The 288358-nt window shown below is 41.7% G+C and overlaps 1 protein-coding gene across 1 annotated transcript; it reads left to right on the top strand.

The window, feature by feature from the left end:
• Positions 1-173167: 173167 nt before the first annotated feature.
• On the top strand, positions 173168-281335 carry LOC114658895 (regulator of G-protein signaling 5-like). The gene is made up of 5 exons (XM_028811004.2): positions 173168-173331; positions 228116-228229; positions 254639-254700; positions 272874-273040; positions 279397-281335. Exons 1-5 carry the CDS (start codon positions 173288-173290, stop codon positions 279556-279558), a joined length of 549 nt encoding a protein of 182 aa, XP_028666837.1. The 5' UTR covers positions 173168-173287; the 3' UTR covers positions 279559-281335.
• Positions 281336-288358: the final 7023 nt, after the last annotated feature.

Below are 288358 nucleotides of genomic sequence, written 5' to 3'. Positions count from 1 at the left end.
AAATTTCATCTGCCACAAATCTGCCCAAACCTGTATGCTATCCAAGTCCTTCTGTAATGATATAACAGATTCCAAATTATCTGCTAATTCACCTATCTTGGTATCATCTGCAGTCGTAACCAGCTTGTTACTTATATTGCTATCTAAGTCATTTATATATATTAATAATGGCAGTGGCCCTTTCACTGCCCCCTGCTGGACACCACACTTAACATTGGCCAGTTCTGATGAGGTTCCTCACACCATCACCTTCTGCTTCCTGTGTCTGAGGCAATTCTGCACCCATCTAAAAACATTACCTGAACTCCCACTTTTTAGTTTGATGCCAGCCCTCTCATGTGGCACCTTATTAAATGCTTTCTGAAAGTCAAGATAAATAATCTCATCTGCTCCACTTTGATCATATCCTTTTGTTGCCTCCTCATAGAATTCCAACACGTTAGTAAAACACAACCTCCCTCTTCTGACCACATGCTGACTGTTCCTAATAACTCCTGTTCTTGCCAGATGTTGCTCAATCTTATCCTTAATAATTCCTTTCATTAATTTTCCTGTGATGCATGTTAAGCTAACTGGCCTATGTTTCCTCTTCTTCCTGTTGTCAGGACTGTAACCTTTTAAATTGCCTTTCCTTTATGCATATAAGGGTGTTCTGCCATGGTTGCCCAGGACTGAGTTTATGTTTTGTGATCTTTGCTCTCTGACTAGCTCCTGGCTATCCATAAAAAGGGTTATTATTTAATTTCTTGTTTGTGGCTAGTTCATGTGGGACTCCATCAGGGCTGCCCCGTTCACCGACTCCGTTCCTAATATTTATGAACATTATTTCTTAACACAGCCAAGAGGTGGAGAGAGTCCAGTTCTGTGACTTCAGGATTGCATCTCTGCTTTTTGTACATGCTGTGGTGGTTTGTGGCTGAGTTGAAGCAGTTGGGTTGAAGACAAGAACCTCTAAGCCTGACGTCTCAACCACATTGAAAGGAGCCAGCTGAGGTGATTTGGACATCTGATTAGGATAGGAGGAAACCTCGAGGCAGACGTAGGACACTCTAGGGAGATTATATCTCCCAGCTGGCCTGGGAATGCCTTGGAATCCCCCTGGAGGAGTTGGAGGGAGTCACAGGAAAAAGGGACATGGAAATCTTTTATTAGACTTCTGCCACCATGACGTGGACTGGATAAGCGGTAGAACATGGATTGATGAGTGATTGAATGAATCTTGTGTGTTTCTTTTATAACATTGGAATAGTTGTGGCAGAACAGTCCATTAGGCCTGAATTCTCAAAATAACATCAAGTCAAAATTTGAAGGTCCTTACAGTCTTACTCTTTACCATACTGCTTGGTCATGTACTCCATGTGTCTATGGTTCATTGCATGAAGAAAAACTTTTCTAATATTTTTGTGAAATCTGCCCATGTCCCTGTGTTCCCATTTCCTATATTCCATCCATCCATCCATCCATCCATCCATCCATCCATCCATCCATCCATCCATCCATCCATTTACTTTCTAACCTGCCTGTTTCAATGTTGTGCCCATACTAGAAAGGTGCTACACACAAAATGAACTTTTTAACAGAGAGCAAAAACAGAACTGGCGATTTTCATCTGTCATTTGTCTACACCCCCATGCTGTGCTCACTTTTCACTTCAAAGACCATGAAAAACAAGAAATCACGACCCAGGCAGCCCATCGAAAGCGTGATATATTTATCACACTCTAGTGTTTGGACAAAGTTTGGATTTCTAAACACACAAAAGATAATAGCTGCTAAGCAAACACATTATGTTATTTTTATGCTGGGCCCACTGAGCCATGAAAGTGACACAACCCTATCAGCCGCCCATGCTTGGATGTGAGTTTAGCTTTCTTTTTTTCATGAAGAAAATTGCTTACTTGACTCCAAGTGATTTGTTTCCGTAGTTAAAGTCCATTTGGGTGCACATCAGTAATAGAAAAAGAAAAAGCATATTTTGATATGAAAAAAAAGACAAACTCCACTGGTATCTAAAACGATGCATGTCATTTTTCTAAATAGTGAAGTACACTGTAGCCCCTGGTCTGGAGAAGAAGTTCAAGATGGTACAGAATTAGTTAAGGATATGAAATGCCAACTGGCAAAAGTGAAATGTCTTGTCATATCTGTGGAACTGATATCAATAAGTCTTGAGACGTCCTGGAACGGTGACATCTAGGGACACTATGTTATGTCTTCAAGCAGACATTGCATACAAGTGAGCCAGGAGATTAGATAAAAACCAAAAAAAAGGCAACACTGGTAGATCAAAAAGTAAGAGCATCAAAGCCAAAACTTGTGGTCACAATAACAGAAGAGCAAGAAGTTGCTAAATAAAGTTGCGTTTAACCAAAAGAGTTTGAAAAGAGCCATTAGAAAAGGGTCTGCAAAGTGGATGAAGAATTCAAGGAAGCCCTTTTAACCCATGGCATCATGTCATGACATTGGAGGACATGACCCTAACAATGGGAGTTACAAAGCATACATCCATCCATCCATCCATTACCCAACCCGCTACATCCTAACTACAGGGTCACGGGGGTCTGCTGGAGCCAGTCCCATCCAACACAGGGCACAAGGCAGGAAACAAACCCCGGGCAGGGCACCAGCCCACCGCAGGGCGTGCACACACACACACCAAGCACACACTAGGGACAATTTAGAATCGCCAATGCACCTAACCTGCATGTCTTTGGACTGTGGGAGGAAACTGGAGCACCCGGAGAAAACCCACGCAGACACGGGGAGAACATGCAAACTCCACGCAGGGAGGACCCAGGAAGTGAACCCGGGTCTCCTAACAGCGAGGCGGCTGTGATAATATTTGGTATCACTTTAGATTAAGTGTCCCTAATTACACTGTACTTACCATGTAATTACTGATATAATTACAGAGTAACTAGGTGTTATTACCTTGTACTTACTGTGTAATATGATGTAATGCCATAATTAACTGTAATTGTTATTCCACAATTTTTAAAAGTACGTATGTACATTGTGGGGAACAGCCCAGACACAGACAGATGGACACCATAGGTGCAAAACCCAACACACGTTTTAAAGTATCTATCTATCTATCTATCTATCTATCTATCTATCTATCTATCTATCTATCTATCTATCTATCTATCTATCTATCTATCTATCTATCTATCTATCTATCTATCTATCTATCTATCTATCTATCTATCTATCTATCTATCTATCTATCTATCTATTATACATTTTTGCAGTGAAACACAGCACACAACCCACTTTCACCCCCAAAGTCCAGGCCTCTCACTATGCCTTTTTCTCTTCAGGTCCGCCTCCACTCCTCTCCTCCCTAACTCTTGCCTTCTACCTCCCGACTCCAGCCATCAAATGGAGGGAGGCAGCCCCTTTTATAATCACCCAGACATGCTCCAGGTGCCTCAGAAACACACCCAGCTGTGGCCTGTCTCTCACATGCTCATACACACAGGGGCATGGAAAAAATGGCTCAAAAAGAGTAAATAATAAAGACTATATTAAACAAATAAAGAAGGAAATAAAACGACTATTAAACAACTAACGCATATGCAATAATGGTAAGTCATGCCATGAATGAACATTTTTTTATGATTTTTTTGGTCTTTTATCTTATTTAATTATTGCTTTTTTTACTTCTTATATCATCTGTGTCTGCCTCCCTTATTGTCCCAATAACTCTCAATCCCGATACTTCCTGTACCCAAGTTTCTGCTAGAGCCTAAAGTAGGGACACCGGGGTATGACAGTGTAAAATTAATATACAGAAAATGTTACTGCAAAACTAAATCTTTTACTGATGGACCAATCATCACAAAAAAAACCCAAATTAAAGAGTTTGTACCTTCCAGCAGACACACAAATGTGACGACACAGTACCTATAGTGTATTTATTTTTTTACTATGGTAGCTATATTGGCACTGGGAAAATTCAGACAATGTTTTTCAAAACCCTGAAGAATAAATTGCTGAATTTCCTCTTGGTTGGTCAGTATTGCATTGAATGTCTCCATAATATCTCCTGGCTCTGAGGCTAAGGATCTCCGCTGGTATCTAGAAGGTTGCCAGTTCAAATCCTTACTGCCAGAAGGGATCCTACTCTGTTTGGCCCTTGAGCTAGGCACTTAACCTGAAAATTGCTCCAGGGATGCTATACAATGGATAACCCAGCACTCTGACTTCTAAAGGTCATGCGAAGAGACAATTTCCCCTTTGGAATTAATACAATTATCAAATACCAAAAAAAAAAAAGAAATTGACATTTGCTTTACCAAAGAGCATACAGTGTATTCACAGTGCATCACTTTTTCCACATTTTGTTATGTTACAGCCTTATTCCAAAATGGATTAAATTCATTTTTTTCCTCAGAATTCTACATACAACACCCCATAATGACATGAAAAAAGTTTACTTGAAATTTTTGCAAATTTATTAAAAATAAAAAAATTGAGAAAGCACATGTACATAAGTATTCACAGCCTTTGCCATGAAGCTCAAAATTGAGCTCAGGTGCATCCTGTTTCCCCTGATCATCCTTGAGATGTTTCTGCAGCTTCATTGGAGTCCACCTGTGGTAAATTCAGTTTATTGGACATGATTTGGAAAGGCACACACCTGTCTATATAAGGTCCCAAAGTTGACAGTTCATGTCAGAGCACAAACCAAGCATGAAGTCAAAGGAATTGTCTGTAGACCTCCGAGACAGGATTGCCTCGAGGCACAAATCTGGGGAAGGTTACAGAAAAATTTCTGCTGCTTTGAAGGTCCCAATGAACACAGTGGCCTCCATCATCCGTAAGTGGAAGAAGTTCGAAACCACCAGGACTCTTCCTAGAGCTGGCTGGCCATCTAAACCGAGCGATCGAGGGAAAAGGGCCTTAGTCAGGGAGGTGACCAAGAACCCGATGGTCACTTTGTCAGAGCTCCAGAGGTCCTCTGTGGAGAGAGGAGAACCTTCCAGAAGGACAACCATCTCTGCAGCAATCCACCAATCAGGCTTGTATAGTAGAGTGGCCAGACGGAAGCCACTCCTTAGTAAAAGGCACATGGCAGCCCACCTGGAGTTTGCCAAAAGGCACCTGAAGGACTCACAGACCATGAGAAAGAAAATTCTCTGGTCTGATGACACAAAGGTTGAACTCTTTGGTGTGAATGCCAGGCGTCACGTTTGGAGGAAACCAGGCACCACTCATCACCAGGCCAATACCATCCCTACAGTGAAGCATGGTGGAGGCAGCATCATGCTGTGGGGATGTTTTTCAGCGGCAGGGACTGGGAGACTAGTCAGGATAAAGGGAAAGATGACTGCAGCAACGTACAGAGACATCCTGGATGAAAACCTGCTCCAGAGCGCTTTTGACCTCAGACTGGGGCGACGGTTCATCTTTCAGCGGGACAACGACCCTAAGCACACAACCAAGATATCAAAGGAGTGGCTTCAGGACAACTCTGTGAATGTCCTTGAGTGGCCCAGCCAGAGCCCAGACTTGAATCCGATTGAACATCTCTGGAGAGATCTTAAAATGGCTGTGCACCGACGCTTCCCATCCAACCTGATGGAGCTCGAGAGGTGCTGCAAAGAGGAATGGGCAAAACTGGCCAAGGATAGGTGTGCCAAGCTTGTGGCATCATATTCAAAAAGACTTGAGGCTGTAATTGCTGCCAAAGGTGCATCGACAAAGTATTGAGCAAAGGCTGTGAATACTTATGTACATGGGATTTCTCAGTTTTTTTATTTTTAATAAATTTGCAAAAACCTCAAGTAAACTTTTTTCACGTTGTCATTATGGGGTGTTGTGTGTAGAATTCTGAGGAAAAAAGTTAATTTAATCCATTTTGGAATAAGGCTGTAACATAACTAAAGGTGGAAAAAGTGATGCGCTGTGAATACTTTCGGATGCACTGTACATGTCCAATCACAATCCAGGAAGTGGATGTAGAGGTGATGCACTACTTGTAGGAGGTCCACATCAATGACAGGTGGGACTGGTCTCAGAACACAGACAACTATATAAGAAAGGATAGAGTAAGCTCTTCTTCCTTAGGAGACTGTGCTTCTTTAATGTGGGAAGTGACATCGTTCACATCTTCTACAACTCTGTGATGGCCACTGAGATTTTCTACACTGAGTGTGCTGAGCTGGTAACATTTCTTTAAGAAAGGTTAAAAGGGCAAACTCAATTATGGGATGCACTCTGGACCCCCTGGTAGAGGTGGTGGAGAGAATAAAAAAATAACTGAGCGCCATTACAAACAAAGCTGCACATCCTCTCTCTGACAAACAAATACTGAAAGACTTTCAGCCAACGAATCATTCATTAGAAATGTGTCGAGAAACACTACTTTATACCAACAGCAATATGCCTGTATAGTGCATCACTGCCAAGTCAGAGGTTTTCTTTCCCTTTTAATTTTCTTTCTTTATAGTAATTCTGGTGTGTGTTCAGACCATAGTGTGTATATATATTTATTGTGGCATATGGCCGGGGCCCTTGAACGTTTGAGATGCCTCCATGCTCGAAGGAACAGGGGAGGGAGTTTATCCAGAGCAACACCTCCCCCGGAGTTCTAGGTGGCAGCCACCCTGGGTTGCAGCGTTGCCTCAGACTCCTTCAGGGTTCCATGGGAGCAGGAGTGCGGTGCAGCCCTGATGGGTTTCATGGGCAACACGAAGGGGTGCTGCAGCTGCTGCTGAGCCCGGGAGAGCAGGTCTCCTGTCACACTCGGAAATGCTGCTGCAAGTAGGTGAACAGCACCTGGAACACTTATAAAAGGAGCCAGCAGCCACTACTCAGGAAGCTAGAGTCGTGAGGTTTTAGTGGTGGACAATTAGAGAAGAGAAAGAAAGAAAGAAAGAAAGAAAGAAAGAAAGAAAGAAAGAAAGAAAGAAAGAAAGAAAGAAAGAAAGAAAGAAAGAAAGAAAGAAAGAAAGAAAGAAAGAAATGGACAGGTAAAGTTCTGTCTGTGTCTATTAGTGAGGAAACAGGATAAGCTGATCACATTTGCACATAACTGCACAATCAGCCAATTTCCCCATTAAACACTCCGGGACGCACAGCTTTCCTGTGGCACACATCCAAACCCACTGTTTTGTATTGGTAGAGTCATATGTATTCCTTTACTTTCCCCTATTGTATTATTAATAAGTAGCCGTTGTCAGAATGCCAAATCTCATAGACTTACCACTGTTTATAAGGTATTATAGTATATAACTTATCCCCACCTTCCCTTCTATATCTATAGGCAATTAGGTGTAGTAAAAAAACAAGCAGGAGTTACGTTACACATAAAATAATGTATTATTGATAATATTCATAAATAATAACAATACGCAAAATACATTTGAATATTGGCAACCATACTATCTAATTAAATGGTGATGTGTAGTTTCAGGCAGCACACAGACTTGTAGTTATTTAAAATGTCTCTAGTTAAGGCATCATCGTTGCTCAGCTTTCTTCAAAACAGGCCGCTTGCCTGTTCCAATATGGCTGCTGAGCTGTGGTCTCCATTGTGTTGTCCTTTCAGTTCATCAATTTGGTGTTCATCAGATGTTAGTAAGAGAGAGATAATGTGGTTGAGCAAGCAGATTTATAGATTCTCTGTCCAACCCTAGAGTCAATAGGACATCATGGTACTTAAAAGCTTCTGATCCAAGCCAATTCCAAACAGCCATACTTCAAACCAATGGGGGAATACAACATCTTAAAACCTCCCACCCCCAAGACCATATGTCTTTATGGCTTTCTTGCGGGGGTTGAAAGACTTTAGCAGAGAAACACTCGCCAAACTGGTTTAAGGCACAACCTCCCCCAACTCTGTCGTAAAATTCAAAAAGACCCATTCCTGGGTTAAACATGAATGTTTCTTACTAATGTAACATTGCTTTGCCTAAATTACAAATAAAGACATACAAAATATTTATCAACTTATATGCAAAATTTTACATCACAACACCCACCAAGCCTGAGCACACTGTTTTTATACTAAAATCCTACACTTCCATGGACCGCTGACTTGCTTCACCACAGCATTTGGAGTAAATCAGAATCTGTTTTATAACCTCAGTATTGTCTCAATGACCCACCAACTGGTGTCACACACATCGTGCGCATGGGAGGCAGACTAAAGGGCTCACAAGAGGCTAATTCCATGCTGGACCAGGGGGTGGCAGAGTGCACTAATCCCTTCTCTTTTTCCTCTGCAGACCAACCACGGGAAATCCCGTCTGGGCCTGATGATGTCACATCCGGTTCTGGGTCCGATGATGTCACTTCCGGTTCATGTCCAGATGACGTAATTTCCCCTGTCTGGCTTTAAAACCATCATGCTTTTTCTGTCAAGTCAGTTCTCTTTTGGACTAAATTCTGTAAAGACCTATTGCTCAAATCATTGCCTTTCTTACAGCCAATTCTCAAGTATATGGGGTGGCTGCCCCAAACCTTTTTGCAGTGTCGTTTGCATCATTTCACACTGGTTATTCGGTTACATCTCCAGCATGCCCACTGTATGAGTCTGTGCAAGGCTGCCAATAAACAGAGCATCAGAGAGGCGTGCAATCATTCATTCGTTCATTTACCACCACTCTTCTGAAGCCGGGTTGCGTGGGCAGCGGTGTTAACAGTGAGGCCCATACATCTCTTTCATCGGCCAAACTTGCCAACCCATACTGTGGGACAGAGGTGGGTAGTAACGAGTTACATTTACTCCATTACATTTACTTGAGTAACTTTTTTAAAAAATTGTACCTCTAAGAGTATTTTTACTGCACCATACTTTTCACTTTTACTTGAGTACATTTGTGAAGAAGAAACGCTACTCTTACTCTGCTACATTGGGCAACACTCAAATCATTATTTTTATTCCATTATATACGCTATAGGGCGGCACGGTGGCGCAGTGGGTAGCGCTGCTGCCTCGCAGTTTGGGAGACCTGGAGACCTGGGTTCGCTTCCCGGGTCCTCCCTGTTTGGAGTTTGCATGTTCTCCCCGTGTCTGCGTGGGTTTCCTCCCACAGTCCAAAGACATGCAGGTTAGGTGGATTGGCGATTCTAAATTGGCCCTAGTGCATGCTTGGTGTGTTTGTGTGTGTCCGGCGGTGGGTTGGCACCCTGCCAGGGATTGGTTCCTGCCTTGTGCCCAGTGTTGGCTGGGATTGGCTCCAGCAGACCCCTGTGTTCAGATTCAGCAGGTTGGAAAATGGAATGGATATATATGCTATATTTTTGCCAGAGAGAAGCCGCCAGTGGATCTACTGCATGACTGTTTCACCAATCAGACGTAGCAACAATAATCACATGGCTCCGTCTCACCAATCAGACGTAGCAACAATAATCACAAGACTCTGTTTCACCAATCAGACGTAGCCATGCAGTCACATGACCACACACAAACTGTAGCGCAGCACTCACAGACTCCTCACAGACAGAGGACAGGGAAAGAAAGAATACATGAAAAATGAGAGCCAACTCCTGCTGAAGTGTAACCATCACGTCACTGAGTGAAGAACAAGCAGGTTTTAACTAAACATGTACAGACACAGACAGTCAAGGTAAAGTGAGACTTGTTGTACGTGCACAAGCTGCGTTGTTCTAATGTTATTTTCTATCAGCTGTGCTATTTGGACGGCAAGTGAATATGCAGTATTATACGGTCAGCATACAGTATATCTTGTCACTGTAAGTAGTTTGCACTGTTCAAACATACATCTTACCTACTGTAGGTATCAGCTTCAAAAGCTTTGCTGTGAAAAACTGAGATTTGGAACTTTGTGTTATTTGTGCATCTTTATTTTGTAAAGATGTTACTTATTTTTACTCATTTTTAATTGTATTATTTGGAAAGAGCAGAATTTGCACATTATTTTATATTTTTGTCTGTCTTATTACAACATTTCTAAAAAATAAATACCCTAGGTTCTTGTCTATAAGCCGGACTCATGTATAAGCCGGAGACCAAAAATCATACGAATTTTTAAAATAAAATCGTATCATAGATAAGCCGGACTCATGGATAAGCCGAACGTACTATAACCTATAACTAATAGAAGGGAGGGAGGTCAGTGGTCTCACTCACACCCATTTAATTTCTTTAAGGGGGGAGAGAGTGTGAGATATTGGCGTCTCTCTCACTCCCCGCATGGCGCGGTTGGAGCGGCCGGAGCGCGTTCTTTCTGCTCTGGGTGTCGCCGAGTCAACACGCGCGGGTAGCGGTCATTTAAATTGTGATTTTATATGTAAGCATATTTAAATATATATCGCGGATTTTTTGCTGGTTCGCGGATTTCTGCGGACAATGGGTCTTTTAATTTCTGGTACATGCTTCCTCAGTTGGTTTGCCCAGTTGATTTCATACAAGGGACGATATTGGCAGATGGCTGAGAAGCTACCCAGCTTACTTTTCTCTCACTCTTGCGCTGACTATCTGTGATCCTGACGTATGGGGATTGAGCAGGGGGGCTGTTCGCGCACCTAGACGATACGGACGCTCGTCTAAAAATGCTGAAAGATTATCTTCACGTTGCTATCTTTTGTAAAGCTGATTCCTGAAAAGACATGCTGCACAGTGCTTCGCATACTTAAAAGCTCGAAGGGCACGTATTGATTTTTGACTGAAAAACAAACTCTGTCTCTCTCTCTCTCTTCCTGCTCCTGCTCCTGACGGAGGGCGTGTGAGCTGCCGCCTTCAACAGCTTTGTGCCGCGGTGCTTCGCATACTTAAGCCAAACAGCCCTATTGATTTGTTTGCTAGAGATTGTTTTCTCTATCTATGTGACACACACACCTTTGAAGAGGAAGATATGTTTGCACTCTTTTAATTGTGAGACAGAACTGTCATCTCTGTCTTGTCATGGAGCACAGTTTAAACTTTTGAAAAAGAGACAAATGTTTGTTTGCAGTGTTTGAATAACGTTCCTGTCTCTCTACAACCTCCTGTGTTTCTGCGCAAATCTGTGACCCAAGCATGACAATCTAAAAATAACCATATAAACATATGGTTTCTACTTCGCGGATTTTCTTATTTCGCGGGTGGCTCTGGAACGCAACCCCCGCGATGGAGGAGGGATTACTGTATAAACCGGATTTATGTATAAGCCGATATTCTATTTTTTCATTTTCACAACTTTTTTCCTTAGATAAGCCGCGGCTTATAGACAAGAACTTACGGTAATTTATTATGATCAATCAGTTACTCAGTACTTGAATAGTCTTTTCACCAAATACTTTTTTACTCTTACTTGAGTAGTTTTTTGGATGACTACTTTTTACCTCTACTTAAGTAATAATATTTTGAAGTAACGCTACTTTTACTTGAGTACAATTTTTGGCTACTCTACCCACCTCTGTTGTGGGATCCCAAGGTGCTTCCAGGCCACTTCGGAGATATAGAGGCAGCTGGCTATTTGTTTTTTAATTTTTTATTTTCACACCTTGCCACCTTCTTGCATTGTTTTTTCATTAATAAATCACCTACTCATTTAGTTTTGGCTTCACTGCCGTCATTTTGTGTTCAGTGGTTGTCTTCTGGTCACGGTACCTACTTAGCTCTGCTTGTATTCAGCACTGCTCATAAGGAAGTGATAGAGAGACAATCCACTTGTGTGTTCTACAAAGGCAGACAAAGGCTTGGGTTTACTGGAACTGATTTTCTTAGAAAACCAAAGTACACTGCAATTAGCATGAGGAGCGAAAAATCAGGAGAACAACAAGCGTAATTATATAAGGGGGTGGAATAGATTAACGGTATGGCCCTTAAGGAGCCGAATGGAGGCTTGTTGGGACTTCGGAGGAGCTGCATGTTAGATGTAAGTTCATATGCTGCCATTATGCCCTTGTCGACCCTCCACCCTCCAGGATTTTATAATTATACTGCAGAGCCACATAATGAGAAGTGTTTTTAACCTTGAAAAACATTCTGATTTGGGAAAAACGAGACTCTTCCTGGAAGGCACATTTAATTTTTCTCTCTTACACGCAGTAACCCAGAATAGAAGTAACTGAAACACTTTGGGAGCCTAGTGTCGTTAGGTCTTGAACAGGACTAGAAAGTCATTTAGCCTACCAGGGCTCTGGTATTAGAAATATGCAGATAAATACGCTATACCTGAAAAACTTTCTTTTTTAGTTTCTGTAAAATTTTAATTTCTCCTTGAGAACAAATAAAGTGTAATCTAATCTAATCTAATCTAATTTGAAAAGGCACTATATAGCGTGGGGCGGCACAGTGGCACAGTGTGTATCGCTGCTGCATCGCAGTTAGGAGACCCAGGTTCGCTTCCCAGGTCCTCCACTGCGTGGAGTTTGCATGTTCTCCCCGTGTCTGTGTGGGTTTCCTCTGACAGTCCAAAGACATGCAGGTTAGGTTCACTGGCGATTCTAAATTGTGCTTGGTGTGTGTGTGTGGCCTGCAGTGGGCTGGCGCCCTGCCCGAGGTTTGTTTCCTGCCTTGCGCCCTGTGTTGGCTGGGATTGGCTCCAGCAGACCCCCGTGACCCTGTAGTTGGGATATAGCAGGTTGGATAATGGATGGACTATATAGTGTGACCTGTAGCCCCAAACCCCAGACACAACAACAACAAGATTCATTTCTGTGGTACATTTTATGCAAAACTCAAAGTGCTTTACAGCATGTCAAAGAAATAGTTACAAACAACGAAAAACACATTAAATTAGATAATAATGAATAAGTAACTGTTACACATGTGTGCCAGAGGGTCATCTTCCAGGTTGGCTCGGTGATTTACTGAATTTCATCAATGGCGTCAGTTGCACCATATACATATTGTTGTAGTAGTTTTTAAATAGTTTTTACAGTTCATTGGCAGTGTGTAAAATGATCAGTGTTGCAGTAATTGTGATGCCCTTTCCATGAAAATTTCACTTTTCCGTTGTGAATTGTGACGTTTACTTAAAAAGTGCAGCAAAAATTTATTTGGCGTCCAGAGGTGCATTAACCTCCCAAGTGTGTGGCAGTTTAAGGGTTAAGAGAAGTAGCGTCCTTAAATAAATAAAAGTGTTTTTTTAAGTTTCAAAATGGGCGGCACAGTGGCGCAGTGGGTAGCGCTGCTGCCTCGCAGTAAGGAAACCCGGGTTCTCCCTGCATGGAGTTTGCATGTTCTCCCCGTGTGTGTGTGGGTTTCCTCCCACAGTCCAAAGATAATGCAGGTTAGGTGCATTAGCAATCCGAAATTGTCCCTAGTGTGTGCTTGGTGTGTGTGTGTGTGTGTCCTGCTGTGGGCTGGTGCCCTGCCCGGGGTTTGTTTTCCACCTTGCGCCCTGTGTTGGCTGGGGTTGGCTCCAGCAGACCCCCGTGACCCTGTAGTTAGGATATAGCAGGTTGGATGATGACTGACTGACTGAAGTTTCGAAATGGCAGTGCAATGATAATGTCAGATGGTCAGGGTGGACAGAAAAACATGTAAAAAAAATTGCAGTTAAGCTGGAGAATGAAACAAAATCTGATTTTAATATGGGGTGTGATCAAAAAATATGGTGAATGTTTAAATTAAAAAAAAAATAAATTACAGTAAATGATTCAGTGCCATTATTCCCCCTCAAAATACACCCCCTCGCTTCGAACACACTTATCCTGGAAGTCCTCTTTTGTGACAGTCTTTAGATGCACTGTCATGGCTGCCTCAATGTCTTTTGTGTCAACCAAGCTCCATCATCAAGATGATAATGATGATGATTGTGTTTTTTGACCTTGGTGGAATTGTGAGAGCTAAATTTGTACCCGGGAACACTACGGTGAACTCTGATTACAGGTGGTCCCCGAGTTATGGATATCCTAAATATGACTTACGAACGGGGCTGCAGCTGCTCCTTCATCTGTCTGGGGGACGTGACTCAGGATCCTCAGTAACTGCCGCTCCGTCATCTTCAGCCTGGGGATGCTGCAAGCGGTGGCTGGAGGGGGGCGGTTTCGCTGCTCGCGCAGTGTAGTGTCCCTTGGGCGCCTCCAGGTGACGAATGGGGCGATGGTAGCCGTGCCCCATTCATTCTCAGTGGGTGGCTGGCTGCGTGGCAAGCAGTGACCCAGGGTCCATAGTCACCAGGGCTACAGCTACCGCTTGCGTGTAGGACGGAGGCTTGATGCGGCAGAGGGGGGCGGTTCACTGCCTGCCCACCACAAAGCCTTGCAATGTCCCTCGAACGGCTGCCCTGTTCGTTCTCGGTGGGCGGCCAGTGATGCTGCAAGCGGTGACCCAATTGTGGCTGAACGGAGGCCATTGAGGGTGAATGGGTCGGCGGGGGGCAGCATTGTAGTGTGCCTCGGGTGGCTGCCTGTTGAATGGGGGCGGTGGTGGGCGATTCACTACACGCCTTTGGCCGCACCCTGTTCGTCCTTGGTGGGCGTACACTGCAGGCAGCATACTGTATGCAAGTGGAGGTGACTACGTGGTGGAAAGGTGGTGAACCGCCCCTTGCCGCCCCCATTCATTCTCAATAGCAAGCCTGCTTGTATATTTCCGTACATAGCAGAAAGTGGTGTCTCATCAGTACACCAGATGTGCTGTGATAGCCTGTACAGTGCTGTGCAGAAGAGCTCATCTTAACTTTTTGTCTTCAATCTTCAACAATGTCTCTAAAAACAAAAATGTGATGAAAGTGCTGGTGATGCAGTAAAGAAGAGAAAAACCATCACCATGGAAATCCATCCATTCCATCCATTGTCCACCGCTTATCCGAAGTTGGGTCGCGGGGGCAGTAGCCTAAGCAGGGAAGCCCAGACCTCCCTCTCCCCAGCCACCTCCTCCAGCTCCTGGGGGGACCCCAAGGCGTCCCCTGGCCAGCCAGGAGATATAATCCCTCCAGCATGTCCTGGGTCTGCCCTGTGGCCTTCTCCCAGTGGGACATGCCCGGAACACCCCCCTATGTAGGTGTCCAGAGGGCATCCTGACCAAATGCCTGAACCACCTCAACTGACTCCTCTCAATGCGGAGGAGCAGCGACTCTACTCTACGAGTCTCTTCTGGATAACTGAACTCCTCACCCTATCTCTAAGGGAAAGTCCAGCCACCCTGCGGAGAAAACTCATTTTCGGCAGCTTGTATCCAAGATCTTGCTCTTTTGGTCACTACCCAAAGCTCGTGGCCATAGGTAAGGGTAGGAACGTAGATCGACTGGTAAATCGACAGCCTCGCCTTTTGGCTCAGCTCTCTCTTCACCACGATAGACCGTTGCAGAGCCCACATTACTGCGGATGCCGCACCGATCCATCTGTCAACTTCCCGCTCCATTCTTCCCTCACTCGTGAACAAGACCCCAAGATACTTGAACTCCTCCACTTGAGGCAATAATGTGTTCCCAACCCGGAAAAAGCATTCCACCCTTTTCCGGCTGAGAACCATGGCCTCGATTTAGAGGTGCTGACTCTCATCCCCGCTGCTTCGCACTCAGCTGCGAACCACTCCAGTGAGAGATGGAGGTCACTGTCCAATGAAGCCAACAGAACCACGTTATCTACAAATAGCAGAGACGAGATTCTGAGGTCACTGAACAAGACCCTCTCCCCTCCTTGGCTGCGCCTAGAAATTCTGTCCATATAACTTATGAACAGAATCGGTGACAAAGGGCAGGCCTGGCGGAGTCCAACCTCAACAGGAAACGAGTCCGACTTATTACCGGCAATGCAGACGAAGCTCCTGCTCCTCCTGTACAGGGACTGAATGGCTCATAACAACGAGCCTTGTACCCCGTACTCTTGAAGCACACCCCACAGGATGCTTTGAGGGGCACGGTTGAATGCCTTCTCCAAATCCAGAAAGCACATATGGACTGGTTGGGCAAACTCCCATGCCCCCTCCAGGATCCTGGCTAGGGCGTAGAGCTGGTCCTGTGTTCTACGGCCGGGACGGAATCTGCATTGTTCCTCTTGAATCCAAGATTCGACTATCGACCAAACTCTCTTCTCCAGCACCCCTGCATAGCCCTTACCGGGGAGGCTGAGGAATGTGATCCCCCTATAGTTGGAGGACATCCTCCGGTCACCCTTCTTAAAAAGGGGGACCACCACCCCGGTTTGCCAATCTAGAGGCACTGCCCCCGATGTCCATGCGATGCTGCAGAGATGTGTCAACCAGGACAGCCCCACAACATCCAGAGCCTTGAGGAACCCAGGGTGAACCTCGCCCACCCCAGGGGCCCTGCCAACTCAGAGCTTTTTAACTACCTCAATGACCTCGGCCCCTGATATGGATGGGCCCCCCCAGAGTCGTCCAACTGTGCTTCCTCTAAGGAAGACATGCTGTTGGGATTGAGAAGATCCTCGAAATATTCCTTCCACCGGTCAATAACGTCTACAGTTGAAGTCAGCAGGGCTCCATCTCCACTGTACACAGTGTTGGTGGAGCACTGCTTTCCCCTCCTGAGGCGCTTGACGGTTTTCCAGAATCTTACTGGTGCCAACCGAAAGTAATTTTCCATGGCTTCCCCAAACTCCTCCCATGCCAGAGTTTTTGCCTCTGCAACAGCTGCTGCCACACGCTTGGCCCGCTGGTACCCCTCAGCTGCCTCTGGAGACCCACTGGTCAACCAGACCCGATAGGACTCTTTCTTCAACTTAACGGCCTCTTGAACCCTGGGTGTCTACCACTGGGTTCGTGGATTGCTGCCACAAGAGGCACCGACAACCTTGCAGCAACAGCTCCGCTCTGCTGCTTCAACAATGGAGGCTTGGAACATGGTCCATTCAGACTCAATGAGATTGAAGTTCTGCCGGAGGTAGCAGTTAAAGATCTTTCTGACCAGTTCCTCTGCCAGATGTTCCCAGCAGACCCTCACTATACGTTTGGGTCTGCCTGGTCTGTCCGGCAGCCTCTCCCGCCATCTGATCCAACTTACCACCAGGTGGTGATCAGTTGACAGCTCAGCCCCTCTCTTCACCCGAGTGTCCAAGACATAAGGTTGCAGATCCGATGACACAATTGCAAAGTCGATCATTGAACTGCGACCTCGGGCATCGTGGCGCCAAGTGCACTTATGGACACCCTTATGCTCGAACATTGTGTTCGTTATGGACAATCCATGACCAGCACAGAAGTCCAACAACTGAACACCACTCGAGTTTAGATCAGGGAGGCCGTTCCTCTCAATCACACCTCTCCAGGTTTCACTGTCATTGCTTCGCAGCGCTTCCTCCAGGGACTCCAAGAAGGCTGGGTACTCTGAACTGCCGTTCGGCGCATAAGCGCAAACAACAGTCAGAGTCCTTCCCCCAACTTGAAGGCGCAGGGAAGCAACCCTCTCATCCAACAGGGAGAACCCCAACATGCAGGCCTCGAGCCAGGGGGCCAGAAGCAAGCCCACTCCTGCCAAATGCCTTTCACCCACAGCAACTCCAGAGTGGAACAAAGTCCAGCCTCTCTCAAGAGGAATGATTCCAGAGCCCAGACTGGGTGTACAGGTGACCCCGACTATATTTAGCCGGTACCTCTCAACCTCTTGCACCCCGCCAGAGAGGTAACATTCCATGTCCCTAGAGCCAGTTTCGGTAACCGAGGGTCAGAACGGCATTCAGAAGGGCTCCCGCCTTCGGCCACCACCCACATTACATTGCACCCGACCCCTATGGCCTCTCCTGCAGGTGGTGGGCCCACAAGAGAGCGGAACCACATTGCTCATTTTGGCTGAGCCCAGCTGGGCCCCGTGGTCAAAGGTCCAGCCATCAGGCGCTCGCCAGCGAGCCCCTCCCATAGGCCTGGCTCCAGGGTGGGGCCCCAGGTACCCTTTCCCAGGCAAGGGAAACGCCAATCCTTGATTTTAATCCATTGGGGTCTCAGGATCGAGTTAGTCTGGATCTTCACCTCAGACCTGTTTGCCTTGGGAAGCCCTACCAGGTGCGTGTAGCTCCCGACAACACAGCTCCGAGGATCACTAGACTGCGTGAGCCCTTCTGCCCAAGAAGGGTACCATGGAAAATAAAGTAGAAATAATAAAAAGGTCAGAGAGAGGTGAAACTCCTTCATTCATTGGATAGATAGATAGATAGATAGATAGATAGATAGATAGATAGATAGATAGATAGATAGATAGATAGATAGATAGATAGATAGATAGACAGACAGACAGACAGACAGACAGATAGATAGATAGATAGATAGATAGATAGATAGATAGATAGATAGATAGATAGATAGATAGATAGATAGATAGATAGATAGATAGATAGATAGATAGATACTTTATTAATACAGCTCCAGGCTTGCCGCAATGCTGAGCTGGGCTAGTGGGACAAAAAATAAATGAGTGTGTGAAAAGATACAAAGTAAAATATGAATAAACATTAAACTGCTTTAGAGTATTTTTTGCATATTAAAAAGTTATGGATGAGTAAGTAAATATTTGATTGAGCTAAAATATTCAAGTTCCCCACACAGTTCTAAAGCATGATTTAAAAATCAGTGAGTTAGAATGCATAAGTGATAGTGCCATACAGTGGAGTGGCATCCCTGATGCCCACCTTGAAGCAGTTGCTTTTGACTTGAGTTCAAAGAAAAATAATAAACTAAACTAATGGTTTTACTAGTGGCTACCACTAGATGGCAGTGAAGGCAAAGAAATTATATTTACAGTCTGCATGAAATGTCTCAATTCTGCACTCTACGTGGGAGACACTGGACAAGCACTCTGCCAGAGAATGAATTTCCACAGGTACCACATCAAGCATGGCAACTGAGATGTTCCTGTAGCAGCTCACTTCAACAGCCATGGACACTGTGAGAGGGACTTTAAAATCACCGTGATTATGGGCAACTTCAGAGCACAGCAAGAGAGAAAAGAATGGGAAGTCAAACTCATGCTAAACTTGAACACATTACAACATGGTTTGAACAGAGACAAGAGCTTTATGGCCAGGTATGAGGATTGTTGGCATCTATTGGACTGACACAGACAACCTGACTACAGACCACCATTGTATGGAAAAACTCATCAGAAACTTCAAAAGACTTTGTTGGACAGTTATCTTATAAGAAGATCTTGACCATACATTGTTCTTCTCTCTTGTTAAATGATTCTTAGCCTGAAGAGGTCTATTAATTTTTTACATTTAAGATGTCTCACTTAAAGGTTTACCAATGTTGTTACTTGTCCTAGTGTGAATAAAAACACAGGGAACTCCAGTTTCTGTGTTACATCTTGCCTGAAGAATGGGCCTGAGTTGCTTCGAAAGCTTGCATATTGTAATCTTTTTAGTTAGCCAATAAAAGGTGTCATTTTTCTTAACGTCTCCTATGAAGAAAATCCGAGGCCTGAGCTTCATCAATAGTCTATTAAAAGAAAACAAGATGAGAAGACAGGAGAATAATGGAAAAAAAAAGGTTAAAGAAATAACGCTGCAGAGCTGAAGCCTTCCAAACGGGACTTAGCAGAAGAAACCCACTGCTTCTGCTTTTTAATTTTAATTTCTTTGATCAACTGTTGCACCACTAGCAGGGCATTGTGGAGCTCTGTTTCAAAAACTGGCTCCGGGAAGGGTAACCTAATGTTATTATTAGTGGCTACCACTAGATGGCTCTGCAGACAAAGAGCTGCCCATAAAAAGTGCCTCCCAAGAAGATTTCACTTCATTCGTTGTACAACATTGAATGACAGTGGATTGAATTTGAATTTTTTGACACTTAGGTTTAGATTCAGGGTGATGGAGCATGCACTGGTAAAGCACATTGCTGCACCCACCACATGATGAAACAGCTCGGGATCCTGGTTGGCAACCCCCCCCCCCCCCAAGGTAGACACGTGGTCCAGTCCCACCCACCGGAAATGACCAACTATCTGCCACAGCCAGGTGTGCCGTAACTGACGCTGCCTCACTATGTAGGTAATGTGCCTCATTCAGGACTCCATGAGCAACACAAAGTCAAACCAGTGGTACCCAAGTATTCTCTGAGAAGTCACAGTACCGAAGGTGTTTAGTCTTCATCTCAGGTTACTGGATAGCGTCCATGTCTTGCAACACAGGAAGCACCAGAACTCTAAAGACTTGGACCTTTGACCTTTTGCAAAGATATCGGGAGTGCCCCCTGTGCTCTCCCATCCCATCTTCTGACTTAATAGGAAGAGTCACAAAAGACATGAATGTCAAGGTCAGTAAACCGCTCGACAAGGTCGACACTCTCTCCGTAGACAGACACACTGCTGATGGATGGATTTTTTGACACTGACCAACAGAAGAAAAGTCTCTTTAAAGTCAAAGTGAAAACGAATGTCTGCAAAATGGTCTAAATTAATCATAAACGTGAAACCCTCTGGATTCAAGTTAAAAGTAGTGTTGGGATAATGGACAAGATCCCAGTTAGGGTAGATCTGCACAAGGGACCTCCTTGAAGTCCTCGCCTCTTTGATCCCGTTATGGATGTGCTGACCCATGAGATAGAAGACAAATCACCCTGGTGCAGGCTTTTTGCTGATGACATTGTGTTCTGTAACACCAAAAAAGTGTAGAAGAAGGCGAAAGAATTGAGAAGGGCTGGAGGATGAAAGATGGAGGATTGAAGATAAGATGGAGGATTGAAGATAAATCAGAAGAAGATAGCATATATGAGATGTAATGAGGATCAGGTTTCAGATAAAAGTGGAAAGTTTGAAATTTCTAGGATCAGTGGTGGCCAGAGAAAAAAAAAAAACTAGATGCAGAGATAACCCACAGAGGGCAGTGTGGATGGAACAATTGTAAGAAGGCATCAGGAGTATTGGGTGATCAAAGGTTAAAGGTCAGATTATTAAGAGAGTGGTAAGACCAGAGATGAAGTATGGAGCTGAGACATGGATAGTAAAGGGAGAAGGATATTAGATGATGGCAGAAATAAGAATGTTGTGGTGGACATGTGGAGTTACAAATAAGAACGTAATAAGAAATGAGACAATCAGAGGTACAACAAAACTGGGAAAGAAATCTAAGAATATACTGGAGAGTAGCTTGAAGTAGTATGGACATGTGACGAGGAGAGACAATGAATATGTGGGTATGGAAAAATAGGAGAAGAGAATGAGAGGGAGGCTAAAGTTTTCAGATATGTGTGCTATGGTAGCTCTTCTGTGAGATGAGAAAAGACAGGCTAGCCTTTGTTCTCCACCTGAATAATGAAACCTGGGCACACATGACCCTATCACCGGTTCACCAGTTGTCCTTCCTTGGACCACTTTCGGAAGGTACTAACCACTGAATATCAGGAACAGCCCACAAGTCCTGCTGTTTTGGAGGTGCTCTGACCTAGTCATTTAGCCATCACAACGTGGACCTTGTCAAAGTTACTCAGATCCCAGTGCTTACTCTTTTTTTTGCTTCCAGCACATCACCTTCAGGAACTGACTTGTTCACTTGTTGACTAATTACATCCCATACCTTAGCAGGTGCCATTGTAACAAGATAATCAATGTGATTCACTTCACCTGTCAGTGGTTTGAATTGTGTGGCTTGTGTAGATTGGTGTGTATATATACTGTATATTTAAATATATACTGTATATACTAACTACTTTGCCCCCTGCTTGCTTTGCTTGCTCATCCCCTTTCCCACCCTCCCCCAGGCTGCGCTACGAGCAAACCACTTCGTGTCTCTGCCTCTCGGGTTGTGGAGAGTGGGGCTGAACGCATGCTAAGGAGATGCAGTTGCTCCTCAGAAACCCCCTCTTAAACAGCGATACAATGGGAAACAAATGCATTTTTTTACGTCCTCTATGCTCGATCAGCTGGCTTGCTGCTGCTGCTTGTACCGTGCTGTGTGATCTGCATGTTGCACAGCGCTTCAAATTTTTAAATGCCTGTACAGCAGCTGTCCTTTTGTCTCACTGCCTTGTCTCGCGGGACATTAAAGTGTCTCCGAGAAAATCACGTCTCGACCCAAGATGTTTTTTTTTAAATAGAGAGCTATAGTGGTAAAAATAAGGCAGTAGACAAGAAAAAGGTTTGGGGATTGACCACCTCATATACTGAAAAATCAGCAAAATAAAAGATGCACGTCTTTACAGATTGGAGTTCACAACTGAACTAACAGGAAGAGTCTGTTCTATAAATAGGGTGGAAAGGAGGAAGAGGTGGAGTTAGGGTGAACTAACAGGAACTGGCATGACAGGAAGATGAATTCTGGGTATCGGAAGTGATATCATCAAGGTTGGCCAGAAATGATGTTAGTGGGTGGTTTGGTAGTGATGTCACTGAGAGGCAGGGCCATCATCTGAACTGCAGGGAAACAAGAGGAGAGAGGATCAGGTGAGAGCGCCAACCCATTATCTATCTGGCTGATAAATAAAACTGTTTAAGCCTGTAAACTGTCCCCCATGCACACGTGTGTGACAGTATATATATATATATTATATATATATATGTGTATATATATATATATATATATATGGAAGAGAAGGTCTGTGATACGGTTTGCATATTTGCAGCTGGAGATCCACAAAGGGAGAAAAAATGAATCAAGTATCATAAACTAGTTTTTATTCCTGAGCTTTCAACCCCTACCAGGGGTCTTCATCAGAGGATAATGCTTAGACTTACAAGAATCAAAGGCAATATATAGCAACACATTAAGGGGGGGGTAGGGTGGTGTGGGGGAGGTGACTAAGTCAGTATGATCAAGGGGGGGGGGGGGGGGGTTGTATAGTTTATTTATTATGTACATGTTCTTCTTAAGTTAGCATATGCTGGATTTATGTCCAAGTGTCTGTTGATGGCGTTTTCATTTGATAGCCAAGACTCGGCCAACTCTCTGGCACTTTTAGTACTGGCCTTAAATTTTACTTTAACATTGTCCCAGTTGAATGTGTGTCCTGTCGATTTACTGTTTAATAATTTATATTTATATGCAATGTGCTTCTTATATATTACTTCATATTCTCATATGATAATGTTAATAATGTTGTTTATATTGATTTCTATATTATTGTAAGTACTATTTATTTGTTGAAAATAAAATTGGCAATTAACAAACTTATGTTATAAAAACTACATTTTATTTTTTTCCCTTGCACTCAGTGAGCGAAGCCACTGGGTAATCAGCTAGTATATATATATAAGAATCTTTTGTTTAGATATATAAGAACCTTTTGTATAGATATATCCATATATACTGTCACACACGCGTGAATAGGATGAAGCTGAATGGACCATGTGAAGGTAATTCCACGCCAGGTCAGGGGGTAGCGGGGTGCACTTAAGCTACTTCTGATATCTCTGCAGACCAAACACGGGAAATCCTGCCTGATTTCATATTGACGACTCCATTCAATGCACATGAGTGCTATTTGAAAACTTATTTGCAGCCAGGGACTAAATGTGAGTGGCTGCCCCACACCTTTTCGTGTGTGTCCAGGCTGTTCAGTTCACAATACAAAATACTTGTAAACATGCGTGTGCAGTTTGCTCATTCTCCCTGTGTCATCTATGTCGGTTTTAATTTGGGGACTCTGCTTTTTCTACCCACTTATCAAAGATACATTGAGAATCCCAATATGTCCTCATGTAAGTGTGGGTTTTTGCAGGAGTGGGCCATGTAATGTCAAGGGGTCTGTGCCATCACCAAGACTACCAGGGTCGGCTCCTGTTTCCACTGATGAATGGTTTAAGTAGGTTTGAAAATGTTACATTTGACAAATTATAATTGTATATTTTGAGACAGTACTTGTAGGTGTATATTGCCAATTGTGGTATTGTGGGTTGTTTTAGCTAAGTAAAGAAATAGAAGATCTTACTTTGTTTTGACAGTACTAGAAATTTAGGTGTAATACTTACTGTTGCCATTAGGTGTCACCCCTTTCAAAAGAATGGATAAAAATCAAAGTCATCGTCTACAGCCGACATCCTCCTGCTGCATCTTCCAGAGGAATAATCTTTAATTAAGATATGATAATAATTAATTTTATTTATATGGCACCTTTTCTATACTCAAAATACTTCACAAATATTCAAACAGGTACTAAAAATAATAACAATAGAGAAAAAAAAAATCAAATTTAGAGACCCTGGATACAAACTGCTATCAAACATGTCATGTCATTTCTAATCCTGAGCAGTTTTGGGGGGCTGGAGCCTATCCAGGTTGGCACAGGACACAAAGGCAGAAACCACCCCCCTGGGCAGGGTGTCAGTCCATCACAGGGGAACACATTGACACACACACACTGGGGCCAACTTAATGTCGCCAGTCCACCTGAATGTCTTTGGAGCTTGAGAGAAAATACACACAGACATGGAGAGCACATGCAAACTTCAAGCAGGGAGCACTACCACTGCACCATTGTTTTGTGGTGTAAAAGTGTCCAGGAAAGGCACTTTTACCTCTGAGCATAAGTTAATAATACCGGAAATGCCGAAACTGTTAGCCTTGACTTGCACATACTGTACGTCCTGCAAAAATTACCAATTGAACGTTCACTCAGCACAGATAAGCTCAAAAACAAAACGAGAACATCTCAGCACCGGCCAAGGCTGGCTATCTCAACTTTGATACCTTACTAGAGGTTAGAAGCCTGCTGGGATTCACTTACTGTACATGTCAATCCGCCTTCAGATTGTTTCCCCTGAAAGGACTACTACACTTCAGAGCACCCAAGCATAAGACAGGGATGGCTTATCCTTTCCGGTTTTTGTATCCCGATGGCTACCTTTGAAAGGGCCACACAGTCTAACAGTATCCATGGGCTAATCGCTACCACTGACAGTACATAACCTAAGTGGACGCAGTTTGGTTTATTAGCAATAATTGGGCATTGCTACATATCAGCAGTGGCGGACCGTGCATTTCACACCTAGGCCTTCAGTAGTGCTCCGTCTGAATCAACCCGACCCTCAAAAACTAATTTATGGTTATAAAAACCATCTTAATATGCAGAAATACAGTATAAAGTGCTGTTGCATCGCAGGTAGATAACTCCTATAGCCACAATAAATGCCTTTATTGAATAGACAAACCAGAGGTGAACAAGTTCCTTTCTACTGCAGCTACAGCCCGCGACACACATAAAAAACATCAATAATAACTCATAAACTTGCAATATTATTTAGGAAAATCGCAACATTTTATTCACCAAAAATTCGGATTATTTGTAAACAAAATCCATCCTCCTCTCTTTCCTCATAAACAGTTCAATTACTCTGCCGTACAGATTATCTGTGTGCTTCAGTTCCATCATGAAGTCCCTTTCTATCGCCATTGAAGCTAATGCTGAAAGTCGAACCTGCCCTGTCGTATTTCTGGCATAAGTTTTAATTCACTTTAGGGCTGAAAATGTCCGCTCGACAGAAGCAGTGGACACGGGAATGGTCACCACCAAACATACCAATGTGTACAGCTGCCCCATGATGCTCTCATTCAGATTTTTATATTACGCCATCCTATCCAATCAACGGGTCTGAATACGGTGACGTTACCGTACGCCTGCTAGAGGGCCCTAGTGAAACCAACTCAAAATCTGATTGGTTGAAGCAACAGTTTAATCAACATTTATTTTGTGTTAGAGGGCCTGCAGAAAGGATTGTGAAGGCCTCCTGGCAGACTTCTTTGACTTTGACTCTGCCTGGCAACAAATGATGGCTGAAATGTGATTGGTTAAATGCTTTAATACGAAAATACATGTCTGGAAGCAGCACAGCCATCGGAAAAGCTATGATAGGAAGCGGACAGACTATTTGGAATTATTTAACAAGTATTCATGGACAAAATATAATTAACATCAGTTTGTGATTCAGATATTTTTTTAGGCCAGCAGAGAAGGCCTTGAAGGCCCTGACGGCCCGCCACAGCATATCAGTAAACAACAGGACCACTTCAGCAAAGCAATTCTCAAATCATGTTAATCGTTGTGTTTACTTGAAGGAGAATAAGGCATAAATGTTAGATATGAAAACATACAACCTGACCGATTCAAATCAGAGACCACAGCAGGCTTCATAACAGGTTGGCAGGAGTTAGCAGTCTGTTGTAGTCTTTGTTTTTTTAAGCCAGGTATGATTCTTTGTAGCAGAGGGGTGGTCTGTAGGTAGCAAAGTCTGATTGAGTGGTCTTTTCTTTGCCCGTTTTCTCTCTCTCTCTCTCTCTCTCTCTCTCTCTCGCTCTCTCTCTCTCTCTCTCTCTCTCTCTCTCTCTCTCTCTCTCTCTCTCTCTCCCTCCTCCTCCTCCTCCTCCTCAGTGCTTCTTTTAAAATTGTTTGAATTTATAGTGTCATGCTGACTGCCTCATGCAAGATATTGAATCAGTAAAATAAAAAAAAAACTGGGACAAATGTTATGTTCTCACGGTCTGGTTGATTGGTTGATTGTTAATTAAGTTTTTTTTTTTTTTAACATATTCATTTTAGAGTCTCAAAGCTCCATTTCACATATTCTTCCAAGCATATACACACTGGTCACTTTATCTAAGCTTAAACATACTGTACAGTGTACATTGCCACTCTTTTAACAGTGTTATACTTATTTTTCCCCGAATTCCTGTCTATGTCTATTTTGCATATGCCCCAAATCTCACACTCTTGGAAAACTCCCTCATGAATATTCGTGACCTACTAAGGTCATGTGTACCTGCATACTATTTCAGTTACAAAACATTTCCTAGATGAGTTCTTAGCCCAGAAGTTATAAGTTATCAACTAAATAATTCTAAAATAAAAATATCCTGAAATTAAACACATTAATTAAAATTACAAGTCGTATTGTGAATACTGTAAAGGTCACAATTTTCCAACTGCATATGGCCACCATGCCACCCAATATCAAACATTAAACAGAAAATTACAGATTAATACATGAAACATTATGTTCCAAATCTAAATAAGAAACAATAAGAAGAAATATAAAAAGTAAAAAAAAAACAAAAATGCAAATGCTAGAAGAGTGTTAAGGGATAAGCAATTAATATATGGTAGCTGGAGAAGCTACAAGGCATCTCGTGGACATCCTTTTGTTAAAATAAAATATTTTCGCTTATTTTTCTTCCACATTATTCAGTGAGGACTACATATGGTTTCTATATATAACCGTAAACATTTTTCTAAAGATCTGTATAATATAAGCCTATCAGCTGGAGACTTACTAGTTCAGTTTGGCATACCCTGACTAGAGCTGCTGATTAGCTGCTCATGCTGCTGTAATGAACTGGGTTTTATGTATGTTAAATAGTTTCATACTACTTTACTTGTCAGTTTTATCCAGTTTTTATACGTACTTATTAAGTATATCATATTCATAAAGTACTTCTATGTGTGGTTATTAGTGTTATATGAAGGTGATATGACTTACGTCTTGATTTTGTTGAAGGAGTATCTTGGAGTTTAGAGACAGGCAGTTACTGATATGATCATTCATGATCTCTGTCAGCAATAATTATATGTGTGCTAATTAAGGGTCACCAAAAAGTCACCAGACATGACCTAACTCTTGTTTGGTATAAACTAAGCAGTTTAGGATTGATCGATAACGTGGCTAAGAGTGTGTGTGTTTGGGGGAGGTGGGCATTTTTCAGGCTTTTTATGGTGCACACTGTGTTAACTGGGTATTTGGGACCTTAATGTTTAAGTCTTGTATCAGCATTAATGCTAATAAAGTCCTCCTTTTGTTAAAATAAAATATTGTGGCTTGATTTTCTTCCATATTACATTACAGTACACAGAGGACTGCATATGGTTTCGATATATATAACCTTTTACTAAAGCTCTCTATAATACAAGTCTATCAGCTGGAGACTAGCTACTTCAGGTTAGCATACCCTGACTAGAGCTGTTGATTAGCAGTGCATACTGCGTCTCTGTTAGTCATTAGTGCAAAAATATGAGTAATATTTATAAACTGTTACTAACCGAACTTTGTTCTGTTTTTCTTCTCAGTAGCTTTGGTAGCTTGGTTAACTTCAATCCAGATCTTCTTTGTGCAAGAACAAAGTAGTTTGTGCTATTGTATTGTATTTCTGAGGTGGCCATGATAGATTGGCCATCTAACTCTGTGAAGAGGACTACAGTACTTGTGTTCTGTTTTGTGTGTTGCTTTGTATTTACCACATTTACCTGGAAGAGGGGTCTCTCACTCTCTCTGAATTGTCTTTCCCAAGATTTCTTCCATTCTTTTTCCCTGCAAGATTTTTTTTTTAAGTTTTTTTTTCTTATCTTTCTAGAGAGTCAAGGCTGAGGGGCTGTCAAAAAAAAACGGGGTCTGTTAAAGCCTTTGAGGCATCCCTTGTGATTTTAGGCTGTACAAGAAATGAATTGTTGTTACTGTTGTTATGTATAAGCGGCTTTTCAAAATAAAGAATGACAGCTTGTGATAAGAGGTCCATGGTGCAGTGCAGGTTTTAAATAAATAATCAGGTCCCGAGAGTGTACAGGGCTTAGAAAGAGTACAGGTGGGCACATGATGGCGCTGCTCCGAGGTTGATTGCAGTGTTTGGCTCATCACATGTAAATGCGGGTGGATCAGTCAGGAGCCACATTCACACCTTGGGGTGGGCAGAGGGTCTCATCTGTATCTGATCAGGTTGTATAAAGATGCCTGCATGGCAGACAGAAGACAGGGCAGGAAAAATATGGAACAGAGAAACAGAAAAGAGAGATGGAGGTTAAAGCGAGAGACAAAAAAACAAAGAAAGAGGATTGGAGAAGCTCACGCTAAAGTGGAACAGAGGCAAGTGCTCAGGTGCAAGCCTCAGGGTGAGGAGCCTGGGACTAAAGAAGGGACATTCCTATTGAGCAATGCCAGGGAGTAGGAGCAGCCCGTTATGTAAAGTCTCCTGCAGATGCCAACCCAGGGATGCTGAGGGACGGGCAGTGGGAATCTGAGCCAAGTATTGAGGGTTGACTACACCTGTCTGAAGGATGTCTCCTCTGACTGTAGGATCCCGTGTGGTGTAAGCATAAAACATGTCCTGTTTTAAAGGAAGCACTGGGGCTCGTGAGTTTTTAAAGAACTGTCTCTGGATTTTAACCATAATTTTAATGGAATATTTATTGCATTGATTGTAACTTCTACGGTCCAGTGGGTTATTTATTGAAGATTTGAATCACTGTACTGTTTACACTGTATTCCCTTTGAGATTTTAATAAAAGCACTTGACACTTTTTGCACCAACCCCATGTTGGATGTGTGCGTCCTCATCTGCCTGGCTCATCTCGGTTCACGACTATCGATGGTTCGTGTTCAAGATTCTCCCGGATGCAACAGGCAGCATGGAGCCTACCACACCGCTCAGTGATACTACATAGAGAGCAGCTGTCTGAGCAACACGCCATATAAGATCGAGAGTGATTATTTAAAGTGCCTTCCAAAACATTCACCCTCTTGGGCGGAGTGGTGGCTCTGAGGCTAGGAATCTGCGCCAGCAGTCGGAGGGTTATTGGTTTGAATCCCGCAAACGTCAGAAGTGACTCTAACCTGTTGGGCCCTTGAGCAAGACCCTTAACCTGCAATTGCTTCATCCTGTGTAAGACGTTGTGATAAGAAGTCACAAAAACAACTATAAAGAGTTGGGGATTGGCCTCGTATAGTACTGTGGTCGCTAGAAGAATGGTCAAAATGTAGAAAAAATCAAACAGTTGACAAAATACAGAGGATTGAGGGTCTCTTTTATACAAAAGAAATGATCAAAATAGAAGTGACGTCATCAATGGAGGACCGGAAGTGGCCTCATCATCGGAAGCCGGAAGTGACGTCATCAGTGGAGGCCCGGAAGTGTCACCATCATCGGGAGCCGGAAGTGACATCATCAATGAGGAAACAGAAGTGATGTCATCGTTGAAAGCCGGAAGTGATGGGGGAGATGAAGAAGTGGATGGACAGCCATTTTCTGGAATGTGAACTGTTGTTGGTAAGTGATTATTTGTCTTCTCTGGTTCTGGAAATTTAGAGAGAGAGGCATCAATACCATCAAACAACCCTTCATCTGTTATAACCTCGCTCACCTCTGGGCTTGTTGACAGTCTCCTAAGCGCTCATGTGTGACAACGTTAATCTGCTTCTGCAAGCAGGTCCCCCAACTTACAGGGAAAACTTAGGGGTCGATGGCATGATTGGCACTCCAGCCACTATAAAAAACCTCATATAGTTCCAGTATGGGGCTGAGGTGTCACCCTCTGCACTCAGGTCGCAATCCGGGTGGTTTGTCGTGTGGTGGGTACAGCAATGTGGTATCAGCGCGCGCTACCTGCCTCCCCCTTGGATATTTTCATAATTGGTTGTTATACAGCTGTGAATTGCAATGGATTAAATCAAGTTTCTTTGACACCGATCAACAGAAAAAGACTCTTTTATGTCAAAGTGAGAACAGATCTCTGCATAGAGGTCGAAATTAATTACAACAATTATACAAAATTACTAAATAAAATAAAGAGCGAGTGCTGGGTATGAGGTAGGGCTGCCTGTGGAAGATGATGTATAAAGCAGCATTGCATGCTTGGGTTCTGTATCATTCAGTATAGTATAGTATCGTACAGTATAGTATAGTGTAACTTTTTTAACTTCCTCCTTTCTTCTTTCTGCGATAGACAGTAAAAGACCATACACCTGTTGCTTTTAAGAATCTCAACCACTTTCTTTACTCCAACAAGCCAAGTACACACTCTGAGAGAGCAAAGGGAAAAAAAAAGAAAGCAATCGTAACATAAAACGAGGTACTTGCACAACTTTCCGGGGTGCTTCTAATTCAACTTTTTTTTCTCTAGCAAGCCAAATTCACGCCTGCTGAAATAAGCTTAACACAAAATAAACTAGCTAATAGACATTAAAATTATTGAAGTACTACAAAATTATTAAAAGAAAAGTTACATTGTGTTTAACACAGAGAGCTAACTGCAACCAATATACACTATACTGTAAGTCTATATAAGCAAACTACAATACCTGAGAGCAAAGGGAAAAAAAGAAAGCAATCGTAACATAAAACGAGGCTATTGCTCAACTTTCTGGGGTGCTTCTATTCAATTTTTTTTTTCGCTAAAAGAGAGCGGAAAACAATACAAACACGCACCTGCTGAAATAAGGACATGAGTACCCATAAATGCACCCCAACCGACAGCCTGCCACACATGCTCTCCCAATGATTGGCTCCTACCTAACATTATGTAAAAGGTGGCACACGAAAAACCGAATCGTCTCCGAGCTATTATACAGGTGGGTGCCATCCCAATCGCTGAGCCTTGTTGTCGCTATGGGGTCAGCAGCCCCAACTGTGCATAAGTAAGGAAGCTGTGAGCCAGTGAGTACACCGTCTTTCAACAGGATGGAGTGCGACATGTCACACTTCTCGCGAGTCACTTTCTCGAATTCACAACGTCGTCACAGAGGAATGAACTGTCAGCAAAGGTTTGTGGCCACCAAGATCACCGGACCTATCCACTTGCAAGTTTTACCTGTAGGGCAATCTGAAGGGAAAAGTGTATGTCAATAACCCAAAGACATTAAAGAAACTGAAGGACAATATTCAGGGTGAAATTAGAAAAATTGAAGCAGCTGAGCTGCGTTGCATCTATGACAATATGGTGGGGTGTGCAAAAAAGTGTATTGACGCACGAGGAAATCATTTTCAGCACCTCATCTAACCAGTAAGTACAGATATTTGTATTGCATATCTTTTGTTTCGTGTAGGGCGATGTTGGAGTCAGAGATGATTCGGTTTTTCGTGCACCACCCTGTACATATTATATAAAAATAGTATAACAATTTTAGGGAAATACAAAAAAAAAACAACCCCCAAATTACCAATATAACATGGAAAACCAGATTAACCCAGTTACATCAGTATAATGACCTCCTGTTTTGTAATGATCTGTATCATTGTGATGGACGGCCGGCAGGTCAACCCGGCCGACACGCCCAAAGTTCGGAAGGATGGGGGAAGGCAGCTAATTTGGGATAATGTTTCCCTCAGGACGCTAGATGGCGGCTTCCCTGCAGCTTAGTGGTGCCCCGGATTCCAGCAGTGCACCATGGGATCTGGAGTTCAGTTTCACAGCCCTGCTGGGTACCGTGGATGCCATCAGGAGATGCTGCAGGGAACATTTTTACTTTCTCTTTAGCCCGGAAGTGTCACGGGGAAGGAAGCCCTGAAGTACTTCCGGGCTGAAGAAAACTGAAGCCCTCCATTTGAACTGGAAGTTCTGGCAAGTCACGGGAGTGGAAGAATGGAAGCACATCCGAGTCAAGGACTATATAAAGGACTGTTGGGAACCCAGCAAGTGAGCCGGTATTGTGAGGTAGTTGACCGAGCTTTCTGGGAGGTGTGGAGGAGAGATTGTGTATCATCATTATTATTATAGTTATTGTTATTTACCTGTGTATGGTGGTTGGGGTTCTTAAAGGCACTATTAATAGAAAAGAAAAGGAATTAAAATACCTTTTTATTGATTTTACCTGCTGTCCTGGACGTTTGTCTATCGGGTTTGAGGAGCGACAGCGCCCACTAGTGTCACACATTATATGCTATATTATTTCTTTGCTAAGCACTGTCTGACAGTTCAAGTTGCTCTATAAAAGAAAGGTCAATTACATTGCATAAGAACTGTGTAAATCCCACTGCCAAGAGAAATAAGTCACACGTGGCCTCTAATCCAATCTCTGTAGTAATCTCTGTAGGGACAATTTCTAATTTTCTGGGTGCTCAAATGTGAGGTTGTGCTTAGGGTTCTGCAAATATGCTGGTCATAACAAGAAGAAGTCAAAAACATTAAACAGCTTGAGAGTTGTTATGTTTTTGCTGTTAAGTCACGGTCCTCCTTCTGCTCATTAGTGTTACATCACGTCAGGTCGACCTCACCATCTCACGCTCACGCTCATCTTCTAATTTCATCTCCGGTGCTCTTTCAAAGGCAGAAGTGCCGTGTTGAGCTCAGGAAACAAGCAGGGAACGAGTCCACACGGTGAATCTAACATGTTACTTGCTGCAAGCTGAGCTGGTGCCAACGCCCCTGCTGCTATAGATAATCTTACACCTTCTTTACATTGTTATTGTAAATTATGACTACAAATGGCATAAATCATAAAAGAGATATGCAGGGGCTTATTTTAGCTGATTTCTATGCATTCACTTTTAGGTAAGCTAACAAACCAAGATAGGAGCAGGAACAGTTACTGAGCACAAGGCAGCACCACTGGCACTTACCTTATGCAGCTTTGTGGCTCAACACAGTAAACGGGTAACAATGGCTGGCAGTCCGTAACAGCCATGTGAGAGACTGGCATTCCTGCTCTTGATTATTTAGTTTCAGTCATGTTTTTTGCCTGGCTTATGTTTACTTTCATTTTAATTGCCATTCCTATGGTTTCAGGATTAGTTTAGTGACCTCAGGTGGCCGTGGATTGTCCAAGGCAGGAGAAACAGCCCCTGAGCAGTAGGAGAGAGGGGATTCAGATACAGCACTTCAGATTTTGCAGTTAAATTTGTCCGGGTCAGATCTGGATCTTGGGCTTGAGTTGGCCCACACAGAGCCAGGTTATTTCTGATCCCGGGTGAGTCTGGGAGTGGTGAGCTGGGTGGGCGTATATGAGAGCTGAGAAGGGGACAAAGCAGCAGGAAGCGGTGGATGAGAACTACTTGTCTTTAAACACAGAGACGTTAATTATTGGATTGAATAACACCGATCGCAACAATATTTTGTTTATCATTTACTGTAACTCAGTTGGAATCACCATTAATGTTACTGAATCAGCCCGCAATCCAGGAGTCATCTTTGGTAGATGTATCCTGCCCTCTTTTGCTTTTAGAGCTGTCTGTGGTAACATACAGTACCCTTCCTTCAGTCTAATATCCAAATTGTCATTATATAGAGTACATATTAGACAACAATGACATTACTGCAACCAAAAACAGTTAACAGATATTGTAATGTTTCTAAACTTGTTTAGGACTCCCCCCAATGGGACGACACACTGAACAATGCCCCGGCGCACGATCGCCGTGTCTGTGGAACACCTGAAGCAACAGATTCTCCTACATTCGGTTGTGAGTCCGGTGGCCCAGGGCCGCCAGTTTCGGCTGTGGCATATTGATCCAGATCGCCCTGTACGAGGACAGATCCAGGGCTTAGTGGACGTAATTCAAAGCTGGATCCGTGGAGACCCTTTCAAGCACATTGTGGAGAAACTCACTATTGATGCAGTCCTGGACCGTAATTACTCGACTATTGAAACGGAGTGCTTAGCAATTAAGTAGGCGGTGGAAGCCCTCTGTTACTATCTCTGGGGACGACGGTTTACCCTGGTGACTGACCACTCCCCGCTACAATGGCTGTACAAACAGAAGGATACGAACGCCCGGTTCACCCAGTGGTCTACCAGCTTGCAGACTTTTGCCTTTGATGTTCGCCACCGCCCCAGGGCTGCACACATGAAAGCTGACGTTCTCTCCCGCCTAGCTGAGCCTGTCTTGGATGGTTCGTTTTGCCCACACTGGTGTGGACAAAGCTGAGGAGGGAGATGTAAGGTTTTCTAAACTCGTTTGAGACTCCTTCCAATGGGACGACAAGCCAAAGAGCGTCCCGAAGCGCAATCACCACGTCTGTGGAAGACGGTTTATCAGTTGCCGGGGCAACCACAGGCTCCCAACACGGGAGGGGCTTGTAGCTAAAGCAGATCCGAGCTGATCGCGGTCGCGCTATAGGTGCCTGTCGTCGATGGGTGATGCAAGGAACATTACAAATGCAGGGAACAGGATTATTTGGTCACAACCCTTCCTGACTGCTGTGTCTGTGTATAAGAGAGTGGTAGATCCTGCTACAGTAAATAACTGTGCTGCTCCTGTTTCAAGCGGAATAAAGCTGGCATTGCTAAAGTACTGAGACTCAGCCTTGTGTTCTGGGGTGCAAGACAGAGACTCAAACGTACATTACATGTTTGTGTTTTTTAATTTTAGGCTTCCATTTCCACATCTACTCCAACATTTTTGCCACAGCTATTTGATGTGGTGATGTTTCTTTTGAGCCATCAAGTCCAGTGCTTACTGACATGTTTGTTAAGCCACCCACTCCTGTCTTTGCTGCTGCCATGTCAGTTTGCTGCCGTTTCTGCAGCTGTTGATCCCCTTCTCCAGTTTCCACTATAGTTTCCTTTGAGTCGCCCACTCTGAGACATGCTGCAGTGATCACCAGTTGCTGTGTGTGTTGCTGTTTCTTTTGAGCTGCTATCACCATTGCCCATTTTTGCCTGCCTAACTGGATTACACACTCCACTTTGTACTGCATTGAGCCACTCATTTCCACACCAGCTGTAGATTCTGTTAAATGTTTTCCACCATTTTTTCCTTGTTCTGTGTTAAATAATCCACCATTGTTTGTCTTTGACTTTGACTGCAGCCCCAGAGGGGGGTGCTTTTGTGATTTTCCCACCATTATACCCAGGTGTCCAGGAGAAAAGTAGCAATCTAAAACACTCACCTCTTAGCTTATCTGTTACAGTTCAAGTGTTGTTGCTGGGAGATATAAAAAAGGAAGAAATCCGAGCTTACGTAAGGAAGGCAGGGCTCAAGTTAAAAGCAGGTGCTGATTGGGATGAACACCTGCAGTTATGGTGGTCCACAGAACTTAACTGGTTGAAGTCCTTTCTTATTATTTAGTACACAAATGAGTGAATAGTGGATTCAGAAAGTATTGAGATCTCTTCACTTTATGCACACTTTATTGTGTTGTAGATTTAATTTTAAATGGATAAACTTGCCATTTTTACCCATCAATCTTCACTCAAAACCCCATAATGACTTTTGCAAATTTATTAAAAATCAAAAATTGAAATCTCTCATTCATAGAAGTATTCAGACCTTTTGCTGTGGCACACCAAACTGTGGTAAGGTGCCTCCTGTTTGCAATAGTTCTCCTTGAGGAGTGTCCAGAACTTGATTGGAGACCACCTGTGGCAGATTGAATTGTCTGAGCATTGCTTAAAAAGGCACACACCTACCTATATAAGGACTAAATTCACACTCCATGTTAGGAAGAAAACCAAGCCAGGATGTCCAAAGAGCTCTCTGTATACTGCCACAATTAAATTATGTTGAAGCACAGATCAGGGCAAAGAGATAAAACCATTTTTAAAGTGTTCCCAGGAGTGCAGTGGTCAAGAATTGTGAAATGGAAGACGTTTGGAACCACCAGGACTCTTCCTAGAGTTGGTCACTGGGCAAACTGATTAACAAGGAAGGCCTTGGTTAGAAGGTGACCAAGAACCCAATGATCAAGTCTTCTGCCGGGATGGGAGAACTTGTTATTGAAGGGTGATCATCTCAGCAGCACTCCATCAATCCAGTGTCTATGGTAGTGTGGTGAGACAAGAAGCCACTCTTGAATTAAAGGCATGTGACAGCCAGCTTGGAGTTTGCCAGACAGTATTCAAAGGACACCAAAAGGACTTCAAGATCTATGGCCAATGAAGACCAGATACTGCTCATCATCTGCTTAATACCACCCTACACTAGTGCTAGGTGATAGTGGCATCTTGCTATGGCAGTGCTTCTCAGCAGGGGGGATGGACAGCCCTGTCGGAGTACTTGGGTGCCACCAGAGTAAGTTGTGGTGGGAGATTCCCTGTTGCTTTAAAGACTAGTCAGAATTTAGGGAAGGATGAATGTAGTCAAATAGAGAGAGGTCCTTGAAGAGCAATCTACTCCATAGTGCATGCCGTTTCAGACTGGGGCAATGGTTCATCATTGATCACATCAATGATTCAAAGCATACAACAAAGACAATGCTGGAGTGACTTTTGGACATGACTGTCCTTGAGTGGCCCAGCCAAACCCAAACTTAAACTCCATAAACCATCTGTGGAGAGACCTGAAGATGGCATTTCACAGACACTTCCCATCCAATCTAAGGCAGCTTGTGAGGATTAGCCAGGAAGAATGTGATAAACTGCCAAATCTAGGTTGTGGAAATCTTATAGGGACTGACCCAAGAGAAAAGCTCCATATAAATGCCAAGAATGATTATTATAATTAATGGAAGAGACTGGAAGTCAGTTTACAGACTAATGGAGTTTCAGAGGAACTGCTAGGAAGAAAGGGATAAATTGTCCAAATCGAGTAGTACAACACTTGTAGAGACTTCACCAAGAATACTTGGAGCAGGAATTGCTGCCAAAGGATCTTCTACAAAGTACTGAATTAAGGGTCTGAACTCTTCTATAAAAACACATTTCAGTTTTTGATTTTTAATAAATTTGTGAACCTTTTTGGAAGTATGGTTTCTCTTTGTCATGATGGGTCATTGAATAGACTGATGGGCAAAAAACGGTACATTCATCCATTTAAAATTCAATCTGCAACACAATAAAGTGCGGATAAAATGAAGGAGTCTGAATATTCTCTGAATCCACTGCAGCACTGAAGTACCTGCTGACATTTAGCATTCAGTGTGTAGGTGCCAAGATGGATGGACTTAATAAGGAGGGAATGTGGTCCCTTACCTGGACGGATGGCCATAAGGGAAGGATCAGGATGGATAAGGCTGCGTTGGTTCTTGGCACCATTCCTGGTTGGGAGAGATAATGGATAGGCAGGGAAGGACTGTCTCTTGGTGCCATATAATTCTTCAGTATGCCAGGTGGCAGCATCCCCCTGGTAGAGCTACCATTTGCCACCAGAGGGAGCTGTGGGGAGAGATCTCCCATGCTTTAAAACAGGGGTCACCGACTCCCATCCTTGAGGGCCCCAGAGGCTGCAGGTTTTCATTCTGACTCTTTTCTTAATTAGTGACCTGTTTTTGCTGCTAATTAACTGCTTTTGAATTCATTTTAATGGACATGTTCTTTAAGATCTGTTCTCCTGAATTTCTTCATCGTTCCTCTATATTGTTTTATTTCTTTCCTTGAATGGCATACAAACAGAAATGAAACATGAAGTGAGTGAGCAAGCAGAAGACCAACTAAATCAGGGCCTCAAACTCCAGCCAATTTCACTCCAACCAGCTGCTTAATTAGGCTCTGATTCTTCTTGTTCATTAAACCCGTTCTTTAATCCCATGGGTTGTTGCTGCTCTTGTTGTTCAATAGCAGACATTTCTGAAATGATTCATTTGTTCTTTTCTAAGAGCACTGCTATAATGTTTTGTGGACCTGAGCAGACCATTATTCTTGAGAACTTCATCTTGCTTTATTTTCAGATATTGTATGATGATCACAGTTTGCTGGTCAAGTTTTGGCTCATTTTATATCTCATTATTGTTTGACTGTGTAAAAAAGGTGCTGTATTGCGCCCGACCCGACACAGACTGACACAGAGGCACGTATAAAGCAAATGTTTATTTTTCTTCACCTGTGGGGCACTTCTTCCCCGTGAACCCCACAGGCACAACACAGTCCCAAAATCACAACTCTCCAACACAAGACTCCCTTCTGGCACAAAACCACTCCTCCCATCAAGCTCCGTCATCCTCCTCCAGTTGCACTTCCGGGTGGAGCTGAAGACTCATCCAGCCAGGCTCAGGGACCCATGCAGTGGCCCCTGGTGGCCACCCCAGATCCCAACAGGGCTGTGGAGAACTCCATTTCCCATGGAGCCCTGCGGGAAACTGAAGCACCACCGACAGCCCAGGGAGGCTGCCACCAAGCATCCCGGGGGAGGTATTGAGCCCATGGTTGCTCCCCCGGAACATACATTAAAGGGGCGTCCTTGCTGGGCATGGGACCCGGCTGTCCGCCACAACTGCTAATTAAGGAAAAAGAAACAATTGGGAGATCTGAGTCTTGAAGAGCAAATCAATTAAAATGAATTCAAAAGAAGTTAATTAGCAGCAAAAACATGTCACTAAATAAGAAAAGGGTTTGAATGAAAACCTGCAGCCACTGCCACCCTCCAGGACCGGAGTTGGAGACCCCTGCTTTAAAGAAATTCCACCTGTCCCAGAAGTGCTTCCTGGGTGTTATCATGTGACACCAGAAGTATTTCTTATGTCTGGCCACTCAACCTCATCCGGGCGAATGAGGAGCAAGACAACACTTGCCAGGGAGAAGTAGAAGGAGCGTTAAGGATATTTTATTATTAAAAAGAAGAAGCATATAAAGGTACAGTCTGTGAATAAAAAACCATTGCACTTTGAACCTGTGACTGTGGTCTTGAAATTGTGTCAGGGATTTGAGGCTCAGTGGTGACCCCTGTTGGTCACAAGTGTCATTTGCCCCTGAGTCTACACTGGTGGTAACTAAAGGTCAGTATTTGGATATATTTAATGGAACAAAATCCACAGAAAAAAGGTGAATTAAAAAAAGGAAATGGCATAACATGCGCCCTGTGTTGGCTGGGATTGGCTCCAGCAGACCCCCGTGACCCTGTAGTTAGGATATAGCGGGTTGAATAATGGATGGATGGATGGATGGATGGAAATGGCATAACAAAAATAGACATTTTTGATTTTTTTCTATATTTAAATACTACAGTAGCACGCTCTCCTGAATGCAAAGTAACAGAAGAAAAAAGGCCAGAGGTTTAAACGCCTACACCCATTAGATATAAGTTGGATTTTGGGATTCATAAAATTGGTTGGAATTAAAAGCTGCAGTCACAGGGTTACCCCAAAACTGTTACTCTGGTACAAAAGCAGAAAGGGATAAGGGGGGCACCTGAGTCACAGCCCCACTTATTATGGAGTCATGTGGGTGAACTTCTCACAGGCATCCAGCCATGGGAAATTTTCTCTGTGCAGTCCTGGCTTTATTCATTTATTTTAATTCCAGGAGGAGATCAATGCTTTTGTTTGTTGACCTTCTATGAAATCTGAAGTTTTATTATCATGGCACGCTGTGTGGAAAAAATAATAATAATATAAATAAAATAATAGCAAAAGGAGGCAAATGGAAGAGGAGCTATCAAAAAGACAGATCCTGGACATAAAGTACTTGTGAAATGGCATAAGCTGGTCAGTGGTCTGGTTGAGAGCAGACATATTTTTAAACTTAAACTTAATTCCAGTTGAACAAAGTGCACACCCCATCACTACATGGGCGTGTAAAGACATAAAATGCCTGGACCTACAAATCCTGACACGTGTAAATTATAGGGGGCACTTTTCTAGCGTCTTTGGGTCCAGAAGGGTGCTATGAATTTCAATATGTGTTAAACCCACAAGGGAGGGATTTAGGCCCTGTCCACACGAGCGTTCAGATCTTGGTTAGAGTGACTAAGACGTTTAAGTCACGTTTTGTAGTGGTGCTTAACTGACTTCAATATGATGTTACAGCCCAGATGATAGTTTTGTGTGTTTACCTTTTGGCAGCAGTTACCAGACAATCCAGAGTGTTTTTAACCCGTTGAGTCGGAGGTTCATCCTTCATTGGTTTTGCGAAATATGGATTAGTTGGCTTTATTAGACATGAACAAAGACTTCCTTGTATTAAAAATTCTCCTGATACGGCGACATAGGCAGAGAAAACATCACCATTGCTACTGGGGTCACCGTCTAACATCACAGTGTGTGTAGAATCTGTGAAGAAATTGGACAATTTCGGCAAACGTTCTTCAAATACTGTCAGATGTCAGTTTCAAGTTTTGATTACCTGCTGCAGCCGGTATTAGCATAAACCTACAAACTCCTTCAGATTCTCCATTATCATTATTATTCTGTTGAGAAGGTGTGTATATCTGAGTATATACAGTATATTGTGACAAGAAGAGACATGAGATATGGTAAAGGTTTGGGGCAGCCACCCGTTTAATCTGAATCCTGGCTGCAAAAAGTAAAAGTTGAATGCGAGTCAAGTTTACAAGACAGAGTCCAAAACAGAACTGAATTCCAGAGGAAGGGAATGAGGCTTTATAGGAAGTCTGGGGGAAGTGATGTTGTCCTTGGGGCCAGAGCCGGCAGTGATGTTGTCCTCGGGGCCGGGGCCGGAAGTGACATGTCCCAAGTTGAAGCAGTGGCTCCTGGTGGGATTTCCCGGGAAAGGTCTACAGAGAACTTAGAAGAGCATTAGTACACCCCGTCACCTCCTGGGCAGATGTGTTACCATTATTCTCCAAGCCCTTCAGCTGCCTCCTATTCACACGTGTGTGATTTGTAGATCTTCAGCTGCATATATATATATATATATATATATATATATATATATATATATATATATATATATATATATATATATACACATATATATATATATATATATAGTGATGCGTGAGTCCCTGTCTTGCACCCCAAAACACGAGTCTCAGTACTTTAGCAAAACCAACTTTATTCCCCTTGAAAGAGGAACAGCACAGTTATTTATTGTAGCAGGAGCTACCACTCTCCTATACACAGACACAGCAAACGGGCATAGTCGGGGGCCAGGTCAGTGGTCAAGTTATACTATTCCTTGCATTTATAATTTACCTTGCATCACCCATTGGCGACAACTGCAAATAGCGTGATCTCGATCCAGCCACCGTAAAAACTTCACGCAGCTCTGAAACGGCAGACAGGACTCCTTTCTGCTCTCCTTGGGAGTAGCTCTGCTGCAGCCACCCATAGGAAGGCTAGTCACATTATGAAGGGAATGGGGGAAAACCTTCAGGAACCTCATCCACGGAAGAGTCAAAACCGCCAGACAGCCAATGCGGTCAGACATGTTGGGGATCGAACTGGTGTGGTGCTGAAGTGTCCCCTGCTTTTCAGCAGCACTTGGGTCCCAATTTGAGGCGGCCCATCCAGGTATGTGTGTGGAACGTCTTGTCTCTCCGGCATGATGATCATCTTCCTCTGCTGTCGGAACAGCTGCATAAACTCTGCATTTCAGTGGCGGCACTCTCTGAGGTACACAGATCGGGGACTAGCCCGATCTCTGTAGGTGGGTACACCTTTTATTGGTCTGGTCTCTCTCATGGCTGTCATACTCAGGGAGTAGCTGTTGCTGTGTCACTCCTTTCAATGAGCTTATTATGAGATTCTCTCTGGGTGCCTTATCTGTTGTCTCAGTGAGTGATGTCTTAGTGAGAGAGACATTTTATTTGCAATTTTGCTCGGTGGTTGATAGGTGCCCACGAGATTACACTCTGATCATGGGTGACTTCATTGCAACTACTGGCACTAACAGGGCTGGTTATGAGGATTGTGTCAGTCCCCATGGGTCTGACGACAGTGGTGAAAGTGGCTCCATGTTCCTTGAATTTGTTAAAAGGTCAAGGGCTGCGGCTCACTGGATACTGGATCCTGGTTCCTGCACCCTGAACCACATCGTTGGACTTGGTACTACAATACTGGTGGTGTTGTGAAGGAGATCAATCACATCTTCGTGGGTAGACGCTGGAGGCTCCTACAGGACTGCATAGTCTACAGAAGTGCCCACCTTTTGAATTCTGACCACAAACTGGTGATCTTTGCTTCTCTAAAGGTCCATCTAAGGTCCAGTAGGCAACCACCTACTAGGAGAATGAGGCTGGACCTGGCCAGACTCCAAGATCAGGCTGTTTCTAATGAGTTTGCATACAGTTTTTGTGAGGAACTTGCAGACTTGGGTATGACTGCCAGTCCTAATGTGATGTGGGAGAGCTTCTGTGACAAGACCCTGAAGATTGATGAGGACTGTGTTGGTGTTGCCAGTGTTCCCAGAAGGACGTGTTTCATCTCGAGGGCCATCCTGGATCTCATCGAGAGGAGTCACAGCACACGGTTTGATTGCAACTCCAGTGTGTAATGAGAACTGAGAAGGATGGCTGCAAGGACTCTGAGGACAGATAAGTAGGAGTTGTTTGAGGAATCTGTGAACAAGTGACACACCAACTATGGTCTAGTGATCCACGTACTGCTTACAGAGGAATCAGAGCATTACACACATCCAAATCTGTTCCTCGGAAAGTCACAGTCAGGGAGGCTGATGGAACGGTCCTTATGGATGACACTGCAGACCCGCTGGGCTGGCTATTTTGAGCAGCTGTTTAAAACTGATCTTCCAGTTAGGATGTTGGACATCTCTGGTTCCACAGTTCTTGAGGCTGATCCTACAATTAGCTGTAAACCCCCCAGTCTCACTGAGATTGCACAGGTGGTGAACCAGCTGAGGGAAGGGAAGGCTGCAGGGATCTGTGGTATCCGGGTGCTAAGGCTGTCCTCCTGGCATTGCAAGCAATCTTTGGCATCTTCCCAACTGACTGGAAAATGGGCCTTGAAAATGAAGGGTGATTGCCTGGATTGTGGGAACTACAGGAGGATAACGCTGCTCTCGGTGTCCTTGCTAGGGTCATCCTCAATAGGACCCGTGATCACTTGCTTACCTACAAATGACTGGGGCAGTATGGCTTTACATCTAAGAAGTCTACCATCGACTGCATCTTGGCACTGAGGGTTCTCATTGAGTGCAAACATGAATATCGGCAGAGTGTCTTTGCAGCAGTTGTTGATTTTTGTGGTGTTTAAATCAGTTGATTGATCTGCCCTGTTGGACATCCTGAGACTTCCGAAGTTGCTGGATATCCTGGATGACCAGTACACTGGTACTGTGAGTGCTGTGCAGAGTGGAGGCAGAATATCTGTGTTTTTCTTAGTTGATTCTTGGGTTCATCAGGGGTGTGTTCTTGCTCATACTCTGTTCAATGCTTGCATGGACTGGGTGTTGGGCAGGGTTGTGGGGTCCAGCGGTTGCGGGGCATCTGTTGGTTAAGAGAGATTCACTCACCTAGACTTTGCCGATGATGCTGTGATCTTTGCTGAGTTAAATGAGGGTCTCAAGAGACTGAGTGATGAGTCTGAGTGTCTGGGTTTGCGAGTGTCCTGGATAAAAACCAAGATCCAGGTCTTTAATGACTTCTTAGTCTCAGCCATCAGCAGTGTGTATGTCTGTCTGTCAAGAGGTTTAAAAAGTCAATAGCTGAGTCAATTGATGGATTGGGAGAGCATGGGGGGACATGAGGTCACTGGAAATGAGTGTGTGGTGCTCCTGATATCTATGCAAAAGGATGAAGGTCCAAGTCAAAGACATGGATGCTTTCCAGTGACCTGAGAAGACTGGACTTCTTCAATATGGTGTTTCTTCAAAGAATCTTTTGGTACCACTGGTTTGGTGTAGGAATAACACAACAAAAACCCTAAACCAGGGGTGGGCAATTATTTTTCCAAAGGGGCCACATGAGAAATTGGAATGGTTTTAGAGAGCCGGAATATATATAATATACCTAATATATACTTAATACCTTGTGGGATATCGCCGGGATGCAAGGCCGCCAGATGGAGCCCTCCCTGCAGCATTGAGGTGCCCTAAATGCCAGCAGGGAATTATGGACATTGGAGTTTTCATCCACAACCCTGCTGGATACCACAGGAGCCCCTAGAAGGTGCTACAGGGAGGAGCAGCGAGACTTTCGCATACAACCCAGAAGTGCGTCATAATCACATGAACAAAAAGACCGACTTACTTCCGGGATGAAAAGAAGACTTTTGGATCTGACCCGGAAGTGCTCAGAAATCACATGGATGGGGGTTCAGGAGCACTTCCGGGTCACGGACTATAAAAGGACTATGGGAAATCCCAGACATTTAGCTGAGCTGGGTGGAAGGGTGGCAACGTGTCTGGGAGAGTAGAGGATTATTTATTGTGTATTTGTTCATTGGAATAGTGGAGTGGAAGGTGCTTTGTGCACGTATTGATATTAATAAATCATATTGGACTTTTACCTCGTGTCTGACGTGGTGTCTGAGGGTTCAAGGGGAGCAACAACGCCCCCTATCTGTCACAACCTATAATATTCTTAATTAATTTACAATATATATGATATCCCAGTATAAGAAACAGTAAATGTAATATTACAATGAGAAAATGTAGAAGATATAAAATTCTATTTAATGAGCAATCACAAAAACAGTTTAGAAAATTTCAACTTTTGCAATGTTTAATAAAACTAGCATCATAACAACGTAAAATAGCAGCATCAACTTACAGTAAACCAAACATGTCAAGCAGTCAATCAAACAAGTGTGGAGCACAGAATTATTGTACTATTTAAGGAACATTTATAAAAACAATTTAGAAAATGTGCATTTTTTGCAGCATTTACAAAATACAGTGATCCCTCGCTATATCGCGCTTCGCCTTTCGCGGCTTCACTCCATCGCGGATTTTATATGTAAGCATATTTAAATATATATCGCGGATTTTTCGCTGCTTCGCGGGTTTCTGCGGACAATAGGTCTTTTAATTTCTGGTACATGCTTCCTCAGTTGGTTTGCCCAGTTGATTTCATACAAGGGACGCTATTGGCAGATGGCTGAGAAGCTATCCAGCTTACTTTCTCTCTCTCTCTCTCTCTTGCGCTGACGTAGGGGGGTGTGAGCAGGGGGGCTGTGTGCAGCTGCTTCCTGAAGGACATGCTGCACGGAGCTTCGCATACTTAAAAGCTCAAAGGGCACGTATTGATTTTTTTTATCTGTCTCTCTCTCTATCTCTCTCTATCTCTCTCTCTCTCTCTTCCTCTCTCTTCCTGCTCCTGACAGAGGGGGTGTGAGCTGCCGCCTTCAACAGCTTTGTACCGGCGGTGCTTCGCATACTTAAAAGCCACAAAGCCCTATTGATTTTTTTTTTGACTGCTTGCTTTGCACTCCTTTGAAAAGGAAGATATGTTTGCATTCTTTTAATTCTGAGACAGAACTGTCATCTCTGTCTTGTCATGGAGCACAGTTTAAACTTTTGAAAAAGAGACAAATGTTTGTTTGCAGTGTTTGAATAACGTTCCTGTCTCTCTACAACCTCCTGTGTTTCTGCGCAAATCTTTGACCCAAGCATGACATTCTAAAAATAACCATATAAACATATGGTTTCTACTTCGCGGATTTTCCTATTTCGCGGGTGGCTCTGGAACGCAACCCCCGCGATGGAGGAGGGATTACTGTACCATCATAACTTTATTAACTAGTTTTCAAAGACCAACATCACATTAATTTACCTCAGTTCTTTTGGTGTTCAGTGAGAGAAATCTAGCCTGTTTTGGGCTTGAACAAGTGCACTGAAGTCAGGTTGAATATCTGAGGTGGATATGCGAAGGACAGCACACCAGTGATCATCACTGAGAGAGGATCTATATCTGGATTTGTTAAACTGCATCACTGAGAATGTTTGTTCACAGATGTTGGTAGATCCAAAGAGAACCAACATCCTCTATGCATGCCTCCTCAAGTGTGGGAAGATTTCCTCTTTGAGAGAGGAATAAAGCTGTACCAGTGATACTGATTTAAAATGCTCGGCCAGTAGATTATCAGACTGCAGATCAATGAGTTCAAGCTGGACATCACTGGGGGCATTATCCACACTATAAGTAAAGGGAAAAGAAATCATGTGCATTTCACTCTCAACTGTTTTGAAGTCTTCAAATCTTCTTGAAACCTCACCATGCAGTGCCCCTAACATGGATGAATACTTATGGAGGTGATCAGCTGATAGTGTGACTTCTTTCAGTGTTGGCATGTGAGTGAGAATGTTACCCTCTAATTGACTTGAAAGAAACTTCAACTTTCTCATGAAAGCTGTCACCAAGCTGTACATTTCGTGTGCAAAGAGGCCCTTGCCTTGCAGCTTGGTGTTTAGTTCATTCATTAGTGCAGTCGGATCAACAGAAAAGGCCAGATCTGCAATCCAGCTGCTGGAGTATGTGAATTTCCCCCTGGGATTAATAAAGTATCTATCTATCTATCTATCTATCTATCTATCTATCTATCTATCTATCTATCTATCTATCTATCTATCTATCTATCTATCTATCTATCTATCTATCTATCTATCTATCTATCTATCTATCTATCTATCTATCTATCTATCTATCTATCTATCTATCAGTGTGTATCTGAGAGCTCTGGAATGTCCTTGTCTTTCTTTTCACAAAACTTCTGTGTCTCTGCTCTCAGATCCCATACTCTTTTAAGCACCTTGCCAAGGCTAAGCCATCTCACAGCTGTCTGGTAGCCTCTGTCACTATGTTCACTTTCATGCTCCTCTAACAGTGAAACAAACTGTCTGTGATTCAGTGCTCTTGCCCTGATGAAATTAACTATTTTAGTTACAACATCAACAACATGGCTAATTTTTAGCACTGGCTTGCACAACATCTCCTGATGAATGATACAATGCAAAAATATCAATTTCTGTTCTGGGTTAATTTCGGTCACTTTATCTTGCATCCGCCTCAAATGTCCAACATTTTTCCCCGTCAGATTTGGACAGCCATCGGTTGTAACACCTATCAGTTTGTCCCATTTTAGTCCCAGCGTGTCCATGGATGCATTTACCTCTGTGAACAAATCACTCCCTGTTGTAGTCCCTTTCATTGGCCGCATAGCTGCCAGCTCCTCCGTCATTTCAAAGTCTTTCGTTAATCCATGTACCAAGATAAGTAACTGGGCTGTATCACGGATGTCACAGCTCTCGTCCAGAGCCAAGGAAAACAAGACAAAATTGTCCGTTTTCTTTTGCAGTTGAAGCTCCAAATTCCTCCCAATGTTCTTGACCCACCTCGTTACGGTGCACCTCGACAGAGACACATTTGCAAATGCGACTGGCTTACTGTATCTTGCAATTTTGTGGGATATTACAAAGCTGGTCATGACTGCTGCATCCCTGGATGAGTGGAGCTTTGTAAAAAATCCTTGTTGCTTTTGCAGTTTAGCTAGCAAATCTTCCGATGCTCGTGCCTGCTCTGCATCACTGAAATTCTTGTATTTTTCTCTATATTTACTCTCATAATGGCGATTCAAATTGTATTCCTTAAACACCGCTACATGTTCTCCACACACTAAGCACACAGCTTTACCTTTGATTTCAGCAAATAAATATTTAAAAGTCCACGCCTTGTTAAAAACTCTACATTCTGTGTCAATTTTTCTTTTTTTAACGTTAGCTGACATATTTAAGGGCTAAGAGCTAATTTCTTGGAAGCTGTTCGACACATTCACTGACGTGCATAAGCACACTGATAATTAAGAAAAACAATAGTGGCCTTCAAAATAAAAGCCGTGTAATTGTATTTCATGCACCTATCACAAAGTAATAGATGTCGCTACACTTTTACTACGAACTCTCGTGGGCCGGTCAAAGGTAGTCAGCGGGCCGGATGTGGCCCACGGGCCGTAAAATGCCCAGGTCTGCCCTAAACCATGCCCAGACATCCCTCATTGTATGTCCATAATCGATACACACCTTTCACCGATTGACCCACCCACCACCAATAAGTAGCAACAATTACAGACACCCAAAACCCCACAAAAATTCTGCAAAAATAAATCATAAAGTGTCATAGACAAACTGCTGGCCATTAGAATCACAACATCGCCGTACCTGTGTTTATGATTCTTCCTGTATTTTTCTTTTCTTCTGCTTCCTTGTTATTGTTCTTTTGTTTTATGATTTGTAATTTCACCCTGGTCTCTTATTGTGAACTGTGTTTAGCGTCTGCAGGGGTAAGGCCTCATTTACATTTAGGACTCTCAGGTGCTGCAGTCATTAGACCTGATGTTACCTGAGAGGATCATGAATGACCCTCACTTGATTTCAGCACTCACTGTGGTGTTAGCTAGCTGTTTCTGTTGTGTTAATGCCCCAGCTTTATGCAGGCCCACCTTTCTTTTGTATTTAGAGATTCTTCCGGGTTTGTGTTTGGTCGTGTCTGTTTTTGCTTAAGGTTTTCTTCTTTATGAATTTCAAATTATGGGACTTTTAGGACTAGAATTGTGGCTTTGGTTGATAAACTCTTTTGTGGATGTTGCTGGTTTATTTTTATGGTTTGTTTTTCTTTCTCTGTTTTACTTGAATTGCTTTTTTTGAACATTTTACTTTTCTTATTAGCTTTTTTCTTCTTCATGTTTTCATTTTCGGGCGGCACGGTGGCGCAGTGGGTAGGGCTGCTGCCTCGCAGTTGGGAGACCTGGGGCCTTGGGTTCGCTTCCCGGGTCCTCCCTGAGTGGAGTTTGCATGTTCTCCTCATGTCTGCGTGGGTTTCCTCCAGGCACTCCGGTTTCCTCCCACAGTCCAAAGACATGCAGGTTAGGTGGATTGGCGATTCTAAATTGGCCCTAGTGTGTGCTTGCTGTGTGGGTGTGTTTGTGTGTGTCCTGCGGTGGGTTGGCACCCTGCCCAGGATTGGTTCCTGCCTTGTGTCCTGTGTTGGCTGGGATTGGCTCCAGCAGACCCCTGTGACCCTGTGTTCGGATTCAGCGGGTTGGAAAATGGATGGATGTTTTCATTTTCTTGTTTAGTTATTTGATGTATGAAGCTTCTTGATCTTTTTCATTCCTTTGTCTAGTTCTTCCTAATGTCTTAATTTATTTAATTCTTAATACTGTAACTTTTTTTTTCAGTTTAGGTGCTTTTTCTGAGTTCTTGTTAGAGTAAAAATTATAACAGCTGTGAACAAACAAGCAAACAGGCAGATGGAAATATAAATAAATTAAAAGTAATATAAAAAGAATATTGACCTGGCTCAGGGAAAAGACTGAGATTAAGAAGAGAGTTGTGTCTCTTATTACACTCTAATGACTCAGTAGTAGTAGTAGTAAGAGGGGGAGGAGGAGGAGGAAAATACCTGCTTAGGTGTAGTCGAGAGGCAGCAAGGCTAAGAAAGAGCCTGGTGTGGTGTGATTTGGGACCCTCACAGATGCAATAGCTCTCAGAAACCCACCATAGCTCAACTGGATAAGCTGTCTTTTACTGACATCCCAGGTTAGTAGCCATTCCATGTTAAGATGTGAAACAGTGAGATTCAGGGTTTGGAGAGATTTCTTTCTGGTGACATTTGGGCATTTGTTTGAGATCACTTTGGGGACTTTTGAGTGTAAAGAGGGGCAGGGAGGCTGAAAAGAAAGAGACTTAGAGACCCCCTACATAATAGGACATCTCAAAAGCCTTCATACTCACAATGAGCAGGAGAAGGTCTCTTTAGCTCAAATCATTACACCAGCTTCTTTATGTTAGGACACAAGATAGAGAGGGCCAGGCCCTGAAATGCCTCTTACCATGGACATTATTTCTTATTATACTAACTGGAAAAACTTATCTGATGATGTCTCTTCTTGCACCGTAAAAATTCAGAAGTTTTCTACTTCAGGTCTCTTATCACACTGTAATAACTCAATACGTACCTCCATGTCTCTTATTACACTGTAATAACTCAGTAGTTCCCTGCTTAGGCCTCTAATTATACTGCAATAACTTAATAGTTACATGCCTGAGTCTTTCATTGCAGTCGTTACCTGCTTATGTCTTTTATTACATTATAATAACTCAAAGGGCACCCTGCTAGTGTTTATTACTAAATTGTAATAACTCAGTAGTAACAAGCTTCTGTCTCCTATTACACTGACAAAACTCAGTAGTACCCTGTCCGTGTCTCTTAGTACACTGCAATAAGCTCATAGTTATCTGCTCATGTCCCTTCTTGCACCGTATTAAGTTGGCAGTAACCTGCTTGTGTCTCTTATCACACTGTAATAACTCAGTAGTTCCCTGTTTATTTCACTAAGCATACTGTAATAACTAAATAGTTACCTACCTGAGTTTCCGATTATACTGTAATGACACAGTAGGTACCTGCTTTTATTAGGCTGTAATAACTCAATATTTATCTGTTTGTATATTTTAGTACACTGGAAAAGCTTGGTAGTTTCCTGACAGTGTCCTTTATAGCATTCTGTTTAAGTCTCTTATTGCAGCATAATAACTCAGTAGTCACAATTCTAAGTCATATTACAATGTAATAATTAATAGGTACCTGTTTGTGCTTCTTATTAAATTGTAATAGTTTAATACTTACATGCTTATGTCTCTTATTAGACTGACAAAATTCAGTAATTTTCTGTGTCTCTTAGTACAGTAAAAGAAGTCCATAGGTATCTGCTCATGTCCCTTGTTGCACCATAATAATTCAGACGTTGCCTACCTAAATCTCTTATTACACTCTCTCAATTTAATATCTACCCGGTTTTGCCTCTTATTACACCGGAAAAATCTATCTATCTATCTATCTATCTATCTATCTATCTATCTATCTATCTATCTATCTATCTATCTATCTATCTATCTATCTATCTATCTATCTATCATGTATTATATAGTGCCTTTCATATCTATCTATCTATCTATCTATCTATCTATCTATCTATCTATCTATCTATCTATCTATCTATCTATCTATCTATCTATCTATCTATCTACTCCTTAAGTCTCCACTCTTAACCTTTTATATTTTCAAAATAAAAGTCCAGCCCTGACTCTGTGCATTGTGGGTGCTGCTTTATTTTAACATCTGCAATAAATGCGAGTAAGAAACGCTGATGTCACAGATGGTAAACAAACCAGGTTACCTACCATCTCTGTTGCATCCTTTTTTATTGTTTTCATGTGTAATAAATGGCAGCGGGCATCACCAAGTTGTAGAAGATGTGAAGGATGCCACCACCTGTAATAAGGGCATGCAGTTTCCTTAGAAAAAGGAGACCGTTCTGCCCTTCCCTCAGTGCTACTAGACAAGTCCAGCCTGACATGACAGCAGTCCTTTCTTTTGCAGAAAGCTGAGCAGAATCCTTTGTCTTAGAAGACTGTGCTCCTTTAAATCTGTGTAGTGAGATCCTTTACATGTTCTACAACTCTGTGATAGCCACTCTACTTTCTACACTCTGCTTATTTACTCCAACTTCCTCCAAATTCCTAAATTTATTGTTAACTCTGAGCTGACCTGGGACTGGTGTTTGTGTGGCCTGGGAAGGCCGGGCTCCTACCTAGACAGGCTCTGCCTCCCTCTGTCTCCCTGATGGAAAACTTGGCTTCTGAAATATGGATGGTTTTAATTCCTCCATTTTCATCACTTCATTAAGTCTCAATCCAGCTGCTGGCTACAATTCTAGATAAAAGAAAAAAAACGAGGCAACATCTGGATGCTTTCTTACTGCAAGCATCTGCAAATTACTTTCCACTTTCCAATCTTTTTTTCAAAACTACTGGAAAATAAGACTAAAGTTTGAAAAAGTACAGCTGCAATGTCACATCACCGTTCAGAGCTGCAGTTCTTCATACTATACTTGGATTTAAGTGACTATAAAAAGATGGGCTAGTAGGAGGTCTCCTCCAACTGAACAACTTCTGTGTGCCGATTATTACGGACATTATGCACTTATAAACAGCATGGCTGCAGGACAGTCATTCCCAACACTGCATGACCCTTAATTTACTAGCACTGAATTCTAGAAGCAGGTGAGGCTGCTCAAGTAAGTGCTGGACATGAAGTTCAATGAAAGCCGATATCTTCGGTGACCATTTAATGGGGTAACTCCCACCCCAGAATCAAGCAGATAAAGATAGATAGATAGATAGATAGATAGATAGATAGATAGATAGATAGATAGATAGATAGATAGATAGATAGATAGATAGATAGATAGATAGATAGATAGATAGATCCCCAGGGAGGAAATTTGGCTTTTTACAGAAGCTTTTTAAATAAATAAATACATAAATGACAGAAGGTAAAGATATATACATCACAGTATGGTCTGAATAAACACCAGAATAAACACCAGAATGACTAAACAGGAAGAATCATTTAAAAAGAAAGAAAATAAAACGTCTGACTTTGCAGTCGCAGTTACAGTGAGGCATTATACGGGTGTATTGCCTTTGGTATTATTCTTGATGTTTCTGTAAATTGACAACAATTACATGCAGCTAAGCACAATATAGGTTCTTCTTCTACTAATACTTTGAATATTATTATTATTATTATTTGGTCGCAAAGCCTTGGTATTAGTATCATAAAACTAGAAAATGAGTGCCATTTTGTGACTCGGGTTGCTGTACGATCACAATGTCATTTACTGTATTCTCATACGTGAGCTCCTGTACCTAGCTGGGAGTAAGTACAGGACACTTCATAAATACTTCGCATGCACTACTCTGGAGTAAGAACAATTCTTATTCTAGTCATATATTTAGTGATACTCCAAGGTCTAATTATGAGATATTGTATAAATATGAGCAGTGGACTCGGCCATTTCAGGTTGTTGAAATATGACTTTCAATTGAAATTTGAAACTTTGAAATTTGACTTTCATTTGAAGCCATTCTTGTGAATCTTATATTTTATGTTTGTGTTGTTGTCTTGCTAGACAATCAGTCAAAGGCCTTTTCCACTACAGGACACATCCTCTCGGTAGGCAGTTTAAATTCACTGATAGATTGGACAATGTAAAGTTCATGTTTGCTGTCATTTGTACATAATGAAAATTCTTACTGTTTGTCTTTGGCATGTGAGAGAAAACACAGAGTAAGTAGCAAGAGAGAAAAAAAATATATGGAAAAAGGAAGAACGTGCAAAATCCAAACAGAAAGTAGCAGGATTCCAGAAGGCAACATGGCAAACCACTGAGCTGCTCGGCAGTCTTAAAGCAAAGGTTATTTCGGCCTGAATGAATTGTGGCTTGTGCTGCTGGCTTATGCTCCCAGAATACAAGCCCTGGTCACCATCTTTATGAAACACACAAGTTTTACCTGTGTCTAGGTATTTTATTCTACAGGAAAATATATTTTCCAAATACATCTTAAATACGGTGTGAGCTGGCCGAGCACGGATCCAAACAGAACAGGAACAAACAAAAAATATTTTGGACAGCAGGCCGGTCATCCCATTTAATTCTCTGCTTTTATTCTATAAACTTAAACAAGTGCCTTCTGGCAAAAGCTAACATACAAAACAGAAAAGAAAATTGAGCTTTTAGCTTTAGCCGTTGCAACAAATAGAGGTCTCCCGTGGAGCTCTGACTCCTCAGGACCCGGTCTCAAAAGACAACTCAGTGGAGGCAGCCAGGCTTCTTATAACAGGAGGACCAGAAGAAGCGGAGCTAGTTTCCCTCATTGGGAGGATTCTGGGAGCTGCGTGGAGAAAAGGAGATAATATAGAGACAGCACCCCCTCTCGCCCCAGTGGGTTACCATATACCTCGAATGATTCAGCAAGGAGATCCTCAAACGTGCATGCGTGACAACGAGTAAATGACAATTCTAAACTGATTACTGACCCAATGTTAGGGGACTTGTGTCCAGTCCAGGGTGGTCTCCTGCATTGTGCCTGATGTTACTAGAAGAGTACATGACTAATTGTGTTTTCTTTTTCTTGCTTGTTTACATCCATACTAGATGTTGTAGTTGGGCTTTTATACCTGATCTCTTGCTTTTGGAAAATTGTTTTGTTTTGTGTCTCCTGCTAAGTGTCAAGTCTGTTATTTCTTTTTAAATCGACTCTCTACATTGCAGCTGACTGAATGTGTTGACTCCCCCTGGTGCAGGCTGTTTGTTGTAGAGTACCAGAAAGGAAGACGAGAAAAGGAAGTTCAAAAAAATGGGGAAAGGCTTTGGAAGATGATGGAATAAATGAGAAGATGGAATAAATGAGGTTTAATGATGATCAGGGTTCAGAAGTTACCTTGCTGGGAGAGCGATTGAAAAGAGTGGACAAGTTTAAATTTCTAGGATCAGTGGTAGACCAAGATGTGGAATTAGACCCACAGATTGCAGTAGTGTTAGATTGGCATTACAATTGTGACGTAGGTATTGATGATAGCTTTTGGACCTCAGTACCGGTACCATCTTACTCCAACTTCCTTGGGTACTCTAAACAAGTTTCCCCTCCCTTCTGCATTGCTCCATCACACCATATTAACAACTGCTTTCCTCTTGATAGCCATGAAGTCCCAATCGTGTTGAAGCAATATGGGATGTACCTCATGAATGTCTGAGCACATCACATCTTCCCTGTGAAGTTCTCATCATGTTTAAGGGTTTTGTTGCTTCACACGGAAATGTTTCTACAACTGAAATGGTAAGTGTCAAGGAAAGGAGAGGGTAGTAGACTGAGGGGATAGTTGACGTTTTACCGAAAAATCCCAAAATGCTATTGCCGTATAGAGCCAAGACATGGGCAGTACAGGGAGTGCAGGAGGAAAGGTTAGATGTTAGGCAGAAATGAGACTGTTGAGATGGATATGTGGAGTTAAAAAAAGGACAGAATAAGAAATGAGACAATTAGTGGTACAACAAAAGTGGGAGAGACATCTAGGAAAGGAGAGGAAAGTGGATTGAAGTGGTATGGCCGTGTGATGAGGAGAGACAATGAATATGTGGGCAAAAGAGTAATGGGAATGGAAAGGAAGAGAAAGCGAGGGAGACCAAAGTGGAGATGGACGGATAAAGTAAATGAAGATCTGAAGGAAAAGGGACTAACTGGGGAGAAGGTGCTGGACTGAGTTTTTTTGGAGAAGGTTGATTAAGCACCACATAGAAGTGTGAAAAAGATGGAGAGGAAGAATAAGACGACTGTAGTTGACTTCAGATATAATGCCACAGACCACTTGATCATAGTATAAAACAACATTCACAAAACCACTGATCCAGTTCAAAGCTGTGGGATCCCAAAGTCTATTCCAGCAACAAAACAGCAGTCAGCCTTTGACAGGGTTCCAGCCACCATAAACTGCATTGCTGTTCACAGCCACACTCACCGGGGCCAACATGCATGTAAAGTAAAATAACAATGACAAGTATGTCAGTACCTGCAGAAATATGGAAAGAGGGAGAAACAGGAGGCTCAATTAGGCGAGCAGTTCAATTCAAGGTGTGAAGAACTGGAATGAAATCTCACAGGCAGCACATCCTCTCAAGAGGCCAGCATGAAACCCACCTACTGTAATAAGAAATGAAGAAATAAGATTGGAATTAAGAAGGGGCGTCTGTTACAAGGAACAGTCTGCCTCTATTAAAAACTCAGCTGGAGGTTAACCAGGCAGACATCGCAGGCCATCCAGACAGCAGCAGATGAATTCAGCGGCACACTCCAGGAGAATGGAGAGAGAAGAGTGGTGGTGGTGGTGGTGGTGGTGGTGGTGGTGGGGGTGCGCTGATAGCACATTGCTGCGCCCACCACATGACGAACCACCAGGAGGAAGGAGACACAAGTAAGACACTAGAAATAAGACCATCCGCACAGTAAGGAGGAACTTCACAGCATCCTTAGGCTACGGAATGGGCTCCAGACAAAGGAAAATAAATTGATTAATTAATTCATTGATTGATTAACTGGTTGACTAACACATTTCTTGATTTGTCGCCTAACTCTCAGTATGACTGTCTGATTGCTGCATTAATTGACTAATTGGTTAACTGATTAATCGATTGATTGACTGGCTGACTTATTTACTTACTGATTGACTGATGGGTTGCTTGATTAATTAGCTGATTTGTTGATTAATTAATTGACTGATTGCCTAAATGATTGGCTGTTTTAATGACTACATGACTGAGTGATTTGACTGATTGATTGATGGATTGATTGAATGCCTACATGATTTATTGTTTTAATGACTGTCTGCCTGTTGAATAACATATTTCTTATATAACTGACTGACTGATTGGTTGATTAATTGATTGACTGACTCTCTGAATGGCTGGGGAGATTGCTTGATTGACTGATTGATTAGATGATTAATTGATTTATTAACTGACTGATTGCCTAAATGATTAACTTTAATCAATGCAAGACTGAGTGATTTTTAATTGATTGATTGATTGGCTTGTTGAATGATTTTCTTAGTGATTAATTGACTAATAGATTATTTCCATTATTGATTGTCTGACTGTGCACCTGACTTCTTATCACTTCTTATCAAACTTTTCCTTTGTCTTCCTTATTTTCAGGATGCCAAGCATCCTGGCACTCTATATAAAGTACTGTAGAAAAAAATTTAAAAAGTCCCTTTCTAATTATTCTCCATTATTGAATACTGTACTTTTATTCAGATCTTTCATTTGTAAGGAAACACACACACTGACTCCAGAGAGACGTTAACTAAGTGTGGTCTTAGAATACTGGACATTAGATCCACGAGACAGCAGAACTAAACCATTGCCCCCCCTCCATTTTGCTGATATATTTTAGTTTTTGTTAAATGGTTGTGGTCGAAGGAAGGCTTGGGGAAGTCCAAACGATGCTAGGGTGCCGGCCAGGTTGGTCCGTTTAATTCAATGCCATAAGCACAAAACTAACAAGAAAAAAAAAACCACAACAAACAAGTGCACAGTAGTGCAAAACAACTAAAACAATAGGCAATGGCTGCTCCAGAATAAGTAACACTGCTCAGTAGAGTGAGTCTGCTGTGGTGGAGCTCCATCCTGAGGTGTCCTCCGGTCCAATCAAAATTCCTCTTGCTGAGGAAGGTCAGTTTTTATAGGACTCTGATCAAAAGGGGAGGAGTCAGAGGCACTCATGGGACATCTTATCAGTGCTAAAAGACATACTGTTAGAAACAGCACCCCCTACTGTCATGGAGTAGAATTACATACAATACAATACACTACAATTTATTGTTTTTTTATCATTATTTTATTAAAATCAAATAACATTCCATACAAGCAAGTTTAACAAAACTAGGTTAGAAACAAATCACCCCCCTCCCCACCATGAGGAAGAGAGCAAGGCCAGCAGAGTAAAACTAGTAAACTAGTAAAAATAAGTAAATAGATAAATTAATAAATTAACATAAATAAATTGAATAAAAAAGAGAGAGGTGGGAGAATCCGCTCCCTCAATTTAAAAGCTTATTCTAAAATGTTATTGATTAGATCCTGCCAGGTTTTGAAAAAGTTTTGCACAGATCCTCTAAGTGAGAATTTGATTTTTTCCAATTTCAAAAAGTATATAACATCAGTTACCTACTGACTTAAAAGAAGTGGGTTAGGATTTTTCCAGTTGAGCAAGATAAGTCTACGTGCCAGTAGTGTAGTAAAGGCAACTACAGTTTATTTGTCCTTCTCCACTTTAAGATCTTCTGTGAGCCCACCAAACACAGCTGTTAGTGGATTAGGTGAGATTATGACGCCAAGGCTGTCTGAAAGGCATTTAAAGATTTTGGTCCTGAATGATGTTAATTTGGTGCAGGCGCAAAACATGTGACTCAGTGAGGCTGGAACTTGATTTCAGCGTTCGCAGGTTGGATCTTGCCCTGGAAACATTCTGGACAATTTTAAACGAGACAGATGTGCTCGATATTTAATTTTAAGTTGAATAATTGTATACTTTGCACATATGGAGCTTGAGGGAACTCTTTGCATTGCTACTTCCCACTCCTTTCTGAGATGTTGAGTGAGAGATCCTTTTTCCACTGTACTCTTGGATCTGTGAAAGGGAGGGACTGTAAAATGTTTTTATATAGTACAGAAATGCTGTTTGAGTCATCAAGACTGATCAATATTTTTTCCAGAATAGAGGTAGGTGGGAGGTGAGGAAAATTGGGCAGGTTCTGTTTAACAAAGTTTCTCATTTGAAGATAGAGAAAGAAATATGTTGCTGGAAAGTTAAATTTGGATTTTATTTCCTTGTAGGATGCAAAAACGTTGTCTCTGTACAGATCTCTAAGTGATTTAATCCCGAATGTTTTCCAGATGTTACGTTTGAGAGGGTGGAAAAAGGTGGTTCTCGTGCAGAGATGCCACAGATAAAAGATTCTTTATCTTAAAATACTTCCTATATTGGTTCCATATTCTGAGTGAGTGAAGCACAATTGGGTTGTTAGTATATGGCCATGACTTGTACTTATTGGGGTACAAAGCAAGGCATTTAAAGAAGTACTGCAGGATTTTATTTCTATTGCGGACCAAGCCTGTGTCTGTTCGTCTATTTCTGTCCATGTCCAGGTTTTTATAGTTTGTATGTCTGCTGCCCAGTAAAAAAATTGAAAGTTAGGTAGAGCAATGCCACCTTCTGCCTTAGGTCTTTGTAGGGTCGCCCTGTGGATACGCAGATATTTTGAATTCCAAATAAATGAGGTCATGGTTTATTTATTAAGAAAATATTTATTGTTGTAAATTGAAATGTTTTGAAATAGAAAGAGAAGCTTAGGAAGGATATTCATCTTTGCAAGTGTTGCTTAATTTTTTCCATGCAGACAGCAAAATTTTGTTGATAAAGAGATTTATGTTTACTTGTGATGTTTACCCCTAGATATTTAAACTGATCTGCAATGATAAAAGGGAAGGTGTCCAATCTAATATTGTGTGCTAGAGAGTTCACTGGAAAGAACATACTTTTATTCAAATTAATTCTGAGACCAGAAATCTTTTGAAATTCTGTTAGTGCTGTTAGGACTGCAGGCACAGTATTTTGTGGATTTGATATATACAGTACCATATCATCTGCATATAGAGAAATTTTCTGTTCAAGTCCTTTTCTGATAACTCCCTTTATCTCATAAGCATTTCTGCAGTGAATTAACAGTGGCTCAATGGCGATTGAAAAAAGCAGTGGTGACAAGGGGCATCCTCGTCTGGTACCACGTTCTAGTTTAAAGTAGTCTGAATTAATGTTGTTACTACAAACTGAAGCTTCTGGACTGGTATAGAGTAGTTTGATCCACGCACAAATGTTTGGGCCAAACCCAAATTTCTCCAATGTAGTGAAAACATAGTTGCATTCAATCATATCAAATGCTTTTTCTGCATCCAATGATAGTAATATCTCTGGGGTGTTAGACTTTGAGGGTGAATATATCACATTAAACAGGTGTTGAAGATTGGAAGCTAAGTGTTGGCCTTTAATAAATCCAGTTTGGTCTTGTGATATTACTGAAGAAAGCACTTTCTAAATCATTCTAGCTAGGACTTTGGAGAATATCTTAACATCATTATTCAGAAATGAGACTGGTCTGTATGATGCACATTGTAATAAGTCCTTATTTTGCTTAGGAAAGACAGAAAGTAATGTATTGTGAAAATTTGAGGTAGAATTTTATTGTCTCTAGCTACTGTAAATGTTGCTAATGAAAGGGAAGCTAGCTTAATTGATTTTTTTAAATAAAATTCAGCAGGGTAGCCATCTGGGCCTGCTGCTTTCCCACTCTGAAGTGAATTTATAGCATCTAGTAATTCTGATAGTGCCGGAGGTTTATCCAATTCCACTGCACTGAGGGTATCTATCTGTGGTATTTGTAATGCATACAGAAATGCATTAGATTGTGTCTTGTCTTCTTTAAAGTGAGTAGATTAGAAGGATTTATAGTAGTCTCTAAATGTGTGGATTACATTTTTATGGTCAATGTTTTTGTCTCTGTCTGTGTTGGTGATTGCTGGGATTGCATTGCAAACATCCTGCTTGTGGATTTGTTGAGCTAAGATCTTATTAGCTTTCTCTCTATATTTATAGTAATAGTAATGATGTCTTGATTTAAAAATGAGTTGTTCAGTTTCTTTAGTTGTTAAGAGGTTGAGTTCTGAATGCAGAGCCTGTCTTTTCCTATGAAGCGTCTCATTTGGACACCTGGCATGTTCTTGATCTATTCTGGTAATTTCACTGATTAGCTCTGATACCTTCTTGGTTTCCAATTTACTTCTGTAGGAATGATATGAGATAATCTGTCCTCTTAAGAAGGCCTTCAGTGTTTCCCAGAGGATTCCTGCAGAAACCTCTAAGGATGTATTTGTCTCTAAAAAAAATCAATTTGCTTGGATATAAATTCTGTACAGTTCTCGTCTGCTAATAAAAGTGGGTTAAGATGCCATCTGCAAGATGAATATGTGGGGCATAATGATTTTAACTCCATGATTAGAGGAGCGTGGTCAGAGATAACAATAGTGTCGTACTTACAAGATTTAATCGTAGGCAAGAAATTTATTGTTGCATTGCCCAAAATCAGACAAGGCCTGCTGCAATGGGCTTTAACAGGCCCAGCTTTGACACTCTAAGAAGACAAGGAAACCCCTCCCAAAAAAAAAAAAAATTATAGGGGAAAAAAAAGGAAGGAACCTTGGTAAAGGCAGTTCAGAGAGAGACCCCTTTCCAGGTAGAGTGCAGTGGATGTCATAAAAAAGGGGGTAAATACAATACAATATACTGATCAGAACACAAGTAATCCTCAATATAATATAATTGTATAACAGTAATATTACAAGTACAGAACAGAATGCAACATTTGATGATATCACATAATACGATTTGGATTTGTTCAGACCTTGACCATCAAGCTGCCTCCCCCTATTGGCCATTCCACAGCTGGGACAGCCCTTGGACAGCCAATCCAATGAAAGGACCCCTCTTCCTGATGATTCCTACAATCCTCCATCAGAGATGACTTTTCCTTAAGCAGGCAAAACAACTTTGCAGTAGGCCGGTGGCACCAAGTGTCATATTTAAGTGCCAAGAAGAGAAATAGAATTAGGTGAGGATTAGTAACAAATTATAACTACCATATTTCTTATGTTTTGGTGCTAATAACTAACAACAGAGATGCAGTATACACAATTAATCAGCAACTCTAGGCAGGGTATGCTAAACTGAAGTAGTGATTCTTCAGCTGGGATTTGAAAGCTGAGACTGAAGGGGCATCTCTTATAGTAGCAGACAGACCATTCCACAGTTTAGGGACCCTGTAACTAAAAGCTCGACCTCCCACTGTTATTTTTTTAATCCTTGGAATCATAAAGCAGACCGGCATCTTGAAATCTTAATGTACATTCTGGTTTGTAAGTCATGATAAGTTCAGACAAGTAAGCCGGACTTTGGCCATTTAAGGCTTTATATGTTTAAAGGAGGATTTTGAAATCTGCCCTAAACTTAACCGGGAGTCAGTGTAAGGATTTAAGAACTAGAGTTTTGTGTTCGTATTTTCTTGTTCTTGTAATAATTCTTGCAGCAGCATTTTGGATTAACTGGAAGCAGTATAAAGAATAGTTTGAACATCCAGTGAACACCGGATTGCAGTAGTCAATCCTACTAGAAATAAATGTGTGAATTAATTTCTCAGAACCTAAGATGAGCCTGGACAGTGATCCTCCGACATGCTTGCGTAACACTATATGTTCATTTCTTGAGACATTGTTAACTTTTAACATGTATTTTTTAATTATAGGAGTCTAAATCTTGTGATGGCTTCACCACTATGGACCAATCCACAAGGTGTGACTATTCTTTCATGATAAATCTCAAATTATTTTCTTACGATGCATTGCAAATTTTGAGGTAGCAATCTGAGTATAACAAGCAACAGGAGTCCCAGTCCTTGCCTTTTATAACCGGCAGACCACTTGTTCAGTTAGGGTCTGTATTTTGAAGAAGTTCGGCCCCAAGCCTCTCATGAGCTGATTGAGTTAGTTTCAGAGCTGATGTTCATGAACTCTGGTTATGTTTGTGGCGAGAAGATCTTATCTGATGAGTACATGAGATTAAACAGGCTGTCATTAACAAAAACCTTAACCTACCTGATGTACACCAGATAAGGGCACTTTGTTCTTTTGTCACAAATGGCAAACATGAGAGCCGCTTGTCTGCCGATTATGACAGCCACCTGCTTCACTCTCTTCTATTTATAACTCTCAACTTAGAAAAATTAATTCTACATGAATAGCCGGCAGGAGGCCCTTGATTGGTAAAGTGCTGCAAAGAGCACTGAGTGTTAACTCTCACCTGTCCATTCAGGATGTTTTACTAATATGCTAGAATTCTATAAGGAAGCAAAAAATGCATATGATAAGAAATGTGTATATGATTATTTATCTTGATTTTCAGAAAGCTTATCATATGGTCTCACATGAGAGGTTTGGCAACACACAAAAACAAGTGGGAGATCAGGGTGTAGTGTGTAGATGGGTGCAGAACTAGCCATAACAAAGCAAGCAGAGAATTATGATGTGAGAAAATGTATTGGGTGACATCGTTTTTAATATACATAAAGAATCTGCATAGAAATATAAACAGCATCTGGGTTGGATTGGCAGATAATCTAGAATCACTTGGATCATTACAGAAGGGCTTGGACAGCAGACAGGCTTGGGTAGATTTGTGGCAGATGAAATTTAGTGTAAATAAATTGTGTAGGAAGTGAAAATGTTAGATTTGAATACACAATGGGAGGTCTGAAGTAGTAGTAGTACTGACATCTCAACGTTGGAGACCATGGGGATGCATCCTAAGATCCACAAAGAAAAGGGAACCCAGGAAGGTTGATAATCTCAGGAATTGGCTCACTAATAGAAAATGTTTAAGGATGGGTGGAGAACATCCAGCTCCAAAACACCACTGATTTCTAGAAAAGAACTAGCTGTTCTAGGCTCTTTACCTGAGCAAACTCTACTGGCCACAATGGATGTTGAAACACTATATATAAAACATCCCCCAATCTGATGGCATATTGGAAGGTTAAATATACCTACAACAACATGATTCCGTCATCCCAATGATAAAATTCATCCTGATTTACTGTGTATTCTCATTTGCCCAGGATATTTATTTTGCAACAAATGGGCATTGCAATGGGTTGTCAGTTCATACCTCACTAAGTGAAACTATTCATGGCAAAATAGGATTATAATTTTTATACCAACATGCATCATAAAACTAAAGTATCTCCGTTGCATAGATATCATCATTATAATCTGGAATGCAAGTGAAAAGAACCACCACCATTTCCATAAGAAATACATTTCATTCCACCTCAAGATAAAGCTAAAATTAAATTACTCAAAAACAGAAATCATCTTCCTTGACACCACCATTCATCTTTGAGACAACACCCTTATGAGCTACATTTTTCACAAACCAATAGACAGACAGGACCTACCTGAGAAGTGAAAACTTCCACCCAAAACATATAAGGATCTCCATCATTATCAGCAAAGATAGATAGATAGATAGATAGATAGATAGATAGATAGATAGATAGATAGATAGATAGATAGATAGATAGATACTTTATCCATTCTGAAACACTGCACCAGCATTTTCAAAGGTATACCTCTATGGAGAGTGTTTTTAAAAGAATTAATAATACAGGATAATACAGGCTGTGGTGGGTTGGCACCCTGCCTGGGATTGGTTCCTGCCTTGTGCCCTGTGTTGGCTGGGATTGGCTCCAGCAGACCCCCGTGACCCTGTGTTCGGATTCAGCGGGTTGGAAAATGGATGGATGGATGGATAATACAGGTGTAGTCTTGACGAAAAGCATGAGACAAACGTCTGTGGTTTTAAATGAAAATGTAACATCATGGACGAGGCCTTAGACATTGTTCTGTATTTACATACATTTTCACTCAGTCAATGCTCAATGCAAAGTCCCGACCTGCTTCAAAGAATCCACAATCATCCCTGAGCCAAAGAAGCAAAATATTTCCTGCCTAAATGATTACAGGCCAGTGGCACTGACCTCCGGAATAATGAAGACATTTAAACGTCTGATTCTTCAGCATCTCAGATCTCTCACAGATTCTCTCCTTGTCTCACTTCAGTTTGCTTATCATGCCAGAAGGTCAGCTGAGGATGCAGTAAACATTGCACTCCACTACACCTTGGAGTATTTAAGAGTCTCAAGCTACTTATGCCAAGATCATATTTGTGGATTTCAGTTCTGCTTTTAACACAGTCATACCAGAACTTCTCCCTAGTAAAGTCTCAGTATGAATGTGAACTATGCCACACATCTCTGGATCTTTGACTTTCTAAGGAAAAGACATGAGACAGTGCAGATGGGTGGACATCAGTTAGGGCCCTTGACACTGAGAACAGGATTCTCTCATGCCTATGTCTCCTCTCCTCTCCTCTCTCTCTACATCAATGACTGCACCTCCATTGCTCCATCTGTTAAGCTGCTGAAGTCTGCTGACAGCTCCACCCTGATTAGCCTGATCATAGATGAGGACGAGGTGCCATATCAGAGGGAGGTGGATCGGATAGGCCAGTTGATTTTTGAAGACCTTCTACACCACTAGTTCTAAATGATGTTATTGTGAACAGGGTGGTAGAGTAGTAGCACTGCTGCCTTGAAGTAAATAGCCCAGGGTTGTGTGGGGTTTGCATGTTCTCCCCATGTCTGCATGGGTTTCCACTCACAGTTGTAGGGTGTGAGAAGAAATTTAAATTCGCTAATTATTTATCAAACTTACTGAGGCACCGCATCAGCATTTTCAAGTATACCCATCTGAAGAGCATTTTTAAAAAAGCTAATTTTTGTAGGTGGAAAATGGTAGGCTGAGTGGAGGCTGTAAGGTTAGGGATCTGTGCTGGCAATCAGAAGATTTCCGGTTCAAATCCCATAAACGCCAGAAGTGACTCTACTCTGTTGGGCCCCTGAGCAAGCCCTCTTAACCTGCAATTGCTCCGTCCTGTGTATGATGTTAATCTGCATTCAGCCCTGCAAGCAGGTCCTCCAACTTGCAGGGAAAACTCGGGACTTGATGGCAGTATTAGCACTCCAGCCACTGTAAAAAACTTCACACTGTTTAGTGTGGTGCTGAGGTGTCACCTGTTGCATGCCCGCACTCGGATCTCAATCCAGGTAGTTCGTCGTGTGGTGGGTGCAGGGCCATCTTAACAATATAATAGGCACCCGGGCAAAGCAGTGCACTGGGGCCCCTACCTACACAACCACTCAGCAAGTCACAACATACATAGATTAGCATGGGGCCCCTATGCCTGTAGGGCCTCCGGGCAACTGTCCAGCATGCCCATGGGTGGGTGCATGATCCCAACCTCTCTCTCTCTCTTGCTGAGGCCAGTAATTAATTAAATACTTCTGATGAAATATAACAATATAAGGGATTGAACCCCAACTGTAAATGATGCCAGCTCTGGCCTTGCAGACGTATGTTTTGGGACTGTCCAAAAGCTTTTCTGGAAACTGTTTGGTTTTTGTTATTTTTTTATCTCTCAGATAGTGTAGGATTTACAGTATGATCACTGCAAATCCTCTTACAGCACTCTTTGGAGTTCAGATGAGATTAGACTATCTGATGACACTCTCACCATTATGTCCTACACCACATTTGAAGAATATTCAGTAGAATTCCAGTCTTTAGGAACCTCCCCCGACATTTTCACAATGCACTCACTAACCTCTTTAAGGACTCTTTGATGGATGTTATCTTCTCCTGGCCGTTTGTTAAATTTCAGCCTATTTAATCTAAGCAGCTCTTCTCTCTCTACAATTTCCAAATCACTCAGTATGTCCTTGGTAGTTTTTATTACTGCTAGTGGGTTATTGACTTTTTCACCTGTATAAACTTCATGAAAATGCATGTTTATAGCATTTGCAATTTCACTGTTTGTATATTCTAACCCACCTTTAGTGTTCCTAATATTCTTCTCGTCTTCCTTTACTGTTCTTTTACTACTGAAATATTGAGTATTCTAAGCTTTTAAAGCAGTTTTGCGCTCTTAAAAGCCTGAACCCCATTTTAGGCATGTGCATGTCTTGAAGCCTGCCTTTGATTTTGGGGCCAGGCTGCCTTAGGTGAGGTCTTTTAATAAGCAGACCAGCGAAGTCTGAAGACCAGAACTCTGAACCATATTATGTGATATCATCTACTCTTGCATTTTGCTCTGTTCTTTTTTTAATTTTTTTTTTTTTTTATTAATTTTATTGTAATCATACGGTACATATAGATCAATTTTTACAAAAAATAGGATTGAAAACAAATCAAATCAAATTTTGCTCTGTTCTTGTAATATTACTATATTATATTGAGGATTACTGTGTTCTGTTCTGTGTGTTGTATTGTATTGACCCCCTTCTCTTTGACATCCACTGCACACCCAACCTACCTGGAAAGGGGTTAGAGGGTTCTTGCGTTCATAGAGAGTAAAGGCTGGAGGCCCATTAAAGCCCATTGCAGCACTCCTTGTGTGACTTTGGGCTATACAAAAATAAATTGTACTGTATTGTAAAGCATGCAGTGTTATCCTGTGAACTGCTTACACATTTCACCAGTTTCTGCACTGCAGATCACAACAATGACTTCAGCTTTATGTTTTGAGTGTGACGTCTTGATTCTTTTATCTCTCGGATTTTGACTGTAGGTCTGGTTTGTGTTTACAATTGCATCTTTCAGTCCTTTATAAAAATAACTTCTTCCTGCTCTATGTCAGGTATAACACTCTACGTTGAGTAAGCAAGTTCTCCTCGTGTCTGGGTGGGCTTTTCCCTGAGTATTCCCATTTTCTTCTCACATCCCAAAACATTTACAGATTAAGTTGAATGAAAACTGTAAAGTTGCTCAGGGGGAAAGACTGTGAATGTACAGCATGTGTCAGTTTGCTTTGTGGCTGAATGCGGTCCCTTCGAGTGGTGCTCCCACCTAAGACAGACTTCCCCACCATTTATAACAAGTACAGTAAAGGAGCACATGAACAGACATTCACAACATAGAAAGAAAATGAAGCCCTTCAGCACACAGAGCCACATGCGTACCTTTCACAGCATGAGGCATTCAAAACTATTAAGACCCTTGAAGTTAATTGTCCATCTGATAAAGTAAAATGATGTGGTTAACCATTTGGTTTGGGAAAATAGCCTGGAACGCTGACAATTCTCCTAATATGGAAATCACATGAACAATCAGATAAGGAAAGACGCATTTACTGTAGAAAAGAATTACTACAAATAACAAACAAATCAATCCCAAGTGACTGACACCATCCATACCTTAGATGGCCTCACTCGCCGTGCATTTCTTCTTCTCATTCTTCTTTTTGTTCTTAGCTTGTTTGTTGTCACCTGTGCCAGGAGCTGGAGGGAGGAGTTTTAAATCTGTTGCCTTTTGGTTATTTTTCATCTCCACAGCATGCTGACACCCCATCCAGGGTTTCTTCCTGCCATGTACCTGATGCTTCCAGAGTAGGCTTCTGTTGGTTTTTGTACACACTGAACACATTCTTAAAAAATGCTACACCAATACTTAGTAGGGACTACTTTGGATCTCAAAATGCCCTCAGATCTTCAAGGTGTTGGAAAAAGTCCTTTGATATTCTGGTCCACATTGACATGATTGCCTCTGTGATGGACGGCCGGCAGCTCAACCCGGCCAGGATACCCAAAGAATGGAAGGATGGTGGAAGGCAGCTACTTTGGGACACTGCTTCCCCCAGGATGCTAGATGGCAACTTCCCTGCAGCATAGTGATGCCCCGGGATTACTGCAGGGCACCATGGGATCTGGAGTTCGACTTCACAGCCCTGCTGGGTACTGTGGGTGCCACCAGGAAATGCTGCAGGGGGACCTGAGAGTTTTTTACTGTCTGCATAGCTTGGAAGTACTCCAAAGTCACGGGGATAGGAGCCCCGAAGTACTTCCAGGCTGAAGAAAATGCAAGTTCTCCATCTGACCCGGAAGTGCTGGCAAGTCACAGGGATGGAAGGACAGAAACATTTCCGGATCAAGGACTATATAAAGGACTGCTGTAAACCCAGCAAGCGAGCCGGTGTCGGGAGGTGGTGGACAATGCTTACTGGGAGGTATGGAGGAGATATAAAGTGAATCGTGTTCATTATTATTGGGCTTAGTGATTACTTGGCTGTTTATTGGTGGCTGTGATGCTTAGGGCATTATTAATAAGAAGAAAAAGATTAAAAATGTTTCTTATTGCTTTTACTTTGTGTCCTGAGCATCTGTCTGTTGGGGTTTAAAGGGTAACAACGACCCCTAGCGTCTTACACCTCACAGAATTTCTTCTGATTTGTCAACGAATCTCCCATTCTACCACATCCCTTGTTGTATTCAGATCTGGTGATAGGGAAGGCCACGGAAAAACATTGAACCCATTGTCATGTTCTTGAAACCAGTCTGAGATGACTTTTCCTTTGTGATGTGGAAATAAACATTTGAAGATGGATAAATTGTATCCATGAATTGATGCACAAGACCAGAAACAATGCTGTAATAGGCTGTGGCGTTCAAGAAATTATTGATTTCTTATTAAGTGGCCCAAAGTGTGCCAAGAAAACATTCCCCATACCATTGCACCACCACCACCAGCCTGGATTGTTAATATAAGGCAGGTTTTGGTGGTGGATTCATGTTCTTGGCACCAAATTCTGACCCAACCAGTTGTGCACTTCAGCGGACATCGAGATTCATCACACCAGGCTACATTCAGGTGTCTAGTTTTGGTGAGACTGTGCCCACCACAGCCTCAGTTTTCTGTTTCTGGATGAGCAGTGATTTTCTCAAACTAAATTAAAGAGAAATCAGAAATCTTAGTGATTGGCAAAAATGGATATAGTGAGGGTATTAGAAATAAACTTGATCCATTAGGTTTAAAAGTCAAGGCAGAGGCAAAGCAGAGGTAAAAAATTTAGGGGTAATTATTGACTCTGACCTGAATTTTAAATCACATATTATTCAAATTACCAGAACAGCATTTTTTCACTTAAGAAATATAGCAAAGGTTAGATCCCTTATAAGTGTGCAAGATGCTGAAAAATTACTTCACGCTTTTGTTTTTAGTCGGCTAGAATGCACTCCTCTCAGCACCACCCAAAAAAGACAATCGATTTGCAACGAGTGCAGAATGGAGCTGCTAGAATCTTAATTAGGAAAAGAAAATCCAAACACATCTCTCCAGTTTTAATGTCACTACATTGGTTACCCGTGTCATTTAGAATTGACTTTAAAATATGGCTGATGGTTTACAAAGTCTTAAATAATCTGCTCCATCCTATATTTCAGAATGTCTTACACCTTACAGTCCAAATCGTAACCTTAGATCTTCAAATGAGTGTCTGCTTAGAATTCCAAGAGCTAAACTTAAAAGGAGTGGTGAGGCGGGAGGCCTTCTGCTGTTATGCACCTAAAATCTGGTATAGCTGACTGATAGAAATTCACCAGGCTAATACGGTGGAGCACTTTAAAAAAACTGCTAAAAACTCATTACTTTAACATGGCTTTCTCATAGCTTCATTTTTGTGTAACCCTGATGCTCTGTATATGCATTTAATTATAATTATCATTCATGGTGGCTACGCAATCCATACTAATCCCTACTTTCTCTGCTGTTCTTTTTCTAGTTTTCTGCACCACCACCACCCGATCAAAGCACAGTGCAGTCAATACATTGATGGATTGAAGGCCAGAGGTCCACATGACCATCATCATCTAATTCTTCCATGTGAAGCCTGAATACCATGAGGACTGATCGAGATCATTGATGTTAGGTAGAATGCCTAGTGAGGGCTGGGTGGTCTCATGGCCTTGGGACCCCTGCAGATTTTGTTTTTTGTTTTTTTGTTTGTTTTGTTCTGTCCTCCATGGCCATCGGACCTTACTTTATTCTTTGTTAATTAGTATAGTCTAATTTAATTTTTATATTTTTTCTTTCTTCATCTTGTAAAGCACTTTGAGCTGCATCATTTGTATGAACACATGCTATACAGTAATCCCTCGCTATGTCGCGCTTCGATTTTTGCGGCTTCACTCTATCGCGGATTTAATATGTAAGCATATTTAAATATATATCGCGGATTTTTTGCTGGTTCGCGGGTTTCTGCGGACAATGGGTCTTTTAATTTCTGGTACATGCTTCCTCAGTTGGTTTGCCCAGTTGATTTCATACAGAGACGCTATTGGCAGATGGCTGAGAAGCTACCCAACCAAAGCACGTATTACGTATTAAATAAAACTCCTCAAATATATTGTGAGCACGGAGGCTATTCGCACCCCTAGAGGATACGGCCGCTCCTCAAAAAATGATGAAAGATTACCTTCACATTGCTGCCATCCTTCCTGGGCTTACATGTGGCTGCTTTGTCAAGCGATATGCTTCCTGCATGGTGCTTCGCATACTTAAAAGATCAAACAGCACGTATTGATTTTTGATTGTTTGCTTTTCTCTCTCTCTCTCTCTCTCTCTCTTGCTCTGACATTCTCTGCTCCTGACGGAGGGGGTGTGAGCAGGGGGGGCTGTTCGCACCCCTAGACGATACGGACGCTCGTCTAAAAATGCTGAAAGATTATCTTCACATTGCTCCCTTCCGGCTTTGTCAAGCGACATGCTTCCCGCACAGTGCTTCGCATACTTCAAAGCTTGAACGGCACGTATTGATTTTTGATTGTTTGTTTTTCTCTGTCTCTCTCACTCTCTCTGACATTCTCTGCTCCTGACAGAGGCGGTGTGAGCAGAGGGGCTATTCGCACACTGGCCTAAGGATACGGACACTCCTCTAAAAAATGGTGAAAGACTACCTTCACATAAATCTCTTTCTTGCAGCTGCGTTGTCCGGTGGTGCTTCGCATACTTAAAAGCCCAAACAGCCCTATTGATTTTTGTTTGCTTTTATCTCTTTCTCTGCCATTCTCTGCTCTTGACGCGCACTCCTTTGAAGAGGAAGATATGTTTGCATTCTTTTAATTGTGAGACGGAACTGTCATCTCTGTCTTGTCATGGAGCACAGTTTAAACTTTTGAAAAAGAGACAAATGTTTGTTTGCAGTGTTTGAATAACGTTCCTGTCTCTCTACAACCTCCTGTGTTTCTGTGCAAATCTGTGACCCAAGCATGACAATATAAAAATAACCATATAAACATATGGTTTCTACTTCGCGGATTTTCACCTTTTGCGGGGGGTTCTGGAACGCAACCCCCGCAATCGAGGAGGGATTACTGTAGAAATAAATGTTGTTGTTCTTGGCATGAGAGGAGTGGAGTCCAATGTGGTCTTCTGCTATTGTAGCCAATCTCCCTCAAGGTTCAATGTGTAGTGCATTCTCAGATGCTTTTCTGCTCACCACAGTTCTACAGAGTGGTTATCTGAGTTACCGTAGCCTTTCTGTCAGCTCGAGCCAATCCGACCATTCTCCTCTGACCTCTCTATTCAACAAGATGTTTCTATCCATAGGATTGCCATTCACTGGATGTTTCTTATTTTTTGCACCATTCCAAATAAGCTCTAGAGACTGTTGTGCTTGAAAATCCCAGGAGATCAGCAGTTACAGAAACACTCGTCCAACAGTCATGTGTAATAAAAACAATAACGAGTCACAAAAAGGTTTGGGGTTGGCCACCCCATATACTTGAAAAAAATAATCATGTCTTTACAGATAGGAGTCCTAAACCGACCCTACTAACAGGTTGAAAGCTGTTCTATAAATATGGCTGAATGGAGGAAGAGGTGGAGTCAGGAAGGCTGGAAAAGGAATTGACGTGGCAGGAAGATGGATTCTGGGTACCTAATATGGCGTCATCAGTGGGTGCCGGAAGTGACGTCAACAGGGGATGGTGGTGATGTCATTGTGAGGCAGGTTCTTCAATTGGTCTGCAGAAAGACAAAAGGAGAAATGATCAGGTGACAGTTCCAATCCCTGGTCTGACTGAGAAATAACACTATGGGTTATGTCTCCTGTGTGCACGTGTGTGACACATGCCATGGTCGAAATCACTAAGATCACATTTTTTGGTGTCTTTTGTGAACATTTACTGAAGCTCTTGATATATATCTGTATGATTTTATATCGTTGTGCTACGACATGATTGGCTAATTTGATAATTGCATGGATAAGCCAGTGTACAGGTGCTCCTAATAGTTTATTCAGTGAGTGCAGACTTTGCTGTACCCCCAACCCCACATGTCTCTATGTCTGCACTGATTTTTCTTGGACACTTAGGTTTTCATCCCACATTTCCATAGACATGTGTAGCAGGTTTGTTAGTGGACGACTGGTGTCCTATCCACCTATTGTACCGATTCAGTGTTGCTGGTACTAAGCGGCAGCAATCCTAAATTTGCTTAAGTACGATGAGATGGGACTTTCATTTAGCGTATGAAATACTGCATGGAAATACATTTATAATTCTTATTACCTAGAATATGGAAGATGTGCAAACTCTATAAAAATGACTACCCTGATAGGACTCAAGGTTAAGAGCTTAGAATTAAGCAATTAGAACATTTGAACAATCTAGATGAGAACAGGCCATTCAGCCCAAAAAGGCTTGTCAGTCCTGTCCACTTCATTCTTCAACTCATATTTTGAATGTCCCTAAAGGTCTACTGTCTACCACACTACCTGGTCACTTATTCTATGTGTCTATTGTTCTCCATGTAATGAAAAAAATCATACTATTTGAGCAAACAAGTTTCCAACTGTGTCCCTGTGTTCTTGATGAATTCATTTTAAAGTCGCAGAAGGGACTAATTCCCTTCATCCTTTTAAACACTTCACTCATGTTTCCTCTTAATTTTCTTTTGCTTAAACTTTAAAGGTTAAGCTCTTTTAAACTTTCCTAATAATTCATCCCCTATAACCTTGGAATCAGTCAAGTTGCTCTTCTGTGGATCTCTATTGCCCTGCTTTGTCCTTTCTGTAGCCTGGAGACCAAAACTGCACCCAGTACTCCAGATGAGGCCTCACCAGTGTGTTATAAAGCTTCAGTAGAACCTCCTTAGACTTGTACTCCACACATCAAGGCACTATACAGTATAACCTGACATTCCATCAGCCTACTTAATGGCTTCTGACCATTGTCTGGTAGTTGATAGTGTTAACCCCACTATGACTCCTAAATCATTCACATAATATGTACTTTTGATTTTCAGACCTCCCATTGTGTATTCAAACCTCACATTTTTACTTCCTACAGGTAATACTTTACATTTTTTGATATTGAATTTTATCTGCCATAAATCTGCCCAAACCTGTCTGCTGCCCAAGTCCCTCATTCAACTAATTCTAGACGATCTGCTAATCCACCAAGTTCGGTATCATCTGCAAACTTAACCAGCTTGTTATTTATTGAAACATTGGGCGATTCAGCCCAACAAAGCTTGCCAGTACTCATTTCTTCTAAAAGAAAACCTCCAAGTGTCTATGGTTTTCTGGGTTAAAAAAAAAAACTTCTTAATTATTTTGTGAAATTTACCCTTATCAAGTTTCCCCATGTGTCCCCATGTTCTTGATGAACTCATTTTGAAGTCATCGTCTTGATCCACTGGACTAATTCCCTTCATAATTTTAAACACTTCAGTCAGGTCTCCTCTTAACCTTCTTTTGCTTAAACTGTAAAGGATCAGCTCTTTTCTTCATAACTTATCTCCGTAGCCCTGGAATCAGCCCAGTCGCTCTTCTCTGGACCTTTTCTAGTGCTGTTATGTCCTTATTGTAGCCTGGAGACCAAAACTTCACCCAGTACTCCAGCTGAGGCCTCACCAGTGTGCTATAAAGCTTTGGCATAACCTCCTTGTGCTTGCACTCCACACATCAAGGCGCTATATAACTTGACATTCTGTTAGCCTTCTTAATAGCTTCTGAACACTGTCTGGCAGTAGATAACGTAGAGTCCAGTACAACTCTAAAATCCTTCTCATAAGGTGTACTCTCAATTTTCCAACTGCCCATTGTGTATTCATACCTCACATTTTTACTTCCTATGTGTGATACTTTACAATTACTGGCATTAAATTTCATTTGCCACAAATCTGCCCAAGACTGTATGCTGTCCAAGTCCTTCTGTGATGATTTAATGGATTCCAAGTTATCTGCTAATCCACCTGTCTTGTTATCATCTGCAAACTTAACCAGCTCGTTTCTTAAATTCCTATCTAAATCATTTATTGTTATTAAAAACAGCAGCGGCCCCAGCACTGACCCCTGCTGGTCACCACTCTTAACATCAGCCAGTTCTGATGAGGCTTCTCCCACCATCACTCGCTGCTTCCTGTGTCTGAGCTAATTCTGCCCCCATCTAAAAACATCACCTGAACTCCCACTTCTTTTAGTTTGATGCCCAACCTCTCATGTGGCACCTTGTCAAATGCGATCTGAAAGTCAAGATAAATAATATTTATGCTCCATTTTGATCGTATCCTTTTGTCGTTTCCTCATAGAATTCCAGCACCTTAGTAAAACACAACCTCCCTCTTCTGAAGCCATGCTGACTGTTCAGTAAAACTCTCGTTCTTGTCATGGGCTGCTCAGTCTTATACTTAATTCCTCCCATTCATTTACCTGTGATGTACATTAACTTACTGGCCTTTAGTTTCATAGATCTACCCACCATTAACCACTGGGCAACCATGTCATCTGATAAATAATGCTTTTTTCTTAAAGCTGGAGTTTCAAGAGAGTAGAATACAAGCAATGATTGCTTTTGAACTGAGGTGCTTCATGTTTCTGAGGCACCATGATCCGCTAAATGAGCACATCAGTCGTGTCAATCTCAGTTCATCATTGAGAAAAGACTGATCAGAGAAAGTTTGCAAAAGTCAAAAACATGGCAGCAATCACCAAAAAGGGGAACAGAATCCTTGGTACCTGCCAGAATGGGGAGACAGGACATGTTGGAGTCAGAATTTGACTAACAAAATATAGAGGTGCACATCAAGGGGCATTTTATAGAGACATTAAGGTCAGGTCAGGTCAGGTTGGGTCACGTTGCCACACCCACCACATAACAAAACAGCTCGGGATCCTGCTTGGCAACCCCCCAGGCAGAAGCATGGTCCAGATCCACCTCCAGAAATGACCACCTATCTGCTGCAGACAGTTGTTACATGGGTGTCCCCTTGGCCTATTCCAGCTACTCAGGTCCTCAACAATGCGAGCTGGATCACCCTCGGGAAGTCGTGCCACATGACCGTAGTGCCGTAAGTGGTACTCCCTCACAATTAAGGTCATGTTCCTCATTTTGGGACTCCATGAGCAACCACTCATTCGACACAAAGTCAAACCAACGGAACCCAAGGATTCCCCAACAGAGTACCAAAGGAGTCCAGTCTTCGTCTCAAGTCACTGGATAGCGTCCATGTCTCGCAACCATAGAGCAAAACAGGAAGCACCAGAACTCTAAAGACTTGGACCTTCATCCTTTTGCATAGATATCGAGAGCGCCACACACCTCTTTCCAGTGACCTCATGACCCCTGTAGCAGATATGGCTTTTGTCCACCTCTTGAACCCTCAGGTACCACTCCATACACCAGGTAATAGTACAACACTTCTTTATTTTACAACTATACTGTGCACAAACCACTCTACACTCCTCACTACACATATACTCAATTCTCCAAATACAATATGCTCTCCTCCTCGCCCAGACACTTCGCCTCCCTACCTCCCAGCTCAGCTCAATCTCTGGGCTTTCCCATAGTCCTTTTATACACCCTGACCCAGAGGTGTTCCTGCCCAACAGTCCACAGTTCTTTATTCCTTCCGGGTCAGGGTAAACAGTCCTTTTCTTCACCCCAGGAGCATGTCGTTTCTTCCTGTCATGAGACCATGACGTACTCCCGGGTTATAGGACACATAAGAGCACACAAGCCCCCCTATAGCGACTCCCGGTGGCCCCCAAGGTATCCAGCAGGGCTGTGTGTAGAAACTACAAAGTCCATGAGGCCCTGCTGGAACTCGGGGCACGTTTGTGCTGTCCGGAGAGCTCCTCCTGGTGGCCTGGGGGTGAGGGCCGGAATTAGAAGCCGGCAATCCACCACACCCCCAGTGCTCTTCCAATCCATCTACTGACTTCATAGGAAGAGTCACCACCAGAGACATGAATGTCACTGCCAAAGTAAGTAAACATCTCTACAAGGTCAACACTCTCTCCACAGACAGACACACTGCTGATGGCTGTGCCCAAGAGATCATTAAAGGCCTGGATGTTGGTTTTTATCAGGACACTCGCAAGCCCAGACACTCAGACTCCTCGCTCCGTCTCTCAAGAGCCCTGATCAGAGCCTCCATTGACTCTGCGACGCATCGTCAGCAAAGTCAAGATCAGTGAATCTCTCTTCACCAGCAGATGCCCCACAGGCACTGGACCCCACAACCCTGACCAACACCCATTAAGCACTGAATAGATTAGGAGCAAAAACACACATCTGACAAACCCCAGAATCAACTGGGAAAAACACAGAGGTCCTGCCGCCACTGTGCACAGCACTTACAGTACCAGTTGACAGGTCAGCAACTTTGATAACTTAACTGTTAAAAATACAAGAAAAAATACAATATGAATAGATAACTGAAATGTTGAATTTTGTACTATAACGTCCAAAACTGTATGTTTTATTAAGTAAAAAAGCTGGAGGTGGCAATGTAATGTGAGGTTACGCAACATGCCACAATGGTACTAAAAACAGACATCTGCAAGCAAACATAAACTGTAACTTGAACTGAACTCGTTTTCACTCTGAGAATCCTTTCTAAACGGGCTGACATTTTCAGAAATAAAGTATCAGATTATGGGAAAGTCTCCTCAATTTCCTTTTGGACTTACCCCTTTTGCCCTTCTCCTAATGAATACAATTATAGCTTCAAAATGGTCTTTGTGTAATGTTGGCAAGCTCTTCTTCAGGTCAGTGTGCATCGAGCATCAAGTGCAGTGTCTACCAAAAGTATTCATTATATTTGAAGTTTTCACATGGTGCTTTTGGACAGGCAGAGTGGTGTAGCGGTTAAGGAGTTGGACTTCAAACCCCTGAGCTTGTTGGTTCAAATCCTGCTGCGGACACTGTGAGACCCTGAGCAAGTCACTTCACCTGATCGGGCACCGGGGAGGACAGCAGAAGTGGGAGGGATGGGATGTTTGACACTGAGGCTTTGAAGCGTGTAATAATTTAATGAAGCAGTGTATAGAAGCTTTACAGCCACCTAACTGATGACGTCCAAAGCTTCAAATGTCACTGAAGCAGCAGCTCAATGACTGCTTTGAAGTGTTACAGTGTCCCACATGCTATATATGAAGGGGGATGTGAAACTACATCTTATACACAAAAGATATCACATTAAATTAGGAGTCCAGAAGTGTTGAATCTGTGATGCGACAATGAAGTAAATACCATGGTATGCTGTTCTTCTGTATTTGAACTTATAACATGTCATTAAAACTCTAGCCTACTGTAGACACAACCTCTAAACATTCTTAAGTGTGCCCAGTTCCACAACCACATTCCCCAAACCCTCTTATGATTCTTGTTGCCCTTTAGGGCAATTATTCTTCAAGTACTAATGTCAGCCAGTCATACCACGTCATCCACCTGAAGCTAAGCATGTTCAATCCCTGCTGGTACTTGGATGGGAAACCCACCAGGAAAAGCTTGGGTTGCTGCTGGAAGAAGTGTTGGTGAGGCCAGCAGGGGGCACTTACCCTGTGGTTTGTGTGTGCATGCCAATGTCCCAGTGCAGTGACGGGGACACTGTGCTGTAAAAATGGCACCATCCTTCGGATGAGATGTAAAACTGAGGTCCTGACTATCTGTAGGCATAAAAGATCCCTGGCATTCCTTCATGAAGAGTAGGGTGTAACCCAATGTCCTGGTGAAATTGACCTCCATGGCCTAGTCATTCTGGACCCTTAATCATCCCCTGTCTCTAACTCTTTCTCACCACTTCAACACCTAATAGCTCATGTGTGGTGAGCATACTGGGGCAATAATGGCTGCTGGTGCATCATCCAGGTGGATGCTACACATTTGTAGGCTATAAATGCAAAAGCCTGGATTGGAACCAAGTGCAAATGCACTATATAAATGCAAAAAATATATATTATTATTATTATCATTATTATTATTTTCTAACCCAGTTAGTCCTGAACAGGGTTGCTAGGGGTCTCAAATAGCATAAGGCGCAAGGCAAGAACAAACCTTGGACAGGGTACCAGTCCATCACAGTGCAAACACACACACACAACCCAACTACAAACTAGGGCCAATTTAGTATCGTCAGTCCACCTCACCTGCATGTCTTTGGACTGTAGGAGAAAACCAGAGCACCCGGAGAAAACGACAAAAGGATATGATCAAAGTGGAGCTTATGATATTATTTATCTGGACTTTCAGAAAACATTTGATAAGGTGCCATATGAGAGGGTGGGCATCAAATTAAAAGAAGTGGGAGTTCAGGTGATGTTTTTAGATGGGTGCAGAATTGGCTCAGACACAGAAAGCAGAGGGTGGTGGTGCGAGGAACCTCTTCAGAATTGGCCAAAGTTAACAGTGGTTACCAGCAGGGGGCAGTGCTGGGGCCGCTGCTATTTTTAATATGTATAAATGATTTAGATAGGAATATAAGTAACAAGCTGGTTACGACTGCAGATGATGCCAAGGTAGGTGGATTAGCAGGTAATTTGGAATCCGTCATATCATTACAGAAGGACTTGGATAGCATACAGGCTTGGGCAGATTTGTGGCAGATGAAATTTAATGTCAGTAAATGTAAAGAATTACACATAGGAAGTAGAAATGTTAGGTTTGAACACACAGAGGAGAAGGATTTAGGAGTCATAGTGGACTCTAAGCTATCATTTGCCAGACAGTGTTCAGAAGCCATTAAGAAGTCTAACAGAATGTTAGGTTATATAGCGCCTTGATGTGTGGAGTACAAGTCCAAGGAGGTTCTGCTGAAGCTTTATAACACACTGGTGAGGCCTCATCTGGAGTACTGGGTGCAGTTTTGGTCTCCAGGCTACAAAAAGGACATAGCATCACTAGAGAAGGTCCAGAGAAGAGCAACTAGGCTGATTCAGGGGCTACAGAGTGATGAGGAAAGATTAAAAGAGATGAGTCTTTACAGTTTAAGTATATGAAGATTAAGAGGTGACATGATTGAAGTGTTTAAAATTATGAAGGGAATTAGCCCAGTGGATCGAGACTGTTATTTTAAAATGAGCTCATGAAGAACACGGGACACAGATGGCAGCTTGTTAAGGGGGAATTTCACACTAAAAGGAAATTTTTCTTTACACACAGAACCATAGACACCAAATAGCATGGTAGACAGTAGGACTTTAGGGACTTTCCAAACTTGACTTGTTGTTTTTTTTAGAAGAATTAGGTGGACAGAACTGTCGAGCTTTGTTGGGCTGAATGGCCTGTTCTCATTTAGATTGTTCTAATTTTCTAATGTTCTAAAAGTACTAACAGAGAAACATTAATCTTTCACGTGACCTCACAACAAAAAACAAGAAACCCTGACTAGATACATTTGTCACATAATTATGATTTAGTGGTGGCTTTTAATGTATGGTAGTGTCCCGCTGGTGTTGAGCGCCGATGCAGCTTGTTGTTTTCATCGCTATGGTAACAGTGCTGACAAGCCACAGCAGCCTGGTTATGAGTCGCCAGCAGTATTAGTTGGCATTCCATCCCACAATCAAACAGTTTAATGTCAGCTGCAGGCGGGGGGGGGGGCTTTTGTTGGGGGGAAGGAGGCTATAAATGTGGCAAGCTTACCAACATCTCAAAATATTTCCAACTACTGGGGCAGCAGCAAGAGGAGAGTATTTCTAAGGATACTGGGCTACCTAAAAGAGCCACGTGAAGAAGGAGAAGCCATTAACACTGGGTGCAGGTGAGCATTGATATGGTGCTACAATTATGATAGTCATAATGGTAAAAAATTACATCTTTAAGACTAATGATAACACAACAATATTATTTAAAGATCAAAATGAAAACACACAGAGTGTTCTTGGGCTTTCAGTATTTTAGTGCAACTGTCCGATAAAAACAAGAGTGAGGAGTACTGGCACTGTGTCCTGATCAGGGCTGCTATGATTTCTGCCACCCACCAGATGTCACTGTTTTTGAAGCGTTGGTTGTTTTTCCCTCCACAATCAGGAAGAAGCTTCAAAAGCTTCATGGGGCTTCATCCTGCCCATCACTAGGAAAAGAAAGGAAGCCAATTGTTTCACAAATTGCCTTGAATAAAGGAATCAGCCACTCCCTGAAATGGGGGGAGTGTGTTATAAAAAGTTTTGTCATTTCCACATGCTGTGACTAAAATATAGGCAAACACCCTTAAATAGAAGTCTGCAATGGACACTTTATTCACATCTGAATTGTTTGATTTGTAATTTTAAACGGTGGAGGGTAAATCAACATTATGGACCTGCTTATTCCCATTTTCCTAGGAGCCAGTCCATTACAGAGTGCACTCGCTCTTAATGAGATAATTAAGCATTATGAGCCCACCTAGCAAGCTTGTCTTTAGAATTTGTGCAACCAAAGCAATTGAAGAACATCCACAGGAACACAGGCAGAACATGCAGACTCCACACAGACTGAAATATCAGCCACTGTACACACTCTGAAGGATTAAAAATACAACAAACATTAAAACCAGTATTCCTAATGAAGTTATTCTGTATGACATCTATGAAAGGTGGAGCAGGGCCGTTCTTAGGTTTTTGGGGGCCCTAAGCAAAGGTACCTTTTGGGGCCTTGCTGTTTCTATCCGTATGAATGTATGATAATTATTTTATCCATATGAATGCATAATAATTATTTTATCTGTATAAATGTGTAACAATTAGTGAGGTAAAACTTATCATTTTATGATTATACTGTATATTATATATACCAGATTTCAAAGGAACCTACTGACTAAAGCTAACGTAGCATGTAAATCAAACCTTTAATGGAAAAATACTGGTGCCACCAAGATTCACACCATCGAGAAGACGGTGATTTATATATTTTTACTAGCCAACCCGCGGCGTACCATACCATGATTTTTAAGCACAGGGAGAAAATTAACATTTGAAAAATTGGAAATGTAATAAATTACCAAGAAAAGTAACATTTCATGTGCCCACCCCCAACTCGTCACCTGAGTCGTTTTCCTCTTTGCACAGTCCATATGCACGTGTGAGTCACGTAGACTTTTCATTGTTGTTTGCGGTTTTAGCTGCTTTTCTATATATAATCCACCAAGTCATCCAACCATGGTAGTACCGAGGGGGGTGGGGGGGGGGTGGGGGTGGGAGTGTACAAAGGGCAGGGACGTAATCAGTGCGAGCGTATGACCTGCTAGCCATGTTTTTGAAAGTTTACGCCGCATAATCACGCCGCTTTTTTAATGTTTTTTAAGCAGAGGGAAAAAAATGAACATTTGCCAAATCTGTAACGCTGCTTTCAGTAAGTACAATGCACACATGTTTAATTTGTCAGCCACTTTTTGCCAGCTGTCTTTTCTGGTTTGGGCTGCTTTTACAGTGTTACCGGTTGTGCATATTAAATCTTGAAATCCTTCGAGTAACTACACACACACACACACAAACAGACAGACACACAGACATAATTCCAAAAATGTTTTTTTCGGACTCAGGTAGGTCTAAAACGTAGAGATTCATCAAAATCTCAAAATGGAATTTATGGACGATTACAATACTTTCCCTATACTTCGTATATGAGTAAGTCAGAGAGGTCTAAAACGCTGAGATTAATGAAAATCTCGACATCGAATTTATGGACGATTACAATACTTTCCCTATACTTCGTGTATGAGAAAGTAAAAAGTCACATATTTGAATTCTAATTCCTCAAGTATTCATTGGAAAACCATTACCTACTCGGCTGCGTTTTCACACAATTTTATTTGCATTTTACCCACCAGGCTTAGCCAGAACATTTTTAACATACCTAAAGTCAATATTCTCACTCCCCCATACTCTACGTCTGCCCATTACTGGGTTCACGCATGCTTACAGTGCCAGCTTAGAGTTGTCGGCTAATTTAAAATGGATGTCTTTGTAACGTGGAGTGAAAACTGAGATTCCTGTGTACACAGCCTATAAAAAGTAATCACCTCCTTGGAGGTTTTCAGATTTTTTTGTTATATGACATTGAATGACAGCAGATTTAATTTGGCTTTTTTGACACTGATCAACAGAAAAGGACTCTTTAATGCCAAAGAGCAAAGCAGATCTCTGCAAAGCGTTCTAAATTAGTGCCAAATATAAAACACAAAATAAGTGATTGTAAAACTATTTATGCCTGTCAAGTCAGTATTTAGTAGACAGCGGCATGGTGGTGCAGTGGTAGCGCTGCTTGCAGTAAGGAGACCAGGGTTTGCATGTTCTCCCATGTCTGCATGGGTTTCCTCCCACAGTTCAAAGACATGCAGGTTAGATGAATTGGGATACTAAATTGGCCCTAGTGTGTGTTCACCCTGTGATGGACTAGGACCCGGTCCAGGGTTTGTTCCTGTCTTGCTGCCTGTTCTTGCTGGAATTGGCTCCAGCAGACCCCCTTGACTCTGATCAGGACAATGCAGGTTAGAAAATGACTGACTGACTTATAGATAAGTAAAGATTGCAAATATTTGAAGAATATCACCATTCTATGCCCATATAGTCTGTTAGGAGTACAAAAAAATATAGCTACAAAAAAGCTAAATTAAATTAATGGGATTTTAGTAGTTTTTTTAAATGTTCCACAAGGTTAGCCTGGAGAACTTCTGATGGTGAAGAATTCCAGATTTTAGGTACAAAACAAGAAAAGGCAACCTCACCACTACTTTAAGCTTGGCTGTTAGCTCAGAATTATAAGCACACCACCATTAAAAGATCTACGTTTACGACTTGGAGAGTAGGGGGACATGCATTCCAAAATAAAGGAAGGTGCAGGCTTTATAAACCATTAGTGGTATTGTAAAGTCAATTCTAAATGACACAGGTAACTAATGTAACGATGCTAAAACTGGTGTGATGTACTTGGATTTTCTTTTTCTAGTTAAGATTCTGTCTGCTGCGTTCTGCACTAACTGTAACCGATTGATGTCTTTCTCAGGTTGTCCTGTTAGGCAAGGACTTACTTCTCAGTGTCTTGTAAAGTTATAAGAGGTCTAACTTTTGCTATATTCTCTAAGTGAAATTATGTAGTCCTAGTAATTTCATTAACGTGCAATTTAAAATTTAGGTCAAAGAAAGAGAGATAGAGATAGAGATAGATAGATACTTTATTAATCCCAATGGGAAATTCAGAGTCAACAATTACTCCTAAATTCTTTACCTCTGACTTGACTTTTAATCCTATGGGATCAAGTTTATTTCTAATAACCTCGCTACTTCTAAATTTCCCAATCACTAAGAATCCTGCTTTTTCCTTATTTAGTTTGAGAACGTTACTATTCATCCATTCGGAAATACTTTTAAGTTGAGTCAAAGATTTTAAATATTAAAACGTGTGCTTTAATTAAAATTTTTATTTAAATTTTGTTTTCTAAATGATCTCAATTTTAATTGAATTGTGTCATTTATTTCAATGTGATACACACACATAGAGGGCTAGATCTCTAGTAAAGGATAAGAAAAACATATTTGTAATCACTGCTCTTGAAATAGTCTAAAACGATAGCACACATGCTTATGTTTAGAAATTTGCCATTTTTAACATTCTGGGAATGGATCCTAGAGGGCTAAGGCTACCAAATATTAAAAAATATTGCCATATTTGTAACCAGAACCTTCAAAATATCATGAAACATCACGTGGCATGCATATATTATGTTGTTAGACTTAAGTGCAGCATTTGACATCATTGACCATTCTATTTTACTGCACAGGCTAGAAAATTACATTGGGTTTACAGGCATCATCCCCGCTTGGTTTAGTTCTTATTTATCAAATCGATTCTAATATGTACAGAAATATGCTGACAGTACTCCATCATTATCACACAGAAGTTAAATATGGTGTCCCGCAGGGCTCATTACTGGGACCTTTACTGTTTTCACTTTACATGCTTCCACTGGGATCTCTCATTAGGAAACATCATGTTAATTTTCACTCAGATGCAGATGACACCCAGTTATACCTTTCATTTAGATCAAATGAAGTTTCTCCAGTGTTGTCTTTAATTAGTCATGTTAGTGAATTAAAGGAGTGGATGGATGAGAACTACTTGTCTTTAAACACAGATAAAACAGAGATGTTAATTGTTGGAGAGAATGACACTGACCACAACAATATTTTGTTGTCATTTAACTCAGTTGGAGTCACCATTAATTTTACTGAATCAGCCCGCAATCTAGGAGTTATCTTTCACTCTAGCATGTCATTTAAAATACACATTAAAAAGTTGTCCAAATCATATTTCTTGCATCTTAAAAATGATGGGAAATTAAGGCGCTTTCTAAATAAACAGGATTCTGAGAAATTAATTCATGCATTTATCTTTAGTAGGATTGACTACTGCAATGCGGTGTTCACTGGATGTTCAAATTGTTCTCTATACAGCCTCCAGTTAATCCGAAATGTGGATGCAAGAATTTACAAGAACAAGAAAATACAAACACATAACTCCAGCTCTTAATTCCTTACACTGGCTCCCGGTTAAGTTTAGGGCAGATTTCAAAATTCTCCTTTTAATTTATAAAGCATTAAATGGCCGAGGTCCAGCTTACTTGTCTGAACTTATCATGACTTACAAACAATGAGCACACATTAAAATCTCAAGATGCCGGTCTGCTTATGATTCCAAGAATTAATAAAATAACAGTGGGAGGTCGAGCTTTTAGGGCCCCTAAACTGTGGAATGGTCTGCCTGCTACTATAAGAGATGCCCCTCCGGTCTCAGCTTTTAAATCCTGGCTGAAGACTCACTACTTCAGTTTAGCATACCCTGACTAGAGCTGCTGATTAACTGTACAGACTGCATCTCTGTTGTTAGTCATTAGCACTAAAACATAAGTAACATGATAGTTGTAGTTGGTTACTACTATTCTGTTTCTCTTCTCGGTACTCAAATGTGGCACTTGGTGCCATGGCCCACCTGCCAAGTTGTTTTGCCTGCCTAAGGTAAAGTCATTCCTGATGGAGGATCGCATGAATTGTCAGACAGAGGGGTCTTTTCATCGGATTGGCTGGCCCAGCACTATTTCACCTGTAGAATGGACAATTGGGGGAGGCAGCTTGATTGCTGAGGTCTCCAGGACTCTAAACAAATCCAAATCATATTATGTGATATAATCTACTGTTAAATTCTGCTTCATACTTGTAAAATTTTTATTTTTATACTGTATTGAGGATTTGTTCTGTTCTGTGTATTGTATTGACCCCCTTCTTTTTGTCACCCACTGCATGCCCAACCTACCTGGAAAGGGGTCTCTCTTTGAACTGCCTTTCCCGAGGTTTCTTCCATTTTTTCCCTACAAGGGTTTTTTTGAGAGTTTTTCCTTGGGGGGGGGGGGGGGGGGGCGTTGGACGGGGTAGAGGAGGCACTGTCAAAAGACAGGGCCTGTTAAAGCCCATTGCGGCACTTCTTGTGTGATTTTGGGCTATACAAAAATAAATTGTATTGTATTGTATTGTATATTAATAATTTTTAAGATGTGAGATGTTGTTATTAAGGCTTTGGAATTCAAACCCTGAAATTGCAGGTTAAAATCCCACTACTGACACCATGTGGCCATGAGCAAGTCACTTGATCTGCCTGTGTTCCAATTGGATAAAACAAAAAAGAAATGTAAGTAATTGTATCATAAATGTTGTAAGTCGTCTTGGATAAAGGTGTCAGCAAATTAATAATAGTCGGTTGATGTGGAGTACATAAGTTCTTCTGACCTTTTGTGCTGAAGACATCTATACTCTTTATCATAAGAGTGTAGTCTCTAGCACAAAATTCGGTCCACAAATATCCTAAAAATGTGGGCATTTTTGGGTCTAGAGAGCCACAGATGGGTGGGGGACACCAAAAAGCTTGACATTTTGCATAACTAGACATCAAGACATGTCAAACTTTATATCATATGAGGAAGAAGTTCTCATGTCGATGTGTCAGAAGTAATTTTTATGAACACAAGTCAGATCCTTATGTGTTTTTTTTTGTTTTGTTTTTTTGGCTTGTGTCTTTCTTTCTTTTCGCTTTGTCTTGGTGAAGGTTAAATCTTTCTTATATTTTTTCTCCTTTGCATTTTTTTTTGTTTTCTCAATATTGATTTTCAATAAATGGTTGAATCTGTTATGTTGTCGTAATTTGTTTGATTGAGTAGTATGCCAATGTAATGTTATGGGTTTTTTTCTCGATTAAGAAGGATTTTGAAATCAGCCCTAAGCTTAACTGAGAGCCAGAGCAATCAATAGGTCAGCACCTATATATATATATATATATATATATATATATATATATATATATATATATATATATATATATATATATATAGTGGAAGTTCAGCCCGAACACAGACAGGCAGACACCAATAAGTCCAACACACACTTTTATTTACAATAAATACAATATTATTTACAATATATACCATTTTCCAGTCCCGTACACAACCCACTTTCCCTTCACTACACAACCCCAAGTCTGGGCCTTCCACTGGTCCTTCCTTCACCGCCTCCACTCCTCTCCTCCGAGCTGCGTCCACTTCCACCCGACTCCGGCTGATGACTGGAGGTGCCTCCTGTTGAGCTTCCTGCGGCACTTCCTGGTGTGGCAGAAGTGCCGCATTTGCACCCGGAAGCACTCCGGGTGTTTCTTGTAATACTTCAGCAAGCACTTCCCGGTGTGACGGAAGTGCTGACATCCAGGGCTCCTCAGTCATCTGGGCACCCCCTGGCGGTGGCCATAGGCCCCTATAGAGTTGAGCTTCCATGCTCCATTCACATGGCCCCCATACCAACCAGGGAGGCTGCCCTCTCATGGTCTGGGGGAGGTGTAGTCCCTCTCCCGATCCTTCTAGGCGTCTCAACACTGGATCCGGGGGAGCAGCCATGGGATGCACTCTACGTTCCCCGGAACGCAAGGTAGCAGTCCTCCTGGGTTACATCGGGGCCACAGGTGTGGGACTTCAGGACTCAGACCTGTTGGGCTCCGTGGCCACCACCCGGATGAGCTGCATGGCTTAATAAGCCTCTGTGGGCTGGAATGCAACCACAACCGGAAGTGCAGCCTAATTAGGCCAATTACCACATGGAGCACTTCAACAAAAAAAAAGCAGGGCTACAAAAAGAGCCTGCTTTTGGGACTGTGTATTGCCTGTGGGGTTCATGGGGAAGACGTGCCCCACAGGTGAAGAAAATAAACAAATTGTGTTATTTTATACGTGCCTCCGAGTGTAATCTGTACTAGGTCGGGTGCTATATAGTGCCATTGTTACTATATGTATATATATATATATGGGTGGCACAGTGGCGCAGTGGTAGCACTGCTGCCTCGCAGTAAGGAGACCTGGGTTCGCTTTCCATGTCCTCCCTGCGTGGAGTTTGCATGTTCTCCCCGTGTCTGCGTGGGTTTCCTCCGAGTGCTCCAGTTTCCTCCCACAGTCTAAATACATGCAGGTTAGGTGCATTGGCGATCGTAAATTGGCCCTAGTGTGTGTGTGCCCTGTGGTGGGCTGGCACCCTGCCCGGAATTTGTTCCTGCCTTGCGCCCTGTGTCGGCTGAGATTGGCTCCAGCAGACCGCCCCGTGACACGGTGTTAGGATATAGCGGGTTGGACGACGATGATGATGATGATATACATATCGTGGATAAGTTCTTCCGTGGGTATAATTTCCGGTATTTTAAAATGTCAGTTGCATAAGTCGAATGTAGAAAACTAACGCTCAAGAGATTATGATATGCTAACGCCCATCTGAGAGAGTAACCACGGAGCACACAGCCTTTTTTTCTATGTATTGTGCCTACGTGACCACACGGTAATACCCGAACTATTACGAAGCGATGTTTGCACTGTTTCGTGTTTTTTGTATCTCACACCCTCATACACCTTTATCGTAAGAGCATCCCTTATCTATGATGGAGAGTTTCATTAGAAGAAAATATGAGGTTTTAAATTAAAAGTTGTTGACATGGTGAAAGAAATTGGTAACTGCACTGCTGCAACAAAATTCAATGTGTCTGAGAAACTGATGCAAGATTGGAGGAGGCAGAAGGCAAAAATTTCAATGTTGCATTTTTGAACGGGAGTATAAGTCAGGGTCTGATTTTATGATCGATTTTTAAGGTTCCGCAAGTAAATACAGTATATGGAAACACTTGTGAAGTCCCGTGCTCCTTCTCAGCCATACAGGTCTGCTGATGAATGGCATCTAGTGATGCCACCTGTGCGGGGTATCAAATGTCAGTCCAGACTTTTTTTCATCTATAACTCCTGGAACGAGCTGCCCACCTCCATCCGAACTGCTGTCTCCCTCAGTGTGTTTAAGAAGCGCTTCAAAGCTCTCTTGTTTGGTAAATTTAAGTCTAACTGATATTAGCTGTTAGGTTTTGTAACTTAGGAAGTGTAACTCACTTGTATTTTGTTCTGAGTTCTTCACTTGTGATGGTCAGTTTTGTACCCTTGTCCTGTAACACTTGTTCCCAGCATAGGTAGATTTTAGATGGAGAGGAGGGCAGGCAAGAGATGCATTACATTACTAAAATTAATCTCCAATAAAGGAAAACAAGGGTGGCACAGTGGCGCAGTGGGTAGCGCTGCTGCCTCGCAGTTAGGAGACCTGGGTTCGCTTCCCGGGTCCTCCCTGCATGGAGTTTGCATGTTCTCCCCGTGTCTGCGTGGGTTTCCTCCCACAGTCCAAAGACATGCAAGTTAGGTGGATTGGCGATTGTAAAATTGGCCCTAGTGTGTGCTTGGTGTGTGGGTGTGTTTGTGTGTGTCCTGTGGTGGGTTGGCACCCTGCCCAAGATTGGTTCCTGCCTTGTGCCCTGTGTTGGCTGGGATTGGCTCCAGCGGACCCCCGTGACCCTGTGTTCAGATTCAGCGGGTTGGAAAATGGATGGATGGATGGATGGATAAAGGAAAACAATATGAACCTGTTTCTGATAAAAGTGAAGCTTTGTTTTACACTTTAGTATTTAAGTTTTGTTGGACAACACCCCAGTTGTTTTTCTATTTACTAGATATTGTCGTAATGATAAGGTAGTGACCTCACCGTGTCAGGTTTGAAAATATGTGTTCTGATTTGTAAATAATGATAGGTAAGCAGGGCCTCTGCCATTTAAGGTTTTAAAAGTTAAAAGGAGGATTTTGAAATCAGCCCTAAGCTTAACTGAGAGCCAGAGCAGTCAATAGGTCAGCACCTATAGATAGATAGATAGATAGATAGATAGATAGATACTTTATTAATCCCAGGGGGAAATTAACATATTCCAGCAGCAAAAATATTAAAGAGTAATAAAAAAAAAAAAAAAAAAAAAATGCAGATAAAAAAACAGACAATAACTTGAATAATGTTCAACGTTTACCCCCTCTGGTGGAATTGAAGAGTCGCATAGTTTGGGGGAGGAATGATCTTCTCAGTCTGTCAGTGGAGCAGGACAGTGACAGCAGTCTGTCACTGAAACTGCTCCTCTGTCTGGAGATGACACTGTTTAATGGATGTAGTGGATTCTCCATAATTGATAGGAGCCTGCTGAGTGCATGGAAGCACTTCTGAAGTCCTGTGCTCCTTCTCAGCCACATGGGTCTGCTGATGAACAGCATCTAGTGATAAAGGAAAAAACATAACAGGACAAAGAAGGGATTGAAGAACAGTTTACTCAAACAGTCCAAAATAAAATACATGAATATAAAAGCAAAACAAATTACTTTGAACTTGAACTATTTACAGCTATCTATGAATCTCTCATTGTTATGGACCAAAAAAAAAAAAAAACCTTACCCCCTCTCTCAAAGAAGGGATTGCACACCAATTTACTCAGTCAAAAAAAATAAGACAAACATTTTTATTAAAAATATAATTATTTTACATAAACAAATGAGGAAAAAAAATTGGCCAAAGGGAAAAATAAAGCAAAAGACCTTGCATAAAAAGGCAATTTTAAGCCATCATGTCCTAATCTCTAAACCAAAAGCAGAATCCAAGAATAAGAGCAATAATGTAAGAAGTCAGAAAAAATCATATTTAGATAGATACATGAATCTGGGGCGTGCACTCAAATTAACATCATTCTGGACCAAAACCTTTAAATGCCTTTCAGACAGCTGTGTTTTGTGGACTCCCAGATGGGCTTAAAGTGGAGAAGGACAAACAAACTGTAATGGCCTTTACTTCATTATGGGCACGAAGACTTATCTTGCTCAACTGGAAGAATCCTAACTCACCACTTTTAAGTCAGTGGGTAACTGATGTTATATACTATTTGAAATTAGAAAAAATCAAATTCTCACTTAGAGGATCTGTGCAAAACTATTTAAAACCTGGCAGGACCTAATCAATAACATTTTAGAATAAGCATTTAAATTGGGGAAAAGGATTTTCTTCCATTTTTTTTTTCCTACTCTTAAAGTTTTACTCTGTCTGTTGGCCTAGCTCTCTTTCTCATTTGAACTTTGAACATTGCGCTAACAATACACACTGCTCTCACCCACCTGGAAAGAGGAAATACATATGTAAGAATGCTGTTCATAGATTACAGCTCGGCATTCAACACCATCATCCCCTCAAAACTCGTCTTGAAGCTTGACGACCTTGCGTTGGGGACAACCATCTGCAGATGGATTTACTCTTTCCTCACAAACAGGCCCCAGGTGGTGAGAGTTGGCAAACATACGTCCTCATCACTCATTTTAAACACAGGAGCGCCGCAGGGCTGTGTGCTTAGCCCCCTCTTGTATTCCTTGTTCACCCACGACTGTGTTGCAAAACACGCCACAAACGCCATCATCAAGTTTGCAGATGACACAACCATCATAGGCCTTATCACTGACAACGATGAGACAGCCTACAGAGAGGAAGTGCTGGCATTGAGTAACTGGTGCCTGGATAACAACTTGTCTCTTAACGTCAGCAAAACCAAGGAGATGATCATGGACTATCGGAAACAACAAGGCAGAGAACACCAGGCCATCTACATCAGTGGCGTAGAAGTTGAAAGGGTTAACAGCTTCAAGTTCCTCGGAGTAAACATCACCGAGGATCTCTCATGGACCCTTCACATAGACACTGTGGTTAAGAAAGCTCACCAGCGGCTCTACTTCCTGAGGAGGCTGAGGAAGTTTGGCATGAATACCAACATCACCTCAAACTTTTACAGGAGTGTGGTCAAGAGTCTGGTATGGGAGCTGCTCTGCCAGCAGCCGGAAATCACTACAGAGAGTGGTGAAGGCAGCAGAGCACATCACGGGCAAGAGTCTCCATGCCATTGAAGACATTTTACCTCCATCAGTGCTTGCGTAAGACAAGCAGCATCGTAAAGGACCAGTCATCCAGCACGCCAGCTGTTCTCCTTGTTACCATCTGGCAGACGATACAGGAGTCTGGCTGCTCAGACTGCAAGACTTAAGAACAGTTTTTACCACCAGGCCATTCGACTCCTCAACAGCAACACCTGAACACTTACATACACTTACATTACATCTACATTGCACTACTCACACACAAACTGTACCTGCACACACTCTGAATACTGACTGGAACCTGCATCTGCACTTTATGGAATATGCATCTGTACTTATAAAACATTATCTGTGCAATAACTGTCATTTGTACTTGCTGCTCATTCAACTCATATTGCTCTATAACTTCTTTTAAAACGTACACATTTTATTTTATATGGCTTGTCTATTTTTAACTTGTAATTTTTTTTTTTTTAATTATTTTTTTAGCTTTATTGTATCTAGGCTGAGTGACTTGTTTTTCTCGTCATACACATTTCATTGTATGTTGACCCTGTGTTAACCTATAAATGACAAATAAACATAAACCTAAACATAAACCTAACTTAGTTTTGTCAAGTTTGACTTGTATGGAATGTTACTTGCTTTTAATAAATTCAAAAAAATGTTAAGAACACAGATAGATACAAGAAGTAAGACACCCTCCAAACGTCACTGAACCACTGAGGGATCTGTTTTCTGCTTCAGAATGTTAAAGGATGAGGGCAGTCCTTCAGCGGTGACATCATGGTGGCTCCACCCCTTCAGGGTTGCACCCACAAAATGCAATGAACACAAGTGAGCAAGCACAATTTATTGATACTAAATAATAAATAACCAGAACAATATTAACAAACAATACATAATTACAATAGACATATGCTAAATGACAACTTAAAATAAAAATAAACACAATCCAGGTAATTCAACTGTATAACAGTGTAGCCGCAGGAGTGTTAGGTGAGTTCTAGCACGGGTAAAATGCGTGCTGAAAGAAATCTCTCAGTCGAAAAGTTCAAAGCAAACAATCCACACAAGAATAAAGAAAAAAGGTTAATACACATGTAAAATAAAAGGCAAAAAATTGAATAAATGTATCTTCTCTAAACTTAGCTTTTCTTGTAAAACTTCAGTTGTTTTTATACTTAGAGATTCTTTACTTCTTCTTCTGTATGCTTTAAACATACAGCTCAGTACATTCAATTAAATACTTTGTCTTTCATGTAATTTGGCACAAAAAACACGTAAGGCACGGTTTAAAACTATATGCCCTCTACGCCTTACACATGGCAAGGCTGATCACTAACTGAGAATAATGTTTAGTCAGAGAGGCTAGAGATTAGAGTTAGAATATGCCAATTCAATTTAACTTATGGAGGTTATAGGAACCTCCCATAGATTATGCACTATCCATCCATCCATTCATCCAACCCGCTATATCCTAACTACCAATCCCAGCCAGCACAGGGCGCAAGGCAGGAAACAAACCCCGGGCAGGGCACCAGCCCACCACAGGGCATGCACACACGCACACCCACACACCAAGCACGCAATAGGGACAACTTAGAATTAACAATGCACCTAACCTGCATGTCTTTTGACTGTGGGAGGAAACCAGAGCACCCAGAGGAAACCCACACAGACACGGGGAGAACTCCACGCAGGGAGGACCTGGGAAGCAAACCCAGGTCTCCTAACTGCGAGGCAGCAGCGCTACCCACTGCGCCACCGTGCTGCCTATTATGCCCTAGTATTTAGTAAAACATTCATATAACATAAATAACTAGCAAATGGCTCAAACAAACAGTTTGGGGCGTTACTTCATTGGTCATTGGTTAATTTAGAGAGGACAAGCTATGCTAGTCTGAATGGCCTGTCCACATCAAAGCTGTTCTCACGTTCTTCCTCAGGGCCAGTTTACAGACCTCCATTAAAGCAACACACATGCCCTTTGCACAGTGGAGTACCAAGGAGGAAGTCAGTGGAATTTTGGGCAATGCCCAGTGACTGGCCTGGGATTTGAATTAGGTAGTGAAACTGCCTTGTTACATCACTAGTCATTTTGTCACCAGTCCTGATTTCTATTGTGCCTGTTACATTTAGATCTGATAAAAACTACCAGACATGGCAATTAATAAGATGAGGACATGGATGATAAAGAAAAAAAAATTGAAACTGGAAGTCTAGCAGCTGGCACAGCGATGACACCTGTTGGACTCAACCTTGAAAAGAACAAAAGAGCAGCTGCATAACATGTCAGCCCGTTCTTAACACACCGTTCAAGTCCAACCAAATGTGAGTGAGTCATCAGTTTGGAGTCGTTCCAACAATGAAGGGATGGAAATTAGGAGCCAAACTAATCAAGGGGTCATCTATCAACCATGAGTTTCTAAGGGGGGGGGGGTTGTCTAATCTTGGACTTCGACAAAAGGAAATTTACAAAGCAAACCTGAAGATGGAGTGCTCAAATAACGAAATCTGATAGGAATTCTCAGACCTTCTGGTTCTTTTTCTGGTCCTTGCTTTTCTTACCTATAATTATTTATACAAGGAGGCAACAGTATTAGTCAATAACTACACCAAGTTTTTTTATGAAAATACATTCCATGAAGCAATCATAATTGAACATAATTGAAAAGAACGAGATCGCGAATACAAGTGGCTGAAATGAGTTTCCTCTGCAGGGTGTCTGGGCTTTCCCTTAAAGATAGGGTGAGAAGCTCAGTCATCCGGAAGGGGCTCAGAGTAGAGCCGCTGCTCCTCCGCATCGAGAGGAGTCAGATGAGGTGGCTTGGGCATCTGATCAGGATGCCTCCTGGACGCCTCCCTGGTGAGGTGTTCCGGGCACGTCTAACCGGGAGGAGACCCCGGGGAAGACCCAGGACACGCTGGAGGGACTATGTCTCTCGGCTGGCCTGGTAACGCCTTGGGATTCTCCCCGAAGAGATAGGAGAAGTGGCCGGGGAGAGGGAAGTCTGGGCATCTCTGCTCAAGCTGCTGCCCCCATAACCCAATCTCGGATAAGCGGAAGAGGATGGATGGATGGATGGATGGATGGATGGATGGATGGATGGATGGATGGATGGAAGCAATCATAATTGACCAATGTTAATTGCAATGGAACACTATGTTGACTTGGTGCAATATATTTGGTTAAGAACTGTGTCAGAATTTTCATCTGTTACCCCTAGCAATCTCTTCTTACGTTTTGAAAAGAATATTTTGAAAAGTTCCTCCTTTTAACATATAAAGCATTAAATGGCCAAGGTCTGGCTTACTTGTCTGAACTTATCATGACTTACAAACCAGTGCACACATTAAGATCTCAAGATGCCGGTCTCCTTATGGTTCCAAGGATTAATAAAATAACAGTGGGAGGTCGAGCTTTTAGTTACAGGGCCCCTAAACTGTGAAATGGTCTGCCTGCTACTATAAGAGATGCCCCTTCAGTCTTAGCTTTAAATCCCGGCTCACTACTTCAGTTTAGCATACCCTGACTAGAGCTGCTGATTAACTGTACAGACTGCATCTCTGTTGTTAGTCATTAGCACTAAAACATAAGTAACATGAGAGTTATAATTGGATACTAACCCTCACCTTTTCTGTTTCTCTTCTCAGTACTCAAATGTGGCACTTGCCAAGCTATTTTGCCTGCCTAAGGTAAAGTCATCCCTGATGGAGGATCGCAGGAATCGTGGAAAAGAGGGGTCCTTTCATCGGATTGGCTGGCCCAGCGCTGTTTCAGCCATGGAATGGCCAAATGGGGGAGGCAACTTGATGGATGAGGTCTCCAGGATTCTAAAAATATCCAAATCATATTATATAATATCATCTGTTAAATTCTGCTCCGTACTTCTAAAAAAAAAAAAAAAACTTTTTATTTTATACTGTATTGAGGATTTGTTCTGTTCTGTGCATTGTATTGTATTGTATTATATTGACCCCCATCTTTTGACACCCACTGCACACCCAACCTACCTGGAAAGGGGTCTCTTTTTGAACTGCCTTTCCCGAGGTTTATTTCATTTTTTCCCTACAAGGGTTTTTTTTGGGAGTGTTTCCTTGTCTTCTTAGAGAGTCAAGGCTGGGGGGCTGTCAAGAGGCAGGGCCTGTTAAAGCCTATTGCGGCACTTCTTGTGTGATTTTGGGCTATACAAAAATAAACTATATTGTATTGTATTGTAATATCAAAGCGGGGTGAAGAAAAAACTCTTAACTTCTGAAGTTCAACAGTCTATTTTATAAAGAATCCATAGGCAACAATACCAAAAGCATTTTACAAGCTAAGAACAGTAGCCCATCCAGCCATCATTTTTTTAATCTATGTAGTCTAGTGTAGGATGACAGGAGGCAGGACCAATTAGGCAGAAATCAACCCCTGGATGGAGCCAATTCAGTCCTATGGTTTGTCCTATCAGTGTTATGCAGATGATACACCACTGAACCAGCTGTGGCTTACTCAAGGACCGCATGGTATCAGCTAGAACTTCTGCGTGTCTCACTGATATTGCAAACTGGATGAAGGAACACCATCTCCAGCTCAACCTGGCAAAGATAGACCTTCTTGTTATCCCAGCTTGTGCATCTATTCATCAGCCCATCGCTATTCAGCGCGGCTCACTGTCTCTAACTCCCACCAAGTCAGTACACAAGCTTGGGGTGGTGATTGATGACCAGCTGGCCTTCAGGGACCATGTTGCTATGATATCTCCATCTTGCAGAGTTACTCTGTACAACTTCCACAAGATCAGAACGCATCTGACAAAAAAATGCAGCACAAGTCCTGGTCCAGGCATTGGTCTTGTCATGTCTGGACTACTGCAACTCTCTGCTGTCTGGAGTTCCACCATGGGTCACCATGCCACTGCAGATGGTTCAGTATGCCACAACAATCTGGTGTTCAGCTGGGCGCAGGTCACTCCTCTGTTCAGATCAATGCACTGGCTTCATCTAGCAGCACAAATGTAGTTCAAATTCTTGATGCTTGTCTTCAGAGTACAGAACAACACAATGCAACACAATACAACTTATTATTTTGTATAGCACTCTTCACTGAGTGACGGCATAGAGTGCTGTGAACAATGCTCAATTAAAATACAAGTACAGTCGACCCTTGATATACGACCGGCCTGACATGCGAACAACTTGATTTACGACCAAAATTTTTGTTTTGATTTATGACCAACATCTTGCGTTACGACCTGAATGCGGTCACGTGTATCCGCTTGCGCGATTGTAAACAAACAGCCGACAGTGTTTGTAAGCGTCAGTCGGAGCCCAGATACATGTGTTTGTGGACATAATTTCAGTCAGTGCAGTGATTTATACAATTTTTTTGGATAATTGCTAAGGAAGGAAAAGAAGGTAATGAAAGTAAAGAAAGCGATCACAATCGAAATGAAGAAGGAAATTGTGCGGAAATATGAGAGTGCTGTTCGTGTGACCGATCTCGCTAATATGTACAGCATGTTGAAATCCACCATCTCGACAATTTTACAAAGAAAAGATTTGTATAAGGAGGCTCCTTCCAAACAATAACCACCTTCCATTTCATTCTCCTCCTCCTCCCTTCCTGCAGCCCAAAGATGTCAAATTAAATGGTGAGTACAGTATGAAATTGTTGTTTCTGGTAGGCTAGGCACTTTTTATAACTTTTTGGTTAGTACATTAGAAAAATTATTGTTGTTTTGGTAAATTATGCACATTATACAACCCTTTTTTATTATGAAAAGGTTAAGTATGTGTTGCTGTGGGAGGTTCAGAACGCATTATGGGTATTTCCATTATTTCTTATGGGAAAAATAGTCTTGACTTACAACCAACTTGAGTTACAACCAGCCCTAGTGAACGAATTGAGTTCGTAAGTCAAGGGTCCACTGTATAGATTATACTAATTACTAAAAACAGAACTGGTACAAATATAAATACAGATTTGTTAAAACCCACTAAGAATGAGGTAGAAAGTGATTAAACATAAACGGAAACCAACAATATCTGTCCATCAATGAACTGATGAACTATGGCCAATCGACAAAGGAGGAGATTAAAATCATAAAAGAGAAAGTCAAAAAATAAAGTCACAGGCCAAATGGCTGCCTGCCTCCTCCCGGGTTTTCTATAGTGGAGACTGTGCCGGCCATCCAATCCAATGAGAGAATCTTTCCATCCAATAATTCCTTTAATAATATCCAGATATCAAGAAGAGAAACAGAAGAGTTAGTAATAGTTTAAAAATATTGTAATACTTATATTTCTGTATAAATGATTAACAGACATACATTATGCACAGCTAGTCAGAGTATGCTGGATTAAAGTTGTCAGTCTTCAGCATCTCTTATATTAGCAGACAGATCATTCCACAGCTTTGAGGGTCTGTAACTAAAAGTTCATCCTCCCACTGTTACATTATTAATCCTTAGGATCTTAAATAGGCTGGCATCTTGAGATCTCAATATGTGTCCTGGTTTGTAAGTAATGATAAGTAAGCAAGGCCTCTGTCATTTAATGTTTTATAAGTTAAAAGGAGGATTTTGAAATCAACCCTAAGCTTAACTGAGAACCAGAGCAGTCAATAGGTCAGCACCTATACATATATTGTCACAATAATTAGACGCAAGAGTCATAAAAAGGTTTGGGGCAGCCACTCGCATAATATTCTCTGGCTGCAAAAAGGGTAAACTGATAGCACTGAACCGAGTCCAAAACAGAACTGATGAGTTTTTTAGAAAATGGCAGTTTTAAAGACCAGAAAGGGAAGTGAAGTCATCGAGGGCAGAAGGGTCCTATCCCATAGGCTTGGACCTGGATATTACGTCATCAAAAGGCCCTGGGTTCTATACTGGAAGTGACGTCATCAGAAGGCCCGATACCAGAAAGTGATGTCATTGGAAGGCCCGAAACCTGAAGTGACATCATCGGAAGGGCCGGAACCGGAAGTGATGTCATCAGGGCCAGGCAGAATTTCCCATGAACGGTCTGCAAGAAAGCAAGAAAAAAGGTCAGCACACTCCGCCACTCCCTGGTCTGGCGTTGAATTACTCTCATTTAGACCCTTTAGCTGTCTCTCAAGTGTAACAATATATGTGCAAACACTTCTGACGTCCTATGCTCCATCTCATCCCCACAGGTCTGCTGATTAACGGCGTTTAGTGATGCCATCTGTGCAGGGTATCAAATCTCAGTCCAGAATTGTTTTCATCTATAACTCCTGGAATGAGCTGCCCACCTCCATCCGAACTACTAAATTGTACCCCAAATCAAACAAGACAGCATTCAAATCTGGTGACAAAGCGGTTGTACAGGGTGTAGAGCAAGTACTAAAGAAAAAAACAGAGTCAAGAGAAGGAAACTTACAGAGCTAAAAAAAAGAAAAGAAAACAAACTTATTTAGAATAACAGAGATGTTTGGATGGACGGGACGTAATTTATGGACTTAATCAGTTCAGGACTCAGGTGCTAGAAGAGGATGTGGACAAAGCTACTGTCCTCAACCAATTTGTGTAATAGACTTTAACTCCTTCCAACACCACCTTCTTGGAATAACCAGCCCCCTTCACACCATCTCTAATTCATCAACATATCAAACCAATTCAATTGATATGGACAGTAATGACTATGGAGACTACACACAGGAAAATCTGCTGGACCAGATGGAGTCAGTCCTTAAGTACTTAAGGCTTGTGCTTACCAACTTTGTGTTGTCCTCTGTCACCTGTTCATTCTGTCACTAAGACTCCAGAAATTGATCCTTCTGTTCAAAAGAAGATAGCTGCATCTTCACCTAATGACTACAGACCAGTGGCCCTTATATCCCACATCATGAATATGTCAAAGATGCTGGTCCTGGAATATATGAGTCCTCTTGTAAAGACCAACCTGGACCCACTGCAGTTATTCTACTGGATAAAGATTATAGTGTAATGCAATTATCTGTCTGCTCCACAAGGATCCCATTTGAACAAAGTTGGAGACACTGTGAGGATTATTATTAGTTTTTGTTTGTCTTCAATACCATCCCTCTATCCCTATTAAGGGATAAACAAAGATTTATACAGTCAGACGAGACTATGATATCCTGGATGATGATCTGTCTGGTAGACCACAGATTGTGAGACTCAAAGACTGTGTGAGCAACACTGGTGCACCACATGAACAGTCATCTCTGCTTTACTCTTCACTCTGTGACACCTCAAATGGTAAATATAACACCAGGACAGGTCACTTAACATGAGGGGGATGAGTGTAGGGGTCTGATGGAGAACTTTGAGAAATGTCTGCAACTCAGTATCAGAAAAACCAAGGAACTGCTTATGAACTCTCATTACACCAAAAAACCACTATTCTCTATCATTATACAGGGAGTAGATGTAGAGGTGGTGCACTGCTACAAGTCCTTGTAGGCCGTCATCATTGACATGCTGGGCTGGTCCAGTGGAGCTACGGAATGTTGGGATGAACAGACTCTTTTTTTCTCAGAAGATTGTGTTCCTGTAACTTGAGTACTGACATCCTTTAATATTTAGAACTTTGTGTTGGCCATCAACAAACTAATTAAGAAGGTAATTTCAATTACAGGATGCATTCTAGACATGCTTGAGGTAATAGTGAAGGAATGAAGATAAAACTGATGGTCATTATGAGTGATGCTGTACATCCCCTCTGTGACACACTACCATTGTGGACTTTTAGCTAAAGTAACAAATTATTCAGCATGCTGTTACTGGGTGTATACTTGTGTCTGTTAATGTAGTCTGCGATGCAGTGGTTGAGTCCCTCAGTTAGATCACCATGTAGCTCACATATCATTTCCCAGTCTGTCCTTTGGAAGTAGTCATTCAGAGCCATTGCAGCTTCTGTGCGTCTGCCCAACAGGTTTATACTTAAAGGGTCCTTTAATATTTGAATGGAGGAGGTCCAATGTGTTATTACTTCAAGTGGAACAGGACACAAACTGCTAGGTGGTTTGTCATCATTCCCTCAAAAGTCACATGGTTGAAGTCATCACACATTATAACTGCAGGGTCAGAATGACTCATTATTAGAGTATTGGTAACAAAGTGAAGCATTTCTGCTGCTGTGCTCTCATTTGCAGAGTGAGGGACATTAACAGTAATAACAATGAAGTAACTTAGCTCCCTGGGTAAACAACAAATAAATATATTTGATGTCTGAAGAGAACTAAATCCATCATCTCTGATGACAGCCACCCAGCTCATCCCCTGTTTTCACTTCTGCCTTCTGGGAAGCTCAAATGGAGTCTCACCACTCACTCCAGCTGCTACAGGAACACCTTCTTTCCCCAGGCCATAATGTCACTGAGCTCCCAGTAACCTGATCCTGCCTGCCCTTCACTGCGCACTGTGCCCTGTTGCTGGTTTATGTGTAATTGTACTCTAAGTTACTTTTATTTATTTAGTTATTTATTTGTTTATTTATTTACCTCCTGCTACTGTTATTTATTTACTGTATTAATTCAAACATCGCCGTAACTGTGTCACAAGAATTTCACTACACTCTAACAGCGTATGTAACAATTAAGAAGTCTAAGCTCTCTGTAGACCAAGTTCAGCTTGTAGTGTCCACAATTGGAATACGCTGATAGATGTTCGTGTTCTTCTGTGAACCATCCAGCATTCAGAATGATTCATCATTAAGACACAGGTAACAGGTTGAATCATTTCTGTTGCTGTGTTAGCTGGAATTTATTTTGATTTGATATATGTTATTAATCCCTGAGGGGTTATTATCTTTTGGAATGACCTTTTTGGGATCAGAGTGCAGGGTTAGCCATTGTACAATGCCCCTCGAGCAATTTTCAGGTTAAGGGCCTTGCTCAAGGGGCCAGCAGAGTAGGGTCCCTTCTGGCATTAATGGAATTTGAAGCAGCAAACGTCCAGTTCATTCAACTTCTATAAAATCTAAATTTCTCATTATATGGAGTCGGGTCAGGTCTGAATCCTGTCCACCCTTCTTTTATCCTCACTCTTTTTACCTTTGGATGGGCAGATCCTCTGATGGGGCAGACCTCAGAAGTTTGCAGACTGTCCGAAAAGTAGTTGAGAATAGCCAGTGCATGCATCTCATTGACAGCAGCATCTCTTCAATTTAATTTAAAAATTCATTGAAACTGTAGAGTAACAAGAAAGGGGCCAAATCTATCTGTCTACTTGAGAGAGTCGCAATACTCCAGACGTGACAAGACCAAAGCCTGGAACAGGAGTTTTAGCCAAAATCAAAATAATACGTTTTGTGATCATTCAATTTGCTGTTAATACATCTACAGTCAAAATATAAAACCAATCAAACATACTAATTTGCAACATTACTTACTCAACAACAACAATTAAAAGTGGGAGCCTATAGAGATGGTGATAAAATTGAGCCATACCAAACCATCCATGAGCCAAGGAGGGATTTACTGCACTCACACTGCCAGAGATCAACACATTTACGGTTAACTTTATGGGAACTTTGTTAAGGGGCCCTTTGTAGCAGCTTTCGTATTGGGCCAGTTTGGCATTTGTTTGGATTTTCCCACACCCACACCACCCATAGTCTGCCCACAGGGTGCCACATGGGAGTCTGTTGAACCAACACCATGGATAGTTATGACTGAGATGAGCTGACAAATGAGGACAATTCTCAAATGATGCCAGAGGATTGTTGAAAAAGTGCCCAGGTGCTTTTATTAAAAAACAGTCAACACAAAAGTAAAACCAACAAAATTGTGCAGTGTTCTAAAAACAGTACATAAATAAATCCATAAAAATCCAGTGAAAAGTGGGGATAAAAATTCAATAAAAAATCCAGAGGTTAAAAATGCAGGCTAACCCCTCCCGATCTCAGCCCATCTCCTTCTCAATCTCCCCGGCTCACCCATTGCTCACGTAGCCAGCGGAGACTCAGCAGCCACGAGCTCCATTATGCCAACCCCCGTCTTGACTGCCTCTGGACATCGCAGCCAGACCGTCCGAGGTTGGCTCTCCTCCCTTCTTCCTTTGCGCTCACTTGGTCGCACCTCGGAAGCCTAGGGCGGACACCTGCCTTGCTCACCAAACTCCACCCGAATATTCAATGAGGCAAACTAGCCCCTAGAGTGCAACAGTCAACGCTCCTTCACGGGGCCCCAGCTCTTACTGTTTCCTCCTTTCAGGTGGCCAGATTGACCTTCCAAGACTGCCTTTCACGTCTTTTAACCTCTTTCCTTTCCATCTTTTTCCTTTTCTTTGATTCCTCTCTTCTTTGATTCATCCCTAGCCCATATATATTCATCATGCCAGCCCATATATATATATATATATACACGTCTCCGTGGGCGCAGCGCCTTAATCACCTGCCGCAGGAAGCCAATGAAGTAATTGAGAACAATTGCACCTGCACGTGTAGGTGCGACTCGCCACAACTACCTCATTAACTCCCCGTGGTCGTGCAATCGCACCAACGGAGACTGACACGGCTTTATGGATTTGTAACCTGGTCCTTTTTTTTTTGAAGCAGCAGACCCGCTATACCACACTATCTATCTATCTATCTATCTATCTATCTATCTATCTATCTATCTATCTATCTATCTATCTATCTATCTATCTATCTATCTATCTATCTATCTATCTATCTATCTATCTTCCACTCAAATCTGCTCAAGCCCGTATGCTGACCAAGTCCCTCTTTAACAATTTAGCTGATTCTGCTTCATATGCCCTTCCATCTTGTTTGGTATCATCTGCAGACTTAGCCGTCTTATTGATTATATTCTTGTTCAGATCATTTATATATTTTAAAGAAGGGAAGCAGCCCCAGGGCTGACTCCTGAGTGGCACCACTCATAACATCAAAATTCTGATAAGATTCCATGCCCCATAATCCTTTGCCTCCAACACATCTTGCTCCAATTTTCTACTTCTTTTAGTCTGATCAGTAACTCTTCATCTGGTCCCCGTGACTGACTGAGGTCCTGTTCAGGGTTGGATCTTTTCTTGTAGCCAGTGCCACTAGGATAGGTGCGTTCAGTAAATGGATGGCTGGCTATTATTACTGAACATGTTGGAGGGATAAACAATTTACAAATATCAATATCGTACTTGAGTCTGCATTGATTTACAAGCCCATTTAGTTTGCTCTTCCAATAATCGTTGGGTACAGTTAAGAGCTGTGAAGCGTTGTAAAGCAAATCTGTGACTGGAATTTCAAAGCTTTCTTAGATGGGAGCTTTAAATAAATCTTTTAAGCTCCTGCTAGTTCCATTGAAATGTAATTGATATTGACAAATGTGAGCAATTTGTAATTGTTTTTGGGGAAAAAAGGCTACTAAGCTTTAATAAACACTTTTTATTATTATTGATCCCATTTTAAAAGTTTAGGCAATTAAAAGCTTGCTTTCACATTGGCCTGGTAGTCAGCATGTTTATATCACAAGGGAACATGAACATCTATGATAATGACGGCAATGTGAGGAACATAGACAGAATGACCTATGAGTCATAATGGTCACTGGCAACAAACATCAAGACAGTGGACAGACCCATTAAGAAGGCTAAAATAATTTTAGATTGTACGGCATATTCCGAAAGAATTCAGCCCCCTTCGCTTTGCGTGTACATTTTTGTAAATTTAATTTTAAAAGGATAAATGTGCTATTTTTTCCCATCAGTCTACATTTGATAGCAACAAAGTGAAGCTTTCAGGAAGGTCTACAATTTTGTTCAGAGTCAAAAACTGAAACCTTTCATTCCTCGAAATATTCAGGGCCAGTACAAATTGTGGTCAGGTACATCCTGTTTTCTTTCATTCTCCTTGAGATGTGTGGAGAACTCGATTGTAATCCATTTGAATTGATTGGCCATTGTTTAGCAAGGCACACACCTGTGTATAGCAAGATCCTGCAATTCACACTGCCTCTCAGGACAAAACGAAGCCATAAAGTCCAAGGAAATCGGTGTAGATCTCCATGATCAAACTGTGGTGCTGCATAAGTCATAACAAGAGGATAAATTCATTTCTAAAGCTTTGGGTGTTCCCAGGAGAACAGTGGGCATCAATAATGGCGAGCAATCCCTCATTCAAGGATCTGCGGATCGTTAGGTGAACCTGCACTTAGGTCTGAGTAGGTCAGAATGTCAGGATTGGAATGATGAAAATCAAAGGAAGAGAAAACCAAAAAGTATGGGAGCATAGGATCGGGTGGTTGTACCAGTGTCTTTGAGAGGAGGCGAATCAGCTGGAGATGACATGCAAGGAGTGAGAGGAATGGCACTATGGGACAGAACAATTCTGCTGAGCAGCCGTAAGCAGGAGCTATCATGGGCTCTAGGAATCCTGTTAAAGGTAGCAGGAAGAGGGAGTCGGACGTCGGTGATTTTAGAAGGTTATCGATGCAAGTGGCTGAGATGAGAGTTGGAAGGTGGACTATATTCATTCGAGTCTCCGCTCTGCTGAGTTAGACCCACGAGGGTGAGCAGGGAAGACAATAGACTGAAGCTATTCTCTACTTCAAAATGAAAGGCAGAAAAAGTTTATAAGGAAGAACCAGAAGAAGAGACCGGGTAAAAAAAAAAAACACAAGAAATAGGAACAACAAAACCAGAAACACTAACTCACTAAATCAAAGTCAAAATACAAAGCAAAACCCTTATCCCAAAATTTCACAAAACAATAGCACAGAGTCTGCAAATAAACTAGAGCTTCAAGTGGTGACTTTTATACAGATGCACTAACGAGGCCATCACACCATCCCAAAGCACTGTGGGAGTATAGTAATGAGTGTTGCAGGACCCTCAAAATGGTGAGCCCCAATGGTACAGAAAACAATGTTAAAAAAATGATTAACTTTTAAATAAAGTTTTGAAATGAAAATCAGATGTCGGAAACAGATTCTCTGGGTCATGAAACCCTAGAAAACATGTGTATTACAATTTTAAAAGCCACTGGAATGCCCCAAGCAAATTAAATATAAAACAAATTACAACTGGAGCACTGTATTGTGGGTAGTGAATCCTGCCTGTAGTTTTATTCCTGAACTCCACTGCACTTTGCACACTTTGATTGATGTAATAAGAAGTACTGTGCTTCACTTTGCACCATAACTTGTTGTTTATGTCCTCATGTGATTCTCAGCCATAGCACATGCTCTTCAGAACAGGTCATCCACCTGCAGTTATGCATGTTTGGGCCCGGCCAGTACTTGGATTGGAGACCATCTAGGAAAAGCTTGAGGCTGTTGCTGGAAGAGGTGTTGGTGAGGTCAGCAGGGACCACTTATCATCTGGTCTGAATGTGGATCCCAATGGCCAGTGCAGTGACGTGGGATACTGTGCTGTATAAATGGCATTGTCTTTTGGATGATATTTAAACCAAGGTCCTGACTCTCTGGGGTTAGAAATCCTTCATAAGGGTGTATCCCGATGTCCAGGCTAAATTACCCACCATGGCCTGGTCATTCTGGCCCTCTAATCATGTGCTGGTCATTCAGACAAATCAGGAAATGGCCAATGTCGCTGTAAATTGATTGCCAATGTCCAATATTTTCCTTAATTTCAGGATTTGGCCAGCTAGTTTGCAAAATAGCATGGGGCGATCAGCCAAAGTCGGAAGAAAAAAGGCATGAGAAGCGATTTGTTGCGCACTTAGTAGTGCAATTGCATCGAGTGTAGCCTTGGCGGCTCTTGTTCAGAAAGCTGACGCCACTTGGTTGTTTCACAATAATTAAAATTAGGTATATAAGTAGGTTTCACATTTCTGTTATCATTTTAGCCCTAAAATAGTGACTTAACATTAGGGACCTATTTTATTGACCTTAAGGTTAGTGTTTGGGCGAGGGGAAGGCCATCTCAAGTGGTGTCCACTTTCTGAACAAGACCCGCCTATGGATTCCAGTGTGAGCGGTTTTTCATGCAGAATGGAAAAATCATTCTGAATCTGCATCTGAAACTTTTAAGCATCTTTACACCTTGAGTCACATCAGCACATCCAATTTTGGCCATGGAGTTCTCGCAACTTTGCGAAAAGGCCGGCCAAAGTAGCATATACACTGGTCATTTCTAATAATTCTGACTTTTGCTACACCTCTTGGCCAAAATGCGAAATGGCCGGCCAGTTCAGGAACAATATATTAGTGGGTTCACCCCCTGCTCGCTTCACTCGTCAACCCCGCCGGCCTGCGCTACGTGCCAGCCACTTCGCTTCTCTGCCGCTCACGTTGTGAAGAGGTTGAACACACCGCAAGGAGATGCGGTCACTCCTCCGAAACCCCCTCTTAAATGCTTCAAACATTTAAAAGCCTGTATATATGAAACTGTAACAGAGTGAATAATTACAAATAAGAAATAGACTGAATAAATCTCAAGGGTTAACTAAATGTAACGTAAACCTTACATGAATGAGGCCTTTGCCTCGTCGTAGAGAAGCCACCAATTTAATTTGCCAAGGTTAAAATGGGGTAAATGAGTAACAAACACTCCTCCAGAAAGTGGGGATAAATTGATGGGAAAGGCCAAGTTAATTAGCAGTGAAAACTGGTCACTGATTGGAAAAAGGGTTAGAATGAAAACCTGCAGCCACTGCGGCCTATCAGGCCCAGAGTTTGACACCCCTGCCTTAGGAACTTGAATGTTTTAAAGTAGAAAAAAACATAATGACACCATTTTATGCGTCTGTAATTGAATCTGTTGTTACACTTGCTTTTACATGTTGGTTTTGCAACCTTATATTAGAAATGTTAACTGTGTAGACCATATTGTAAAAATTATCAGTAAAATTATTAGTTTGCTGGACCATCACTGAGCTGTAACAAAATCAAGTTAGAAAGAAGGCCGACACGATTCTGTCAGCCAGTAGTCGTCTTCTGTGTCCTCGATTTTAGCTGTTAATATCAGGCTGCAGATTGAGGTTCCCGAGGTAAAAGGCAAGAGATTTCCAAACTGCTTCATTCTAAGTGCTATCAGCATTTTGAGTTCTGCTGAATTCTGAATTGTTATTTTGTGTTCTGTTAAAGGTACGAATTTTGAGGGTGTGTTCCTGTAGTAATACTGGTTGTCGGTTTATATGTGTTGGCTTGCTTTCTTATGTCCGTGTAACAGTGCCATCGTGTTTTGTGCTTTCCCACTGCAAAAAAATTTCCTTCTTGGATAATGAAGGCTACCTAACCTAATGCACATAGGGAGTGCTTTAAAAAAATAAATGTAATAGGAGTTTTGTCCTAAAATGTAGAGCTTATCTGCAGCATATGGTGCCCAAGTATCTCTAACTGCTTACATGCACAATTACCATTTGAAAGGGTAACAGCACATTTCAGAATTCCTTTGTGCTCACAGTGAAATAAACATTTCTTGGTTGCTATCAAGTAGAATGTTTTCTGTCAGCTTCAGTGTTCCTTATTATCCAAAAAGAAAAAAAAATGAAACTTCCCTTGGGGTCTCAGAATTTTACAAAAGTGCAAAAACAAGAGTTCAAAATGCATCCGATTTGCGTCTATGCCCCCAGATTGCACTGTGCTTTGCTTGAAGAAATGTTCATTACTATTGTTCTGGTCACAATGGTACAGAAAGTTCAGAGGAGATCTATACCTGGGTGTGAACAACAAGGAATTACAGAAGGAGTTCAATCGGTTCACCCTAAGAAGTGTGTTCTGTCCTATAGCGTCCTGTGGTGACTCTATTTTCCCCTTCATATTCTTTTTTGTTTGAGCTTAACCAAAATGCCTCAGATCCCACTCTGTGGTCAGATACACCACTTCAGATCAGCACTTCCTCCCCGCTTCCCTCCTTTATCTGTATAACCTCTGGCAATTAGACAGAGTGAAAGAACAAGTAGGAGAAAGAGCTACATGCTTACCTATACATTATAAGTTACTTATTTTATTATAACTAGTGCCATAGAAGCAAATAGAATGAGGCTTTGTATACCGAGACCATACAACCTTGTAATGTGTCGTTTCAGGTGATGTAATAACTTATTGTTGCATTCGATTCTTCCTGGTCAGCGCATCTTCTGCACAGGCCCAGGCAGCCTGTTTTCTTCAGGTCATCATCTGGTCTGCTTTTGTCGGGCCAGAACATGGCAGAGATAGCAGGCCTTTGCAAGCCTCTGTCTTTATTGTCCCTGTGTAGCTCCTGACAAACATGCGCTTTCCAAGACCCTTCACCAATGGAATAGTTCAGACACAGGCCCGAACCTCAAGTAGCTTTGTTTCTTGTTAGCATCCTTCAAAAAAACAAGCAAGAAAGGAAATGCAAGTCATCTAAATATATAAACTGCTCAAAAAAATTAAAGGAGCACTTTTTAATCCGAGTATAGCATCAAGTCAATGAAACTTCTGGGCTATTGATCTTGTCAGTTAAGTAGCAGAGGGGGTTGTTAATCAGTTTCATCTGCTTTGGTGTTAATGAAATTAATAACAGGTGCACTAGAGGGGCAAAAATGAGACGACCCCCAAAACAAGAATGTTTTAACAGGTGGAGGCCACTGACATTTTTCCTTCCTCATCTGTTTTTTCACTAGTTTTGCCTTTGGCTACGGTCAGCGTCACTACTGGTAGCATGAGGAGATTCACGGACCCTACAGAGGTTGCTCAGGTAGTCCAACTTCTTCAGGATGGCACATCAATACTTGCCATTGACAGAAGGTTTGCTGTGTCTCCCAGCACAGTCTCAAAGGCATGGAGGAGATTCCAGGAGTCAGGCAGTTACTCTAGGAGAGCTGGACAGGGCCCCTCATAGAAGGTCCTTAACCCATCAGCAGGACCCACCGGTATCTGTTCTTTTGGGCAAGGAGGAAAAGGATTAGCACTGCCAGAGCCTACAAAATGACCTCCAGAAGGCCACTGGTGTGAATGTCTCTCACCAAACAATCTTGGTTGGCAACCCCCCAGGCAGACATGCAGTCCAGTCCCACCCTCTGGAAATGACCCTCGATCTGCCGCAGCCAGGTGTTACATGGGTGACCCCTTGGCACTCGGGTCTCCAACAATGAGGATCCTATGAGCTGGATCAACCTTGGGGAAACGCGCCACATGGCCTTATTGCCGTAACTGACGCTCCCTCACAATGCAGGTAATGATACTCATTCGGGACTCCATGAGCAACCGCTCATTCGACACAAAGTCAGACAAACGGAACCCAAGGAGTGCCAAATGAGTGCTAGTCTTTGTCTCAGGTCACTGGATATCGTCCATGTCTCACAACCATATAGCAAGACAGGAAGCACCAGGACTCTAAAGACTTGGACCTTCATCCTTTTGCATAGATATCAGGAGTGCCATGCACCCCTTTCCAGCAACCTCATGACCCCTCATGCTCTCCCAATCCGTATACTGACTTCATAGGAAGAGTTACCAGGGACATGAATGTCACTACCAAGGTAAGTAAACCTCTCGACGAGGTCGACACTCTCTTCACAAACAGACACACTGCTGATGGCTGAGCCCAAGAGGTCATTAAAGGCCTGGATCTTTGTTTTTTATCTGGACACTCGCAAGCCCAGACACTCAGACTCCTCGCTTAGTGTCTTGAGCGCCCCGATCAGAGCCTCCATTGACTCCACGAAGATCACAGCATCGTCAGATGCCCCACAGCTGCTGAACCCCACGACCTTGCCCAACACCCAGTCCATACAAGCATTGAACAGAATAGGAGCAAGAACACAACCCTGACGATAAATAAATAAAATAAATAAACTCTGACGTTACTAAACATTTGTTGTTGTGACTTGGTGATAGTCATACAATATGCTAAATGAATGGGGAATTGTCTACGCCGTAATATAAAAGGAATATCTTGTTTTGAGTTGTCAGTGTTATGGAATCCCTGTAGTTTTTCCGTCGTAATGTTTCTTGATGTCTGTCAGTTTGCCGCTGCTCTTCAGAAAGGTTGTGTGTGTGATTTGTTTTTCGTTCACTGTCTAGGTGTGAGACTTGATGCTGCTGAGCTTCACATGATGTCGCTCTGTGGTTTGTCATACGTTGTCTTTGTTGTTGTAAGGCATCTTGCCTGTGCTGGTTGGTCTGGCGTGATGTCGATGTTTCTGCTTCTGTGCGTTGGTGTGAGTATGTAGGCCGGCGAGACTGTTTCTGTTGGTCACAGCTAGGCTGTATGTGCCTTTTCATTTCATTAGGAGGCTTACGTTGAAGTGAAGGAAAAAGGAGGTGTAAAAAGGTAGTGTCATAATGCAGTTTCAGTCCAGTAACCAAGTATGTACCAAATAAACAGTCAAATACCACAGTCGATAATTGGTCACATTGAAGAACTGAACACTTGAAGATAAGCCTAAGAACAAAATTCTGCCAGGAGCACGGATTCCTCGTTACTGTTGTGACAGGATATAGTAGTTGTGTGCAACCATTGCTTATATCGAGCACGGACGGACACAAGCCAAATAATATAAGGATTAGCTAAAGATACTCGTTAAATGAAGATCAAATCTTGATATGTCCACATATGTTAAAAATAATTTCTTAGGGAGTACTTACTTTTTCACATGACTGTATATCTGTTCACTGTAACCGAAAAGGGTGCCCCCGAATACCAGAATTACTCCAATGAGGAACAAGTAATGTAAAAGGGTGACTTATTAACCAAAATTACAAATTCACAAGAGGAGAGGTAATGCAGAAGGAGTTACTACAAGCAATACTTATGAAATAAAGAAAGCCTACCTAATATAAGTAACGGTCCTAAACACCCATGGACCCATGCATTGCACACCTCACTTAACCTGGAACGGGGGTCTTTCTCTCTCTCTGAATTGCTCCTTCCAAGATTTCTTCCATTTTTTTTTCTTTTTCCTACAATTTTTTTCTTCTCTTCTTATAGAGTCAAGGCTTCTGTCAGAAAACAGGGCCTGTTAAAGACCACTGAGACTTCCCTTGTGTCATTTTGGACGGTACAAGAATTATTGTATCTGTTATTGTTGATGCTGCCAGCCCACACCAGCTAGAGCCTCTCACTTAGAAGTCCCAAATTCCAGATGCAGATGTGGCACTAAGGTTCATGTCTATGAGACTGGGGGTTAGGTTTGATGGTGCCAACGAGTGTTGAGTGCCCTCATCCCCAGGCCGCCAGGAGGAGCTCTCCCGACAGCATGGACGTGCCCCGAATTCCAGCAGGGCCTCATGGACTATGTAGTTTTTATGCACAGCCCTGCTGGATACTTTGGGGACCACTGGGAGTCGCTGTCGGGAGGCCCGTGGACTCATATATGCCCTATAACCCGGAAGTGCGTCATAATCCCGGGACAGGAAGAAACGACGTGCTTCCGGGGTGAAGATAAGGACTGTTTACCCTGACCCGGAAGGAATAAGGGCTTGTGGACTGTTGGGCAGGAACACCTCCGGGTCAGGGTGTATAAAGGACTCTGGGAAAGCCCAGTACACTGAGCTGAGCTGGGAGGTAGGGTGGCTAAGTGTCTGGGAGTGGAGGATTTGTGTTTGATTAGTAATTGATAGTTATATGAGTAGTGTGGAGTGGAGGGTGCTTTGTGCACAGTATTATAACAAAATAAATAATTGTTATACTTTTACCTGGTGTTTGGAGTGGTACCTGAGAGTTCAAGAGGTATATATATATATATATATATACGGGCGGCACGGTGGCGCAGTGGGTAGCGCTGCTGTCTCGCAGTTGGGAGATCTGGGGACCTGGGTTCGCTTCCCGGGTCCTCCCTGTGTGGAGTTTGCATGTTCTCCCCGTGTCTGCGTGGGTTTCCTCCGGGCGCTCCGGTTTCCTCCCACAGTCCAAAGACATGCAGGTTAGGTGGATTGGCGATTCTAAATTGGCCCTAGTGTGTGCTTGGTGTGTGGGTGTGTTTGTGTGTGTTCTGCGGTGGGTTGGCACCCTGCCCGGGATTGTTTCCTGCCTTGTGCCCTGTGTTGGCTGGGATTGGCTCCAGCAGACCCCTGTGACCCTGTGTTTGGATTCAGCGGGTTGGAAAATTGATGGATGGATGGATATATATATACAGTGGACCCTTGACTTACGAACTCAATTCGTTCGCGAGGGCTGGTTGTAACTGAAGTTGGTTGTAAGTCAAGACTATTTTTCCCATAAGAAATAATAGAAAAATCCATAATGCGTTCTGAACCTCCCACAGCAACACTTACTTAACCTTTTCATAATAAAAAAGGGTTGTATAATGTGCATAATTTACCAAAACACCAATAATTTTTCTAATATACTAACCAAAAAGTTATAAAAAGTGCCTAGCCTACCAGGAACAACAATTTCATACTGTACTCACCATTTAATTTGACATCTTTGGGCTGCAGGAAGGGAGGAGGAGGAGAATGAAATGGAAGGTGGTTATTGTTTGGAAGGAGCCTCCTTATACAAATGTAAAATTGTCGAGATGGCCGGTCGTATATCAAGGGTCGACTGTATATATATACATATATATATTTATCAGACTTAGTTTTGTAATTTCTATATTGTTCCCAAAACACAGAACTTGGGAAATAACACATCACTTAATTAGCCCAGGAGTCCAATTAAAAACAGAAGCAGGTTGGAACAAAAACCTGCAGCCACGGGGTTGGGAGTTGCACAGGATCGAGGTTGGGAAACACTGCTCTGTACCCTAAAACCCAAACAAGCTTCTTTTTATAACCTTCCACCCGTACCCACAACCCAGGTGATTTAATAGATAGATAGATAGATAGATAGATAGATAGATAGATAGATAGATAGATAGATAGATAGATAGATAGATAGATAGATAGATAGATAGATAGATAGATAGATAGATACTTTATTAATCCCAAGGGGAAATTCACATACTCCAGCAGCAGCATACTGATAAAAACAATATTAAATTAAAGAGTAATAAAAATGCAGGTAAAAACAGACAATAACTTTGAATAATGTTAATGTTTAACCCCCCCCAAACCCCCCAATGGGTGGAATTGAAGAGTCGCATAGTATTAATAACATAGCATAATAACAGTGGGCAACTCAATAGGTGGGTAATTAGGGCAGGACTCAATTAAGTCATCTGCATCAAATTAAAGAACACAAGCTGAGATTAACAAAAAAGATCTAGAGTAGGTCGTAACACAGCCCCATAGTGCCATTGGGTCACACACTGAATTGATGGTACGAGTTGAACCCACATCCCTGAGGTTTGACGTCTGAGGCCTCACACCCCAGACGGGACAGCCTTAAACGGTGGAGTGTTTAAAGACAATGAAATCCACAGATCCTGTTGTGAGGCTTATTGTCTGTTAACAACAAGCAAAACGCAAAACGGATGGCTTGACGTTCCTTTAAAATTATAAAAATAAGAACACAACATGCAGCTTTTTCCTCCAAAACCTCGGGATTCCATTCTGCAAGCTGAGAAGAGACATTTCTTTCTCCAGATTTCCCATTTTTGGTAAAATGTTGAAATGCTGTTTTTTTTTTCTCTCAAGTTGACATTTCCTTTTTTCTACATTCTAAACAATCTTAATTTAGTGTGTTTAGCCTTAATATTCATTCTTGTTGCTGCTGTTTGGAAGCGTTCTGCTGCCATTAGTGAAATCTTCTGAGCGGAAATGAGAAGCTGTTGAGAGATTGCAGGAGAGAAAAATGCAGGAAGGACTGAGCTGCCTGATTAGGTAGAATTTGGCTGAACGCTTCTGACGGGACGACGGCGGAGGGCCCTTTCCTGTTTTAGGAGGGCTTCCAGTCAGTGTGTGATAGCATTTAAATGATTTATTTACTCAACGCCGCAATTTTAAATTGTGTGAAATGACTTGGTGACCTGGTGCATACGATAGATCCAGAGTCTGTCTTTAAAGGGACTTTAAGGGGTTGTAGTGCAGTGATGATGTTGTTAGTCATTAATACTAAAATATAACTAATATGACATTTATAAACTGAGTCCTCGACTCTTCTGTTTCTCTTCTCTGTATCCTCATTTGACACTTGGTGCCACTGCTCTACTGCCAAGTTGTTTCCCTGCCTATGGAAAAGTCATCTGAGATAAAGGAGCACTGAACCATAGAAGGGTCCTTTCGTCTGATTGGCCGGCCCAGCCCTGACTCAGCTGTAGATTGGCCAATAGGCGGTGGTGGCTTGTTGGCCGAGGTCTCCAGGACTCTGACTGTGTCTGGCTTGTCTCTGACTCCTTTTCTACAATCTTGTTGGGTTTCTACAATTAGCTGATTGGAGAGATGTTGTTGTTTTCCATTGACGTTAATTAGTTTATACTTTATTTTTGATGCATTTGAACTAATTTGCAACCTCATGTGTGATAGTTCTGTACTTAGTGAGTGGTATCATCTGTTCTTCCATTTTGCCTTAAGAGTTGTCGTGACGCTCTGCACCTGCACTTGTTGAGGTGTGCTGTGCAAGAACAAAGTAGTTTGTGTTGTTGTGTTGTCTTTCTTTAGTGGCTAAGATAGATCGGCCATCTAGCTCTGTGAAGAGGGTTACTTGTGTTCAGTTTTGTGCATTGTATGTACCCCATTTTTTGACACACATTGCACACCCAACTTACATGGAAAGGGGGTCTCTCTCTCTCTGAATTCCTCCTTCAAAGATTTCTTCCATTTTTTTTCTACAATGTTTTTAGCAGTTTTTTCTTGTCTTCTTATAGAGTCAAGGCTTCTGTCAAAAAAACAGGACCTTCTAAAGCCCACTGAGACTTTCCTTGTGTCATTTTAGGACTGTACAAGAATTGTTGTATTTGTTGTTGTTGATGCTGCCAGTCCACACCAGCTGGAGCCTGTCACTTAGGAGTCCCAAATCCAGATGCAGATGTGGCACTAAGGTTCAAGTCTAGAACACTGGGGGTTAGGTTTGATGGTGCCAACGAGTGTTGAATTCCAACTTGTACTCTATAAGCAGGACTCTGATTTAACAGGTTTGATTTTCAAGGTGTGCCAATATCCAAGGGATATGACATCCTCTATGGACCGGTGGTGACAAAATGCAAATATCTGCAGGTCTGAAATATACCTCAACAATCCAAAGTATACAGCCAAGACACCGCTTGTGTGGGTTTGGTTCAAGTCTCTGAGTGTCTGAGTGAAAAGCCCAAACTTAAACCCCATAGAATATCTTTGGTGGTACCTTAAGATGGCAGTTTACAGATATATCCCATTCCAGCCTAGCAGAGCTTGAAAGGGTCTGCCAGGAAGAATAGGGTAAACTGCCTATATCCGAGTGTGCAAATCTTGTAGAGACTTACCCAAGAAGACACAAAGTTGGAATTGCTATTAAATGGGCTTATACAAAGTCCTGATTTCAGGGTATGAATACTTATATGAAGGTAAGATTTCACTTAGGCAGGCTGGTCCCACACTGTTGAGTGTATGCACAGCACTGCACTCCTTCATACATTGTGTACTTTCTGCTCAAACTTCGCAGGCTTTTCTTCCTCCCTACATCTGCTCTGCACTTGACCCCAAGCCTGTCTGACATGTAACAAAGAAGTTCTATAAAGTCAAAAAGGTTCTTTTGGGACAGAGGCTTAACCTTGTGACACTTATAAGATTTTGCCAACAGCTCCCCTAGTGATTTAAAGCTATTAATCATTACATTTCCAGGACACCCTCCAGGATCTAAAATGATATAGATAGATAGATAGATAGATAGATAGATAGATAGATAGATAGATAGATAGATAGATAGATAGATAGATAGATAGATAGATAGATAGATAGATAGATAGATAGATAGATAGATAGATAGATAGATAGATAGATAGATACTTTATTAATCCCCAAGGGGAAATTCACATACTCCAGCAGTAGCATACTGATAAAAAACAATATTAAATTAAAGAGTGATAACAGTGCACGTATAACAGACAATAACTTTGTATAATGTTAACGTTTACCCCCCCAGGTGGAATTGAAGCGTCGCATAGTGTGGGGGAGGAACAATCTCTTCAGTCTGTCAGTGGAGCAGGACATTGACAGCAGTCTGTCGCTGAAGCTGCTCCTCTGTCTGGAGATGATCCTATTCAGTGGATGCAGTGGATTCTCCATGATTGACAGGAGCCTGCTCAGTGCCCGTCGCTCTGCCACGGAAGTCAAACTGTCCAGCTCCATGCCTACAATAGAGCCTGCCTTCCTCACCAGTTTGTCCAGGTGTGAGACGTCCCTCTTCTTTATGCTGCCTCCCCAGCACACCACCTCATAGAAGAGGGGGCTCACCACAACCGTCTGATAGAACATCTGCAGCATCTTATTGCAGATATTGAAAGACACCAGCCTTCTAAGGAAATATAGTCGGCTCTGTCCTCTCTTGCACAGAGCATCAGTATTGGCAGTCCAGTCCAATTTATCATCCAGTTGCACTCCCAGGTATTTATAGGTCTGCACCATCTGCACACAGTCACCTCTGATGATCACGGGGTCCATGAGGGGCCTGGTCCTCCTAAAATCCACCACCAGCTCCTTGGTTTTGCTGGTGTTCAGTTGTAGGTGGTTTGAGTCGCACCATTTAACAAAGTCCTTGATTAGGTTCCTATGCTCCTCCTCCTGCCCACTCCTGATGCAGCCCACAATAACAGTGTCGTCAGCGAACTTTTGCACGTGGCAGGACTCCAAGTTGTATTGGAAGTCCGATGTATATAGGCTGAACAGGACCGGAGAAAGTACAGTCCCCTGCGGCGCTCCTGTGTTGCTGACCACAATGTCAGACCTGCAGTTCCCGAGACGCACATACTGAGGTCTGTCTGTAAGATTGTCCACGATCCATGCCACCAGGTATGAATCTGCTCCCATCTCTGTCAGCTTGTCCCTAAGGAGCAGAGGTTGGATGGTGTTGAAGGCGCTAGAGAAGTCTAGAAACATAATTCTTACAGCACCACTGCCTCTGTCCAAGTGGGAGATGGACTGGTGTAACATATAGATGATGGCATCCTCTGCTCCCACCTTCTCCTGGTATGTGAACTGCAGAGGATCGAGGGCGTGGCGGATCTGTGGCCTCAGGTGGTGAAGCAGCAGCCGCTCCATGGTCTTCATCACATGTGACATCAGAGCGACAGGCCTGAAGTCATTCAGCTCATTAGGATGTGATACCTTTCGGACTGGGGTGATGCAAGATGTTTTACAAAGACTCAGGACTCTCTAATAGGGGCATCTGTACCAAGGGACCCCAACTCCAGTGCTGGAGGGCCGCAGTGGCTGCAGATTTTCACTCTACCTCTTTTCTTTTTGCTACTAGCTAATTAGTTAACCCATACCCTAGTGTGCAAAGCTCATAGAGACAAACCCAAGAAGACACGAAGCTGGAGTTGCTATTAAAAGGGCTTATACAAAGTCCTGATTTAAGGGTCTGAATACTTATATGAAGGAGAGATTTTAGTCTTTAATGAATTTGCAAACATTTTGGAAAATAATGGTTTCACTTTGTCATTATGGGCTATTGAGTGTGGATTGATGGGCAAAAATGGCAAATGTATCCTGTAAATAAAGGAGAGCAGGAGACTCGAAAATGTTTGGAGGATGGCCACCCCATATACTGAAAAGTAGCAAATAAATCTCGAGTTTATAAACAAGCTTAAACAGAACTGAATACAGTTAAGCAGACAGAGGCTTTTATATGGTGGAGACAGGTTGGGGATGGTCCATGGTGGGCGGAAGAGGAAATGACGTCTGTGGTAGGTGGGTTCAAAAGGAAGTTCATCATCAGGAAAGGCCGGAAGTGACGTCATCAGAGGGTGGGTTTATGGTGACGTCACTGCTCCGTTGGTTCATCGGCTGGTCTGCCGAGGGACAAAACGAGAGATGGTTAAGTGACAGTGCCAAGCCTTGGTCCAGCTGAGCTACCACATTAGTTGAGACTACCAACCTTCTCCCAAGAGCATGCATGTTACAATCCATTTATAATTAAGTTTGCAACCCAATAAAGTGTGCAGAACGTCCATTTAAACCTAAACGCCATGTTTTTGTGATGTCGGATAAAATCTGAAGTACCTAGAAATATACCACTGACAAATGGAGAACATGAAAATGCCACACCAAGCTAGAACCTGAACTGGGATGGCTGCTGCTAAACTCTACGGCTCCATGCTGTCCTGTAATTTTAGAATGAAGCCTGCTGGAACATATGTGATCATTATGTGTTCATGAAGCAGATAGTAGATAGTATGATAAACAAGACAGAAACTGTCAAAGTGCTGGGGCACCCTTGGGCAAACCCCATGTAATTTTAATACAGAGTGGTGGCTCTGAAGCTAAGGATCTGCGCTGAAATCTGAAAGGGTGACAGTTAAAGTCCTGTGACTGCCAGAAGGGATCCAACTTTGTTGGGCCCTTAACTTGAAAATTGCAGCAGAGGCACTGCACAATGGCTGACCCTTTGCTCTACAAAAAGACAATTTCCCCTTGGGGATTAGTACAGTGCACCAAATACTGAATATAATTGGATATTATCTCTCTCTTATTAAAGGAAATCCTAGGACGAGACTTTCCCAGAGACAATTTCAACTCCCGTGAGAGATAATTTCAGGTCCCGCAAGACAAGACTTTTTGCCAAGAGATTTTGACAAGTCCCGCCCTCCTCTCAAACATTTACAACCATGCCCCCGGTCCACTCACTTCTCATTCGTGTGAATGCTATTGTCAGACCCAGTGCCTGTGCTCTCTGCTCCAAGTGGGGTTGGAAATAAAAGACAAAGAGTAGAAGACAAAGCAGAACATCATAAAGAGGTTCAAAAACATTGGCGTGATACACATGCAGAGCAGGTTAGAGATTATGAAAGTACTAAAATTCGAAAGTCTCATAAATCTGATAGTAAAGATCGCATTAGCACTAACAAAGAAATTATTACTCGGTGAAATAACGGAACAGCGAAAAAAAAATCGAATATATGGACATAGGTGATATGACAGAAGTATGTAGATATTGTTTGGCTTTAAACTTTAAGTCGGAGACTTGTAGATCATCTAATTCATGTTGCCATCAGGTAAAAGTAGTGTTTCTTCCCAATGAAGAGGCCCATTAGTGAGAATTAAAATCTTTGTTGTTTACTGAAAGTGAAATCCACTTAGCAGAGACGTGAAGTGGCTGGGGCATAGCGCAGGCCGGGGCGTTGGCGAATGGAGCGAGCAGGGGGCAAAGCATCCTAGTTTTCAAAAAAGAAAATGCATGCAAAGCGTTTTCAGACTCAGACCCGGGTCGCATTTGGCAGACTGCCCAAGATGGCGACTCTTCCTGTCATATGCCAGTCGGGCAGAAAGAGGCGAGTCCAGGTGGACAGACACTGGAAGTGATATTGGTGAAGGACGGCTGTCAATCTTCCGCTCTGCAATGGGAGAAAGAGAGAGAACATTATCACAGAGCACCAACCCATGGACAGCCGGAGAATTACCACCACCAAAGCCCTTAAACTGTCCCCTTTATGCACACACGCATGACAATGGATTCATGCCTATTCTGTTCAAACCAAAGGCAATGTCTCCCTCTGCTTCTGCTGCTAATGAATTCAGCAGCCGCTCTTGTTATGCTTGCCCCCCTTGTCATTTGCATTGTTTAGGTCTAATCTTTATAAGACGCTGATCTTTGGCTCACGTATTGCATTTAGCAAAGGGTCTCTGTTCTTGTCTAGAACTCCTTCCCCCACAAGACCAACTTCAACAATGGTCTTCATTTATAAGAGATTGCAGCAAAAATCAAGCATTTTGCTTAACATCATTTTTATTGTGGTGGTTTAGAGGAGTTCATCCCTTGACAACCCAACGTGTCACATGTGATTTATGTAAGTTTTGAGTCTTGAGTTTTATTTAGCATTCATTTCAATAATCACCTCCAGATGTACACGCATGCCTAAGCAGGGCACCTCATAACGCTTTTCATCTCTGCTAATAATGAGAGGCTCAGATAGCACACAGGTCACTTCAGTGTGGTTATTACTTAAACAATGCTTGTGTGTCTGTGTATGTTGGCAACTTGACCTCCTCCACACTGGGGCTGAACACAGGCCCACCACTGGGTAATGTCCTGAGCCCCCTTCTGTACTCCTTGTTCACCTCTAACTGTGTTGCTAACTCCATCATTAAATGTGCTGATGGCACCACCATCATAGGCCTGATCACTAACAATGATCTATCCACTGTCTGATGTTATGTTGTTGTTAATGTCTGGTGTTGCGCTCAACGTCTGCATTTGTATTCATTGTCTGGTGTTGCTTTCGGGCTACTCTGTGGGACAAAATGCAAGCAACAAATCCCATTGTACCGTGTAGACATGGCAATAAACATGACCTTGAACTTAAGATAAAATACAGTCTTAAAATAAACCTTGTGACGTGTGAGTCCCTGCCTTGCACCCTAAAACATGAGACTGAGTCTCAGTACTTTAGCAAAACCAGCTTTATTCAGCTTGAAACAGGAACAGCATGGTTTTTTATTGTAGCGCAGGGGTCTCACCACTCTCCTCTACACAGACACAGCAAACAGGCAGGGTAGTGGCCAAGTAATACGGTTCCCTGCATTTATAATGTTCCTGTGCATCACCCATCTATGACAGGCGCTTATAGCATGACCACGATCAGCTCGGATTTGCTTCCTCGGCGTTCCACTGCAGCGCTGTGAGCCTGTGGTTAGGTTTAGGGTTAGGACGCAGGTTTGTCCCAAAAGAGTTCAGAAACCTCACAACCTGAACTGATTGGATCTGAAAGTGGATGAACAAAATGGGAAGAACAAAATTTGAAGTTACCAATGTGCCATCCAGGGTTGATTCCTGATTTTTGCCAAGATTTCACAACCATTTACTATCAAAAATATGCCACAAGTCACATGAAAATAACATATTTCAGGACCATCCCCGTTTCATTCAGTCCAAAAATAATAAAGAAAAGCGGCCACATTGCGCAATAGTACAATAAATGAAGAACATCAAAATAAGAATGCCGTCAAGGCTGAGTAAATAATGGCTTCTGGTCAGGGTGGAAGGAGCTCTGTCCTATGGTGCTCACAGTCTGTCTCAGACTGAACGCCTCCTTCCTGCAGCTGTGGGCTGGGGACCGGAAGGGGCAGAGTCAGTTATCCTCAGTGGGCATCTTCTCTGTACTGCGGAGGGAACGATAGAGGAGAAGGATAGCTAAAGCGCCCCCTCTTGACCTGGGGTGGTATTATCAGTGTAATCCTAAGCCTAACTCTAACATATTGCAATTCATATTTCACTTTTCTTATATATAAACGTCTACGTGTGGAAATGTGTGTGTCTATCTATCTGGCCCAGAAGTGAGAGGTGGAGTCAGGGTAAGGGCTCCACCGCTGAGGAAACAGAAACTCACTTAGCCACTAATAACAAAAGCGAGGTCAGCGCATCGGCAAAACGAAACCTCTAAAGAAGGAGACACTTGCTTAGCCGCTAATACAGGAGCAAGGCGAGCACATTGGCAAAACGGTATCCCTATTACTTTTCCTCCTGCCACTAATACACAAGTGATGTGAGTAAGTCAGCAAAACTAATCCTCCTAGGAGAGAGATGCCCAAAGTAGTTCCTTTCAGTTACCTGACATCTCTACATTTCAATTTTTTTCTGACGATTTCAATAATTTGTAGGACTCCGGGCTTTTTAGAGCACAGGCTTACACAGCTAATATTATATAATATGAGTGACAATATGAAAGGACCAGCATTCCAACTGGGTTCAAGAGTGTTCCCTTACCTGTCTGGTAAACCATAATGGATGGAGAGTGCAATGGAAGAAGCAACCCGGGCAGATTGGCTAATAATTCCTCTCCCAGTTGGGGCAGCTGGGGTGTACTGGATGGACTGGAACAGTTTATCCCTTAACATAGGAGGTGACAGTGGTTCTTTGATCAGCTCCCAGTTTTGACACTTGCAGGGTATCATGTGACCTGTAGACCTGTTGAGGTCCTGGGTGTCACCAGAGTGTACTGCCGAAAGAAGCTCTTCCTACTTTGGGATGTTTCCGTCTGACTCGAAAGTGCTTCCCATGGGCTACACCCTGGCACTGGAAGTACTCGTGTGAGTACTTGCATGAAAGGAGTCACCTTAGGTCCATTTCGGGAGTCACAGATGGGAGGAAGCCAACGAAGCTCCCCAGAAGGAGAGGAAGGAAATGAAAGGAGAAGGAATTGTGCTCATGTTTGTGCTTGAGAATAACCTGTGTGAAGGTATCGGTTGAATAAACTTTTTTACTGAACCTCAAACTAGTGTTGGTGTTGTTGTGTTTGGAGCTTGGGGGCTCAGTTTCATGCCCTACAGGTCACAATGATAATTAAATACAGAATACAAACCACTATCAGATTATAATTATTAAGTACAGCATTCATCAGCAGCAGGCTAATTGAGATGAGTCCTTCAAACTGTAATTTGGCCAATGTTATTTAATAGGCCAATGAATGAAATGACTCCTGCTCTTTAAAATATAATATCACTATTATGTAGTCTTGCTATTGTATCAGTATGCTGCTGCTGAAGAATGTGAATTTCCCATTGGGATTAATAAAGTATCTATCTATCTATCTATCTATCTATCTATCTATCTATCTATCTATCTATCTATCTATCTATCTATCTATCTATCTATCTATCTATCTATCTATCTATCTATCTATCTATCTATCTATCTATCTATTAATAAATGTTATGCCTTGCAATTTCCCTAAGCGTGCCACCCCATGATACTCATTGGACCTGTCTGGCTACCCCACTAAACATCTTCTGGAGGTGCCCCTGTTTAGGCTACTTATTGCAGCCTAATGTTTACGTATCACAAAGACAACTATTCATAAGAACATTAGAACAATCTAGCCGACAACAGGCCATTCAGCCCAACAAAGCTCGTCAGTGCTGTTCACGTAATTCTTCCAAAATAACATCAAGTCAAGTTTTGAAAGTCCCTAAAGTCTTACTGTATACCACACTACTTGGTCACTTACTCCATGTGTCTGTGGTTCTCTGTGTTAAGAAGAACTTCCTAATTTTTGTGTGAAATTTACCATTCACAAGTTTCCAGCTATGTCCATGTGTTCTCATTGAACTCATTTTAAAGTCACCGTCTCGATCCACTGGACTAATTCCATTCATCATTTTAAACACTTCACTCATGTTACCTCTTAATCTCCTTTTGCTTAAACTGTAAAGGCTCAACTCTTTTATTCTTTCCTCATAATGCATCCCCTGTATCCCTGGAATTATTCTAGTTGCTCTATGCTGGACTTTTTCTAGCACTACTATGTCCTTTTTGTAGCCTGGAGACCAAAACTGCACACAGGACTCCAGATGAGGCCTCACCAGTGTGTTATAAACCTTCAGCATAACCTCCTGTGACTTGTGCTCCACACGTCAAGATGCTATGTAACCTGACAGTCTGTTAGCCTTCTCAATGGCTTCTGAACACTGTCTGGTAGTAGATAATGTAGAGTCCACTACGACTCCTAAATCCTTCTCATAAGTTGTACTGTTGATTTTCAGACCTCCCATTGTGTATTCAAACCTAACATTTTTATTTCCTACATGTAATATTTTACATTTACTGACATTAAGCTGCAAATATGCCCAAGCCTGTCTGCTGTTCAAGTCCCTCTGTGATGATTCACCAGATTTGAGATCATCTAGCTTGGCATCATCTGTAGACTTAAACAGCTTGTTATATATTGTGAATAAGGCGCTATATTAGCATCCGACCCGGCACAGATTCACACTGAGGCACGTATAAATTGAACACAAATCTTTTTATTTTCTCTTCAGCCATGGGGCACGTCTTCCCCGTGTCCCTCAGGCCCAACACAGTCCCACAAGCACTTAACACAACACAAATAAATCTTTTTCTTCCCCTGTTGGGCACGTCTTCCCCGTGAACCCCACAGGTATAACACAGTCCCAAAGTACCTCTTTATCAAGACAGCAATCCTTCCGTTGGCACCACCACTCCTCTCAGGAACCTCGTCCTCTTCCTCCCAATTCTGGCCCTGAGTGGTGGTTGCTGGCTTCTTTTATAGCCCTCCCGGGAGTGCTCCTGTTGCTTGCTCACCTGTTCCCAATTGCACTCCTGTGTGGGCCCAATGATTAGACCAGCTGGGCTTAACTATCTCCGCCTCACCCCCTGGCGGCCATCCCAGGTTCCCACAGCGTTGGGAAAAACTCCATCTCCCATGAAACCCTGTGGGAAACTGAGGCATCATCATTAACCAGGGAGACTGCCACCAAGTGTCCCGGGGGAGGTATTGAGGAGTCCATGGCTGCTCCCCCGGAATACAATTAGAAGGGACATCCTGGCCAGGCATGGACCCTGACTGTCCTCCACAATATATTCCTATCCGAATCATTTATAATCAGGACTGTGAACAAATCCAAATCGTATTATGTGATATTATCTACTGTTGAATTCTATGGTGTTTGCTGATGACATTGTGATCTGTAGTGAGAGTAGAGAGCATGTGAAGGAGACCCTGGAGAGGTGGAGATATGCTCTGGAGAGGTGAGGAATGAAGGTCAGTAGGACCACCACGACAGAATACATGTGTGTGAATGAGAGGGGGGTCAGTGAAGTGGTGAGGATGAAGGGAGTAGAGTTGGTGAAAGTGGATGAGTTTAAATACTTGGGATCAACAGTACAGAGTAATGGGAATTGTGGAAGAGAAGTGAAAAAGAGAGTGCAGACAGGGTGGAATGGGTGGAGAAGAGTGTCAGGAGTGATTTGTGACAGACGGGTATCCGCAAGAGTGAAAGGGAAGGTCTACAGAACAGTAGTGAGACCAACTATGTTATATGGGTTAGTGACGGTGGCACTGACCAGAAAGCAGGAGACAGAGGTGGAGGTGGCAGAGTTAAAGATGCTAAGATTTGTACTGGGTGTGACGGTAGGATGGACAGGATTAGAAATGAGGACATCAGAGGGTCAGCTCAAGTTGGACGGTTGGGAGACAAAGTCAGAGAAGAGAGATTGCATTGGTTTGGACATGTGCAGAGGAGAGATGCTGGGTATATTGGGAGAAGAGTGCTAAGGATAGAGCTGCCAGGAAAGAGGAAAAGAGGAAAGCCTAAGAGAAGGTTTATGGATGTGGTGAGAGAGGACATGCAGGTGATGGGTGTAACAGAGCAAGATGGAGAGGACAGGAAGTTATGGAAGAAAATGACCCGATGTGGCAACCCCTAACTGGAGCAGCTGAAAGAAGAAGAAGAACAAGAAGAACTATTGTTGAATTCTGCTCTGTACTTGTAATATTTCTATTGTTATATTGTATCGAGAATTCCTTATGCTCTGTTCTGTGTATTTTATTGTATTTACCCCCTTTTTTTATCACCCACTGGACACCCAAATACCTGGAAAGGGGTCTCTCTTTGAACTGCCTTTCCCAAGGTTTCTTTCATTTTTCTTTCCTTCAAGGGTTTTTTCCTTGTCTTCTTAAAGAGTCAAGGCTGGGGGGCTGTCAAAAGGCAGGGCCTGTTAAAGCTCATTGCAACACTCCTTGTGTGATTTTGGGCTAAAAAAAATAAATTGTATTGTATTGTATGTTAAAAATAGCAGTGGCCCCAGCACTGACCCCTGCTGGACATCACACTTAACATCAGCCAATTCTGATGAGGTTCCTCACGCCATCACCCTCTGCTTCCTGTGTCTGAGCCAATTCTACACCCTTCTACAAACAACACCCTGAACTCCCACTTCTTTTCGTTTGATACCCAACCTCTCATGTGGCACCTTATCAAATGCTTTCTGAAAATCAAGATAAATCTACTCTCTATATATAAAATCCTAAGCCTAAAAGTGCAACGATTTTGTGCAACGATTTTATGTGACCTTTTTATGTCACATTTTATTGTCACGCTTTAATTCGGCTTATTTTAAAACCTACATATACAGTATATGTTTGGTATCATTCTTTTCAGAATTTATCAGACTTTAATGTGATGTTGTTAGATTTTCAGATTCTTATTCTGTTTCTAAATCATAAACTAAAAAATATCAAGAACTCACGTCTGACGAGGCGGGACTTTGTGCCAAAAGATTTAACCATGCCCTATGCCCGGGGCCGGAAATAAAAGACAAAGAGTAGGACAGCTGCTGTACAGGCTTTTAAATGTTCGAAGAGCCACGTGAGATGCAGATCACACGGCATGGCAGCAGCAGCAGCTGAATGAGCAAAGAGGAGGTGAAAAAAAAACGTGTTTCAGATTGTATCACTATTTAAGAGGGGGTTTCGGAGGAGAGATCGTGTTTCCTTGGGGTGCGTTCAGCCCCTCTCTTCACAACGTGAGCGGCAGAGATGCAAAGTGGCTGGCGACCAAACCCCCTAGTAATATTTATGCTCCTCTTTGATTATATCCTTTTGTTGTTTCCTCATAGAATTCCAGCATGACCTCCCTCTTCTGTAGCCATGCTGACTATTCAGCAAAACTCTTCTTCTTGCCATGTGCTGCTCAATCTTAATCCCTTCCACTCATTTACTTGTGATGCATGGTAAGCTTACTGGTCTATAATTGCTTTGATCAGCCACCCTTTTTATATAATGGGATAATATTTGCCATTTTCCAGTGCTTTGGAATTTCTCCAGTGTTCAGTGACTTCCTAAACATATACAGTATGTCAAGGGTTTACTGTATATCTGTACTCGCTAACCACCTCAAGAACTCAAATTCAGTCATCACTCTGGTATCATCTGTTAAACTGTGTATAATCCATAACAAAGTACTGGTGGCAGTCACTATAAAGGTATAACATCCATTAAAGGTTGTTTGTCATGTCATATTGTCATTAACCTCTTTTAAAACCACACATCCTGAGTTTTCCTTTGTAATATTCCTTTACCTCCTATTTCATCTTTGCTGATGTTGTTCAGCTTCACATTCAGCCTGAAGTGGGACTCTGCACTCACGGATGTCAACAAGCGAGCAATTAGAGAAGCAAACAGGATACCTGATAACATAACAGTGAGCACAGAATGTAATCAAGCGAGGCCCTCGAGTGGACCAGCCTTGCATTTGTTTATTGCTCTGCAATTGCGTAACACTCTCTTGAGCTCTGGCCATTGTATCAGTACAAGAACACATTTATTTATCTGAACAATCTGGCCCAGAGGGTCACGCAACTTTCTCTGCTATATCATATCTCTCATTACCGGCATCTGTGGTCCATTTTTATAAACAACAACACCGGCACTGGCGCTCACGTGCCCAAAGTAAACACAGCAGAAACATCGTGAAGGTGGGCAGGATCTCGCCAAACAAACGTGTCATGTTCTGTCAACAGTGGCTTATTACTGATTTGAGCAATTGCTCGAAGAAGATTCACTAATAATTGTATATATTTTCATTTTTAGATACAGTACTTCCATTCTCTGGGAAACCAGTCTTCGTGCTATAAACAGTAAAAGAGTAAACAGAAAATGATAGCAGACGGGAAAAGGTTGGAAACATCACAAAAAATGTACGCGTCTCAGCCTTTCATGTAAGGTCATATTTTTGCAAAGGCCATTTTTAGAGACGCTTCTGGTAATAAAAATGAAATGTAATGATATATCAGTAATTCAGATGAAATAATTTTGTTCAAAATAAATAGGGTCGAGACATTTCCAGGTTGTAGTAAATGTCATGATTGATCGTGTGCGACTGACGTGAACCACTGTTACACATACAGGCAGACAGACATCTTGCTGGAATTCATTAAATCGTGTGCAGCTTTGGCAAAAGTACATAACTCTTTTGGAAAGAGGATGTCAAAAATTGCACTACTTTCCCTAATACTTCATATCGAGAAAGTGAAAAGGATGTTCATCGATGAGAACTACACAATTATTGGTGTACTCAGTCCATATGTAGGTTACCTGCATTAGAAAATATCTTCAAGCTCGTAAATGGACCCAATAAGTGTTCATGTATTGTAATGGTAGGCTACTTCCAATTAAAACTACAGTCGTGGCCAAAAGATTTGAGAATGACACAAATATTCATTTTCACAAAAGTTTGGCTGCCTCAGTTTCTATGTTGGCAATCTGCATCGACTCCAGAATGTTCTGAAGAGGGATCAGATGAACTGTAGAGTCCCTCTTTGCCATGAAAATGAACTTCATCCCAAAAAACCCTGCTGTTGTGAAGAAGAGGTCAGGGCACCCAAGAAAGTCCAGCAAGCGCCAGAACCGTCTCCTAAAGTTGATTCAGCTGTGGGATCGGGGGGCACCACCAGTGCAGAGCTTGTTCAGGAACGGCAGCAGGCAGGTATGAGTGAGGCAAAGACTTTTGGAGGATGGCCTGGTAGGTGTTGTGGAAGATTAATGTTCTCTTCGTTCCCTTGTACTAATCCATGTCTGAGAAGTTAAGCAGAAGGAAGCTTTACATTATGTAAAAGCATGCTTTGATGAGCAAACAGAAAAATATTTGTTCAAGGGTCTCAAGGTCTAAGCGTTCCACACATGAGTCTGCCTTATCCCGTTTTCCTCTATTTACATCTGAACGCCATAACAAAAGGGCCAAGAATTCACGTCGCATAAGGGGGGTTGAACTTGTGGTGAAGATAGAAGAAGGAACTCTGGGGTCTGAGATAATACTTGGCTCAAGGATTGTGTAAGATAAAAGTGTCGACTGTTGTATTTTTTAATGATATTAAATCACGCGTTTTAGGGGTATAAAACTTTGCCCCACCCGACAGACTGGGTTCAGAAGAGCCCTGACGCTGTCAAGTAATATTGATTGCCTGCTTTCTGAAACTCTGCTCACTGTGACGCTGAAAAATAAAGCTGCTATATAACCACACCTGCTGTCTTGTCTGAGTCTTCGTCCACAGTGTCAAGAAGGGTAACAAAGAAGCCAAGAAAAACATCAGTGATAAACTGATATTCTGCAAAAGGTACAGGGATTGGACTGCTGAGGACTGCTTGGGGAAAGACATTTTCTCTGATGAATCCCCTTTCAGATTGTTTGGGGTGTCCGGAAAAAAGAAATGGTAAGTGCTACCATCAGTCCTGTGTCATGCCAACAGTAAAGCATCCTGAGACCATTCATGGGTCTGGCTGCTTCTCAGCCAAGGCAGTGGGCTCACTCACAACTTGGCCTAAGAACACAGCCATGAATAAAGAATGGGACCAAAACATCCTCTGAGGGCAACTTCTCCCAACCATCCAAGAACAGTTTGGTGACCAACAATGCCTTTTCCAGCATGATGGAGCACCGGGCCATAAGGCAAAAGTGATAACTCAGCGGCTCGGAGAACAAAACATCAAAATCTTGGGTTCCATGGCCAGGAAACTCCCCAGACCTTAATCCCATTGAGAACTTGTGGTTAATCCTCAAGAGGCAGGTGAACAAACAAAAACCCACAAATTCTGACAAGCTCCAAGCATTGATTATGCAAGAATGGGCTGCCATCAGTCAGGATTTGGCCCAGAAGTTGATTGGCAGCATGCCAGGGCGAATTGCAGAGGTCTTTAAAAAGAAGGGCCGTCACTGCAAATATTGACTCTGCGCATAAACTTAATACAATTGTCAATAAAAGCCTTTGAAACTTATAAAATACTTATAATTCTACTTCAGTATACCAAAGAAACTACTGACAAAAACATATAAAAAAGTCTGAAGCAGCAAACTTTATGAAAACCAATACTTGTGTCATTCTCCAAACTTGTGTCACGCGCATGCGCTTGGGAAACATCTGGATGGCATGGGTTATGGGAAACCCCAGCTGAGACAGGAAGTGGCACTGTGTACGAGGGACATTCAAAAAGTTTCCACACTTTTTTTATTAACTCTATTTATTAAAAATTTCAAAAACAAATGACATCACTTTTCTACATAGTCAACTTCCTTTGCGATACAATTTTCCCAACGTCGTACCAACTTTTTAATGCCATTAGCAAAAAATGTTTTTGGTTGAACGCGTAGCCACTGAGGCACCTCTGCCTTCACATCAGGGTTCTTTCTTCATTCCTCGTGGTCGTGGCTGTAGCTGGACGTCCGGAGCACTCTGCATCCGTCACACTAGCACAGCCATTTTCGAACATTTCAAGCCACTCATAGACGACTCTACGAGAGAGAACTTTACCCCATACTGGGCACACATGCTGGAGATGAATTTGTGCTCCCGGCACACCTTCTTCCCACAAAAAGTGTACGACAGAACGCTGTTCCTTTTTGGTGCAGTTTATAAGTTTTGCAGCCATCTTCACCACAGGATGACAACTCTTATAGTAAACTGAAAGGGCACCGAGCTTGCCAGACAGAACTAGTCACATGACACTCTCAGACACAACCAATTACTATTCCTCCCGCCTTCACCGTTTCCAACAAAAATATAAAAGTGTGGAAACTATTTGAACATCCCTCGTACTAATGACTTCTCTTCTTCCCCTTCTGCAGAAAGGGTGACTGACACCGTTCCTTCTGACGTCACCTCTGAGGTTCGTTCACCAGGACTGGCCTCTTCCTCCCAGACTGCCTTAAAAGCAGAAGAGCCGCTACACTAATCAGTCTCCCTTAAATGGAAATCGGGATGACTCAATTACAATGTGTTTTCTTTGAATTTATTGCTGAGAATTACCGTATATACTCGCGGATAAGTTCTCCCACAGATAAGTCGGAGCAGCAGCAGTCATTTTGATGGGGTGTAACACATCCCTCTGTGATGCTGAAAAGCTGGTTCATGCCTTTGTCTCATCCAGACTGGACTATTGTAATGCACTCCTCATCGGGATACCCAACAAGAGCCTTCAAAAGCTCCAAAAAATTTACAATAAAGAATCCTGATGAGGGTGCGAAAATATATGAACACATTTCACAAATCCTTCAGTCACTTCATTGGTTCCCTATTCATCTCCACATCGAATATAAACTCTGTTTGTTTACTTACCAGTGTATCCATGGAAATGCTCCACAATATCTGAAGGAACTCCTTATACTACAATCCACTGGAAGAAACCTCCATTTTGCAAATACCTACAGCCTTCGCCCCCCCTGTGACCAAACTTCATACAATGGGTGACCGAGCCTTTGCGGCCGCTGCTCTACAGCTCTGGAATGCTCTACCAGAGAGCCTAAGAACACAGCAGATTGTGGGCTGTTTTAAAAAACAGCTAAAGACTTTTCTATTTAGGAAAGTTTATTAACAAGAATTCTATCATTATTGTTGTTTTATCTCTGTTTTTATCTTGCTTTGCCTTTGTTTAAACTTTTTATGTTGCACTTTGAGCTTTACTGCTAATGTAAAGTGCCCTATAAATAAAATGCATTACCGTTTACTTTGAATGCATAATTTGCAATTCATATTTTCACTAACATAGCTGCCAATTCTTTCAACCTTACATCAACTTCGACAACGAAGAGCAGACAGCACACATAGCATCTGTGACAACGTATCATTCACTTTTACCACTAGCGGGTTGATGTCTTTGAATGCCAATGTATAATGTTATTTTACCAAATGGTTATTCCCATGCAATGGGTTATGTTTACTTTTAACACATGCAATGTGCGACACACATGTACCGTATATATGCGCCGATAAGTTCTCCTGCGGATAAGTCAGGATTTGACTTTACCATATAATTTCTGGTATTTTATAATGTCGGTTGTATAAGTCGAATGTGGAAAACGCTGTTGGTCTAAGAGATTATGATACGCTAATGCCCACATGAGAGAATAACCACGGAGCACACTGCCTTTATTTTCTATGTGGGTGCGGCAATGCGTTGTATCAGCGTGCGCTACTAACCTCTCTCTGTCTCTATTGTGCCTACGTGACCACACAGTAATACCCAAACTATTCTGAAACGAAGTTTGCACTGTTTTTTGTATCTCACACCCTCATACACTTTTATAGTAAGAGCATCCCTTATCTACGATAGAGCATTCGATCAGAAGAAAATATGAAGCTGGTTTTAAATTAAAAATCGTTGAAATTGGTAACTGTGCTGCTGCAACAAAATTTGATGCATCTGAGAAACTGGTGAGATATTGGAGGAGACAAGAAGATGTAAAAAAAAAAATGTAAGTGTTGCATTTTTTGAACAGGCATATAAGTCAGAGTCTGATTTTATGATCGATTTTTCGTGTTTCAAGACCCGACTTATACGTGAGCAGTTACGGTATATGGCATTGGCCACAAGGTGACCCATAACTCTAACCTTTCCTGTTTTTATTTTTACAATGGACATGTTATAAACGCCAACAAATTGTCATTTATCAAGAAAGTAGACTATCTTCAGTAAGAATTTATTCAAGCTTGAGAGGCTGGCCCTGGACTACATGAGCACTCTTTTGGTAGACCATAAAAGCTTTGAGAAAGTAGATCCAGCAATATTCTTTCAGCTTAATGGTGATTCCTGTACTCGAGGACATCAGTGGAAATTAATGAGAAGGGCTTTTAAGACCGAAGCCAGGAAAGACTTCTTTACGCAAAGAGTTGAAGGACTCTGGAACAACCTACCGAGACATGGAGTTTAAGCAGACAACCTTCAGAATCTGAAGGAGATACTGGGACGGATTAGCTACCAGCTAAACAAATGGACTTGGTGGACCGAATGGTCTCCTCTCGTTTGTCAAATTTCTTATGTTCTTATAAACATTCAAGAAAAAAAGAACACTGAACACTGATGTGGTCTTTTGTATAAAATTGTTCAGCAAAATAACACACAAATAGACCACTAACATTTTTAAAGGCTTTGCATAAATGCAAACAGTGTACTTATGGTGTGTAAATAAACTGCGATGTATTTGAAACGTCCACAAGTTTTGGCAAGAAAGACTGGCATGTCAATCTGTTCTTATACAATGTGTGCTCTTGTGGAAATGTAAATGAGTGGTGACGTCCTAAATACACGCTTTGAAGCACAGCTGGAAATATACGGGCACATGGAAGTGTAGCTCCACTGTTTATGCAGTTGAGCACAGAAAAGTTATTGCATCTTATATTATGTTGTAAATGTGACGAAATATACCTTTAGAAATACACATAAGATACAAGATGGTAATGCATTAAGGCAGCAGACTTTGCACCGAGGTTTTTAAAAATCGAGGAAGCAATGGAGCTCCAGTACTAAAGAGTACCACTGTCCTGAATGAACAGAACAGAATAAAATAAAATATTATGATAATAATTGGAGACCACTGTCTTGATGTGTTAAACTTTGCAACAGTTTTACTTGTTAGAAAAAAATAAACATCACATCCCACTTCAAATGCAACAGTATACAGGTTTATACTTATTAATGTTTCCGCAATGCTGCTCCCTTCTTCCCTCATTCATGAACAAGATTCTGAGATTTGAGATATTTACGCTCTTTTGCTGGAAGCAGCACCTCATCCCTAACCTGGATAGGGCACTCCACCCTTTTCCAACTGAGAGCCAGCTATGTTGTCCCAACAAACTGACCTGGTAGGGTCACCCAAGGCAAATTGGTCTTAGGTGTGGGACCAGAGGAATTGCAGTTCAGATAGATAGATAGATAGATAGATAGATAGATAGATAGATAGATAGATAGATAGATAGATAGATAGATAGATAGATAGATAGATAGATAGATAGATAGATAGATAGATAGATAGATAGATTATTAATCCCAAGGGGAAATTCACATACTCCAGCAGCAGCATACTGATAAAAACAAAAATATATATTAAATTAAAGAGTGATAAAAATCCAGGTATAACAGACAATAACTTTGTATAATGTTAATGTTTACACATCCCCCACAGGGTGGATGTCAAACTATCCAGCTCCGTTTATAAAATCCGTTTATAAGATTATGTGAAAAATTAACAAGGATCCAGTAACCTTGCCCAGAAAAGAGGCCAAGCTGGCTTGGCGACCTTGTTGGTGTGCCCCTGCTAGTTGGACCTTTACCCACGGGACCTGTGTAACCCATAGGAGCAACATTGGTTCCTCTTCCAATGGGCCCACCACCTGCACAAGGAGCCACAAGGGTCTGGTACATGGTGCATTGCGGCCTGGAAGACAAAAGCCTTGGCAGATCGATCCTTGGCTACCAAAACTCTAAACTGGCACCTGGGTAAGTGAGTGAGCCCTGCAATAGACTGGCACACCATTCAGGGCTGTGTCTTGTGCTGCATCTTGTAATGTTGGGATAGACTGCAGCCCCAGATGACCTTGAATTAGAATAAGCTAACGTGAGCATGTTATGTAAAGTTCCTAGATATGGGTGTTCCTCTCCCAGAAAATAGAGGGGAGGACCTAAAGCCAAACATTATTTCTTTAGTCTTTTAACATTCAGAGAAAGCTAGTAGTGATTGCAAAACAGTCCACTTGACGGAAGAAATGGCTTTCATCCTCCCTAGATACACATCTTATCACCATTGTGCCATCAGTGCACTTGATTGCAGAACAATAATCATTGTTGTGTCTCAAGTCTGTGGCATAGGACAGGGGTGCTCAAGTTCAGTCCCTGGAGATCTGCTGTGGCTGCAGGATTTTTTTTTCAACCAAGCTTCTTAACAAGAAATAAGTTTATTGCTATAGAATTCATTATAGCTGAAGCAACTTGCTTGTTAAGACGCCCAACCTTAATTGCTACTTTTAGTCTTAAACAGCTGCATCTACTGTTGTTAATGGTGTCATTCATTCATTTAATGTCATTTGTGAATTTCCCCTTGGGATTAATAAACTATCCATCTGTCTGTCTATCTATCTATTCATTCTTAATTCTAACACATACTTGACTGGCAATCACACACATACGTCTGGTAATAATAATAATTCATTACATTTATATAGCACTTTTTACACTACTCAACGTGTTCTCCACACAGGGAGGACCCGGGGAGCGAACCCACAATCTTCCACAGTCTCCTTACTGCAAAGCAGCAGCACTACCACTGTGCCACCTGTGAGGATAATGCTCTGTATTACACAGGATAGACTCCAACACCCTCCCACCCTGGTCTGGATTATGCGGGTTAGAAAATAGATACATAGCTATTTGTGAAAGGCACTATATAATAGATAGATAGATAGATAGATAGATAGATAGATAGATAGATAGATAGATAGATAGATAGATAGATAGATAGATAGATAGATAGATAGATAGATAGATAGATAGATAGATAGATAGATAGATAGATAGATAGATAGATAGAACTTGTGAACTACCACTGGGTGTACCACTTTGCCCCAACCTTACACAGCACACATTTATTTCAGTGGGAAACGCTTTTCCCTCGCTCCTCAATGCAGCATACTACAATGCACCAAGCACACACCAAATACAGTCCCTTCTTTTCTTTATCTCCCTTTTTCTGCCTCCTCTCCTCCCTAGCGAGCTTCATACTCCATACTCTGGCTCCGAATGAAGGCGGGTGGCTCGTTTTATGCTGCACCTGGGAGTTCTCCAGGTGGCAAGGTCTGGAATCACTCCCAGGTGAGGTAAAAACCCCACATAGCAGGGCTCTGCCATCTCTCCAGCTCCCCCTAGTGGCCTCCACGGAACCCAACAGGGCTGCATCAAACTCCAGCTCCCAGCATGCTTTGGGGTCACAGCTGCCCAGGGGGCTTCCCTCTAGCGTCCCGGGGAAGGTAATGCCTTGTGGATGCTCTCTACCCTGGTCCTTTCATCCAGCTGGAGTCCCGGCCGGGTAATGGCCCTGGCAATCAGTTACACTCTATATAACAGATAGATAGATAGATAGATAGATAGATAGATAGATAGATAGATAGATAGATAGATAGATAGATAGATAGATAGATAGATAGATAGATAGATAGATAGATAGATAGATAGATAGATAGATATTCACACACATGTACATTCTCAAATCCATATAATGGTATTCAGTGTCACAGTAATGAATCTTAAAATATTTCTCCTCGTGATTTATACCTAGCAACCTGATGTATTTGTAGCAATTTAGTAAAAATATTTTGAAATGCTTCATTTCTGCCAATCTCCCTGTAATTGAACCAATTACTCAAGATAAAGTCAGACCCTGCAAACGTCATGCCCACAGTTTTATTTTTAGCTGTTGCTTGAGAATAACTGCCTGAGACATGATGGTGTGGTTCAGATCTAAGTGATTTGAAATTGGAGGCCTAAACAGTGAAGTACAACAAAGCAGACCATGACTATTATGAAGAGGTTCTGTCACTGGACATTAGCTTACCATGCAATTCAAATTGAGTGAAGCATTTAAGCCCAGCACAGTTCCTTTGATCTTAAAAATATTATTATTGTAGGTATTGCCAGCTTGGATAAGAAACCATTTCTTATATTGTGCCCAGAGCTAAACATTCCTAATTTCCTAATCTTCTTCTGGGGGAGACCACTCCCAATTTTTTATTTGCTAAAAACGCGGTTGCACAGGCTTGCTCCAACAATACATCATTGCACTATACAGTGACAATAAAGCTATCTTGCATCTTGCATCCTGCATAAAAAGGCCCTTTTTAGTATATGTTTTGGTAACAGATGTTAAACATTTAAATGATAGTGCTTATTTTGGCTATTAGTTACAGGGCACACAAAGCTGTGGAATGGTCTGTCTGCTATCCTAAAAAATGCCCCTTCAGTTTCAGCTTTTAAATCCCAGCTGAAGACTCACTACTGTCGTCTGGCATACCCTGACTAGAGCTGCTGTGAATAAAGCATTTCTATTTGTTAATCATTTATACAAAAATATAAGATACAATACTTATAAGCCATTAGTAACCCTCTTCTATTCTGTTTATCATCTTAGTATTTTGTTGTGCCACTGCTCTACTGTGTGGAAGAAAAATGAGACTTAGGGGTCACATAGTCATTTATGGGTAAAATTGTTATTTGGCATAAAGTGTTTTGGTATGCTTTCCATATTAAAATAAAGCATCTATTTTAGCAGTAGCATAAAGGGTTAATAAATGTCAGAAACCTGTTCAAGCATATCTGGAAAACCAAATAAAGGTCAAGTGAACAATAAAGAACCAGAAGGTTCTGGGTGAAGGTTTGAAAGTGTCTGACTATCATGTAAGATTTGAGAGATGTCATGCACACAGGAACTCAAGAACTATTGAAAAGTATTGTAAGGAGCACAAATGTAGTACTAGTGGGACTTTTATTTTGGGGCATGTAAACTGGTTATGCTCTCTGCTGGAAATATCACATGTCTCTTGAGCCAATCAGAGTGAATGCAAGCTAGAGAATCAATCAAAGTAGGCATTAATTCAACACTGTTACGTAAATTCAGTTATCTATAAATATAGCTCTATGTCTTTACTTTGTGACCATTCCATCATGGGCAACTGTGATGATATGTATCCCTCTTCATGAAAAGAAAGAAAAGACATGCTTCCTCCTACCTGGTTCTTTGGGTTGAATATTAGTAGATATATTTTTAAGGTAGCCTTTCTTCTGGCCAAAGTCATCAGAGATACCGGGAGCCTTGGAATCATCGTATGGAAAGATTCCACTGCTGATTAGATGGCCCAGAACAAACTCTGCTATAGAATGACCTGCAGTTGGCTGTGGTCTCCAGGACTGTGCCTGTTTTTGACTTTGCTTGTTATAAATGACTGTGGACATCCCAGAGGTTTATTTTCCCCAGTGATGCTACAAAGTGGAATTTCTGTTTAATTCTCCTCCTTTGTCAACTGGCTACATTTCAGCAATACATTAATGGACAGATGTTGTTGGTTCCCATTTATGTTAATCAGTAGCTACTTTGTTTTCTTTATATTTTAACAGATCTGTGTCCTTATGTGTACTAATTCTGTATTTAGTAACTTGTACAATTTTTGTACAATTTATACTTGGATTTTACTTGTCTCGGTGCTCTGCGCCTGACTAAACAAAGAATGCTATAAAAAAATAAACTGAATTTTAACAGAATTTGATAATAGTTTAAGAAAAATTGGCATCACTTGAGGCTCAGGATGTGGTGTGCCTGGGGTCCATGGTGGATCAGATCTGCAGGTCAAGAATATTTTTAAGAAATAGTGCAGCTCAGATGTTATGAGGATGGGTATACACAGGACTGTATGGTGCCCACATCTTGCAATCTTCCTGTACCTGGGACATCGATAGTCATGAACCGAGGATGGACTGGTGCAATGAAGTCACATAATCAAAAAGATTGGTGCAAACACGCATAGTGCAGTTATATACACAGTTAACATCTGTGTCCAAATAAGTAAAGAAATAAAATGCTCTACTAGTTTATCATTAATTAACCAATAAAATCTAGAGATCATCTTTAGGAATGAAAATCTATTCAATGAATACAGTCATCCCTCACCTATCGCAGGGGTTATGTTCCAGAGCCCCCCGCGATAGGTGAAAATCCACGAAGTTAAAACATATGTTTATATGGTTGTTTTTATATTGTCACGCTTGGATCACAGATTTGCACAGAAACACAGGAGGTTGTAGAGAGACAGGAACTTTATTCAAACACTGCAAACAAACATTTGTCTCTTTTTCAAAAGTTTAAACTGTGCTCCATGACAAGACAGAGATGACAGTTCCGTCTCACAATTAAAAGAATGCAAACATATCTTCCTCTTCAAAGGAGTGCGCGTCAGGAGCAGAGAATGTCAGAGAGAGAGAGAGAGAAAAGCAAACAATCAAAAACCGATATGTGCTGTTCGAGCTTTTTAAGTATGCGAAGCACCGTGCGGGAAGCATATCGCTTGACAAAGCAACCACAAGTAAGCCCAGCAAGGAAGGGAGCAATGTGAAGGTAGTCTTTCAGTATTTTTTAGACAGCGTCCATATCCTCTACGGGTGCGAACAGCCCCCCTGCTCACACCCCCTCAGTCAGGAGCAGAGAATGTCAGAGCAAGAGAGAGAAAGAGAGAAAAGCAAACAATCAAAAATCAATAGGTGCTGTTTGGGCTTTTAAGTATGTGAAGCACTGTGCAGGAAGCATATCGTTTGACAAAGCAGCCACAAGTAAGGGAGCAATGTAAAGGTAGTCTTTCAGCGTTTTTTGAGGAACATCTGTATTCTCTAGGGGTGCAAACAGCCCCCCGCTCACAATATATTTGAGGAGTTTTATTTAATATGTAATACATGCTTTGATTGAATAGCTTCTCAGCCATCTGCCAATAGCGTCCCTTGTATGAAATCAACTGGGCAAACCAACTGAGGAAGCATGTACCAGAAATTAAAAGACCCATTGTCCACTGAAACCCACAAACCAGCGAAAAATCTGCAATATATATTTAAATATGCTTACATATAAAATCCGCAATAGAGTCAAGCTGTGAAAGTCGAAGCGTGACATAGTGAGGGATTACTGTAAACTGATTAATCCAAAAGGGGTTATAATCAAGTTTAAAACCAAAGAGTTAAAATTCATGTGCCTAAACTGTTCACTGAGCATCATTGTCTTTCATTAATCCTGTTCAGCCTTCGGATCTTCAAGGTAGGATCCGAGACACTGGAAAATGTGGTCAGCCCTTAAATGGCTCATGTTCAAGCCACCTCATCCGGTCACCATTGGGAACTCCCAAAGCCTGGCTCCATCGTCCCACCACCATCTCTCTGTAGTCTGTAGGACAATCCCTCAGAGCCCTTTAGCTGCTACTGCTCCTCTTCATGATCACTATGCCTTCCATCCACTCCACTGGCTTGCACTCCAGATTTCCATTTTTTTCACAATGGTGCTTTGTGATTTTTCCCATCTCCATTCTTTGTCGATCTCTCTTGATCTCAATTTACTTCTCACTCAATATAAACTTCTTTGTTTCATTTACGATCTCATCTCTATCCTACTTAGGTGCCTTTATATTCTATGGGTGCATGTGCTTTGCCTATCGACCCACGGACCGCCAATGAGGAAACAGGCCGAACTGATCACATTTACACATGAGTTCACAATCTGCCAGTTTCCTCATAAAACACCCTGCAGCCCTACTGCTTACCAGCAGAATGCACCTATACCCCTCGGGCCTGAGCCACACTGTTTTCATTTAAAAACGTTGCACTGCCACGGACCCAAAACTTGCTTTACACAGAGTGATGAGCTGCCATGGAGCTTAATGGGGGCATGGGTGGATTATTAATTCACATGCAGGAGGCTGATTGGTTTCGCTATCCCTAATTAAAGCTCCACAGATTGTTTAATGCACCGGATCTCACAAAGAGTGTAAAAGATCTGAGTAGTTGAGGAAGTGAAAAATCACGGCGATTCAAAGAACGGAGTCTAGAATTGGATGGAAGGAGCCAGTGCAGTTGTGGAAAAGTGAGACCAGTCAGGGATGCCCTGAAATGGAGTGAGGGTAACGGCGCTCCAGGGGTGGATCGCTCCTGTTGAGCAGAGGAGCAGGAGTGATCCGAATGCTTCAGTGGTCCTGCCGGTACCAACAGAGGTGACAGGATGAGGGAGCTGGGCTCAGTGTGTCCCAGCGGACACAGACGGAAGGTGGTTAGGAATAGGAGCCACTTTAAAAATTGCAAGCCTGTTGGGTGAGCAGGACGAGATGGGAGCACTTGAGCCTGAGAGGCAAGGAGATGACGATTCTAGCTGATTTTACATGTCGATTGCCTTTATTTTTTGATTGATTTGAACTTTTTGCACTATACTGTTTTTAAGTATTATATATTGAATTGCTTTTGTTTTATTTTTTGAACACTTATTTTTTTAATAAAACGTACTTCTTGTTGTGTGCCCTCATTCTCCCTAATTCATCTTGGTTCATGACTATCTTGGGAAACAGGGTAACAAGTTATCAGATTACAAGAATTCCCCTTAGAAAGTGTTTTTTAAGAAGACTTTATGCTCATAAAGAAGGAGGAGATTATTTCAAAAACCTATAATCCTAATTTCTTTGTGTTTGTGACCCACACAGGAAGAAGTGAAAGGTCTTGGTGTGCCAAAATGAAGGCTTGTGTGCTTGGCTTTTGGGGTGAACCTAGGAAAGCCTCTGTGGAAAAAGTGAAGAATCTTAAGCCGATAACAATGCTTATTCAGGTTCATTAAGGTAAAGAGTACCGAGTCAAGTGTCTCCATAAATCTGTATACATCATTTCCAGGAACGTCTGCTTTCGTTTCCAGTTTACTGCACTTCGTGCAGGCCATTGCCCTTTCTTCTGAGAAGCACTCAGGAGAATATAAACTTAAGAAAAATACAAAAAGAGAAAAGCTGCCCCGGATGTCATGACATGCACCACAGGCTAATATAGACACACATGGGAAACTGGCCACAACAGGGGCGTCTTCAGCAGTTCATCTAAACACTGTGAAAGAGCATCCAAACATGCAGCAGGGCTGGTTACTTTTTCTTTTTATCTGGAAATTTATCTGAGGATGTAAAGCTTACTCTTATTATTTACTTAGTATTATTGTTATGAGCTTGAATCATTTTAAAATATGGGTTACTTATGTAATTATACTCTGTGTGTGTGTGTATATATATATATATATATATATATATATATATATATATATATATATATAAACAATTTATTCACAAAACATACTTCATATGTGCAAGATGGTTTACAGGGGTGTCTCAACCTGTTCGCCATAATTTTCAACACGCAAAAAACAACGAGCAGCAGTACCATTTAAAGCTCAGACACACATTTCGTGGGGAATATATGATACCATAGTCACATATTCTGTCCTTCAGGTGATTGATATCACAGACGTCCCTGCTATACATGCACTCCTTCACCATACCCCATAACCAGAAATCACAGGGTGTCAAATCAGGGGAGTGTGGAGGCCATGGCAATGGTCCACCATGACTTATCCATCAACCTGGAAGGGTGCGGTTGAGATAAAAATAATCTATCAGTGTTAACATAATTTTGACTCACCCTGTATATTATATATGTGTATATATATATATATATATATATATATATATATATATATATATATATATATATATATATATATATTCACGGCATTCGTAGTCTGTGTCACAATCTGATTGTATGGGTGGTTACCTACCAGGTAACGCTTGTGGTTGGCCAGCAATCTGCTAACATCCGCCACGGTGCCCTCAGTTTGTGAGGAGCAGATCATAGAATGGTTGAAATAGTTTACTGTCAAATAAATGCAAAGAGTACATGACATGTGTTTCGCCCTCATTCTGGGCTCATCAGGTGTACACACTCCACTGCACTCCCTTTCGGGAATCGAACCTCGGACGTCAGCGCCAGAGGCGATGCCCCTAACGTTGCGCCACGGCGTGTGGTTCGTTTGTTTGACAGCATGTAGATCGGGGTAATTACATGGAGTGCAGTGGAGTGTGTACACCTGATGAGCCCAGAATGAGGGCGAAACACGTGTCGTGTACTCTTTGCATTTATTTGACAGTAAACTATTTCATATATATATATATATATAATGTACAGGGTGAGTCAAAAAGATTAATCAGATTTCAAAATGATTTATTCCACTTGTAAATCGTTACAGAACAATGCAGTAAATTGTAATGGTTTAGGTGAGCAAAAAGTTTTTTATGTAATTTTACAAGTACTCAACATGACCTTCTTCAGCTGTACGGACAACATCAACACAACTGTCAAAATCATCTCATACTCCATTGAGCATGTCAGGTGTCACCACACTCACGGCTCTTCCAATGCGATTTTGGAGATCATCCAGTGTTGTGAAGATCTGGGGCCTCATGTATAAACGGTGCGTATGCACAAAAATGTTGTGTACTCCCATTTCCACGCTCAAATAGTGATGTATAAAACCTAAACTTGGTGTAACTTGCGTATGCAAGTTTTCCACTCGGTTTTGCAAAGTGGCGGCACCCAGCGTCAAAACAGTGCTTTTGTTCCAGTGTTAGGTTTACATTTCTTTTTTAGATCCACACCCCTGACGCAGCTTTATCATATACACTGAAATTAACTGCATATTGTTTATTAGTCGAAGGCATCTGATTGTAATTAACCTGTAACAATATAATGGTCCACGGAATGGCCAAATTATTTCAAATATCATAGCTGCTTTAACGTTTTTACGTGCACCTTCTTCTTTTTCTTTCACCTGCTCCCGTTAGGGGTTGCCACAGCGGATCATTTTTTTCCATTTTACTTTCACTGCATGACTCGGAGTATTTATATCACTGTATCTGAGTGTGAAATCACAGCTCTACAGCAGCTGATCGGAAAGAGAATTATCGGTATACAGCATCTAGTGCACGATGCCTCAGCCATGCTATCTATTTGAACTTCTCCCATACAGCAAATGCATCAGAGCCTTTCCTTTAGGGACATCGCGGTTGAGAAACAGTTTCATCCCAAGAACTATAAACGCACTCAATCAGTCCATCAAGTGCTCCTTGTAGAACTGTTTGTAATTACAATTACCTCACTGTAAACTTGCGATACGGTTATAATATTGCACAACCTGAGCCACTTTATAATGCGCATATTTACATATGATGACGATATCATTTTTAAGATGAAATGCAGCAAAATATGTTTATTATATTATACAGATAAAACTTTAACTTCATTTAAATAATCTATATTGTTAATAATTAAACATGTGAGGATACGGATTGTTCCTGCCTCACGCTGTATTCTTGCTGGGGGTGGCGCGACACTGGAAGTTTAGATGGATAGAATAATTAAACATGTACTACGAAGATATTTCAATGTTTCTTAAAAGTTTTGAAGAATCTGCGTTCTCCACTTACAGATGGCTTAACATCTATTACAGAGCTAATTGTGTGGCGATTGGGTATTTGGAGAAAGAAAAGGAAGGACAGGAATAGGAGGTTAGTACGTTTGAAAGAGACAGTACTGCTGTAATAAATTATTTCATCAAAGGTCGCGCATGGCGCAGCAAGCATCTTGCGGGAGACATGAACAATCTCTGGAGGAGGCGCCAGCTCGTCACTATTACTGCGCCACCGTGTTCCCATGTTTAATACATGATTTAATTCCTATCATCATGAAAATGATATTCAGAGAGCTGTAATATCATGAATTCTGTGTCCTGTCAGAGGAAGAGAAAGCTCGTTTAAGAAGCACATAGTGATTCACACACATAGAGCACATAGAAGAACATATACAAAACAAAGCATTTACCGTGCTACTTTAGTTACGATGGGATTTGAGATACTAGTAAATTAAATGATTTTAACATCAAGTTTATGATGTTCTACTTTAACGACAAAACAAACTACGTGATTAAAGTGGAAATTTCGAGATTAAAGTTGACATTTTAAGTTTTTTTTCCCACTGTGTGCCTATTTTTTTTCTTTTCTCTGTACCCTAATAAGCTTTCATATGACACTCAGACAGTGGGTTATGACTTGCCTTTTCACGGTGACTTTGATATCTGAAAAACTTCTTTTTTATTTCGGGAACTGTGCGACTTTGTGAACTTGAGCTTTCGAGTTTCTCCGACACTTTATGTCCGACACTCAATCAACTTCCTTTTGTTGTTTATACCACTGTTCAAACCAACTAATAGTATGTTTTTCTTTGCCTCCACTTGGTATGCGCTGAAATTCTTCAATTTCCCCCCGTGCTTTTGCCATTGCCTATTCACAGAACGCTGAGCTTAAGGGCTATTTATATTTATTTTCAAAGAGGTGTAATTCTGGGAGGAGTTTGGGTGGGGCAGCAGGCATGTGCAAGTGCATTACTTTTCACGCTGACTGGGATTTATGGACTGGAAGTAGATGGAATTTGGCGAACGCACAGACTTATGCATCTGGATTTTTTTGTGCATACGAACAATTCTGCTTTTGTCCTTACACCATATTTTAGTGTGAATTCTATGCATGGTGTTATGCATGAGGCCCCTGGTGATCTTGGGGGCCAGAAGTGGAGGGCCAAATTGTGGGCTCCTTTATGGACAATCCAGCGATAAGGGAGCTTGTTGTTGAGAAAAGAAACAGACTGAAGGGAGCCATCTTCCGGTGACATCCAGAAACTCTATGACCCTCTTTCAATTATGTGATTGGTTTCTAGGTGCCTCATGGTGCCTCATGGTTGTAAAACAAATGGCGATTTGAAATCGGATGAATCTTTTGTAATCATCCTGTATATTGTATATATATCAAGTTATATCCAACTATATACACAAAAATATTAATCTTATGGGATTTTTTTCTTTCCTTGAAGTTGACAGAAATGGTAACAAGAATGACTTTGGAGCAAAGATGCAATGTGATTACATGGATGATGATCTTCTGGTGCTTTCAGGTTTGTTGCCAGTTCATTTACACCAAGGAAAAGAAGAAAATTCCCAAAAGTGCTAACATTTGGTTGAAGAAACATGTAAATACAATACAGTACACACCGATCGGTAGTAACATTATCACCACTGACCACTGGTCAAGTGAATCACATTGATTATCTCATTACAACTGGACCAGATAGTGAGTGGGATATATTCTAAAAAAAATAAGAGAACACTTAATCATTACAGTCTATTAAGCTTCAAGGATGTCAATCAATTAAGTCAATTAAGCTTCAGGGATATCAATCTGATAGTCCAGTTAGAAAGTATAAGTGATTGTGAATCAACTTCACCTGCTTTGGTACAAATGGAAGTGACAACAGGTAACCTGCAGAGGCAACAGGAAGACACCCCCCAAAATGGAGAATTGTTTGCAGGTGGTGGCAACAGTCAATTGCTCTCTCCTTAGCCCTCCTGACTGATTCTTCTCTAGTTTTGCATTTTGCTGCGTCCTTGTCACTACTGGTAGCATGAGCCAGTACCTACAGCCGATACAGGTTGCACTGGTAGTCCAGCTCTTCCAGGATGACATATCTATACATGTGTCTTGTCACAAGAAGGTTTACTGTGTCTCCCAGCAAAGTCTCGAGAGCATGGCGGAGATACCAAGACACAGGGCTGTAGAAGGACATCAGCCTAGCAGCAGGACAGGTATCTGCTCCTTTGTGCAAGGAGAAACAGAAGGAGCATTGCCAGAGCTCAACACAGTGACCTCCAAACTGCCAGAGGCTTAAATTTATAATTTAGGTTAGCAAAAACTGAAAAAAGCAAATAACAGAATATTACATTTGGGTCTAATAGGTTAAAACCTACAGATGTTCTTCAGCAATTAAAGTAAATTAAGCCTTGAAAGTTGAAGCAAACAATTTGCACAGGTGTTCCAAAATCTGTTGATTACTTAAAAACCCTCTGTATGTCTTAAAGCAGAGTTGGAACAGACTGTGTTGCTACACCCTCTGAAGTACAACCTAGACAATATTACACTGGCGTAGAACAAATAAAACATGGCAAATAAAAAAATAAGTCAAGTCAAAAGGTAAATTGCAGCAAATGCTGATTTTCCAAATGTAATTGGCACAATCAATTACACAAAATTTGCAATAAAGTGTCATGACCTTGGAGCCCCAAAGCACATAAATCCCAATAAGTTTCAAAACCACTTCCAAAAAATGCCCATTAAAGGGGGATATCTCCGTCAAACCCTACATAGTTATAGGAGCAAGCATCAAATCTTTATAAAATTTAAATTTTATTCTTGCAAAATGGTCTTCAATAAGCAGTGATGTGTGGTGAGGTTGATGGCTGGTGAGGCACTGACTCCTTCAGAGTCAGTTTTACAAATATATGAACCCAAAAGAGTCGCTTATTCACTATTCAGTTGGCAGCGTGTACACTGACTGCTGGTTATGTTTCATATCTCATCAGCATTCTTTACATACACATAGGTGATGTATATATTTGGCTAAGAAAGAACGTTACATTTATAGTGGCGAGAGAGAGTGCATTCGCTCTGCACCCCCCATCAGTTCTAAATTTGCTGTTGCAATTCCACAATTCATACTCATACAATACAAATGAAAGTAAAGAATGGTGTATAAAAAAAGTTGGATTTCAATTTTGACCTTAATCGAAATATTTAGTTGTTTTTAAAAGCTTTTAACTCTGATGATTTTACCAATTTGAATACAGACTGATCAAAAAAAGGATAAGAAGAAAAAGAAAATAATATTTTATTTAAGGTCAAAATGAAGTTTTTAAATATTGGATTTTTTTTTTCTTAGTCGGATCCCATTTTTTTTATAAAATTGAAAACCATTTATGGTCTTACCTTTATTTGTAAATGAAGCCCATGCATCTATCCTTCTCCGCGAAAATCTCTGTCACTTTCTTGTGAAAGTACTCCTTATGTTCCTTTAGTTTTAAAAGTCTCTCCGCCTCAGTGGAGATTATCTCCAAGAAAAACAGCAGCAACGAGCACCTGTTGGGCTCACATGCGCCCCCTTCAGAGCGGCACGGTACTGTCTGCCTCTCCTCATGCCTTTTCAATGTGGTTTTGTGTCTGATCAGCAAGACTAAATATGTCACACACATTCATTAAAGATGTTAGCATGGCTGTGGAAAGTCAGGGTGTATAATAAACGTGTCTGCAAACCTTATATTGGCAACATACAGAGAGACAGCGACAGGCACACGACAATTACAGGCATCAACCCCGTGTGTGAGGGACAGCGGAGCCCGAGGGAAGGCAAGGCTCTTTGCTACCACACCTCACATTTCTCCCCTTTATTTGAACAGGAAATGTGCAAATTCAGCGATTTTGACTATAAAAATGATCACAATTATTGAAATCATACAGAAAACAAATTTACAGCACAGACCAGTGGACAAAGTTAATGTTTGTTATCATTATTAGTTTTTTACTTTAGTGATGACCGCACATCCCTGCTGTGGAGCACAAGAAGCAAAAAGAATTACCCACAACACTAAGGCAATGCAATGCTAACAAAGTCCCAATACAGTAATCCAGAACACAGAGCATGACAGTCAAAATTCCAAGAAATATACCAATTCACAATGAACCATCAGGGACTGTGGAAGACCCTCAGGATTTATATAGGGGAAGGGCAGTTCCTGATGGTGACTGATGGGCGGTCCATCCACTTGGGGTGAAAAACCCACAAAACACATGGAACATAATGTGTGAGTAGGAGGACATTGTATGGACCAAGCAAAGGTAATTCCACGCCAGGCCAGGGGGTGGTGGGGTGCACTAAACCTTCTCCTGTTGTCTCTGCAGACCAGCCGCGGGAAAACCTGACTCAACATTGAAGACGTCACTTCCGGTTCCGGTGCCCAGAAAGACATCACTTTTGGTTCCAGCCCCTAAGATGACATCAAAAGAAGGTCACTTCCAGTACCCCTACGTCACTTCCGGGTCAATCACTTAAAACCGCCATCTTTCCAAACCTTAGTCAGTTCATGTCCGGACTCCAAACCAGTAACTTATCTGGAAAATTTAACCCATTGCAGCCAGGAATATTATATGGGTAGCTGCCCCAAACCTTTTTAAGTGCGTTGGGTCTGATCATTTTTACAAGAGATAGAACCAAAAATAAAGAACAATGAACATAGTAAACATAAATCAAATGAATCAAAAATGAACAAAAGAAACAAAACATGAATTTGAACCCCAGCCTGAAGGGGAACCTTGGCTGAGACATGACATAAAGGCACCATCGCAGAAATCATTTTTGAAAACAAAAAGCACTTTCATTCAATTCATATACAACTAATATGAGATGCTCAAATGTATCTGACTAACACCATTGCCCGGATCATCCCACAATCCCATTATTTTATCAAAGAGTAGTGTGGGAAGCAGGCTACTGGGTTGTGCTTCTTGGTAATGCTGCCATTGCTAGCTATGGGGCACAACACATAGCATACCCTTTCTATAGACTAAATAGACAGGCTACATGCTAAGCCAATTAACATTAAGCTTATGCACATGGAGTTATTACGATTATTGCGGTTACATTTGATATAATTAGTTCACGATCATCAGAATGACTTATGCGTCACTCAAATACACAATGAAACAAGATTTTCTGTTCACTTAATTGTCCTGCCGCCTGGACTCGCTAAACTGCCAACACCAGCAAAGTCTGCATAGGACTTAACGGATCGTTAAAACTTGCCTGAACTTTAAGCCAATTTTCACTCCACGTTTGTGCTTTATAAATCTCAGCTTTTGCTGGCTTATGCACATTTGTAAGCGCAAGAAAGTTGTATGCATCGGGCCCCTGTTCTATCAGGTAAGTTAGTGAGGAATCTGTACATGAATACTACATAAACAACTCTTATAAAATTTATTTTGCATGCATTTTAGGTGGAAGCCGGCTCACTTTACCACGTCTCAGTCCTGTGTCAGCTTCGAACTCCACTCTTTTTCGGTTCCACGAGCTGGTAGCAGGACATGTCCGGTAACACTAGGTCTGTGAAAAAGTACAAGAAGCTCAAAGTAGTGGTAGAAAGAAAGATAAATTAGGGCCAGTTAGGGAAAAAAAGAAGTCACCTCTTTTAGAAAACACAGCAAAATTAATGACTTGAGGTCTGATCTTGAAGGTCAGCTGTTAAAGAGGTTTGCTGAATTATCGTGCAACTCACTTTAGCTTGATGAATCTACAGGTCTGGATCAGCAAGGCAATTGTACAATTAAATCTAAACAATGGCTTAAAACATGATTTGTTATTATGCTATGTCATTTTATTCTGTGTCATTTATTTCCCAGTAACACATTTAAGCCACTGCAAGACTGAAGAAAAACTGGTCTGGTCATTCTGGGACAACTTCAAGACTCCCGTAAGATAAGAAGGTCCACCTTGAGTCAAGAGGTTGGCAATGTTGCTGATTGCCTTTCCCTTTATATTCTTAGTCTCGAGGGGCAAGTCCAAGAGAACATCTGACCTCACTTCCCCTCCAGACCTGGAAGTCCTCTATTTATACACTGGACAAGCACTCTGCAGAAGGAGCTCTCACTCAGTAGCTATCTATTAGTACAGTTGTGGCTGTGATTTACTTTATTTTGAATTCATTAAATGGGGTATTACTAGGGATGGTATCCCAATATTTTACATGCCCTATGCCTACCTTTACAGCATGAATCCGCATTTTTTATTGGACACCATTTTAGAGTGCCATGGCAACAGAGTATACATGGGCCTACAACATTCCGGTAAATAATCAGACCAAAACAGAAGCTGTCATCGCTCCAATCAAAACAGCTGTCGTTCAAGGTAAGAAAAAGTTAAGAAACTTTGAAATTGAAATTGGGTGAACAGAGCCATGAAAGAATCCTGGAAGACATTACAGACCAGATGACAAAGACAACAATAACAGAGCCAATGGCTATGTTTATCATACAGGAAGCAATCCAAGAGGGTAAGAGAATGTGAGCGGAGAATATTTAGAGGGGATGCAACATCAGCTGGACTCCAGATGCTCACTCACCATGTGATTTGGGCACAATCTCAGTAAAGGTAAAGCTGCCACACTGCAAAAGCAATGAAGAACAAATCACAGAGGTGAGCTGATGAGCAGATAACCACTGTAAAGGTGAAAGTCACAGATCAGGTAAGCATACTGTATATAGTGTCATGGTTGTGTTTAGGGACATATAATTAAATTCCATACTATTTGTTACGTAATTGATGTGCTATTTTTTAGCATCATTCAAGTGGTGGCACCCATAATACAAAATCCACATTGCATTGAATGCCATTGCACCAACACTATTTAAGATGGCAGTAAATACCATATGCTGTGACTTACAGGCTTTGGATCAACTAAACAAAAACAGCAAATTTAGCGAAAGTTAGGGAAAGCATAACTTGCAATTTTTAGCACCTCTTGCATGCCTTCTTTAAGATTTCATCTTCTGTATTTTTATGTTATCATTATGATTTGGTTTCAGTTTATATTTTTTATGTGTTTCCCTTGGTTCACCGCCAAATGCGCGATAGACAAATGCGTGCCGACAAATGCGCGCTGACAAAATCGCAACGTCAAAATCGCGTCGACAAATGCGCGCCGACAAAAACGTGCCGACAAATGCGCAATAATTAGTAATAATAATAATAATAATAATAAATTTTATTTGGCGGCACGGTGGCGCAGTGGGTAGCGCTGCTGCCTCGTAGTTGGGAGACCTGGGGACCTGGGTTCGCTTCCCGGGTCCTCCCTGTGTGGAGTTTGCATGTTCTCCCCATGTCTGCATGGGTTTCCTCCGGGCGCTCCGGTTTCCTCCCACAGTCCAAAGACGTGCAGGTTAGGTGGATTGGCGATTATAAATTGGCCCTAGTGTATGTTTGGTGTGTGGGTGTGTTTGTGTGTGTCCTGCGGTGGGTTGGCACCCTGCCCTGGATTGGTTTCTGCCTTGTGCCCTGTGTTGGCTGGGATTGGCTCCAGCAGACCCCCGTGACCATGTGTTCGGATTCAGCGGGTTGGAAAATGGATGGATGGATAAATTTTATTTATATAGCGCCTTTCCCATGCTCAAGGCACTTACAGAATATAATAAAGAACGTCCGCGTATGCAGTATATAGCATTGTACAAACCAGATAAATAAATAAAGAAGATTAAAGACAGTGAATTCTGAAAAAAAAAAAAAAAAAGTAGTAGTATAAAAGCATAAAAAGTTCTACTTAAATATGGTTTGTAAAACTTAATTTAGAAGTCAATATTATGAGATATGAGAAATAAAACATTTTGCTATATATTACATGATACCTGGCTACATATTAGTGGGTCAGCACAGTCAATAGGCTTTCCACAGCTTGTTGATACAGAGATTTTGATTTTCGCGATTTTGTTGGAGCGATTTTGTCGGCGCGCATTTGTCGAAAATCATTTTGCGATTTTGTCGTTGCGCATTTGTCGGGGCGCATTTGTCCATCACGCATTTGTCGGGTCACAGTTTCCCTTAACCAATTTTTATCATCCAACTCTTGTTTTGGGGGTTTTTGAAGTCATCAATTTCAATTGTGAGGTTATTTATTTCTTAATATTGTTTACTTTATGAGTTGTATCATTTTTGGTGTGTTTAAGCTGCCATCTTGTATTTGATTAATCTTCATCATTTTGGATACCCATCATTAGGACAGCACATCGCATTTCCAGGAGGAGTGTCCTCAGACATTGTGACCCGTGGGTAATCAATGCGATAGGTGCTTCCTTATCCGAATTGCAGATTCAAAATCCTTTTCTACGTTCCTTGCTTTAAACTTTTCTCGTTTTGATTTTTGTTGTACTGTTTTATAAGTAGCGCATTTTATATTTTTTGTGCCTTTTCTAGGGTGTTATGCAGTTTTCTAACTGGAAAATCTGGGATTTTGATCTCAGAGAAATTATTTCCAAAGTTTATTTTGCACTGTTTCACATCCTGAAAAATAATTATCGTCTTATTGCATCAACATTTTGAATATTGATGAGTGATGTTATTGTGGGATGTTTGTGTCAGCAGTTGCTATGGTTTCCATTTCAGAATGCACCATCAGTGAGCTGCATGTGTCATCATGGCACTTCTCTCTAAGAATTGTCATTAGGTGCCAGGTATTTATCTGTGTTTAAGATTCATTTAACGTTTTGGTGTGCTCTGAAATTACTGATTTCTTTAATGGTATCCCAGTTTCTGACTTACAACTTTGGTTTTTGCTTGTCTTTTTCTATATTACTCGACTTTCCCCTTTTGTATTATTAATTTGTAGCCTTTGTCAGAATGCCTCAAATCTCACAGACTTAGCACTGTTTATAAGGTATTGTACTTCATAACTTCTCCCCACCTTCCCTTCTGCATCTATAACCTCAGGCAATTACATAGAGTAAAAGACAAGCAGGAGTTAAGTTACAACTTAAGTAATGCATTATTGATAATATTCATAGAATAAAACAATAAGCAAAGTACATTTGAATATTGGCAACCATACAACCTGATAAATGTTGATGTGTAGTTGCAGGCGGCACACAGACATGTTAGTTACTTAAAATGTCTCGAGTTAAGGCATCATTTTTGGTCAGTTTTGGTTTTTGTTTAACGTCGGGGTAGGTGAATTATTGCTTTATTTCTTTGGTTCTGACTTATCTATGACTTTGCCTCATCTCCTGATGGTATAATTAAAATTCTTTGCTCACAGAACTTACTGACCTTTCAGTTAATTTTGTTGACTATGGTTTTTGTCTCAGGTCTTGGCTTGATGATCATGTCTTTTGATTTCCCTGGTTTTGACAGTTTTCCTCTCTTGTATCTTTCTCCTGGTGCTTACTAACCTTACCTGTCAACTTGCTGGCATAACAATTACTGGCTGAATTTATATGTGTTTTATGATCTATTTTTTTCATATCCTTGTTATTTCTGTCATGTTTGTAATTATATACTATCATTTTAAGTGTGCCTCCATTCCTGATGCAGTCTGCAGAAAACCTGCACCTTGGGAGAAGATCTGCTTTTTTCAGCGAGATAACAACATCAACCATAAGGTCAGGGCTTCCCAGTAATGGCTTCAAATGAACAGTGTGAATGTCCTGGAGTGGATAAGTCCAGATGTCAATCCAACTGAGGATTTGTGGCTGGACTTGATCAAGGCTTGTTCACTTGTAATCAACATGACACCTGACAGATGTTGAGCAGTTTAGCAAAAATGAATGGAGAAAAATGGCAGAGTCCAGATGTGCAAAGCTGATAAACAGAGAGACCTCTGCATACAGACGCTCAAAGCTGTCATGGCTGCCAAAAGTGTACCTACTAAATACTGACTTGGAGGGGGTGAAAACTTATGAGATCAATTATGTTGTGCTTTATATTTGTAAATAGTTTAGCCCACTTTGCAGAGATCTGTTTTCACTTAGATATTAAAAGAGTCTTATTCTGTTGATCAGTGCCAAAAAAATCCAAATTAAATCCACTGTGGTTCAATATTGTTTAACAATAGAATGTGAAAACTTTTGGTAGAGTTTAAATACTTGGGATCAACAGTACAGAGTAACAGGGATTGTGGAAGAGAAGCGAAAAAGAGAGTGCAGGAAAGGTGGAATGGGTGGAGAAGAGTGTCAAGAGTAATTTGTGACAGACAGGTATCAGCAAGAGTGAAAGGACAGTAGTTTGACCAGCTATGTTATATGGGTTGGAGACGGTGGCACTGACCAGAAAGCAGGAGACAGAGCTGGAGGTGTCAGAGTTAATGATGTTAAGATTTGCGTTGGGTGTGAAGAGGATGGATAGGATTAGAAATGAGGAGAGGTCAGAGAGGCGAGATTGCATTGGTTTGGACATGTGCAGAGGAGAGATGCTAAGTATATTGGGAAAAGGATGTTAAAGACAGAGCAGCCAGGGAAGAGGAAAAGACGAAGGCCTAAGAGAAGATTTATGGATGTGGTGAGAGAAGACACGCAGGTGATGGGTGTGACAGAACAAGATGCAGAGGACAGAAAGATATGAAAAAGATGATCCGCTGTGGCAACCCCTAATGGGAGCAGCCGAAAGAAGAAGAAGAAGAAGAAGAACAGAATGTGAGAACTTTCAAGGGGTGAATACTTTTCTACATGTGCTGTACCATTTTCTATCTTGGCACAAATTCTCAGCTACATTAAACATTTATATGAAGGTTTGAGTTTCTGAGATGACTACAAATAGGACCAGTGGTGTCAAGAAGGAGAACATGATGTGACACTGGCTGAGCCTAACAGGCCTTCTTTGGAATGCTGGGAATTAAGAGAAGCTAAGGAAAAATAACTTGTTCAGATAAAGTCATATTTCATACATAACAGGCCCGTTAGATCAGAGAAGTCCAAGCCGAGCTCCAGACTGCCACAAATCAGAGGTGAATTCCTGCCTTTCCTGGACTAATGATGCTTCCTGTTGACCTCTTCCTGTTTAACAGACAGAGTCTCATTTGGAGTCACTACACCACTGGGACACGATCTCAAGTCCCGCCTTGCCAATAAAGTCCAAGAAAACAAGAAAACTAGCTAAAGGAATCAACCCCCCCCCCCCCACCTCCTCAAATGGTTTATGTAACTATTTGACCTTTGTAGTGCCAGCAGTGTGACATTGCTGTCATGTTCTCACCAAATGTAACAGAAGGCGTTACATGGGGGTCCAGCCATGCCACGGCCCCTAATGGTTGAAGTAAACGGCGACTTCCCTTCTGCCAATTACTGGACTATTTCAGCTTTAATGTCCAAGGCCTGTAATGGCAATATCACTTTGTCACTTTTTTATCCATATACAGTGGCATGATGAAGTATGTGAACCTTCTGGAATGAGCTTATCCTCTGCATTAACTGGTCATAAGTTAAGTCACAAGTATAGACAAACGCAATATGCATACGTTAATAACATACAGTCACTTATAATCTTTCATTTCTTTATTAAACATACTCAACAAACATGTACGGTGCGCTGTAGAAATGACAAGTGATCCCTGGGTTGAATAACTGGTTGATCTTTCTTTGGTCAGCAATAACTTCTAACAAGCACTTCCAATAGCTGAGGATCAGTCTTGCACAACATTCATGAGCAATTCTGGACCATTCTTCCTTACAGAACTGGTTCAGCTCAGCCACACGTTTAAGAAGTTTGGTGTGAACGGCTCTCCTGAGGCCATCCCACAGCATCTCCTTTGGCTTCTGACTGGTTCACCCCAAAAGGTGGACTTTTCTTTATTTTGAAGCTATTCTGGTTTCCTTCTATGTTTAGGATCAATGTCCTGCTGCATCACCCAACTTCTACTGAGCTTCAGCTGGTGGACTGCCACCCCAACATTATACTGTACTATTAGATTCATTGATAAACTTGAGAATTTACTTGCTCCTTGTGCAAACCCCAAGTTACCAAAGCAGCCCCTAATCATGACGCCCCCTTTACCATATATCATCACTGGGATGATGTTTTCATGTTGGTTTGCCTTGCCCTTGGTACGCCTGCTGTGTATTCTTCCAAGACAATTCAAACCTAGTTTCAACAATCCACAAAACATTTTCCCTATAGCATTACGAAGAGTCAGGTTGGTTCTCATCAAACCTCAGGCATGGAGCGATGTGTTTTTAGAGGGTAGCATCTTCCTCCTTGGTGTCATGCCATGGACACAATGCCTGTTCAATGATTTGTGTGTGGTAGAGACATTCACCTATTCCAATGATTCCTTCAAGCCTGTTGCTCTGGGGTTATATTTAACCACACTGAGCATTCTGCATTCTAGGAAGAGCAGCCACAGTGCTAAATCATCTTTGTGTAACTGCGGACTGATGAATATCTAAACTCTTTGAAATTACTTGTAACCTTTTCCAGGTTTATACACGTAAGAGCAAATTTTAGAAGGTTAAAGTTCATATTTAATTCACATAAGTGTCTGCTTAATTTCAACAGAATATCAGTTTCCCATAATTACTTGGATTATAGATTATAGTATAGTCTTTATAATAAATAATAAGCTCCAAATAATAATAATAATAATAATAACTCCTCTGGTCATGGGTGACTTCAATGCAGCCACTAGCACTGACAGGGTTGGCTATGAGGATTGTCTCAGTCCTCATGGGTCTGGTGACCATGGTGAAAGTGGCTCCATGTTCCTTGACTTTGCAAAAGGTCACGGGCTGCGAATCGCTGGATCCTGGTTCCAGCACCCTGAACCGCATCGTTGGACTTGGTACTCCAATACTAGTGGTGTGGTGAAGGAGATCGATCACATCCTCGTAGGCAGACACTGGAGGCTCTTGCAAAACTGCAGGGTCTACAGGAGTGCCCAGTTTGTGAATTCTGACCATAGACTTGTTGTTGCTACTCTTAGGATCCAGCTAGTCCCCAGGTTACGGACATTCGACTTACGACATACGAACGGGGCCGCAGCTGCGATGCATGCGCCTCAGTAACTGCCGCTCCGTCATCTTCGGCCTGCGGACGCTGCAAGCGGTGGCTGGACGGAGGCTGGAGGGGGGCAATTTCGCTGCTCATGCAATGTAGTGTCCCTCCGGTGGCTCCCAGCGGCAAGAGGTTTCAATGCCTGTTTGTTCTAGGTGCGCGGCTGGTAATGCTGCAAGCGGTAATCCGGTTGTGGCTGAACGGGGCGGCGGGGGGTAGCATTGTAGTGTGCTTCGGATGGCTGCGTGTTGAATGGGGGCGGTGGTGTTACGTACGCAGTAGGCAGCATACTGTAGTGGAGGAGACTGTGAGGTGTGGCTGGTGATGAACTGCCCCTCGCTGCCCCCATTCATTCTCAATAGCAAGCCTGCTTGTACTGTTACGCACATAGCAGGAAGTTGTCTCTTGTCAGTATAGGAGTGGTCCAGATCTAATTATGCAGATCCAGATCGTCTGGATGACTTTAATTTATGCAGGGATGATTCCAGTTCGGCGCGAAGATGATACACTGAATAAGTTATAGCGTAATGAAAATTGCATAACTAGATCTGGACCACCCTATACATCAGACGTGTTGATGACTGGTGCCTTCCTGCTGTGATAGCTGTATAGTGCTGTGCAGAAGAGCTCATCTTAACCTTTTGTCTTCACCCTTCAACAATGTCTCTGAAACACAAATCTGATGCAAGTGCTGGTGATACAGTAAAGAAGAGAAAAACCATCACCATGGAAAATAAAGTAGAAATAATAAAAAGGTCAGAAAGAGGTGAAACTCCATCATTCATTGGCAGAGCGCTTGGTTACAGTTGGTCAACAAAAGCATTTGTTTAAATAATGTAGCTGTTCCGACTTGCATACATATTCAACTTAAGTACAAACCTACAGTCCCTATCTCGTACGTAACCTGGGGACTGCCTGTACTAGGAAAATGAGCCTGGACTTGGCCAGACTACAAGACCAGGCTGTTTCTAATGAGTTTGCATGCAGTTTGTGTAAGGAACTTGCAGATTTGGGTACGACTGCTGATCCTAATGTGATGTGGGAGACGAAGGTGACAAGACCCTGAAGGTTGCTGAGGGTTGAGTTGGTGTTACCGGTGTTCCCAGAAGGAGGTGTTTCATCTCGCAGGGCACCCTGGATATCATCGAGAGGAGTCGCAGCGCACGGCTCAATGGCAACTCTGGTCTGTACCGGGAACTGAGAGGGACGGCTGTGAGGGCTCTGAGGGCAGATAAAGAGACGTTTGTTAGAGGAATCTGTGAGCAAGTGACACACCATCTGTGGTCTAGTGACCCACGTCCTGCTTACAGAGGAATCAAAGCATTACGCACATCTGAATCTGTTCCTCGGAGAGTTGCAGTCAGGGCAGCTGATAGAACGGTCCTTACTGATGACACTGCAGTTGTGACCCGCTGGGCTGGCTACTTTGAGCAGTTGTTCAAAGCTGATCCTCCGGCTAGGATGTTGGATATCTCTGGGTCCACGGTTCTTGAGGCTAATCCTCCAATTATCTGTGAACCATCCAATCTCACTGAGATTGCACAGGTGGTGAACCAGCTGAGGGGGGGAAAGGCTGCAGGGATCTGTGGTATTCAGGGTGGACTACTCCAGGCTGGTGGTAAGGCTGTCCCCCTGGCATTCCAAGCAATCTTTGCTTCCATTTGGGAGACTGGCATCATCCCAACTGACTTGTCGTCCCTATCTGGAAAGGGAAGGGTGATCGCCTGGATTGCAGCAACTACAGGGGGATAACACTGCTCTCGGTGCCTGGTAAGGTCCTTGCTAGGGTCATCCTCAATAGGATCCGTGATCTCTTGCTCACCTACCAGCGACCAGAACAGTCTGGTTTTACACCTAAGAAGTCTACCATCGACCGCATCCTGGCACTGAGGGTTCTCACGGAGCGCAAACGCGAATATCGGCAGAGTTTCTTTGTAGCCTTTGTTGATTTTCACAAAGCGTTCGACTCAGTTGATCGAGCTGCCCTGTGGGACATGAGGGTTCACAGGATCCCCTTGAAGTTGCTGGATATCATGGCCGGCCTGTACACTGGGACTGTGAGTGCTATGCAGAGTGGAGGCAGGACCTCTGCGTTTTTCCCAGTTGATTCTGGGGTTTGTCAGGGGTGTGTTCTTCTCCTATTCTGTTCAATGCTTGTATGGACTGGATGTGGGGCAAAGTCGTGTGGTCCAGCGGCTGTGGGGCATCTGTAAGTGAAGAAAGGTTCACGGATCTTGACTTTGCTGATGATGCTGTGATCTTCGTGGAGTCAATGGAGGCTCTGATCGGGGCGCTTGAGAGACTGAGCGAGGACTCTGAGTGTCTGGGCTTGCAAGTGTCCTGGATAAAAACCAAGATCCAGGCCTTTAATAACCTCTTGGGCACAGCCGTTAGCAGTGTGTCTGTTTGCGGAGAGAATGTTGACCTTGCTGAGAGGTTTACTTACCTTGGCAGTGACATTCATGTCTCTGGTGACTCTTCCTATGATGTCAGTGGAAGGATTGGGAGAGCATGGGGGGTCATCAGGTCGCTGGAAAGAGGTGTGTGGCGCTCCCAATATCTATGCAAAAGGACGAAGGACCAAGTCTTTAGAGTCCTGGTGCTTCCTGTCTTGCTGTATGGTTGCGAGACATGGACACTATCCAGTGACCCGAGACGAAGACTGGACTCCTTTGGTACTGTGTCTCTCCGGAAAATCCTTGGGTACCGTTGGTTTAACTTTGTGTCGAATGAGCAGTTGGTTATGGAGTCCTGAATGATGCACATTACCTGCATTGTGAGGGAGCGTCAGTTATGGCACTATGGCCATGTGGCGCGTTTCCTTGAAGGTGATCCAGCTCGTAAGATCCTCATTGTTGGGGACCCAAGTGGCTGGACCAGACCAAGGTGTCGCCCACGTAACACCTGGCTGCGGCAGATAGAGGGACATTTCCGGAGGGTGGAACTGGACCGCGTGTCTGCCTGGGGGTTGCAAACCAGGATCCTGAGTTGTTTCGTTGTGTAGTGTGTGCGGCAACACGCTGTACCAGTGCATGCTCCCCAACTTGACTTGACTTGATAGTCTTTACCTGCTGTAAGTTAAATAGAACTTTCTTAGCTATATCTGTAGAATAGAGTGTTAATAAAGCCCGTTTTTGGAAATTGTCACACTTCTAGAAGCATGGTCTGTTAGATCAGTTTATAAATAGAACAATGGCAAATAGTTTTCTGACTGTTTTGATTGTGATGACCATTCTACATGTACTACAACTGTATGACCAAACTTAGAGAGAAATGAAACCAGATAAATACGCCTTAAACAGAACTTTCTTTAAACACGACTTTTCTTTTCCTTGTAATGTTAATTTTTTTCTCTATTTTTGTGTGAACTCTTTACTTTGAGTCTTACTAAAACTTCAAAGAAAAGATATTTGGATTGCGCCTTCAACACCATTCAACCTCTGCTCCTTAGGGACAAGCTGACAGAGATGGGAATAGATTCATACCTGGTGGCATGGATCGTGGACTATCTTACAAACAGACCTCAGTATGTGCGTCTCGGGAATTGCAAATCTGACATTGTGGTCAGCAACACAGGAGCGCCGCAGGGGACTGTACTTTCTCCGGTCCTATTCAGCCTATATACATCAGACTTCCAATATAACTCGGAGTCCTGCCACGTGCAAAAGTTTGCTGACGACACTGCTATCGTGGGCCGCATCAGGAGTGGGCAGGAGGAGGAGTATAGAAACCTCATCAAGGACTTTGTTAAATGGTGCGACTTAAACCACCTACAACTGAACACCAGCAAAACCAAGGAACTGGTGGTGGATTTTAGGAGACCCAGGCCCCTCATGGACCCCGTGATCATCAGAGGTGACTGTGTGCAGAGGGTGCAGACCTATAAATACCTGGGAGTGCAGCTGGACGATAAATTGGACTGGACTGCCAATACTGATGCTCTGTGTAAGAAAGGACAGAGCCGCCTGTACTTCCTTAGAAGACTGGCATCCATCAACATCTGCAGTAAGATGCTGCAGATGTCCTATCAGATGGTTGTGGCGAGTGCCCTCTTCTACGCAGTGGTGTGCTGGGGAGGCAGCATTAAGAAGAAGGATGCCTCACGCCTGGACAAACTGGTGAGGAAGGCAGGCTCTATTGTTGGCATAGAGCTGGACGGTTTGACATCCGTAGCAGAGCAACGGGCACTCAGCAGGCTCCTATCAATTATGGAGAATCCACTACATCCATTAAACAGTGTCATCTCCAGACAGAGGAGCAGTTTCAGCGACAGACTGCTGTCACTGTCCTGCTCCACTGACAGACTGAGAAGATCATTCCTCCCCCAAACTATGCGACTCTTCAATTCCACCAGAGGGGGTAAACGTTGAACATTATTCAAGTTATTGTCTGTTTTTTACCTGCATTTTTTATTACTCTTTAATTTAATATTTTTTGCTGCTGGAGTATGTGAATTTCCCCCTGGGATTAATAAAGTATCTATCTATCTATCTATCTATCTATCTATCTATCTATCTATCTATCTATCTATCTATCTATCTATCTATCTATCTATCTATCTATCTATCTATCTATCTATCTATCTATTACGTGAAAACATGTCACACTATTGCCTGAACTGTCCTATGAAGCAAGCTACAAGCTGCAGAACTTTGGTCATTTTGAACAATTACAGCTACAATGCAAACCAACGGTTCTTGATTGTAGATCTTCTTAGGTCTCTTTTCTGAGAGGCCCACTTTACATGAGCAGATAGTTCTTGTGAATAGCAAACTCAGAATTTTATTTTTTTTTTATAAATCTTACTGTTATCAATCGTTATCTGTTACCCATTAAGAAGACCAGCAGGACATTGGGTTATATAGCGCCCTGATATGTGGAGTACAAGTCCAAGGAGGTTGTGTTCAAGCTTTATAACTCTTTTGTCTTGGTAGAGCTCTGTATTCCTCTACTTTCCCCTTTTGTATGATTAATGTGTAGCCTTTGTCAGAATGCGTCAAATCTCACAGACGTACCACTGTTTATAAGTTATTGTAACATATAACTTCTCCCCACCTTCTCTTCTCTTACCTCTGGTAATAGTAAAAGACCAGCAGGAATAAAGTTACAACTTGAAATACGGTATTACTGATAATATTAAAAAATAATAACAATTAGCAAAATACAAGTGAATATTGACAACCATACACCCTGATAAATGCTGATGTGTTGTTTCAGGTGGCACACAGACTTGTTTGTTATTTAAAATGTCTCGTGTTAAGGCATCATTTCTGGTCAGCGTTCTTCAGAACAGGCCGCATGCCTGTCTCAATATGGCTGCCGAGCTGTAATCTTCATTGTGTTGTCCTTTTCATGGAAATGGTGTGAGAGATGCTCCTTCATGATGATGGTATAAGAGAGAGAGGGAGGGGTAAAGCAAGCAAATTGATGGATTCTCTGTCCAAACCCCACAGCCAATTGGGAATTGTGTTACTTAGTGGCTTCTGATTTTAAACTAAACAGGCAACTTTAGACCAACAGAATTCTGGTGCGACACAGTGGCTTCACACCTGTGCCCAGTACCATTTGTTAAGGTGGAGCTTGCCAGTCAGGTAGTGGGCCTCCATGTGGGCGCTCATTGAGAGAGTCCTGCAGAGAATCACTTGCCAAACTGGTTTTTAGCACTTCTCCTGACCTGTCGTAAAATTACAAAGACTCAATCCTAAAAGGGGGGTCTTAAACATCAAATAATTGCTGTTCTTATCAAAGATATAACACTAATATTACATTGCTTTGTCTAAGTTACCAATAAAGACGGGTCAAAATATTTATTCTTATATACAAAATTTTGCACCACAAAAATAACTCACTTGTGATGACTCATCTGGAGCACTTTGTGTAGTTTTGTTCTCCAGGCTACATAAAAAAGCATCAATGCACTAGAAATGGTCCAGAGAAGAGTTACGTGGCTGATTCCAGAGCTACAGGGGATGAGTTAGGAGGAATGATTAAAAGAGCTGAGCCTTTACAGTTTAAGGAAAAGGAGATCAAGAGGAGACATGATTGCTTATAATAATAATAATTATATTATATTACAATAAGGCTTCAAAGTAGGTAATTCAAAGCAAGGTTGTTTACAGATTTGAGTCCAAAACAGAACTGACTAACAGAAGGAAGATGGTGGATTTTAAAACCGGTGGGAGGAAGTGATATCATCGGGCCCGGAACCAGAAGTATCATCATCAAGGCCTGAAAACTGGAAATGCCATCATGGGGTCCAGGCAGAATTTCCCATGTTTGGTCTGCAGGAATAAAAAAGATTATTGTACTCTTCCACCCCCTGGCCTGGCATGGAATTACCATCTTTTGAGCACTTTAGCTGCCTCCCATGCACACGTGTGTGACACTGCCCAGAGAGGGTGCATATGAAGGCAGTCTGAACATCACTGTGCTTAAATATGCTTAGCTTCAAAGTTCAAGAAATATAATTGATAGTTGCATAATAAAAGTATATAAACTTCACTTGAGGGAGATCCATGCACTCTGGCTTGCAAAAACAAGTTCCACTAGGAATCTTTATAAAAAAAGAGAATTCAAAGGGCAAAAAAGGTGTTGCCAACAAGGAAATCCCAAGCAAACAAATCCCAAAATAATTTTCAGAAATCAGAATCCAAAAAACACAAGCCAATGAGTCAAAAATCCAGTAAAATTAAAGAAAGTGCAATAACAAAAAGGAGCAATGAACAAGAACAAAAACCCACTAAGCAAAGTACTGCAGATGGACTACAATTCCCATGAGCCTTTATGGAGATTTAAGCCTTCCCACAGCAGAGACTGACAGGTGGACCCACCATTGGGGGAATCACTCACTAAATACAAGGGACGTGCTGATCTGACCACACACTGACAGATAAATTCTAGAGCACAACTGGAAGATACATGTAAGAAAACAAAACAAATAAAAAGGCTGAGAACAAAATAAAACCAAAATCGAAAATGAGAATCACGATTCTAAGTCAAAAGAACAAAAAGGGTCAAAACAGATATTAAACACGGTGTTTTTTTCTATTTTCTTTTTGTGTTTTTGATCAGCAGATTGGCTAAAGAAATGACATTCAAAAGGCAGTCCTTTTATCTCTTTGCATTGTGACGAACGGGACACACCTGCTGCTTATGTTCCGGGGGAGCAACCACGGGCAGTCCAATACCTCCCCCGGGACGCTTGGTGGCAGCCTCCCTGGCCGACGGTGATTCCCCAACCTCCCGCAGGGCTCAATGGGAGATGGAGTCCTCCACAACCTGGTTGGGACCCGGGGTGGCCACTAGGGGGGGCTGTCTGGATGCAACAGCCCGACTGGACGAATCTTCAGCCCCACCCGGAAGTGCAATTAGGACCAGGTGGTCAAGCACCTGGAACGCTTCCGGGTGGGCTATAAAAAGGGCCAGCCACCACCATTCAAGGAGCCAGAATCGGGAGGAAGAGGACGAGGTTGCCTGGGAGGGGTGGTGGTGCAAGGTGGAGAGTTGTTGGTGTGTTTATTAAGTGCTTTGTGGGACTGTGTATTGCCTGTGGGGTTCACAGGGAAGACGTGCCCCACAGGTGAAGAACAATAAAAAAAACTGTGATTTTAGCACGTGCCTCTGCGTCAGACTGTGCCGGGTCGGGCGCTATATAGCGCCTTTTACAGCATCTATTAATCACAGGTCACAACCTCAAAGGGCCATGCCCCTATAAATGCAGGAAGTGGATCTAATGATGAGAATTCAAAATGGCAGCCCTTGGGGACCCAAAATGACATCCAACATGCTCTAAAACAAAACATAATCATAAATAAGAAAATCAAATCATGACACATGGCAGAACAAACTCCCACATACAGAAACCAAGCAAAATGACATAGTGTTACAAATTATAAACATAAATAACATTAACATAAATGATAAGAACCAAATGGACATAAAACATATGCCAGGATAGTGACTCTAACTTAAACATAACAGCATAATGCTGTTGTAATTCACCAAAATCAAAAAAGCAAAAAATAAAAAGGTGCAGGTCACAAAATGAACAAAAGCTACTTCTGGGCCCCAGGTAGCCAAGCATTACATTTGTCAGAGGGCAGCCTGTCTGGCCTGCACAAATCCAAAATGGGGCTAAGGTTTTGAAAGTTTGAAAAGCTCAAAAATACTAAAGAATAAAAAAAAAAGCTCTTTAGAACAGAATGTAACAGTAAACCTCTAGCCATTCAGACTTAAAAAAATCCTTTATATTTAAATAATTTCTTAAATAATCAAAAAAAGAACAAAACAGGCAGGACAGCAAAAAGACACAAAAAATAATCAAAAGGGGCTGCCTTAGAAGCAACCTAAACCAACCACATGTGGCTAACAATCCAAAACAAAAAAGATAGAAAATCCAAGCAATACCTGCAAAGTTTATTTTAATACCACAACCCTCAGTCAGAATATACACAGTGCATCTGGAAAGTATTCACAGCGCATCACTTTTTCCACCTTTTGTTATGTTACACCCTTATTCCAAAATGGATTAAATTCATTTTATTCCTCAGAATTCTACACACAACACCCCATAATGACAACGTGAAAAAAGTTTACTTGAGATTTTTGCAAATTTATTAAAAATAAAAAAATTGAGAAAGCACATATACATAAGTATTCACAGCCTTTGCCATGAAGCTCAAAACTGAGCTCAGGTGCATCCTGTTTCCCCTGATCATCCTCGAGATGTTTCTGCAGCTTCATTGGAGTCCACCTGTGGTAAATTCAGTTGCCTGGACATGATTTGGAAAGGCACACACCTGTCTATATAAGGTCCCACAGTTGACAGTTCATGTCAGAGCACAAACCAAGCATGAAGTTAAAGGAATTGTCTGTAGACCTCCGAGGCAGGATTGTCTCGAGGCACAAATATGGGGAAGGTTACAGAAAAATTTCTGCTGCTTTGAAGGTCCCAATGAGCACAGTGGCCTCCATCATCCGTAAGTGGAAGAAGTTCAAAACCACCAGGACTCTTCCTAGAGCTGGCCAGCCATCTAAACTGAGCAATCGGGGGAGAAGGGCCTTAGTCAGGGAGGTGACCAAGAACCCGATGGTCACTCTGTCAGAGCTCCAGAGGTCCTCTGTGGAGAGAGGAGAACCTTCCAGAAGGACAACCATCTCTGCAGCAATCCACCAATCAGGCCTGTATGGTAGAGTGGCCAGACGGAAGCCACTCCTTAATAAAAGGCACATGGCAGCCCACCTGGAGTTTGCCAAAAGGCACCTGAAGGACTCTCAGACCATGAGAAAGAAAATTCTCTGGTCTGATGAGACAAAGATTGAACTCTTTGGTGTGAATGCCAGGCGTCACGTTTGGAGGAAGCCAGGCACCGCTCATCACCAGGCCAATACCATCCCTACAGTGAAGCATGGTGGTGGCAGCATCATGATGTGGGGATGTGTTTCAGCGGCAGGGACTGGGAGACTAGTCAGGATAAAGGGAAAGATGACTGCAGCAATGTACAGAGACATCCTGAATGAAAACCTGCTCCAGAGCGCTCTTGACCTCAGACTGGGGTGACGGTTCATCTTTCAGCAGGACAACGACCCTAAGCACACAGCCAAGATATCAAAGGAGTGGCTTCAGGACAACTCTGTGAATGTCCTTGAGTGGCCCATCCAGAGCCCAGACTTGAATCCGATTGAACATCTCTGGAGAGATCTTAAAATGGCTGTGCACCGACGCTTCCCATCCAACCTGATGGAGCTTGAGAGGTGCAGCAAAGAGGAATGGGCGAAACTGGCCAAGGATAGATGTGCTAAGCTTGTGGCATCATATTCAAAAAGACTTGAGGCTGTAATTGCTGCCAAAGGTGCATCGACAAAGTATTGAGCAAAGTCTGTACATGTGATTTCTCAGTTTTATTATTTTTAATAAATTTGCAAAATTCTCAAGTAAACTTTTTTCACGTTGTCATTATTGGGTGTTGTGTGTAGAATTCTGAGGAACAAAATGAATTGAATCCATTTTGGAATAAGGCTGTAACATAACAAAATGTGGAAAAAGTGATGCGCTGTGAATACTTTCCGGATGCATTGTAGATAGGCTGAGGGTGGTACCTCAGCAGTGACATTGTTGTTCCACCCTCAGTGCTAAAGGGATAAAGTTTAAAGACATTTGTACATAACACATATAATACAGTCAATTCTTTCTATCCATGGGTGCTACGTTCCTGGAAAATCCCACAGAAACAGAAACCACGGATACTGAAACATTGATTCAATGGGGAAAAATTGGTTCCGGCAGACCCTATTCACTATACACTTTTGCTACCTGTTACCACAAACCCATCATTTCATGTAATGAAAATCAACTAAACTCACTATAAAGCATTTGTGCTTAGCAGCACTTGGAAAAAAAACACTTTTTACAGCACTTAATACACTTTGCTGCCATTGTTGAAATTTAATGAGTGTATTTGAAAAATGGTGTTACACAATTAGAATACTGTCAGAATGTGGAGATTTGTTAACGCAACAGGAGCAGCGGGAACGAGACCACTGCTTCCCTCATTTGGCTTGTGTCATTGCTGCATGGTATGCCTCTCAGAATTTTTTTTATTACTGTGCTTGACGGAGTGGGTTACACTTATATAGAGGAACATAAGCAGATACAGAGCTGGAGGTAGCAGAGTTAAAGATGCTAAGATTTGCACTGGGTGTGATGAGGATGGACAGGATTAGAAATGAGGACATTAAAGGGTCAGCTCAGGTGGGACAGTTGGGAGACAAAGTCAGAGAGGCGAGATTGTGTTGGTTTGGACATGTGCAGAGGAGAGATGGCGAAGTGTATTGGGAGAAGGATGTTAAGGATAGAGCTGCCAGGGAAGAGGAAAAGAGGAAGGCATAAGAGAAGGGTTATGGATGTGGTGAGAGAGGACATGCAGAGGACAGAAAGATATGGAAGTGTGGTAACCCCTAACGAGAGCAGCCGAAAGAAGAAGAAGATAAGCAGATACATGGGAACAGAATCCAAGAATAGTGAGGATTTACTGTATAGAAATATTAAAAACATAGTTTATAATACCAAATACTAAATAACAATTGAAAGTCAACAAAAACATCCTCAAGCAAGAAAACACACGATGCAGACGAGATTTTGGCTAAACCATAACAGACGCTCGCTTTGCCAGTTATAACGACAGCCTTGACAATCACAGTCCTAAAGATGTGACAAATAGCGCGCTTACATCCAGTTCAATAACCTGATTATTCATAGAAACCTGATTTGTAAAATGCCATGCAATCCCTTATTCCGGTCAGAGAAATCGGATTATTGGCCTCTGAGAAACCTGATTAATGGAGGTAGATACTTCAACGAATATCCTGATTATTTGGCCATGTACACTACTGGTGAGAAGTTTTACAACACCTCGTTTTTTCCAGTTTTTTTTTCAAATTCAGGGGGGAGTGATCGTTGTGGGATCACTTCAAAGTGGCCACAAATCATCCTGCCATCTTGTGTGTTGTTTTCCTTTTCAACTTTACCGCATGAAAACAATTTATATTTTATTGGAACATCTGGAAGAGGCTGATATTTTTACCAAAAATTGCCTAGAAATAATCACGCCAATAATACGCCATTTACAATACCATTCAAAACGTTTCAAACACCTCAGATTTTCTAGCAGTTGAAATGCAATGAAAGACCTAAAATGGTGAAAGGGTAAGCAGTAAACAAGCAGAGGTTTACATTTAAAGTTAAGGTTTGCAAAAACTGAAAAAATGGAAATATCAGAATATTACAAAAGGGCCTTCTTCAAGGAACAACTAATAGGTTACAACCTACAGATGTGCTGCAGCAGTTAAAGTAAATGAAGCCTTGCAAGTCAAAGCTAACAATTTGCACAGGTGTCCCAACTTCTGATGATTACTTAAAAGCCCTCTGTGTGTCTTAAAGCAGAATTGGAACAAATTGTGTTACTACACTGCGGTGGGTTGACACCCTGCCCGGGATTGGTTCCTGCCTTGTGCCCTGTGTTGGCTGGGATTGGTTCCAGCAGACCCCCGTGACCCTGTGTTCGGATTCAGCGGGTTGGAAAATGAAAATGAATGAATGAATGAATGTATTACTACACCCTCTGAAGTACTGCTTGGACAGTATTACAGTGATAATGGCAAGAATATAGAAAATAACAAATGAAATGAGACACAGCATTATTATCCTCAGAAGTGTATGCCTTTCATTTAGAGAAATTGCAAAATAAAAAAATCAAAGTGACAGTGAGTCCAGTGGTGTCCTACATAATCCAAAGGCAACTGGAAACTGGAAGAAACTCTGATAGGAAGAGATCTGGCAGAGCACAGAGTCACAAGTTTCTGAGGGTCATCAGCTTGCATGTTTGGTGCCTCACAGCACAACTTCTAAATCTTTTTGACTGATAGTGTAAACCCTTAACCGGGTTACTGTTAAGGATCTTGCAGTCTGCATATTTCCATTGCACTCTTTCAGCCTGTACATGTATTTTTTTTTTCATACTCGTTTTCAGCAGCAGGGTAGAAGCATCCACAAAATACATCTCCAGAGACAAATATTCAGGCAAGCTATTTATTCATTGTTCTGGATGAAAAAATCTGTCTCAATATTTCAGAAATCTCTAAACTGATGTTGAGCTGAACATGCAGTGCTAAACTCAGCCACACAATCTCAAGAGCAGTGTGGTAACATGTTAAAAGTAATGCATTTTAAGTTATCTGAGTACTTTTTCAAGTAACAAGTACTCTTATTTAAGCAAAAATGCTTACATTATTATTATTCTAGCATCACTGTGAGTAAGGCAAGAATCCCACATACCAGTCCTTTGCAGGGCTCAGTCGCACAGCCAAGCACAATAGTGTTGCGGGTGTACAATCTGGTAACAGAAACCTATAAATAAGGCATCAATTTGACTAAGGTCAGGTCAGGTTGGGGAGCATGCAATGGTACAGCGTGTTGTCGCACCTACCACACAATAAAACAGCAGACATGCGGTCCAGTGGACCATCTATCTAATGCAGCCAGGTGTTCTGTGGGCATCCCATTGGCCTGGTGCAGCTTCTTAGGTCCACAACAATGAGGATCCTGTGAGATGGATCACCCTCAGGTAATTGTGCCACATGGCCGTAGTGCCGTAACTGACGTTCCCTTACAATGCAGGTAATGTGCCTCATTCAGGACTTCGTGAACATCTGCTCATTCAACACAAAGTCAAACCAGCAGTACCCAAGGATTCACCGAAAAGACACAGTACTGAAGGAGTCCAGTGTTTGTCTCAAATCACCGGATAGCATCCATGTCTCGCAACCATACAGCAAAACAGTGAGCGCTACACACCTCTTCCCAGCAACCTCATTACTCCCCAAGCTCTCCCAATTCGTCTGCCGACTTCATAAGAACAGTCACCAGAGACATGAATGTCACTGCCGAGGTAAATAAACCTCTCGACATGGTCGACACTCTCTCTGCAGACAGACACAATGTTGACAGTTGTGCTCAAGAGGTAAAATTAGGCAATACCAATTAACATAGAATAAAAGTGAAGTCTGATGGCCTTGGAGGACAGAAAAAACAAAACAAAATAACTCCAGACAGCTGTAGAAAAAAAAAAAACAATATCTGCAGGGGTTCCAAGGCCACGAGACCACCCAGCCACCTCTAGGCATTCTACCAAACATAAATGATCTCAATCAGTCCTCATGGTTTTCAGGTTTCACATGGAAGAATTAGACAATGATGGTCATGTGGACTTCTGGCCTTCAATCCATCAATGTAGGGACAGCCCGGTGCTTTGATCAGGTGGTGATGGCGCAGATCAGCACCACAGAAAACTGGAAAAAGAACAGTAGAGAAAGTAGGAGTTAGTGCAGATTGTGGAGCCATGATAATAATGATAATTAGATAGATAGATAGATAGATAGATAGATAGATAGATAGATAGATAGATAGATAGATAGATAGATAGATAGATAGATAGATAGATAGATAGATAGATAGATAGATAGATAGATAGATAGATAGATAGATAGATAGATAGATAGATAGATACTTTATTAATCCCAAACGGAAATTCACATACTCCAGCAGCAGCATACTGATAAAGAAAATATTAAATTAAAGAGTGATAACAATGCCAGGTATACAGACAAAGAATAACTTTGAATAATGTTAACGTTTAACCCCCCACCCCGGGTGGTATTGAAGAGTCGCTTAGTGTGGGGTAGGAACGATCTCCTTAGTCTGTCAGTGGAGCAGGACCGTGACAGCAGTCTGTCGCTGAAGCTGCTCCTCTGTCTGGAGATGACACTGTTTAGTGGATGCAGTGGATTCTCCATGATTGACAGAAGTCTGCTCAGTGCCCGTCGCTCTGCCACGGATGTCAAACTGTCCAGCTCCGTGCCTACAATAGAGCCTGCCTTCCTCACCCGTTTGTCCAGGCGTGAGACGTCCCTCTTCTTTATGCTGTCTCCCCAGCACACCACAACCATCTGATAGAACATCTGTAGCACCTTATTGCAGATGTTGAAGGATGCCAGCCTTCTACTTACATGCATATATGGAATATCAGAGTTAAAATAAAATGAAACTTTGAGAAAGCCATGTTAAAATAAAAGGGTTTTAGCAGTTTTTTAAAGTGTTCCACTATATTAGCCTGGCGAATTTCTATCGGTCAGCTATTTCAGTTTTTGGTGCATAACACCAGAAGGCCGCCTCACCACTTCTTTTAAGTTTAGCTCTTGGAATTCTAAGCAGACCCTCATTTGAAGATCTAAGGTTACGATTTGGAGTGTAAGGTGAGAGACATTCTGAAATATAGGATGGAGCAGATTATTTAAGGCTTTGTAAACCATCAGCAGGATTTTAAAGTCAACTCTAAATGACACAGGTAACCAGTGTAGTGACATCAAAACTGGAGAGATGTGCTTAGATTTTCTTTTCCTAGTTAAGGTTGTAGCAGCTGCATTCTGCACTCGGTGCAATGTATTGATGTCTTTTTTTGGATGGTCCTGAGAGGAGTGCATTACAGTAATCTAGCCGACTAAAAACAAAAGCGTGAACTAATTTCTCAGTATTTGCAAAGTTATAAGAGATCTAAATTTTGCTGTATTTCTTAAGTGAAAAAATGCTGTCCTAGTGATCTGATTAATATTTGATTTAAAATTTAAGTCAGAGTCAATAGTTACCCCTAAATTCTTTACCTCTGTCTTGACTTCTAATCCTAATGGGTCAAGTTTATTTCTAAAATCCTCATTATATCCATTTTTGCCAATCACTAAAATTTCTGTTTTTTCCTTATTTAGTTTGAGAAAATGACTACTCATCCACTCAGAAACACAAGTAAGACATTGGGGGTCAATGAACCAAGAGAGTCGGGGTCATCAGGTGCTATTGATAAATACGGTTGTGTGTCATCAGCATAGCTGTGGTAGCTCATATTATGCCTTGAGATAATCTGACCTAACGGAAGCATGGAGATCAAAAAGATCAGCAGACCCAGGATAGAGCCTTGTGGACCACCATATAGAATATCGTGTGTCTTTGAAGTATAATTACCACAGCTAACAAAGAATTTTCTACCTGCCAGGTAGGACTCAAACCAGTTTAAGACACTGCCAGAGAGGTCCACTCACTGACTAAGGCGATTTCTAAGAATATAGTGATTGATGGTATCAAATGCGGCACTCAGATCTAAAACAAGATTAAACACAGACAAACAAACAAATAAACACATAAAATTATTGTAAAACTTACACATGTGAGTAACAAAAGTTATCACAGTGCTACACTTTCACCCAAAAATTCACTCTGAATGTTCAGATTGAGGGTGAAGTTTCTCTGTTCGTAAACAGCAGTTTATATTAGAAGGGGGCAGGTGCTCCCCTTCTCCCTAAGGAATAATAAAATAGTTTGCTTTTCTTTAAATTTGTACCACTGCTTGTAAAATCCTGATAACCGCAGTACATACAGCAACTCCTGACACATGACGGATGCACTTCAGTTCCGAGATCACTGTTAGTCTTTTGGAAGAAAGTCATGCAGAAGCCGGGAGTGCTGGAGTGGAGCCAGGATGATGTCAGCAACCCGTTGCCAGCAGACCCCCTTCCTCCCTAAAGCTTTTGGCTGTTATCATAGGGGCCATCTGATTGGCTGAGCAATTTGGTCCAGCGGGCAGGCTCTATATAACACCAAGTGCTGAAAGGCAGAGCCTTAAAGTGGTCTTGAGTGAAAAGGAAAACATCAACTGCGGACAGACGCTAACTGCTTAGCAGAGGAACGACTTTGGCTTCCCAACCATGTGCAAAGGATTAGCAGCCTTACCCCAGACATGCCTGGAGAGGTGAGAAAGAAAGAGAATCAAATGAAATCTGTGGAATTTACCTTTCAAGTTAATTTTGGATGGGTTGTGAAACCACTAAAGAGAATTTAGCTGTCATGTTGGCTTTCAAAAGCTGTAAAATCTTTTCAGATTTGGAATGTCATACACTGACCGACAATTTTAATTCTTAACAATTATTCGGGTGGCTTACAAAATCTGAGATGCGATTGGTTACATTTGGAACACAGGCATGTGAAGTGACTTGCTCAGGGTCACACAGTAAATGAAAAGGGGCATATACTGAAATGCAGGGATTTGTGGAATGGTAGACCACACCATTAAATGCCGGCTTGGAGTTGTATTGTGGCATAGTGGTTAGCGTTGCATGTGTGCACTTTGAAAGATTTCCCCATGCCTGTGTCGCTTTTCCTTTCGGTATGCCAGTTTTCTTGCAAGATCCTTTCAGGGGTGGCAAGGTGGTGCAGTGGTTAGTGCTGCCACCCCAATGGATGCAGTGTTCTGCGACCAAATCCTGTGCCCCATCGTTGGTTATCTAGGGACTGCACGTCCTACCCATGTCTGTATGGGCTTTCATCTGGGTACTCTGCATTACCTCCATTCTAGTTAGGGAAATGGGCAGCTCTGAAGTGTGGGAGAGTGTGCCCCGTAATGTACCAGCTGTCTCCTGCCTTGCACCAGAACTCGCCAGGATGGATGCTGGTTTAGTTATGTATGTGAATGTCCTGCTGTACTGTACATGGGAACTCAATTAAAAAAATGAAACTGAAGATAGAATTCAGATGACGGAATACTTGGTGTTTAGGTAGGACTTTAATAACTCCAATATGAAGACTTTGGTGACACTTTAGTTTAGGGACTGCAGAAATACAACCATTACTCATTTACTGTTACGTAACAAGATTTTAACAAACACTTCTTGGGGTCTTCATAACACTTATAAAACATCAGTAGATAAATAATCCACCTTGGTGCTGTGTGGCATATTGTCATGATGGTAAACTTAGTTGTTAATATGAAGGATTCACAGGTTTTATACTAAATATGGAATATCAAGAGAAATGTGTCTCAGTGAAGCCACCTCAGTCCACTACAAAGTGACATTTTGTTAGTCGGTCACTTCACAGAGATGAATAAACACTTTATTGATGTTTTGTAAGTGTTATGAAGACCCCAAGGAGTGTTTGTTAAGGTGTTCTTAATAGTAAATGCATACCTAAACTAAAGTGCATTTAAGACATTTTATCCTAAAAGTGCAAAATAGGCTATTTGTCTGTTTCCTCACTAAAGTAAGTTTTGCCAACACTTTACTGGTTTAGTTATTGACACTGTGTGAAAAATATTCTTGGCAAAAAACCCACATGACTTGAAAAGAGCACTTCGTAAAATATTATGTTATGTTTCAAACATTTTTTTAGCTTAGTATGCTTCACTAACTTGAGTTTTAATACCTGATTGGCCAACATAGCAAGTTGCCAGTCCTTCTTGTTTTTCTTTTGACTGTCCCAATTGAAATTCAGGGCACAGGATGCCTTAACATGGGGTGTTCAAACTCAAATCTGAAACCTTGGACCTTTTTAATACGGCCCGCTTCATCATGGCTCAAAACACTGCAAAACCATTTAAGTAACTCATAACTATTCCGCACAAATAGTCAATGTCAAACAGTCGTAAAGAAATACTTTTACTACTTAAAGAATATAACAAACTATAGGTCACCTCTGATACAAGAACATACACATTTGATAAATAACAATAGTAAATATAATAGACTCTCTGCGCTCAAAAAGCTAAACAAGACAAAGTCCATGTGCATAGAGTCCCAACTCAAAATCCCAGAGTTAGAGGTGTAATCAGGGCGTTGGAGTCGGGATTCGGAAAAAATGATTGGGTTACTGGAATCAGACTCGGTAAAAATGTATGCTGAATGTAAATTGTAATATAACATGTTAGAATTTCCACTTTCACATATACTGATTTGATGAAACTGTTTTTTCATCTAGACCAGGGGTGGGCAGATTCAGTCCTGGAGGGCCGCAGTGGTTGCAGGTTTTTGTTCCAATCCAGTTGCTTAATTAAAAACCAATCCTTGTCAATTATTTAATTGCATGGCTTGTTAGTGCTTTAACTCTGCCATGTCCGGTCATTTTCACATCCTAGATTTATTTTCCTTTCTAAGGATATCATCCAAATGATTTGAAGTCTAAAACAGATGAGTAATTCTCAGTGCTTCACTTTTTTCTCTTCACTTTCCTTCCAAGTATTTAATTAAACCAAATAGTGCATGATAAATACATACAGGTGTAAATGAAAACAAGCTAAATGGAGAAATGCTGGTCTCTTTTGTCATTTGCATGGTATTGCTAATTAGGAGCAATTAAAAACCAAGAATACAGCTGTTTAAGACTAAAATAAGCAATAAGGGTTCAAAATCTTAACGAGCGAGACAACTAAAGTGAAGCTGAAGTGTGAAGTGAAAATGACCGGACATGGCAGAGTTAAAGCACTAACAAGCCATGCAATTAAATAATTGACAAGGATTGGTTTTTAATTAAGCAATTGGGTTGGAGCAAAAACCTGCAGCCACTGCGGCCCTCCAGGAATGAATCTGCCCACCCCTGATCTAGACCTTTGATAAAAATATGATATTTTTAATTTTGTAAGGTTAGTTTTATGTTGGGCGGCATGGTGGCGCAGTGATAGCGCTGCTGTCTCGCAGTAAGGAGACCTGGGTTTGCTTCCCGGGTCCTCCCTGCGCGGAGTTTGCATGTTCTCCTCGTGTCTGCGTGGGATTCCTCCCACAGTCCAAAGGCATGCAGGTGAGGTGGACTGGCGCTTCTAAATTGTCCCTAGTGTGTGCTTGGTGTGTGTTGGCACCATGCCCGGGATTGGTTCCTGCCTTGCACCCTGTGCTGGCTGGGATTGGCTCCAGCAGACCCCCGTGACCCTGTGTTCGGATTCAGCTGGTTGGAAAATGGATGGATGGGTGGATAGTTTTATGTTAATATTACTCAGTGTTTGTAAGCCACAACAACATTGCTAAAGCTTTTAAACACAAACTTTAACAGGTTAAGATGCTAAAAAGTAGCACCTGATAGTTCACGCAGGCAGTGATGAAAATGCCTTGTAATGTATGTTGTGTGCTTTCAATCAACACACTAAATACAGGAGTCTAATTACAAACAGAGGAGTCAGAGTTGGCGGTACCAGAAATTGAGGAGTCAAAGTCAGTGGTACCAGAAATCGGGGAGTTGGAGGTTTTGTATACCAACTCCATAGTCCTGGGTGTAATGTCCACTTTCAAATATACTGTAAAATACTGTGTAATAGCTAATAACATTCCGTCTGGAGTAATAGAAATGAGGTGGAACAGGGCAGTAGAACAAAGTGAATGGTGTTGTTAAATGAGGAGACGTAATCGCTGTAGCAGTTCAAGAACTGAGCAATCAAGTGACACCTCTGAGATTCAGTAATAATGAAACGTGCAGGGCAGATAAACTAAAACAGTGAATACAGTAACAGACTTTACCGACAACTGTGGTGCAACAGACGGGATGTACAGATCACAGGCTAAGTAAGAAATCAACTAATTCTGACAATGTGACAGTGACTAGTCAGAACGTGAGCATCTTAGCAGGATGCCAATGATGTGACAGTCTTATGAAGGAGATTGTGCTCACTTTTAAAGCTGCACAGGGGTCAGAGCTCTCACCGCCCTTCAGTGCTGACACCACCTAACAATTCTTTTAGTTTTATTCTGCTCACTTGATTGTTGTATGAGGACAGAAAATGTGTCTGCATCCCCATTTGTGTTAAACATGGTCAGAGTCCATCTCTGACCGACTCTGAATGTAATCTGTGTGCTCCGTCACCAGCGCATACACACCTGTTATTTTAATTTAGGGAAGTGCCATCCGATCGTGACGCATGTTGATGCAGGTGTAAACGCTGCTTGAGCTACAAACTGTCACAGCTGTGCCAACTACATCCCTCTCTGAACTTGAGATAGATAGATAGATAGATAGATAGATAGATAGATAGATAGATAGATAGATAGATAGATAGATAGATAGATAGATAGATAGATAGATAGATAGATAGATTATAATTATAAAAATATATCTATATCTAATATATATGAGTATATATAAATTAGATTGGATAAACTTTATTAATCCCATGAGGAAAGTATACAGACTCACAAGACAAATAATACATATAATGAATAAATGTATACAGTATTGTGCAGAAATTTCAAAATGGGAGCATACAAATAATGGTTCATTAATAGCACTCTTTGCTTCTTTACTGGGTTGTATGGTTCTTTGTAGAACTATTGCTTGACAAAGTACAATTTCATTCTAGGAAGATTGCTTTGTGCTTTGAAAACGTTCCTAAAAAAGTTACTCAAATCTTTAATGTTTGGCAGGCTACCCAGCAATGCATGAAGTAAGAGTTCTTTTAAAACCATGAGCCACTGGTATTTCACAAATCCTTTACTCTCTATTCAGGGTTATTTACTGCAAGGAGCTTGTTTTGGATCTACAGTAAATAAATAAATGGTTCTTTCATATACGGGATCTCCTCGAAAATCATTATTAGCTCAGGTTTCGTCTTGTTGTAAGCCTCACCCAGATAGCAGGATCTTGCTAATAAAATTCTGAAAGACGGCAGCTGCACGGGCTGCACGGTCCCTGCGTTATTTATAGGAAGCAATAAAGTTTTGTAGCGGAGAAAGCGCTACAGCAGACGCGACTGGAGCAATGAAGTTTCTCTATCGTTGTTTTTCCGACAGTTTTATGACTGTTTGATGACGGTGCGTAACAGTAAAAGATTAGTACATGGTGAGAGCTCTTGCCAAAAAAGAGTATTGCATACTTGAATTAAGCTGTTAAAAGGTTAATGTTATTACTTTTCAGGTCATGGTAACTGTACTATTATTACTTATTTTTCAAAAGGCGTACCTTATATTACTCCTGACACGGAAAGGTATTCGCGGTATATCAGTAACGTGCTATCCTTACCCCACGCCGATGCTACCAAATTTTGTGCCCGGGTCCAGCTTATTAGTGCGCCAATGGAATGTTCGGTAGCTAAACCGTGCGGTTGGGTTCACCCAAAGGCCGACAACCTGCACCCCAATATCTGCGCCCTATTCGCTTTAATAGTGACGCCGGCTCAGCTCCCACCTCTGGTTGTTATCAGCGTAGCTGAAAGACGCACGGGGTGGGGGATGGGGTGGGGGGGTTATTAAATTCCATCGCCATATAATCGCCAAATGGCCGTTGAACTGCTGTCACTTACCTCAGGGCAGACACACAAATGCACCACTGCCGGCAATCGTCGCAGCAATCAAAGCGCTCGCAGTAACTGTTGTTGTGTCGTGGTAAACGTGTACGGCATTTTATTAATTAATAAGAAAGGGAAAAAGATAATGCTAATGTGTCTATAATCTATTTAATCTTACAAAACAAAAAATGCTTTTGCATTTGGTTCAGCTTTACCTGTGTGAGAAATGAGAAATTTTAATTTGGCGAAGTTAGCATACAGATCCCAGGTCAAAACTGACGAAATATTGCATTGTCAACGGAGATCAATATGTATGCAAAGTTTGAAGGAAACCAGTTCGGTAAAAGTGGGTAAAAATTGATTGCAAAATTTGACCCAGACACAGAGAGAGAGCAAGTTGAATAAAATCATGTAATAACAAATACTTTTTGAACTTCTTCAAATTGTTATATATATATACACAATCAAAATCTAAAACCCACCAATAATATTAATTTGCAGCACTACTTCCTCAATGGCAACAATAAATAGTGGAAACCTGAACAAGTAGCATTTACAATAATCTGGTGCTACCAAGTGAGGGATTTACTGCCCTTGCACTGCAAGAGGTTAACCCATTTAGGGCCACTATGGGAACTTTGTTAAGGAGCTCCTTGTAGCAGCTTCCACATTGGGTCACTTGGTATTTGTTTGGGTTTTCCCACACCCACACTGCCCATAGTCTGTCCACATGGGGCCACTGTGCACATGTCTGCTGGGTAGAAAAGCTGCAGTGGAATGCTTTTTGGGAATAAAGTCTAATTTTATATTATAATACAATACATATTGAAATACAGTATAATTTTACATTGAATAGCTACCTATCTTTTATATAGTGCCTTACATATCTATCTATCTATCTATCTATCTATCTATCTATCTATCTATCTATCTATCTATCTATCTATCTATCTATCTATCTATCTATTATATAGTGTCTTTCTTACTATCTATTGTGACCATTAGGAGGCATTGCATCCAGACACAACCACTACAACACAAGTCCCTGTAAAATAAAAAAAAAAGTTTTATTTGCACAAATACTGTATGTCGGCTTTGACAGTAATATAAACACAACATAATTCTTCACCTTAGATGCATGGGCAAAATCTGTATCCATTTTAAATTAAACCAACAGCACAATAAAGTGTGCAGAAAGTGAGTGTGCTTTTATGCTTTTTCTCTCTCTCTCTCCTCCTTCCTCTCCTCCTTTGTCCCTCTTCCACCCGACTCCAACTCACCTGGATCAGGTCGAGCAGCTTCTTATATCTTGAACCCGGGAGAATGAAGCCCCACAAAGTAGGGATTAGTGAGAAGGAAGTCAAATGGAAGCCCAAAAAACTAGAGATTATTAACCCCGCCTGTTCCCCTGGCGGCCCCCATGGGACCCACAGGAATACAAGTCCAAGCATGCCTCACGAGTATCTCTGTGGGAATTCTGCCATCTAGCATATTGGGGGAAACTGTAGTCCTGACAAGACCCGACCCATACTAAACCCGTCCTTCCATAATACTAATCAACTGGCACGGTATTATTTTTTGGTCCAACCCTGTCTGCCACCCTTCTGGTTATGGTTAGGAGCACTCTTTCACTCTTTTTGCGCATTGGCCACCTGGACCTTCTGACCAGGTAAGGGAAGGGAATCCATCTTGAAAGAGATACCAGTTCCTGTATGCCATCCTTTCACATCCATCTATCTATCTATCTATCTATGTAATCCTGCCTACTATACTAAAATTAATATCTATGTATAATATAGTGCCTTCCATATCTATCTATCTATCTATCTATCTATCTATCTATCTATCTATCTATCTATCTATCTATCTATCTATCTATCTATCTAATCTTGCCTACTATTCTAAAATTAATATCTATGTATAATATAGTGCCTTCCATTTCTATCTATCTATCTATCTATCTATCTATCTATCTATCTATCTATCTATCTATGTAATCCTGCCTACTATACTAAAATTAATATCTATGTATAATATAGTGCCTTCCATTTCTATCTATCTATCTATCTATCTATCTATCTATCTATCTATCTATCTATCTATCTATCTATCTATCTATGTAATCCTGCCTACTATACTAAAATTAATATCTATGTACAGTATAATATAGTGCCTTCCATTTCTATCTATCTATCTATCTATCTATCTATCTATCTATCTATCTATCTATCTATCTATCTATCTATCTAATCTTGCCTACTATACTAAAATTAATATCTATGTATAATATAGTGCCTTCCATTTCTATCTATCTATCTATCTATCTATCTATCTATCTATCTATCTATCTATCTATCTATCTATCTATCTATCTAATCCTGCCTACTATACTAAAATTAATATCTATGTATAATATAGTGCCTTCCATTTCTATCTATCTATCTATCTATCTATCTATCTATCTATCTATCTATGTAATCCTGCCTACTATACTAAAATTAATATCTATGTACAGTATAATATAGTGCCTTCCATTTCTATCTATCTATCTATCTATCTATCTATCTATCTATCTATCTATCTATCTATCTATCTATCTATCTATCTATCTATCATATGTGACAACCCCTTGTAGGACATTTCTATTCCTATTCCTAGGTGTGTTGCAGTTTCACTTTTTTTCTAAGTAAGTGACGTTTACCTTTTTCCTTAGCAGTTTCTTTTACTTAAACAGATAGAATGCGGTGAGCTTCAGGCTAAAACTGCATTTGATGTTAATTCTTTTTTTATTAATATTATATTATATAACTTGATTTACAATAACAAAACCTTTTCTTCTATATAGTGTCTTTTCTAGCAGGCCTTTAAACAGTTACTTGTAAATAGAAATGGGTCGAGTGTCTTTGGACAGACTCACTCACTCACTCACACACACATTCATGTGTCCAGTAGCTCTCAGACCGGGGGCCGGAGGGGCTGCCTAAAAGTTATCAACGCAGTAGCTGAGTGTAAGAGACTTTAACAGGTTGGCACCGGCCAAAGTGGAAATCGATACAATTACTGCACAGCTTTGAAAAACAAAAAAAAAAAAAACAGCAAAACTACCACAGGAGTTTAAGATAATAAATAGCCTGCCAAGCATCACACTGGGGATTCATGTGAAGGCCGCTTCCGAAGGCACAGATGGAAAATGAACTGTAGGGCAGATAAACCAAGGACTGTAATGAACCTTTAATCCATTTTAGAACACAAGAGCAGGTTACTGAATTTAAAAAAAAATGCTGGAAACTTGTAGCCGATTTTCTTTATCCAAGCCAAAATAGCACTGTGGTGGAGACAAAGAAAACTCCGAAAAGAACAAAAATCCAATTTTAATAAAATTCATAATACTCCATCAAGAAGACATCCCTTATTTCCCAAGTTGGCTTCTTCTTGAAAAAAAGTTTACAGTCACTCAGGAAATGAATGTGCAGCAAGTCAGAAACGTTTTTAATCAGCAGTCTCAAAAAATGCTGAGGACCTTCGGGACAAAAAAAAAACAAACCATTCAGCTTTCATAAGACCCAAGTGGCAGCAACACCAGAGCATGACATTCAGATCAGTTCAGAGGAATCCTGATGAGCTCCTTACTCTAAATTAATAAAAGGTAAATAAATACGCGTAAAGAATTATACAAAATGGTTTGGACAGTAAGGTTGCTTAACCTATTTACTAGTTAAATGTGTTATATGCAGTAAAGTAAGCCTGAGTTTAATGAAGGTACGTTGGACTCAGGGACGTGCTGTCAAGGGAGGCAGGTGAGGCTGTCATCATGAAAATTTTAAAAAATGAATAATGATAATATAAAATAAATGTTTCCACTGGTCTATGCTATAAATTTGTTTTCTGTATGATTCCAATAATTTTGATCATTTTTATAGTCACAATCACTGAATTGGCTCATTTACTGTTCAAACAGAAGGGAGAAATATGAGGTGTGGTAGCGACAAGTCTCTCCTCCCCTCGGACTGCGCTCTCCCTCACACTCGGGGTTGATGCCTGTAATTGTCGTGTGCCTGTCGCTGTCTCTCTGTATGTCGCCAATATAAGGTTTGCCACACGTCTGTTATACACCCTAACTTTCCACAGTCTGGCTACTATCTTTAATGAATGTGTGTGACATATTTAGTCTTTCTGATCGGTCATAAAACCGCAGTGAAAAGGCACGAGGTGAGGCAGACAGTACCGTGCTGCCCTGAAGGGGGGCGCATGTGAGCCCAACAGGTGCTCTTGTTGCTGTTCTTCTACGTAGAGGCGCCAATAAGTTAGCGATATCAGAAAGTCAACTGCACTGCAGCGGTCTCTTTAATTTTATTTTTTGTTCCGACTGACTGCCAAAATGGAAAATTAAGATTTTTAAAACTAAAGGAAAATAAGGAGGACTTTTACAAGAAAGTGACAGACTTTTTTGGAGAAGGATTGGCACATGGGCTTCATTTACAAATAAAGGTAAGACTATAAACGGTTTTCAGTTTTATAAAAAATGGGATCAGACTAAGTAAAAAACAATCCAATATTTGAAAAATAAATTTTGACCTTAAATAAAATATTCTTTTGTTTTTCTTGTTATCCTTTTGTTGAACTGTACAGTATGTATTAAAATTGATTTAAGCATCAGAGTTAAAAGCTTTTAAAAACAAATAAATATTTCAAAATTGAAAACGTTTTTTTTTTTTGTACACCTCTCTATATTTTCGTTTGTATTGAATGAGTATGAATTGTGGAATTGTAATGGCAAATTTAGAACACATGGATAGTGCAGATCAAACTGCTCTCTCCCCTCTCTCTTGCCGCTATTAATTTTACATCTTTTCTTAGCCAAATATGTGCCTTGCCTTGGTGTGTGTAAAGAATGCTGATGAAATATGAAACATAACCAGTAGTCAATGTGCATGCTGCCAATTGAATTGTGAATAAGCGACTCTTTTGAGTTCATATTTGTAACTCTGACGCTGAAAGAGTCTGTGTCTCACCAGCCATGAACCTCACCACACGTCACTGGTTGGACTCCGACAGCATTCAGACCCCTTCAACTTTTTACAAGTTTTATTATGTTGCAGCTTTGTGCTACAATCATTTAAATTCAAGGAATTCTCAGTACCCCAGAATGCAAAGCGGACATAGGATTTTTGAAGTTTTTGCCAATTTTTTAAGTGTTCAGACCCTGTTGGCAGCCACTCCAGCCTTCAGTCTTATTGGGTCCGACACGATAAGCTCCGTACATTTGGACTTGGGCCATTCTGCTATTCTTCTCTGCAGATCCTCTCAAGGTCTTTGAAGTTGAATGGAGACCGTAGGTGGACAGCTATTTTCAGGTTTCTCCAGAGATGTTCCATTGGGTTCAAGTCCTGCCTCTGGCTGGGCCACTCAGGGACATTACCCGAAAATGTCCCTAGGCCACTTCTGTGTTGTCTTTGCTTTGTGCTTAGGGTCGTGGTCCTGGTCCTGTTAGAAGGGGGAAACTTGGGCCTAGTCTGAGGTCCACAGTACCCTGGAGCAGCTTTTCATTATGGATATCTCTGTACTTTGCTCCATTCACCTTTCCATCAACCCTGACTTGTCTCCAAGTCTCCAACACCACAGCATGGTAAAACCCAGCACCATGCTACACCATTGAAATGGTATTACGCAGGTGATGAGTAGGGCCTGGTTTCTTCCAGACATGACACTAATCTTGGTTTCATCAGACCAAAGAATCTTGATTCTCACAGTCTGAGAGTCTTTAAGTGATTTTCTTCCTGGAAATTTCTCCCATTTTCACACAGCTTCTCTGGAGCCCAGTCAGAGTGATCATCGGGTTCTTAGTTACCTCTTTGACCATCACCCGTCTTCCTCAATTGTACAGTTAAGTTGGGCGGAAAGAGGTGTGATTGTTCCAAACATATTTCATTTAAGAATTCTGGAGGCCACCATGCTCTTGGGAACTTTAAATGCTGCAGGAATTCTTTGTTGCTTCAACACAATCCTTCATCTAAGCTCTACAATCAGAGACAACCTCCTACAACCTCAAGGCTTGATCTTCAGTCCACTGTAAGAACCCTCTGTGGACAGGTGTGTGTCCTTCTTAATCAATCTAATTTAAATGACTTGACCCCAGGTGGGCTCCAGACAAGGTGTAGAAACATCTCAGCAATGACCAATACAACTGCCACACCTGAGTCAGATTTCAGGTGTCATGGCCAAGGGTCAGAATACTTGGGTCAATGGGATATTTCAGTTTTCTCGTTTTAAATACATTTGGGGAAATTTATAAAATCCTATCTTCATTTTGTCATTCTGGGGTATTGAGTTGAAGTATTGAGTGATGTGATCTGAATACTTTCCGAATCCACGATAGATAGATAGATAGATAGATAGATAGATAGATAGATAGATAGATAGATAGATAGATAGATAGATAGATAGATAGATAGATAGATAGATAGATAGATAGATAGATAGATAGATAGATATTCATTTTAGTATAGTAGGCAGGATTAGATAGATAGATAGATAGATAGATAGATAGATAGATAGATAGATAGATAGATAGATAGATAGATAGATAGATAGATAGATAGATAGATAGATAGATAGATAGATATTTTAGTATAGCAGGCAGGATTAGATAGATAGATAGATAGATAGATAGATAGATAGATAGATAGATAGATAGATAGATAGATAGATAGATAGATAGATAGATAGATAGATAGATAGATAGATAGATAGATAGATAGATAGATAGATAGATAGATAGATAGATAGATAGATAGATAGATATTCATATTAATATAGTAGGCAGGATTAGATAGATAGATAGATAGATAGATAGATAGATAGATAGATAGATAGATAGATAGATAGATAGATAGATAGATAGATAGATATTTATTTTAGTATAGTAGGCAGGATTAGATAGATAGATAGATAGATAGATAGATAGATAGATAGATAGATAGATAGATAGATAGATAGATAGATAGATAGATAGATAGATAGATAGATAGATAGATATTTATTTAGTATAGTAGGCAGGATTAGATAGATAGATAGATAGATAGATAGATAGATAGATAGATAGATAGATAGATAGATAGATAGATAGATAGATAGATAGATAGATAGATAGATAGATAGATAGATAGATAGATAGATAGATATGAATGACATTATCTATCTATCTATCTATCTGTGTATCTAACAGTTAGATATTTCATGTAAAATTAGACTTTATTCCCAAAGAGCATTCCACTGTAGCTTTTCTACCCAGCAGACATGTGCACAGTGGCCCCCTGTGGGCAGACTATGGGTGGTGTGGGTGTGGGAAAACCCAAACAAATACCAAACTGGCCCAATACGGAAGCTGTTATAAAGGGCCCCTTAACAAAGTTCCCATAAATTTAACCATAAATGTGTTGATTGCTGGCAGTGCAAGTGCTGTAAATCCCTCCTTGGCTCATGGATGGTTTGATAGAACTGCATCAATGTAATCACCACCCCTGTGGGTTCCTGCTTTTTATTTTTGTCGTAGCATATGTAATTCTGCAAGTTAGTATGTTGGTGGGATTTAGATTTTGACTGTAGATGTATTAATAGCAATCTGAATGACTACAAAAAGTATTATTTCGATACTGGTTGAAACTCCTCTCTCAGGCTTTGGTCTCATCACGTCTGGACTATTACAACTCTCTCAAGTGGTGGTCTAAGAATTTGTAAATTGAACCAATTGGACGCAGTTTCTATCCAAGACAGATGATGAGTGTCCAACTGGGAAAGCAGAAACAGTGTACAGTATATGTGTGTTAGTTTCACTGCCATTTGTACAGTTGCCCAGTGTGAGTGGGAGTCTACAGAGGAGAGGGCTCACTGATGGTCTAATTGTAGGAGTTGACCCTTTTCATTTGTAAGTAAATGGAGGCTAAGAGGTGACATGCTGAAAGTGTTTAATCTTCTGAAGGGAATGAGTGCAGTGAATCCCTGCTGCTATTTTAAAATGAGTTCTTCAACAAGAACAAGGAGACACAAATGGGAACTTGTTAAGGGTAAATTTCACACAAATTTGAGAAAGTTTTTCTTTGTGCAGTAAACCACAGACATGTGAACTGAGTTATCAAATAGGGTGGTGGGGAGTAAGAATTTAGGGAAATAGAAAACTCAATCCATTTTTTTGTGAACTTTGAGAGATTGTGGAAGGAAAAAGCCTGTGAGCCATTTGAGTTTAACTGAAATTTCTTTATTACAGCAATAAACAAGTGAAAGAGACAAAAAGGAAAACATTCAATTTAAAAAACAGAACTGAACTTAAGGGAAGAACAAACTCCAGCTCTTTGAAATCAAAAAGAAGAGTATAAAAAATTGATAGCAGAATAAAGAAAGAAACGCCTAAATTTAATACTCTTAACATTTTTTGTGCTAAGATATGGTAATTAGCACGAATGGACGGATCAAGTGAAGAGTCGTAGTAAAAAATAAAGCTAAAATCATAAGCAGAGGTTTAAAAACACACACCGGGTGAACTGAAAGCAGAGGCCACTAGATGGAGTTCTAGTCCTGGGCCTAAGAAAATTCTTAACCTCCTTGGGTAACCCCAAGAATCTCTCAGGCTCTGAATTCTATGTAAATTTCTTTAATTCAGTGCAGTACTTGTAAGGACCATCACAATTCTGGGTTCAATAATTGGATTTTTTAATCCAAGCAGCTGCATTAACACAACAATCACGCCCAAAAAAGATCACAAAACCAATGCCTTCTCCTGCCTCCTTCTCTCCTCCAGTGAGTTTCGCCCACTGCCTCCTGATTCTGACTCCATGAGGTATGACGGTGGGCTCCTTTTAAGCTGGACCTGGAAGAACTTCCAGCAGCATGACTTGGCTTATTGGAAGCACTTCTGGGTTATACAGAAACCAGGGAGGTCCTCCCCCTGACAGCACCATCTACCGTAACCTAAGCACCCATACAGGGCTGTGCTTCTGAACTCCAATTCCCATGTCCAAACTGGGACTACTTGGGAGGGACACTGCCACCTGTTACTCCTGGGGGACGAACTGCTCCTGGCCTCCAGCTCTCACCAGTCCATCCTTCCAGAAAGGGAATTATAAGGAGTCCTGGCCAGGTATTGTCTGCAATTTGCCCATGTTTCCATTATGGCCGGGCAAAAAAACCTCGTCGATTCTGTCCGGGATGCTCGTCCATCCTTCTGGGTACTTACATTGTGTTAACCGATTCTGATGAGACATGCAGCGTTACACCCAAATAATGCTCAGGATAGTATTCTGCTACCATCTTGTGGATGACATAACATCCTATTCCAAAACATCATGTGTCCTTATATGCGTTCTGCAATTCGGTAGTAACTCATCAATATTCATGAGTGGGGTGGAACGAAGCAAAAAGCTGCACATCCCGTTTTAGGACAAACTGAAACTGAATTAGTTGAATCAAGAGATGAGATGACAATATGAATTGGATGTTGACGTTGACATGAGTAGTGAAATCGAGGCATATGGCACTGTATGATCGGACCACCGTGATATGGGATGGGTGCGTGGGAGATGCATGGCAAAAAAGCAAAATGATTGCAAGCAAGAAAGAAAGATGTTAGCCCTCTAAGCACTGTTTACAATGCAGCAGCTGTCAATGTTATTGTCAAGGGAAATGTGGAAGACACTAAGCCTTGTGCTGTGGTAGCCTACAATAACACAAGGGGTTCATCGATCATGCAGATCAAGCATTGAAAGTCCACCCTCTCATGCACAAGCATAAATAAAATATAAGAAAATATTTAAAGGTATAATGAAGAAAATTAACACATTGCATTACTGGTATGACTGACTGTACCACCCCACTGGCTGGCAAAACCATGCCACACTGCTAGATTCCAGATTTAATTCAATTTCCTAAGGTAGATAGATAGATAGATAGATAGATAGATAGATAGATAGATAGATAGATAGATAGATAGATAGATAGATAGATAGATAGATAGATAGATAGATAGATAGATAGATAGATAGATGGGCGGCACGGTGGCGCAGTGGTAGAGATGCTGCCTCGCAGTAAGGAGACCTGGGTTCGCTTCCCAGGTCCTCCCTGCGTGGAGTTTGCATGTTCTCCCCGTGTCTGCGTGGGTTTCCTCCGGGCGCTCCGGTTTCCTCCCACAGTCCAAAGACATGCAGGTTAGGTGGATTGCCGATTCTAAACTGGCCCTAGTGTGTGCTTGGTGTGTTTGTGTGTTTCCTGCGGTGGGTTGGCACCCTGCCCGGGATTGGTTCCTGCCTTGTGCCCTGTGGTGGCTGGGATTGGCTCCAGCAGACCCCTGTGACCCTGTGTTTGGATTCAGTGGGCTGGAAAATGGATAAGATAGATAGATAGATATATACTTTATTAATCCCAAGGGGAAATTCACATACTCCAGCAGCATATTGATAAAAAACAATATTAAATTAAAGAGTGATAAAAATTCAGGTATAACAGACAATAACTTTGTATAATGGGCATGTTAAATACATTGACAAATGGACCAGTGTGACTGAATGCAGGGCTCTCTTCCAGGATTAGCTCCTTGTCTTATTTCATTCTCAGACAAGCAGCACTGGGTACAAAGCAGGACACAATTATGGAAAGGGTGCCAGTCAAGTGCATGGCCTATTTGCCTGCACACCCACAGAGTTGCCAATTTGGACTTCTCAATCAAGTGAACCTGCATGCCCTGCTCTGTCACTAATAAGAATAAAAGTAGCAGGGTGGTGCAGTGGTTATGGCACCCTGGGTTCAGATTCTTGTCTCTTGTGGAGCTGAGGGTCTTCCTGCAGGCATGCTCTTGTTTTCCTTCCACACCCTGAAAGACATGTAGGTTAGCATAACTGTAAACTGGCCTGAATATCCGCTCTGGTGCCCTGAGATGGACTGGCACCCTATCTGGGTTTGTTTCACATCTTGCACCTGATGCTGTTAGAATAAGAATTGGCTGCCACAAAAAAAAAAAAACCCTAACCTGCACTTCTTTGAACTATGAAAATATCTGGAGAAACATGTGGGCAAAGGGAAAACATGCAAACACTGCACACACACAGTGACTGGGCTGGGTAACTATGCCCATTTTCTAGATCTAGTGCTAAACACTGTTCCACCATTCCATGCACACAAGTAAAAATACTTCCAGTGCAGGGTCTATCCTAGCAAGCACTGGGCACAAGGCAGGGATAACTCTTAGACAGGGCACTAGATGAACTCACACACACCCTAGAGCTAGTTTAGCAATGTCAATCCACCAGACCTTCATAAATCTTTAGACCATGGGAGGAAACTCATGCTGATATGAGGAAAACATGGAAACTTCACATAGAGGGCACCCGAGACATTCACACCGATCTCCTCGTTGTAAGGCACTGTGCTGTGTGGCTTTGCATATCCATCGTTTTAAATTACAGTTGTCAGTGGCTGCCACCACCTTTATTAATTAGCAATCCATTCCTGCTGCTAACACAACATCCTTCTTGTGCCTTTTAAGATTCAGAACCCTTAATTGGTCCCAGCAGCCAATAATAAATTGAACAGATAACCATGTGACTTGATCCAGTTTGCACCTGAGTGTTCATCATGTGATAGGTGTTTCAGTCAAGCATTTGACAAGAAATATAAAAAGTGAAGATCTGAGAAATAATGATCTGCTCTGGACCACAAAACACTTTATTTCTCTTTAATTCTTGATTGAGACCTTTAACATTCCAGCTCACAAAGTTAACTGTTTGGTCATAGAGAACTTCCTTCTGAACTTTTGTTGACATTTTGTAGTCTTAAATTAAGGTAGTACATTATTACACAAGATAGCTTTGACCTTCATTTCCAATTTTTCCTGGAGTTACTGCCATGAAGCCTATTGTTACATTGGCACTTACAATTGTAAGGATTAAAAGGATAGATTAGAAATAGCTTGCTCTCTTTCTCTTCCCTCCGCATCACCCCCGCACTCCCATTTTGCCTCCCAGTGTGAGGCTAGGCCACATGTCTCAAAGTCCCTAGAGACAGAGCACGTCCAAAATAAAATATGCCCCCCAGCAGCGGTGTATAAGGATTAAACTTGATATATTTATTGACAATACAGTCTAAATACTATAAACATAAAATAAAATCTTAAACAGTCCTGAACGAGCAAACCCAGGTAATGATGTCAAATAGTAGCCATGGATAAGCAGATAACGTGTGATAGCAACTCCTAATACAATAAACCAAGGGTATGATGTTAAACAGTCCCCTTTGGGAAATTATATATATATATATATATATATATATATATATATATATATATATATATATATATATATATATATATATATATTTACACATATTGTGAGAAGCAGCCCGGACACAGACAGACAGACATCGTTATGTCACCCAACACATGTTTATTCTATACAATATTTACAGTTCTTAATGCACGAACCCAGTGCCTCCAGCACCAATCCCCCAAAGTCCAGTCCTCCCTCTACAGTGTGTGCTTCCTTCAGGCCACCTCCACTCCTCTCCAACACGACTCTCGTCCACATTCACCCGACTCCAGTCATCGTTTGCAGGGAGGCGGCCCCTTTTATACATGCACGGATGAGCTCCAGGTGCTTCCCGACACTCCTCCGCGGACACTCCCCTGTGTGGCAGAAGTGCCAGCTTTGCTCCCAGAAGCCCTCCGGGTGTCCCCAGTCTTCTTCCCCCCAGCACTTCCAGGTGTGGTGGAAGTGCTGAGGTCCAGGGCTCTCCAGGCACTGGGACGCCCCCTGGCGGTGACCATGGGCCCCTACAGGGTTGAGCTTCCCAGCTCTGTACCTGTGGCCCCCAAAGGAACCAGGACTGTCGCCCCCTTGTGGTCCGGAGGAGGCATGAGTCCTCCTCCTGTCCTCCTGGGCGTCCCGGCTGGGTGCCACCCCCAGCCGCGTGCCACATTGCCACATCGCCAGCGAAGAGCTGTCCGTCGAAGCGGCCCGTCCCGCGAAGGCAGGTCCCCAACGAAGTGGGTCCTACTGCGTACCCAGGGTCCGGTCCTGCAAAACAAAGAAACTGCCTGAACGCCACCAGCAGCTGCCTGAACGCCACCACTTGGCTTCCCTCTTTGTCACACACAGGCAGTGCTCACCCCTCCCTGACCAGCACCTGGGACTTGCCTCTTCGGCACCCCCTCCGTGGGTTCCGTGCCTCTCTTGATGGGTTAACTGACAGGACCGCTTGCTCTCGTGCAATCTCCGCTGGCTTTGCAGTTCCCCTCTGCCTCCGCAGAGGGTGGCCCTTCTCTGGACGTGTGCACCCAGCATCACGCCCCTTCCTATCGGAGGAACCAGCATTCTCCCCTCGATTCCTCCTGTCACTCTTGGACACCCTGATGGTCTGGGTCTGCGCATGGCAAACGCACAGATCCAATCCCGTCTGCGTCCCTGTAGAGCAACTCGAGGCTGTGGCTGGCTGGGGGCAAAGGGCGCTAGGACCTGGGCCACTTATCAGCCCGCGTCCTGCCAGCCCCCCTCGCTGTCTCTCCCCTCGTCATGCATGCAGCACCCGCCGCCGCATCTATTGTAAGAGATCCCCCTACTCGATTCCGATCACAAGGTTCACGGATCCATTCGGTGGGACCTCCTTTATGCTGTACGGGGTCGGCTGTACTTATCGTCCTCGCGGTATCACTCTGGTTGAAGGTTTGGGCATCGCGCCGTTCCATCCGCCTCTGCAGCGCCTGTCCTGACACGACTGCCTTCCCCTCCGGCTTCTGCACCTCAGCACGGAGGGCACACAGCTCCTGTAGAAGCGACTCCACGGAACGCAGGCAAACTGCCAGTGCCCGTAGAGCCGCAGACAAGGACAAAAAGACAGCCGGCGCTGGGCTTACCTGTTCATCAGCCTCAGCCGCTGGCTGCTGTTTGTGGGCCTTCTCCTCCGGCCCAATCGGGTCTCTTCCTGGCACGAGATGGACATTCCTTGGTCCCGCCTCTATACAGTCATTGGCGGGTACACAAGACACTCCATCCAATCCCGTGCCTGTCACGAGGTGGTACTTCCGGTCCACCGCCATTTTGGCTCTTCTCCCACTGGTGCGGAGGCATTTTGGATCTTGGAGTTGCAGCGCCTCCTTCCCGGCAGCTCTCCCAACTGCCGCCTCCGCACTGTCGACGGCCCGTGGACCGGCATGCCCCTGCCACGGACGTGGAACCGGGCAGTCCCTGCCTGCAACACAAGAGGTGAGTCCGACCCTGCAGGGCACTTTCCTCCCGGATCCCGTCATTCTGCGGTATCTGCTTCGCTGTGGCCTTCCTCTTTGCAATGCCGTCCTGGCCGGTCCATTGCGACAGCACGTCTGTCAGAGCCTGCTGCACTCCTGCAACGCTCGTTGTCGTTCCTCTGCACCCAGGGATTAGAGCCTTTCTGCGGACCGGTGGCGGTCCCTGGGGAGAATTGCTCCCGCGGGGTTGTGCGTGCGCCGCTCCTAAGGCGAATGTGTGGGTTCTGCTGCTGTGCTGGGCCGCTCACAGAATGATTTTGAAATACAGGCCGCTGTCTTGAACCAGGCAGACCATCCTGCTGACTACGCCACTGTGAGAAGCAGCCCGGAAACAGACAGACGGACATCGTTATGTCACCCAACACGCGTTTATTCTATACAATATTTACAGTTCTTAATGCATGAACCCAGTGCCTCCAGCACCAATCCCCCAAAGTCCAGGCCTCTCTCTACAGTGCCTGCTTCCTTCAGGCTGCCTCCACTCCTCTCCAACACGACTCTCGTCCACATCCACCCGACTCCACTCATCGTTTGCAGGGAGGCGGCCCCTTTTATACACACACGGATGGGCTCCAGGTGCTTCCCGACACTCCTCCGCTGACACTCCCCTGTGTGGCGGAAGTGCCGGCTGTGCTCCCGGAAGCCCTCCGGGTGTCCCCAGTCTTCTTCCCCCCAGCACTTCCGGGTGTGTCGGAAGTGCTGAGGTCCAGGGCTCTCCAGGCACTGGGGTGCCCCCAGGCAATGTCCACGGGCCCCTACAGGGTTGAGCTTCCCAGCTCTGTACCTGTGGCCCCCAAAGGAACCAGGGCGGTCACCCCCTCATGTTCCGGAGGAGGCATGAGCCCTCCTCCTGTCCTCCTGGGTGTCCCAGCTGGGTGCCACAATATATATATACAGTCATATGAAAAAGTCTGGGAACCCCTCTTAATTCTTTGGGTTTTTGTTTCTCATTGGCTGAGCTTTCAAAGTAGCAACTTCCTTTTAATATATGACATGCCTTATGGACACAGTAGTATTTCAGCAGTGACATTAAGTTTATTGGATTAACAGAAAATATGCAATATGCATCATAACAAAATTAGACAGGTGCATAAATTTGGCCAACAGAGATATGACATCAATACTTAGTTGAGCCTCCTTTTGCAAATCTAACAGCCTCTAGACGCTGTCCTCCTATAACCTTTGATGAGTGTCTGGATTCTGGATGGAGGTATTGTTGACCATTCTTCCATACAAAATCTCTCCAGTTCACTTCAATTTGATGGCTGCCGAGCATGGACAGCCTGCTTCAAATCATCCCATAAGTTTTCGATGATATTCAAGTCAGGGGACTTTGACGGCCATTCCAGAACATTGTACTTCTCCTTCTGCATGAATGCCTTTGTAGATTTCGAACTGTGTTTTGGGTCATTGTCTTGTTGGAATATCCAACCCCTGCGTAACTTCAACTTTGTGACTGATGCTTGAACATTATCCTGAAGAATTTGTTGATATTGGGTTGAATTCATCTGACCCTCGACTCTAACAAGGGCCCCAGTCCCTGAACTGGCCACACAGCCCCACAGCATGATGGAACCTCCAAATGTGACAGTAGGTAGCAGGTGTTTTTCTTGGAATGTTCTTCTTCCGCCATGCAAAGTGCTTTTTGTTATGACCAAATAACTCAATTTTATTCTCATCAGTCCAAAGCACTTTGTTCCAAAATGAATCTAGCTTGTCTAAATGAGCATTTGCATACAACAAGCGACTCTGTTTGTGGCTTGTTTCTCATCACCCTGCCATACAGATGTTCTTTGTGCAAATTGTGCTGAATTGTAGAACGATGTACAGATACACCATCTGCAGCAAGATGTTCTTGCAGGTCTTTGGAGGTGATCTGTGGGTTGTCTCTAACCATTCTCACAATCCTGCTCATATGCCGCTCCTGTATTTTTCTTGGCCTGCCAGACCTGCTGGGTTTAACAGCAACTGTGCCTGTGGCCTTCCATTTCCTGATTCCATTCCTTACAGTTGAAACTGACAGTTTAAACCTCTGAGATAGCTTTTTGTAGCCTTCCCCTAAACCAGGAGACTGAACAATCTTTGTTTTCAGATCTTTTGAGAGTTGCTTTGAGGATCCCATGCTGTCACTCTTCAGAGAAGAGTCAAAGGGAAGGAAGCACAACTTGTAATTGACCACCTTAAATACCTTTATATCTCATGATTGGACACACCTGTCTATGAAGTTCAAGGCCTAACGAGCTCATCCAACCAATTTGGTGTTGTAAGTAATCAGCATTGAGCAGTGACAGGCATTCAAATCAGAAAAATGACAAGGGGACCCACATTTGTGCACAGCCAGTTTTTCACATTTGATTTCATTTCATACAGCTAAATACTGCTTCACTTTGTTCAGAAAACACCGCAATATTCAGATATTGATAGGAAATGAAAAACATACCACTGTTTTCTTTGTTGTTGAAAGTAGAGTAAATTATTATGCTGGCTGAGATATGACTGTATATATATACAAATACACACATATATATACGCACACACACACACACACATACTGTATATATATATATATATATATATATATATATATATATATATATATATATATATATATATATATATTAAAATCCAATGTCTGTGTGTCTGTATGTTTGTCCGCTTTTCATGACAGAACTACTTAATGCTTGAACATTCCGGTTGATTTTGTGACTTCTCTGATCGTGCTAAGCATTATTATACCCTGTAGTTTTGTTGTGGCACAGATTTATTTGCACGAATCCAAAAGACAGGCTGTGGGACGAGGGTAGGGGGAGATGGGACCAGCAGGAGTAGGGTGCCGGGCGGGGCCCTCCTCACTCACACTGTACCTCTTGCCACGTGTTGGAGTGTCCCTTGCCTCCGCTTAGCTATCGATACCTGTTTGTTCAGCAGACATTATCATCTAGACTCTAGATTCTAGAGATTGTTAAAGAATAACGTTGACGTTTTTGAGAGAGATCACAGCTACGCTTGGCCAGAGATATCTTACCAACTTTTCACATTTTTGACAAAGTGATCACAGCTACATTCTTGCCCCTGATAGCAAAACCAGAAATATTGTATATCAAGAGGCATTCAGATACAAAAGCTATCAATATAAATTCATCTCAATACAAATTATTACTTTTTTTTTTTAATTGATTTTTAAAGTATTTAGTGTTTCACTACTATGCGGGCAGAGCCATGGAGAACAGCTAGTATATATATACTGTATATGTATATATAAATATATATATATATCCATCCATCCATCCATTTTCCAAACCGCTGAATCCGAACACAGGGTCACGGGGGTCTGCTGGAGCCAATCCCAGCCAACACAGGGCACAAGGCAGGAACCAATCCCGGGCAGGGTGCCAACCCACCGCAGGACACACACAAACACACCCACACACCAAGCACACTCTAGGGCCAATTTAGGATCGCCAATCCACCTAATCTGCATGTCTTTGGACTGTGTGAGGAAACCGGAGCGCCTGGAGGAAACCCACGCAGACACGGGGAGAACATGCAAACTCCACGCAGGGAGGAACTGGGAAGTGAACCTAGGTCTCCTAACTGTGAGGCAGCAGCGCTACCCACTGTGCCACCGTGCCGCCATATATATATATATATATATATATATCTATATATATAAAAATGGAATGGGTGGGTCGTCGGGTGGGCCTTTTTTTCATTCCGTCGTTTTTTTCGACGTTTTGAAAATGTAGAATGATTATTTTATTTTTTTGTTTTTATTTGATCGTGTCTATGTAGCCGCCGTCGTAATAAAGTATCGCTAAAATCGTCATTTATCGTAATTTATTTTTGACGTATAACGTCGCCGTCGTCGAGGTCAGTGATACCAGTGCAAAAAATCTGCTTACGGTTGAAAGACACGCCCTACTCACTGGACAGTTAAAAACACCAATCAAACTAACGATGACATCAAGTATTACCCAATCAAAAGTAGGAAAGGAGGCATCTTCATAAAATGCGTGTGGGATGATTTGCATGAGACGCTGCTTTAAAAAAAAAATGATAAAAAAAAATACGGGATAAATCCCGTCCAGTATTGATTCAAAACGGGACGCGCAATTTCATTCTCAAACGCGGCACGATTCCGTATTTTAAAGGACGGGTGGCAACCCTACAGTGCCAGGTAACCACCCATACAATCACATTGTGATTCAGACTAGGAATGCAATGAATGTAATTACCCCGATCTACATACAAGGCGAAAGTCTTGCAACATTCAAAGATGATGGTTTGGGATAAGTACACCATACAACATAAAAGAGCTTATGAAGCCTTGAACCGAAAAAAGCAACATCTCAGAGATCGTAAAAAAAAAAATAGGAGCTAATGTCGTTTTACTCGCTGTAGATTTTAGTCAAACATTACCAGTTATTTCACGAGGGAGACCAGCACATCAACTCAACGCGTGTTTAAAATCCATGCTTCTCCCACGCTCGGTTATATGTCGCGTGTTCTCGGGTAGGTGCACCAAAAAATTTATACATTTAAGCATGTAATGGGCAAACAAAAAATGAGGTATACCCGAAGGCACAGCAGTAGTACTTAATGTAACTTTACTTCTTAAATGTTAATGTTTTACTGTTTAATAATTTATACGCTTCTTATATGTTGTTCAAATTCTTTTATCAAAATACCACTGACAGCGCAATGCACGATAACATCGAGTGAATACACCATACGCATCCGCCCACGGCTGCCCTGCTGTGCGCAGATAGGACTTGATTGTACAATAAAATAAAATAAAGATAAAAAGACTAAAACAATCATCACCCATAAAGCGGATAGTAGACGTGACGTACTATATGTATACCACATTTCAAGTGTATAGGTGCAACGGTTTGCGAGCTACAGGTCATTTAAAATCCTGGACAGACACACAAATTGCCACGGTAGCAAATTACAGAAGAAGATTTTACTGTTTAATAATTTATATTTATATGAAACGAGCTGTATATACCCGGCGTTACCCGGGGCAGAAGTAACGTAATCGGTCAAACACTTACATATATACCAAAGTAAACCTAATCGGTCAAACAGTTACATATATAAAAAAAACGAACCTAATCGGACAAACAGCTTCATATATACAGAAGCGAACCTAATCGGACAAACAGCTAATCTATATACATAAGCAAACCTAATTGGTCAAACAGTTACATAAATACAAAAGCAAACCTAATTGGTCAAACAGTTACATAAATACAAAAGCAAACCTAATCGATGAAACAGCTTCATATATACAGAAGCGAACCTAATTGGTCAAACAGTTATGCATGTGCAGAATAATTTTACAAAGATTATGCGTGTTAACAATCATTAAAAAGAAAAGATTGAGGAACTCTTCTTCTATATGTGATGAAGCTGGATGAAGCTGACTTGACGAAGACGTAGGTGGCATAGATTGGTTTTTCTAAAACAGAAGAAAAAAATGAGTATCTATTATTATTTTAAATTAGAATGAAAATGAGAACCTTGATTAGAGATAGATTATCCGTATTAAAATATGTGCATGAATAAACTTTTGCTAACTCTCTAGCAAAAGTTTATTCATACAAATTGGCATGGGATGGCTTTGTGAAAAAGTAAAAATTAGATAAAAATAAATTGAGAATGCGTACTTCGATTTGACTGAGATTATCTGTGATGATGAAAAAAAAGTTTAGTATGTTTTTTTTTTCCATACGGGAAGGATGTAAAACCTTACATAGGCACCCTTCAGCCCGTACTGAAGGGTAGTGTCAGATTCTTACTGACTAAAAAACACCCTTTTTATTCCACAGCTACCCCAAAAACCACTATTAGGCATTACTTTGGGGTGGCAGTAGTTTAGTTATGAAACAGCTGGGTCCTGAAAAAAATCTGTCTTATTAGTGGCTTCATCACATATAGAAGAAGAGTTCCTCGATCTTTTCTTTTTAATGATTGTTAACACGCATAATGTTTGTAAAATCATTCTGCACATGCATAACTGTTTGACCAATTAGGTTCGCTTCTGTATATATGAAGCTGTTTGATCGATTAGGTTTGCTTTTGTATTTATGTAACTGTTTGACCAATTAGGTTTGCTTATGTATATAGATTAGCTGTTTGTCCGATTAGGTTCGTTTTTTTTTATATATGTAACTGTTTGACCGATTAGGTTTACTTTGGTATATATGTAAGTGTTTGACCGATTACGTTACTTCTGCCCCGGGCAACGCCAGGTATATACAGCTCGTATATATATATACAGTGATCCCTCGCTATATCGCGCTTCGCCTTTTGCGGCTTCACTCCATCGCGGATTTTATATGTAAGCATATTTAAATATATATCACGGATTTTTTGCTAGTTCGCGGATTTCTGCGGACAATGGGTCTTTTAATTTCTGGTACATGCTTCCTCAGTTGGTTTGCCCAGTTGATTTCATACAAGGGACGCTATTGGCAGATGGCTGAGAAGCTAGATTGCTTACTTTTCTCTATCTCTCTCTTGCGCAGACTTTCTCTGATCCTGACGTATGGGGATTGAGCAGGGGGGCTGTTCGCACATCTAGACGATACGGACGCTCGTCTAAAAATGCTGAAAGATTATCTTCACGTTGCTATCTTTTGTGCAGCTGCTTCCTGAAACGACATGCTGCACAGTGCTTCGCATACTTAAAAGCTCGAAGGGCACGTATTGATTTTTGACTGAAAAACAAACTCTGCCTCTCTCTCTCTCTCTCTCTCTCTCTCTCTCTCTCTCTCTCTCTCTCTCTCTCTCTCTCTCTCTCTCCCTGCTCCTGACGGAGGGGGTGTGAGCTGCCGCCTTCAACAGCTTTGTGCCGCAGTGCTTCGCATACTTAAAAGCCAAACAGCCCTATTGATTTGTTTGCTAGAGATTGTTTTCTCTATCTATGTGACATTCTGTGCTCCTGACACGCACTCCTTTGAAGTGGAAGATATGTTTGCATTCTTTTAATTGTGAGACAGAACTGTCATCTCTGTCTTGTCATGGAGCACAGTTTAAACTTTTGAAAAAGAGACAAATGTGTGTTTGCAGTGTTTGAATAACGTTCCTGTCTCTCTATAACCTCCTGTGTTTCTGCGCAAATCTGTGACCTAAGCATGACAATCTAAAAATAACCATATAAACATATGGTTTCTACTTCGCGGATTTTCTTATTTCGCGGGTGGCTCTGGAACGCAACCCCCGCGATGGAGGAGGAATTACTGTATATATATATATATATATATATATGTATAATATATATGCACATAAGCGTATATAATTGTAATTAAAATTAAAATGTAAAAAAAAATAGGCGAGAAGGAAATAGGATGTACAGTATAATTATGCCACTAGTCTCATTGCAAATGGATCAAATAGAAGGTATGATCTTCTTTGCCTTGCCAGGAGACGATGCGAAAAAAAAGTGTCTGGATCAGTTTTCCTGGCTCTTTTTCTGCTTCATCCAGTGAAGTAAAAATGTAGAACTTGCCTTGAATGTCCACTTTCAATTTAGCGGGATACAAGAGGCTGTATGTGATCTCGACTTTCCATAAGTGCTGTTTAATGCTATAAATTGCGACATGTTTAGCAGTAGTTGAAGGTAAGAAATTAGGGAAAATACAAATGTGGTTATTTTCAAATATAATCTCTTGTTTCTGTTAGAGAAGTAACATTATATTTAATTTAGATTGTAATTTGTTAAAATGCACAATGAGGCTCCTAGGTTTTGAGGCATTCAATCCAGTAAGTAAGCAGTAAGCTGCTGATATCTTGGTGTCTGATTTGAAGTCCTCTCCAATTATTTTAGAGAATAGTTCAGCTACGAATTTCACTGGGTTTGGAGTTTCCCAGTTTTCAGGGAGACCTTCAATTCTGATATTATTCCTTCTGTATCCTTCTGCTGGTCTGTCTTCAGGCACTTTGCATTTGGAATTTGCAGCCATTGCTGGTGGCATCCTGAGAAAGAAAGCAATCAACACTTTTGAGAATGTGGCTGGATGAGAGCATGACAAAGCACTAAATAACGTGCGTCAAATACAGCAAGAATTAGCTTCTAATTAAGAAAATGATGGCAGCAAAACTGGTGGCCCTTCTTGAATTGAACTTGAGAACCTAGATTTGCTGGTCATTGGTTGAGCAGGTCTCCATGTCATTATTGTGTGGCCATCAGTTACAAAAAAAAAAAAAACAATTAAGGGCTGAGAACCTTAAAAACCATGTTAGTTAAAATTAAAGGATAAGAAAGGATGTTCCATTAGCCGCAGGAATTGGTGATGAATGAAGAAAGCAACTGGCAGGTAAACCTGTAGCTCCTGCAGCCCTCCAGGATGTGAGTGTGGCACTTGTGCTTTAAATGATCACATAAAGGGCCTGCAGCATAGAAAGAGAATAGATTTGGATGTGGGATATTCATGGCCTATAAGTATATCTTTCCAACATTTTTCCGACCTGCTTTTCCAATTCAGGGTCAGGACGATGGCCCCAGAAGAGCAGCCACATGGCAGGAAATCAGTCAGAACAGAACGCACGTACAGTACACACACACTTCCACTGGGTCAGCACTAGCGTCATAAAATATTTTAACATTGCGTTGCTGGGCTGTGACTGGATCAGCAGCAGCAAAACATCACTCATGTGTGTGTGAATATCAACAGTAGGAAATAAGCATAACACACTCAGTGTGTCTATAATAAGCCATATACAGTCTTCAGACCCCTTTACTTTTCACACATTACGTTATGTTGCAGAATACATGTGTGTGAATGAGAGGGAGGTCAGTAGAGTGGTGAAGATACAGAGAGTACAGTTTGCGAAGGTGGATGAGTTTAAATACTTGGGATCAACAGTACAGAGTAATGGGAATTGTGGAAGGGAGGTGAAAAAGAGAGTGCAGACAGGGTGGAATTGGTGGAGAAGAATGTCAGGAGTGATTTGTGACAGACGGGTATCAGCAAGAGTGAAAGGGAAGGTCTACAGGACGGTAGTGGGACCAGCTATGTTATGTGGGTTGGAGACGGTGGCACTGACCAGAAAGCAGAAGACAAAGCTGAAGGTGGCAGAGTTAAAGATGCTACGATTTTCACTGGGTGTGACGAGGATGGACAGGATTAGAAATGAGGACATTAGAGGGTCAGCTTCGAATTTCCCCTTAGAAGCCCTCCAGGGCCTGCTTCAGTGAAGCATCCCCATCGCCAGATACTGCCACCAGCAACCTTCATGGTGCGGGTGGTGGTGTGTTTTGGAAAATGTGCTGTGCTCAAACATGTCGTTTAGCCTGATGACCAAAAAAAAGCTAAATTTTGGTCTCACCAGACCATAGAACTTCCTTCCAGGTGACACCAGGGTCCACCATGTGCCTTCTGGCATACTCTAGCCAAGACGTCATGCACATTTCTTTCTCTTTGCTACCCTCCTGCAAAACTGTGACTGGTGAAACATCCTGGCAATAATTGTTGTCTGCACAGACTGACCAATCTCAAATGCTGTAGCTTGTAATTCCTTCAGCGTTCCAAGGGGTCCCTCGGTCCCCCTCAGCTCTCCCTTACTGGTCTTCTTCTAGCTGACCACTCCATTTTTGTGTACAGCCTGCCCTAGCAGATTAATAACTGTGCCATAGTCTTTCCATTTCTTAATGATTGATTTCGCGGGATATTCAGCCACTTGAAAATTTTCTTGTCATTCAGTCACTGGGATATTTTATTTTTCATCTTGCTTTTAATCAAGGACATCATCATTGGTTGTATTTTGGAATGATCATGGCCGTGTTGCTTTTGTGCTCCACTGCTAAAAACTGATAAGCAGAAGCTCCAACGCATGGCATCATAAGGAGGATGCCACTATGTTTAACATGTCAGCAGTTTTTACCTGGTGTCCAAGTTTCTTGATATTATGACAGACGTCAGTGCATTTAGTTGCAATTCATGACATTTTGCGGAGTTCAGACATATTGCCTGAGTTTTTATTACTGCTTATGGGTTTTGTTCATTTTAGTTTCATCTTCTTCTGCTCATTTCAGACTATGATTTTCTCAGCTTCATTTCTTGTCCATTCCCTTGTTCGCCTTTGCCAATTTTCACTTGGCAGAACAGTCAGTAATTCTCTATTCATTCAGTAGTAAGAGCCCTCTGTGATCGAAAGAAAGAATTGCCTGCAACTTAACATTAGCAAAACCAAAGCACTGCTTTTTGACTTTTGCCACACCAAAGATCCTCTGTGTCCGGTCACTAGTAAAGGAGCGAATGTACGAGTGGTGCCCCCCTACAAGTACTTGGAGGTTGTGGCCGGGTGCAGGAATAACAGGTCACAAAAAAAAAAAAATGTCGGGATGCCAACTGAAAATTCCAAGAAAAACAACACTTCTTGGCAACTTGACTTCTCATCCCTCAGGCTTTAACTAAACAAAAAGTGTTTGGCTGGAGGCAAAGGTTCAGGGTCTTCAGCCGGTGGGTCACTCGGGTCACAAAAGACACCTCCTTCTAGGCAGCTGGGGTTAAGTGCCCTCATTGGGTGGTTTCTCGGTGCTGCTGGGAGTGAAGGAGAAGAGAATGTTAGCAACAGTGACAGTTATCACATATCTCGATCGAGCCTGTGAGAAGATCATCCTACACGCATTCATGACAGGGTCCACATTAATCACACGTTGGACTGGTCTTGGAAACATAACTATTTAAGAAAGGGCAGAGCAGGTTCTTTATCCTTAGGAGACTGCATTCCTTTAATGTGGGTAGTGACAACCTTCACATCTTCTACAACTCTGTGATGGCCAGTGTGATTTTCGGCATTGTGGTGTGCTGGGCTGGTAAGATCACTTCAAGAGAGGCCCGCCAATTTATAAAGCTAAATAAAAAGGCAGGTTCAGTTATGGCATGTACTAGGGACCCCCAGAATGTAGTAGTGAAGGAGAGCATAAAGAAAAAAATGAATTCTGTTATGAATAATGCTGCACATTTTCTTTCTGACTCACTAACACTAAGGACTTTTCAGTTATCAACAGAAGTGTGTCAAGAAACACTACGGGGGTCCTTTATACTAATAGCAATACTCCTGTGTAGCACCACACTGGGACTTTAGCAGCCAAGACATAATTTTTTCTTTCTTTTTAGCCATTCAGGTGTGTTCAGACCACAGTGTGTGTGCATATTATAACCACAAGGGGGTGCCAGAAAGCCTCATACCACAGACACAGTAACACAGCACACATTTTATGAATAAAATAATGGATATTTATTCCACAAAAAGCACCTTTTCAAAATTTTCACAAAAGTTATCAGCCACAATACACAGTAAATACTCTATGTAAATCAATTCTTCCTCCTTCTCCTCCAGTTGAGTGTTGCCTTCTATCCTCCCAGCTCCGACTCAACTGATGTTTTATGTCAGACACAGGGATGCTTCCAGTGTTATGCCATGCCTTCCGGGAAGCTCTTCTGGGCCGTCGAAAAAAAAGGAGATTCCCCCGTCCCAACAGTGCCCTTTAACGATAGCCAGCGACCCCGACAGGGCTGCACTTCCGGACTCAAAGGCCCAAGTATCCCTTCAGGTGTCCCGACTGGATTCCCATATGAGGACCACTGACAAATAGCATATGGGGAATGGAACAACTCCAGATTCACTGCTTCAGTCAGTCTGTCCAAAACTATTCCAGCCAGGTACAAATTTATCTTCTCTTCCCACTGGCCCAATAGCTTGTGTCATCGTACTGGCCTCCTGGCCTGGTAATGAAACCCCCTCTGTTCTGGCCTCCTACAGTATATACAGTATTGTATATTATATATAATTTTATATATTATCTATATATGTATTTACTTATTGAAAGAGATTCTGTAAAATTTCCCCCTGGTGACAAAGAAAGTTCTATCTATCTATCTATCTATCTATCTATCTATCTATCTATCTATCTATCTATCTATCTATAATAATGCTTTACAATTTTATAGTGCTTTTCTCACTACTCAAAGCACTCTCCACACAGGGAGGACCCGGGAAGCAAACCCACGACCTCCTTACTGCAAAGCAGCAGCACTATCACTGTGCCACCTGTGAGATCTATCTATCTATACTGGGGGAGTGGAGCTTATCTTGGCAACACTGAATGTAAGGCTCAGGATGGAGCAGCCATCCACCTCATCTAATCTAAACTGACCTACTTAATAATTATTTAATTTACATTCCAATGTAATAAATAACCAGTTTCCCAGCTATAACACCATTTAGAAAACTATAGAGATAGCAGGCTCTGATGATGACTCATTTAATCAAATGCCTTTCAGGCAGGGTGCTGTTTGGTCAGTGAGGCTACGTTTCAGAGAAACAAATTCACAATACAATCTACCTTTTCAGCACATTTGTTGTATTGTTTAGATTTCATTGGCTATTTCTCAAATGATTTTCACAATCAATTCACTGTAAAAGGTGTCTCTTAGATTTTTCTGAACAAAAAGGGAATTGTATATTACTGATTAGATAGATAGATAGATAGATAGATAGATAGATAGATAGATAGATAGATAGATAGATAGATAGATAGATAGATAGATAGATAGATAGATAGATAGATAGATAGATAGATAGATAGATAGATAGATACTTTATTAATCCCAAGGGGAAATTCACATACTCCAGCAGCAGCATACAGATAAAGAACAATATTAAATTCCTCATAAAAGAAAGTGGTATTACTCAGCAGATTGAGCCTAGAAAATTTCCCATTTGGCGAATGAGTTTGCACATTTCACCATTCTCTGCCTACTTACTTCCCACAACAGATGTCCAAATTCTGCAGGATTGTGCTGCATAGTGTGGGATGAAACTACAGTTATTATAATCTTTAAGTTCTTAGAATTTCAAAACTGGATGTCAAAATTGAGCTTTTATGTCTGAACTCTTTATAAAGGCATTAAAAACACAGATAGATTTTTCTGAACAAAAAGGGAATTGTCTATTACTGATTAGATAGATAGATAGATAGATAGATAGATAGATAGATAGATAGATAGATAGATAGATAGATAGATAGATAGATAGATAGATAGATAGATAGATAGATAGATAGATAGATAGATAGATAGATAGATAGATAGATAGATAGATAGATAGATAGATAGATAGATAGATGGTCATTATGGCATCATTTTTGTGAAATGTACAGAGTACACTGAAATTCTCACCAGCTTGTATTATCAGCATGCAGCACTTTGCCGTATCTTTCCATGAAACGTCTGTCGTCTTTTCCTAGCCACATTGAGGATTATCAATTCTTATTTAACCCAACAAGATATCACAACATGTATATAAATAGATATAGATGTACAAAAGATCCATAAATAATTTCAAAATAAAGACTGCAATCAAGGCTTCTCCAACCCCTACATTAACAACAAAGGTGCCCAATGTACTAAAATAGAAGGAGTATTTATAACATAAAACAAACTGAATAACAGAGAGGCCTAATATAGCAAATGAACACAACACCACCAAACTGTTGCCCTCCTTGGACTTACAATATACATATAAATTTATATAGTTCAAGTATGATTAAGTTGTTAAATGTTTTTCTTACTGCGGTGGGTTGGCACCCTGCCCGGGACTGGTTCCTGCCTTGTGCCCTGTGTTGGCTGGGATTGGCTCCAGCAGACCCCCATGACACTGTGTTCGGATTCAGCGGGTTGGAAAATGGATGGATTGGATGGATGTTTTTCTTAACCCGATGAAAGCTGTTAGCAATTTTGTATTTTTTATGATTAATTACCATTACAAAATCTGGAGCTGGTTATTATTTGGAAATTACATTTGTCTTTGCTGTCGACTTCTCGTAATAGAGATTACTTTTACAGTTAGTAAGCCCCTGTAGCCCGATGCTTTTCCTGATAATGATTAAGTCCAGATTGTTTGCGTCTTCAGGCTGTGTGGTCTCGTACCTAAGAAACCACAAGATTACAAGTTTAATCAGAAGCCCCCAACATTCCAGCCAAGTGTAATATGTGACCCTGACCAATGATTCTACGCCCATATAGTCTCTCTCTCTCTCTCTCTCTCTCTCTCTATATATATATATATATATATATACAGTGGTGTGAAAAACTATTTGCCCCCTTCCTGATTGCTTATTCTTTTGCATGTTTGTCACACAAAATGTTTCTGATCATCAAACACATTTAACCATTAGTCAAATATAACACAAGTAAACACAAAATGCAGTTTGTAAATGGTGGTTTTTATTATTTAGGGAGAAAAAAAAATCCAAACCTACATGGCCCTGTGTGAAAAAGTAATTGCCCCCTGAACCTAATAACTGGTTGGGCCACCCTTAGCAGCAATAACTGCAATCAAGCGTTTGTGATAACTTGCAATGAGTCTTTTACAGCGCTCTGGAGGAATTTTGGCCCACTCATCTTTGCAAAATTGTTGTAATTCAGCTTTATTTGAGGGTTTTCTAGCATGAACCGCCTTTTTTAGGTCATGCCATAGCATCTCAATTGGATTCAGGTCAGGACTTTGACTAGGCCACTCCAAAGTCTTCATTTTGTTTTTCTTCAGCCATTCAGAGGTGGATTTGCTGGTGTGTTTTGGGTCATTGTCCTGTTGCAGCACCCAAGATCGCTTCAGCTTGAGTTGACGAACAGATGGCTGGACATTCTCCTTCAGGATTTTTTGGTAGACAGTAAATTCATGGTTCCATCTATCACAGCAAGCCTTCCAGGTCCTGAAGCAGCAAAACAACCCCAGACCATCACACTACCACCACCATATTTTACTGTTGGTATGATGTTCTTTTTCTGAAATGCTGTGTTCCTTTTACGCCAGATGTAACGGGACATTTGCCTTCCAAAAAGTTCAACTTTTGTCTCATCAGTCCACAAGGTATTTTCCCAAAAGTCTTGGCAATCATTGAGATGTTTCTTAGCAAAATTGAGACAAGCCCTAATGTTCTTTTTGCTTAACAGTGGTTTGCGTCTTGGAAATCTGCCATGCAGGCCGTTTTTGCCCAGTCTCTTTCTTATGGTGGAGTCGTGAACACTGACCTTAATTGAGGCAAGTGAGGCCTGCAGTTCTTTAGATGTTGTCCTGGGGTCTTTTGTGACCTCTCGGATGAGTCATCTCTGCGCTCTTGGGGTAATTTTGGTCGGCCGGCCACTCCTGGGAAGGTTCACCACTGTTCCATGTTTTTACCATTTGTGGATAATGGCTCTCACTGTGGTTCGCTGGAGTCCCAAAGCTTTAGAAATGGCTTTATAACCTTTACCAGACTGATAGATCTCAGTTACTTCTGTTCTCATTTGTTCCTGAATTTCTTTGGATCTTGGCATGATGTCTAGCTTTTGAGGTGCTTTTGGTCTACTTCTCTGTGTCAGGCAGCTCCTATTTAAGTGATTTCTTGATTGAAACAGGTGTGGCAGTAATCAGGCCTGGGGGTGGCTACGGAAATTGAACTCAGGTGTGATACACCACAGTTAGGTTATTTTTTAACAAGGGGGCAATTACTTTTTCACACAGGGCCATGTAGGTTTGGATTTTTTTTCTCCCTAAATAATAAAAACCATCATTTAAAAACTGCATTTTGTGTTTACTTGTGTTATATTTGACTAATGGTTAAATGTGTTTGATGATCAGAAACATTTTGTGTGACAAACATGCAAAAGAATAAGAAATCAGGAAGGGGGCAAATAGTTTTTCACACCACTGTATATATATATAGTGGGAAGCAGCCCGGACACAGACAGACGGACATCGTTTAAAGTCCAACACACGTTTATTTACAATTCAAAACATGCAAACCCAGTGCCGCAGCACCAATCACCCCACAAGTCCAGGCCAACACACAATGCCTTTCCTCTCTTCAGGCCACCTCTTTCCTCTCCCAGACCTCGTCCTCTTCCACCCGACTCCAGCCCTGAATGAAGGGAGGCGGCTCCTTTTATTGTCCCCCCGGATGTGCTCCAGGTGTGTTCCGGCAATCTTCCACCGACACGCCCCAGTGTGGCGGAAGTGCCGGCTGCATCCCTGGAAGCACTCCGGGTGTCCCTGCTTCTCTTCCCCCCAGCACTTCCGGGTGTGGCGGAAGTGCTGAGGTCCAGGGCTGCCAAGGCTTCCAGGCGCCCCCTGGCGGTGACCACGGGCCCCTACAGGGTTGAGCTTCAAAGCTCTGTACCTGTGGCCCCCAAAGCAACCAGGGCGGTTGCCCCCTCGTGGTCTGGAGGAGGCACAAGCCCTTCTCTGGTCCTCCTGGGCGTCCCGGCTGGGTACCACCCCCAGCCACGTGCCACAATATATATATATATATATATATATATATATATATATATATATATATATATATATATATATATTATATATATATATATATATATATATATATATATTGGACTGAAGGAAGGACCATTTACCCATGCAAAGATTTGTGGTGCCAGTCGGGTCACAGTAAACAATGTAAACAGGCGCTCAATGGTTTAGTAGTAAACATAAATCACCTAAATGCCTGATGAGTCCAATGCTGCTTTGGTGAGTGAGTGAAAATTAGGGAGCTCCATCCTCTCTTGTATTCGGGTACAACCGAAACACTGACATTCGGAATTGTCTCCCTTTTTATAGCAGTCTAGCTGGAAAGGGTGTGGTCAGTTACCCTTATGGGCGTCTCTTGGAGCTAAGGAAGAGAAAAAAAATGTGTATATATATATGTGTGTGTGTATGTTATAAGTTAAGTCCTTTATCATCTGGGGGTTCACCAGCTGATTTCAACAATTGATTCTGAATTATGAAGGTGAAAATGTGTGTGTGTCTGTATACTGTGTGTACTGTGTGTACTCTGGTGAGCCATCCGGAGTGAGTCCCTGCCTTAAGATCATTTCATTTCTGCTGGGATTTTCACTGTAAGCCTGATTTGGTGGACGGATATATGATTTATCGTTCAGACTCTGCCACAACATGCTTAAAGCAAAAAACCTGAGAGCCTTAAAAAATGAAAATAATCTTCATGAGGTATTTGGGACAACTTAGCCCAACAAACAAGCCTGGTGACCTATAAAAGTTCTTCTGGGACTTAATGGCTCTTTCATTTCTCCCACCACTATACTTTTCACATTTTTCATGTAAGTACAGTAAAAGTATGATTCATCGATGTTTAAACTATTAGTGTATCACATTCATCGATGTGAATTACAGAACTTTTTGACCCTTTGTTGTTTACTGAAATCAGATATATAAGGAAATCCCACAAGAGAAAACAGAAAAGCCAAAAGAGCATTGGCTTCAAACGCGGTCTTTGTCCATCTTCTTAAATAAAGAAAAATGAGTTAAGTGTTCAGGGGAAGAGGTGAGCCAAGAGTCTAAAGGTTAGGGCAAAATGGCCTGGAAGTTTACAGCTGCTCTTCAGTCTCCTTCCCTCCTGTGGTATTGAACACTCACACACAGCGTCTGTCCCATCAGCAGAGGGAAAGTTTATAAATGGATGGCATTTAGTAGCCTCTGCCCTTGCCTCTCTGTCTAAGGGTGAAGATGAATATAAAGAAATGACAAATCCTTAAGTACTAATTTGTTAATGTGGCTGGCTTTTGTTTCAGTAATAGCAAGTGAAGAACAATGAGCTTCCCAAATGCTTTGTCTTTGTAATGTTTGTGTAATGCCAAAAATAAAATAGTACATAAGGGTGAATATCACCATGTTTCGCCGTTTTTCACTTCCACTTCTCAAAGACATGCATGTCAGTCTGATGGGGGATTTTAAATAATCCCCGGTGTAAATGATGGCATCCAAGATTAGATGTTTCACAATGTCTGACAATGACATAAGCTGCAGGTCCCCTGAATGGTTCAGAAAATAGATGGATAGAAAAATACACTCACTGGCCATTTTACAGTATTAGGTTCAACTGCTTGTTAACACCAATATCTAATTGGCCAATCACATGGCAGCAACTCAATGCATTTCGGGCCTGTAGACCTTGTCAGGACGACCTGCTGAAGTTCAAACTGAGCATCAGAATGAGGAAGCAAGATGACTTATGTGACTTTGAAGCATGGCATGGCTGTTGGTGCCAGATGGGATGCTCTGAGAATTTCAGAAACTGCTGATCTGCTGTGATTTTCATGCACAACCATCTCTAGGGTTTACAGACAATGGTCTGAAAAAGGAAAATATCAGTGAGCGGCAGTTCTCTGGGCGAAAATGCCTTGTTGATGGCAGACATCAGAGGAGAATGGCCAGACTGGTACCAGCTGATAGAAAGGCAACAGTAACTCCAATAAGCACTCGTTACAACTGAGGTGTGCAGAAGAGCATCTCTGAACACACAACATGTCAAACCTTGAAGCAGATGGGCTACAGCAGCAGGAGACCACACCTGGTGACACTCCTGTCAGCTAAGAACAGGCAACTGAGGCTACAATTCACACAGGCTCATCAAAACTGGACAACAGAAGATTGGAAAAAATGTTGCCTGGTCTGATGAGTCTCGATTTCTGCTACAATATTCGGATGGCAGGGTCAGAATTTGATATCAACAACATGAAAGCATGGATCCATCCTGCCTTGAATCAACAGTTCAGGCTGATGGTGGTGGTGTAATGGTGTGGGGGATATTTTCTTGGCACACTTTGGGCCCCAAGTGTGCATCGTTTAAATGTCACAGCCTACCTGAGTATTGTTGCTGGCCATGTCCATCCCTTTATGACCACATTGTCCCAATCTTCTGATGGCTCTTTCCGAGCAGGATAACACGCCATGTCACAAAGCTCAGATCATCTCAAACTGGCTTCTTGAACACGACAATGAGTTCACTGGACTCAAATGGCCTCCACAGTCACCAGATCTCAATCCAATAGAGCACCTTTGGGATGTGCTGGAACAGGAGATTCACATCATGGATGAGCAGCTGACAAATCTGCAGCAACTGTGTGATGCTATCATGTCAATATTGACCAGAATATCTGAAGAATGTTTCCAGCACTTTAATGAATCTATGCCATGAAGAATTATGGAAGTTCTGAAGGTAAAAGGGGGTCCAACCCGGTACTAGCAAGGTGTACTTAATAAAGTGGCCAGTGAGTGTATATGAATGGACTAATACAGTATGTAGGTTCATTTTCAGTGAATTATACAAATTCATTTCATTGGAGTTCAACAGGACCGCTACAATAACTTTTGAAGCATTGGCTTTGAACGCGGCTTTTGTCTATCTTCTTCTTAAGTTACAAACATGAACCCTAAATTATCTGTGAAATACCTTGAAACTGACAAAAATAATTGGCTTCCACCGTTGTTTATTCAATATTTAACAAAAGTCGAACTTTCCTTAACCTAATATTGTGTTGCACATCCTTTAGAGACAATCATTGCCAACAAGCAATTTCTGAAGCTCTCAATGAGACTTCTGCGCCTGTCCACAGGTAGTTTGGCCCACTTGTGCTGTGCAAAAAGCTCCAAGTGAGTCAGGTTTGAAGGGGTCTTCTCTAGATGACATGTTTCAGTTCTTTCCACAGATGTTTGTTAGGATTCAAATCAGGACTCATGGTAGGCCACTTCAGAATAGTCCAATGTTTTGTTCTTAGCCATTCTTGGGTGCTTTCAGCTGTGTGTTTTGGCTCATTATCTTGTTGGAGGGTCCATGACTTGTGACTGAGACAGAGCTTTCTGACACTGGGCATTACATTTTGCTCGAGAATATCTTGAGATTTTGTTGTTCCCTGCACAGACTTAAGAGAGCCTCCTCCATGTTTCAAAGTAGCTATGGTGCTCTTTTCTTCGAAACCTTTATTTTTTTTCATCTGTGGACACAAAGCTGATTTGACTTGCCAAAAAGCTCCAGTTATGTCTCATCTGTCCAAAGTACTTTCTCCCAGACACATTGTGGCTCGTCAATGTGCATTTCAGCAAATTCAAGTCTGGCTTTTTTATATGGAGTCTGCCTGGGTCTTCTTCCATTGAGCCCAAAGGCAACAGATGGTACACAATTTGATGGACCTTGACCTTGGAGTTCAGCTTGTATCTCTTTGGACGTTGCCCTTGGCTTTTTGTTTGCCATTCTCACTCTCCTTCTGCCCATTCTGGGGTCAATTTTCCGAAAGTTGAGGTTGGCTACGGTGCCATGGACCTTAAACGTCTTCATAATATTTGCAGCCATTGTCACAGGATCATCAAGCTGCTTAGAGATGGTCTTCTAGCCTGCACCTTTCATGTGCTTGTCTATCATTTCCTTTCTGATCTCAACTTTCTCCTGTGCTTTCTCTGGTCCATGTCCAGTATGGGACAAATGAAGACACCAGACAGCACGATTGGAGACTTCTGTGATACAAACTCAAGAAAACAGCAAGTTTGAAAATTCACTTGAATCTAGTTATTTAGGATCTGTTCTTGGGGTACCTACAAATTTGTCCAGGCATTTTCAGAATCTCTTTGTAGAACAAGCAACAATTCATCTCTTGCCACACTTGCTTTGTTTTACTCGATACAGGTAACACGGAGTGTTTTGTCTTGGTAGAGTAATGTATTGCTCTACTTTCCCCTTTTGTATTATTAATATGTAGCCTTTGTCAGAATGCCTCAGATATCACAGACTTGCCACTGTTTATAAGGTATTATAGTATATAACTTATCCCCACCTTTCCTCCTACATCTATAACCTCAGGCAATTAGGTGTAGTAAAAGACAAGCAGAAGTTAAGTTACAACTTAAACAATGTATTATTGATAATATTCATAAATAATAACAATATGCCAAGTACATTTGAATATTGGCAACCATACAACCTGATTAAATGGTGATGTGTAGTTTCAGGCGGCACACAGACTTGATAGTTACTTAACCCCTTAACCGCCCTCTGCCGGATATATCCGGCACCGTTGTTTTATTGCTAACGCCATACTGCCGGAATTATCCGGCACATTTGCCTGTGGTTATATGAATGCCTGGCAAGTAGTATAACTGACGGTTTGGCGTGGGTATTATTACTACGTTGTATTTCGACAACTCTGTGGTTGTTTTGGCCGGTCATGTGACGTGATTCGGAAGTGACAGCTGTGAATATGGCGAAATGTAAACTGACTTCAAGTGAGGCTTTGCAGGCGATTTTGGACAGTTCTGATCATGATTGTAGCAGTTCTGAAGAAGATTTTAGCGACAGTGATGAGCAGCAACGTGCGCTGCATGATACTGTGAATGAAGACGCATCGGATGACGGCGCTGAGTGGGTGTATCCCCAGCATCTCAGCTGGGCTGCTGCCCGTGGTGAACTACCTTTTCTGCATTCGTTTGAGGGAACGTGTGGCTTTATTGTTGATGTAAACAATTACACTGCTGAGCAGTTTTATGAGCTGTTTGTGTCACCTGATTTGATCAGACATTTTGTTCATCAGACAAATCTGTATGCAGCACAGTTTATTGAGAAAAATCCCAATTTACCTCCACATTCCCGTGTTCGTGCTTGGTTTGACACTGATGAAAACGAAATGAAAAAATTCATTGGGATTTTGATGTTGATGGGAATAATCAGAAAACCAGATATTGAGATGTACTGGTCTACAGATCCTATGTATGCAACACCTATTTTTGCAGCTGTCATGACACGTAACCGATTCTCTTTGCTGCTGAAATTCTTTCATTTGAATGACAACAGAAACGAGCCAGATAAGAAAGATCCAAACCGCAACCACTTGTTCAAGCTACGTCCTTTGATTGACCATTTATTTGAAGCATTTCAGTTGCCCTACATGCCAGGACCGTCAGTTGCAGTTGATGAAAGTTTATTGTCGTGGAAGGGCCGCTTACAGTTTCGACAGTATCTACCATTGAAAAGGGCACGGTTTGGTATCAAGATGTTTTGCTTAGCTGAGAATTCAGGTTACATTTATAGATTTCGTGTATACACTGGCAACTTGCACAACATTTAGTGGTCAATACTGCTTGAATAAATGTAAAAAATGTAAAAAAAATGTAAAAAAGTAAAAAAACGAAAATTGTTCAGATTTCGCCTGGCGTGGGGAATATTTAGGGAGTTGGCAGTTAAAGGGTTAAAAATGTCTCTAGTTAAAGCATCATTCAGCTTTCTTCAGAACAGGCTGCATTGCCTGCCTCAATATGGCTGCCGAGTTGTGCTCTCCATTGTGTTGTGTTCTTCAGTTCATGGTGTGATGGTCTTCATCAGTTTGGTAAGAGAGAGAGAGAATGTGGTTGAGCAAGCAGATTTATAGATTCTCTGTCCAACCCCTAGAGCCAATAGGACATCATAGTACTTAAAGGCCTCTGAGACAAGCCAATTCCAAACAGCCATACCTCAGACCAATGAGGAAACAGAACATCTTAACACCTGCACCCAAACCATATGTTAAAGTACAGCTTAGCAGTTAGGCAACCTGGCTTTCTTGGGGGGGTTGAAAAACTCTAGCAGAGAAACATTTGTGTCACGCACTTCCCCCACCTCTGTCATAAAATTCAAAGAGACTCAGTCGTAAAAGGGGGTAAACATAAATGCTTTTCACTAATGTAACACTAAATTACATTGCTTTGCCTAAATTACAAATAAAAAATATTTATCAACTTATATGCAAAATCTTACATCACAACACAGGGGTCAATGGCTTTTCATTTCATCCTTTTCAGGAGGCACACAGCACTTTTTCAATGACTTGCATGGGTACCAACAAATCTATACACATCACGTTTTGAGTAGCTGTGATTGTCAACAGGGTGGCGCAGTGGTAGCGCTGCTGCCTTGCAGTTAGGAGACCCGTGTTTGCTTCCTGGGTCCTCCCTGCGTGGAGTTAGCATGTTCTCCCAGTGTCTGCGTGGGTTCCCTCCGGGTGCTCCGGTTTCCTCCCATGGTCCAAAGACATGCAGGTTAGGTGCATTTGCGATCCTAAAGTGTCCTGTGTGTGGGTGCCCTGCGGTGGGCTGGTGCCCTTCCCGGGGTTTGTTCTTGCCTTGTGCCCTCTGTTGGCTGGGACTGACTCCAGCAGACCCCTTTGTTAGGAAATAGTGGGTTGGACACTGACTGATTTTCAATATTTTAAGTCAATCTTATTTTTTAACCTTGTTATGCAGATGCATGCCATATATATATAAGCTTTCCAAATACATTTAAAGAGTTAAATGAAGTTTTCTAGTGATCGTGCTAGCATTGGCGATTTTGCTGTCTACGTTTATAATCAAATTGATATTTTAGTCGAGGGAGCTGTGTATTAAAACATATGTATGCAGTATAGGCTCATTTTCATTTGAGGAAGGAAACATTAAGAAGACAAAGCTACCGGGCAGGCCAGTGATGAAAATCAGGTAAGCCTAAGCCCACCCAGGCCTAACACTGGAGCCACCCCTGAAGCCCAGGAATATTTGTCCATTAATGACTTGTTGAACTTTAGCCAATTGTCAAAAAATGACACAAGCGTTCAGTCTGTGTGGTGCTCCATTAATGGTCATCCACTGATCCATCCTTCCATTACCAATCAGATCCACTTGAAATGTAAGGGACGGAGCCTACCGTTCGCTTATTCTTGCCGTGTTCTTTTCCTGCATGTATTTCACTGTCTCTCTATTGTGTATCCAGGCTTCAGTCCAGTCCCCCAAGACAGCTAGCAAGAAGGAAATAAAAGATTAATAACCGAGCCCATTGTGCGTGTAAGCAAAGAGTTGACCATTTCAAGCCAATGAATACACTTGATAAGAGGCTTGATATTGAAGATTATAGCTTGTTGGAACTCCTTTTAATGGTCTTCATCTTGCGCTTCAGTTATGATTCATATTCCTCATCTAATTTGGACTTTTGCCTGCATGCATTCAACCATCACACATGAGCCTTAATTTCATTAATGTGAACTGCGTTTGATGAAAATTATAAAGATGAAAGGCAATGTGTTATGCTTTTGGTTTATTCACATCAGCATGTGCCCTGGGGAGCATGGAGGGCACACGGCTTAGAGCTGCTGCCTCACACAGTGCTGTGGTCAAATCACATACCTGGTCACTGTCTAGAACATCAGAACACTAGAACAATCTAGACGACAACAGGCCATTCAGCCCAACAAAGCTAGCCAGTGCTGTCCACTTCATTCTTCCAAAATAACATCAAGTCGAGTTTGGAAAGTCTCTCAAGTCCTACTGTGTACCTCACTACTTGGTCACTTATTCCAAGTGTCTGTGGTTCTCTGTGTGAAGAAGAACTTCCTAATGTTTGTGTGAAATTTACCCTAAACAAGTTTCCAACTGTGTCTCCGTGTTCTTGATGTTCTTGAAGTCACCATCTCGATCCACAGGACTAATTCCCTTCATAATTTTAAACACTTCAATCTGGTCTCCTCTTAATTTTCTTTTGCTTAAACTGTAAAGACTTATCTCTTTTGATCTTTCCTCATAATTCATCCCATGTAGCCCCTGAATCAGCCGAGTTGCTCTTCTCTGGACTTTTTCTAGTGCTGCTATGTCCTTTTTGTAGCCTGAAGACCAAAACTGCACCCAGTACTCCAGATGAGGCCTCACCAGTGAGTTATAAAGCTTTAGCAGAACCTCCACACATCAGGGTGCTATATAACCTAACGTTCTGTTAGCCTTCTTATTGTCTTCTGAACACTGTCTGGCAGTTGATAGGGCTGAATCAACTCCTATAACCTTCTCATGAGGTGGACTTTCAATTTTCAGTCCTCCCATTGTGTGTTCAGACGTCACATTTTTACTTCCTATGTGTAAAGGCCGGGATATACTTGACGTCGTGTACGCTTACGGATGCTGCTGCTGCTGCTATGCAAGCAGTGTACTTACTATACTAAAGCACACGTACCTTATGTAAATCTGGAGGAGTCCACCAGGTGGCATTGCAGGATGCTGTTGCGAAAGTGCAAAAGGCAACAGCGACGGTAGGAGAAGCCTTTAAATGCATCGCATCATTATGATAGGGAATGCGAGAAATGGATGAAGAAGAGCACCATAAACACTTTCGTATTTCAACATTTAACTCTGATGATTTGATTCACCGCATCGAACCATTCAAGACACATCGACAGACGCACAGTGATCCTGTTGGAGCTGCAGTGCGGCTTGCCATCACACTGTGTTATATTGCAACGGCCAAATCCCCACTTCTTCGCTCAGATATTTTCCACTTAGCACGGACGTATCTGTCCTCGAATTTGCTTCCATTTCTTCTTGCACGTTTCACCATCCACTTTTAAAGAGCTGGCGATTTGATGCCAACTGTTCTAACAGGCACGTGTGTCACTGGAGATGTAGATAGCGATGCTGATGTCACGTACCAAAACTTGAACACACATGCCACCCAAATTTTAGCTGGTACTGCCTCTCACGTTCCTTTCTGATGACGTACTTAGAGGACTTGTCAAAGAACACGTGGCAGCGATGATATGTATGTGTAAGCATTCTGAGCATAACTGAGCCTCCTCCATATTTCACAGTAGGACATGCAGGTTAGGTGCATTGGTGATCCTAAATTGTCCCTAGTGTGTGCTTGGTGTGTGGGAGTGTGTGTGTGTCCTGCGGTGGGCTGGCGCCCTGCCCGGGATTGGTTCCTGCCTTGTGCCCTGTGTTGGCTAGGATTGGCTCCAGCAGACCACCGTGACCCTGTGTTAGGATATAGCAGGTTGGAAAATGACTGACTGACTATGCTGCTCTTTTCTTTGAAAGCTTCATGTTTTTCATCTGTGGTCACAGAGCTGATGTGACTTGCCAAAACACCCCAGTTTTGTCTCATCTGTCCAATGGACATTCACCCAGAAGCATTGTGGCTTGTCAATGTGCATTTAAGCAAATTCAAGTCTGGCTTTTTTTATGTGGAGTCCGCCTGGGTCTTCTTCCATTGAGCCCACTGTCATTTCAAAGGCAACAGATAGTGTGATCAGACCCTGATGGACCTCGACCTTGGAGTTCAGCTTGTGCGTTACCCTTGGCTTTTTGTCTGCCATTCTCACTCTCCTTCTGCCCATTCTGGGGTCGATTTTCCAAGGGTCAAGATGATGACGTAGTCAGAGGACGTGTCAAAGAAAGCGTGGCAGTCGTGATGCGTGTCCGTAAGCATTCTGAGCATCAAGTAGAACCCAGTCCTGATGCTTTATATTTACTGCTTTTAAGTGTCATCTTTGTTATGACCTACTTTAGATCTATTTGGTAAACTAAGCTTGTTTTCCTTAATTTGGTGCGGATGGCTTAACTGGGTCCTGCCCTAATTATTCACCTATTGAACTGCTTTGAGGGCTGAACATTTTTTCCAAATAGGCCACTTTTCTGAAAGGCACACAAAGCAATGTTTTCACTTAGAAATCAACATAAAACATCTTTTGCTGCGTTCTGTGGCCGCCAGTTCATCAGGAGCGAGTAGCAGGCTGGCTGCCATGCTGTCTTTGCGGGGCAGGGGCGGCAACAGCGGTCGTGGTCGCAGTGCATTACAATCAGGTTTGTACCTCTTGTCATTTTAAGTGGTGGTCCTCCCAAGTAAATGATGTCCTTGGGCGCATCAGCTACATGAACCTGTGATGTGACACTGGATTCTATAAAGGCAATTAACTGATGCCAATTGAAATGACTGATAGGTAAGTAGTTCACTATTTGTTTCTTTTACAGGCAGAGTGGTGGCTCTGAGGCTAGGGATCTACACTGGCAATCGGAAGGTTGCCGGTTTGAATCCTGTAAATACCAATAGGGACTCTGCTCTGTTGGGCCCTTGAGCAAGGCCCTTAACCTGCAATTGCTAAGCACTTTGAGTAGTGAGAAAAGCGCTATATAAGTGCAAAGAATTTTTATGTTTATTATTTATGTACAAAGGGAACAACCCAGGCACTCTACTGTCAAATGAGGTGAGTGAACTTAAAAATATTAATAATGCCACAACTACACATATGTAGGTAGGGAGAAATAAATAATTTAATTAATTAATTACATTTTATTTTTATTATCATTATTTTTTTATATATTGACATAAATAAATAAATAAATTTATTTTTATTTTTGGGGGTTCCTGTGCTTATTGCTTTAAGCTCCCAATGCTGTTGCCTCATTGGCTACTTCTTCATAATCACCTGGGGCCTCATGCATAACGCCGTGCGTAGAACTCACACTATAACACGGTGTAAGCACAAAAGCAGGAATGTGCGTACGCACAGAAAAATCCAGATGCAGGAATCTGTACGAACGCAAACTTCCACGTTCTTCCGCTACATAAATTCAGATCAGCGTGAAAAGTAACACACGTTCATGCGCCTTCTGTCCCGCCCAAACTCCTCCCAGAATTATGCCTCTTTGAATATGCAAATCAATATAAATAGCCCTTAAGCTCAGCCTTCTGTGAAAAGACAATGGGAAAAGCACAGAGGAAAACAGAAGAATTTCAATCCATGAACTAGCTAGCGCTGCGGCACCATGTCCTCACATGTTTAATTATTAACAATACAGATTATTTAAATGAAGTTAAAGTTTTATCTGTATAATATAATCAACATATTTTGCTGCATTTCATCTTAAAAATGATATCGTCATCATATGTAAATACGTGCTTTATAAAGTGGCGCAGGTTGTACAATATTATAACTGTATCCCAAGTTTACAGTGAGGTGATTGTACTTATAAGTCCAAACAGTTCTACAAGGAGCACTTGATGGACTGATTTAGTGCGTTTACAGTTCTTGGGATGAAACTTTTTCTAAACCGCGAAGTCCGTACAGGGAAGTCTCGGAAACGTTTTGCCGTGGCTGATTCAGCATCTGCTTCATGCTGTACAGTGATCCCTCGCTATATCGCGCTTCGCCTTTCGCGGCTTCACTCCATCGCGGATTTTCTATGTAAGCATATTTAAATATATATCGCGGATTTTTCGCTGCTTCGCGGATTTCTGCGGACAATGGGTCTTTTAATTTCTGGTACATGCTTCCTCAGTTGGTTTGCCCAGTTGATTTCATACAAGGGACGCTATTGGCAGATGGCTGAGAAACTACCCAACATACTTTCTCTCTCTCTCTCTCTCTCTCTCTCTCTCTTGCGCTGACGTAGGGGGGTGTGAGCAGGGGGGCTGTGTGCAGCTGCTTCCTGAAGGACATGCTGCACAGTGCTTTGCATACTTAAAAGCTCAAAGGGCACGTATTGATTTTTGACTTTGTTTTTCTGTGGCTCTCTCTCTGTCTCTTCCTGCTCCTGACAGAGGGGGTGTGAGCTGCCGCCTTCAACAGCTTTGTACCGGCGGTGCTTCGCATACTTAAAAGCCCTATTGATTTTTTTTGACTGCTTGCTTTGCACTCCTTTGAAAAGGAAGATATGTTTGCATTCTTTTAATTGTGAGACAGAACTGTCATCTCTGTCTTGTCATGGAGCACAGTTTAAACTTTTGAAAAAGAGACAAATGTTTGTTTGCAGTGTTTGAATAACGTTCCTGTCTCTCTACAACCTCCTGAGTTTCTGCGCAAATCTGTGACCCAAGCATGACATTCTAAAAATAACCATATAAACATATGGTTTCTACTTCGCGGATTTTCCTATTTCGCGGGTGGCTCTGGAACGCAACCCCCGCGATGGAGGAGGGATTACTGTATACCGATAATTCTCTTTCCGATCAGCTGCTGCTGTGATTCCCCACTCAGATACAGTGATATAAATACTCCGAGTGGTGCAGTGAGAGTAATATGGAAAAAGATGATCTGCTGTGGCAACCCTTAACGGGAACAGCTGAAAGAAGAAGAAGATGCATTGAGAGTAACAACGCTAAAGCAGTTATGGTATTTGGAATACTATGGCTATTCCCTGGACCATTATATTGCTGCAGATTAATTATAATCAGATGCATTACACTAATAAACAATATGGTCTAAGAAAGAAAGGGTGACCACACAGGAACAGTAGCACTGCTTTGATGCTGGGTGCCGCCAGTCTGCAAAACCGAGAGGAGAAATTGCGTATGCCAGGGCATGAGGTACCGTGGAAAAGTGCGTGGCTTTACACCAAGTTTAGGTTTTATACATCGCAATTTGAGCGTGGAAATGTTTGTGCGCAACATTTCTGTGCGTACCCACCATTTATACATGAGGCCCCCGAATGCCACTTTCCACAACGATCACTTGTAATTGGAGTCCTACAAAGTCAGAGTCCAATTCAGCAATAATATCCTCAACGGAGTATTTTCTTTTACGCATTTGCTTTGATCCCTTGCCAGATATCGATGCCATTTTTGCCATTGTTTGCTCCTTGCTACTCACGCAAGTAATGTGAACCTCAGTCGAACCAACAAAGCTAACTTTTCCTTCTAGCAAAAAGAGTCCAAAAAGAGAGTTCGTTACTGTTTCCAGTTGATTACCACAGTCAACCCCTCTTTTTGACAAAAGTCGACATCTGCCCTGAAAGAGTTAAATCATCTGGGTTTGTGGGTGGGGTGTAAGTTATAAAAAAAAAAAGAAGAAGAAGAATCTTGTTTGGATTTTAAGGGGGAGGGAGAGTGTGAGAGAAGAAGGATTTGGGCTTCACAGAGCAAAGCATGGAGAGTGTGACAGAAACCCGGGTGTCAGTAAGCCCAAACCCCAGCACGAACATACAAGCACAGTCCCGGGTTAAAATAAAGGTTGGTTTATTACACCACACTCCTTTATAAGTTACAAAAAAGCACAAAACACAGATTTTTTTTCTCTCCTTACTCTAATTTCTCTCACCACTGCACTGCCCTCCTCCATTCAAGTGTTGCCTCACTGCCTCCCAGCTCCGACTCGCCTGGATAAGGGAGCACGGTCCCTTTTATTACTGACCCGGGAGTACTTCTGGTGCCAGGGCGATCACCCGATCAAAGTACTTCTGGGTCACAAGGAAGTTTATCCCAGTAGGGAGCTTGTCTCCCTGCAGCGCCCTCTTGCGGTACCCTGTGACCCCAGCAGGGTTGCCCTGCCAGACTACATTTCCCGGCATGCCCTGCTGAATTCCCACGGGATGCTGATAACCAGGGATGCTGCCATCTAGCATACTGGGGGCATTAAAAACCCCCACCGATATCTTTTCTTTTTAATAGGCTGTCTGTCCATCCTTTCCGGTCCTTCCTTCCAGGTCTGTTCCCTCTTCTGGCAGGGATGCCCGACCAGCCCATGTGACAAAAACAAGAGTTAGTGCTTGATTGTTCTGGCTTTTGCTTTCTTTTTCACTTTTTGCTTGTTAAAAGAAATGTAACTGTTGTAAGGTCACCGTTGAGGCCAACCCCCCAGGCCACTTCGCGTCTCTGCCGCTCATGTATGTGGATTTCACTTTCACCAAACAACAAATCTTTTAATTCACTTAGAAGAAACACTACTTTACCCTGATGGCAACTCGAATTAGACGATCTGCAAGTCTCCGACTTAAATTTAATTCCCAACAATATATTCGATTTCTTTGCGCTGTTGCGTTAGTTCATCAAGTAATAATTTCCGGTTGTTTGCGCTAATGCGATCTTTACTATCATTTTTTGGAGACTTTCGAATTTTATTACTTTCATTATCTCTAACCTGCTCTGCATGTGTATCGCACCAACGTTTTTGAATTCTTTACAACTAGACAAAGAGCCCGTTTCGACAACGTAAGATGAAACGGGCACGAGTGGAATAGTATAATACTGTATATAATAAGTATAAGCACCACAAACCTGATATAGGTGTATTGAATGAATGTGTAATCAGGCCTCGAGCTGTAGTCAAAATCGCCTTTCAGGCCTCTAGAGCTTTAATCGAAGTCGCCTTTCTCTTTGAATTTTCACGGCCGTAAATCCGCCGCCTGCCGCGATGTCAGTCTCGTAAGGTTTTTCGGGCAGCTGCGCAGAAGGCGACTGCGCATTCGGCTTCAGACATGCTCAGAAGGCGACGTGCGCAAAAGGCGACTGCGCATTCTGCACCACAAACCTGATAAAGGTGTATTGAATGAATGCGTAATTAGGCCTCGAGCTGTAGTCGAAATCTCCTTTCAGGCCTCTAGAGCTTTAATCGAAGTCGCCTTTTTCTTTGAATTTTTCGCGGCCGTAAATCCGCCGCCTGCCGCGATGTTGGTGTCATAAGGTTTTTCGGGCAGCTGCGCAGAAGGCGACTGCACATTCAGCTTCGGACATGCGCAGAAGGCGACGTGCACAGAAGGCGACTGCGCATTCGGCTTCGGACAGACATGAGTGAGTGAGTGAGTGAGTGAGTGAGTGAGTGAGTGAGTGAGTGAGTGAGTGAGTGAGTGAGTGAGTGAGTGAGTGAGTGAGTGAGTGAGTGAGTGAGTGAGTGAGTGAGTGAGTGAGGAGACTGGCGAATTATGTATTAAGATGTTCTACTTCGTCATCTACTCTTTGTCTTTTATTTCTGGCCCGGGTGTTGTTAAATCTCTTGGCACAAAGTCTCATCTCACGGGATGTGAAAGTGTCTCTCTTCAAAAGATCATGTCTCGTCCCAGGCTAAAAAGTCACATCTCGTCGCAGGATGAAAAGTCTCATCTTGTCTCATCTCAGGATTTTTTTATATAATAGAGAGATAGTTAAGTTAGTGTTGTCCCCCTGCCTTACTTCTGTTTTGTGTGTAACTGTCTCCATATCTTGTGAGATTTTCCTTTTGACTTTTTTTTAAGCTGGTTTAGTTCTTTTTTTGTGTTTTGTCTCCTTCTCTCTCTCACTTGTGTGAGGCCTGATTATATACCCCAAGGCCTTTGGTAGGACATAACAATCTTCCATAAATCTGCCCAAGCCTCTCTGCTGTGAAAGTACTTCAAAGGATTCGAGGTTATGCTCTCAATCCACCTACCTTAGTATCATCTGCAAACTTAACCAGCTTGTTACTTATAGTCCTATCCAAATCATTTTCACAGATGATGGCAGGTTCACCCTGAGCATATGTGACAGACGTGAAAGGGTCTGGAGAAGCCGTGGAGAACGTTATACTGCCTGTATCATCGTCCAGCATGACCGGTTTGGTGGTGGGTCAGTGATGGTTTGGGGAGGCATATCCATGGAGGGACGCAAAGACCTCTACAGGCTAGACAACGGCACCTTGACTGACATTAGGTATTGGGATGAAATCCTTGGACCCATTGTCAGACCCTATGCTGGTGCAGTAGGTCCTGGGTTCCTCCTGGTGCACAACAATGCCCGGCATCATGTGGCGAGAGTATGCAGGCAGTTCCTGGAGGATGAAGGAATTGATACCATTGCCAGGTCCCCACGCTCACTCGCCTGATCTCAATCCAATAGAGCACCTCTGGGTGGGAAATTATGTTTCGGTCCATCCGACACCACCAGGTTGAACCTCAGACTGTCCAGGTGCTCAGTGATGCCCTGTTCCAGATCTGGGTAGAGATCCTCCAGGACACCATCTGTCATCTCATTAGGACGTTATCAGGCATGCATACAAGCACATGGTGGCCATACAAACTACTGAGTACGATTTGGAGTTGCTGCAATGTAATTTTGGCAAAATGGATGAGCCTGCCTGCTGCATCATTTTTTCACTTTAATTTTCGGGGTGTCTTTGAATTCCGCCCTCTGTAGGTTGATGATTTTCATTTCCATCAAACGAGTGTGCCATCCTTTTGTTCCTAACACTTCTCCGCATCGGTCGATATGAGTAGAGATGGCCAGCAGGATTTTTTCCCATTGAGATCTGATGTGTTTTCAAAGTGTTCCTTTAATTTTTTGAGCAGTTTATATTAAAAATAAAAGCTGCCCCTCACTGACCCCTGCTGAACACCACTCTTAACATCAGCCAGTTCTGATAAGGTTCCTTGTGCCATCACCCTCTGCTTCCTGTGGAATCTTCATGTTCTCCCAGTGTCTGTGTGCTTTTATCCTCTCAAATACTTTCAGGTGAGCTCAATTGTAGACTCAAAATTGTCCCAATAACACCGAACGTCATGTCCAGCACGGAGTCAGTTTCAGCACTGCTGTGATTGATGTGACTCTTGTCACCCTGAACTTCATTATGTAACTTCAGCATTGGATGAATGGATGGATGTCTGTTTATTTTGTAACTTTTTTAGTTAATGTGATTTCCATGAGATGCGCTAGGGAGACTTAGTTAATTAGTCATTAACTTACTTTCATTCACATATTTATGGCCAGTTGTGGATGACCCATTATCTAGTCATGTGAAAAAGTAAGTACACCCAGTGGAAACTGGGGACTTCTTCAACATACCTGAAAAGGCAAGAATTAGTTCTTTATGCAAACTGGCTACTGGTAAAGGTGATATACTTGAATGAAAATGCAAGGTTAATTTGCTCTTTAAATCATTTATTCAACAACAATACCAATGGATGTAATGGTCAACTGGGAAAAAAGTAAATCCATCCTGCTGCCTTCATTAGCAAAAATTACTTCTTGTAGGTGTTTTGCATAATTGCCCAACTGTCTCTGCCGTTGACTCAGTTTAAGTCTGTGATCACTCTTCCATGAAAAATTCCACAATTGCAAGATGTTTGTGAGTCTTCTAGCAGGTCCTGTCCATTTCAAATGCCCCCTACCATATTTCAATGCCAGTCCATAACCCTCCATTCCTCCTTCTTGAGCAATTCCTTGGTGGAGTTGCTAGTGTGCTTAAGATTATTATTATGTTGAAACATCCATTTCCAATTGAGCTTCAACTTTTGGACAGAAGGCCTCACATTCTCCCCAAGCACACTTTGATATGATGCAGAATTCATAGTTGACTCAATGGCTACAAGCTGCCCAGGCCCTGAAGCAGCATAGCAACCCCAAACCAGAAAATATCCATCACCGTGATCATCTCTCCTCCGCCTTAATAAATGGATAATTGTCTGTGTGTCTGTCGTTGTCTCCATCCGGCTGCTGTGTCTCTGTTATTCCAAAAGATGGTGCATCACAAACTGTTTTAGTAATAAAATGCATTCCATTTGTCATTCCAACAGATGCCACATCACAAACATTAACACTACTTTTACGAATCCCATACCAAATGGCACACAATAGAGACATATGAATTGTATTTGTTATTCCAACAGATAGAGCTTCATAAACATTAACACTGCTTTTACGAATCCCATACCAAGTGGCGTACAACAGAGACATATGAATTGTATTTATCATTCCAACAGATGGTGCATCATAAACATTAACACAGCTTTTATGAATCTCATACCAAATGGCATACAGCAAAGACAAATGAATTGCATGGTGCACTGCAAATGTTAACACTAATGTCTACGTTAATTACTTAAATTTTAACCTGCCTGAGATGGGTAACACAGCTAGTTTTGTGACTTCTGACTCTTATTTTTGTTTAATTGATCATATTTTCATTTACTGGGATCAACTTCTTCTTGGCTTTCTAACTTACACATCTCCTGATCCTTAATTAAAACCCATTTATGGATTCTTCTTTCCTTCCTTATACCCATTACCACAACTGTTGAAAAGACAGAAATTTGTTCATATTATTATATTATATTATATTATATTATATTATATTATATTATATTATATTATATTATATTATCCATCCATCCATTTTCCAACCCGCTGAATCCGAACACAGGGTCACGGGGGGTCTGCTGGAGCCAATCCCAGCCAACACAGGGCACAAGGCAGGAACCAATCCTGGGCAGGGTGCCAACCCACCGCAGATACAGTATTATATTATATTATATTATATTATATTATATTATATTATATTATATTAAAAGAAATCTGAATAATCAACGTAGACCTCGGCATTAACTTTTGCAGTGCACTATTTATTGAAATGTATTTTGCAATGCATGCAGTACTAAAATGCATTGCATTTGTCATTCCAACAGATGCACAATAATAACCATTTGTAGAAATAATTGCATTACTACAGATGTTTGTGATGAGCCATCTCTTGGAATGAGAAATGCAATGCATATGTCTCAGTTATATGGTATTTAGTATGGGATTCATAAAAGCAGTGTTAAAGTTTGTGATGCTCCATCTGTTGGAATGATAGACACACAGCAACCAGACTGACACACAGACACTTAAGCTTGTTGGATTGAAGTATGCCATTTTGCACGATCAAATTATATATATTATTAATTAACATTAAAATTATACTATAATGATTATTGTATTATATTATATTATATTATTACCCCCCCCCCCCCCCAATGGTCTGGACTAGGCAAGTTAGAAAATGTCATGACTTGACAATATATTATGTCATATATTTGTCGTCTGTGCTGTGCCCCACAGTGAGTAAATGTTCACAGACCTTTTTCACTGCAAATTTTTAACTTTCTATACTTTTTTTTGCTTGCTTCCAGGGCTAAAGAGATCAAGATCAAACTAGGAACACTCCTGCAAAAACCTGAAAATGCCATCGACCTTATCATTCCCTATCCAGAAAAGCCAGAGAAAAAGCCTGAGAAACTTCAGAAGTAAGTGTTTCTTAATCAGCAAGAACAAATGATGTCTGGTAACAAATTTAGTATGAACGTGGAAATTAAAGAGGCCTCCCTTTCCTATAGGACTCTGCGGCTATAAAAACAGGGCCTCTATTTATTTAGTGTGTGATCACTGTAAGTGTGTGAATGAGCCTTGCAGTGCCCCATCCAGGTTCTGTTCCTGTCCTGCACCAGGTGTTGCTGGGATAGGCTTTGGCCCTTCGTAAATTTGAACTGGATTAGGTGATTTGAGAAGGTTATGTTTATGTCTTACAAGATCACAATGTCAAGATGTCTCAAGTCTTCTTACTGTTATCCTTAATATTGTCAAAATGTTAATGTTGCCTTTTGAAACTGATCCATTTTACTGTGTATTTAATGTAGTATATGTGTTTTTGAATGTAGGCTATTTTTGGTTTAAATATTCATTATTAAAATATAAAGTATCAAATCTGTTTAAACAAATTCAGTCATATGTGACACTGGAGCCTTTATCAGGCGATAAAAATAACTAATGGTTATTTTGTCAAACATTTCCTCAAAATGGTAAAACTATCCATCTATCCATCATCCAACCCGCTATATCCTAACTACAGGCTCACGGGGGTCTGCGGGAGCCAATCCCAGCCAATGTAGGGCGCAAGGCAGGAAACAAACCCTAGGCAGGGCGCCAGCCCACCACAGGGCACACATACACCAAGGACAATTTAGGATCGCCAATGCACCTAACCTGCATGTCTTTGGACTGTGGGAGGAAACCCACGCAGACACGGGGAGAACATGCAAACTCCACGCAGGGAGGACTCGAGAAGCGAACCCAGGTCTCCTTACTGAGAGGCAGCAGTGCTACCCACTGCGCCCCAGTGCCTCCCATGGTAAAAGTGGTCATCTATTATTTATATATTTTAACTATTATTTAACAATTGTTATACCTCTATCTACACTTTTTAACTATAGGATGGACTACAGTCTCCAAAATGAGTGTCATGTCACCAACCGGGTGACCTCATTTAATGTAAAAAGAAATGAATAAGGAGAACCTGAGTACACAACAATGGCTGAATTCACCCAGGAGTTCTGTCCTCTGTGTAAGACACCACCTTCCAGGAGTCATCTGCGGGTTCTGCTCTGGGGATCATGGGTGTAGTTATTGAGCCCTGAACACCCCCTCCACCCTTCATATCCTGTCAGTCACAATCAGGATAGAAGACAAAGCAGAGCAATGGCGGAGTCCAAAAACCCCCTGATGTTTTACCAAATGTGTGGACACAGCAATCACTACAGAAACCGAGTAGCTCTTATAAGGGGCCTCTATACTCTCGCAGCAAGAAGGGAGGGGAACATGCAATAGTCTAACTTATTTCATATTTCACATATACCCTTCTATAATACAGTTAGGTTTAAAGTCATAGTGACAACAGCAAAGTCTTACCAGAGGTGCAGAGACTCTGCTCTTCTTTTCCACTGACTTAAAACTTTGCAACTGTTTCTGGTGAACCCTGTCAAACCTCATTAAAAAAATAAACATTTAGCCTTAAGAGAATATTCCGTTCTTATCTTCTGTACTTCCCCTTTCTTATTATCTGTCTTAACACATCTCAAACATATCCAGTACCTTTCCTTGTATGATGATCTTTTTGATTTCATTCCCTTATTTTTTATCCTAATGTCAATTACTATTAGCCAAAGGTCTCATGCTTTTATTGAACTACTTTGAAATCACACTTATTTATGACTTGATGAACATTTTCAGAGCAGAGCGCTTCAGTTATGACACATGTAAGTTCAGGAGGTCACTGAAGCTGCAGCCCATAGAACAGGAGTTGATCCCTGTGGGTTGTTTAGGTCAACTGTTAAGAGTTTTACTCAACTGTCCAGCTCAGCATTCTTGTGTGATTTCTAAATTGTCTAACTGACCTGTCAGAAGTCCACATGTTTATTTTTAGGTCTTGAGCATTGCCAGTTTATTTCTGACCTGAAATGGTTTGTAGGTCGATAATTTTTGGGTGGGCCAGAGTCACTTGTCTTGACATTATCGATATCTTTTTATAGATGGAGCACAGGCAGCATAAGAGACTTGTTCGGGGTTACACTGTAAGGCAGAGGACTCAACCAACAGCCTTGTGCTTTTAGCTTCTAGGGCCTGAGCCTCTACGATGTACTGCCAAGGTGCGGACCGCTATTTGCAGTATTCACACCCCTTCACTTTTTGCACAGCCTTGTGCTAAAATCATTCAAATTCATTTATTTTCTGATCAGGCAACACTCTATCCCCCAGTTGCTTTTCCTTCTCTTACCTTTGGTCAAACAGTACAGGACCACTGGCATCCGCACCAGTAGATTTACGGACAGCTTCCACTCACAAACTGTAAAGTTGCTGAACAATCAAGCATATGAACAAATATTGTCAAATAACAAACTATATGTATAAGAATATAATACTTGCAAATACATGCTTGGACTGCACCTTGGTGTAGTGGTTAGTGCAGCTGCCTCAGAAACCAGGGCTCATGTCCCGGGACCTCCCTGTTCTGCATGTTCTCCCTGTATCTGAGTGCCATTCTTCTGTGTTCTCTGGTTTCCTCCCACTGTCCAAAGACATTCAGGTTAGGTGAATTGGTGAGACGAAATTGGCCTGTTTGTTGTGTGTGTGTGTGTATGCATGTGTGTGTGTGTGCTCACCCTTCAATGGACTAGTGCCCTGTCCAGGAATTTGTTCCTGCCTTGCACCTGATGCTATCCACCTGTGACCCTGGTCTAGATTAAGTGAGTTTTATATATATATATATATATATATATATATATATATATATATATATATATATATATATATATATTTTTTTTTTTTTTTTTTAATTATATTAATTATGTATTATTATATTATGCCCTGCGGTAGGCTGGCGCCCTGCCCGGGGTTTGTTTCCTTCCTTACGCCCTGCGTTGGCTGGGATTGGCTCCAGCAGACCCCCATGACCCTGTAGTTAGGATATAGTGGGTTGGATAATGGATGGATGGATGGACGGATTATTATATTAATATAAATATATATATATATATTTATTTATATATATAAAATCTGTTTGTCTGTCTGTCTATCTGTCTGTCTGCTTTTCATGAGAAAACAAATTAAAGGATTTAGATCTGGTTTTTTTTTCTATAATTTGTTTTAACATTCCATTGGATTTTGTCACGCCAAGAATCATAGTTCAGCTACGGCACAGATTTATTCTGAGAGACAGACTACAGGCCGAGGGGATAGGGAGGCGGAACCTCAGGAGTAGGGAGCCGGGTGGTGCCCTCCTCACTCACGTGCCAGCCTCTGTTCAAGCCAGTCTCCCTCTCACCATGTGTTGGAGTGTACCTGGCCTCTGCTTAGCTAGTGATACCTGTTTGTTCAGCAGACATTATCAACTAGAGATTGTTAAAGAGTAACGTTGACATTTTTGAGAGAGAGATCACAGCTACATTCTCGCCCCTGATAGCAAAACCAAAAATATTACCCTAAGTTCTTGTCAAAAAGCCGCGGCTTATCTAAGGAAAAAAAGTTGTGAAAATGAAAAAATAGAATATCGGCTTATACATAAGTCCGGCTTATACATCCATCGCGGGGGTTGCGTTCCAGAGCCACCCGCGAAATAAGAAAATCCGCGAAGTAGAAACCATATGTTTATATGGTTATTTTTATATTGTCATGCTTGGGTCACAGATTTGCGCAGAAACACAGGAGGTTGTAGAGAGACAGGAACGTTATTCAAACACTGCAAACAAACATTTGTCTCTTTTTCAAAAGTTTAAACTGTGCTCCATGACAAGACAGAGATGACAGTTCCGTCTCACAATTAAAAGAATGCAAACATATCTTCCTCTTCAAAGGAGCAAACAATTCAATGGTGCTGTTTGGCTTCTAAGTATGCAAAGCACCGCGGCACAAAGCTGTTGAAGGCGGCAGCTCACACCCCCTCCGTCAGGAGAGAGAGAGAGAGAGAGAGAGAGAGACCCCCTGCTCAATCCCCATACGTCAGGATCACAGATAGGCAGCGCAACAGAGAGAGAAAAGTAAGCAATCTAGCTTCTCAGCCATCTGCCAATAGTGTCCCTTGTATGAAATCAACTGGGCAAACCAACTGAGGAAGCATGTACCAGAAATTAAAAGACCCATTGTCCGCAAAAATCCGCGATATATATTTAAATATGCTTACATATAAAATCCGCAAAAGGCGAAGCGCGTACACAAAATCAATTTATTAAAAACAGTTATACATTTTTAAAAATTAATTTTTATTAATCAAAGCCATCAAATTCTTCATCAGATTCAGTATTAAAGAGATCAAACAGCTCGTTAAAAGATTCTGGAATTTCAGATTCGATTTGATCTTCGGATTCTTCTTCAGATTCTTCTTCACTATCAGTGGCACGAGATATCACAGCTGTTAGCACTTCGGTTGGATATTCGCAGATATTCGCGGCTTTAAATCCATTTTTAATGCAATCCGCGGTTACATCACTCCAACATTCGTCGATCCATTGACATACTTCAGCATAAGAGGCCCTTTTCATTGATCCAGACTTAGTGAATGAATGGTAACCATTGACCATCCAGTCCTCCCATTTCTCACGCATTTTGATTTTAAAAGATTTATTAACGCTTAGATCCAGTGGCTGTAATTTAGATGTCAGTCCTCCAGGAATAACAGCCAATTGTGAATACTTTTTCACCTTTTCTTTGACTTCTTCTGTGATGTGAGGTCGAGCCGAATCGTATATTAAAACTGATTTCTGGCAAAAAAATGAATTCTTGCGTTTACGCCAAATGTTTTCTAACCAATAGCTGACCATATCCGCGTCAACCCATCCCTTTTCATTTGCTGTGACAACAACACCTTTAGGGAAGACATCTTTAGGAATAGTTTTTCGTTTGAAAATCACTAAAGGTTTGCATTTTCCACCATCGGCTGTAGCACACAAGACAACAGTAAAATTGCACTTTTCATTGCCAGTGGTAGTGATTCTGACATGAGTTGATCCCTTTGTCTCAACTGTGAAACCACTGGGCATATCGAAACTGATGGAGACCTCATCCATATTCCCGATGTGTTCGAAATTGACTCCATTGATCGCATTTTTGACAAAAACCCCAAAGACAGCAATTTTCTCTTCCCAATCCTGTGGTAACTTCTGTCCAATAGATGTAATGGCTCTTACAGATAAGTTGTGTCTTTTCATGAACAGAAAACACCAACATTTGCTGCCTTTGAAGTCATTGATTTTTAAATGTTTTGCCAATTCTTTCGCTTTCAAACGAATTCCAGTGGTCGACACTCTTCTATTTTCATTGCGTCTGGAGATAATCCATGTCTTCAATTGTGACTCCAATTCCGGCCAAAACTCTTTTCGGGACCGACGGCAGCGCTTCTTCGGATGCATTGCTTTTATAACAGGCTTTTGTTTTTTCCATCGCCGGATGTTTGACTCGTCTGTTCTGAACTCTTTAGCTGCCGCCGCATTGCCATACTTTTCGGCATAGCTCACCGCTTCAAGTTTTCGATGACTGGGATAAGATTTTCGAGTCTTCTTTACATTATCCATTTTAACAAAATCACAATTTAAATGACCGCTACGCGCGCGTGTTGACGCCCAGAGCAGAAAGAACGCGCTCCGGCCGCTCCAATTAACCGCGCCATGCAGGGAGTGAGAGAGACGCCAATATCTCACACTCTCTCCCCACTTAAAGAAATTAAATGGGCGCGAGTGAGACCACTGACCTCCCTCCCTTCTATTAGTTATAGGTTATAGTACGTTCGGCTTATCCATGAGTCCGGCTTATCTATGATACGATTTTATTTTAAAAATTCGTATGATTTTTGGTCTCCGGCTAATACATGAGTCCGGCTTATAGACAAGAACTTAGGGTATATACTGTATCAAGAGGCCCTTGGATAGGAAAGCTATAAATTCTTCTCAATACAAATTATTATATATTTTTTTATTTATTTATTGATTTTTAAAGTTTGTCCTGTTTTACTACTATGGGCGCAGAGCCGAGGGGGACAGCTAGTATATATATATATATATATATATATATATATATATATATATATATAATTATATATATATCATATATAGAATGATGGACGGCCGGGACACTGGGACCGGGGGAGCAGCCATGGGTTGCACACTACATCCCCCAGAATGCCTGGTGGCAGCCATCCTGGGTTACATCGGGGCCACAGGCGTGGGATTTCAGGGCACAGCCCTGTTGGGCTCCGTGGCCACCACCCAGATAAGCTGCACGGCTTAACGAGCCATTGTGGGTTGGAATGCAGCCACACCCGGAAGTGCGGCCTTAATTAGGTTAATTATCACCTGAAGCACTTCCGGGTGGGCTACAAGAAGAGCCTGCAGCCACTACTCGAGGCGCCGAGTCGGGAGGAGGAGGACCAAGCTGCCTGGGAGAAGTGGAGGAAGAAGAGTGTGGTTTTTGGGTGTTTTCTTTTGGTGTGTGTTTTAGGGGCTGTGTAGGACCTGTGGGACATGGAGAAGACGTGCCCCATGGCTGAAGACAAAATAAAACCTTTTTGTTTATTTTTATACGTGCCTCTACTGTCAGACTGTGTCGGGTCGATGCCTGTATAGCCCTTCTGCCACAATATATATATATATATATATATATATATATATATATATATATATAGTACTGTGCAAAAGTTTTAGGCAGGTGTGAAAAATGCTGTAAACAAAGAATGCTTTCAGAAATATAAATAATGATTGTTTATTGTTATCAATTTACAAAATGCAAAGTGAGCGAACAAAAGAAAACTCTAAATCAAATCAATATTTGGTGTTACTACCTTTTGCCTTCAGACCTGCATCAATTCTTATAGGTACACTTGCACAAAGTCAGGGATTTTGTAGGATTCTAGTCAGGTGTCTGATCAACCAATTCTACCAAACAGGTGCTAATGATCATCAATGTCACACGTAGGTTTAAACACAGTCATTAACTGAAACAGAAACAGCTGTGTAGGAGGCTTAACACTGGGTGAGGAACAGCCAAACTCTACTACCAAGGTGAGGTTGTGGAAGACATTTTCATGTCATGGCAAGATTGAGCACAGCAACAAGACACAAGGTAGTTCTACTGCATCAGCAAGGTCTCTCCCAGACAAAGATTTCAAAGCAGACTGGGGTTTCAAGATGTGCTGTTCAAGCTCTTTTGAAGAAGCACAAAGAAACGGGCAACGTTGAGGATCGTAGATGCAGTGGTCGACCAAGGAAACAGTGCAACAGATGAAAGACACATCAAGCTTATTACCCTTCGAAATCGGAAGATGTCCAGCAGTGCCATCAGCTCAGAACTGGCAGAAACCAGTGGGACCCAGGTACACCCATCCACTGTCCGGAGAAGTCTGGCCAGAAGTGGTCTTGATGGAAAAGTTGCCGCCAAAAAGCCATACCTCCAACATGGAAACAAGGCCAAGCGACTCAAGTATGCACGAAAACATAGGAACTGGGATGCAGAAAAATGGCAGCAGGTGCTCTGGACTGATGAGTCAAAATTTGAAATATTTGGCTGTAGCAGAAGGCAGTTTGTTCATCGAAGGGCTGGAGAGCGGTACAATAATGAGTGTCTGCAGGCAACAGTGAAGCATGGTGGAGGTTCCTTGAACGTTTGGAGCTGCATTTCTGCAAATGGAGTTAGAGATTTGGTCAGGATTAATGGTGTTCTCAATGCTGAGAAATACAGGCTGATACTTATCCATCATGCAATACCATCAGGGAGGCGTATGATTGGTCCCAAATTTATTCTGTAGCAGGACAACGACCCCAAACATACAACCAAAGTCATTAAGAACTATCTTCAGCGTAAAGAAGAACAAGAAGTCCTGGAAGTGATGGTATGGCCCCCACAGAGCCCTGATCTCAACATCATTGAGTGTGTCTGGGATTACATGAAGAGACAGAAGGATGTGAGGAAGCCTACATCCACAGAAGATCTGTGGTTAGTTATCCAAGATGTTTGGAACAATCTACCAGCCGAGTTCCTTCAAAAACTGTGTGTAAGTGTACCTAGAAGAATTGATGCTGTTTTGAAGGCAAAGGGTTGTCACACCAAATATTGATTTGATTTAGATTTCTCTTTTGTTCATTCACTGCATTTTGTTGATTGATGAAAATAAATGATTAACACTTACATTTTTGAATTCATTCTTTGTTTACAGCATTTTTTCACACCTGCCTAAAACTTTTGCACAGTACTGTGTATATATATATACTCTGCATATACAGTATACTCATATGCTCTTATCTAGGTGGCAGCTCCGCAGGGATTCAGATAGGGCTTCATGGGAGCTGGAGTTCGGGACAGCCCTGTTGGGTTCCGGGGGTGCTACTAGGAGGTGCTGCAGGGACTACGGAGCACTACAGTAATCCCTCGCTATATCGCGCTTCGCCTTTCGCGGCTTCACTCCATCGCGGATTTTATATGTAATATGTATTTAAATATATATCGCGGATTTTTTGCTGGTTCGCGGATTTCTGCGGACAATGGGTCTTTTCATTTCTGGTACATGCTTCCTCAGTTGGTTTGCCCAGTTGATTTCATACAAGGGACATTATTGGCAGATGGCTGAGAAGCTACCCAACTTACTTTTCTCTCTCTCTCTCTTGCGCTGACTTTCTCTGATCCTGACGTAGGGGGATTGAGCAGGGGGGCTGTTCGCACACCTAGACGATACGGACGCTCGTCTAAAAATGCTGAAAGATTATCTTCATGTTGCTTCCTTTTATGCAGCTGCTTCCTGAAGCGACATGCTGCACGGTGCTTTGCATACTTAAAAGCTCGAAGGGCACGTATTGATTTTTGCTTGTTTGTTTTTCTCTGTCTCTCTCTCTCTTTCTCTGCTCCTGATGGAGGGGGTGTGAGCTGCCGCCTTCAACTGCTTTGTGCCGCGGTGCTTCGCATACTTAAAAGCCAAACAGCCCTATTGATTTGTTTGCTTTTCTCTCTCTCTCTGACATGATCTGCTCCTGATGCGCACTCCTTTGAAGAGGAAGATATAGTTTGCATTCTTTTAATTGTGAGACGGAACTGTCATCTCTGTCTTGTCATGGAGCACAGTTTAAACTTTTGAAAAAGAGACAAAATGTTTGTTTGCAGTGTTTGAATAACGTTCCTGTCCCTCTACAACCTCTTGTGTTTCTGCGCAAATCTGTGACCCAAGCATGACAATATAAAAATAACCATATAAACATATGGTTTCTACTTCACAGATTTTCTTATTTCGCGGGTGGCTCTGGAACGCAACCCCCGCGATGGAGGAGGGATTACTGTACTTTGTTGGGCTTCTGCCTTACCTGGAAGTGCTTCCGGTCCATGCTGTTGGGACACCATTCAGGGTTTCTTCTTACCTTCCACCCAATGTTGTAATGATACCTGAAACAAAATGAAATATTTTGGGGATTGTAAAATGGAAAGATCATTAGCGACTTGGTTAATTACAATCCTTAAACTTTCCGAAGTATTAATCGGTAAGCGAGCCAACAGCAAGTAAGTGCACTTAGCATTATGCCATCCTGGATTGTTTTTATTGCTCTAAACTCAAAATTGTAAGCACTTGAGATAAGAAGCTTCCCATGACAAAATGTAGAAAGGTAATAAATTCAGCTGTAAATAAATCCATCGTCAAATTTTTCCCGAGATGTTAATATCTGAGTCACCTAATAAATGCCACAGAAATGAGGAGGCAGCTCATTTATAACGGAGCTATAAATAGTTGCATGTATAGTGAGGTGTAAGATTTGGCTCTGGCGCCCGAGTGCTGTTATTGTTTGGATTGAACTCTCTTGCTATTCTATGAAGAATAACTCATGCTGGCTGCAGCTTTGTAATGATTGCAAGTGCAAAATAACACGGGGGCTCATCTTATTGTTTTGGGCGTGATGTAAGACTTGTCTCTAACTGACAATCAACAAACCATTTATTTGAACTGATTGATCTCAGGGTGTTATTGCGGTTAAAGTGTAACAACAGTGTGCATTTAAAGATAATCGAGTGTGATAAATAACCAAGCCTTGACACAAAAAAGAGGTCTGTGGTAGCCTCCCGTATACTTGGAAATGGCTGCAAAATTGAAGAGAGGTTTGCGGAAAAAATGGTCTTTACAAACAAGAGTCCAAAACAGAGCTGAGGTTTGGTACAGACAGGGTGGGTCTTAAAGTCGTAAGGAGGAAGTGACGTCTTCAGGGGTTGGGAATGGAAAGTGACGTCTTTTGGGGGGCCAGAAAGTGACGTCTTCAGGGGTGGAACCAGAAAGTGACGTTAAAAGGCCCAGACAGAATTTCCCGCATTTGGTCTGCAGGGAAAAAAGAGAAAAGGTCAGTGCACATTTGCTACCCCCTGGTCCAACCTGGATTTACCTTCTTTCGAGCCACTTAAGCTGCCTTCCATGCACACGCATGTCACATGTGACACAAGACATGTATAACATGAAGGGAATAACGTGAAGTTTAGCCTGTTTAGAGTCAGCACTTCACAATCAGTCAACTACTGTAGACAGAAGTCCACCTTGTTGTATTGTGTTGTGTTCTCGTGCCTTTTAAAACACCTCAGGAGAGTGTTGCTGTGAAGACACTATATAAGACAAAGATGACTGGTGATGAAGCACACTAGGCAGTGTTGTCATCTCACACTGCACAGACTCTGGTAACTGTGAAGTCGGCATGGTCTTCCTGTGTTCGTGTGGGGTTTCGCCCAGAGTCCATAGACAAGCTACTAGGTGTCTCAGTGAGAGTGGGCGTGTATAGTGTTTGGTGGTCCCACTCACCATTAGTTCCTGCCTTACACCCAATGGTACTGGGACAGAGCTCAGAAAATGGATAAATAAATGATCCATATGTAGATCCTGTGGTGTGTGGTGTGGTGTCACGATTTGAGGTTTTGATCCTCAGCCAGGTCACGGCCACCATGTTAAGCTAAGCTTTTATTTGTTACAAAAATAAGGACTACTGAGAATGGATGGCTCCACAGCTGATCATGTCAAGTCAAGTGTAGTGTACATTCATGTATATACATTACAATCAAGTTCTTATTTGTATTTCTCAATAGAAGAGTTAATACAAACACAGTACGAATACTTAAGTAAAAAGGTATTGTGACACATATCCTGCAGAAGACACCAAGTCGAAAAGTTTCAAGAAAACCAACTTTATTCCAATAAAAACAGGAAGTGTCAGGGTATTTGTTCAAACAGGAGCTGACACTTCAATGCACACAGAGACACGGCAAAGGAGCAGGGATGGGGCCACGTCAGTGGCCGGGTTAGAATGTTCCCTGCATCACCCATCGGGCGACTGAGGTTTTACATAGGGAGGCTGAGAACTTGTAGTTGCCTCGGTGGAGCTGTGAACCTGCAGTTGCATTGGCAACAGACAAGCAACCTTTGACAGACGCATTAATTGTGTTTTGGCGTGCACCTCCGTTGGGAGGCTCTCAGAAGAGTGCAAAAATCTCACAGAACATAGCATTGCAAATATCTACTCTATATATGTAAGATTCTAAGACTTAAAGTGCAACAATTTTGGGCAACGAATTTATATCTATGTTTTTTGTCACGCTTTAAATCGGGCTTATTTTAAAACTTACATATATACAGTATGTTTGGTATCATTCTTTTCAGAATTTATAGAACTTTAAGGTGATGTTGTTAGATTTTCAGATTCTTATACCGTTTTTAAATTCTAAACTAAAAAATATCAAGAACTCATGTCCCGTGAGAAGAGACTTTGTGCCAAGAGATTTAATCATGCCTGGGGCCAGAAATAAAAGACAAAGAGTAGGACAGCTGCTGTACAGGCTTTTAAATCCAGCAGCTGATTGAGCAAAGAAGAGGTAAAAAAAAACTATTTGTTTCCCATTGTATCACCATTGGGCGGCATGGTGGCACAGTGGTAGCGCTGCTGCCTCGCAGTAAAGAGACCTGGGTTCATGTCTCATTTCTGTTTGGCTCTCATTTAATGAAGAAAGGAATAAATTCAGAGGACTGAATCCTTAAAAACTGGGCCATTAAAATGAAGGGAAAAAAAAGTTAATTAGCAGTGAAAACTGGTCACTGATTAGGAAAAGGGTTAGAATGAAAACCTGCAGCCACTGCAGCCCACCAGGCCGGAGTTCGATACCCCTGCTAAGATGTCTGTTATATACGTGTGTGTAGTGTATGTGTGTATATATATATCATGTTAAGTCACAGTCAGGAGGAAAATGGCAACAATTGTGAAAGGAAGAGGAGTCTGGAGAGAAGTTTAAAGGAGAAGAAAGAATAGAGAGGATTCAGTGTCCATTGTGTGATTCTTTCCTTATAAAAAGGTATTTGGAAGAATAAATACATTTTTATTTGTACCCATGACTGTGATTGTGTCAGTTGTGTCTGGGTTTGAGGGTGTATTTATTATATAGTGCCTATCTATCTATCTATCTATCTATCTATCTATCTATCTATCTATCTATCTATCTATCTATCTATCTATCTATCTATCTATCTATCTATCTATCTATCTATCTATCTATCTATCTATCTATCTATCTGAGCTTATATATTAACACTTCTGGGCACTGAGGGCACTCTGCAATGAATGGCATTATTCTGCTGAATGAGGTCTTATTCCCCTAATGCTCAGTTCCATTACAGCAGACTTGTACCTGTCAATGTGACAGGCCACAATGCTTCTAAAATAGACAAAAAAACCTGATCATCCAATTTTAAACAACAATGGCTGAAGGGAAAGCTAATTTAAATGAACACAATACAGCAGAAAAGGATTGAATGGGCTGCATTTACCACCGGGGTCTCACCTTTGTTGTCTCTCGCACACCGATAACACATAATAAAAGAGGATATCCCTGTAGTGCTATGAGCGTTTGGAATGGACTGAGCCAACAGGGAGCGAGGAGGGCAAAGTGAAATGTCGACGTGCAGAGGCGCTTTCCAGATGTGCAAGTCGCATTCCCAGAAGGCTCTTATCCAAACATTCGCTGCCTGCCAGAGCTATCGGCAGACACTGGTGTTATTTCTCAGCTGCTGGCTACATGTTCACTTAGACCGGGGCAGCAAAGTGCACGCTCGACGGCAGCTGTTTTAGTCGAAGCCAAGTGCTATTTAAGAAAAATAAATAAATAAAATGCAAGCTTTAAACATGGGGCAGCTCCATAATAATACTGTAAGTATTTTCCAATCTGTTACAATTATTATAAGCGTTCTATTGACTCTTCATCAAGTTGGAGCATCCCAGCTTTTCTGCAAAGAAGACACCAGCCAGTGTAGCAATAAGTTAGCGAATGTAGGAGTCAAGGACTTAGTTAAATGTTTTCAAACATTAATTTTTTTATTAGCTTCATCAGATATTCATATACTGCATATTGTGGAAGTGTCAAAGAACGTGATAGCAAAGCTCAATACTTCACGACAACACCTCTGAACTCCTTCCTGTTTATTAAAGCTCAGTGGTGGGACCTCTTACTGGAACTGAAGGAGTTTTCTAGACGAGTAGTTACCTTGAATTCTAGTAGCACCTAGTGTGGTTTAGTTCTACCCAATTACATTCAATAAATGTCAGTAAGCTCAGTTTATAAAAAATGTATTGAACACTTGATAGATGAAATTTAAATGCTGAACAAATAAACATTTGACTGTGTAAATCCAAAAAAAGAGGACGGAGAAACATTCAAAAAACTATTTATTTAAGCTTCTTGTGTTTCAAATGGCAAGCTTTAGTTACAACATTCTAAACACAAACTAAAACTTACATTACAATTAAACAAATTTAAATATGTCAAAGTTATTCTCTCCAATATCCTTCAATGACAGAAATCCATTGTCACATAGAAGCCGGGTGACCAAACGTGGGCGCTTTAAGCTATTAAATCAGCACACGATATTTATGCAAAGTTCAGGTGTTTTTTGTTTGTTATTTTTATTTTGTGTGTTTTCTAAAACCTACCTAGCTTAGTACTGTATATAAAGTACCAAATATTGCCTGTTTAACCTGCATATTGCCACTTTCTTCCCATTAAATTGGTTCGGCTCAAGAGATGACTTCATTCCATAGGGAGGGAGTAGCACTGGCAGTTCAAAATCCTCAGCGTTCAGCAGTGGCAGCAAGTTAAGTGATCTTTATAACAATGTGAAAATATAGCAGATTCTAACAGCTTCCATATTGCCTTCTTTTAACAATTACTATGTTTGTTATATAAAAATTATACCCAATAATATCACAATATTCCAAGAATTTAGTTAGTTAATAGAAACTTTGTTATCAGAGGTAAGTTTAGCACAGAAAAATGGATACTACTGTAACGATACTCTGTGGGTGTACTGTGACAACCTGGGGCGGGGTGGTTCTGGTGGGTGTCAGGGGGCTTAGGCTCTCTGCCATTTCACTCCTTGGCCACTCTTGGAGTGCATCTAATTGAGCAGTAAGGCTGATATTCAAAAAGTGCCGAGTGGCCCAGGGACGTGCGGTCTTGGGAGGCAGAGCCTCACCTGTCATCATGAAAAGTAAAAAAACTAATAATGATAACATAAAATAAATTTGTCCACTGGTCTGTGCTATAAATTTGGTTTCTCTATGATTCCAATAATTGTGATCATTTTTATGGTCAAAATCTCTGAACTTGTGCATTGCCTGTTCAAATACAGGGGAGAAACGTGAGGTGCAGCAGCAAAGAGCCTCACCTCACCTCAGACTGCGCTCTCCCTCACAAACGGGGCTGCTGCATGTAATTGCCACGTGCCTGCTGCTGTCTCTCTGTATGTCACCAATATAAGGTTGGCAGACATGTTTATTATACGCCCTGACTTTCCACAGTCTGGCTAATATCTTTAATGAATGTCAGTCAGTCATTTTCCAACCCGCTATATCCTAACACAGGGTCATGGGGGTCTGCTGGAGCCAATCCCAGCAAACACAGGGTACAAGGCAGGAACAAACCCCAGGCAGGGCGCCAGGGGGCCACAGGGCACACACACACCATGCGCACACTAGGGTCAATTTAAGATCACTAATGCACCTAACCTGCATGTCTTTGAACTGTGGGAGAAACCGGAGCACCCGGAGGAAACCCACGCAGACATGGGGAGAACATGCAAACTCCACGCAGGGAGGACCTGGGAAGTGAAACCAGGTGTCCTTACTGTGAGGCAGCAGCGCTACCACTGCGCCACCGTGCCGCCCTCTTTAATGAATGTGTGTGACATAGTTAGTCTTACTGATCGGACACAAAACTGCAGTGAAAAGGCACAGGGTGAGGCAGACAGTACTGTGGTGCCCTGAAGAGGGCGCAAGTGAGTCCAACAGGTGCTCATTGCTGCTGTTCTTCTACGCAGAGGCGCCGATAAGTCAGCGAGATCAGAAAGTCAAGGGCACTGCAGCAGTCCGCTTATTTTTATTTTTCGTTCCGACTGGATTTTTAAAACCAAAGGAAAATAATGCGGACTTTTACAAGAAAGTGATGGAGATTTTCATGGAGAAGGATAGGTGCATGAACTTCATTTACAAATATCAGATCAGACTAAGAAAAAAACAATCCAATATTTAGAAACTAAATTTTGACCTTAGGGTGGCACGGTGGTGCAGTGGGTAGCGCTGCTGCCTTGCAGTTGGGAGACCTGGGGACCTGGGTTCGCTTCCCGGGTCCTCCCTGCGTGGAGTTTGCATGTTCTCCCTGCGTCTGCGTGGGTTTCCTCCGGGCGCTCCGGTTTCCTCCCACAGTCCAAAGACATGCAGGTTAGGTGGATTGGCGATTCTAAATTGGCCCTAGTGTGTGCTTGGTGTGTTTGTGTGTGTCCTGCGGTGGGTTGGCACCCTGCCCTGGATTGGTTCCTGCCTTGTGCCCAGTGTTGGCTGGGATTGGCTCCAGCAGACCCCCGTGACCCTGTGTTCGGATTCAGCGGGTTGGAAATTGGATGGATGGATGGATTTTGACCTTAAATAAAATATTCTTTTATTTTCCTTGTTATCTTTTTGTTGAACAGTCTGTATTAAAATTGAGTAAAGCATCAGAATTAAAAGCTTTTAAAAACAACTAAATATTTCAGTTGAGGTCAAAATTGAAATCCTTTTTTATATACCTCTCTATACTTTCATTTGTATTGAATGAGTATGAATTGTGGAATTGCAACATCACAATTTAGAGCACATGGAGGGTGCGGAGCGAATGCGCTCTCTCCGCTCTCTCTCACCGCTATAAATGTAACGTTCTTTCTTAGCCAAACATGTGCCTTACCTATATAAAGAATGCTGATGAGATATGAAACATAACCAGTAGTCAATTGAATAGTGAATAAGCGACTCTTTGGGGTTCATATATTTGTAAATCTGACTCTGAAGGAGTGTGTCCCAGTAGTAAAAGGGACTACAAAGAGGTACTGAGTGATTTAGAAAGTGTAGAGGGAGAAGGGCTGCTGAGATTAAATAGGCTGAAATCAAACAGATCACTAGAGAATATGTATCCTCAAGTTCTTAAGGAGGGTAGCGAGTACATATTGTGGCGGACGGCTTGCTGCTCAACCCGGCCGTGACGCCCAGATTGGGGAAAGCAGTTACAGAGGGACATTGCCTATCCCCGAACACCAGATGGAGATGCCCCTGCAGCATAGTGTCACCCCTGATTCCCGCAGGGCACCATGAGAGTTAGAGTTCGGCTTCACAGCCCTGCTGGGTGCCGTGGGTGCCACCAGAACACACTGCAGGGAGGCTCGAGAATTTATATTTCCCGTATGGCCCAGAATCACTCCCGAGTCACGGGGACGGAACCACAGAAGTACTTCCGGGCTGAAGAAATCCACAAGTCTCTATCTGACCCGGAAGTGCAGACAAGTCACGTGGCTAGAAGGACAGAAGCATTTCCGGGTCAAAGACTATTTAAAGGACTGGTGGAGACTCACCAAGAGAGCCAGAGTTGGGAGGGAGCAGGACAGAACTTGGTGGGAGGAGTGGAGGAGAGATTTGTGTATAGCTGTTATTATTTTTGCTTGTGTATGGTGGCGGAGGTGCTTTGGGGCACTGCATCGAGAAGAAAAAACAGTAAAGATCTTCTTGGTGATGTTACCCTGTGTGCGGTGTGTCTGTCTGTTGGGTTGAAAGAGGCAACAGCGACCTCTAGCATCTTACAATATATAAACCTTTGATGCATATTTTTAGGAAGTCAATGCACACTGGGGGAATTCCAAAAAACTGGAAAATGTAAAATATTATCCCATTATATTAAAAGGATGACCTGGCAGATCCCAGCAACTACAGGCCAGTAAGCTTAACATGCATCACAAGTAAATTAATGAAAGGAATTACTAAAGATAAAATTGAGCAACACTTGGTAAGAACAGGAGTTTTACTGAACAGACAGCATGGCTTCATGGCCGCTCACCCCTCATATAAGTTGTTTGTGCATCAGTGTAGAAGGACTGTGTAATAAAGCCCCCTGTACAATGGTTTGTTTTTGTCGCACAGCACCTCTTATAATAAATTTGCACCTTTATTTTGCACATATTTTTGTCGGAGTTTCATCTCTACTGTGATCCTGTCCTGTTCATGAATTACAAGAGATCCAAAGTGGAGTCTGGAGTCACATCCCCACTACATGGGATTTATTCACATAAAGGCATACATCTTATATAAGTAACCCTAAAGTAACCCTAAAATCAACACAACCTAAACATGACATGTTTCATTTAACAAGCATTGTTTTTTTCCCCTCTGTTCCAAGCGTGCCATCGATGCCCACTCTGATGTAGCAATGGCTACTGTGCCACTGCTATCTTTCAACCATGAAACACAGCACTGGTTTCATTCAGAAGGGTTTAAACTGATATAAATGTAAATAATTGGTCACGCCAAGCACCCACCGCAGGGGCATCTGCTGCTGTCTTTCACAAAGGGTCCTTTTTTTCTCAAAGGGAAACAAATTTTATTTCGATTTTACCATTTTTTTTTTACAAGATGACCAGATTAAGGTGTACCAGATGCCTGCTTACACTTGTTGCAGTGCTTTGGACCACTTATGCTAATCAAATCAACCATCGGTGCTGAAGCAGATGCTGTTTTGTAAAGGTGTTTGAAATGTGCTGCAGACCTTGACAATTCACAGCTGCTAACCTTTAAAGCACCACACACTCTCCATGTCGTGATGTAGCCTCTAGAAAGAGACCAAAGACATCAAACCAGCCCTCACAAAGCAAACCGACCTTAACCCATAATTAGACAAAATGCAACAAATAGGATTATTAACTTTTTGAGGGCTGAATATTTTTTCCAAAAAACATAGTTTCTGAGGGTGGCACGGTAGCGCAGTGGTGGTGCTGCTGCCTCACAGTTAGGAGACCCGGGTTTGCTTCCCGGGTCCACCCTGCATGGAGTTCTCCCCGTGTCTGTGTAGGTTTTCTCCGGGTGCTCCGGTTTCCTCCCACAGTCCAAAGATATGCAGGTTAGGTGCATTGGCGATTCTAAATTGTCCCTAGTGTGTGCTTGGTGTGTGTGTGCTCTGCGGTGGGCTGGCAGCCTGCCTGGGGTTTGTTTCTTGCCTTGCGCCCTGTGTTGGCTGGGATTGGCTCCAGCAGACCCCCGTGACCCTGTACTTAGGATATAGTGGGTTGGATAATGGATGGATAGATGGATATTTTCTGAAAATCAATGGTTTTACACAGTAATCAACATAAAACGTCTGTTGCTACATGCTGTGGCTGCCAGTTTGACAATAATGTGCGGTAGGCTTGCTGCCAGGCTGTCTTTGCGTGGCTGGGACACCGTCGCAGTGCATTGCAATCTACACCACCACCACCACCACCTGATCAAAGTACTGTGATGTCCCTACATTGATGAATTAAAGGCCAGAAGTTCACGTGACCGTCATCATCAAGTTCTTCCATGAGAACCCTGAATACAATGAGGACTGATTGTGAGGTCATTTATGTTAGACATGGATCGTGGACTATCTTGCAGACAGACCTCAGTATGTGCATCTCGGGAACTGCAGGTCTGACATTGTGGTCAGCAACACAGGAGCGCCGCAGGGGACTGTACTTTCTCCAGTCCTGTTCAGCCTATATACATTGGACTTCCAATACAACTCGGAGTCCTGCCACGTGCAAAAGTTCGCTGACGACACTGCTATCGTGGGCTGCATCAGGAGTGGGCAAGAGGAAGAGTATAGGAACCTCATCAAGGACTTTGTTAAATGGTGCGACACAAACCACCTACAATTGAACACCAGCAAAACCAAGGAGCTGGTCGTGGATTTTAGGAGACCAGGCCCCTCATGGACCCCATGATCATCAGAAGTGACTGTGTGCAGAGGGTGCAGACCTATAAATACCTGGGAGTGCAGCTGGATGATAAACTGGACTGGACTGCCAATACTGATGCTCTGTGCAAGAGAGGACAGAGCTGACTAAACTTCCTTAGAAGGCTGGCGTCCTTCAACATCTGCAATAAGATGCTGCAGATGTTCTATCAGACGGTTGTGATGAGCGCCCTCTTCTACGCAGTGGTGTGCTGGGGAGGCAGCATTAAGAAGAAAGACGCCTCACGCCTGGAGAAACTAGTGAGGAAGGCAGGCTCTATTGTAGGCACGGAGCTGGACAGTTTGACATCCATGGCAGAGTGACGGGCACTGAGCAGACTCCTGTCAATCATGGAGAATCCACTGAACAGGATCATCTCCAGACAGAGGAGCAGCCTCAGCGACAGACTGCTGTCACCGTCCTGCTCCACTGATAGACTGAGGAGATCGTTTCTCCCCCACACTATGCGACTCTTCAATTCCACCCAGGGGGGTAAACAGGAATATTATACAAAGTTGTTGTCTGTAATACCTGCATTTTTATCACTCTTTAATTTAATATTGTTTTTTTATCAGTATGCTGCTGCTGGAGTATGTGAATTTCCCCTTGGGATTAATAAATTATCTATCTATCTATCTATCTATCTATCTATCTATCTATCTATCTATCTATCTATCTATCTATCTATCTATCTATCTATCTATCTATCTATCTATCTATCTATCTATCTATCTATCTATCTATCTATCTATCTATCTATCTATCTATCTATCTATCTATCTGTCTGTCTATCTATCTATCTATCTATCTATCTATCTATCTATCTATCTATCTATCTATCTATCTATCTATCTATCTATCTATCTATCTATCTATCTATCTATCTATCTATCTATCTATCTATCTATCTAGAATGCCTAGTAGGGGCTGGGTGGTCTCATGGCTTAGGTACCCTGCAGATTTTATTTTACTTTTTCTCCAGCCGTCTGGAGTTCTTTTTTGTTTTTTTTTCTGTCCTCCCTGGCCATCAGAACTTATTTTTATTCTATGTTAATTAGTGTTCCCTTATTTTAATTCTTATTTATTTTGTCTTTTTTTCTCTTTCTTCATCTTGTAAAGCACTTTGAGCTACATCATTTGTATGAAAATGTGCTATAGAAATAAAGGTTGTTGTTGTTTGTGCCTTTTATCATTGTTAAGTGGCAGTCCTCCCTGGTGAACATTGTCAGTACAACGATTAGCTGGGGACCAATCAGCTGAGCTGGAACCTCACATTCATCCAACAAGTCATAGTCCAGTTCAGAGATAATAGGCAAAACATCGTCCACAGAGTATTTTGCTTTATGCATTCACTTTGATCTCTTGTTAGATGTCTGTGCCATTGTTGCCGTTGTTTGCACCTTGCTACTCACACGAGCGCAGGAAATCTCGGTCAAACCAATGAAGCTAACTTTCCTTCTAGCAACGAGAGTCCAACTAAAACATAACGGTTGGTTTTGTTACAGTTTGCAGTGAATTACCATCGTCAACTCCTCCTTTTGACAAAAGTCGACATCAGCCCTAAAAGAGTTAATGAAAGTAAATTTATTTGACCGCAATAATTGCAAAATGCCAAAATGAGAAACTACTACTATGCTGCTCTCTTCTTTGGTGTTTGAACCAGAAACTAAACAGCAGGCAAAGTCTACTTCACAAAGATTCATAGAGTCAGGAGATTTTATTTCCATTTTATGAAGTTAAAGTGAAGCTGTAAATAAGCAAATTGCATATACAGTGGTGTGAAAAACTATTTGCCCCCTTCCTGATTTCTTATTCTTTTGCATGTTTGTCACACAAAATGTTTCTGATCATCAAACACATTTAACCATTAGTCAAATATAACACAAGTAAACACAAAATGCAGTTTTTAAATGATGGTGTTTATTATTTAGGGAGAAAAAAAATCCAAACCTACATGGCCCTGTGTGAAAAAGTAATTGCCCCCTTGTTAAAAAATAACCTAACTGTGGTGTATCACACCTGAGTTCAATTTCCGTAGCCACCCCCAGGCCTGATTACTGCCACACCTGTTTCAATCAAGAAATCACTTAAATAGGAGCTGCCTGACACAGAGAAGTAAACCAAAAGCACCTCAAAAGCTAGACATCATGCCAAGATCCAAAGAAATTCAGGAACAAATGAGAACAGAAGTAATTGAGATCTATCAGTCTGGTAAAGGTTATAAAGCCATTTCTAAAGCTTTGGGACTCCAGCGAACCAAAGTGAGAGCCATTATCCACAAATGGCAAAAACATGGAACAGTGGTGAACCTTCCCAGGAGTGGCCGGCCGACCAAAATTACCCCAAGAGCGCAGAGACGACTCATCCGAGAGGTCACAAAAGACCCCAGGACAACGTCTAAAGAACTGCAGGCCTCACTTGCCTCAATTAAGGTCAGTGTTCACGACTCCACCATAAGAAAGAGACTGGGCAAAAACGGCCTGCATGGCAGATTTCCAAGACGCAAACCACTGTTAAGCAAAAAGAACATTAGGGCTCGTCTCAGTTTTGCTAAGAAACATCTCAATGATTGCCAAGACTTTTGGGAAAATACCTTGTGGACTGATGAGACAAAAGTTGAACTTTTTGGAAGGCAAATGTCCCGTTACATCTGGCGTAAAAGGAACACAGCATTTCAGAAAAAGAACATCATACCAACAGTAAAATATGGTGGTGGTAGTGTGATGGTCTGGGGTTGTTTTGCTGCTTCAGGACCTGGAAGGCTTGCTGTGATAGATGGAACCATGAATTCTACTGTCTACCAAAAAATCCTGAAGGAGAATGTCCGGCCATCTGTTCGTCAACTCAAGCTGAAGCGATCTTGGGTGCTGCAACAGGACAATGACCCAAAACACACCAGCAAATCCACCTCTGAATGGCTGAAGAAAAACAAAATGAAGACTTTGGAGTGGCCTAGTCAAAGTCCTGACCTGAATCCAATTGAGATGCTATGGCATGACCTTAAAAAGGCGGTTCATGCTAGAAAACCCTCAAATAAAGCTGAATTACAACAATTTTGCAAAGATGAGTGGGCCAAAATTCCTCCAGAGCGCTGTAAAAGACTCATTGCAAGTTATCGCAAACGCTTGATTGCAGTTATTGCTGCTAAGGGTGGCCCAACCAGTTATTAGGTTCAGGGGGGCAATTACTTTTTCACACAGGGCCATGTAGGTTTGGATTTTTTTTTCTCCCTAAATAATAAAAACTACCATTTACAAACTGCATTTTGTGTTTACTTGTGTTATATTTGACTAATGGTTAAATGTGTTTGATGATCAGAAACATTTTGTGTGACAAACATGCAAAAGAATAAGAAATCAGGAAGGGGGCAAATAGTTTTTCACACCACTGTAATTAGCAATTTTAAATAAACAATATAACTTCACTATATACGAGGTGAGACACAAAGAAAACCGGACTGGGCTTGGGGCTTTCCTGGAAAACCGTCCGGAGGTCGGCCAGATGTGAATCATAGAACTATATCCCCTCCTTCATGACCAGCTAAGTATATCCTGTGTATATCAGTCAGTATTTATGCAACAATCACTACATGATGTCACAAAAAGCAGACACAAGAGTCATAAAATGTTTTGGGGCAGCCACCCGTATAATATTCCCTGGCTGCAAATGGGTAAATTGCTAGCACTGATGTGCTCAGAACGGAGTCCAAAACAGAACTGATTAGGTTAGTCAAATATGGCAGCTTTAAAGGTCAGAAAAGTCATCGAGGGCGGAAGCGGAAGGGTCCTCTTCCATAGATTCGAACCCAGATGTGACGTCATCAAAAGGGTTTGGAACAGGAAGTCTCTTCGGTCATGGATTCTTCACCAGAAGTGATGTCATCCAAGGGTTCCGGAACCGGAAGTGACGTCATCAGGGCCAGGCGGAATATCCCGTGAACGGTCTGCAGGAAAGTGAGAGAAAAGATGAGTGCTCTGGCATGGAATTACTCTCATTTAGACCCTTTAGCTGCTTCCCATGCGCACGTGTGTAACAACGAGTTGCCGCGATAATGTCGGGTGAAAAAACCAAACAGCGAATCAACATCAAATTTCTCGCGAAATTGAACAAAACAGCCACAGAAACTTCTGAAATGATTAAAACAGTGTACAGTGATAACAGTTTGTCTCACCCATAAGTTTTTGAGTCGTACAAACGTTTCAAGGAAGGACAAGAAAATGTGGAAGATGTTCAATGCGCAGGTCATCCACACTCATCTTGGACAGATGAAAACATCAAAACGGTGAATCAGATTGTTCGAAATGATTATCGCCTATGTGTTCGAGGTATCGATGAGTTGGCTGGTATTAACAGGGAATCAGTGATACACATTTTGCATGAAGAACTTCACATGACAAAAGTTTGTGTAGAAGGTGACAATGTTTAGAATGCTGTAATTCATCAATAAATATTTGTGTTTACCAGTCTGTTTTTTTTGTGTCTCACCTCATATTTATCTAATTAACTTAAAATAATACTGTCAGGCTTGGCTTCGTTGGGACTAACAAACACAGACTGTCCGTGAAGCTTGCTGTCTAACGACTGACTTCCTGTAATTCTATTTTCACTTCCTTACGACTATCTACATGAATATTCAAAGTTATGCTAACATTCAATTGAATAGCAAGCAGCAATTAAAGAAAACTGGTTACTTAGTAAATAATAATAATAATCTTCTTCTTCTTCTTTCGGCTGCTCCCGTTAGGAGTTGCCCCAGCGGATCATCCAAAATTGTTGTCCACATATTGATTTGGCAAAATAATAATTCTTTATATTTATATAGAGCTTTTCTCACTACTGAAAGCGCTTTGGGGGGAGCCTCTTCAACCACCAGTAATGTGCAGCAGCTACCTGGATGAGGTGATAGCAGCCATTTTTGCACCAGTACGCTCAGATGAATTCTGAGAGTCAGTATTTCAATGTCTGGATTACACATGTTAGTCTTATTTTAAACTAGCCGTCCCCCGCGGCTCTGCCCACATAGTAGTGAAACAGGACAGTGAGGAGGGCCCTGCCCGACTCCCTACTCTTGACGTCACGCTTCCGCTATCCTCAGCCCGCAGCCTTTGTCCCGGATTATCACAAATATATTGCTCCTGCAAGCAAACTATGATTCTTAGCGTGATGAGAGAAGTGGTAAAATCAACCGGAATGTTCAAGCAAATTCTAGAAAAAAAAAACCGATCTAAATCCATTTAGTAGTTCTCTCGTAAAAAGTGGGCAAACAGACAGATGTTGGATTTTATATATATAGAAATATGCTAGCTTTTACTCATTCATAATGATGTCCAACCTTTTTCCACTCTGGTTGTTTTTGATGAAATGCCTGGCCTCATGTGGTGAGAGGATGAAGGAATTGATACCATTGACTGGCCCCCCACATTCACTCACCTGGCCTCAATTCAATAGAACACCTCTGGGTGTGACATTATGTTTCGGTTCCGCCAGGTTGCACCTCAGACTGTTCAGGAGCTCAGTGATGTCCTGGTCCAGATCTGGGAGGAGATCCTCCAGGACACCATTCGTCATCTCATTAGGAGCATTAGGCATGCATGCAAGCACATGGTAGCCATACAAAGTACTGAGTACAATTTGGAGTTGCTGCAGTGAAATTTCGGCAAAATGGACGAGCCTGCCTGCTGCATGATTTTTCCCTTTGATTTTCGGGGTGTCTTTGCATTCAGCCCTCTGCAGGTTGATAATTTTCATTTCCATCAAACGAGTGTGCCATCCTGTCATTCCTAACATATTACCATCTCAGTCCATATCAGTAGAGATAGCCAGCAGGATTTTTTCCCATTGAGATCTGATGTGTTTTCAAAGTGTTCCTTTAATTTTTTTCTTGCAGTTTATATCTATAGACTTGTAACAAAAAAGAAAAAAAAAAAACAGAGAGAGAACAAAACTTCTGTAAAAGGCACCCAGAAGTTCTAGTGATACAGTATGTCAACATTTGAGATGAGGTCGGAACCATAAAGAACCATTGTGACAAAAGAAGACGAAGACAACAGACAGCAGCCTAAGAAATGAGCTCATGTCACAACACAGCAACCTTATGCAGTCTGTCATGACATCATGAGGCAATGGATTGGCCTATCAGGGTTTACTGGTAATAACGCCTGTCAGAGGTTGTGGCAAGCAATATTTAGGAAAAGTAATTTTTAAAGCCAAAATTATGACCCATCTAGTTACTCCATCAGCAATTACTGTCCACTGTATATTATCTTTCACAGACAGCTTTATCTCATATTTTAAATTAAAGTAAAACAGCAATAATCTAACCATTTAGAGAGCCTAAAGATATTATTCACTAATTGATGTATTCCTGTCTAGTGTTTAGAGTGCCCTTCTGAATTAATCTATTTAGATTTGAAAAAACAGCATACAATAATAACCAATAAAAAAAAATAACAGTGAGTGCATTACCTTAATAAATTAACCAAGCGCTATTTACATATGACATTTTCACAATCTATCCTACAAGAAATAATTCTGTCTATTAGTGTTTATTTTTATTTATTATATTTAATAAAGAACAGATACACAGGTCTTTACCAAGTAACCAAAAGATATATATATCTATATACAGAATATATATATATATATATATATATATATATATATATATATATATATATATATATATATATATCATTGCATTCGTAGTCTGAGTTCCAACCTGATTGTATGGGTGTGGAGCAGTGTAACGGGGCTTCGTCTCTGACGCTGGCGTCTGAGGTTCGATCCCCACAAGGGGAGCAGTAAAGTGTGTACGCCTGATGAGCCCAAATGAGGGAGAAACACGTGTCTCGTACTCTTTGCATTATTTGACAGTAAACTATGTAATGTATATATATATATATATATATATACAGTATGTCAGAGGCAAAAAGAGTAGAATTTCAAAGAAAGCCAGCATACATCCCATAATGTCTGGGAGAGAAGGAAATGAACTTGACCTTAACGTATTTTGGAGGTCTTCAAATTAAACTCATCTCAGAATGCTGCTGATCTTCTAACCTTTTCGATTTTGCAGACCTTCTGTGGATGAAGCACTGCAGTGGCGGGAATCATTTGACAAGCTACTGGCAAACAACTGTGAGTGATGGTTTGTGATAGTGTCTTACATATCTATCTATCTATCTATCTATCTATCTATCTATCTATCTATCTATCTATCTATCTATCTATCTATCTATCTATCTATCTATCTATCTATCTATCTATCTATCTATCTATCTATCACATATTATATAGTGCCTTACATATCTATCTATCTATCTATCTATCTATCTATCTATCTATCTATCTATCTATCTATCTATCTATCTATCTATCTATCTATCTATCTATCTATCTATCTATCTATCTATCTATCTATCACATATTATATAGTGCCTTACATATCTATCTATCTATCTATCTATCTATCTATCTATCTATCTATCTATCTATCTATCTATCTATCTATCTATCTATCTATCACATATTATATAGTGCCTTACATATCTATCTATCTATCTATCTATCTATCTATCTATCTATCTATCTATCTATCTATCTATCTATCTATCTATCTATCTATCTATCTATCTATCTATCTATCTATCTATCTATCTATCTATCTATCGATATACTTTTTTTATTGCCCTCTGTTTTGCCCTCCACGTTAGGACAGAGCTCAGTTCAGATGTGTAAATGTTGCAAGAGAAAGCAAAACATTCTTGAATTGCTTAGAAAAACTGAATAAGACAAAGTCCAGGTATGCTGCTAAAGTGATATTAGTAATGGCTGACAGCACCCATGTACGTGTCAGACGAATGACATTAACCAGCTGCCGCCTCACACACTGGAGCCCGCGTTATCTTATGTGTCTTATCTTCTTTTGCTCATTCCTGTGAGAATGCTGTTGAATGTGTGTCGTATCCCACAGAATTCTCTGAACGTACACATTCTGTAAACGTGAGGTAAACGCAGCCCTCTTGCTGTCTCAGAGTTAACACTGAATGGTTGCGGTGCTTGGCCTGTCACTTGTACAAAATGGTTTCTTCTGGTTCTGTTAGAGATACTCATGTTGGAAAGACAAGAGATGTTTTACAGAAAGTATTGGAAGACGTCGATGTCTTAATAAACTTTGTCACTCTTGACATTTTCTTTTTCCCTCGTATCCCCTAGCATGTTTTCAGGTTCAATTTATCAAATTCCTTTGTATAATTTAATAATTTAAGAAAAAATTACTTACGGTAAAAAAAAGCTAATGTTACATACTCTGGGGAAATCAAAAGTGATGTGGCTGGCTTGGCTAAGCGTAAGGATTGCTTCACCCCGTCTCACTTCATGTACACTGTCCTTGTTTCATGTGCGTGTTTACTAAATGTGCTTTATCCCAAGCAAATCAGACTTTTTCTGTATTTTATTTTACTGAACATCGTTATAAGTTGATTTTCTAACTGACTATTCTGCACTGGCTGTGTCAGCCCTGCGTCTGTCGAACTGTCTACTCTGCTGCCATGTTTATTTGGGGAGATTCTTCAAAGTCTTGTCTTTTATAATTTATTATATTGTGATAGGGGGTGATCTTCATGCTGCTCCACCTCACCCAGAATAACAAATAGGAGGTTGAGAGGTACAAAAAATGAACACAGTTTGGGGCTGAACACAGAGAGAACACAAAGTGACAAAGTAAACCAAAAACTGTGGGCCTAAGTATTACTCTGTGTCCGTCTCCATCTCTCACTCACTCTGGCGTTCTTTGTCTGTGTTGTCTTCCTTTCCTCCCACCATTTGAGCCTTGGCCACAGTTCTTCTCGTGACTCAGACCATAATGTGCTTCTGGCTGTCAGGTGTTATTTAAAGCCCCTCACAAAGTTAGCACTTCCTTTCCTCCAGGCTATAACTGTGATTACACTCGACAATACCAAAGCACTTAAGTCTAAAAATGCCTGCTAGAGGGGGGAACACTATCAAAAACCCTGGCAAACAACACAGAGGGCCACATAAAATATTTATAAATAAAAGATACAATAATGCTCTGTAATATAAAGGCAGTGGTAGCACTGCAGTAAGGAGACCAGCTTTTACATCCTGGGTTCTCCCAGCGTGGCATTTTGCGCGTTCTCCCTGTATCTGTGTGTGTTTCCTTCCAGGTGCTCCGTTTTCCACCCACATTCCATTGACATGCAGGATGGGTGTACTAGTGTTTCCTAAATTGGACCTAGTGTGTGCTGTTGGGTGTGTTTGTCTGTTTGCCCTGCGATGAACTGGCACCCAGTCCAGGGTTTGTTCCAGCCTTGAGCCCTATGCTAGTTGGGATAGGCTGCTGCAGACCCCCCATGACCCTGTTCAGGACTAAGGTTGGAAAATGACATGAAAAAAAAAATAATAAGAACCTCAGTGGAGCATAAAAAGTAAAAAGGAATTTCCTGAAAAGGGAAAGGTAATCCAAAGTGCCAATACAGAATCCAAAAAAACAGAGCATGAAGTCAAAAATCAGAAAAACAAAACAGACTTCACCAAACAAAACTACACATTCCAACACAACCAGAATTACACCCCTTTGACGCAATTGGGACTTTACAGGGGAAGACCCCCTTATTGGTTGTACATGATTGATACTTTATGGCTATCAAAGAGAAGCGGTGCGTCTTGCAGTGCACCAGTGGTGTAAGCAGTTGTACGGCGCACCAGTGAACCCGGAGGATGTCAGGGATTTTTTCTAATATTTGCTTCTGAACTATTTTGCTAGTGGTACTAAGGTCCAAAAGCTGGTATCAATACTGAAGTTAAAATTCTAGTACAGATCCAACACTAAAGGGTATTCATCGAATTAGGGTTTTATTTACCCAAGAAATTCAATGATCCCTGTAAAAGCTTGACATTTTCTTCACTTTCATTTTTCATTGCCATTTTGTTTTGTTGTCGCCACCCAGTGGCGTAGCTGGAGTTCGCACCACTCTGGGCGGGGCGGGGTTTCAATTTGCCGCCCTCCAATGTATCTGAATATGTTAACCTATTTAAATAGAAAATTAAAATAACGTATGGAGAAAAATTAAGATAGATTTTGCATATACAGTGGAACCTCTAGATACGAGTTTAATTCGTTCCAGCACTGAGCTTGTATAGCGAATTTCTCGTATCTAGAACAAACTTCCCCATTGAAAATAATGGAAATCCAGTTAATCCGTTCCGCACCCCAAATATATTAACATAAAAATCAATTTTCCTAACAAATAACACTGATAAATTATATATACTGTAGTCTACCTTTAATAAATAACACTGGTAAATAATATAACTGATTATTAAAAGAATCAAAACAGGTGTCCAAAGTGCAGTAGAGCATTCAATAAATCTTTAAATAAATAATCCTTAAAACAGTTGTGAAGTGGAGGTTTAAAATACACAAGAATAACAATCCTTTAACACGAGGTTAAAACGACAACAGGAAGCAGTCTTTAAAAAACAGATGACAATCCCCGGTGCTTCTTCTCTGTTAGCGTCTCACCTGCTTCTCCCATGCGGGCTCTGCAACAGGCGAGACACTCTTAATGCAGCTGACCTTCTCTACACCGTCCTGCTTCAGCTGTTTGGCTCGCCTGTTCAGCTCACTGTTCAGCTACACGCGAGCCTGCACTCGCTCGCTCTCCCGCACCGACCTCCTACTGCTGCCGATTCCTGCTGCTTCCTGCCTCCTCCTGCAACCTCCGTTCTCTCTCCTCTCTTTTCTTTTACTTCTTCTCCCCCTTAACCGGCTCGCGCTTCTCTATATATGCGGGGAGGACATGGCAGCTGCAGCCCATCAGCCACAGGAACAATCATGGATGTGGGCAGTTTCCCACCTGTGCACTTAGGTGAGAAACGCAGACACCGCAGATCGCCCTGCGGCTCGCTACAGCTACCACGCCCCCTCGCTAAGCCGCGAGCTATACCCACAGCCTGGCTCGTGGCTCATTACGTGAGCCAATGCTCGTATTTAGATCTGAATTTTTCGCTCATACTTTCCTCGTATTTTGAATTTCTCGTATACAGAGGTGATCGTATCTCGAGGTTCCACTGTATTTATTTATATATAGAGAAACAGCAATATTTTTTCACATATAATTATTTATAAGCATCAATTAGACAAGAATATAGTATAGACGCACCGATAAGCTGTGTTCTGATTATTAGTTTAATATAATTACGCTGCAAAAACCAGAACTGGTGTAGTGTACAAGCGATAGGTGGGGATGAGCAAGAACGCATTTGGATTGTTAACGAAACGAAATTATACATTGTGAATTAGTTGTTTATCTTCCTAGAAATTATTATCGGTGTAATTTTTCTTTTTATTTTTGTTATTGCCTCATAAATATCAACTGCCGTGTTTGATGCTGTCACAGAAGGACCGTCTGAAAATGATTTTTGAAGCATTTCTGGATGAAAATCAGAGAATTTGACTTTTTTCATTCATGAGTGATATTTTTCCGAACCCTGCTGCTTATATGTGAAGTGTTCTGAGCCTTTTGGCAAATAATGCCGCCCCAAAAAATGTGCTGCCTGGGGCCAATAATGCCGCCCCTAGCTATGCCACTGTCGCCACCGCCAGTTTTTTCCATTTTCATGTTGGTTGCTTTAATTGAAACGTCTGCCAGAAGAACGCAGGGATGCTCTGTGTGTTACGTTAATGGAGTGGCCTTATAAAATTTGTCACATGCAACCCATAATTTTTCGAGATTGGAGGAACTTTATGTCTATTTTGGTTGCAATCGTAATTAAGTTTGATTCAGTTTTTCGACATTTCTTTCTGTCTTTTAGACGTCAACTTGTGGTTAGCGTTTCAGCTTTGAGGACAGTGCTATTTGACCTTTCAAGTTTTATAACCCTACTGGTGAGGCCTCATGTGGAGTTCTGTGTGCAGTTTTGGTCTCCAGGCTACAAAAAGGACATAACAGCACTAGAGAATGTCCAGAGAAGAGCGACTAGGCTGATTCAGGGGTTACAGGGGATGAGGAAAGATTAAAAGAGCTGAGCCTTTACAGTTTAAATAAAGAGGTGACATGATTGAAGTGTTTAAAATGATGAAGGGAATTAGTCCAGTGGAACGAGACGGTGACTTTAAAATGAGTTCATCAAGAACATGGGGATACAGTTGGAAACTTGTGAAGGGTAAATTTCGCACAAACATTAGAGGGTTTTTCTTAACACAGAGAACCACAGACACATGGAATAAGTGACCAATGTGATAAGTAAAAAGTACAGAGACACAGGTTAAGTGTTGGGGAGAACTCCCTGTATATTGGTTTCAGGTTCCAGTACAGTCAAAAAGTCATAAATCAACTCAAACATTTGACAACAAACGAAAAAATGCTCCGACTTATATGGAGGCCATACAGGAAGTATAATCAACAGCAGCTGGTGTCGTAGAAGGTAGTAGTGGCCGGAGATGACGTCAGTAGCACAGGGACAGAACTGAGGATAGCAGAAGGGGACCGGAAGTGAGCCGGAAGAGGAGTCTTCTTATTCCGTCAGGATGGTGGTGGATATTGGAGCGTTATGTCAAGTAGGAATGCTTTTATTCTGATGTTTTTCTGTGGATGGAAGGAGAGAAAAGCATTAGTGCCCCGTTCCAGTTCCCCCTCTCTTGGTTTTTCATGCAGAATCGAGCCTTTTGACTGTCCCCTAATCATGTGTGCGTGACACCAAGCAGTGCGGTACACAGGAGGACTTTAGGGACGTTCAAAACTCAACTTGATGTTTTTCTAGAAGAATTAAATAGATTGGACTGGCGAGCTTTGTCGGGCTGAATGGCCTGTTCTCGTCTAGATTGTTCTACTTATTTTTGACTTTTGCATGTTATTAGACTACACTTATCTCATGATCCCCTCTCATAAAAAAATAAACTGCCATTCGATTTAAGATAGCACACCACCCTGTTGTTCCGGTGCAGGTATCACATGGTGTGAATACCTAAGGACCACTGTCAAAGGTTTAGGGCTCAACAGACAAGAATAACAATAAGACTTGCTAAAGCGATTTCCCAAGGAAACCTGTGGTTTAGTATGGGCCTTCCCAACAGGATGATTTAAATGAGTTAGACTTCAGGGTCCAGCCTGTGCAATATCAGAGTGGGAGTCGCTGCCATCGTACAGCATTATCTGAGGAGCAGGCAGATTAATTTTGGTTTAACAAAGAGAAACTACTATAATTCAGGAGAAAAATGAGAAAAACATTTTACTGTATATATAAAAAAAATGAAAAATCGAGTATTGTACAAGTCCCATGCTTTCAAAATCATGGTTTAGAAAATATGAGGCTCCAGCATAAACACACTGTTTAGTCTGTCCATCTGAACCAGACGATGTTTAGAAATTGACCGTAAATAATATGACAATACGCACTTCCTTTGTTATGATTCTTGAATTAAATTACCACCCAGATATTTCCTTCTGGGGTGCCCCCACATCCAGTCGGGTGTTTCCTCCTTCTAGCCCATCCACGATTTCCTAATTTTGGTTGAAGATTACGCTTACGTTTTGAAATTCCTTTTTGTTTTACATGGTCAGGGTGGGATGGAGGAGAAAACCGAGCCTGTGGTTGGTATATAAAAGGCAGCAACTGTTGAGAATTTCAATTAAGGATCAATATGCTTTATTATTTATATTTTTAGTGCTTTTAGCTACGAAAATCCTAGGCCTGGAGCAGCTTTAAAAGGACACCATTTATTTTGTTAGAAAGGCCTGTTGCCTGCTTGTCCTTCTCACTTGCTTTGTTTTGAGTTTCTGTGAGTCAAGCTGTGAGACAAAGTCAGAACACAACCAATCCAGAATAGGATGCCAGCCCATCACCTATCGCAGAGGAACTTACAGGTCATCAACACCCTAATATACACACCTTTGAGGTGTGGGGCAAAGCTGGTGATGATGACCCACACAGATACATGAAGAACGCGCCAACTCCACACAGCCAGGATTTGAAGAAAGGGTCAAAGATCTGCAGAGGCAGCAAGCTTAACCACTCTTCTGCCCCTTATATGAACAGGATATTGGAATTTATACTTGCATTTGTTTAAATATTAACAGCAAAATAGCAAAGCAAAACTGGAATTGGACAACATACTGTTATGGCTTTCTTGCACAACTTTGCAACAATATAATCAAATGCGACTTATTTCTTCTGTAGCACACTTCACTGAGTGCTGTGAACAATTACAATACAATACAATACAATTTATTTTTGTTAAGTCCAAAATTACACAAGAAGTGCCACAATGGGCTGTTGATTAAACCCGTTATTTCATTCTATGGCTTGTTGCTGTTGTCATTCTGCCACCAGCAGACATTTCCAAAACTGTTGATTTTTCTGTTTTACTGATTACTGTCAAAATGTTTTGGTGACCTGAGAGATCAACCTTACTGAGACCTTCACCTTTCTTTATTTTCAGATATTGTGTGATGGGCACAGGTGAGCTAGTCCGTGTGGCGGCTTGTTTTATGTCTCATTATTGTTTGGCTGCTAATTAGGGAAAAAGAGACAACTAAGGGGCCTGAGTCAAGTTAATTAAAATGAGACAAAAGGAGTTAATTAGCAGCAAAAACTGGTTACTAATGAAGAAGATGGTTTAGAATGAAAACCTGCAGCCACTGCGGCCCTCCAGGACTGGAATTCAACACCCGTGATTTAAGTCATTGATACCGAAACCTTGGATGATCAGGAAGTCAAAGTTGCTGACCTTTATATAGTTGTGTATTATACACGTTCACAGTCAGGCAGCTATTAGCATCGGCCACCTTTGAACGCATCTCTTTGTATTATGTAGTGTATGCATTGTACATCTGCGGTGGGTTGGCACCCTGCCCGGGATTGGTTCCTGCCTTGTGCCCTGTGTTGGCTGGGATTGGCTCCAGCAGACCCCCGTGACCCTGTGTTCGGATTCAGCGGGTTGGAGAATGGATGGATGGATGGATGGATGGATGCATTGTACATATTATGTTTTCTGCATGGCTAACATCTCTGTGCAATTACAGAATCAGTAAATAATTCACGTCACTTAAAACGTAAAATAGTACATACTGTGACAAACAGACACACTCAATTGATCAAGGAAAACGCTTTTTCTTTACTCTTTCTTAATATTGGTAGTACTGTACATTCAAGTGATACAAACAACCACTACAAAAGGTAATATTCAAATTAAGCCCCCTGAATCCAACAGGGCGTGCTAGCTCCCTTGTTGCAATAAGTTCTTTTTGTAATTGTGGTGTGTTACATAACCCGAAACTATAAAGATATAATATAAAAAGGTGATACCCCTCCCTTAATGATATGGCGGTAAGAAATCAAATAGGAGAAATAACTTTGCTATCTTTAATGACGATTTACGTGGCATAAACAGACGAGGACGCCATGACAAGATCTTTCGGGTAGTGTGTATAGAGTCTGCCATTTTCGTCGCTGCGCTGGAAGGATTTTCAGGATCGGATGATGTTATCTCCCATCTGTTCGTCGGCTTCAAAGGTGTGCCGGGCAATGTTCCAAGGCTTTATACTGTTTCTTCATGTGCAGGCCCCCACTTAGGTGAATCATGCCATTCCAAACAAGGAAAAGAAGATCCAATGTCATGCTGACTCTGACACACAGAAATAGTACAATGCCCATTTTGCAGTTTGTCCTTAAAAGCTTACCTAGCAGTTCTTATATGGTGAACTCCTGTGTGCTAAATATGGCCTTGTGTTAGCTGTACATGTGAGTGGATTTATAAAATATTTTTTGTACAGAGCACAGTGACATATTAAACTTATATTCTGAATATACCCCCCCCCCCCCCTTTAGACTGTTGTAAAGAAAAGCAACCAAAGTATGAGGACTCATGAAAAATCCAAAGCACATAAGTGAAGAAAATCTGAGGTGGCCATTAATACAAACATTGCTTAATGGCTGCTAGAATGTCCTGCCATCTGAGTCAGAATTATGACGGCAGGCTTCACTGTGGCACAGATCTCTAATTTCTCTGCTTGCGGATTATGAAAAGGCAAACAGTTGCTAATGTGCTCATTAAGTCACAGTGCAGGGGAGCGATCGCGGCAGACTGGTGGGATCCCTTCACAGCAGCCATGAATCATCCAGCAATCTTGTGTGTTCTTTACCTTTTCAACTTTACGCATGAAACTATTTATATTTTATTGGAACACCTAGAAAAAGGAATACATGGTTACCAAAATTAGTATAGAAATTATCATACCAACAATGCATCATTTACAGTACCGGTCAAAAGATTTATAACATCTCAGTTTTTCCATTTTTTTTTCAAATGTAATCAGTTGAAATGTAATGATTGACCTAACATGGTAAAAAGGCAAGCAGTAAACTGCCAGGGATTTACATTTAAAATTTAGGTTATCAAAAACTGAAAAAAGGACCGCTTTGGCACAGCGGTAGCGCTGCTGCATCGCAGTTAGGAGACCCGGGTTCGCTTCCTGGGTCTTCCCTGCATGGAGTTTGCATGGTCTCCCCGTGTCTGTGTAGGTTTCCTCTGGCTGCTCCAGCTTCCTCCCACAGTTCAAAGACATGCAGGTTAGGTGCACTGGCGATCCTAAATTATCTCTAGTTTGTGCTTGGTGTGTGTGCCCTGTGGTGAGCTGGTGCCCTGCCCAGGGTTTGTTTCCTTCCTTGCACCCTGTGTTGGCTGGGATTGGCTCCAGCAGACCCCCGTGACCCTGTAGTTAGGATATAGCGGGTTGGATAATGGATGGATGGATGGATGGATGGATGGATGGATGGATGGATGGATGGATGGATGGATGGATGGATGGATGGATGAAAAAAGGAAATTTTAGAATAATACAAATGGGCCTTCTTCAGGGAACAAGTACCAGGTTACAACCTACAGATGTTCTGTAGCAGTTAAAGAATATGAAACCTTACAAGTTGAAGCAAACCATTTGCACAGGTGTCCCAGCTTCTGTTGATTACTTAAAATCCCTCTGTGTGTCTTAAAGCAGAGTTGGAACAGACTGTGTTACTGTGTATGAAGTAAAATATATGTAATTTTTTCATGGCAGTCAGCCCCTACAATCATATACTGTAAAGAGCTTAGGCAGACAAAACAACTTGGCAGGTGGGCTGTGGCACCAAGTGCCACATTTGAGTACAGAGAAGAGAAACAGAATAGGTGAGAGTTAGTAACAAATTATAACGATTATGTTAATTATGTTTTAGTGCTAATGAGTAACTACAGAGATGCAGTCTGTACAGTTAATCAGCAGCTCTAATCAGGATACGCTAAACTGCAGTAGCGAGTCTTCAGCTGGGATCTGAAAGCTGAGACTGAAGGGGCATCTCTTATAGTAGCAGACAGACCATTCCACAGTTTAGGGGCCCTGTAACTAAAAGCTCAACCTCCCACTGTTATTTTATTAATTCTTGGAATCATAAGCAGACTGGCATCTTGAGATCTTAATGTGCGCTCAGGTTTGTAAGTCATGATAAGTTCCGACAAGTAAGCCGGACCTTGGCCATTTAATGCTTTATATGTTAAAAGGAGGATTTTGAAATATGCCCTAAACTTAACCGGGAGCCAGTGTCAGGATTTAAGAACTGGTGTCATGTGTTTGTATTTTTTTGTTCTTGTAATAATTCTTGCAGCAGCATTTTGGATTAACTGGAGGCTGTATAAAGAACAGTTTGGGAATATCATTATACTTTTTTAGTCCCTTATGGGAGCAAAAGTATGAGAAGATGCAATCCATTCTTTGAGTTTCTCTCCCAGCACAGTTATGGTTTGGTCAATCATGCACGAAATTTTGAATTTCTGCAAAAAAGGATACCCCGTTTGAATCAGATGTACAGTATTTACAAATGTACAACACTGCTTTCTTGCTTTCTCCCTCTCACTGTCTTCAATATGATGGCACCTCACCTCTTGAGCTTATGCTCTTCTCACCTCTTGACTAAAACGCTTATTTTCTTCTGGCTGCCAGCTCCATCAGGCAGCATGATGGCCGTGGACCTCACAAACAGTAGAGTAGCTCATCTGTCTGCTGTCTCATAGTTTACATACCATAACTTGATGTGAAAAAGAAATTAAGGGCAGAGATTGCTGCTGACCTCACCCCATCTGTTAATTCTTCGAATGGCGCCGGCTCTATCAGGCAGCACACTAATGGGTATCAGAAGAAGGGGCGAGCACAAGTATGCTGGAAGATTGGCACTCTGTTGGTAAATGTAACATAGGCTCTGATTTGACATGGTGCAGCGACAAGATCATCGACTGCGTGACATACACCATGACAAATATTCGCATAGTGTCACATCACCTTAAGGTTTACAATGTTGCACGGTCTCAGTCAGGGGAGACACAAATATGGACTGGAAGCAAAAAGAGGTTATTGCGCATCTGGCGTGTACAAAGTATTTTCTGTTCCATGTACCAACTATGAAGTAGCTCAAATAGATCTCTTTAGAGAAAATAGTTTTTGCTCAATAACAAAATGTAATTAATTAGTATATTAAAATAACACCCTGATTGTATGTTGGCATCCGGAACAAATTTACCTAGTTTCACTTTGGCAGTCAACATGTCAAATTAGCAAACCAATCGTGAAGCTGTTGCTGAAAATGATAAATTCACATATTAGGGGGTGTCCAAAAATAACCGGAATCTGTACCTGGCGCGCAATCTCTGTGGTAGTCTGCCAAGTGCTCTGTGTTGTCTGTACGGCATTCCATGCCGATTTTTCTTGGTGCTTATCAAACGTGTTCTGCAATTTTTGTAATGGGTGATTATAAAGAACAGCGAGTCTGCATTTAATTTTGTTTTCTCTTACGGAAAACAGCTGCTGAAACGGTAGTGATGCTGGAAACTGCTTTTAAAGTCGAAGCTATAAGTAAAACACAGGTCTACGAGTGGTTATCACATTTCAAACGAGGGGAAATGTCACTTGAAGACCAACCAAGATCTGGCCGCCCTTCCATAAGTAGGAATGACGAAAATCTCGAAAAAATTCACAATGTAATTTACGAAGATCATCGTCAGACTACTGAAGAGATTTCTGAATTGACTTGTGTGGCTTGGAGTTCTTGCCACCCTCCCTACTCACCTGATCTTGGCTCTGTGAGACTTTTTCTTGAAAAAAGAACTCAAAGGAAAGCGTTTTTGTACCGTGGAGGAAGTCAAACAAAAATCGCTGCAGTCCTTGGAAAACGTACCTCTTCAGCAATTCCAAAAAGGTTTCCACCAGTGGGAAAACTGTTGGGATAAGTGCATTCATTCACATAGAGAGTACTTTGAATTAGACTAATGTTTGAGTAAGTAAAAATTATTAAAAAAATTTTTTTTCAAATGCACAAAAATACATTTATAACAGGTGCTGTATTTATTACCAGTTGACTCAGGAGAGGAGACGTAGCACTCTGTTAGTCCCCCCTAGATGCCCCTGTCTATTGGTGCCGTTAACTTCAGGAGGAACTCGAAGTTCATCATTTTGGCCCCTAAATTATAAAAGTGAACTTAAGAGGATGTAAATGATAGGATTTCTGATTCCGTTTTGACAGGAGATAAGTGAAATCATCAAGAATGATCTTGGAGCACCACAGGTTTATCTCATGCTAAGGTGTGAATGTGGGACCCATTTAGTGAGCATAGCCACCTTGGAAGGACGTGAAGAGCTTATTAAAATGTGATATACTGTGATAACTCTATAGCATGTCTTCAGCTGTGCCCTGCAGTAATTTTTAACAGCTTTAATGACCTGGAATGAACATCTAAGAGGAATTGAGTGAGAGGCTTTGGCCTCCTGGAGGTTTCTGCGTAATCTGCACTGACTGATTTATTCTATTTATACAGAGTCGTGGACCGGGTAGATTTTATACAATAATGTTCCACTTTATTCTTTATGTCTTGTCTTCTCTTTAAGAGCCACATACACGTATGACCCCGGCTTGCTCAGTTTGTATTCCAGGAAAAAGAATAAAGAAAAGCAACTGCTGTTCTGCTAATTGGAAAAGAATATACAGTATGTAAAATACACAAATCAGAACTTGGAACACTTCTCACCTCAGGAGCAATGAGGCTGAATGATAAAAAGTAAAACCTGTTTTAGTTATGGGAGGTTGGGTGGTGCAGCAGATTGTGATGTCTGGGTTTGAGTCCCACATTCAGTTATGGTCTGTGTGGAACTTTTATATTATTCTTAGTCTATGAGGGGATTTCTCCAGTTGTTCAGCTTTCCTCCTACTTCCCAAAAACACACATTATGCTGACTGGTAAGTGCTTAAAATGCATGTGGGGTGCAAATCTGAGTGGAGTACCAATCGGATAGTGACATCACACGTACGTGTGATATGCCATAAATTGTTTGTGTATGCATGATACAGATCGGACAGCAGTGTGAGGTGGAGGACACTTACAATACACATGTGTGAAAGCTCTTCGCATGCGAGATGTAAATCAGACAGGTAGTGCAGATTGGGTAGTGACATCTCTATCTTACATGGCTGTTGCAGTTCTGTGATGTCACACTGGCTATGCAAAGCATCATGGGACGATGGGTGTGAAGGTAATAATAATAATAATAATAATAATAATGCATTTTATTTATAGAGCACTTTACATTAGCAGTAAATCTCAAAGTGCTACATAAAAAGTTTAAACAAAGGCAAAGCAAGATAAAAACAGAAATAAAACAACAATAATTATAGCATTCTTGTTAATAAGCTTTCCTAAATAGAAAAGTCTTTAGCTGTTTTTTAAAACAGCCCACAATCTGCTGTGTTCTTAGGCTCTCTGGTAGGGCATTCCAGAGCCGTGGAGCAGCGGCCGCAAAGGCTCGGTCACCCATTGTATGAAGTTTGGTCACAGGGGGGCGAAGGCGGTAGGTATTTGCAAAATGGAGGTTTCTTCCAGTGGATTGTAGTATAAGGAGTTCCTTAAGATATTGTGGAGCATTTCCATGGATACACTGGTGAGTAAACAAACAGAGTTTGTATTCGATACATTCGATACAGAAGTGACCAAAGGATTGGTGAAATGTGTTCATATTTCCGCACCCTCCTCAGGATTTTTGCAGCACTATTTTGAAGGTAGTGCAGATTGGGTAGTGACATCCCTATCTAACATGGCTGTTACGGTTCTGTGATGTCACACTGGCCACACAAAGCATCATGGGACGATGGGTGCGAAGATAGTGCGGATCGGGTAGTGACATTTCCATCTAACATGGCTGTTATGGTTCTGTGATGTCACACTGGCCATGCAAAGCATCATGGGACGATGAGTGTGAAGGTAGTGCAGATCGGGTAGTGACATCTCCATCTAACATGACTGTTATGGTTGTGTGATGTCACAGAGACCATGCAAAGCATCGTGGGATGATGGGTGCAAAGGTAGTGCAGATTGGGTAGTGACATCTCCATCTAACATAGCTGTTACGGTTCTGTGATGTCACACTGGCCATGCAAAGCATCATGGGATGATGGGTGCGAAGGTAGTGCAGATCAGGTAGTGACATCTCCATCTAACATGGCTGTTATGGTTCTGTGATGTCACACTGGCCATGCAAAGCATCATGGGACGATGGGTGTGAAGGTAGTGCAGATCGGGTAGTGACATCTCCATCTAACATAGCTGTTACGGTTCTGTGATGTCAAACTGGCCATGCAAAGCATCGTGGGATGATGGGTGCGAAGGTAGCGTAGATTGGGTAGTGACATCTCCATCTAACATAGCTGTTACGGTTCTGTGATGTCACACTGGCCACGCAAAGCATCATGGGATGATGGGTGTGAAAAATTTGTCTAACCTAGCCATATAGGGAATTTCTCGGGAAAAAAAATCCTGTAAGAAAGGTCAGCGATAAACCCAGTAAATTCATTGCGAGAAATGATTTGGCAAATTTCTCTATGCAACTTTCATTTTTGTGTTTCATCCAGGGCTTTGTTCTCTGGCTTATACAGAATATGAAATATGAAAACAAGTGAAGGGGGTCTGAATACTTTCTAAATGCACTGTACAAAACAGGTCATTATGATCCAGTAGGTATCTGCCTGGGGACTGATTTTAAACAAGAAGAAAGGGTTAGAAAATTGACCCTCAGAAGTGAGGAGCTCTAAACCAAACAGATAAAAACACAAGTAATTACTCTTTTCTTAGCTAAGAACAATGTTGAGAAATGTTAATTTTAAAAGTAACTTAACCACATTACTTGCTACTCACAAAAAAAATGTAACTAAATATGTTATTTAGTTGCTGTCTTATTTCGTAAGGTCCAATGCTGACCATGTTTTCCCCTTTAATATTACTTTATTGTGAAGACCTTAATAAACTGCCTAAAGATCTAATTTACTTACCACTCCGTGGTCAGGTTCTTTAGCATTAACTTCCCCTCTACATTTGTAACCTCAGGCACTTAGACAGAGTAAAAGAACAAGCAGGTGTTCAGTTACATATTTAATTATGTATTATTGATAAAATTCCCAAACATATTAAGAAAGCAGAATACTATGTGAATATTGACAAACCATACCATTACAGCCTAAGCAGCAGTGCATCTTGTGTCCATAGGCAGCTCTTGGCTTAACTTCAGTCCAGCTTGCTTTACTACCACATGGCCATTGGGGAGGGTGTCAAAAGAGTTCAAAACGCTCACAATATATATAAAAATAAATATATGAGGTGTGATCAAAAAATACGGTGAATGTTTTAAAAAAGAAACGTTTATTGCAGTAAAAGATTTACAACTACTAGTCACCCTCAAAATACTTTGAATGCACTTATCCCAAAGCTCCTGCCACTTTGCGAAGCAGTTCTGGAAGTTTTCCTTCGAGAGTGTCTTTAGTTGGGCTGTCATGGCTGCCTGGATGTCCTCAATGGATTGAAATCGTTTGCCTTTCATGGTCATTTTCAATTTAAGGAAGAGCCTGAAGTCACACGGTGCCAGATGCGGATACAGCATAATGTTTTTATTCGACAGAAATTGTTGTACTAGAAGGAATGTGTGAGAAGGAGTGCTGTCATGATGAAGAATGAAACCGTTTCAACATTTTCCTCGGTTATTGATGAGGAAGGACGTCCTGATCTTTACTCGTCTTCAACCGAGTCAGATCCATTACAAAATCGATCATACCACTTGTAAATATTCTTAATCATCGGTGCAGTGTCACCATAAACAGATTTTAACATCTGATGGGTTTCCTGAGCTTTTTGCAATTTGAAACAAAATTTCATGTTGCTCGATATCCATTACTAACGACAAACTTGAAAAACACACTTGAACTCAACAGTGGCTCACAAACGACTGACGGTATCAAACCAGTTGAAACTGGTCACAAACCATGATGGACCTGTCAGAACCGGCATTGAAGTGTTTTGCATTCCTCTTGGATGGTGCTCTGCATCAACATTCACCGGACTTTTTGATCACACCTCGTATATACAGTGTATCTGTAATTGACTTAGTCATGTGTACTGTACATGGCAACACAATAAGTAGAGATAGTTTGATGTTATTAAATCTAATTAAAAAAATACCAGAGCACATAAAACTGTCCATAATTGCTTCAGTAGATTTAGGATGGACTTCTTGATTCTAGAATGTGATTAGTTGACCAGCTGACACAGAGGAGAGGAAAACAAAAAACTCCTAAGATTGGTCCAGTAGGCGAAAAAAAGGCCACGGTCAGGAGACAGGAGCGACAAAATCAAATAGTTAAGTCTATCGATTCTTAGTTTCTGCATCTTATTAGTCAGAATGTCCTAGGCCAGCTGGTCGCTCACCCTCCACTGGGCACAGTTAATACAGTTAGCACAGTCATCAATAAAGGTTTCCAAGTCCTCCTCGTTTCCTCCAGTACCCCAGGTGACTTCAGATTTGAGCTCTTTGACCAGGGGTGGATGGTGTAACACAGGATGGGATGAGAGACAAAAAAAAAACAAAGAAAGAAATGGATTATTACCGGCTACTCATTTATACATCAAAGAGCTAAACTTATCATCAGATCACTATGTAATGTTTAAATTACTGGAAAGTCAGATTAAAAAAATGTGAAGTTTTTTTGAAATATTCCAAAAAATTTAGCCTGGAATATTTATATTGGTAAATTATTCCAAATTTTAGGTGCCTAAAAACAGAAAGCTGCCTCCCCAGTTCTTTTATGGAATAATGAACAAACCAGTATTTGCAGATCTAAGATTTCATACATAAGGAAACAGAAATTCTGAAATGTAGGGAGCACTAAGATTGTTTAGGGCCTTGAATCCAAGTAGAAGTATTTTAAAATTGATTCTAAACATTCTGAGATTTTCATGGCAGATGTTGCCAAGGTAACCTCCCAGAATTCCCAGAGAATGTGTGACATGTGACATCATTGTGGTGACCCTATAAATGGAGAAATGTATGCTCTGTTTAAGCATCCGTGTTTGGATTCCCTCAACCATTTCTGTGCAAATGTGTGTTTGGTTTAAATTTATAACTTTCTCTGTTGTCTAAGTGTTGTTTAGTCTTTTTGGTTAAGTTTTGTATCAGTTTGTCTTTTTGGTAATGACCCCCTGCTTGTATTTTTAACCTCACATCCAATTCTGACCCAAAATGAAAAAAAAATGCCCTGTTGTGGCAGAACAAAACAAATTTTTGGGTATTTGGCGATATATGAGGAAACCTGGGGTACATGGAGGGAAACCCACACAGACACATGGAGAACATACAAGTCCACATAGACTTGTGGACTTGTAGTGTTAGGATATTAACTAACACTATCAACTGCACCACCCTGCTGCCCTTATTTACGATTATCTGCTAAACAATAATTATGTCAAAATTCTGATGACTGCCAGCAACTTATGTTTTGAAATAAACAAACAAATATGAGATTTATCTGCTGCCTAATTACATATGCATAGCTGTGCTATCCATCTAAGACGGGTTTGAAATCCGAGTAATCACTGTAGACCTCGGTGTTAATATCTGCAGCACCATGAAATGCATATGTCTCTGTTATATGCCATTTGGTATTGGAAATGTAACAAGTGTGTTAGTGATGAACCATCTGTTGGAATGGCAGACACATAACAACCAGATGGACACACAGGCAGACACTTATCCTTTTTTTAAGGTGGATTAACCCCATCTTATTAGACATGTTAAAAGCTCCTTAAATTCCCCTACTCTTATGGAAAGTTTGCTAAACTGAAGACTAGAGCCATTGGCATTTAGAGCTAACTTCTACACAGAACGGTGGCTCTTCTGCATTGCTTCACTCATGGCATTATTGACTCTGTTGTTCCCTGCCTTGTTTTGCAGATGGCCTGAATGCTTTCCGAAGCTTCCTGATGTCCGAGTTCAGTGAGGAGAATATTGAGTTTTGGATGGCCTGTGAAGAATACAAGAAAATCAAGTCCCCAATAAAAATGGAAACCAAAGCTAAGAAAATCTATGAGGAATTTATTCAGACTGAAGCTCCAAAAGAGGTACTTCATACTTACTTGTTGTGTGGTGTTGAAACAGAATTTGTGTTTTCAGTGGATTCTGTCCTTCTCTGGCTGCATTCATGAAATTATTGCTTTATTTCAAAGGGGACAGTTTGAAAACAATTAAATTATTTGCTATTTACAAATCCTCAGGCCATTTCCTTGCTATTGTTTATTCATGAAGGTTGGAGAGAGATGTCCCCAAAACGAGAGACAAGGTTTGTGGTTAAAAAATTCAAGCAAAGGTCAAAAAATTGAAGAATCAAAAGAAGGAATTCAAAACCACAAGCAAAAAATATTTGTTGTGGATTCTGTCCGCTCAAATAGCGAAGTGACCATTCCAAGTGACCTTTTAACCCCGATGCGTAATTGTTTAGAAGTCATGCCCCCAGAAATCCAGCCCAAAGGAACACTAGAGTGGCTCTAGAACTTAGGTACAAAAATGATGTCAACTACACTTATCCAAGATGGCAGTGACAACGGTAAAAAAAAAAATAATTATAATAACAGCAAAAGTAAGTTATAATCGCAAAAACTAACACCAGATTTGTCATTTGCAGTACTGGAAACCCCCAATTAGAGAATAAAATTACACCACAAAAAACGTGGGAAGTTATTAGAAAATACAAATAAGATGTTCAATATAACAATTTTCAAATGTGTTCTTGTCATGAAAATCCCCACTTTGCCAGTTCTGATAACTTTGCTAAACATGATAAGTAGCTTCTTTTAGAATCTTTTAAAGCCACACGAAAACTCCTTCTAGTGAGTTTTGTATTTCGCAATTGCAAAATTGCTTTTAGTGTCATTATGCAAAACTCTATGTGACTCAAGACCTGCCTTATACATACAGTATGTGGTCACAGGCAGGAATAGTCGTGGAGCCCACAATAAACATTGTGCAGCCAGATTTACTGTCAATTGATCAAAAGTATTGTTGTGGGCAAGCAAAAGAAAGGTCGGCCAATCCAGACTCTGAACAACAGCAAAACAACAGAAAACACTTTAACAACAGAATAAATTTTGTCTTCAGGCAGCTTGGGGGCTTCTTATGCTCCCACTTCTTTGGTCAGACTGAGACATGACACTGTGGGCATGCTCATTTTTATTCAATCTCAACTAGAAGGGGTTAGGCATTCTATGAGCTCCACGGGTGGCATCAGCTGATATCACCAAGGCTCTTCTCAGTACTGAGAATGGAAGAGAGAGAAGCGTTAGCCACTTATAATATATACTGTGAAATAATGAGACTCGACACACTTAAAAAGGTTTGGAGCAGCCATCTATATAATATTCCTGGCTGCAATGGGTTTGAAAATCAACACTGATGTGCATTCGATAGAGTCCAAACAAGAACTGAATCACTGTTGTAAAGATGGCGGCTTTAAATGCCAAGACCGGAAGTGATGTAAGAAACCGGAAGTGATGTGCTTCTGGGCACAGGAACCAAAATTGGCGTGCTTCTGGGCACTGGAACCAGAATTGATGTGCTTCTGGGCACCAGAACCGAAAGTGGCATGTTTCTGGGCACCAGAACCGGAAGTGATGTGTTTCTGGACACAGGAACCAAAAGTGGCGTGTTTCTGGGCACTGGAACCAGAGGTGATGTGCTTCTGGGCACCGGACCCGGAAGTGACGTTTTTAAGGATGAATCAGACAGGTTTTCCTGTGTGTGGTCTGCAGAGATAACAGAAGAAGGTTTAGCGCACCCTGCCACCCCCTGGCCTGGCATGGAATTACCCTCACTTGGTCCACACAGCTTCCTCCTACTCACACGTGTGTGACAATATATATATATATATATATATATATATATATATATATATATATATATATATATATATATATATATATATATATAATATGCACAGGTCTGATCACAATCTGATATTTGGGTGATCACCTATCAGGTAACACATGTGGTTGGTCAGCCAGCTGACAGACATTCACCTCATCTTCTCAGTTGCAAGAAGCAGATCATAGACATGCTATATAGCACCTGCCAAATATGACAAAGAGTACACGACATGAGTTTTGCCCTAGCTGGGGCTTATTAGGTGTACACACTTTTGCTTCCCCTTGCAAGAGTCAAACCTTGGACGTCAATGCCTGAGGCAAAGCCTCTGACGTTGTGCCATGGCAGCTTGTTCGCTTATTTAAACAGGGTGTACATTGGAGTATTACATGCATAGGTCTGATCACAATCTGATATTTGGGTGGTTACCTACCGGGTAATATGTGTGGTTGGTCGGCCAGTCGGCAGAGATCCGCCACGTCCTCTCAGTTGTGAGAAGCAACAACATTTATTTCTATAGCATGTTTTCATACAAATGATGTAGCTCAAAGTGCTTTACAAGATGAATAAAGAAAAAAAAAAATATGACAATAAGATTAGGCAATGCTAAGTAACAAAGAATAAAGTAAGGTCCAATGGCTGGGAAGACAGAAAAAACAAAAAAAAGAAAACTCCAGAGGGCTGGAGAAAAGAAAAAAAAACAAAATTTGCAGGGGGTCCGAGGCCACGAGACCACCCAGCCCCCACAAGCAGATCATACACATGTTATATGGTACCTGCCAAATAATACAAAGAGTACATAACATGTGTTTTGCCATATTTGGGGTTAATCAAATATCACGAAATATCATATTGTGCCCCCTACGCACCAGCAACTTCGTGCCACTGCCGCTCGCATATGTGGATTTCACTTTGACCAAACAACAAATCTTTTAATTCTCGCGGATAGGCCTCTTCATTGGGAAGAAACACTACTTTTCCCTGATGGCAACACGAATTAGACGATCCACAAGTCTCCGACTTAAAGTTTAAATCTAAACAATATATTCGATCTCTTTTTGCTGTTCCGTTATTTCACAGAGTAATAATTTCCGTTTGTTTGTGCTAATGTGATCTTTACTATAATTTTTTTGAGACTTTCGAATTTTCATACTTTCATTGTCTCTAACCTGCTCTGCATGTGTATCCCACCAACGTTTTTCAATTCTTTACGACGTTCTACTTTGTCGTTTACTCTTTTATTTCTGGCCCCGGATGTTGGTAAATCTCTTGGCACAAAGTCTCGCCTCTCTGAGAAGAGTCTCACTTCCCAAGATTTTTTTATTATAATAGATATATATATATATATACATATATATATATATTCAGACCAGGGTTGTAGGGCTACATATATATATATATATATATATATATATTGTGGAAGATCAGCCTCTACACAGACAGGCAGACACCAATGTTCAAACCCACCACACGCTTATTTACAATTATTATTTACAAGTGTCCCGCACAGAACCCAGTGCCTCTGCACTAAGCACCTTCAGCCCAGGCCTCTCACTACAATCCTGTCCTCTCTTTGCCGCCGCCGCCGCTGCCTCCTCTCCTCTCCTCTCCTCCGAGCTTCGTCCTCTTCCACCCGACTCCAGCTGACAACTGGAGGAAGGCAGCCCCTTTTATGTCCACCCGGACGTGCTCCATGTGCCCCCTGATGAGCTTCCTGCGGCACTTCCTGGTGTGGCGGAAGTACTGGCTTCAGAGTCTTCAGAGCACCCCCTGGCGGTGGCCATGAGCCCCTATAGCAGGGGTGTCGAACTCCGGTCCTGGAGGGCCGCAGTGGGTGCAGGTTTTCATTCTAACCATCTCCTTAATTATTGATCAGTTTTTGCTGCTAATTAACTTCTTTTGCCTTTGTTTTAATTGACGTGACTCAGACCCCTTAGTTGTTTCTTTGTCCTTAATTAGCAGCCAAACAATAATGAGACACAAAACAAGCAGCCACATGACCAGCTAACCTGTGGCAATCACACAATGAAGATCTCAGTAAAACAGAAAATCAACAGTTTTGGAAATGTCTGCTGTGGCAGAATGAGAGCAGCAACAAGACATGGAATTAAATGACGGGTTCAATTAACAGCAAGAATCGGCTTCTCGTTAAGAAACTGGTAGGAGTGAAATTGGTTGGAGTTTGAATCCCCAGTTTAATTTATAATCTGTTGGCTCGTTTCACATCTAATTTCTGTTTGGCTGTCATTTAATGAAGCAAAGAATCAATTCAGGGAACTGCTAAAAAGTTTATTAGCAGTGAAAACTGGTCACTTATTATGAAAAAGGTTAGAATGAAAACCTGCAGCCACTGTGGTCCTCCAGGCCTGGAGTTCAACACCCCTGCCCTATAGGGTTGAGCTTCCATGCTTAATTCCCATGGCCCACCCACAGAAACCAGGGCGGCTGCCCTCTCATGGTCTGGGGGAGGCATAGTCCCCAGCCACCCGCCACAATATATATACCTGTAACAGCACACTGCACAATAACGTGCAGTGGATACACTTGACTTGAGCATTGCTAGTTTTCCTCCTCTTTCTCTGCACGTTTAGCATTCATTTGCTCAGAGGTTGATGCGCTTGCTGCTTCCTGAGCAGCTCTTCTGTTCTCCACCCTAGCGGCCCACTTCTTCTCTTCTGTCATCGGCGTCTTATCGCGTTAAAACTGATTAAGTTCGTGTTTGTGTTGGAATTACTTAGTACATTTTCATAAATTTTTCACTTAAGCTGGCACTTAACTCTTCAATCAGCCACAAGAATGATTTAAGATATGAAGAGGTAGGGGAAGTGACGGTAAGGTAGGAGGGAATGAGAACGGCGCCCGTACGCATAAGCCGCATGGCTGCCCTGCTGGCCACTGCCGAGAGTTGATTCTACAATAAAACAAAATAAAAAGAAAAAGAGGAATAACCTTGGAGTTCAATCATCACCTCGAAAGCGGAGAGTAGACTTCATGTAGTATATGTGTACCAAATTTCAGGTCAATAGTTCAAACGGTTTACAAGTTACAGGTGATTTAAAACCTGGACAGTCAAACGGACAGCCACGGTGGCATATTATATATAAAGATATATATTGTGACAGTTTACGGGTCCCCATGACCCCTTGAACCCTCAGACCACACGTCAGACACCAGATAAAAGTCCAATAATAGACTTTATTAAAGTAATAATGTGCACAAAGCACTTACACTCCACTATACTCATAAATAATAACAATAATCAATCCTCCACTCCCAGACGCGTTGCCACCCTTCCACCCAGCTCAGCTCAACATCTGGGATTTCCCACAATCCTTTTATAGTCCTTGACCTGGAAGTGGTTCTGTCCCTCAGTCCATGTGACTTTCTATCACTTCTGGGTCATGTAAAAACTTCTCCTTTTCTTCAGCCCGGAAGTATATCATTTCTTCCGTTCCCGTGACTTGGAAATACCTCCGGCTATACGGAAAGCATAAATCCCTGGGCCTCCCTGCAGCGACTCCTGGCGGCCCCCATGGTATCCAGCAGGGCTGTGAAGAAAAACTCCAAGGTCCATGATTCCCTGCTGGCATTTGGGGCACCTCCATGCTGCAAGGAGGGCTCCATCTGGCAGCTTGGAGGTGTTGGCCGGAATATATGGCTGGCAATCCCTCACAATATATATACAGTATATATATATATATATATATATATATATATATATATTATATCAGTATATATATATATATACATATATAGTTTTACTGTCAAATAATGCAAAGAGTACGCGGCACGTGTTTCGCCCTAATTCTGGGCTCATCAGGCGTACACACTCACTGCAGTCCCTCTCGGGAATCGAACCTCGATTCTTGCCTCTAGCGCTGATGTCCGAGGTTCAATTCCCGAGAGGGAGTGCAGTGAATGTGTACGCCTGATGAGCCCAGAATTAGGGCGAAACACGTGCCGCGTACTCTTTGCATTATTTGACAGTAAAACTATTTCAACCATTCTATGATCTGCTTCTCGCAACTGAAAGAGGGCACTGTGGCGGATGTTAGCCGACTTGCTGACCAACCACAAGCATTACCTGGTAGGTAACCACCTATACAATCAGATTGTGATTCAGACTACGAATGCCATGAAAAAAAAAAAAAAAAAAATATATATATATATATATATATATATATATATATATATATATATATATATATATATATATACAGTACATATACTAGCTGTGTAAGCCCATGCTGTAAAAAGCTCGGGATCCTAGAAACTATTGAAATCATCAGAAAAAAATTTGAAATGCAGAGATGTCAGGTAATTGAAAGGAACTACTCTTGGCGTCTCTCTCCTAGGAGGATTCGTTTTGCCGACATGCTCGCCTCGCTTATACATTAGTGCCTAAGCGAGTGACTTTCTTCAGAGGTTTCGTTTTTCCGACGTGCTGGCCTTGCTTATGTATTAGCGGTGGGAGGAATATATTTATATACGTGTGTGTGTGTGCATGTGTGTATACATACAGTATATATAAATTAATAAATATTATTTTTTCTACCAACAGGTGAACATCGATCATTTTACCAAAGATGTTACAATCCAGAACCTTGTTGAACCCACTCCTACCACCTTTGATTTGGCTCAGAAGAGAATTTTTGCCCTGATGGAGAAAGATTCCTTTGCCAGATTCCTGCGTTCAGAGCTGTATCAAGAGTTACTGAAGTAGCTATGTGGCTGGGCTGTGCAAAATGACATCCGCTGACATCGAGACTCCTGAGCATTGAAATCACTATTGTCACCCTAATACTGCTTGACTGGCAGACTACTTTATCATACTGTTTCACAACACAAGACAAGAATTCTATCTTCAGAACACCATAGTATCATCCAAAAAACAGACCGCAGTGGCACAAAGTGTTAAGCTTTGGAGAAAGATGTATAATCCTCCAAAGTACTACTATTAGAAGTGGTCCTCAAGTGGGAATGTTCATGCCCTTTTATAATCGAGGGAAATTACCATTTGCCGTCATTGTCATGGATATTTGTGTGGCAGTGGACAAGACCTAAATGCAAGTTAAGCTATGCTGATCATTGGTAGATAGCTTGCCACCAAATTTTGGTCACAGGATTAGCTGCCCACATGCTATAAAAACTTGAACGCTTCAAAATGTAACTCATCTTCTCCCCGTGTCCTGCATGCATAATCTATTTTACATAGAAATCAAATGAGATTTACATCTCCACCGCTTAAACAGATTTATTTTAATGAAACCATTAGACTGCAGCCATTGGAGTTGTTTAAGTGAACTCTTGTTCTTTTACAAAATTATATATTTTTCCCATGCCATGTGGAACCCATTTTATATCACTCATAACAACAAGACAGGAATGAATGAGAATAAAAGTTGACTCGAGTTCCACAGCAAGGACAGAAGAGTGAGCCTATACTGAGCCTTTGTTGGTGAGAGCCAATCAGAAAGCAGAAATGCAGTTTAATTATTTGTTTTTTGAATACTGGGCCTATAATGGACCAGTGGGCAGTTTCCTGCCTTGTGCCCAGGGCTGTCTGAGTAGGCTTCACCTAGTCTGTGACCTTGATTTGGATTTAGTCGGTTTGAGAATGTTATATTATGTAACTTTAAAAGAGCACCTTTAATGGTGAGCACCTCCTTGAAGTGCCTCGTAGGAACATGAAGCAGCAAATGTGCACCTCATGGTTACACAGTGTGGCAGTGGTGGGATTTGAGTCTGCGACTTTATAATTTAGAGTAAGAAGCATTAAAGATAAGTATTCTTGCCCTCATTATATTTTCCTTGTTTGTGGAACTATAACTTAAACACATTTTGGGCAAAAAGATACTTTTTCTGAAGTGAGATATAAGTGATGAGCAAGTGTATAGGCCTGGGGCGACCAGGCCTTTTAGATAGCCACCTGTCTAAATGGAGGCATTATATTCAAAGGAGACGCTAACACTTTGAAACCCATTGTTTATAGATACACTCACAAACGCATGCATTCCTTTTCTGGTCAAAGTGAGTTTATTCCCGCTTGTAATGGACCATCTCTAATCTTGGCTTTGATTCCAGTTTGCTTCACTTTGAAGCTGAAACAGTCCAGATGAGCTGCCTGCCAGTCGCTCTTTATTTTCTTATGTATGGTGCAGCCTCTCTACTGTATGCATCTTCCTTCCTGAATGACTTTGCGCAGCCCCAATAATATCACACACACACACACACACACACACTCAGACACACTCAAATGCAGACTTGCGCTTTATCGGCCAGGTTTTGGGCTGCACCGGGCCCATGCTCTTAGCACTTTGTAATTGTAAGTATTGTTAAAGCTTTATGTGTACTGAAAGTAATCCACACACTGTGTGTTCAGCTCTGCGACTCTGACCGATTCATCCAATTCATGGCGATCTGACTTCACTTAATTCAATAAAAGCCTGCAATGTATGACCTCCAAGTTAGTCACTTGGAACCTATGGTTATTCTAACCAGCTCTCCTTTGTCAATCTCTTACATTTTTGAATGTGATGCTTAAGTTGGTTCCTGTATTATTCTTTATGCACATTCATATTTTTAGCACTGGATCTGCTTGTATTTTTTTTTATTATTTTTTGTCGTCCTAAGTCAGGATCTCCATTGGTCAGAGTGAAACACGCCTTTAAATCCTGATCTTTCTTTCTTAGAGATAACCCTCATATATTACTAGACATCTTTATTTTACTTTTGTTTTATTATTTTAATCTCTCAATCAAGTATGTATGTTTCCATGTTAAGTCCGTTATGTTTATTAACAATATAGACACATAAATGCTTGCGTTATTTAGAGGAAAGGAGAGGGAGAGACGCAAGCTGATGCTCTGCCCCCTGATATTATAACAATATACTGTAATATTCTAATAATATATGGCTGATCACAGAGGATACAAGGAGGTCCTTGTTTATTTCATTACTCACAGAACAGAGCTACTCCGTTAACTTACAGACACTCATCTAAGTACAGCAGCCCAATGGAACATATAATGACGTACAGGGCATTTCAACATGACATCTGCTTTATACAGAAAGAGGGGGGGATACAGAGAGAGATGCAGGTAGATGGTCTGCCCTGATATTATAACAATATGATACTCTTACAGTATATAGCTGACCACAGAAGATACAAGGAGGTCCTTGTACATTGCATTTCTTACAGAACACAACTAATCAGTTAACTACAGGCACACATCTCAGTACAGTAGCCCAATATGACACATTATGACACACACAGGCTATTTTAAAATGACATCTGCTTTATACAGAAAGGGTGGAGAGGAACAGAGAGAGAGATGCAGGTCGATGTTATGCCCTGAAATTGTAACATGTAACAACAGTATGATACCATTACAGTGTATACATTCAATAACGCAGCTGAACACAAAAGTTGCAAGGAGTTCCTTGTTCATTGCACTTTTTACAGAACACAACTAATCAGTTAACTAACAGACACACATCTGAGTACAGCAGCCCAGTGGAGGACATTACAACTCACACACAGGCCATTTCAAAATGAAATCTGCTTTATACAGAAAGAAGCAGGGACAGAGACAGAGATGCAGGCAGATGTTCTGCCCTGATATTATGAAACTATGATGCTCTTACAGTATATGGCTGACCACAGAGGATACAAGGAGGTCCTTGTTTATTTCATTACTCACATAGCAGAGCTACTCCGTTAACTAAAAGACACTCATCTAACTACAGCGGCCCAATGGAACATACAGTATAATGACTCACATGCAGGGCATTTCAAAATGACATCTGCTTTATACAGAAATGGTGGAAAGGGACAGAGATAGAGACGCAGGTAGATGTTTTGCCCTGAAATCGTAACATGTAACAGCAGTGTGATACCATCCATCCATCCATTGTCCAACCTGCTGAGTCCGAACACAGTTGTCACGGGGGTCTGCTGGAGCCAATCCCAGCCAACACAGGGCACAAGGCAGGAAACAATCCTGGGCAGGATGCCAACCCACCGCAGGACACACACAAACACACCAAGCACACACTAGGGCCAATTTAGAATCGCCAATCCACCTAACCTGCATGTCTTTGGACTGTGGGAGGAAACCGGAGCGCCCGTAGGAAACCCACGCAGACACGGGGAGAACATGCAAACTCCACGCAGGGAGGACCCGGGAAACGAACCTGGGTCTCCTAACTGCGAGGCAGCAGCGCTACCACTGCACCACCGTGCCGCCCGTAGTGTGATACCATTACAGTGTATATGTTCAATAACGCAGCTGAAGACAAAGGTTGCAAGGAGGACCTCTTGTCTTGCATTTCTCATAGAACACAACTAACTATTCAGTTACCTAACAGACACCCATCTATGTACAGCAGCCCAATGTAATACTTCATGACTCACACACAGGGCATTTTAAAATGAAATCTACTTTATATAGAAGGGAAGAGAGACAGAAAGAGACACAGGCAAATGTTCGGCCTTGATATTATAACAATACGATACACTTACAGTATATGGCTGACCCCAGAGGATACAAGGAGGTCCTTAATTATTTCACTACTCACAGAACAGAGCTACTCCATTAACTTACAAACACACATCTAACTGCAGCAGCCCAATGAAACATCCTACAACTCACACACAAGCCATTTTGAAATTAAATCTGTCTTATGTCATATATTACACAAATATTCCTGTTTATTGCTCCCTGGGACTCTACCTGCTTTGCTTTTACTATGTATATTTTCATCGAGACATGTCCACCTAAGAGATGCTGAGGCACCAACCATTTCACTCCTTTTAATAACTACTAAGTCTAAAAAAAGATAAATAGGCCCTTGATGATGCAAACAATAGAAAAGCAAGGCAATATCGCCTGGAAAGCTCTAGTTTTGAGATCAAGGCTTAGGTCACACACGTTGGGGTGGTGATCCATCCTCCAGTCTGGTTGTCCTGGAATGAGATGACCGCAGACCGAAGTATCTACGTTTTATAGTCACTGGGCCAAAAGGTTGCAGTCAGTTGTCATCACTGGGTGGTTTCTTGATGCTGTGAGTGGAAAAAGAGACAACACTGGCAGCGACAGCACCCCTCGTGTCCCGGAGTGGTAATGCTTACCTCTGATGAGTCCAGAAGTTGACCCTCTAACATGCATACATGACAATATATACATATACTGACCTCACCTGTAAACTTTTATTCAGTCTTTACCAACACTACAGCCTTCAGGTTTCCTTCAGTCCATCCATCTATCTGCCTGTTTTCAATATCCTTTAAATCACAAAATCGTACAGAATCAGATTAACCTAGCCCAGGGTTCCAGAGGCCAGAGCCCACCCTCGTAGCACCATGTCCACCCTAAAGATAGCGTAGGTTTGAAGAAATACTGTATACAGTAATGAGATCATTTCACTGACCCAAATACACATGTAACACAATGCAAGTGAATGTTTACTGGCAATTTCCACCACCTCCTTCCAAAGTGCTTGCGCCGCCATTAACCAGAAATCTTGCCATCCCCAAGTGGTTCTTGAAACACATAAAAGGTGTAGCCATGGTTTCAGACCAAACACGAAAGTCTTGTGACATACTGTATACTAACAATGAATGTTCTTGTCGTCATTTGTGTAACATGATTTAAATTTATTGGGTTTTTCTAAATGTTGCCTTGTGTCTTGTTAGTGCTTCTTTCCCATAATACCAACCACCAGTCAGACATGTCTACCAGCATCCAAAGAGCACAGATATGGTCTGTACAGCATGGAGATTTAGGTGGTTTTTGATTGCCCCTTAACTACATCGGGAAAATTCACATCGCACACAGAGATATTTATATATACTGAATGTATAATTAAATTTAATTAAATTAATTAAACACATATTTTTACATTTATTCACCTAATAGTTTCTTTTCTCCAAAGTGACTTGCAAAAGAGTTCAGCATAATTAAGTGAACATCAGTCGTACTACAGGACAAGGTTACAAAATTGATCACTGCGAGTGAAACAGAACAATGCAAGACTAGTTAATACCTCCTTAGTTACAAGAATCAATCAAAACCGTTTATCAATTAGATAGAGATTGACAGAATAAGAGAGTCTTCAAACGTTTCTGAGGGTGTATTTACACCAGCATGTTTGTCCACATGTAACCCCCCCCCCCCCCACCCAAGAGTCTAGTTCATTTGACTAGTGTGATCACTCCGTGCCACGCCAACCATGGCCCACTTGGAAATGAGATAGATAGATAGATAGATAGATAGATAGATAGATAGATAGATAGATAGATAGATAGATAGATAGATAGATAGATAGATAGATAGATAGATAGATAGATAGATAGATAGATAGATAGATAGATAGATAGATAGATAGATAGATAGATAGATAGATACTTTATTAATCCCAATGGGAAATTCACATTCTTCAGCAGCAGCATACTGATACAATAAATAATATTAAATTAAAGAATGATAATAATACAGGTGAAAAAAACAGACAATAACTATGTATAATGTTAAATATTAACGTTTACCCCCCCTGGTGGAATTAAAGAGTCGCATAGTTTGGGGGAGGAACGATCTCCTCAATCTGTCTGTGGTGTGCCCAGGCATGGTTCAGTAGGATTCGGGAACAGTGTGATTTCTAACCATGATGCAAGGAACACAGATGTGATGTCAATGATGCAACGTCATTTTATTCAATACCATTTGAGTTAAAAACAGGTTTTTATTCTCACCTTACACATGAACGTGAAATGTAGTTGGCAAGAAAAGCTGCAAATTCCTCCCTTAATATCATTTGTCTCCATAAAAATCGTGCAGCACGATTAACAGCAAAACACTGCACTGCACACTCAATAAATCTTTCAGAGGGTCGAGCGTTATCCTGCCCTTACATGAATCCAAAAAAAACCACAAAATAAGCGGGCGCAGTGTGAGTGCAGGGCAGCTGGGGAGTAAGGAGGAGGGGCAATCATGGAACAAACGGGCCTAGTGTGAGTACCCCCTTAAACGCATTGAGAGAGTTGGTTGTTTCGATTTAGGGGGACAGTTTGTTCCACCACCTGATTGATTGGATTGAGATTTGATGCCATTCATCAGCAGACCTGAGCGAGCGAGAAGGAGCTTGGGACTTTATGAGCATCTCTATATTCATGGGCGCTGATTCGTTGGCGACTCAGTAAGCAAGCAACAAAGATTTGAATTTAATATGTGCTGCCACAGAAAGTTAATATAGTGACTTGAAAAGAGGAGTGACAAAGGTTGGCATTATCTACAGCAGCAACATGTAAATAACTGCTGCCAGCAGGGAGTTTCGGTAGGCAAGGTGTGACACGACAAATGCCTGGGCCATATATTACACAAGATTATTACTACCACTACATATGGACTGGCAACCTGGATAAGGCTACTATGATAGACTCCCATAGCCCTCAGAGACCTGACCTGGAATTGTAATAGTGAATGAACATATGAATAAATATATACCTAGACAAATAGACACATACACACGCACACACACCTACATACATGGATATAAAGGTATTGTGGTATGGTGTCCTTCAGTCAAGAAACACAACGTGGTGTTCGGCTTAAGAAAACAAAATACCCTGATGGCGTTTAGTGACTGTTTTATAGCACGGGCTCTGAATTCTGGTCCTGGAGGGCCGCAGTGGCTGCAGGTTTTCATTCTAACCCATTATCTAATCAGTGACCAGTTTTCACTGCTAATTAACTTCTTTTGCCTTATTTTTAAATAACTTGACTCAGGCCCCTTAGTTATTTCTTTTCCCTTAATTAGCTGCTAAACAATAATGAGACATAAAACTAGCCACCACATGACCAGCTCACCTGTGCCCATCACACAATATCTGAAAATAAAGAAAGGTGATGGTCTCGGTAAGGCTGATCTCTCAGGTCATCAGAGCATTTTGATGGTGTTCTTAGAAAAAACTGAAAAATCAACAGTTTTGGAAATGTCTGCTGTGGCAGAATGAGAGCAGCAACAAGCCATGGAATTAAATAACGGGTTTAATTAACAGTAAGAATCGGCTTCTCATTAAGAGATTGGTTGGAGTGAAATTGGTTGGAGTTTGAAGCCCCAGTTTAGCTGCTTATCTGTTGGCTCATTTCACGTCTCACTTCTATTTGGCTGTCATTTAATAAAGTAAAGAATCAATTGAGAGACCGAATCCTTAAAAACAGGGCTATTAAAATGAAGGGAAAAGAAGTTTATTAACAGTGAAAACTGGTCACTGACTAGGAAAAGGGTTAGAATGAAAACATGCAGCCACTGCGGTCCTCCAGGCCTGGAGTTCGACACCCCTGCCCCATCGCCTCGTAGTAAGGACACTGAAGTTTGTGTCTCGGGTGTTCCCTGTGTGAAGTTTGCATGTTCCCCCTGTGTTCCTATGGTTGTCCTTCAGGTGCGCAGGTTTCCTCACAGACATGTGGGTTAGGTGAATTGGAGGTGCTAGTGCAGTGGTTGTCACTCAATCTGGGGCGGACCCCCCTAGGGGGGCGCGAAGTAACAAAAAAGGGGGCACGAAGATGTGAAAAAAAGAAAACAAGAATCAAAAATATGAAAAATGCATCTATTGAAACCAAAACAAATTAACTTAAACTACATTCTGATAGTAGAAAAATAAATATAGTTAGATAAATGTCGATAAAAGTTAAGTAGGTATAATAAAATATGCATCTATGATATATCATTAATTAAAAAAGAACAAATTGGTATTAGTGGGCTCCTTTCAAAAAAACGTTAGGGGGGGGGGGGGGGGGCGATTAAAACTGTTATGAAAACTCGGGTCGCAAATACTTAAAGGTAGAGAAACACTGTGCTGGTGTGACTGGCATCCTGTCCAGGGGTTGGTCCTGCCTCGCACCCTGTGCTTGCTGGGAAAGGCTCCAGCTGCCCCGTAACCCTAACCCAAGACAAGTGGGTTAGGAAGATGGATGGACTGATGAAACCTTTTAATGTTTTATACTGCTGTTGGTGATTAAAAGTGTTCATTTGAACATGATAGTATTCTTAAATTAGAGATAATGCTAACGGTCACCCTCGTAACATACCAGCACTCTGTAACTCTTTTTATCAATAATGTCAATGTTACAAAATCCAAAAGTGGCAAATGCTTTACTGTTTCAGAGAACTTGTTGTAATTCCTACAGTGCATTTTTTTATTACATTATAATATTCCACATTCAAGTTAATTAGTAAATTTAGTTAAAATACCATCATAAATCCCATTTAAAGATAGTTTCACATATTACTAACATAGTCTTACTAACAACAACATTTATTTCTATAGCACACTTTCATACAAAGAATGTAACTAAAAGTGCTTACGCAATGTCAAAGAGAAAATTACTGGAAAAGGGAAAAAAAATAAGATTTGGTAAGAATATTAATATAAGAACAAAGTGTCATTTTAAATATGTATGCTCACGTCGTAGCTGCTTTGTACGCCATTATATAAATATTTATGGGTGCTTGTTCTTTGC

Source organism: Erpetoichthys calabaricus, chromosome 10 (genome assembly GCF_900747795.2).
Source record: "Erpetoichthys calabaricus chromosome 10, fErpCal1.3, whole genome shotgun sequence".
Taxonomy (NCBI): Eukaryota; Metazoa; Chordata; class Cladistia; order Polypteriformes; family Polypteridae; genus Erpetoichthys; species Erpetoichthys calabaricus.
Note: the sequence above shows the minus strand (reverse complement) of the source record. Positions and strands in the feature narration are given on the sequence as shown.

Excerpts from the sequence above, each read along its gene's own strand:
- LOC114658895 (XM_028811004.2), top strand. The coding sequence starts at position 173,288 with ATGTGCAAAGGATTAGCAGCCTTACCCCAGACATGCCTGGAGAG. Across the intron at positions 254,701-272,873 it reads CAAGCTACTGGCAAACAACT|ATGGCCTGAATGCTTTCCGA; the intron begins GTGAGTGATGGT and ends CTTGTTTTGCAG. Across the intron at positions 273,041-279,396 it reads AGACTGAAGCTCCAAAAGAG|GTGAACATCGATCATTTTAC; the intron begins GTACTTCATACT and ends TTCTACCAACAG.